At 44.9% G+C, this 284,404-nt stretch overlaps 6 protein-coding genes across 33 annotated transcripts in view; 4 read left to right on the top strand and 2 right to left on the bottom strand.

The window, feature by feature from the left end:
• BATF (basic leucine zipper ATF-like transcription factor) overlaps window positions 1-4,998 on the top strand; it is a 6,183-nt gene extending 1,185 nt beyond the window's left edge. The window contains exons 1-3 of one of the 2 annotated variants that reach the window (XM_075151503.1): window positions 177-249; window positions 1,524-1,628; window positions 4,360-4,952. In XM_075151503.1, the coding sequence (XP_075007604.1) occupies window positions 247-249; window positions 1,524-1,628; window positions 4,360-4,566 (315 nt within the window). In that variant the 5' untranslated portion in view covers window positions 177-246 and the 3' untranslated portion in view covers window positions 4,567-4,952. Of the gene's footprint in view, window positions 1-176; window positions 250-1,523; window positions 1,629-4,359 lie in introns of those variants that run through there. The other variant, XM_075151502.1, reaches the window with a different exon arrangement.
• Window positions 4,999-16,218: 11,220 nt separating this feature from the next.
• On the top strand, window positions 16,219-57,615 carry FLVCR2 (FLVCR choline and putative heme transporter 2). The gene is made up of 11 exons (XM_075151501.1): window positions 16,219-16,728; window positions 30,397-30,538; window positions 31,784-31,924; window positions 36,688-36,755; window positions 37,552-37,655; window positions 44,548-44,658; window positions 45,292-45,397; window positions 45,839-45,950; window positions 46,379-46,434; window positions 48,705-48,802; window positions 57,269-57,615. The coding sequence occupies exons 1-11, from the start codon at window positions 16,219-16,221 to the stop codon at window positions 57,273-57,275; spliced, it is 1,455 nt and encodes a 484-aa protein (XP_075007602.1). The 3' UTR covers window positions 57,276-57,615.
• Window positions 57,616-60,254: 2,639 nt separating this feature from the next.
• On the bottom strand, window positions 60,255-62,867 carry ERG28 (ergosterol biosynthesis 28 homolog). 3 transcript variants are annotated; one of them, XM_075151499.1, is made up of 5 exons: window positions 62,586-62,861; window positions 62,302-62,392; window positions 60,938-61,056; window positions 60,671-60,769; window positions 60,255-60,534 (listed from the first exon to the last, which is right to left on the bottom strand). In XM_075151499.1, the coding sequence occupies exons 1-4, from the start codon at window positions 62,716-62,718 to the stop codon at window positions 60,690-60,692; spliced, it is 423 nt and encodes a 140-aa protein (XP_075007600.1). In that variant the 5' UTR covers window positions 62,719-62,861; the 3' UTR covers window positions 60,255-60,534; window positions 60,671-60,689. The 3 variants fall into 3 exon arrangements, with proteins under 3 accessions (XP_075007600.1, XP_075007601.1, XP_075007599.1); XM_075151500.1 differs by lacking the exon at window positions 60,938-61,056 and having other exon boundaries at window positions 62,586-62,867; XM_075151498.1 differs by lacking the exon at window positions 60,938-61,056 and having other exon boundaries at window positions 60,255-60,769.
• A 484-nt stretch (window positions 62,868-63,351) lies between these two features.
• Window positions 63,352-208,027, top strand: TTLL5 (tubulin tyrosine ligase like 5). Of its 24 annotated transcripts, XR_012673860.1 has the most exons (36): window positions 63,354-63,681; window positions 63,851-64,023; window positions 69,919-70,028; window positions 71,938-72,020; window positions 72,832-72,938; window positions 73,495-73,625; window positions 74,191-74,273; window positions 76,256-76,325; window positions 76,612-76,696; window positions 91,969-92,070; window positions 92,198-92,289; window positions 94,358-94,465; window positions 103,827-103,908; window positions 105,461-105,522; window positions 106,280-106,371; window positions 108,931-108,972; window positions 111,003-111,116; window positions 111,493-111,584; window positions 112,199-112,261; window positions 113,203-113,241; window positions 114,193-114,338; window positions 115,367-115,658; window positions 119,762-119,945; window positions 121,458-121,604; window positions 123,886-123,986; window positions 126,933-127,066; window positions 127,697-127,810; window positions 128,216-128,620; window positions 130,121-130,311; window positions 148,031-148,185; window positions 176,595-176,772; window positions 184,712-184,932; window positions 192,081-192,166; window positions 201,019-201,234; window positions 201,731-202,025; window positions 206,030-208,027. XR_012673860.1 is itself a non-coding variant. In XM_075151489.1 (35 exons), the coding sequence occupies exons 2-35, from the start codon at window positions 63,938-63,940 to the stop codon at window positions 201,057-201,059; spliced, it is 3,834 nt and encodes a 1,277-aa protein (XP_075007590.1). In that variant the 5' UTR covers window positions 63,354-63,681; window positions 63,851-63,937; the 3' UTR covers window positions 201,060-201,579. The 24 variants fall into 24 exon arrangements, 16 of the variants coding, with proteins under 16 accessions (XP_075007585.1, XP_075007592.1, XP_075007594.1 ...); XR_012673861.1 differs by lacking the exon at window positions 201,731-202,025; XR_012673859.1 differs by having other exon boundaries at window positions 201,731-208,027.
• Window positions 208,028-213,327: 5,300 nt separating this feature from the next.
• On the bottom strand, window positions 213,328-228,213 carry TGFB3 (transforming growth factor beta 3). The gene is made up of 7 exons (XM_075151479.1): window positions 227,499-228,213; window positions 221,725-221,888; window positions 220,241-220,370; window positions 218,595-218,702; window positions 217,611-217,782; window positions 216,914-217,067; window positions 213,328-214,501 (listed from the first exon to the last, which is right to left on the bottom strand). Exons 1-7 carry the CDS (start codon window positions 228,211-228,213, stop codon window positions 214,343-214,345), a joined length of 1,602 nt encoding a protein of 533 aa, XP_075007580.1. The 3' UTR covers window positions 213,328-214,342.
• A 6,406-nt stretch (window positions 228,214-234,619) lies between these two features.
• Window positions 234,620-284,127, top strand: IFT43 (intraflagellar transport 43). 2 transcript variants are annotated; one of them, XM_075152498.1, is made up of 10 exons: window positions 234,636-234,708; window positions 235,299-235,388; window positions 242,696-242,725; window positions 252,115-252,182; window positions 265,018-265,050; window positions 265,564-265,610; window positions 278,534-278,606; window positions 280,012-280,087; window positions 280,440-280,502; window positions 281,335-282,856. In XM_075152498.1, exons 1-10 carry the CDS (start codon window positions 234,655-234,657, stop codon window positions 281,443-281,445), a joined length of 645 nt encoding a protein of 214 aa, XP_075008599.1. In that variant the 5' UTR covers window positions 234,636-234,654; the 3' UTR covers window positions 281,446-282,856. The 2 variants fall into 2 exon arrangements, with proteins under 2 accessions (XP_075008600.1, XP_075008599.1); XM_075152499.1 differs by lacking the exon at window positions 242,696-242,725 and having other exon boundaries at window positions 234,620-234,708; window positions 281,335-284,127.
• Window positions 284,128-284,404: the final 277 nt, after the last annotated feature.

Below are 284,404 nucleotides of genomic sequence, written 5' to 3'. Positions count from 1 at the left end.
GGCAGCAGGCAGGAAGCTTCAGCGTGAGAGCCGGTGCTCTGGCGAGGAGCCAGAGCATGCACCTCCTCGCCATGGAGCGGGACGGCTCAGGGGCAGCCTGCCTGCTTCCCGCTGCCGCGGACAGCACTCGGGGCCCAGAAAAGCCCTGCCACTTTGGGTCTGCTTTTTTTTCTGTTCAGGCTCAGAGGTTTTTCGTCTCAGTAACGCTTGACAGAGGAATTTTGTTTTGTTGCATGGAGTACCTTAATGGTAGGTCTTTTGCTGGCAGATACTGACACAAGTCCGAGGTATTTCTGCTGCCTTTTCTGGCTAAGCTTTATTATATCTGTCATTTAGCATTTCTCTAGGTCTGGCAACAATGGCAAGTACCTGAGACTTTGCTCAGAAATCTTGGGGACGATCAGGGCAGATGATTTTGGGCTTGCAACCAGGGATAGGGAGGCATCCTGGTAGAGAAGGGGATAAAATACAGGGGTTGCCAAAGGATAGGGACTGGACTTGGTGCAGGATGTGGGAGCTGCAGTATCTGAGACATTTGTAGGGTATTGAAGGCAAGGATAAAACGGTTAAGTTCAAAGAAAAGAAAAGATCTTGGGCGGGGCGGACGGGGGAGAGGATGTGGACAGACTGATGGGCTGGGAAGATAACTTTTGTGGCTGAGTTTTGTAGTCCTGTGGAGAAGCAGTGGTGTGAATGTTAGAGAGTCCACAAAAGAGGCAGTGCAATATGAAAATAGAAGATGAAAAAGTGTGTGTGACAGTTTCAACTGTCAGAAGGCAGCAGCAAGACCAGATCTCAGCAGAGAATGGCTGCTGCATGAAGCTCATGACCTGGAGCCCGGAGACCTGTGCTCTTCCCTGCCCAAGGGCCTTGGGAGTGTTGCAGGCAGCATTGCAGGCATCACTACCAAGGGACTCCCGAAAAGGGCGAGTACAGAGATCAGAGAGCTGGAGCAAATGAGATCTGGGGAAAAACCAAAAGCTCTGAGCCTGTCCAGTTAAACAAAGGAGGAGCCACATTGCACTGTAAGGGTCTGCAACAAATAAAGCCTGAGGGACAAGGGTGATGGAGAGGGGGTGCGACCTACAGGGATGAAAGGAGGAAAACACAAGCTGAATCTCTGGAAAGACAGTTTAGCCAAGGAGCTGGAATGTCTGCAGTGCCGTATCCCTGCAGAGAGACGGGGAAGGGAAAGGTTTTCTGTACAAGAAGTTCAAATTGTCTCTGTTCTGGAGAGAGGTCCTTACTCTGGTCCCTCAAGCCACGTCCCAGGCATGTGTCTTGGTGAAGGGAGAGTGGTCATTTCCCAGCTGTGCCGGGATGCCCAAGGGTATCGACTTGCCCCTCCTGGCAACGGGGATGCGAAAAGCATTACACATCCCTGGGGTATGGCTTTATCCTGGTGCTGAGGGTGTGTATCCCATGTCCTGTGCTTCAATGATGTTATCTACTGTGTCCCCTTCCCACCTACTGCAGGGCAAGGGAGGGGATGCCCCAGTCATTTCGATGCCTTGTTTCCCTAGGACTCTTCTGATGACATGAGGAAAGTCCAAAGGAGGGAGAAGAATCGCATCGCTGCCCAGAAGAGCCGCCTGAGGCAGACCCAGAAAGCAGACACGCTGCACTTGGTGAGCACTCCCACCCTTCCCTGTCCCCGGCGCTGAGGGCTCACACAGGGGACAACGTGCTTTTCCCCTGGGGACTCGGAGCGGAGATGCTCAGTTGAGGCAGGACAGGAAAAGTGAGGCCGGGGCAGGATGTAGGAGTCAGCGCTCGCAGCAAGAGCACACAGCCCAGGACGACTGCCACTGAAGCATTTCGTTTTGCAGTTAGTTTTGAATCCGTCTTTATCTCTCAGTCTGACATTACCGATTTCCTTTCCTAACCTCTTCTGACTGGCTCAGTCAGAAGCTCTTTGAAAGCACAGGCTCACCCGGGCTGGCTCTCCCCAGGTTTGTGCTTCATGCCATCACTTAGGCAGTGGTGCAACAGTGTACAAGGACGCTTTTCTGAGACGGTAGCGCTTTGTATTCATTGGTATGGGTGATGGTGCAATGTGGAATCGAATGGGCCATCTCCTCTGGTCTGTTCCCTGAGACACCACACTGCGTAGATAAATAAATATTAATAATTTTCCAATATTTTTAAATGTCTCCATGGTAGCGCTTGTATCCCTTTCTGCATCTGAACACTGTACAGTACCTGGAGGCTTTTCCTGTTGTTTAGCATGGATTTTCCCTCCTTTGGTTTCACCCTGCTGTCCCACTCTCCTGCTGTGGCACCATGGGCACCCCTGTGGCTCTTCTCAGTGTGAAGAATTAGGCACCTGCTTTTCAGGAGGGATGGTCACTTCTGGATGTGTGTGTTTGGGCAGGAGTGTGTGGTCAGTGCCGGAGCACAAGCGCTGGGCTCCTTTGCATTTTGAACGTTGGTAAGTGCAGTCCCATGTGTTTTGGGCCACTGGCGGGCAGGATGCAGAACACGCAGCCTGCAGTGGGCAGAGACCATCTTTATCCCTGTGCTGGGCTTGGCTGCTCTTTGAAAAGTGGTAGTCGGGCTAATGTTCAAAAAACCATCTTTCATATTCCCCCAGATCCCCATTTTTGGGAAGAAGCCGATCCTTCCTCCTTACGTAGTGCCCTCAGTCCATGGTTGGAGCTGGCTTTAAGACAGAGATTTCACTCTTCTCAGTAGCTGATGATCCTTCTAGAGCTGACATGGCTCTAGGCTGATTGCATTACATCTGTCAGCAGTGATGGCTCTGGGCGACTGTGCCTGAGAGGGGTGAAGAGATAACCTTTCCTTGGGGTCGGTGCTCTCTCCAAGGTAACCCTAGAGGTGGGTATGGGCTCTGATCCTCCCCCAGGAAAATCCTGCCTAATTGTGCACCAAGAAGAATTGGGCTGCTTTTCTTAGAGCAGATGAGAAACCACTGGCTCACGAGATTATCACTGCTCAGCTAGCATTGATATCACACTCATTGCCTTCCCATGGGGACGGGAGCAGGGGGCTAAGCCCAGTTTGGTTCAGACAGAGAAGATCCTGGCAGGCAGCTGGAGAAATGCAGGGATGCAAGTAGAGGATGGATGGTGAATTTTTGCTAATGTTTTTCCGATTCCTAGCGGACAGTGACTCCCTGCTGCTCCTGTGTTTATTCCCTGAGTGCTCTTTGCCTTTGGTTGGCTCTGCACCAGGGACTTTGCTTCTCTGATGTGGTTCTGCCCAGAAGAACATGGCTCAGCTCGAGCTATGGTGGTATGAAAGGAGCCAGCAGCTCCATCTGCCCCAGGGCTTTGTAGTTTGTGTTTTGAGGGGAATGAATCACCGGGAGGCTGGAGCTCCCGGCCCCCTGGGTGATTCCCGTCACTCCCGAGTTCGACGTCAGTCACGATTTTCAAAGCATTTAGTTACGTCTGAGAGATGTTCATTTGCTGTGCGAGCTCTCCTGTGACAGCCGCTGTAACTGCTGGGTGCGTTTCAGCCTGCGCGCAGAGAGCGGGCACCGTCAGAGGTCAGTGTGGCAGCGGAGGGGCGAGCGGAGGGGAGACAGGTTCGTTTCGCTCAGGTGGTGGTGCAGCTTTCCAGGGCCTCAGAGCGCTGGGTCCCGCTTTAGCTGTCTCGGCTGAGTTTGCAGAGCCTGCCGCCGCGTCCTCCCTCCCTCCTCTGGTCCTGCCCAGGCTGCTGGCTCCACGGTCGGTCGGTGCCTGGGATGCTCCAGCCTGGAACTGGCTGCACTTCAGCAGCAATAGAGGTAGCAACGGCTGCGATGCTCTCGGGATCTTTGAGACAAGGCTGAGCATCATTATTAACCCCTTTGTTGTTATTCTCATTAATAACAGTATTAATTCAGTTCTTCTGAGGCCTCGGTTTCTCTTTTCTTCTGACTCAAGCGTCTCCCCCTCCTCCCCACCGTGCCGCTGGTTTCCCCGGCTGCTAGCAGGAAGCAGTGAGTCTTTTCTTTCCAGGGCAATGACAGGTTTCCTGTGGCAGGTGGTTTTCTGGTTAAAGACGGCGGTTATTCAGTGCACCCTCCCCCCGGCCGGGCAGCCCGGGAAGCGGCCGGGCGGCGTGCGTGTGCGTGAGAGGGAGCGAGAAAGCCTGGGCGGGAGCACGCCACAGTCACTTCTCGTAAGCCGGGGCCGGGGAGCACGGCTGGGGCCACCAGCATCGCGTCCGCACCCGCACCCGGCCCGCTGGGGGGGGGGGTTTGCCCAGGCGCGGCTCTGTGCCAAATTTACCGGAAACATGTCATTCTGGAAACTCTGCGGGGCAGAGAGGTGTGGGACCGCGATCCCCATGTCCCCAGCTCATCCCTGCAGCTCCCACGCTGAGGAAGCCCCCGTGGTTTTGTTTCCTTAGGAGAGCGAAGACTTGGAGAGGCAGAACGCTGCCCTGCGCCGGGAGATCAAGCAGCTGACGGAGGAAATGAAGCACTTCGCCTCAATGCTGAGCTCCCACGAACCACTCTGCTCCATCCTGACGTCCCCTCCGCCGCCTCCAGAAGTGCTTTATGCCACACACTCCTTCCACCAGCCCCACATCAGCTCCCCACGCTTCCAGCACTGAGCCAGCCAGCGGGATGGCAGCCTGCCGGCTCCACCGACTGCAAGAAGTAACTTGTCGGTCTCCATCTAAGGGAGAGGGATGGACGGACGGACACCCCTTCTCAAAGTGTGTACTCTGAGTGACTTGCCTAAGACTTGCTCCCTGTGCAGAAATGGCAGAGCCACCAGGAGGCATCTTCAGGCAGTTTCCAGCTTGGATCCTGGGAAGAGGAGGCATTCGCAAAAGGGCACCAACCCCCTTCCCCGGTGCTTACTTGGGGACGCTCGCAGGAGCGTGCGGCACTGGCAGCCTCCGTGCGAGCGGCTGGCTGCGGCACGCAACAGCCAGAGCTCCAGGGAGAGGAAGGGGAGCAGGGGCGGAGGGGAAGGCTGGGGGCCACAGAGTACCAGGGCAAAACTGGTTTATTTTTGTAAAATAAAGATTGAAAATGCTTAACTCTTTGTTTCCAAAATAGGACCTGAGCCACTCCTAAGGCCTGGCATGACACAGTGAGGACACAGGCAGCAGAAGGGGAGAGCTTGGAGTCCAGAGAACAGCCCTGCATGTGCTGGTGTCTAATCCAGGGCCAGCAGCTGGAGCCCCACATTTAGAAAGGGGCCCCATGTGCGTGGGTTGGCCAGGCTGGGGAACAATGGTTTGTGGAGTGATGGGGTCCCTCCTTGCTGCAGGGATGGACCTGGCTAATGAGACTGACGTGCCACGTAGCATCACAGGTCTCTTCCCTGCTGACCCCCTCAGCTCCCTGCTGCCAATGGCTAGACCTCCACGTGCTCCCCTTGCATGTGTGGAGGTGCACTGCTATATCGTGTCGCCTCACATGTGGGTCTTGGTGGGCTGGTGGAGTCTTCGGCTTGACCAGCAGTGAGCTGGGAAGGAGCATCGCAGCGTGGAGCGGGGTGGTGACGCTGTGCTGGAGTGTACAGGGGAAGCAGGACCTAGCGGGACCCTTGCTTCAAGGCACCCTGCTATAAGGCACGTAGCTGCAGCCTACGCTGGTTCCCGTTCCCCGCCAGTCACAGCTCCACAAAAGGCTGCTGCACTACCTCATGCGTAGAAGCAGATGAAACCTGAAAGGTCAGTGGAGTAGATTAGTTCTGCTGGGTCTGAGCTAGCGGAAACACAAGCTGGTCCCTACAGACGGTCTCTGCACCTAACACCCCGCCAGCCAGCAGTCCACCTATCAGCCCCACTCTATACACAAGGCTGAAGCCCACCTGCCAGTGCAGGTCCTGTTGCTAATGCTGGCTCAGGACTGCTGCCATCTCCAGGGAGCATCAGCTGCAACTTTTTCAGCATAGAGTACCACAAGCAGTGCTGCTGACATAGGCTTTTAACTGAGCTAAACGGACCAAATTTGTAGATGCCCTTCTTTCAGGCACAGAGATGCGGCATATTTCCGGATGGGTTTTGGCCCATCATCAGAGCCCTCAAGAGCGGTTGGGAAAAGTCTGTAATGTGCTGTGCTGTGCCCATTTTCTTTCCCTGGTTCTCACTAGCAGGATGATAACCAAACACTGCCATGCCTCAGCAAGCTGTCCTCAGGTAGCAGGTAGCACTGTGATTTCCCCTGCCATGGCCTGTTAAGAGGCTTGTGAACCTCCTGACTCCAGCTTCTGTGCCAGCATGGGAAGCACCATGGCCAGGGATGCCTGGTGTCAGCACGCTGGCCTGGGTGTCAGCACGCTGGCCTGGATGTCACCACCCTACAAAAGCAGTGCTGAGGCAATGGGTGATTGCACTGGCCCTTGTCTGTGCAGCCCTGCCCCCTGCCCCGAGGGGGATGCTCACACATAGGGGAGGATGGTAATTATTCCAGCCGGGCAGCTGGGTTTCTGCATACAGGACATGCAGAATACATCTACGGGCAGCAAAAAGATTCTAACCACGTTCACAAAAAAAGCAGCAGGAGCAATTTCGGTGTGTCTTACACCACCCCCCTCTGCTAGATCCCACACCAGTAGGCTTCACTCCATCCATTGGTATAACAACCAGAGCTGCTGATCCCCTGCACAGGCCATGCTTTGAGCCACTCAGGCTACAAAGGGCCTTCCCAAACTGCATTTCTCTGGGATTTGGCTCTTTAAGCCTGGGAGAGACAACTGGCTGCAGCTCTAGAGGAGCTTGTTTCTACAGGCTCTGCTTCTGCTCCTTCAGCTTCTGGTGGGTTTGCTCCCGGATCTTTCAGTTGCTCTTCCGTAGGGCTCTGATGGTCCCATGCTTCCTGGGTTACACAGAACCAGAGAAAAAAGCTACTGCTTTTTTCCACAGGCTCATGCTCCTCACTGGAGGATGCAACAGAGCCCCAGCAAGCTTGCACTGACTCGTGGTTATAAAATGCTAAGCTTGGTTTTAGCTGCAGGTGGAGAAGGTCCTACCCTGATGTATACGTATCACCTATGCCCACACAGACACGAAGCCAGTATTTTTGTTGCAGAGTTGTCGAAGTCTGAGATCCTGCAGGCTGGGTGGGGTTCTGCGTAATGCCCACAGAATTGCTAGACTACTCGCTAGTAACGTCTCAGACTTATTACTGCGACTCAGAACGAAAATAAGTGGTAAGTGGTGAGACTGGGAGACAGGTTTTGCAACAACATCCTCTCCAGAACCTAAACAATAGTCTTGGTATCATCAGTTAAGGTGCCCTTCCTCTGTATGGCTGGCTGTGAGCTGGAAGGCCTCCAAGCAGCATTGCGCTCACCCGTTTTGGCCAAACACTGGGTGTATGTTGGTGCTAAGGGACACATCTTCCAATCTGACTTGTCTTTGCCCCAGTCTTGCCCTCAGAAACCTGATCACAGAAGATGATGTGCATGGTTCAAGCGGTTTTTGACCTCTCGGTTGCTTCTGGTGATTGTTAGGTGTCTCGGATGCGGTCTCTCTTTGTTATGGAGTGGTTCCCCTGGGAGACTGTCCTTAGCACCGAAGCAACAAGGGACAACATATCCTTTCAGGGACACCAGCCCTTTCAACCAGTCGCTGACAAAAAGATCTTTTCCTGAGGCTATTTGCAGAGCGCACAAGCTGCTGGTTCAGGCTATATGAGGAGATTCCTGCACTTCTGTACCAGTGCTGTCTCTTGCTCCTCTTCCCCAGGCTCCTGGCCTCTACTCAGAGCTCCTCACGCAACTAGTTTTGATTTCTAAGTAGCCAAGTGCCTGTCCTCTGGTGTGGCCCTCACTTTTGTCAGCAAATGAACTGTTAATGAGCTCAAATGAGGAGCAAAGGGCAGGGTGGTGGCCAGGGCAATCATCCCTGATTGCTTTCGATTGTCTGCTCCTACCCGCAATGCAATTCCTTTTGAACTTCATTTCCATGGCATCTGGCATTTCTGAAGTGTTGTGCGAGTATTACCTGGCCATGCCCAGCCTCCGGGAGCACCGTGCTGCTTGCTGCTCCGAAGGAAGGGGATGCTTTTGGGCACACAAGTGGAGAAATTGGGTGATGGCTGGGCCTGTGGCAGCTTGTCCCTACCCACGTAGGATGTCAGTGCCTTTCTGTTGCACTATATAGTCCCTCACTGAAAAGCTCAAAGCAGTAGAGAGATGAGGGCTCACAGGAGGGTGAGAGACTCTTTTCGAGCCAGGGAAGGCCAGGCAGAGAGACAGCTCTTTCCTGCAAGCACAGCTTGCCGAAATACTGCGTTTGTGCTGGCCTCTGCTGGGCAGAGGCTGAGCTCTCCCAGCCTGCAGCCGCACTTCTCAGCAACCTCCTCTTTGTGCTCCCTACGGCAGAGCTGGCTTGAAGGTTAGCCTGGCTATTGCCAGAGGCTAGGAAAAGAACTGGGATGCTCAAGGTTAGTGTGTGTGAAGGCAGGGGTTGGGTAAGGCTGCCTGAAGGGGGATGTCCAGGTCCAAGTGGAAATGCGGGGCTGTGGTCTCCCTTGGCCAAGGATCTTGTAGCGTGGGCCAGGGGCCAGTTCTGCTTTGTGTCCCATGCTGTGCGAGGGTGTGGGGAGCTTGGGTTGGTGTCCCCCACCTTCCCCAGCTCCCGTGGGACTTGCAGAGCTGTGTGCAGGCAGTGCTGGGCTGGATGTGGGGACTGAGCGCTGGGAAGCATCACAGGTGGAGGGGTAGCAGCTACTTGCTTAAATAAACATAGACCTAGCTGCAGCCCTGATGAACTATAATCACCTCCACCGAGACCTGAGATGAGAACGGTGGATTTCAGTGTTTTGATACCCAGGAAAGCTTTTGTAGAAGCACTTGGGCTGGGTTTCTGCCCAGCAGTCTTGTCCCGGGGGCTCTGCTGTGGATGCATACTGGGCAAGGCCAGCCGAAAGCCCAATGGTTTGGGGCTGGGAGAGCAGCGAGGGCAGGTGGAAGGTGGCACTGGGAGGCAGCTGCCGTGGGTGCTTTTCAAGCCTTAGTGACTGTTGCCTCCACATTCACTTGCTGGCTGGTGTCTTCTCTGCACAGAAAACAGAGGTGTGTTGTATCTGTTGTGTGTATCTGTTGATACAATTAGAGGGTGGAGATGGGAACTGGGGGACATGAGAGATACATTTTCCTTTATGGCCTTCACTGAATCTCAATACCTCCTATGGATCAAGGTGTCCTGGCAACTCTGTGCAGAAGGACAGCAAGTCACAAAACACAGAGGGTGCAGTAATTTTCTCCCTTTCCATCCCCCTAAAAGCACAGGCTCAGCACTTTACAAGCACTCAGTATCAGCATTTCAGGGCTGTTTCTATGGTAAGATAAATAAAGTTATGACATTCGGTGCTGACTTAAGCTTAATGTATCTCCCCAGATAAGAAGCCCAGGGCAATCTTTTATGCCTCGTATTCCCTTCCTGCTTCATCCTCCTTAGCTCAGCTGCAGGCTCCCAAGGTGCCAGGTGCCAAGGTGGGGAGCCACGGAGGCAGCCAGTCCAGGGGAAGGTGCATTCATCCTATTGTATGGGGCTGTTATGATCCCAGGTGTCATCACTATGATGCCCTCCCTCTAAATTGATTCTCATGTGAATTTTCTCTCTTGAGGGGCAGAAGAAGGGGTAATACCCAAGCACAGTATGCATGGAGTCAGAAGAGAAGGAGAGTTGTGTCTTCAGTTTGGCAAAGGACAGACTAAGCAGCTCTGTTGCCCGCTTTGCTGTGGCTCCACAGTATTTATGCACTTGTTTTGCAAATCGGATCTCAGAAGTCGCTTCTGTTAGCGCTGCCAGCCTGCATCAGCAAGAGGATAATCTCCTGCATGGTGAAACAAAGCAGCAGCCCACAAAAGCGACCCTCTCTCTGCCTCTTACAATGATCATAGTGTCCAAAGCAGCGCTTGTCATACAAGAATGCTGTCTGGACGCTAACATTTCAGCACACAGAGATCAAAGAAGATCAGGAATCACTGCTAAGAGACAAAGTATTTTTATGAATCAAAAGCTGGCGAGAAGAGAAAAAGTAAAGCATGGCACGAAATGGTGAGACTTTCTCTTAGCAAACAGCACTGTGCTCACTTTGTCTGGGTTCTTCTGCCGTGTTGTTGCCACCTTATTGATTAATGATCTGCAGGGGATTTGAGCAGTGAGGCAGCAACATGTGTATACATAAAGTTCTTTAGGTTAATCAGAAATCTACCCAACTAAACAGTAGGGAATGTATATTCATTTCTTGCCAGGGCAGGGTTACAACTAGTGTGTTAAGGTTACTACGCAAGACCATAATTTTTCTTGCAGCTGAGGTTGCAGACACCAGCTGCTGAGAGTCCTGCTGCTTCAGAGACACCCATGCAGAGAGAGCACACGTTCCTCCCAACTCCTGCACCAGTTCTGTACTCTTTCCTAAGACGCAATCAACTTTTCTGCCCTCACAACAGCGATGGTATGGTGCCCTGGTCCCCAGGATTTGTCCTGGGTTTGTCTTTTTTGCCGCAGTGCGAGTGGGAAGAAGAAGTGGAACATGCCTGAGTTCAGCAGCGAGTCGTGCACATTTCCAGTACTCTTTAACTATTAATTAATGCCAGCTGCAAGCATTAGGAGATGAAAATCTTTTTTGTGTCATTGGCATGAACTGGTATGACTCACTGAGATGGAGGCTGGAGGATGCTGAGTAAGAAGGGCTTATATATTTCGAGCTTTTGGTATTTGGGGTTAATCTGTGACCCTGATCTGGACTGGGGATGTAAATCTAGACTGTGGCTGAGCTTTGAGTCTAGCTGGCTCTTTTTTCACTTCTTTTATTCTGAGCTGAGTGAAGAGGTCTTCATGTCCCATGTGCATGCCTGGTGCATAGCAGAAGAGTGAGGTGGGTTTGCTCCAATGACAGAGCAAACAGGGCCTATGCACGGCTCTCCTCACAACTATCTATATCTCCACAGCTTTTTGTAAGCAAAGGTTGAGAGCTGGGCTTAGATGCTCGAGCAGCGCAGCCGGCTAACCACAGTTACACAGCTTTTGGATTAGAGCTGGTTCTCATCCGGCCAGATCAGAGCATGGGGCAGAGCAAGCTGATACCTGTTTGCAGAAGGCCATGCAGAGGTAGCGTAACGGCCCTGTGTCTCGAGGGGTGTGCACTAACCAACAACCGGCACATCTGAGGTACCATGGGTGCAAGTGCTTTTCCATGCTGCGCACTCTTTTTTACGCCCTTTTCTTCTGCAAGAAGGCAGCTGTGAATATTAGCACTTCAGCCATGCCCTCCCATGTACTCTTTGCAGTTCAGACCTATATGATTCGTCTATACAAACATCACACCTGAACTGGACAGGGTTAAATTAAAGCCATTGCTGTGTTAAAGCCAGGCTTTGAACAGGGAGATTAGATCTGTAAGGAGGTGGTAGTTCAAGATGCTGTTGGACAAGCCCTTGCAGCCAAGGTTGGAAGGTGTCAGACTGGCAGTCAGGCACAACAGCCCTGCTCCTGGCAAGGCCACAGGCAAATCACCTTAACTCTTTGCGCCCCCATTTCCCCTCTAAAATAGATGTAGGTGATGCATCTCCAGTGAAGTTCTCCGAGAGCTACACATGAGATGTACTGAAGGGGAGCAAAACATTATTTCCCTTCTTTGAGTTATGCTCTTGAAAGGCCTTAAACTTTGAAGAGGATAGGTTTGGTGCTCAAAGTTATCCCCTACACAGCTTTGGTGGTTCTCAGGTCTGCAGTCTTCTCTAGATGAGATTTTAGATTGTGCAAGTAAGCCATCATGTTTTCTGTAGAGGAAGGTAATTTTTGCAAAATTTTGAATGCTGCAGAGCCTGCATGCTGCACTGTTATAAATGTAGTTGTCCATCACCGTACGTGTCCCCGGACCTTTACACAGGAAATGGAACAGGAAAGATTCATGAGCGTTTAGGGTATCAAAATAATTGCATATCTAACTTACAGTAAAAAACGAATCCACTGCATTTATAAGCTGTCTGCTGGGTCCTGCTTTCTGGTGGCTCCTGGGATGTAGAAAGCTATAGGTGCCAGCAGAGGGCTCGCAGTCTTCCCTGCTCTATAGGGGAACAACGCTACCTTTGTCCAAGGCGGCAGCCCTTGCCAGCCTGCTCTGCACGGTGTGTCTCCAGCTGTGCCTTGCATCCAGGCGTGACCCAGAAGAAGGGTTTGGTCTAAGGATACAACTGTCTGACTTCTGAAGACCTCCATTAAAGCAGTTTGGGTGTTGAACGCAATATAAAACATTCTCCCTCCACCAACAAAGATCTTGTAGTCTTCCCTGCAGTGTCTGTTGTGAAAGGCTGTGATAGACGGGGAGATCTTCTGACATCTCTTCTAGACCTTAATCCTATCATCAAAATGTGATCGAGCCATCTAAGAACTGCACTAGCTAGGCCTTCTAAGAGCAATGATGAGATTTAGAGGCACAAATCACAATTTTGTGAGTTTGAGAGCAAGGGACATCCTGTGAGCTTAGATTCTTCCCATTTAAAGGGAGCTAAGCATCCTCTGAAGTCTCTGCAGGAACTGCATGGCTGGAAGATCCAGTAGATCCCTGAGTACCCGCTTTTCCGTGGCAATCTTCACCTTTTGTCCACCTACTCCTTGGACTTCTGATCCAGTATGTGAGAGAAAAGGCATCAAGGAATTATTCTTTTCACAATAATTTTCTAATGTGCCTTCTGCACACCTTCCAAGCCAATTTCCACTACTCATTCATTATGGCCTTGCTTGTCATTGAGGCCTGTTGCCATCCACTAGAAATCAGAAAGCTAGATTATCATTGCCAGCATCACCCCTAGTGTTTAGGTTTAATGGGTGGGCTTTGAGAAAACCAAGCTTTTTCCAAGGCATGTTCTTCAGTCCTCACAGAACATAAATGAATTGCATGTACTCATTGGTCATAAAGGCAGAGTATATTCCAAGATTGTCAGAAGCTGGACTTCTTGAGATCAGTAGGGAATCCGGAGATGTTAGGCTCTACCTGATGGCCTGTACCGTTATATTTAATTTGGCCCTGCTTCTGCCTCTGGTTTAGTGCCTTCCAACCTTCACAGGTACTTTTGGCTACAGGATCCTGTAACCTTTTTAGCACTTGTGTCAATCTCTGTGTAAAGGAAATTTCCCTCTAGCTTTAAAATCCACTTCAAGGGGTTGTCCTGAAACATAAATAATTTTTCATGGCTAAGAAATTTTTATATAAAGATGCTCTGATGAGGGAAATCCAAAAGCAGCTGCTGTGTTGCTTCAAGAAGGGAAAGAGGCTCATCTGAGTAGAAACAGATGCGGCAATGGAGAGAGGAAGAAATGCAAAGCACAGGGGTTTTATTTTGGTCCAGAAATTGGCAAATGATATAAAGGGGTGATTGAACAGTTCACAGAGCCAGAAACAAAACAAAACAGCCCTGAAATCAGAGGGGAGGAGTTTTGGGAAGTGTGGGCCTATAGGTATGAAAAATACTTGCCTAAATCGGCTTTGGGGGAGCCAGGGTTGCTTCCCTGCCTGGCTCATGTCCACTTGACAGGCTGCAGTCACCAGAGGCTGGGCGCTACTTTCATCCGTCTGCTTTCAGCTGTTATTTTCAGCAGGGTCTGTGTTTTAGTCATTCTTGATTTACCGTTTGACTTTTCTGATTGGACTAAGACATCGGTTTAATGCGAGCAAACAGCTCCTTGCTTGGCAGGCTCTGGCTTGCTACGGACTTCTTGTTGGTGATGGGTAAAACTGAGAATTTTTGAGAGAAATTTAGGAGCTGAAGGTGGGACTCAGACTGTTTCTGACTCCAGTTTGGAGTAGGGCTGGTGGGAGGTGTGTTTCATATTCCTCTCCCATATATCTAAAGATTTTTCTATGTGTATGCTCTTTTTTTAGTGACATGTAAAGAAATTTAACTGTTCTCAGTGCTTTCCTAATGCATGACAGTGTCTCCTCAACTCCTTATTTTTTTCTTTATACTCTTTCCACTTTTTCTTTTTCTGTGACCTAACCCTGAAAACCACGTTCAATCCCCGTTAGTCACTGACACCTTCCTCTCTGCTGCCCAGAGACCTGTGACTGCAGCAGACTGCCATACAGTACCTAACTCCACTACCCTGCGTTTATCCGGGTTTACAAATTAAAGATGCCATGGACTGTGATAACACTTTCAGTTACAGATAGCTAAAGCTACAGTCCTAAAGTCAGACCTAAATACAACATGTAGGTGACATATTTAAGTCAGTCTTGAGTAACTTAAATAATGTCCTACCATCTGCAAATTTTGCTCCTTGTTCTGCTTTTGTGGTTATTAATAAATGATGCTCCTCTGAGCAAACCCAGTTTGCTAAAAATTGCCTGTTTATTTCTTTTCTTGATCTTTGCTTTTCTATTACACTTTAATCAATGATAGTGATTACCTCTGGGTAACTTTAATTTCTTTATAATATTGTGGAGAATTTTGTAAAAACCTTTTCAAATCTGATGAACCTAAAAGTTAATTTTCTGTACTATTTTACTGTTATATCCTCAGAGTTCTCAGACTAAGCAGCTGTTGGACCATGACAGTCCTTTTCCTGCTCCATTTCACCTCTGCGCTCACTGCACCGCTAACACTCATTGCATTCCTGATACATTTAAATTACAGATTTATTAGAGCATATTCCTCTGTTCTTTCTGTTGTCTCAGTATAAAGCTTGGAGTAACTTTGGGTGCTAACGTAATAATAAATGGGACTGAAAACTTCTTTTCTGGCTCTTGCTTCTGAATTTGCCTTTCTTGTTTATTATGCGGCTACATTATGGTTATGTTGTACCATCGTAACGAGCATCTGAGGTGAGGCTGGAGGTTCACTGGCAAAGCTGTGGGCTGAGGAGGGGGAGAGTAGGAAGGTTTGCAGCTCTGCCCTGCGGTGCTTTCAGCAGAGCACATCGGGAGGCTGCACTGGCTTTGCCTGTCTCCAGCTGTGCTCCTGGCCACTCTGCTGGGAGTAGAAAACCCAAGCGGGTGACAAGAGGCGAGCTCTGTGAGGATACACAGCAAGAACCATTTAAGGTGACATTTGCTCTCCTTGGAATAATTTGTCCAAAGCTTGCTTTTTTTTTTTTTGCTTGCATGGGAAATAAGAACATAAAGGCACCAAAGCTGAGTGTCCGCTTTTGCTCCTGGCAGTAGTCAGGTAGATAATTCAAAGGACAGCATCAGTAACCTCTGATAGCGTTCCACAAAGTAAATACAAGCCAGAGAAACTTCACTTTTTCATTCTCTGCCCCAAGTCTTTGTTTCAGGAATACAACATCCTAAAGACAGGTCATTGCTCCCATTTTTCCAATTGAACTTTGACCTGTGTGTTTAATGCTGGAAGAGAGCTGAACACCACTAGCATGCAACCAAGTTCACGTTTTAAAGCTCGCACTGAGTAATGTTTGTACAATTCAGATAACACGATGTTAATTAAATGAACTGTAGATCCTAAGCGATCTCCAGACAGGAATCTGTCAGAGTGGCGTGTTGCTAAAGTAATGGGAAAACAAGAGCTGACTCATTAACTGCAAGTTCCCCATGAGGATGAAAACAAACATCACTTTTGGCTCTTTTGCTTCAGTCACATTGAGATGTTTTAATTTTAACTTCACTGGATGTTTTCACTTCGTAGGGTGCCACATCATGAAAAAAAACATCAGACGCCAACCCAAATGAAACCCACAGCCGGTTCATCCTCCAGGCATCCACCCTGGCATCTCCGGCTGGGTTGGGCACGGCCCACACGCACACAGCCTCCCCCCGGGACACAGTTCTGGGTCACCCCACGTCCTGTTCATCACGGCGGTTTATGCACTGACGACCGAAGTCTCTCGGGCACCGGGCCTTTCTGACGCCGGGGCGGCCACTCGGCGGGGCCTGGAAATGGTGGGGTGGTGGCGGCCGCACGGAGGGGGTCGCGGGCCTCTGCCGTGGCGCGGGCAGCGCTTCTGCAGGGCCCACGCCACGGCTACCGCCCGACAGGTCCCCCGGCGGGTCCGGCGGCCGGCCGCGTCCCTCCCGCGCAGGGAGACGCCCTTCCCGCCCCCGCGGCGGGGCGGGGCGGGGGGCGGGGAGGGCCGGGCCGGGCCGGGCCGGGCCGGGGGCGGTGGCGCCTCCCCGCGCGGCGGCAGCCAGTGAGCTCGGCGCGGGCGTCCGGGCGGGGTTTCCCGGCCAGGTGGGTGCCGGCGGGGAGCGCAGCCGAGCCGGGCCGGGTCGGGCCGGGCGGAGTCGAGCCGGGCCGAGCCGAGCCGAGCCGGGCCGAGCGGGCGGCCTGCGCTGCCGGCATGGTACAGCAGGAGCTTGCCGCGGCGCCGGGGCTGGCGGCGGCGGGGGAGGCCGCTGCTGCCACCGCCGAGGTGCGGCTGTCCCGGCGTCGCTGGGCCGTGGTGCTGCTCTTCAGCAGCTACTCCCTGTGCAACGCCTTCCAGTGGATCCAGTACGGCAGCATCAACAACGTCTTCGTGCGCTTCTACGGCGTGAGCGCCTTCGCCATTGACTGGCTCTCCATGAGCTACATGCTCACCTACATCCCCCTGCTCTTCCCCGTCGCCTGGCTGCTGGACAAGAGGGGCCTGCGCCTCATCGCCCTGGCCGGCTCGGCCCTCAATGCCCTGGGCGCCTGGGTGAAGCTGGGCAGCCTGAAGCCGCACCTCTTCCCCATCACCGTCCTGGGGCAGGTCATCTGCTCCCTGGCCCAGGTCTTCATCCTGGGCATGCCCTCGCACATCGCCTCTGTCTGGTTCGGCTCCCGCGAGGTCTCCACCGCCTGCTCCATCGCTGTCTTTGGGAACCAGGTAATGGGCGGCTGCCCCCCGGCTGGCCGGGCACATGCGGTGGGCTGTCACCTGCCTGGCCGGAGACTGGGAGTGCTAAGGGAGCAAACCAGGGAGGCGGAAGAGATGCACAGGGCCTGGAGGGCAGCAGCAGGGGTAAGAGGCACTTGCACGAAATTCCCCCTGGGAAATGCAGCTGGTGCCTGGAGGGATGCAGCTGGGTTTAGGCTGTGGGCTGTTGGTGGCGGCAGAGGCAAGTGGGACCTAAGTCTACAAAGTTGGGGGCAGCATGGGGGTTGGGTATGAGAGGTGTTTGGACTCAGGTCTTCTCCAGTGCCCTCCTACTCCTGTGTCTGCGAATCTCCAGGGTATGATTCAGTAGAACCATGGATGGGCTGGAGGGGAATGCACGGTGCTGAGAAACATGCTTTAGGCAGAATGTCCTGCAAATCTCAGATCTGCAGTTGCATCTGGACTTGACACTGCAATATCCTCCTCCTGCTGACAACTAGATGGGACAAAGGAGATTAGCTGTCTACTGAAAAGAGTACTTGCACTGAGCCCTGGAGGAAAAGGACTTTAGCACTTTCATACCTCTTAAAAGTAGGTACAGAGTTTGCACAAGCAGTTGCTTTGAAAAGAAACAAACCTTCCATCAGGCTAGGGCGAGGTAGCTCCCTGAGCACTCTTGTATCAAGGTGGGTCAGGGAGGCCAGCAACCCGCGCTTGCTCAAGCTGTGAAGTCTATTCCTGTAGCTAGCTAGTGCTCAGAGGAGATAAATTTTTCCACAACTTTGAAAGGATCAGGGAAATAGCTTCTTGACCCTTGCACCGGAACACCCGCTCATCATCTCTGTTGCACGAAACAGATAGACCAAGACTGATGCAATGTGGCGTAAGCAAAGTGAGTCTGGCTCTGCAACGCTGACACGAAGAAGAGGGAAGCAGAACCTGGCATTGGCTGCTAGGCTGGACCTGTGCCCTTGCTTTGAGACCCAATGTACTCCCCTGTACGTGACTCTGTGCACCACCCTGGACCATCTTTGATTCAGCCTGTGGGTGGCTGCTGTTCAGATTTGAATGGTTTGCAATTCAGGTAGTTTCTAATGCATGGTTCTTCCTCACAGATAACTTTGTGTGCAGTGGGTTTGAGGTCTCCTTTCCCCATGTTCCTGGGTTTCTGTATTTATTTAGATACGGCTGAGGCAAAAAGAGGTGAGTGCTCAGAGATGGTGTTTGTGGAACAGCGCTAGGGAATTAAGGAGACTCTGGTTTACATCTTCTGGAAAGAGAAAACATACCTATCTTTCTCTGAGTGAATCTAAGCTTTCCTCTTTGAGCTTATCACCCAGGCTAGTGGGCAGTTTTTTATGTGTTTTGAATGAATCTTGAGAGTGGAAGGCATTTAACTTGGCATGAGCACTCTGCTGATTTAGGAGTAAATAAGTAACTGAGCATTTTGCTGTCAGACTTTTTTTTATAATTATTCAGGTGGAGTTACTCAACAGTGTGCATAAGAAATCCAAACAATGAGGTTTTCAGCCTGTGCTATATGTGTGTGTGGTATCCTCATCATCCTAAAAGGAGCCGGTTAGTATAATGGTTGTGAAAAGCAAACTTTGGCTGTGCTTTTGGTGCTCCACACTGCTCTGGGGGTTGAACTGACATGGCAATGAGACCTCAGTTCAGTACGTAGCCTTTGCTTTGTAAGCGCAGACTTTCCTTTTAGAGAATCGGAGAAGTCAGAAATGGCAATGACTAAAGGCAGGGTGTACTCCATAGGAAGGACCTATTCATTCCCTTAGTCAAGGGTCCTGAGGTGCATAACCACAGTGAATGAAAAGTAGCAATTTTGTTTACTGGTGATGTTGGGCAGGGGGAAGAAATAGAGGCATCCTTTTTTCCTGACTCTGCAGTTAAAGACTGTGTTTTAGGGAGTGTTAGCAAAGGGTATAATACAGCGGGTTTGTAATTGCAGTATGCCAGTATGGCAAATTATTCCCTATGTTCATTCCTCTACAACTGTATGGTTTTCCTTTCCTTGCCACGTCACTTAGTTACAGATCCTCAAGGTGGAAGTCTTTGTCATGAGTTGTTATCGTGATTGTTATTATCGAATGCCGAGCACTGATATCCCTCTCCGTCAAGAATTGCAACCAGCTACATGGAGGAGCGGGGCAGTGTCACTGCTTCTTTGTTTGATACACCTGCCCTCTTTCTGCTCCTACCCTCTCGGCCTTAGGCAGCGCTGAAGCAGTGCTGTCCTGAGGAGAGCCCTGCCTGCTGGTTCATCTAGGTCTGCCGGGGTGACATCTGCTCAGGACGCCGCCGCTCCTTGCTGAGTGATGGTAACCTTCAGGTTTAAAGTTAGCCCTGAACAGTAAATCATTGAATGTGTCAAACTGGGTATTAAATGTCTTTTAAAAACCAAACAAACCCTAGTAGACCATCAGATTCTTCTCGCTTGTTTCTGGTCATGTGTTGGCTGTGGTATCTGAAGTGCAAAGAAGGGTTAGATCGAACACTCTTGAACCAATGCTGGGGAGCTTCTAGAAGAGAAGAGTGTGGACACCTGTGGAGGAGGCGATCACATTCTCTTGTTTACCCACTGCCGGTTTTCATGGCGTTTTACTCTTCCCCATTTTAACAGGGAGATGCATAGGTTTTTCCATTCTTTTTCCTTGTCCCTGCAAGTGCATGTATGGGGAGGTGTAGAATGGGGTTTACTTGCATGTTGGATACTTTGGCATTAAAATATTAGTGTTATTAAAATATTACTAGCATCTCATTGCTTAAAAGACTAGGACAAATCTACGTGGGGACTTTTCCTCAGGCTGAAGTTCTGGGGTAAGGAAGCAGAAGTGTTTTGGAGAGTTCACTAATGTCCTTCAGATGTGTTTGAATATTGGGAAGAATTTATCTGACATGCTTCTGAAATACAGCTGTCAGTAGTAGCGTGCCTATGTCGTCAGCAGTGTCACTTGTGGAGGAGCTCAGTGCTGGATATCTGCGTGAAGTCTCATGCACAAGAGGTGGGCGGGAGAGAGCAGTTTGCGTAAGGCTGTGCTGCTTCCATTTTGGTGTATTGATTTATCAGCTGGTTCCCTGTTTGGGGCCATGGTTCAGGCCTGACAGGCTGCAGCAAATGGGCTTCTGATTTCTTTACGTAAGAGGGAGACTGTCCCCTCATTCTCTGTGGTGACAGGACCGAGCGGGAAGAAACATTCTCCTGAGATGCTAGCAGTGCAGGAGTATGTGCCTGGTGGAGCGGCAGGCCTTGCCCCTTCCTTTAACAGACTTGCTCTGCTGTCTTTTGGGGATGAGGAAACACGGTGCTGTGGCATGACAGAACTAACACAGTGGTGGGTATGTTTAGGTAACGAGTTAAATTCTCATGGCTTTTTCAGATTTATAAGCTGGAGCCTGGTGGCCAGGTACCAGCTCTTTGCTTCAGCTGCCGTGGCGTGTGCTGGACTGCGGTGCTTGGGCCACGCTTCTTCAAGCACGTTGGTTTTGGGCGTATCTCTGACCGCTGCATCTCCCTGTTGTCGCCTGATGGGCAAGGGAGAGGGGCAGCAGGCAGAGAAGTGTGTAACTATGTTGCACAGGGGCAGTGAAAGAACATTTGTGTTTGTGACTTTGTCTTGCTTTGCTGCTGGTATTGTTACTTCTTTTGATTGAAATAGACCTTGTTCTGGCTCTTGCCCTTCTGACAAAGAGAAACAAGCAGCTGTTGGGCTTGGGAATAAAGATGCAGGCGTGTGAGACGATCTTTCTGCTGTAATTTTGCCTTTCATTTTTTAGCAGGGGTTGATAAAAGGTGTTGATGTGGTTTGGGAGGAAAGAAAACTTAAGCTTCGTATTCATCTCTGCCTCTGGGGAAAAATGGTGCAGCACCTTACTGATCTTCAGGTGGGGTCTGTACTTATTCTGACGCAGCTGGCATGTGACTTCAGAGATTCAGGGCTTCCATAACAGAAACGGCCTGAGGCAGAGCTTTTAGGTGCTATCTGCAGACTGCGGGGAGTGCCAGTCCAGCAGTGATTAGGTGACGACTGTTGAGGTGGGCAAACTGGATGATAAGCTGTGAATGAAATTCAGGGAAATGCTCGCTCTCTCCTGGTGGGAAAGAGTCTGCATGGGGTAGTGGGTGGGGTGGCTGTTGCCAACTCGTAGGTCTGCAACATCTGAATGGCCATTGCTTTTATGCTGGTGAGCCTGCAGTGCTGTTTGTGCTGAGCATGTGCTGCTGTTTGATTCCTCACTGCTAACTCTGTTCTGTACCTTTCGCCCTTCAGGGAAGGCAGCATCTGACAGTCTAAGAAGTGTTGTGGAAATGGAGCACGTCCTGTGGAATTCCTGCCTTCTAGTGGACTTCTAGATCTCTTTGGCTGTTCTGTCCCTGCTGGAAGCTCCCCATCTCTTCAGATGAGATTTGATCCCTGTTAGAAATAGGGGCAGGTGGTGGTCTGCCTCACATCCCTCTGTAGCTTGGCCTTATATCTCCCAAGGTTTTAGCTATTAGAATAGACAAGATTTTAGCAAGAAACCAAGAGCAGCTGGTAGTGGCAGTAGTTAATGGTTGACATTCTCCAGCCCTGGCTCCTTTCTCCCCCTGTAAAGAAGGGCAGAGTGGATCAGAGCACTTGGATCACAAGGGGTGCTATGTGGCCAGCTCTCTGAGGTCCTGGACGTGGCTCAGTGTGGGAGGGCGTGCTGACCAAATAGCAACGTGGCTTTCCCACGAATACCTAAGTTTCTATAAATGGACACTGGAGCCTGAAATGAACTTTTCCTACCCGTTTGATCTGGTGCTCCCTTTCCAGCCATACACCAAAGGCAGCTCCCCCTTCTCCCTCACAGAAGCAGCTGGCTTTTGCGTTATATTCTGTGGAAGTTGCATAGGAGTTAAATGAATGACTGCAGTGTTTTTGCTGGGAGGGGCTGCCCTATGGCACCCACAGCACTTGCCCTGCAGGATCCCCCAGGGCTGGCTATGTTAAGTGACTGTAGTAGGTCCTTGACCAAAGTATTATATCCCGACTGAGGATTCCAGCAGCAGCTGAGGTAGCTGTCAGAGCTGAAACCCCTCTTCTGCTTTACTCTCTCTTATCTACTGCTGTTGTTTTGCTGCATTGCATTTCTTTCCCAGTAAATTGGGGGAAGGTGCATTCAAGATTGAGAGGCCCTGAATGAGTTGTATGGAGAAGTAGTCTTCATCACACGGCATTGCATCATATTAAGCAATATGAGATGATGCCACAGAAGCAGAAGTGTGACGAGGAAGGGAGTTTGCTTTGCTTCCAGAAAAGCTTTGGTTGTGCAAGTGCAGTTTGAAAAAATACATTATCTCCCACATCAGCGGGAGAGGAAAAAAGAGCCTAAGCCCTATCTTATCTCCTCACAAGGCCTGGATTACAATTTTTCCTTTCACAACTTGGGTCCTTTCTGCTTCTTAAAACACTGCAAGAAAGGTGACTAAGCTGTGGTTTGCAAACATTTACGTATGTTAACTTCCTGACTATCTAGATTTCAACAGGCTCTTTTAGTTTTGCTGTCAGTGGTGCGGAAGAAGCATATTCTGGACAGCAATCCACACAAAAGTATACTGGGTAGGAACAGGCAGCTTCTGCTTTACACAGTTCTTCAGTTGGGTATTTTCAATTCTATTGTAGCCTTTTGTGTAGAAAGGCAGCTGGGACTGTGCTGATAGCAAAGGATTGGGAAGCTGATGTGCAGTAGGAGTCACAGGGTGTGAGAAGGGGGTGGCTGTCCGCTCTCTGCAGATTGCGATATGTGAACTGTAGGGTCAGAAAGTTTAGCTGCTCCTGTGAAATGTCATGATTATAGTGTGGGAGGCACCTGTAGTTAGAAAAGGAGGGAGCACCGCAGGGTGGAGCTTTGAGACACATACAAGAGTAGAGAAAGAGGCTGTGTTGCCCAGGGCTTTGGAATAGGTACCTCCTCAAAGGGGTTCCCTGGGTGAATGGAGGTCCAGGACTGATGCTTTTAATTATTTGGCAGAACTGTTGGAGAGGCATCTGGCACGGGTCCTGTATGTATTGAGCTTGGTTCAAAGTTCTCCTCTCTCATACACGTAAAAGCAATGTAGTGAGGAGAGCCCTTCTGTTCTCCTTCATAAGGCTTTCGCCTACAAGGGGCGCATTGTTCAGATCCAGCAAACTGTGCGACTTCCCCCTCCTCCCACCTGTCAGAGGTGTCCTTTTGCCACTACCAGTTATGTTCTGCATCTTGCTATGTGACCTCCTGATCTAGTCTCATCTGTTACTGAACAGCACGGATGTTGCTGTACTTGGCTTGTGTGTTTTGTCTGTAAGATTTTTGGAGAGACAACCTATTGTTGTGGTGATTATCTGAGATAGAGGTTTCTAGAAGAACAACAGTTGCAGTGTGTAGGCTTGCTTTGTTGACTTTTCACCGAGAACCTTGGCTTCCCTGGTGATAATATTGTCGGGTCAGTTCTCATCGTTCATTTGGGCAATCTCACAGGATTTGTTTTTAAGCTCTCGGTATCTGAAGCCACTTGTATTAGAACCAAGTATAATTTAAAAAAACCCCAAACAAACCCCCCAAACCCAAAAGCATTTCTACTATTGTGTCTGGAGAACATCATCTTGAAAATGTGAAGCCGTGCAGGCTTAAACATATCTGTCAGAAAACAGGTAAATCAGTGTATACAGCAGGACTGACTTGTTAAAACAATTGAAATATCGGTCATTTTCTTCCAAAGCATGGTAATCCCTCTGGTTTTCCAGAGGATTCCTCATCTCCATGTTCCTTGGTTGATGTGGATGTTGAGGATTAGAGGTAGTGCTGTGCATTGTAAATAAATGGTTCAAGACTGGTACTGCATCTCCCCAGCAGTTACACAAATCTTTCCTGCTCCCTTGCTTTCAGAGACAGTGGTGGAGGCTTTGTTAGAAATGGAGGGGTGGCCCTGGAGGGAATTGGGTTGGTGTGACCCTTATAAGGCTTCTGGCAGTGGCACTGTGTGGGTGGCTCAGTGTAGGGCTGCCAGAAGGGAAGTCTTTGGCTCAGGTGAAGTGTTGGTTTTATTCATGCTTTAAAACATTGAATTTGATAGAGTTTCACAAATGTCCCTCAAAGAGAGGTCTGCAGTGGATAGTTGGATTCTCCTATTTCTGTTCTCCAGGTTGATCTGGGGTGGTGGTGGCGTGGGTGGTCTGTGTGAAAGATTGATTCCTAGATCAAAATGAGCGTGGGCCCTGTTAAAAGTCACTCTTCTGGGAGTGGAAAGGTAGAGTAGCTCCATTGGTGTGTTGACAAATGCAATGGGCTCTCTTTGCTGAGAGCAGGTGAAGCCCTTGATTTGATTTTATTTTATTTCCCAAAAGCCTTTCCTTTGGAAAGGTACAATGCATCAGAACAGAGGAGCATCTGGCCTAGGTCAGGCCAAATTTGTCTGGGTAGCCCCAGGCCAGTCACTGATAAGTGCTAAGGGAAGGACAGCAAAAAAGGAGTGTATCCTCCTAACTCTCCAAAGTCGTGGCTTGGGAACTTGCTGAGATTGTGTTGAAATCACATAGTGTCTAAAAAGCCTGTTGTATTGGTGTTTATCAACATGTAAACTTCAGTCTTTTGATTGCTACAGTTTCTGCCCATTTGGCCAAACCAGCGGGCTGCTGGCCCTGGGGTTTCCTGGGACTCCTGCCTGTGTCAGGCCTCTTAAAAATTCACATCACTTTTCCATTCCTGACTTGAGTATTTGGTAACAGAGAAGAGTCAGCAGTTTGGTGTGTTTGTGTGTGAGTAGTTTCTGAGAGGGTTTTCTGTTGACTTGTTCTTTTGAACTCCTGGATGAATACCATCTGGTCCTGACACCTCGTAGAAGAAATTAGTTGAAATAAATCGATTAAGATGTTCCACTGATAGCGCTTCAGATTTTTGCCATGTGAAGAGGTTCTGTTGATGTGGAAACCTCTCATAAATATCATGTTGTGAGTGCTGGTGCAAGACTTCTTCTAGTTCTCCCTCTTTCTCAAATGTTCTCCTTCCATAGTGATCATCTTTTGGCCCTACAGACTTGATCAGGCTTCCTGATTTTGCTGTGTTTGAAGAGTTTTGACTTGATTTGTAAAGTTGTTCCGCAGCCTTTTTTGGCCTAACTATGGTTTTGCTGTAGCTTGGTCCATCTTGCTGTCTTTTTTTTCTTTGCTTGAAGGAATAATGTCCAGTTTTTGAGATGGGGGAGTGGTTTGTTTTTCTGGTGGGTTTTTGTGGTTTTTTTTTACTTAACTGTGGTTCCTTTATTCTGTTCTAAAACCTTTTGCTAATATTCTGTAGGCTTACACTGAGCCTCTGATGCAGTGTCTTTACACAGTCTTAATGCCACTTGTAAGCATTTAATTTCTTTGGCTTTTCTTTTTAATTTCCTTTTAACAAGCTTCTTTCCTTTTAGGCAGCTCCCTCTTGCGAGTTAAATATTGCCATAGTGCTTTGGAGGGTGTTTTTTTTGTTGCTGCTGCAAGGAAACTGAATTTGAGCGCAGTGCAGAACTGTTTTGTAATATTGATCGTGGTCACACTGTGCTGCTCTAGGTCTAAATCACAAATTGTGCTGCCTCTTATAGGTTCTCCTCAAAAAAGAGTATTTATGGAATCCAAAAATGCAGTCTCTGCATCATCCCTGTCATGACGCTTATTTAGCCTGCAAGGGCATTGTCGAAATTTCTCACTGTTGTATTTTTTCTGCCTTTGCAGCATCTCTCTCTTTCTATCTTTTAACACTTTAATTGACCTTCTGGGTTTGGTGGTCTCCTCTGTCAATATTTGTGCTTACTTATGGAATTTTATAGGGCTTCTGTATTCCTGTTGACTGAGTTTTCTTTAAGGACCCACTCCTCCATCGATCATTCATTTACAATTTTTATGCTGATAGCGCATTGATTATCTTTCTTCAGCAGTCTCTTAGTATACAAACAGCTAAACTTAAATAGACATCCCATTTTCCATTTCAAGACTTTGGATACATTTATACCATCTTATTAGCCATTTGGTCTTGGTTTTGTTGCCTGTTCTTGTATATGCTTGAATCTGGAATATGATGTTGTTGTTGGGACTGGTCCTTGACAAAATTCAGGTAGGAAATACATTCCTTCTATCCTTTATCAGCCTTTGAAGAATAGGTCATCTGAACAGTGCACTCTGCTGTAGTTGTTGACTTCCCTGGTAATCTATTTAAAAATTACCCCAAAGCCTTCTTAAAATAAAGTGCCAGCAGCCTGGTTCCTGAGGAGAGATTCTTGGAGATCAGGAGAGTGTTGCGTGTTTTGGATGTGGGGATGCTAAATGATGTGCCGAATTTTGGGAACTACAGCCTATCTATATAGGTCTTGGAGACTTTTCTGCCTTACAAAGGTTGGAGATGCTAATTTGTATGCTGGTGAGAGGTACTGCACTATGAACCCTAATGACTGATGGTCTCTGTAAGGAGGGTAGCACAGACTGTTGCAGAACCAATCTTGTTTTTACATAGCTTTATTTTCCCAGCCCTGATGTGAGAAGTGTGGAGAAGGGAGAAAAGTTATTTTCCCATGCTAAGGCATCTTTAAATTTTCTGGTTAAATGGTTACAATATTGTCTGTTGGGCTGATGGTGATGTGGGCATTGGCCTGCTGAGAACCAGGCTAAAAATCTCCTTGTGAAAGATAAAGCATGTGCTGTATAATACTCATCATGTTGTTGAGAGCTTGTCTTCGTTGCTAAAAATGGTATGAATAACCCAGGGTCTGTGAATATCCTCCAGGAAATCTTCAGTTTTAGTCAAGTCAAGGAGCCTCATCTTCATAGGATTAATAACATCAGTTGCTCTGAAATATAAAAGTAGTGCCTATTGCTATGATTGTTGGGATTTTTTTTTTTTCCCTTCTACCACCTAGTCCTTCTCAAAGGTTTAACAAACTCCTAGTGGATAAAAGTGGTTCCTTTTTTGGGAAGGGAAGAGAGGACAAAACATCCATTTATGGTTAGAAAAATTGTTCAGGTCTTCTGAAAAGATAACAGCAGTGTCCAAGAAAGCTGAGTAAGTCTGTGTCCCCTTGGGTAAGCGATGACTATAGGACTTCACAGGTAAAGGATTTCTGAACAATTTGCAAAACAGATTCTCAATACCCTCTCTGCTAGGTACATCAGATAGATCCTTTTTCAGGAAGGAGAAGCTAGAGGGAGACCTGAAGAGACTGAATCTTGACTGTGGTCCTGGAGAAACTTATGTCAGAGGTCAGAATAAAGCATAGATCTCTCCTCCTTTCCTGTTCTTGTTTTGCTGCAGTTCAGCAACTTGTGGGACTAACATGTGATTGCGGAGAGCAGGAAGCCAAGAAGCACCTAGCACAGGAATCCAGCCCAGTTCTTCCAAGAATGAAACGGTGATAAGACAAAGGAGCAATTTCTGGGAAAGTGTTTATAGACCTTATTTGGTAAAGGGTGGAGAGGCACAAGTGAGACCTGATATATAAGAGCTAGCAGGACTCTTCCCTTGAATGGAAAGGAGCGATGTTGAGAGTTCTCCTCAAAGCTTGAACCTTTGGGAATGCTAAGGAGATAGGAGTGAAGCCCAATGTGGCTGTGTCCTGGGCTGAGCAAGCATGTTGGAGCCACAGACCTGCACTTTGGCCACAAGCAAGGCAAAATAAATGTGCTGCAGGGACAAACAGGCTTCTGCCCTCTAGAAGTGAGCATCTGTGTTTGGTGCAGTTGCCTTTTCTGTGCAGCTGCAGGCTTGTTTCCCTTGTGCAGAGAAGGTTGAGGAGTGCAATTTAATGAAGATCAGAGCTGGAAGCCTCTAAGCCAGCTGATAGTTGTGCTCGCTGGTAGTCAGTGAGTCTCAGGAGTCGGCAGGCAGTGCACAGCAGGAGAGTAGACTTGACTCACTGTGACGAGAGGCTGAGGATAGGCCATGTCTGAACAAAGTTGAGCTCTGGCAAGTTTAGTCTTGTGTCAGAGGCTGCCTGTGCTGTGTGGGTGTTAGGAAGGTTTAACCTTCCTAATGGTCTCTTAAGTTTCCTCCTAAGCTCTTTCAGTCCTTGACTTGCCATCAGGGACAGCACAACTTGTGTCTATCTTCAGTCTGTTTAACCAACCCCCTAATGTTCTCATTTCTGACAGTGCCCTGAACCGGTGCGGCACATTTGTAATCTCTTGGTGACTCTTCCCACTGGCTCTCTGTGATGTCCCACCACCGTGAACTCGGCACAGATGCCTGTTGCTGATCCTGACCCAGGCTATTCCAGGTCCCAGTGGAGGGCATCGTTTGACACAGGAGAAGTTTGGCCAGACATGGTTGAATGTTACTTGTTTGTAAGCTAAACAGGATGTCTGAGTCTAGCAGATAGCTCTCTTTGAAACATAAGCATTCTTCCTGTCTCAAAAATCCACCAGCTAGATGGAGGAGGAAGGAGTTTGTGGAGAGTTTTCTGGGGCTGGATGGCACAAGCTGATTTTTATCCCAACTACCAGATATGGCACCTGAAATGTATTTGTCCTGTGATCTTGATCCTGGCCAGTGAGTGGGTCTTCCAAAATGAGTCCATCGGCATCCCAGAAACATGGAGATATGACAGAGAAAGCATGCAGAAAGCACAAGGAGTTTCTGCTAGAAGGCAGCCCAGGCAACATGTCTGAGCTCCTGCCTGAGCTACAGGGCTCCTGGGTCGTTCTGCTCTGTATGCTGACATGCTTGGATGCGGTTTATGGGCAGCATAGTCCCTGCCTTTCTTGGTCCTTGTTTTCCATACCTGTAGAGTAATAGACCCTTTCCAGGCACTATGAAGACATTGAGCACTGCAGAATCCTTCTGTAGGGCAGCAGTTGGCTAGTGGTGCTGTTTTGCTGCTGTCCAGTGGTCAGTGAGGCATAAACAGTATCCTCTCCAGTCCATTATCTTGGGACAATGGGTCATGGTGGTGCTAATTGATTCCTATTGATCTCATGTTTCCTATAAGGAAACGGTAAATTCAATGGGCCTAATTTGACTATATCCTCATTTCCGTGTTTTGCATACTCCTACCTCCTCTCGTAGTGTGATGAGGGCAGTGGCTCTATAGAGGCTGTATTGGTGTAGCATGAATAACCACTGTTGGTGGGATTTTTTTTTATGCTGCTAGTCTGTATTGGTTCAGTTAGCACTGTTCTGGTACTGTTAGCGCTTTCCTGTCTCCAGGCAAATGGTACAGCCTCCAAACAAGATTGGAAATCTCTGTTTCAAGGAAGTATGAGAATGGCTGCATGGCCACTTGGCATCTCTTTTTCTTGGGTGCTTTCTCAGTCCTTCCATCTATTGGAGGCTCTTGTGTGTGCCTTATCACTGTCCACAACAGCAGACATAGGCTTAAATCAGGAAATAGCAAAAGTGAGGGTGTTGCTAAAAAAAAATTGCTTTTGACCCAAACGGGTGAGTGTGCAGAGCCTTGAGAGCAAGCAAGAGCTGAGCTTGAGCATGGCTCTTTTTCTGATGTCTGAGAGGGCTGCAAGTGCTGGGAATGGTCAGGGGAACAGGTAAATACACAGTGCTTGGGAACCAAACAGTGATTGAAATGCAGCCACAAACAGTGAAACACAAGGCGGGGGAAAAGTGGCTTTTGTAGGCTCCTCTTGTGTTTAGAGTACTCATGAATGTGCTGAGTGCACTTTGGCTCCCACTTTATGAAAAACAGAGTGTGCTCCTAAGCACCAAAGCAGCTATTTCTTCTCTCCAGTTTGAGGGTGGCACTGAAGGTCTGTGCCACTGTCAGTCCCACTTATCAGTGTGGCAAAGCCTGGGCTGCTACAGCTCCTTGTCGCTGTCCTGGAGAAATAGCGACACTGAAATGTGTGCTGCCACTGCAGGAGCTCCTCAGCTGGACATGTGGGGCTCTTGGTGCAGTAGAGGCCAGAGCTGCAGGGATTTCTTCTTGCAGCTCTTCAGAGCCAAGCATTTTATCCAGGGACAGTTGCCAATCCCCATCACACAACCTCGATGTTTAGGATACGTGCTGTCAGCGTTTCCTTGGCTCTCAACCTTGATGTTTTTCTAGGTTCTCCTAGTGGTCATAGGGTGAGCCTTGTCTTGGGAGGGGGCTCATTAGAAAACAGTGTCATAAAGTGGCTGAGACAGATTAATATCTCTCTCATTAGAAGTGGGCAGGTTTTTGTCTCGGCCCTTGCGCTTGTCTGGCTGGAAAATAAATTGGTTCAACTCATTAACCCAGCAAAGAATTGTGGTGGGTTTTGACGGTCTTGTTTTCTGCTATTTTTAATGAGCAAGATTGGATTACCTGGTGATCAGGCCAGCACCAGAGCAGGTGCCAGATAAGGAGTGGGATGTGTGTGTGGACAGGAACATACATGCATGGGGGAGGACAGGGGAAGCAAGACCTCCACTTGAATGGAGGCAGGTATTCATCCTGCTCAATTCTATTTCAAAACCTTGCCTTGAATATCCTGACAGTTGTGAGTGCAGTGGGGGGACCTCTCTTATGGCCTAATTGCAACGGGTAGCTGGCTTTTATCTTTTAATTGTTGGGTGATAAAGAAGATTTTCACCTTGGTTGTGAAATTGGATTAGGCTCAGCTGAGCCCTTACTGGGCATCAGGGGGCTGAGCTGTGGGGTGGTGGCAGTATTGTGGTTCCATGTCACACCTCTGTGTGTCCCCTCTCTCTCCTGCTCAGCTCGGCATCGCTGTAGGCTTTCTGGTCCCTCCAGTTCTGGTTCCCAATGTGGAGGATGTGGAGAAGCTGGCCTACCACATCAGCATCATGTTCTTCATGACTGCAGGCGTGGCAACAGCCCTATTCATCCTGGTTGTCATAGGTAAGGAGGTGGGAGCGTGCACATGAAACCAGATGGGACTGAGAAGATCAGCCTGTGTGTGAGAGGGGCCTGTGTGCTAGGAAATGGGCCGGGGAGGTCATCTGGGGATGTGTCCTAGCATGCAGCTGACAGGGTCATCAAGTCCTTGATGAACAGCACATGTAGAAGGGAGTACAAGAGGTTGTGAGTGAGCCTGCCAAATTGTTCTTTTCATCCTTTGATTGCTTGCGTAATAAATCCCTGGCATGAGTAAGTCCTTTAAAAGCCAACAAAAATCTTCCAAGGTTCACAGTCATCTTGCCTGCAAACAGGGTGCTGGGCCTTGGGTTATGTCTTGGACCTGACTGCCTCTTAAGGGTAGGAAGAAAGAGGCAGGTTATATGGCATCAGAGGAACAAGCTGTTCCGAGAAGAAAAAAAGGTAACCAGTTATGAGTGGAGAGAAGGAAGCATTAAGGGCAGCAGCAGGACACCAGAGGTGCAATTCACCTGCTTAACATGTGAAGTGGAAGCCAGATCTTTAGTATGAAAGATTGGCAACCTCACTGGAGAGCAGAGCTTGTCTGCTGAACTCCATATAATTTTTTTTTTATAGGCTCTTCTTGGCAGCTTGTTCATGTTGCCTGGTGGCTGAATCAGATGTAGACTTTAAAGAATCTGGGGCAGGGAGTAGACAAGGTACAAAAATGGCTGTCTAGCACCCGGTTCAGCAGTATTGCCTGCGACTGGGATATTTAGATGCTACTTTAATGCTAGTTAGGGACAGCAGATGGCTTGACCAGCCTAAGAAGTGCCAGGCCTGAAATAAAACCTGGCATAGGTCATTGCTCCCTAGGCACTGGGCACCGCGGGGCACCAGGCCACCTTTGCTAGCTGGCTTTTCCCATTTCACTTTTGCATTTGTAACTCCATGCAACACTTTTGCAGCTGGCTGGCCATCCTCCTGGAGTCAAAGGCATTATTAGTCCTGATAACTCTTTTGTTACTGCCAGATACTGCCTACACAAAAAGCTAATTGAAGGCAAGGTGTTTCCCCAGTGGCAGGAGTTATTGTTGGAGAGACCCTGTTCTCTCCTGTTCCTGGATAAGTTCATGCATGGAGATCAAAGCTTAAGGACGATGGTGTGTTTTGTACACATAGTTTTACTAGCCCCTCTGCTGTCCCTCAAGTGGCTCTACTCACAGTGTGTGCTCAGGCTCCCTGATTGCACTGTTACAAACAGGTGTACTTTGTGTCTGGTTTCAGTCTTCAAGGAGAAGCCCCCGCACCCTCCGAGCCGAGCTCAGGCCTTGATCCAGTCAAGACCGTCAGAGGAGTATTCCTACGTGCAATCAATCCTCCGTCTGCTCCGCAATGCCAACTTTTTGCTGCTTATGGTCACTTATGGTAAGGTCTGGCCTTTCTTCTGCGCAGTTATCACTGCTAGACATGCTTAGCTTCTCCCTCCCTCTCTGTGCTCTGCCAGGGCAGTAACTGGCCTGAGTTGTTTTAGGGGAGCATGAGGGTAGCTGTGCTGCCGCAGACCGGGAGTCCTTCTAGCCTGGTAATCTCCAGCAGTGGTTACAAGCAAATGCCTAGGGAAGAACAAAAGCAAGGCAAGCACACAGAGGACATGCCCCCACTACTGTTCTCCCAGTCTTTGACTGTTTTCTGTTCAGAGGATTTCCTTATCTTGTCTTTTTTTCTAGTCAGTTAGTTACTTGCAATGAACTAATCTAAGTGCTTACCTGAGAAATATATGGAGCTGTGTCTGAGTGCAAGTCACAGCACTGACTGAAAGTCATTTCCCAAGACAAGGGTATGGCTGCCAGGCATCCCAGTGGAGGTCATGTGGAGCATGCAGGTGTGCAGACTGTGTCAGCTGCCTTGGCAGTCCCTATGAAGCAAATGGAAGGAAGGATTGAAGAACATCTTCTTTTGCCATCTGTCCTTGCACACTGGGTTTGCTGCTTGCTTCTCTTCAGCAGTCTTGGTCTGTTTCTCTGAGGGCAGTGTGGAATCTGTTCCTGATGCTGAATTGTCATATGGAAAAGTATTTTTCTCTTTAGCATAAAGGCCATTGCGCTCTGTGCCTAGCTGCATAATAGGATATACTGTAGCCAGCTAGTCTGCAGGGAGTTCTGTCCTCACTTCCTACCAGCTTGCTGTGGAAGCTTCTCAGGGGGAAAGTTAAATAGTGCTGGAAGCTCGTGCCTAACCTGGTGGATGAGTAGCCAGGTTAGAGAGAGTGAGATGGTGGCTTTATACCTGCTGAGGGTGCTAATCGTCTTTGGAGTTGTTGAAATCTCTTCTCCCTTCTCAGTGCAGCAGTCTTCTAGAAATGCCCCACTCAGATCGCCCTTAAGCTCTGCTGGTTTGCACTGCAGCTGCTGTGGTTTTCGTTTTTTTTTTTTGTTTGTTTGTTTTTTTTTTTTCATAGTACATGTCCTCTCAGAAAGTGGAGATAGAAAAAACTGTCAGGCAGACTATGTCTAAAAGTTGGATTATGTCATCTGTTCAGTTCGCACTTACCCTTCAGGGAAAAGAAAGGGGAAAGCATGTGTTCTAATAGGCGTAAACAAGTCCTAGAGGAGAGAGGAGGGCTCTCAGTATGAAGAGCATGTTTAGAATCTGACCTCCCTGGGATAATTCCCTTCTGGCAGTCACAAACATTGTGGAAAGGCTGTTCAGTGGCTCATAATTCAGTCTCTCTTCCTGCCAGTCTGTGCGTTTACTCTGTTCCTCTCTGTCAGCCTCATGTCAGTCTCCAGCTTGACTTGAGATGGTGACTTACTCAGAGAGGGAACTATGCAGTGAAACTTTTTTTTTTTTTAACTAGTCTGGCTTTAAAATGGGGACAGTTTTTCCTACTCAAGTCAAAAGTTATGTTGGCCAAGATTTAAGACATCTGCAGCCACATGAGTGCAACTGAGTCATCCTCCCTAGCTAACACAAAGATATCTACAGCCTCTCTTAGCTTTTGTATTAGCATAGTGTGTCGGGGAGAGAGGGGGATACCTGCTGCTTGTTCATGTCTCTTGGCTGTAGAAAGAATGGGGGCCCTTACATGATGCCAGATCAGAACAGGTCTGTAGACCTCTAAGGTCTTGGATACTACCAGCAGCTGCCAACTCCTTTCCTGTGGTAAGACTTGCAGTGCTGAAAACATTGGTGGCACTGCGGCGATGTTAGTGCTAGTGCACTGTTTTTCAGGAAAACCCTCAGACAGCCTTTTTGCAAAGGCTGCTGATGTTGCTTCCATAAAGCTGGGGCACAATATGGAGTGAGCATTAAGAAACTCTGAGTTTATCGAGTTGGGCTCTGCACCAGAGAGCAACTGCATGTTGCTACTTGGAGGCAGTAGGCAGGAAAAGGCTGGGAAAGGCTGGTAAAGTGGGAGTGATGAGACAACCCCGAAGAATCAGCATTTGGAAAGGTGATGAGGCAGTGAGGAGGAGGCAGGGCAGTGAGATCTGCATAAGGAACCATTGTCCTGGAGGGTGAAGAAGAGGGAGACCAATAGTCTGGCATGTAGGTAATAGGCTGCTTAGCTATAGAAGACTTGAGTTCTAGTCTGAGGCTTAATAAGGGCTGCTTTTGGAGCCGTAGGCAATAAACTTCCCCTTTCTGGCCTCTGTAAAATAGAGGAGACACTGTGAGGTCTCAAAAATGTTCTTCTACAGCACATTACAAGCAAACCATGGTAACTAGCTAATGAATCAGATGGGGCTGGACTTTCAGATGTCCTGCTCCCTGCTACTAGTTCTGGTTTTCCTCATCTGCATGGGCAAATGGGCACTGCCCCACTGGAAACAACCCTTGCCTGTTTTATGGGCATTCAAGCAGCTGCAATTTATGGAGAAACTTCACTGAGCAACTGTGACATGCAAACTGCCTACAACTTTTGCCAGCCCTCGCAAATGCAAATTCAGCACATTGTCTTGATTCTTAGAATATTTTGCCTGACTCTGGTGCCAAGTGTTGCTGCCAACTCTGCATCGCTTTCTGCCCAGCTTGGGAGCAGGGGCCCTTCTCTCTCTTGGAAATCGTGTGCATCGCAGAGCTGCTGTGAAGCTGGCGTATTGACAGGATCAGCTACCACAGCAACGTCTGGCTGTCCCCACAAGGCTGCTGTCCTCTTGGCTGGGCAAGAAGTAGAGGTACACAAATGACTGATCTATGTTTATGTCCAGCTTTGAAGTGAAGCAGTAGTGGGTAGAGGGACGGTGCTGATCTGCCACACTCCCATGTCCTGGCACTGCGGTTTGTTGTGTCTCCTAGTGAGCAGGGCGCTCCAGAGGTGGAGATAGGATGAAGCCAAATTAGGCTCTTATGGGCTGTTTTGCCATAGCCAGGTGTTGCAAAGAGCCAGCTTTCAAGGCCGTAGGGTGCCTCCTTGCTGTGGGATCTCTAATTGTTCTCCCCCCTCTCTGGCTGCTGGCCCTGCTGGAGTTTCCAGCCTTTCCAAGTAACTCTTGGAGAGGATTGGGTGGATTCCTCCTGCCTAAAGAGCATGTCACTCAGCTTACTAGCCTCTCCTGTAACCTTCTGACACATGCTTTTGGAGCAGGGAGCGTTGTAACAGGCAATTGGCTTATTTGGGAACACTTGCATAAGATTCTTCATCTGTTCTCTGTGCCGTGAAGCTGGAGTGAGCTCTGCTTAATATTGTCAGAGACGGCGTGTGAAGGAAGTGTGATGTCCCCTCCAGCTGCCAATCTTGTGGCTCCTCAGAGTGTTTCATGAGCTGTGTAAGGCAGCGGGAATCCAGTATCCCAGTGGAGGAGTGGGCTAGGCACAGGATCTCTGAGTACTTCAGGGTCAGGGGAGCTGGAGGACTTCAGGGTTAAGGGAGCTCAGGGTTTTGTTCCCTTTGTCAAAGCTCTGCATGCTAGACTGCACTTCGGTATCATGTATTGCGATGTTTCTGCTTTTAGCTGAGGCTGAAAGAGGAAAAGTAGGAAGTGGGAACTTAACATGTATCTGTTCTGTCAGGATTTCAGACATTTGTGCCAGAGTTTTTAAACCCATGCCTCCTTATGGAGTCTATAGATGTGTGAGCTGCAGTGGTGAAATCTGTGTCCCCATTCCTCCCCCCACCAGGATCACTGAAGCCTTGAAGAGAAACTAACTGCAAATGTAAATGACTTTCTGAGAAGACAGTTGTGCTGACTGTTACAGACCTCATCCACCTGGGGAAGGCTTCTCAGTATCGCCCAAGGTGAGAGTGTAGCCATTGCAGTACTGCTGGTCCAGTGCCCCTGTGGATGTTCTTGTCTACTATAAGCAAAGCTCTTGTTTTTTGTGCCCTTTGGGAAAGCATTTAACTCAATCAGAGTTGCCTGTAAGCTGGAGCAGGGTGTCTGAATGGGGTTTGACCAGTATCACCCCAACAGTTTCCATTCTCACCTTGGGTGATACTGAGAAACCTTCACCAGTTGGCTGATGCCTGTAACAGTTAATCTAACTTCCCTTTCAGAAAGACAATTACTTTCACAGTTGGTTGTGTTTTTTTTCAGGCTTCAGTGATATCTTTTAAAATGCAAGACTTTTCCCATGCAGACACACACACCAGGTGCCTGGGGGAAGTGCTGTCTGTGCTTTACTATCGTCTCTGCTCCTACTTGCCTTCTGGTGTTTCTTGGCTTGGAGAGGATGTTTTTTACTGGCTCTCAACAGGGAGAGTGCTATCAGGCTCTTCTCTGGGAGGAAACCACACAGGTCAATGGCACTGGTGTTAATTGAATCCCAAGTCCTTGTTAAAAGTGTGGTGCTGAGGCAGGTGCTTTTCTAGTATTTTGTCTTGGGTGGGGGGAGGAGAGAACTCCAATGCTAAAGACGGATCTAGCTGTGAGGGAGGGTTGAGACCCTATGAAGGACTTGCAAGAGCTTTCAGTACCAGAAACGTGCACAGCCCTTCCTCTAGCTGCTATGGTAAGAACGATCCTGAAACTTCAGGGTGTCTCCTCCTGCATGCTGAGATCTGGATGTCCTTGGTGTGTATTTCTTTCAGTAACCTATGTCTAGCCAGTCTGGCTGGCTCTCCTGAGACTCGGCAACCTTGTTATGGATTGCTGCTCCCAAAGATCTCTCTCTGTGTTTCTACCCTTTCAGTACCCAGCAGGAGAGTAGCAGGCTCTGAATGTGCTGCATTTTTATCCCCTTCTCAGGTCTGAATACAGGTTGCTTCTATGCCCTGTCCACTCTGCTGAACCGCATGGTGATCCATCATTACCCAGTAAGTGCATCCAACCCTTGTGGCCCTCTGATGCTTGCTGTTGTCCAGCACTGGCTGCCCAAAGAGAGTCTGTGAGAAATGCAATGCCGCAGCGCTTCTGGCTGTCTCTGGCACAAGCTGGCTGACTGGCTGGCAGGAGAGCATTGGTTCCTTTAGTTCTTTACACCACCTCGTGCAAAAGCTGGCAAGCTCTGGCAAAGACAGCTCCTTTACACCCTAAATGACAGCATTTTCTTCTGAGGAATTCTTCCAGCAATTGCCTCCACCCTGTAACTGACAGTGATTTCTTCCGGGACATCTGCAGCAGGAGGCTGCCCATACTCGCGCTCTGGTGGCAGAAGGGTGGGGTGCCTCAGTAGCTGAGCTACTGTAGAGCTTACTGCTGGGGCTGCGTGCCAGAGAACTCCTTTCCGTGCTGCCTTACAGTGGGTCCCAATATTTCCTGGTCGATCTGGCCCAAATCCTAACACCAGACAGCAAGCTTCATAGGGGTTATGCTGACTGCTCTGAGAGTGTCTGTTTGCGCTGGCCAGTGCTCACGTTTTTCTCTGGGCTGGCTCAGACAGAAGTGCCAAAACACTTTTCTTCATGGGCCAGAACAGGGCACTGCATTGGCTCATATTGGGCCGAAAAGTGTTCTCGCAAAGGCTAGTTCTGGTTAGTATGTTACCAGCAAAAGACATGTAGGGGACACTAACTTTGGTGTCTCTTCCTGTCTGGTTTCTCTGCACTTTGCTTCTTGTTGGCTATGACTTGGCTCCTGCATTTGTGTGAGTGTGTGTGTGTCTCACCACAGGGGGAGGAGGTGAATGCTGGCAGGATTGGACTCACCATTATACTGTCGGGGATGGCTGGGGCTCTGATCTCCGGCATCTGGTTGGACAGAACCAAAACCTACAAGTAAGTCCCTTGTTTGCCTCTGTGCCCCTAGTGACTGGGCTCTTCCCCCATACTGTGCAAGGAGCAACCCTGTGCAGTTGCAACTTGGCAGTCCAGGGACTGAGTCAGTGGAAGGGTTTGTGGAAAAAAAATATGGTTCTTCAAAATCCAGTTAGTCTAAAGTGAAGTTTGGAGCTGTGTGTTAGTTTGCACTGGGCCCATACAAGGTCTGATTCTAGTGGTCCCTAGGGAGGCACAGGGAGAGGATGGGATGGCCCAGCAGCTGCTTTGTCAGGGATGAGAGAGCTCTTGGCACAAGCAGAATCAAGACTGTACCAGACCATTTCTCAGCCCTTTCAAACCAGCTTCTGTGAATCTTTGTCTAGCTTAATGAAAGGCGCATTGAATCCAGTGCCCAGAGGCATTGTGTGAGGGCGCGTTGCTGTATTTAGGGCAGGCATAAGGGGTATTGGGGTTGCGGGTGGATGATTCTGGGTTTGCTGCCTGGTGGGTTGGGAAGGCAGATCTGGCCAGCATACCTGCCATCTGCAAAAGGACAGCTAAGAGTCTTTGGGTGTTCTGCAGCTCCCAGTCCTCAGGAACTCAGATCTCACTGACAGACCTCTGTAGGGTGTCCCGAGGGATGGAGAGTGCCTCTCCTGTCTTATGTTGGGGTCCATGTAATCAGCTTTTCAGTTCCCCTGCTGGCTGTGAGAACTGTGCTATAACCCATTGTCTGAGCAGGTTGGGTGAGAGGGGGCTTTACTGGTGATGTGCTGGTGATGAGCTGAAGGCAACTTCGGAGTTCTTTTCCTTGCAGCAGCTTTTCATCTGGGGGAGTTCCACTGCCATCTTGGGCCAGAAAAACCTGTTCTTATCGTGGGCAGCTTAGCTGTGGGCTTGCAGCTTCTGAAGCGGCCTCTGGCCCTAGCTGTCAAGTACAGGGATCAAAAATGGAGAGGAAATGGGCTTCTCTAACAAGAAAGAATGGTAGCAGAGGACTCCTGGGGAAAGAGGAGCAGATGGCTAATACAGAGACTGGCAGGTCACTCGTTGCTGTTTCTAGATCATTCTGTGCCACTGAGTAGTGCTCATTTGGTAGTCCTGGGAAATAGAAATACAGCTGTTATGAACTGCACTAGCTAACCGTGCAATGTAACTTGTGTCTCTTTCCAGCCCGGGGCTAGTGGTAAGGTAGCCTCAACTGGCACTGCTAGGGTGGATGGTCTTCCTGATACTCCCGAAGTGGAGCTAGGTTGCAGCACAAAGGCTGAAGAGCTTTGTGGCTCACCAGGCAGAGCTGGGACTTGAAATTTGGCAGAATGGGAGAGGGGAAAAAAAATAAATCCTGGATTTTTTCCATGGCCGCTGCTTACTTGGAGGGACTACGTAGGTGGACAGAACTGTCTGAGAGTGCAGAAAAATAGGGCTATGCCACCCATGGAATTTATTCTACAGACCCCAGGGGCTATCTAGGAATAGATCTAGCCTTAGGTGAGGAAAAACACTGCTAAGAATGTGTTCTCCATTGCAGGCCACAAAGTGGATTTTTGTGGACCTAGCAAAATTTTTCTGAGTGCTACAGAGTCTTTATTTAGCCCCATTTAAAAGTCTATTTAAAAAAACTGTCAAGATGCCAGATGTTCTAGGTAGGTACCCTCCCCCTTCCCTCCGCTGCTCAGATAGTGTCAGGAATGAAATGGTAAGCACATGAAAATCAGGAAGAAAAGATGTCAAGTCCTTTTTTTAGTCAGCTTGGAGAGAGAGGGAAGTAAATGAATGGGATCCAGCTGTGATTGAGGGGAGCAGGGGGAGGTTAATAACAGAAGGAATTGCAGAGCTGTACATGCGTGTTTGATCTTTACTGTCCCATCAGCAGTTCCTTGAAAGGGTGAGGCTGTGCTAAGTCAGGCTTTCCCCATCTGTCATGCTCAGGCACCAAATGGCTTTGCATTCTTGCTTTTATTTGGCAGGCAAGTCCCGGCAGCAGCCTCTGCGCTGTTCTTATTTTTGGAATTAGCAGGCGCAGGTTTGGGCCATCCAAATACGCGAGTTATGTTGTGACAACTGAGCGGTCCCACAACTGGCGCTGCCTGTGGTGGGATGGCATGTTGGGAACAGCCCACCTCTTCGAAAGAACACGTTTTGACATCAAGTTAAACGGGGCTCCATGTACATCCTTCAGGTTCCTGTCTTAGAGGAGAGATGGGGCTGTGACATCTGGAGACTGCTGGGTATTGATATTTGTGGGGGAGTCTGGCTCAGAATCAAGGGCTTGGGGACTGGATTAATCACCACTTCTCTTTGGCCACACTTTGCTTTTAAGGGCAGTGTTCACATGGCCTCTGGTCCAGCTGGTTCCAGACAGCGCTCTCTGCTGTCATCGCTGCATCTCCATAAGGCAAGATGTCAGAAATATCCATCTCTCTCCATTGACTAGGCAGAGGACCCCGAGTGGTGTTTAAACTTACGTCTGTACAGACCTGAAGTGTGTTAAAGTTTGGGGGAGGGAGGAAAGACTTGGATATTGGAGAATGGGGTGCTTGGGTCTCTTCCACTGAAAGGTAAATGGTCTCTCAGCCTAGCCTGGCCTGCAATTTGGGTCTCCTTGTTGTAGCCCTTTTCCAGGTTAGTCCTTGTGTAGTGGATATGCCTTCACCCTGTCCTGCCGTATCTTTTATATAAATAATTTACCAAGTCTGTCCTTTTTTGTGACCTTCATACAGGAAGAAAGTGGCATAAAACTGAGTGCTAAAGGATGAAGGGGTGGTGAAAACCAAACCAGCCCTCTCCAATTCTTCCCTTCTCCAGCATCTGACACTCAGTGTCTCCAGCAGTGAGATCCTTCTGGGAGTATAGGGATAAGGCCTTTGTTCAGGGTCTTGCACAGTCTGGAATGTGCTGTCCTCATGGCAAAGCCTGTGGAGGCCATCTGTCATCCCAGTCCATACAGCCTAGCACTTTGGAGCTGCACACATCCCAGTGAGCAGCTAAAGCTGTGTCACGTGGCTGTGGCTTTCCCCCTGCCCCTTGTTTGTTTGTTGCTTCAGATGTTGCTTGACTCTAATGTTTTCGCAGCTCCGATCCCCTGTGAGACTGGTCCTGTCCCTTTGGCTTTCCTCACCCGAGTGACTTTGTGAGACACGGTTAGGCTGGGCCGTGCCCATTCCTTGCTCTAGAGCTTCCTCTGGAGTTGGGTGAACAGCAGGAGTTGTGCTCTCCATTTCAGTCCTGTTCCCTGCTGGTGCTGGCCCTGTCTGGCTTTTTTCCCCGAGGTCTTTCTTTTCTCACAGTCCCTTGTGTGAGCTCTTTAATCTGCCTCTTCATAAGGGTAGGGGATGTGGCTGGGAGGGCAGATGAATGTCAGGGCAGCTTAGGTTCATCTAAGTGATAAGCGTGTCAGCTCCTTCACAGATTTCCCTCTGGCTCTCACGCAGAGACTTGGCAGCTGGTGCCTTCGTAGCACTGCTTCCACATCGGTGCGCTGGGCTTCCTTCCCACATCCCAGAGCACAGAGGTAGGTTAACCCCAGTTGTCCTAAGGTGATGTAGCAGGGTGTGTAACTTCCAGCCTGCACTCACTGCACTGGACAGCCTTTCAAGGAGACTGGTTGTACCTGTCCATGTAGGGCCATCATGGGAAAAGGTTGCTAAAAACACCAAGATGCTATGTGAATGTCCTCTGTGAATATGCTGCTCCTTTGGGTTCTTATCTCTCCCATAAGATATTTATGGCTATGACAAGAGGCTTATCAAGCAAAACCAGGCATTATTCCATGCCCTGTTGCCTCTAGGGCCACAGAGCATTCTTCTTGTCCTCTAGTGAACACTCACTTAGCAAGACCCTGGGGTGAGCTCTAGTGAACATGGTGACAAAGGCCACTTCCTGAGAAATGCCCTGCTGCAGGGTCTTTCCCCACGGGTTTGTCTCAACTAAACCCTTTGTTTGCAAATTTTGGGGTCTTGTTTAGACTGCGGGGCACTAAATCTCCTTTTCTGTCATCAGTGGTATGCTCAGGGGAGCAGGGTCTTGCTAAAGTCTGGTTTAGTATAAGTCTGCCTGTGTGCTTGAGGCTGTTTCCTGCAGCAGGAGTTGCAATCAGGGCTGTCTGTTCAAGTCCCAGTTAGGGACTGTGTTGGGCAGGCAGCCGCTCGGTGCATGGCTTCAGGGTGCTTCCTGGTGTGTGATTTCCACAGCGCGCAAGCCTGCAGCCTTGTTCTTTCACAAGGGTCTTTTGATTCGTTTTGTCCTGCTGGAGCCTAATGATTCAGGGAGGCAGGTCAGCGAGGGAAGCTCATCGTCTCCTTGAGCCAGCTAATGTGCAGTAGGTGTGGTACCCATGGCAAGACGGAACTGTTTTCTCCCATTTTGTCCCCCACTTACTTCTGCAGTTCCAATGGAGAACACCACTGGCTTTAACCTGCAAGAGCTGCCTGCTTCTCTGAGCTTGCCTGCTCTAGTTCTCGGTGGGGGGCTTCATGTTCTGGGAACTTCTTTCTTGCAGCTTGACTAATGACATAGCATCAATGTGAAACAAAGTCCTGACCACATCTGGTCACTAACTCATTCATCATCTTTGCCTGGAGATGAGGAGCAAAGCACAACTGAGGGCAACTGTCATGACAGAGTGAATCAGATATAAACTACTTAGAATACTTGAACCATAAGCCTAGGAAACTGGGTGAGATTTTGTGGGAGTATCTGGAGAGCTCTGCACTGAGACCAAAACTGGCTGTGGGAAGAAAAAAAAAAAAACCCCACATGTGCCAAGCGTCCCTGCTGGCCAAGACTAAGCTTCTTAGGGTCACAGCCACCTCTTGGAGGCCTGCACTGTATTTTAGCACTGATTGCCATGTAGTTTGGAGACTCCTGTTTATGGAAGGAACACCCAGTTCAAACTTGGTCCATGCAGCCCAGGGAGCTGTAATTCTAGCCTTGAACCCCCTTCCGAGTCAGCGCAGTCCACAGCTGCTTGTCAAGAGATGGGAGGCATAAGAATTCACAGGAGATATCTGAGGAACCCTGTATTCAGCACAGAAAGGCTTTTACCTGCTTCTTGAACTAGATGATCTTTAAGGTCCCTTCCAATACAAACTATTCTATGATTCTCTTCCACTTTCCTGGGGCTGCTCTCTAACTCCTCTGTCAGTCCTTCATTTCTTCTCCTTCTGCAGCCTCCAGGCTGTGTGCTGGCCATGTAGCAGCTCTCTATAATGGGTTATAGCAGAAGTAAGCAGCCCCTTTATGCTGCCTTCACAGGTGACTTTTTTCCTCCATGAAAGCATTGGAAAGAACATCTTCTAGAAATTACATAGCATTGGAGGTGAAGGATTTGCCTACCCCTTTGACATAAAATAAAACTACTTGTCACAGCAAAATGTTTAGGCTTTCAGTGCATTCAATGTGTCTGGTGAACCTGTGTAAGCATGGCTCGATAGTTGAAGTCTGAAATTAGCTTCTCAAGCTTGTATTTGGATAAGAAGTGACGTAGGAGCATGCAACCCACTGACTTTAATCACTGCCAGCAGTGAGGGAGGACAGAACCTTAGCTGGAACATTCTGGTTTTATCTGTAGTAATTCAGTGTACTGGAAACATTTTATCATGCAATATAATATCGGCTGCCCGTTTGGGGTTGGGTTTTTGGTGGTGGTCATTTGCATTAAAAACGAAAAAAAAAAGTGAAAACAGTTTGAGGTTTAGTTTCTTTAGTAGAATTCTAGGAACTGATACCAAACACATTCTTTAACGGATTAAGATGAAAATTTGTAGAAAGTACACAAGTAGCTAGTGGTTATACATTGAACTTCTTCCTAAAAGACAATGCCCAGAAAGTTAATCTTTTGCCAACTCTGGTAACTGTTCTGCTTCCAATAGCCTGGTGGAATTTCAGTCAGGTAAAGGATTTACCTTTCCTTCCTTCCTTTCCAAAATTGCATACTGTGAAGGGCTACTTGCTACCTCCTGTACTGGAAAGAGCCGTGGTTTTTTTGGATGTGGGAAGAGTTTCCTTGGTGTCTAGTCAGGGATGACAATTGCTAGCGTGTCAGTTCTGGTAAAGCTGGCCTGGGTTGCTGCGTGTGTCTCGCAGTACTGAGCCTGCTGATGTTCCTCGGCGTGGCCAGGCTGCAGCTATGGCTGTTCCCAGGATCTGCCTGGCATGCTTCCTGGGCCTGGGGTCTCTTTGTCCCCTCTGCCCAGAGATGAGAGCTCCTGGTTCAGCCGCCGTTGACCATGGAGCTGACACTAGTCCCGCTAAACGCTGCTGAGGCTTGAGGGTGAGGCTGTGAGGGCAACCTGGCTTACACGTCACCTCTCCAAGTACAGTAGGCAGTTTAAACAGAGAAAGGAGCAGCAATTAAAGGTGTTTTGGATAGCATTGAAAAATACAGGCCCATAACACTGTTAGTGTTCACTTTGCTTTCCTGCTTGGGAGTGCTTAATCACCTCAGCTCCTGCTTATAAATAAGCATGTCCAACTGGTTGTAGTACAGAAGATGCCCAGGAAAGATTAGTAATCTTTTTATTTGGCTCTTGTTCTCTCCCTCAAGAGGAAGGGACCTGTCAGCCCATGGTAGGATCTGAGCTTCTTGGCTGCCTCATAGGTGCCTCCTTATAGATGTGATGCCCCAATCCCACAGGGGGCAAAGCCCCTGGTCATGAAGTAGGGATGTGAAAACTCCTAGGTCCTGTTCTTGCTTCTGCTGCTACCCTGCTGTGTGTGCAGGCCCTTCTGTGCTCTCTGTTAGTCCAGTTTCTTTGTCTGCGGTAAGGGTGTCAGAGAGCTGTGCAACTTTTTTTATTTATTTATTTTTTTTTTTTAAACCATGTGCTGCAAACTATACCAAGATCTCTGGGCGAAAAGAATGGGAGGACTGGATTAAATAAAACCCTGACTCTGCTTTTCCTTGCAGACAGACAACACTAGTCGTCTATATCATGTCTCTGGTGGGAATGATAGCCTACACCTTCACTTTGAGCCTAGGCCACCTCTGGGTGGTTTTTGTGACTGCAGGCATGCTGGGGTAAGTTCATGTGCTTTCTTCTACATGTGAGCTGTTAGGGGATGAGCAGGGAGGCAGAGCTCATGGCGCAGGAGGGACTGGGGAGAGCCATAGCCTGTGTGTGGCTCCTGCATGGTTTAAGGACAAGATGATCTGTTCTTCCCATCTCTTTCTTCTATGTGTTTCATTAGTCAGTGACATTAGTGTGGCCCTGCTCAGCTGCAACTGCCTTAAATGTTCCAGGTAATCAAGTGAAAGCATTTGGGAAGCGAGAGGTACCACAGCCCCACAGATGACCAATGGGCAGGAATGAAAAGCATGTGGGCCTGGGTGGCTGTTTGATCATGCTGGCGATGATGCCCCTTAGAGTTACTTCTGGGAGATGCCGCTTTTAATGCTTTGTTCTTGTAGCAACTGGCAGCTCCCTGCTGACCTGGCTCTGTGCCTTGTGGCTGTGGGCCAAGGTATTTCTGGGTAGGGGGAAGACCTGCGCCATGGTGAGGGAGTCAGACAGCTGCCTGGGCTGTGACAATGCTAGGGGAAACATCCCGTGCAGTCAGTGAAGCATCCCAAAAGGGATATGGGCTACACTGGGCCTCTTCAGTCTTCCTTCTGGCAGTTGCTGAGTCTTCCTTTCTGTGTGTTTCTTTACAGGTTTTTCATGACAGGATACCTTCCCCTGGGCTTTGAGTTTGCTGCAGAGTTGACATACCCAGAATCAGAAGGAACATCATCAGGGCTCCTTAATGTCGCAGCACAGGTAGGTGTGCTTTTTTCCCCTTTGCTTGCCTCTTTATAGGCAGAGAGATTAAATTGTAGTTTCTTGTCCATGATCTAAGCACTCCAGGACGTGGCTTTTTGAATTATGTTCCTCATGGCATTTCTGTAGTGGCCCCCATTCTGTTTCTGCTTAGGAAAATCCATCAGGATGCCAGTCATCCTTGCCTTTTGCAACATTGCTCCTAACAGCCAAGGACCTGGCTCTTCTCCAGTGAGAGATGGGATTCCAGCCTTAAGGGTCACCTGTCTTCCCATCAGCTGCAAGGAGGTGCCTCTGTATGTGTTTATAACCAGACTTTTAGGCTCGCTAGGCCAACAGCTTGGCTGGCCTGTATGCTCTGATACTCCGCTAAAGCTGTGAAGCTGTTTGGGCTGCTTTATAATAACAGTACCGCTTGACACTGCCTTTGTTTGTTTGTAGATTTTTGGTATTGCCTTCACCATTGGTGAAGGGCAAATCATGGATCGCTTTGGGACGAAGGCAGGAAACCTCTTTCTTTGTTCCTTCCTGCTTCTGGGGACCATTATGACAGGTAATTAAATTTTTCAGTGTTCCTCTGCTGTGACTCTTCCCCTTGGGCTTGGCATATGAATTGAAGGGCTTTTGTATATAGTGGTGCCTGCAGGAAAGGGCAGGACCCACACAGCAGTCCCACAGCAATGCTGCTGTGCTTCTTCAAGTATCTGGTCTGTGTTACAAAGATGATCCAAGGCTTCTAGCCCTGGCTGCTGGCTGGGGCCTCAAAGATGCACCTTCTACGTGCTGCAATAAGGAGTCTCTATCCTGCCTGTTTCAGAAGTGCTCTCTGCCTCATCCAGGAGAGTGGTTTCCCTTGCTCACCGTAATGTGTTCCTGTCTCCTCTGGGGCCTCTGCTGCCCCTTTGAGTCCTGGGGAAATTGATTTGAGCTCTGCATGGTGACTTAACTGCCTTCACATCTCTCTTCCTCCCTCTGTCTCAGCATTCATTAAGGCTGATCTCCGAAGACAGCAGGCCAATTTGGATAATGAACAGACAGTGAGTAAATCCCCCTTCAATCCCTGCTGTGCCCCTGCTATTAGCTCAGGACAACACCCAACCTCTCTCCTTTCTAGGAACGGGGCTGGCCCTTTCTGAGTTACGATTGCAGCTGCGATTCTCTTCTCTTATGCCACTGCTTCTTGCCCAACCTGTGGGGAAGCTCCTTGTTGGCATTTTCAGACAGGTGGCTGTAATCCCAGCTCCGCCAGCCGCTGGGGCCTCTGTTTGCTTACTGTTAATGTCACGCAGAATCTGTAGGGTCTGGTCCTCTGGGAGTCTGCAGGGCTTCACACATCTTTGTATTGGCTAGGGACAGATGTAGGGCAGCACTGTGCTCGCTTCTCTCCCCTGACAACGCGCTGAGCCCTCCAGTACGTTGCCCTTGTTTAGAGCTGGGTAACAGTTATTCCAGGCCCCTAGGGAGGCAGGTTATTCCTCTTATTCCCTGTCCTCAGCTGCCAAGTGGGGTTCAGTGTAAGGGACTGGGGGAAGATAGGTGGCAAAGCCCAAATGAGGGCTTGAGCAGCCTGGCTCCCTACACTTTGGGCAGTGATGCAGACAAGGCTGCTAGTTCATATGTGAGCATCAGAGCTCGGGGTATGATGTCCATGTGGCATGCTGTGCAATAAGTGCAGCTGTTTGCATGTGGGGAGGGCCTCCGGTGAACTAATTGCTGTGGATACTCTTAGAAGCTCTCTGTGGAGGGAAAGGGGGGGGACTGGTAGTTGTTTGAGGCTCTTTTCCTTATTGCTCTGGGCTCCTCTTCTAGGACGTTAGCAGAGACGTCCACTCAACGTTCATGAAGCCATCAGCGACTGTGACTAGCAAAGTGCATAAGCTCAGTTCTCTGCTGGCTCGAGTCAGCTCTTTTCAGAAGACAGTGCTGCCTTCCTCCAGATAATCTAACCAGTCCGATCTGGAGAGAGATCAGAAGGTCCAAGAAGCAGCTCTGCTCCAACCGGCTGCTCAGGAAGGTGGATTTTCAGTTACAAAATATATGCTTTTTAGATTTTTATTTTATTTTTTATTTATTATTTATTTTTACTGAACTATCTGAGCACAAACTCAGAGGGTAGGATAAGTAAAGGGAATTGATGCTGCTTTGAGTAGTTCTTGCATATATAATTCTAGACTAGATGAGGGGGGTGGAAAAGGCTGTGCAATTTATCTAGTTTGGATAAAAGAGCCCCCCGCCCCCGTCATAACTTAAAAAGGATTCCTGCTTTTTTTCTGCTCTGAGGCTTACAACATTGGCTGATTTTAGCAGCGGTGAGCATCATGGTCTATGGGACCAAGCTAGAAGACAACTGGTCTCCCAGCATCCTGGTGTGAATGGGGTTAACTGGAACACACTTAGCTAAGCTGAGCTGGGGTAAAGACCAGTCTGTTTTGATATACACCAAACTGCTTGTATCCCTTGATTAACAGTGCTGAAGCCAAAGGTAGAAGATGAATTGTAAGGCCAAACCATCCTCCACAAGCCCTGAGGCAGCAGGGTAGTAATGAGAGGTGCTGATGGCACTGTGAGTTAATTCATAACACGTATGTGGAAGGCCCAGGAAATATTAAGGTCCTTTGGCAGTGAACATGATGCCTAGTAGTAGGAAGGTCCTTTCCCTTTGTCAGACGCTTCTCTCACCAGATGAATTGTACACTTTTGCTTAAGCCATTTTTAGTATAAATCTTTTTAGTATAAATACAATTGTAAGAGCTTGCTGCTGGAGCGGGGAGGGTGTTGAGACCAGAATGAAGGTGGTACAGGTGTTGTTTTTTATAATCCTAAAAGCCTCCGGAACTGACTGCAGTAAGAACAAGAGGGATGTGTGTGAGGTAACCCGTCTCAGTCAGTCAAAAACTTCACTGGCAGCTCCTTCCCTCTGAGGAATCAAGCTCTGAGGAAGTCATGATGGACACCCCCACACCCCCAAATGTGACTTCCACATGGTTGAGCTTCTCAAGCTTAACAAAGAACCCCAGGTGCTCAACCAACTGAAGGTGGGCTGAACCTGGTGTTCTGCACTAACATGGATGCCTCAGTCAGGGGAGCAGCCAGCTGGGCTTGGGCATTGTGTGCTGCCTTTGTGGAGAGCTCTGACGGAGGCAGGTATTGGAGCTTTTCTACATGGCACAGCTGCCTTACACATGCTTGGGTGATTTTACTGGTTTCTTCTCTTGCCTGTTCCTCTTTTTTATTTCCCCCCCTCTTAATTTCCTTCCCTACTTGCCTCCATCTTTTCTGGGATGGTGACTTGTGGCTGTTGTTACAGAGACTCCAAGGCAGCAATCAGATCATGGATTACGGGACTGTAGCTTGTAACCCTAACCCCATCAATTCCCATTCCTGCTCACTAGCTCATACACAAAGGTAGGAGAATCACACTAATCTGCTTCTCTGAACACGCGTGGGTGGCACAGGCACCAAGCCAATGGCACTTCTGGGGTGACAGCAATGGCCGTAGAGTACCGAGAATCTTTCTGCCCTTCTCGAGTACACCCACCTGAGAGGAAAGACAAGACAGCTTTCAAGAACAGAGTGGGGATCCCACCAGACTCTCATCAGATAGGGGCATAGGGATTCAACTACGTGCAGCAAGGCAAAGCCTGGTGCTGGAGCAGATGGAGAACTGAATTGTCAGTAAGTTATTGGGGAGAGGAGGTGCAGGCATTTGGAGACTCTTCTCTGACATTACTTTTACAATCCAGATTCTTGGCTGGATGTGATACCAGGAGCTCTGTAGAAAAGTTGGCTTTGATCACAGCCAGGGTGCATGGCCAACTTCAAGAAGGAAGTTTAAAAACATCTAGCAATAACAGAGTCATTGGGTTGGTGCCTTTTGGTATAAGAATGCCTGAAAACTGTAAAGCTCTGTGCTTGCTGATCTGTGAATCTCATTGGCACTTGGCATTTTCTCAGCTGTTGCTCGGGGTGTAACGCTTTACTCACTGTCCTTTGCTTTGCACTGACTGGCTGATCTGCCAAGTTAATCACGCTACCCTTTGCTTTTCAGGATGTTCATCGAGTATGTGTATCACTTAGTTCCACAGCCAACAGGACTATCAGGCAAAAGCAGAGTGAGCCCGTTGGGAAAAACAGCCTTAATCCTGGTAGGACTAGATTCTGTGCTACAGGGGGCGTGAAGCTGCCATGCTTTGATGCAAGCATGAGGAGGAGTCCCATGGGCAGCGCAAGATTTGACTCCAGGCTGAGTGCTTCTGAAGCTGTCTCCATGCTGCAGTTTGTGGCAGTTTTAGCAGGGTACACGTGTGGTGTTGATTTGGGACCAAGTAGTTCAGGAGCTGTAGCTGCAACTGGGCAAGCCTGCTTGGGGTATACTGGTACTTTTTTGATGGCTGAAGTTTATGTCATTGCCTTTGTTAGCAGACCTAACTTGGTATAATTGCCAGTGTTACCACTGACATCCCAGTTGCAAAATAGACACTGCGAGGCTGAGGCATGTTGCTGTATACGCCCTACATCAAAACTGCTTCCATAAAGAAAAAGGAGGGGTCATTGTCATAGGAGGCTCCCTTCTGAAGGGAACAGAAGGCCCAATATGCAGACCGGACCCACTTTTTAGGGAAGTCTGCTGCCTCCTTGGGGCCCAGGTTAAAGATGTGAGGAGAAAGCTTCCTACCCTAGTACAGCCCTCAGATTATTATCCATTATTGATTTTTCAGGTAGGCAGCGATGAAGTTGCAACAGGAAGTCCAAGGGCAATCAAGAGAGACTTCAGGGCCTTGGGACAACTGGTTAAGGGATCAGGAGCACAAGTAGTGTTCTGCTCTATCCTTCCAGTTGCAGGGAATGATGAGGGGAAAAAACAGGAAGAGCCACCAGATCAATACCTGGCTCTGAGCCTGGTGTCACCAGCAGAATTTTGGGTTTTTTGATCATGGGTCGGTTTACATGACACCAGGCCTGCTGGCAACAGATGGGTACACCTGTCTCAAAGGGGGAAAATCAGCTTTGCACAGGAGTTAGCAGGGCTTGTTGAAAGAGCTTTAAATTAGATTTGAAGGGGGAAAGGGATGAAACCAGTCTCGCTAGAGATAAGCCTGGGGCAGCACACCAATGTTTGAGGAACAGTGTGCTAGAAGGTCCTTTGGTCTGTCGTCTCAGTGGAAGTAGGGGACAGCAAAGACACAAAGGTTATTGATATGTTAGAAACCATGGAAGCACCCAAAGGTGGCAGGATCAATAGCCCAACTTAAGTGCATCTACATCAATGCATGCAGCGTGGGCAACAAACAGGAGGAGCTGGAAGCCATTGTGCAGCAGGAAAATTATGATCTAGTTGCCATCACAGAAACATGGTGGGATGACTTGCACAACTGGAGTGGATGGCTATAAACTCTTCAGAAGGGATAGGCAAGGAAAGAGAGGTGGTGGGGTAGCCCTGTATGTTACGGAGTGTTTTGACTGTCTAGAGCTTAATGATGACAATAGGGATGAGTGCTTATGGGTAAGAATCAGGGGGAAGGCCAACCAGGCAGATATCATGGTGGGAGTCTGTTATAGACCACCCAACCAGGATGAAGAGGCAGACGAAATACTCTATAAGCAGCTGGGATAAGTCTCACTAGCCCTTGTTCTCATGGGTGACTTCAACTTACCAGATGTCCGCTGGAAATACAACACCGTGGAGAGGAAACAGTCTAGGAGGTTCCTGGAGTGTGTGGAAGATAACTTCCTGACACAGCTGGTGAGTGAGCCAACTAGGGAAGGCACCCCGCTGGACCTGTTGTTTGCGAACAGAGAAGGACTTGTGGGTGATGTGATGGTTGGAGGCCGTCTTGGGCATAGTGATCGCATAATGATAGAGTTTTTGATTCTTGGAGAAGTAAGGAGGGGGCTCAGCAGAACTGCTACCTTGGACTTCCGGAGGGCAGACTTTGGCATTTTTAGGAGACCGGTTGACAGAAATCCCTTGGGAGGCAGTCCTGAAGGGCAAAGGAGTCCAGGAAGGCTGGACATTCTTCAAGAAGGAAATCTTAAAGGCACAGGAGCAGGGCGTCCCCATGTGCTGAAAGACAAGCTGGTGGGGAAGAAGGCCACCCTGGCTGAACAGAGAGCTTTGGCTGGAACGCAGGAAAAAAAGGAGAGTTTATGACCTTTGGAAGAAGGGGCAGGCAACTCGGGAGGACTACAAGGATGTCGTGAGGTTATGCAGGGAGAAAATTAGAAGGGCCAAAACTCAACTAGAACTAAATCTGGCTACTGCTGTAAAAGACAATAAAAAAGGTTGCTATAAATACATTAGCAACAGAAGGAGGACTAAGGAGAATCTCCATCTTTTATTGGATACAGGGGGAAACATAGTGGTAAAGGATGAGGAAAAGGATGAGATACTTAATGCCTTCTTTGCTGCAGTCTTTAACAGTAAGACCAGTTGTTCTCTGGGTACCCAGCCCCCTGAGCTGGAAGACAGGGGCAGGGAGCAGAATGAAGCCCCCATAATCCAAGGGGAAATGGTTAGCGACCTGCTACACCGGTTAGACACACACAAGTCGATGGGGCCAGATGGGATCCACCCAAGGGTACTGAGGGAGCTGGCGGAAGTGCTCACCAAGCCACTTTCCATCATTTATCAGCAGTCCTGGCTAACCGGGGAGGTCCCAGTTGACCAGAGGTTAGCAAATGTGACGCCCACCTATAAGAAAGGCCGGAAGGAGGATCCGGGGAACTACAGGCCTGTCAGTCTGACCTCGGTGCTGGGGAAGGTTATGGGGCAGATCATCCTGAGTGCCATCACGTGACACGTACAGGACAACCAGGGGATCAGGCCCAGCCAGCACGGGTTTATGAAACGCAGGTCCTGCTTGACCAACCTGATCTCCTTCTATGACCAGGTGACCTGCTTAGTGGATGAGGGAAAGGCTGTGCATGTTGTCTACCTAGGCCTTAGTAAAGCCTTTGACACCATTTTCCACAGCATTCTCCTGGAGAAACTGGCTGCTCACGGCCTAGACAGGTGCACTCTTCGCTGGGTAAAAAACTGGCTGGGTGGCCGGGCCCAAAGAGTTGTGGAGAATGGAGTTAAATCCAGTTGGCAGCCGGTCACGAGCGGTGTTCCCGAGGGCTCAGTACTGGGGCCGGTCCTGTTCAATATCTTTATCAACGATCTGGACGAGGGGATCGAGTGCTCCCTCAGTAAGTTTGCAGACGACACCAAGCTGGGCGGGAGTGTTGATCTGCTCGAGGGTAGGAAGGCTCTGCAGAGGGACCTGGAGGCTGGATCGATGGGCTGAGGCCAACTGTATGAGGTTCAACAAGGCCAAGTGCCGGGTCCTGCACTTCGGCCACAAGAACCCCAGGCAACACTACAGGCTTGGGGAAGAGTGGCTGGAAAGCTGCCCAGAGGAAAAGGACCTGGGGGTATTGTTCGACAGCCGGCTGAACATGAGCTGGCAGTGTGCCCAGGTGGCCAAGAAGGCCAACTGCATCCTGGCTTGTATCAGAAATAGTGTGGCCAGCAGGAGTAGGGAGGTGATCGTGCCCCTGTACTTGGCACTGGTGAGGCCGCACCTCGAATACTGTGTTCAGTTTTGGGCCCCTCACTACAAGAGGGACATTGAGGTGCTGGAGCGTGTCCAGAGAAGGGCAAGGAAGCTGGTGAAGGGCCTGGAGCACAAGTCTTATGAGGAGCGGCTGAGGGAACTGGGACTGTTTAGTCTGGAGAAGAGGAGGCTGAGGGGAGACCTTATCACTATCTACAACTACCCAAAAGGAGGTTGTAGCAAGCTGGGTGTCGGTCTCTTTTCCCAAGTCACAAGCGATAGGATGAGAAGAAATGACCTCAAGTTGCGCCAGGGGAGGTTTAGATTGGATATTAGGAAAAATTTCTTCACGGAAAGAGTTATCAAGCCTTGGAACAGGCTGCCCAGGGAAGTGGTTGAGTCACCATCCCTGGAGGTATTTAAAAGACGTGTAGATGTGGTGGTTCGGGGCATGGTTTAGAGGTGAACTTGGCAGTGTTAGGTTTATGGTTGGACTCGATGATCTTAAAGGTCTTTTCCAACCTAAACGATTCTATGATTCTATGGCTGTTGCAAGGAGAAGACTGACACTCAGAGGATGCAGAGCTGTGGAGTTGTGCAGGCCTCACACCTCCCACTGAAACACTATACCATTGGCTGTGTAGCCCTTTTGATGACAGTGGGTCTTCCCCTGTCTTGACCCAATGGAGGTGCAGTCCCATGGTGGAGGTAGGCAGCTGGCTTATTGTTTTCTCTGCGGGTCCATCATCCAGAGTAGTGGCCTAACAAGGTGTGATTCTTCCTGGTGAAGAAATAGAAATGGTCTGATGGAAAACTGTCAAAACCTTTAGCTGGATGTTCAGCTGTTGAATGGCTTTGGTGCAGAGTAGGACTGTGGAACAGCCTGATTTCCCAGTGTATTAAGGAACACACAAGGGAAAAACCCACATGCTGATTCTCACAGGGAAAGATCTTCCATTTTTACCTAGTAGTAGCTTCTGTGATGAAATGGAAAGCCTAGAATCTGGCTGAGCTGTTGACTTTGCAGGGAGAAGAGCAATGTATAAAGCCATAGCTTCAGTAACAAGAAACAGTGTTTATCAGCCTTGACTCTCTGCCCAACAATCACAGCCTCTCAGCAGCCACCTGTCAGAGCTTTTGGCCACTGTGTCCACACTGCAGGATGTTTCCCTTCTTCCTGCAGGACCTGCCTTGTGTTCACAAGCAGTTTGTCTTCTATCAGTGCCCTTATCTGCTTACGGCTATAATTAAACAGATGTTGCAATTAGTAGAACTTCTAGTGGGAACTAAATTAGCCTAATGGCATTATGGACACCTCATCCTCTATTAATAAAGCTGTAGTGTGGTTCCAGCAGTCCTCCCACTTCTGTCTGCCTCAGTTCCCAGAGCACCAGCAGGGTTAGCTTTCTGTATCCCAGGACACTTGGATCAAACACCTGTTTTACATGATAATGAGTCTCTTTGTGGGCTACCTTTGTTGTAAGTGCATCTGAAGCCATTCCAACATTGTGCCTTAAGGTTTCATAGTAGTGTCAGTTGATTCAGCATACATGTTATACTCACGTATATGCCTTGAACAGCCTGTGCTTATCCGCTCCTGGTTTCCAGCATCCATGCAAGCCTTCCTGCCTTGTTTCTTTGCATTATGAAATAGGCTTGTTTGCTGATTTTTGCATGGTTTGTTTTGACTCAGGAGTGAATTGTTCAATAAAAGTCTTAGGCAACATTTCTTTGGAAATACTTTTAAGCTTGTGTGGGTTTTTAAGAAAGCAGCTATCATACAGAGTGCAGGATTCTGAAATGGCAGGACTGTCTTTTCGCTCAAACTGGGCTTTGCTAGGCCTCTTTGCAACTTGCAAATTTGATTAATGTGTGTTCAGGGCTCTTGAGACTACTTTGTCCCTGTCCTATATAGTGGTAGATAAATTGAATTTGTGAGTGTGTGTGTGTGTTTGTGTGAAAAACCTATTCTTGATAGCAAAGAGTAGGGAGTAAAGTAGTTTAGGACTTTGTCCTGGTTTTTGAATTGTAATAAAATGAAAAACTTTTGTCTGGAGTGTTACACTACCAGCGGGGCTGAGCACTGATAAGTGGATGATTTTGGATGACCAGTGACCTGCTCTAGGTGTACAGCCACAGCAAGGGATTTGTTTAAAACAGGACTGAAATTCTGTTGTGTTGTTTAAAACAGGACTGAAATTCTGTTATGTCCTCAAACCATGTCCTGGGTAAGTGAGGACTCAATCAGGGCCAAGTACCTCTTTTTGCTGGTTGTATGTTTGCCTGAATGCAAAGATGCATCTGATGGATCTCAGTGAAATACCCAAAAGCATGTTGCTTTTTCCTCCCAAAGCCAGTGTGATTTAGAGGCTGACTTAGGGCATTAGGGCAAGCATCCACCCTCAGTAGCTTACTGGAGTCCCTTGCAAGCTGTAGCATGCTTACTCTCTAGTGAAATACTGCCAATAAAAAAAACCTGCTGGAATTTTGCATAGTAGGCACAAATGGTGTGTACCCCATCCCCTGCTTCCCAAACTTCCCTGCTCCCTTTCTGTGCTTACTGTGTGGCAAGCAGCCTTCTCCTCCTATCCCAAAGCCGTGGGCAGGCTGTCTGCATGCCTTTTTGCAGTACTGTGACTCCCAGCTGTGAGAGCAGCCTTCCTTTCCCAAGGCGTGGAGCCCTGCAGGCTGGCTGATCTCCTAAACCTCTGTTCCTGTAGCTCCACTGCAGGTGAGTGGCATTCACACCCGAGAGGTGCTTGGGAGCCTGTTCAGAGTTGCTAGAGTGCTTCCATGACGCGCTCTGGTGGGATTTCCCAAGCCTAAATGCAGCTTTCCCCTCACTCCTACCTCTAGCGCTTCATGCACTCCCCTGCCCCTCCTGCTGGTAGGAGTTCCCTCTTTGCACTTCCTGGCTTTTGCTTCCAGGCATCTTTTTGAAGCTTTCCTGATCTCACTCCTCTGCTTTGGGATATTGCTGCTGATCTCTATAAAACCTTTTCACCTGCAGTTTGTGTAAAAGGCTACTCAGAATGATGCTGTTTTGTATCTCTTGCTTCCATGCTGCCTGAACTTCTCTTGAACTGCACTTGGGGATGTGAACCTCTTTCCTGTGCACCTTTGACTCCTGCCTCAGATGTCAGTCTTGCCCCACAATGAGTTAACTCAGAGCCCAGGCTGTGGGAGACTCCACATTTACCTGTACAAATCTGCATGCTGTCTTCTGAATCGGTGACAACTGGGGTGTCTCGCTGTAAGCAGAGTCAGAACTTGGAGAAAAGAACTTGTATCTGAAATCCCCTTGGGGAAGGAGAAGTCTCGGGTCTAATCTTAACACACCCCAGAAGGGCTCAGCAGAGGAGCTCATCAAGCTCCACCCAGGAAGGCTAAACTCAAATTGCAAGTTCGGCTGTTTCATGCAGCCCAGGACAGCGTGGTAATTGGGCAGCAGTGTCGGTTGTCCTTGCTTTTCCTCTGGAAAACGACTCTACAGCTCTCTCCACCTTAAGGAAAGAAATTGTAGGGGGGTTCAAGTAATCAGGCTAATTCTTCTATAGGATTTATGCAGAAAAAAACTTGTGTATGTTTGCCTCTTATTTCCTATGGCTCTTTAAGATACAAGTAATGAACTTCGAAGAAGGCTTTATCTGTACCACTCTGTGGAATTATCCCAGCCGTAAGTCCAAGCTGGGGACAGGGAAGAAGCGGGGCAGAGGGTGCCAGCCCTGAAGCGGGGGTGAGGATGAAAAGACTTGAAGATGAGCAGAACCAGCAATCTCTCTGGCCGTTGAAGAGGCCCTCGGACATGCCAGAGTAAGGACAGAGAGGAGCTAGTTGCTGTGCTGAGCCTCCTGAGGGCGCACAGGATGCAGGTTCTCTCTGGTGCTTGCACACACACTGCACTGCCCCAGGCATGAAGGAGGAGTTCCCAGTTCCTTCCCTTGCCCAGGGAACTAGGCCTCCAGCCTCTCTGCTTTGAGGCTGATCTTGTGTCACAGTGAAATGTCTTCAGTGAGCTGGCTGTGGGGCTGATACCTGGGCCTGTACAGCTTCTGTGAATTAAATGTGGTCTGAGGACTACAGCAAGTAGCTTAAGGGAAGTGGGATCCTTGCTCTGCCCTGCTGCCCCAGTGCCCCTTGTCTGGGCAGTAGAAGGGTCTGGAGAAGGAGGAGGGAACCAGGTGCACTCTGAGGATGCTGATTCTTCTTTGGGGATTTCTGCACACTAGCAGGGAGCTGCGAATTAGCCAGCCTCTGGCCAGCTGGTCTGTCTGAAGCCTGGGTCTGGCCGCCCAGGATCCTAACCATATGTTTTTCTCTGTCTGACTTGCAGAAAGTGATGCCAGAAGCCTGCACTGATCCCATAGTCCTTGAGGAATCAAAGCTGTGAAATGGAGGGGTGGCAGCGCTGGGAGATGCAGCCCCTCTCATTCACACCTTAGCTACCTACACTGTCCTCCTGTTCCATGCGCACCATGGCGGGGGGGGCAGCCTCAGGACAGGAGCCTGGTGAACGCTTGTGGAGAGTGTGAAAGAGCAAAACAAAAGAAGGGAGTTGCTCTTCATTTATAACTCCGCATCTTGCTTGCTGTTTTGGAGACTTTGCTGCTTGGGAGGAAAAGCTGGGAAAACCCACTGCCTCACCCCCATCCCACCATGTATGCTTGGAAAAGAAAAAGCACACATAGAATCATAGAATCATACAGGTTGGAAAAGACCTCTAAGATCATCGTGTCCAACCGTCAACCCAACACCACCATGCCCACTACACCATGTCCCTAAGGGCCTCATCTACACGTCTTTTAAATACCTCCAGGGATGGTGACTCAGCCACTTCCCTGGGCAGCCTGTTCCAAGGCCTGACCACTCTTTCAGTAAAGAAATTTCTCCTAATGTTCAATCTAAACCTCCCTTGGTGCAACTTGAGGCCATTTCCTCTTGTCCTATCGCTTGTTACTTGGGAGAAGAGACCAACACCCACCTCGCTACAACCTCCTTTCAGGTAGTTGTAGAGCGTGATGAGGTCTCCCCTCAGCCTCCTCTTCTCCAGGCTAAACAGTCCCAGTTCCCTCAGCCGCTCCTCATAAGACTTGTGCTCCAGGCCCTTCACCAGCTTCCTTGCCCTCCTCTGGACACGCTCCAGCACCTCCATGTCCTTCTTGTAGTGAGGGGCCCAAAACTGAACACAGTATTCGAGGTGCGGCCTCACCAGTGCCGAGTACAGGGGCACGATCACCTCCCTACTCCTGCTGGCCACACTATTTCTGATACAAGCCAGGATGCAGTTGGCCTTCTTGGCCACCTGGGCACACTGCCGGCTCATGTTCAGCCGGCTGTCAACCAGCACCCCCAGGTCCTTTTCCTCTGGGCAGCTTTCCAGCCACTCTGCCCCAAGCCTGTAGCGTTGCCTGGGGTTGTTGTGGCCGAAGTGCAGGACCCGGCACTTGGCCTTGTTGAACCTCATGCAGTTGGCCTCAGCCCATCGATCCAGCCTGTCCAGGTCCCTCTGCAGAGCCTTCCTACCCTCGAGCAGATCAACACTCCCGCCCAGCTTGGTGTCGTCTGCAAACTTACTGAGGGAGCACTCGATCCCCTCATCCAGATCGTTGATAAAGATATTGGACACGACCGGCCCCAGTACTGAGCCCTCGGGAACACCGCTCGTGACCGGTGACATGCTGAGAAAAGCCATAGTTCCAGGCTAGCACATGAGGGTGGCACCCTGTACATGCCTGTGTCTCCTCTCACAGGCAAGCTGTGACATGAAATGCAGAAGCTGGACCATGCTTACTCTGTGAGCAGCCCTCTCAGGAAGAGGGATTGCTCTGCCTCGGTGCCCGTGATACTCTGTGTTGCACAGGTGATGGTAGAGGCCTCAGCACATTACCAGCAAGTTCAAAACAGTGCGTTTGCCACTGCTGGCTCTGGTTTTATTACATAGCTGTCCCAGATGAAGCACTCTTAGTCTGTGGATAAACCTCTGCTCAGAATTCACTGAAGTTGCCCTGATGTTCCTATATATCAGGAGTAATTGAGAGATACCAATATGCCTCCTTCTACCTGGGAGGCAAGGACTAGTTCTGCAGCTTATGTTGAAGCTACAGCCTAAGCTCAGCTCATCACTACCAACAGGAGTGAGTCAAACCACAGCTCCCTGGGCTGAGGACTGTGTCTTCCTCCTTAATAATAAAGTGCCTTTTGCATGTTTCAATGCTACATAAAAACTTTTGTGAAGTGTTATATTGAGATAACCAGCCAAGGCTGTGTTGCTCTTCACAGCCACAGAGAGGGGTTTGAGTATGATGGGAATCCAGATTTGCTCCAGTGTGGAAGCTTCCCACTTTATAATAGAGAACAGGAGCAGAAGCCTTCTTACCAGCACTTGTGTCTTGTAGACACTGCCCCTCTGTATGCTGCTGTTTATTTTCTAAACACAAATGTAGATTCTTATGTACCTTCTCCTTCCTTTCCAGCATCCCTCCACTGGTGGAGACATCAAGTGTCCTTATACTCCTTAAATCATGCAGTTATGCATATATCATTTTGGGGGGCAGGGGGGAACCACAACCAGGTGCAATGGATAAAAATAGTCTTCTCTGACATACCATTTTTGACAAAACATTTTTGGGGTGAAATTATAGAGTCTTTTGACACATTAAAAAATTCAAGTCCTATCTTTGAGTTTGGGATTGAGGATGGGGGTCTAAAATGGCTTTTCAATAGAAGTTTTTATATAAAATAAAAACTTTTGAAGTGTACAATGAAACCTGACACATTCATATTAAATGGTTGAAACAGTCTACATCTGGTTCTTTTAATAGCCTGAAATGTTTTGCAGAATGGAAAAATGATCTTTCTGCCCAGTGCTACTGTTGTGCTCTTTTCTTCCCTTCTGTGTTTTTCCTGTCTGTCTTCTGCACATGCACCGTCTTCCCAGCTAGGAGATCCTGCTGGTTCCTTCCTACCTTCTATGCACTGCCCATCTGCTTTGGGCATTATTTCATCTAGGTCTAAGCAACCTGTTCCTGTTTTCTCTGTCTTCTGCATAGCTCACTGCAAAGGTAGCTCAGTCCTTGCTCACAGATGCATGCAGCTTGCTGTCACCAGTATGCTGTGGAAGCGAGAGCTGCAACAATTCCCTTTGTACGTGTGTATAATGTGAGCAGTCAGACCTGGAACTTTGTGGGAAGGAGTCAGGGAAAGATAGGTTTGCTGAAAAGAGAGATGATTTATCCTGCAACATACAGTAGAAACTGCTGTTTGCTCTGAGATTGTACATCCTCTACCTGCTGCTGTGTAGCAGAAAGACAGACAGCACCTTGCAGTTTTCTGTCATTTATTAGAAATGGCCCTGAGGAACACACACATGCAAGTTACACAGCAGCGCCAGGGGCAGCACACGTTCTCCCTTTCTGGTCTAAAGTGTTCAGTGGATCCTGGGCAGCTCTACACCTCCTCCCCACAGGTACACTGGGAAAGAAGTCCTTAGTGCACTGGGCACGCCTGAGACATTTGCTATCCTTCGGGGAGGCAGTCACCAAACTTTGACACAGACTCCCCTGGGACTTGGTCTTTGACATCAGTCAGTTGACATGTTGCCTGGAAAGAAAAAACACCTGGTAATGAAGAATGATTGACACAGTCCAACATTGATCTGCCAGTGGGACTGGTGTCCTCGAGAAGTTCAGCCGACTTTAGTGGAAGTTTGGCAGTGAAGATAGGAGACAACGCTGACCTACACAGGGCCCTCAGCTTCAGTTTTTCTTCTTGTTTTGTGACAGTGCTTCTACTTCCAGGTACTGCAGCCCAATCAACATTCCCAAGATAGAGAAACCTGTGATGGACATACAGCATGAATGTGTAGAAAATGCTGGACAGGAGATGAGACGTTCCCTCCCACCATCCCCTCCCTGCCCTTAGCTCATAGTCCTGTGGAGAGTTTTTCTGGGGGGTCATAGCTCCAAGGAGAGTTTGTTTTGGGAGGATGCAGAGCTCTACTTACTTGCTACCATGAGGGGTGCCATAACTCCAATTGTTAAGGCTGCAGTGTGGTAAATGAAGACCTCGGAGAGGAAGTGAACAAGGGCCAAAAAGAAGGTGAAGAGCGTGATGTAATAGAGGCTGTTGGAGAGCAGAAAGAAGCAGGTTATCATATAGCCCATAGTACGGGCACAAGCATGGCTGAGTGGAAAAGAGGCAAACCTGCATGCTGCCCCCTCTGTCCTCACTGTGGCAGCACAGAGGGCACTTGGTCCCTTGTCTAGTGAGGTGCAAAAGCTCCCTGGGCAACAGCTGAGAAAAATGGGGCAGCTTGTTCAATGGCACATTGAAAGTCACAGGCATTATTTGGCCTGAAGGCACGTGAAAAGGGAAGAGCAAGAGTAGGGCACCGGTGAAGTGAGAAGCATGTGCGCACACAAAAAGAGGGTGAGAACTGGATGAGCCAAGAACTAGGGCGACAGGACTTGGCTGACTCCAGGCTGCATCACCCAACACATCTTCCCACCTGTGCTCTGCTACCCTCTAGGGGCCACAACTGTGGAAAGGGAGCAGGGCCAAGAGATGCAAGATAAAAAATCCTTCTAAGAAACAACTGGCTTCATAGTAATTGGCATTGCCACAACCCCCTAAAAACAGATAATTGAGTCCCTGCACCTCCCTAGCACAGACAAGCCTAGGCAATCTAAGGACACACTGCCAGATGAACAGTGACTTCTGCTGCAGGGCTGGGGGAGGCGGTGTCAAAAGAGTGAGTTCTAGCAACCTCCAACACAGGCTTTGTCTAGCACAGACCCAGAGTCAGCCTGCTTGGAAATCCCTCTCAGAAATACTTCTGTTACCACAGGGAGAAATGGCCTGCCTCCCACCACAGCATCAGCTGCACCTCAGGCCTCGTCCTCAGCCCCAGATAAGAGTGTATGGAAGAAGGCAGTGGGTTAAGACCACTGCAAGGGGCCTCTCAGCCTGCCACTGTCTTTAGCTGAGCTGTCATAGGAAAAGAAGTACCGAGCATCAGTCAGGCCACAGCATTAGCGATTGCTTAATGTCAACAGAGCAGCAACACCATCAGAAGATGCTTTCCAAGCTGGAGCTCAGAAATTTGTGACATAAGTTCTCAGATCTACCAATTTCTGCCTGAGCTAAGAAACAGAACTCAAATGCGCAGGCTCTCCACAGAGGCAGAGAGAAGCAGCAGTTTACACACAAATCCCCCACTGCTATTTAAGCTTTTTCAGGGGAACGCTTTCAACCCTATAGAAAGTTCAGGAACAGCTTTTGATTCCCCACCTCCTCCGCGCTGCCCTCTAAGCTCAGGTTGTGACTAGCAAGCAAACCGAAGGATTTCTCTGGTGCTCCTTTACATACGTCCTATTGCGGATGTCGACGGCGCAGAGACAGCGGATCACTGACGACAGCAGGGTCCAGACGCCAAAGGTCCGAGCCTGGAGCCCGTTCACTGCGCAAAGAAGGGGGGAGCACATGGAGAGCACGCACACCCCGCCTGCCACCCCCCATCCCCGCCGGGGAGGCGCACGCCGGGGCAGCAGGCGGCTCCCGGGCCCGAGAGCTGCCGCTGAGGCGGGGCTCTGAGGAGGGCCCACGGCTGGAAGGCGACCTCCAGGCCTCGGGGCGGCCGGCGCGGCCCTTACCGAGGCCGGGGCTGGCGGTGTACAGCTTCTCCGAGAGGAAGCTGTGGTCGCGGAAGCTCTGCAGGGTGTTCCCGGCGGCGATGACCGACACCATCACCAGCCAGCTGCGCAGCACGTTCAGGAACCGGCTCATCCTCCCACCCGGCACGAAACCTGCCCACAAGGACCGGGCCGCGGTCACCGCTCGGCGTCGCCCGTTACCGGCCGCGCTCTGTCAGCGGGGCCCCTCCTGCGCCCGGCCCGGCCCGGCCCGGCCCCCTCCCGCTCCCGCAGCGCACGCCGCCGCCTAGCACTCCGATTGGCCGCGGGCGCGCCGCTCCATCTACGCACCACGCTGACGTAAGGGCCTCCGCTGCCAATCGAATCCCTCGTCGCCCGGGAGGCGGTCCCACCCCCTTGGCCCCGCCCACCATGCGGCAGGAGGTGGAAGTGGGGGCGGTGGGCGGAGAAAAGGCCGGGCGCGCGGCCGCACAGTTGCGCCCTGTGCATGGGGGGGGGGGGGGGGGGGGGGGAGCGCCTGCGCACTGGGGACGGGGCGGGGCTATCGCCCATCGGTTGTTGTAGTAACGGGGAAGCGGCGGGAGGGGCCGCAGCTGCCGGGCCGCCGTGTCCGCCTGCCCGCCCCGCCGGCTGGGCCGGGGCGGGACAGTGCGGTGCGGTGCGGGAAGAGGAGGAGGAGGAGGAGGAGGAGGTATGGGGAGCTGAGGGAGCTGCTGTCTCAGGGCTAGGGGCGGTTGGCCGGCGGCCCCGGGGCGGGAGTCGCGGCCCCGTGGGCGCTCCCCGCCGCTCTTGCTTCTACTGGGGCCGCCGCAGGCCGCCGGGCCCGGCTGCCGCGGGGTAGGCCGGACCCCAGCCGCCGCTCCGGGCGCGGCCGGGCCGAGGACTGTTCCCGGGCCGGTGGCGGCGTTACGCTGTCCGGCTGACCCCGGGCGGAGGGGGAGTCTCGGCGCCGGGGAGAAGCAGGCGTTTCCCGCTGGGCTGGGCCTGGCCAGCCTGGTGCCGTTCTGCGGCCGGAGGCAGGGCAGGGCAGGGACGCGCTTCAGTGGTGAGCGGCTGAATGACTCTCACGGGCAGGTGGAGAATAACCTGCTGGAAGGTGATGCTTCTTCCCACGCTCCCCTGGCTAGGAGGTGACTTTCAGTCTGTAACAAGCTTGTTGATAGTCCTATGAGAAATATGCATTGACAGGAGGTGGGAGTTAAGTTACCTCACTTCTCTTGCTGTCCTGCTCAGCTATGCATTCATGCTTTTACTCCTTATTGCAGGTAACTGCTCTTGCAAGATCCCTTGAATCTGCAGGAAGGAGTCTCAGAGGCTACTGAGACTTGGCTGTATGAAAACTCCTGGAGGAAATGCCAGTTGGGATGGCTCGAGATCTAGAGGAAACTGGCTCATCCTCAGAGGCGGAGGAGGAGGAAGATGTTGTAGATGGGCTGGAGTAAGTAGGAAAAAAACCTATTAATTGTTTCTATCTCCCTGTGCTTCGTGCAGGATTTGTACTAATCTGAAAAGACAGTTGCATACCTGACCCTCCTCCTACCTATAAAGCAGAAGATGGTAGGTTTGGGCCTCAAGCCTGTGGGCAGGCTACCTACATTTGTAGCCTGAAAGACCATCATATTCATCAGGGTTGGAGGTGCAGCTCTTCCTTGGCTACTGTAAAGTCCGTAGTTTCATTGATCTCTTCCTCCCATGCTCCTAAGCTGGGAACTTTCTTGATGATGTTTAAGAAAATGAAGGAAATGAATGTCCTTTCTTTTTGTTTGTTGTTTTTTGTTTTGTTTTAGTTTTTACTTTGCTGCAGAGAATGGAAATGTACTGTACAGTAGACTGATATGCAATTTTTTATGTCCTTTTTTAAAAACTGTCTTGTGAGAACTCAACTTCTAGAGTTCTTATTACTTACTAGTGTATGTTTGTTTCATCTTTGTTTAGAAACTTCTTTTATCTTTGCTTGTAAAGGAGTCACTCCCTTATTCTTTCCCTTTTCTCTTTCAGCTGGACCTACTTTAATATGTCCTGTTTGTTTTCTTTTGGGTGCATATTGTGACTGAGTGCTCAGTTGCAAACTGCAGTGACTTAAGGCATTTAGAGGAATGTTGCTTCATACCAAGCAGTTGGCTCAGACTTGGCAGACCCTCATGGATGGAAAGGTCCAGAACTGCCTTCACCTAGAACGTAATTGTAACAGTGTGTCTGCATCAAGTAACCAAGGGTCATGCTAGGAATGAATAACTGTCACCTGGAGGATTGAGCCTTACTGCAAATCCTCAGGACAGGCTTAACATAAACTCCCCTCCTGTTGCCTCAGCTCAATTTCCCACTTATATAAGGCTCTGGCCTGTCGTGTAAATCCTGGAAGCTTCTCGGGTCCCTTCCAGTCTGAACAGCTAATTACACCCCAGTAGTTGATATTTTTTTTTTAATTTTTTTTTGGTGGTGGAAGCAGGTGGGAGTGCTGTGAAGTTAATTTGTCTGGGTGATAATGGTAATAACTTGGTTAAGAGGACCAAGGTTACACTTAAAAGTACTTGTCCTCAGAAAGTTGCCCTTTTATCTCTGTTCCTGTGTTCTAAGTGTAGGAAGTATTTTGATTTCTGTAGTTTCTCCAAACCTTTGGCAGACAATGATCTTGCACATTCTATAGACAAATGCTTCTGTGTGTCTCTGCCAGTCTTTATATTTCTTTTTTGTCTGTGTAGATAGAGATGTGTCTCTCCAACCCCTCAGTCTGTTTTCTGTTAACTTTTTCATGTTTCCTTTTCCTTGCACAGTGACTAATAAGCAGTCTGAGTTTTATTTGCTTAGGGAGGTTAACAGGTTTTCTTTCTGTGATCTTAGGATTTTATATACCAGATCTTAATTTTTTTTTTGTGTGTCCTTAGTTCCTCTGAGGAGATGATAGTTCCCAATGTAGTCTTGTTGTTTTGGACAGAACTGACCACCGTATCTTTGAACCTGTAGCTTGAGTGGCGGGCAGGGGGTATCGTTGTTGAATTCTGGGCTTGCATTCCACTGCATCTGGCAGAAATTAAAAAGGAAGAACACACAAGTTATCTGTTGTGTTGAGCCAAGCCTGTTCTAGTCTCTCAAGCTCTGTAGGAGTGCCTTTTTGTGCACTTCAAAGTCCAGGATTACAACCAGGCAGTGTGCACTGATTTGCAGTTCTTAAATTGGAGACTGGAACCTGCATTGTAAGGTCTGGTTGTGTGGATACCAGCAATTATGGTTTATCCTGAATTATAGATCCTGTTTTCAGGCTATAAATCCAGAAAACTGTAGCTCTGAAAACTCAAGGGGTTTCTCCCAAATTATACTCAGTAAAATAAATACAAATTAAACAGAACGACTTAGACTGGCAAGACCAGCCCAAAAAGAGGATGATCTGGAAGATTCCTTTTATAGCTGAGTACCAAGGGTGCCTAGCATGTGTGTGTGAGTCAGCACAGGCAGGGCGCAGGAACAACCACAAAACCACGGCTGAAATACAAAGAGTAAATTTATTTTCATTACCTCACCAACCAGGGGATCCCTGAAGCAGCACCCAGGCAGAGGCACGCAAGTGGGGATGCAGGCACCACGGAGCTCGGTCCTTGCTAGAGGATCGCTGAACCTGCTGTTTGCACCTGTTTTTCAGGGATTCGCACAGGCGTAGTTTACCACTGTGCCTTGATCTTTCCCACAGCAGGGCAGGAATCTCAAGCATGTTTGATAGGCTGCCTCTAAGTCTATCACAGGCCTATGTTACCTGAACACAGGTGTTCTACTTGTCAAACACATAAGGATAGACAACAGTTAGAATGATATATGTATTTTTCTACACCCCAGCCGCAAGTCACTCGAGCGTGTTTACAATCCTCCTCGCCAATCTTCCGTTATTTTCCCACATTCCACCCCCTCGTTCAAGGGACCACTTCTGCTGGGGCTGGCAAAGCTGGAGCTGTTCATTTGGGCTTGCAGGGTGTAGGGCAGGGTAATTTACAGAGGCATGTAATAAACACATATAGAAAAAGGAATAAACATATCCTTACAATAATGCTTTCAATCAGGTGTCCCACTCATCTGGTACCACCAGTAGATTGTTTCATTTAATGCATTAAGTCCTGGAGATGTTGAATGTCATCCTGTATGCTGGCTGATTCATCAGTTATGTTGAAGGAACACATGCCTTCAAAATCAGAGCAGTGTTTATGGTGTTGAAGAAGGATATAGTCCACCGCCAATCGGTTTTGTAATGTTCCTTGGCATACAGCTGTTACTTACTCAGAAAAAATAGCAATGAGGAACATTAATATCAAAAACATTTAGCATAGTATAATTCTCTAATACAGCTACTGGGATTGGCACGCCAATGAAAGATGCTGTCAAGAGATCTGCAGTTGTTAATCTTCCCTCAATACAAAAGGCAAATGGGTTAGTTACAGTAGAGGCCAACCAAATCCAAGTATTTGCATATCAATCTCGCAAAAATATGCTTGTAGTACAAGACTACAAAGCACGACGGGCCAACCTGTGATAAGGGAGGAAAATAAGAGTGTCATCTCCTTCCAGTAATACATATGGCATTGCTCCTGCTCATTCATCTAATATTACTCTGGGTTTGATAACCTGATGTGGGGTGATTGCCCACACAGGTTGAAGAGCTATGGCGTGCACTTTTTCAGGTTGAACTTCATTTTGATGTTGGGTTTGTGACACCAATAACTCTGTTCCAATGCTATCTCCTTTAGATAAGGCACAGATATTCACTGAAGATACCTGAAGTACAAGAACTTGAGAATCTGATATCAACAAAGGGTGTAAAATAAGAGGAGAAGTTGGGGTACAGAACCATATGGCATTCTTAGGGGTTATTACATGAATCTTCACGTCTAGACTAACAGGTCCTGGTCCCACCGTGCAATCTGTCGGTGTAAAGAATTCCATTTCCCCTGTAGTTAATATTTTGGGAGAGAATGAGTTGTTCTAATGCTTCAATTGTGTTATGTTGATTAGCATATTTGGTCGGTTTAGCAAAAAACTGTCCTGACACTGTATCCGCAGCAGTGAATACGTATCGCCACCCCCTTGGCAAGGGCAGGGGGCCCATGTAATCAACCTGCCAGGTATTCAAGGCCCACTGACCCCGTTTTCTCTTTCCCCATGGCCTATATAATGCCCTTAAATGTAGCTGTATACAAATAGTACAATTATATGCACATGCTTTATAAATATGTAACGGCTATCGAAAAGAAAGCGTTAGCAAGATCTATCACCATCTTCTAGGGTTGTAAATTTTTACTGATTTTTTTTCTATAAGAGTAACCATGTCTGGTATTATAACTGCAAGTGTGGGGGGGTGACTTTATTCAATTCTCTATAATCTACAGTCATTCTCCAAGTGCCATCTGGTTTTTGAACAGGCCGAATAGGATTCGGCAATTTGAGGGGACTTGCCAAACCTTCATTTCTGCTGTTTTGGCATTTGCCAGGTAGTGCGTTGCCTTGAAGTGGCAGGCGGGCATGGAAGGTGGGCACGGAGTTGGCGGTGGGGCCAGGGGCGGCCGACTTTTTTGCGTAGACACTAACTTTTGCCATTGGCGAAACATTTCTGATGTTGTGATCCCATCTATTTCTGATCGTGGGATACCGGCTTCTACGAGATCATTCCACATTTGTTTCCTTGTCATCCGTGATGTAACTCCTTTCGGTTTTGCTGGCTTTCTTTTATCCACCACCCGCACAGATGCTCCCGAAGTTACTTTCCCCAGTTTCCCTCAAGGTATTTGCTAGGGTGCCTACATTACCAGTAGCATTTGTGACTGCTGGTATAATCAAGGTTTTAGTGAAGCAGGTGCTCCTCTCAGAAGCTGCATTTTGATACTTCTTGTCACTGCCACCCTGTCTGGATTGAATCCCGTAATCAATGCATAAGCCATTGCTGTTCTCAGAATGTTTCCAGGCACAGCAGAGTAAGATGACAAGCAGTACAGCAAGTAGCAAAAGCAAAAAGCAGCCACTAATGAGCACTAGACTCTAACATGCAGTAAGGCAAGTAAAACCCATGGCAAGCACAGAAACCTGCCGATTAATAGCTAAACAGCAGTAACAGCTATAAATTCGATCTAGCACATTCCAATCAAATCTGTCATTATCTTGAACCCTTCATGTCCCACGTTGGGTGCCAAAAAGGACTGGCGTGGTTTAACTCCAGCTGACAACTAGGCACCACACAGCCACTTGCTCACTCCACGCCGCCCCCCCCCCCCCCCCCCCGCCGTTTATTAGCAATACGTGCTATCAACGTTCTACAGTATCTTGCAACCCATGGCACCGCTCTGCTTGAGTAGTAATTACTTCTTGTGCGATTGCCTTTGCATCTTGTAAAGTCCCGACTTCCTTTTCCAATTCTCTCATTTTACTCTGTAATGCAACAACTTCACGGTCAAGAGCTCTAACACTGGTAACTAATAACCATCCCAATCTCCCTGCTAACTTGCGAGAAGAATCCGATACCTCTTTCCATGGCAATCTGCGCATAGCTGTTTCGGTTGTCTTGGGGGGTAACCACTGCCCTGTCATCTGTTTCGGGCCATGCTTCTGGTGGAGCCTGTGTAGCCAGGAAAGTGGCCACAGGGGTCCAGTGCTCAGAACTGGGCCATCCTGGAATACAGGGAGTCGCTGTTGTGGCCTCCCCGGTCCCTGACTTTTTTGCCAGCCATGGCGTGCTTGTTCCTGGATCCTGTCAACTACGCCAAATGTGTGAGTCAGCACAGGCAGGGCGTAGGAATAACCACAAAACCACGGCTGAAATGCAAAGAGTAAATTTATTTTCATTACCTCACCAACCAGGGGATCCCTGAAGCAGCACCCAGGCAGAGGCACACAAGTGGGGATGCAGGCACCACGGAGCTCGGTCCTTGCTAGAGGATCGCTGAACCTGCTGTTTGCACCTGTTTTTCAGGGATTCGCACAGGCGTAGTTTACCACTGTGCCTTGATCTTTCCCACAGCAGGGCAGGAATCTCAAGCATGTTTGATAGGCTGCCTCTAAGTCTATCACAGGCCTATGTTACCTGAACACAGGTGTTCTACTTGTCAAACACATAAGGATAGACAACAGTTAGAATGATATATGTATTTTTCTACACCCCAGCCGCAAGTCACTCGAGCGTGTTTACAATCCTCCTCGCCAATCTTCCGTTATTTTCCCACAGTGTGTTTGCCTGTGTCCTGCCCACAGGCTAGGTGGGCAAGCATGGGCAAGTAGGGAGAATTGCTGTGTCCTCACTGTAAGTGCGTGCTGCGTGTATGAGGCTCAGCAGTTGCTTATACTGACTATCTTGCCATTTCAGGGATCATCCATGTATCAAGTGGACTGGTGGTGGCTGCAGGCGGATCCCCATCCTGGTGTTTCATGCTGAAGCCATTCTGACCAACGACAGCTACCTCAGGCTAATTGGAGGTGGGTGCAACTATGTGCCAGCTTTTGGCCTGAAGGCATGAGGTGGAAGTCTCTTACGTGGATGTTCCCTTCTCTTTGTGGTGGGGAAGAGGACATGGTAGGAAGGAAATTACGGTCCTCTCTTGTCTCTGATCACTGAGATGTTCAGAAATGCTTCATCAGTTGGTGAATGTTTATCACATCTTTGGGTTGTGACAAGTGTCTATATTTGTCCCTCCATTGGTCCTGACGTGTTTTGAGTTGGAACTCTGCTTGGAAATCGAGCTTGGAGGCCATGCTAGAACTTACAACCAGAATATACTACTCTGTAACTAAGAACTTAAAATCGATCATTGCAGTGAGTTTTGAGAGGGTTTCACTGGCAAATAAAGTAGCGAGCCCCACAGTGGTAAGAACAGTAGTAAGCTGTAGTAATAAATGTCTGCATCTACAGCCTCACAACTGTAAGGCCATAAGCAAAATGATTGCTGCTCTGGCAGCACTTGAGTTGGGAGACCAAACCTGTCTAGTGTCAAATAAGGGAGAGCCTCTAAATAAGAGGCAGAGTTGTTATAAACAGTCACTCTGGATTGCAAGAGTTAGTCCTTGTGGGTGTGTACAGCTGGGAGCTCGTCCTGGATGTGCTGAGTTGGAGAAAAGCTAAAATCTACTCAGCTTCTTTTTGTGAAGATGCTGACACTTCTTTCTTCTCTTGTTTCTCCCTTTCTTAGGTAATTGGTGCCCTCATTTCTAATATCCTATCCAAGCAGAAATGCTTCTGGCTCATTGGGGTAAGGGGTGGAGAAGGTGATTTGTGTGTGGGAACTCCTGATCCTTTTCATGCGAGTTAAAAACATACTTGAATGGTGGCAGAAGCTGATGGTAATTGTGACTTGTATCCTAACTGGAGTGTGGTGTCTCTTCTGCTTTTTCTCAGGAGGTAGAGGCTTTTCGTGGTTTAACAAGTCTGCCGCTGAATAGTGCAACTATTATGCAGATTATGATCCTTATGATCCCAGATTATGATAATTCTGACTCTTTTCTTTAGACTTATTTTTTATTGGTAGAACATATTTCCTGAGGTTTAATCTAATCTTCATCTTTCTATTATCAGTTTGAACCAATTTGTAAAGTGCCTTTTCCAAGTGATTCTGTATTCTAGCGTTGCAATTTCTGCCTCTACTTTCTTTGAATTCTTTATGGATTGCCACATCCTTTTGTATGACAACTGGCCTCTGGTCTTGCTACTTGCTTTCTGTTTATCTTATACCTCCAGTGCTGCTTACTGCTTTTGTTTTTATGACTTCCTACTCGGATAGTGATTTTCTCTTTTTCTTTCCTTGTCCTATTTACTTTATTTCCTATTATTTTTTGCCATTATTTATTGGAAGATCAGTACAGGTGAATAAGATGTGAACAAAAATTCAGTGTTTTATTTTGGGTTTTCAGGATCTAAGAAGTGGTCATATAAGCTAACCATGTCAATGAGGGGCATATGACATGATTACTTTTACCTAGGAATACCAATCTTGAATAGAGAAGAAAGAGCTGAAATCATGTTTGGAGTTTTATAAAGCAGTCTATATAAAGAGCTGTTTAAAAAAAACAAAAATCTGGGCGTTTGTTAGGATGTCCTGTGTTTTATTTTGATACGATAGGGTTCAGTGATGCAGCAATATTATACCTAAGGATTGATGTAAATCGGTTCAATGCCTTAATTGGAGTTAATGCCCCAAGAGATGGACAGGCATTTCCTATTATCCTTTGCCTGTTATGTGCTGCTACTGTGTGGATGCTCCACTGTGGATTAAGTGCAGCTGTACTGTGCAGAGTCCTATGGTGCTCTTCTGTCTTCTTTGGTAGCATAGGCAACTTTGGTTTATTATTCTAGATGCAGACTCTAATATCGTGTTTCTTGCCCTCTTAACAGAGCGCTACCACTTGTCCTATAAGATTGTGCGAACAGACAGCCGTCTGGTTCGAAGCATTCTGACTGCCCATGGGTTCCATGAGGTGAGTGCAATGAACTTCAGATCTGATTATGTGCTAGGCTGGGAGGTGTTAATGATGACGGTTATTATGGTTTTGGGTTTTTTTGTGGTTTGGTTTTTTTTTTGGTTGTTTTTTTTTTACTCTGCAGGGTTAGAACGAGGAACATGCTGTGGACCCCCTTGAGGTGGTTTTTTTTTTTACATACTCTGCCAGTCAGACAGGAGATATGTTGTGATTTTGCTCTCTCTCTCTTTAGCCTTAAGCCTGCAAAATTAGGGAAAAAGGGATGCTGGGTCATGTGTTTTTCCTCTTTGTGCTTTTAAAGTGTCATCTCACACCCTTGGGAAGATCTGAAGGATTTAATCTCTCAGCCTTTGCAAGCTCACAGAAGCATTGATGCAGTGTTTCATGTTTCTCTTTTAGCACCTGTCTTGCTCTAAAGAATGTCCTATATGCAGCTAATGACAGTTTGAGATGTGTGTGTATGGTGGATTTCCTTCTGAATAACACCAAGTTAAGGAATTGGTCTCATAAGTTTCCTGAAGAAATCTAAAACGCTTTACAAATTGGGTTTAAACAGTCTATAAAAAAGCACAAACCCACAAGTTTGTTTAGAAAAATATGACATGGTTATTTCCCAGCACCGCTGTACAGTAGCTTAGGACAGGAATCTGGCTAGAGTTGCCCTAATATTAGAGGTGGGTAGAGTAGATTGTCTTAAACTAGAATTGCTTTGGTCTCATAGATATAAGATCATAGTCTGTAGAACAAGTGGTGGTGCTTTTCATTAGTTCTATATTTTTGTGTGTGGTGTTTTTATGTTGCTTTTTAGGTGCACCCTAATAGCAGCGATTATAATCTCATGTGGACAGGATCACACTTGAAGCCCTACTTGCTGCGTTCCCTTACAGATATTCAGAAAGTCAATCATTTCCCTAGGTAAGGCCTTGATATCATGTTTTGCTGAACATCTTTGTGATGGTTTGCAAAAATCTGAACATAGATAGCTCTAAAAAAAATAGAGTATACATGATACTGTAAAGTATGCACTGGGCCTGTGCCACATGCTGTCTTCATTCTAAACAGTCTTCGGGGTTTTGGGGAGATAGTATGTGAGTTGAAGTGGTTGTCTGTTGCCCAAATACTGAATTTTTAAATTTTTTTTTTCTTTATTTGGTGGTATAAGTAAAGTATTTGGGGCTTTGGGTTCTTAGTTACAGACATAGTCATATGTCACCTGCTAAAGTTTACAAACACCATTATAACAGTTTGTGCTTCAGTCTGTCTTAGGAATTGCAAGAGATGCTACAAATGAGGATGGATATTAATACGGCCATAGGACAGAGACAGTAAAACTGAAGAGTAGTTGCAGGTTAGGGTTTAGATATCGGACAGGGCTACAGATGCTTTAGTAACTAGGACAAACGGTTGCTGTAATGTGGTTTTTCTTGTTCTGCGGAAAAAATAGATACAGTCTCTTGTTTTGGGACTTCAGGTCATATGAACTGACACGAAAGGACAGACTATACAAGAACGTCAGTCGTATGCAGCTGGCCCATGGATTCAAGACATTCCATATCTTACCTCAGACCTTTATCCTCCCGACAGAGTACCAGGACTTCTGCAGTAAGTGAATGGCTGATGATGCCCAGACCTAAAGCAAAATAACTGGGTGGGGGGGAAGGGAATTACTTTTAATATTCCAGCCTGTTGATCATGCCAGTGGTTAAGGCAACAAAATTAGAGGAAGCTGGAAAGACAGTGGAAAAGGCCCACATGATTTCTTTGTATCATTTCTACTCTGCTGTTTACTCCATGCCTGCGTAAGTCCTGAAGAAGCTGAGGTGGGCTTAAAGCTCCAGAATTGAGCTTTTTTTTGTGCACAGTGTTGTTGATCATCAACTTCATAATATCTCTGACTAATACCTGGGAGTACTGAAGGGAAAAGTGCCAAAAAGAGGCACAGGGCAGAGAAATTAATCTATCAGAGCAGCAGGAGGGGCTTCAGGAAGGGGCTGTAATAATTGCAGTGAGCCCCAAGGGGTAAAATAGGACATCAAAAAAAGTAGACTTTGATCTCCTCATGGAGTTCTCGAAAGCTCTTTCTGTAGGCAACATTCTTGATTCTTGCTCCTCTGTAAATAAGAAAAATGGAAGGTGTTTCAGACTTGTGCTGTTTTCTTTTAACCAGATACCTATTCTAAGGACAGAGGCCCATGGATAGTGAAGCCTGTGGCCTCTTCCAGGGGTCGAGGTGTCTACCTGATAAACAATGTAAGTGTTCAGCAAAAGGACTGCTCTTCAGTAACACTGTCTGCAAAACTATGCCAGCTTCCAGGCAAGGGGCATGGAAACATCTAACCAGACACTGGCCCTGTTCTGGATTTCGACCATACATTGGTGAGCAGTTCAACAGGCCTGCCCGGGCCTATGCTGCGTAACCAAAAGCAATCTATTTCTTTGTATGCTGTGCTTATCTTGCAACCTACTTTCGAGTCTTAGCTTATTAGGAACAAGTTCATGCTCCCTGAGACAGTTTGGGAAGCTGTGCTGCTTCATGCTGTCCTTGTGGCTGACAGTAGGCTGGCCTTGGGAAGATTCCCAGGACTCTCCTTAGTTGTTTCTCTATGCGACCTAAACAGTCCTCAAACAGTCCACTTGTCTCCCTCTTCCCCCTGGAAAAGATCAGTTAAAAAGAAACCTTATGTGATACAGTAGGATGTATGTCAATCTTAGAGCTGTGTTACCTAAATGCCAGAGGTGTAGTGGGGATGGTTCTTTGAATTCAATGTGCTGGTTATAGTGTCTTTTGCCCTTTTTGGGCTTTGCAGGGAGTCAGGTTGTCATAGGTAACAAATACATCTGGGCAGGAGCCAAACACATGAGGGGATTCCAATAAATATTCTCAGCAGCAAAACTGACTGGTGAGTCATTTTGTTTTCACTCACTCAAAACCCTTTAGCCTCCCCTGCACTGAAGGGGTCATGCTGCCTCATCTGTTCTCTACTTGGATCATTTCCCATAAAATAAGGGAGCACTTCGCCAAGTATATGAGGTAAGTATTTCCAGAGCTGCACTCAGCTTTTTCTTTGCTTGAAAGACAGTAACGAGCTCAGGCTTATATGGCAGTTGGCCATGAACTGGGGAAAAGATACCAATCTCCCTTTGTGTATATCTGTTCCAGAAATGCTTCAGCTAGTTTGGCCCAAAAACTTCAGTTTCCTTCAGTGTGATGCCATTAAGGGAGTGTCTTCTAGAATCTCATCACAAAAGTGTTTAAAAACAACAACAAAAAAACCCCAACAAAACAACAAACCTTTGAATTTCTCTGATCCATAATAAAACAGGCTGTCACTTTTGCGTGATGTGCTGAGGGAAGTTAAGCTTGTTCCCTCACGTTGTATATGTGCACTCTATATGCCTAGGCTTCCTGCTCATGATGCTAGTGATGTGGCTGAATACATGCAAAATTGAATAAAGGCAGGATGACGGGGATCTCTTGGCTCTTTTGCAAACTGAAGGCAAGAAAATGTTTTGCAAGAAACTGTTTGTATGAGTAGTTATAACTGGTTACAAGACAGAGGCTTGCATACAGCAAGAAGTAAAAGCTTTTTCAACAGATCCCATGACTTTGCGAGGTATATTTATCATAGATAGAGCTTTCTGTTCTGAGCTGCAAGGGTAGCGTCTTCCTGGTACAGTAGCCCCTGCTGTGAACTGAACTTCAGTAGAAGGTATTTACTCATGTAGACAAAAAGGTTGGATACAACCTAGATATAGGATCTAGCTGTAAAGATCACAAGTTGAAGAGTCATTTTCTTCACTTGTGACTTCCTCACCAACTGTAGTTACATACTCCTTCCAGTGTCTTTTAAACCCCTCCTTCATGTGTTTGGTTAAACACTTGAGAAGCAAAAGGAATGACAGTCACTTCTTAGATGTGTTTTTTTCCTGCCTATTTTACATCATTGCCATGTGGCTGTTAAATCCACTTAACTGGAAGATTCAATGGGCAGTTTTTTTGGCAATGTAATAATTCCCAGGCTTCTGGTTAGGATCTAATTACCTTAAGCATGTTGTGACTGACAGTGGTGTTTTTTCATTTTGTTTTTGTTTCTTCCCTCCCCAGACATAGTTGTTGGTACAGAGTGGTTTTAGGAGGGAAAGGCTGGAAAAAATGGTGGGTTTGATCTAGTCATCTTCTTATTCCTTAAGCCTTCTGTTTTTTCATTGTTGGATTCTCTGTTTTTCTGTAGCCAAACCAGATTGTCCTGGAAGACAACATCCTGGTTTCTCGTTACATCAGCAACCCCCTGCTCATAGATGGTGAGTGTGCTTAGGAATTGCTTTTCTCTCTTCCCCCAACCCCACACCTGAGGATCTCTGCAACCTTTGCAGGAATATAGTTGAATAATTGAGTGGTCTATCTTCCTCTAGTACTGGAAAAATGTTACTAGAGAATTTCCTAAAATCTGGAAGTTGGAAAAGTTTCAGCCACCTGCGTCAGCAGCAGATAATGGTTTATTGCTCTCAGGGTCTGTTGAAATTCCTCAACATGCTATGATGTCTGAAAGGTATTTGCAGTCACTGACTCTTGACAACTGTATTTCAGATTTCAAATTCGATGTGCGCCTCTATGTTCTGGTTACATCCTATGATCCGCTTGTCATCTATCTCTACGAGGAAGGATTGGCCAGGTAGGGGAGGTTTCTTCTTTCTCAGTGTACCCGCACTTGGTGATCCAGAGATGTCTTGGCTTGCCTCTGTACTCCTGAGGCAACAGCAAACGAGGGAAGTGCCAGTTAGGGGGTTCTGCAGAGTTTAAATATATGATACTTCATCATGTTGTGTCCCATCAGTTTTCTTTGTATAGATTACAGGATCTTTAGTGAGGGACTTTATTATGTAATAAATAAAGCAAGTTTTCGACTCTTAAGGGTTGAATGGCCACACACACCATCATGGGCGTGTTCATTGTCAAGGTCGGGTTCTTCTTGAAACCTTTTTGGACTCTTGGTGCCTTTGTGCCCCTTCTCCATCCTCCAAGGTGAAGGGAATCTAAATTTTCTCAATTTCTGTTTAATCCTAAAGACAAAAGCAGTTGGAGACCTGTTGTTGGCTGTACTGGCCTTTGTTTTAATACTTTCAACTGCTCTTCTAAATTTTAGGTCAGTGTTTGTATTTTCTACAGTATCAAGTAAGTGGGTTTAGACTAGTTCACTGTTCTTACCCTGCAAGATGTCTATTTTCTTTTGTATGTAAGTCATGAAAGATACTTAAGATTCCCAGGACGAACACTTATCTACCAAAAATACCTGTTTCTCTTCGTCACAGAAGTTTAGCTAAATACCTGTCTATAGTAATAAATTTGAAATAATCACCCCTCTGAATTACCAACAGACCAGAAACTTAACTGTAGTGGTGTTTGAGAAGAGAGCATCATAGGACTGTCTTCTGCAACAGTTTTAAGCAATGATGAATCTGTCTTATAAGCACATCTGACCCTAGAGTATCTCTAGGGTATAAGCCTGCATGGCTCTGGCTTAGGCATATACTGAATCCAACTTATCTTTATCCAAAGCAGATACTGAATCCAAAAGATATATCAATAATGATTCCACAAGAAATATCCTCCTTTAAATTGATGAACAGATCCCCTTCAGGTGTGTTGTGATGTGCCTCTGCCTGCAAAGATAATGTGAATAGATTGTTTCCCTAAAGGGGGGCGGGAACGGGTAGCTCATCTTGGTCAGTGGAAAACTTGACAACTATATTCACTTTAGAAAAGGAGCCTTGAACATGCCTGGCATGCAAGACTTTCCTCTTGGGAATCAGCAATTAAATTGTTAGTTGGTAATATTGCATGTTGTTGGAAAGCGAAGAGGGAAATAAGATCATCGATTGTGAATATATGAGTAGATTGCTAGGATGTTCTGAAAATGGGCAGTGTATAACAGGCCTCCAAAATAGGATTTGCACCATCATTAATGTCCTAAAGATAATTCTGCTGATCTTGTTGTAACAAAGGAGTTTACTTCTGGAAAAATCCATATGTGTAAGAGACAAGTGTTCTACTCTGTTTGGGGGCAAGTGCACCAATTCCATGATAGATAGATAGCATTTCTGTCTCTAACAGTAGAGTAACATGTTTTGCTTGGGGGGGAAGTGTATGTGGGGATGTGTATGCTTTTTTTTTTTTTCCACAGTTCTAGTCATATTAGAGGTCTAGGGAAGGAAATGAGGAAGGAAACAAGTATATTCTTTTGACTGAAATACACTGATCAGACAGTTCTAGTGAATCCCTTAAGATAGAATCATCAAGTTATTTGATGGGAAGGGAAGTCTGGAGGTTTTTAGTCCAACCTCCTTCTCAAGGCAAGATCTTCAAAGTTTGGGCAGGTGCTCTATGGCCTTATACCATAAAGTTTTGAGTATCTTCCAAGAATGGAGATTCCGTAGTCTTTCCTGACAACCTGTTCCAACGTTTGACCATTCTCACTGTGAATGTGTGTGTGTTTTTTATATCTAATCAGAATTTCCCTTGTTGCAGTTTGACTGTTGCCTCTTGTCCTTCTGCTATGCACCTTTGAGAAAAGTCTGGCTCTGTCTTTATAGCCATGCATTAAGGAGTTGAACACAGCAGTTAGATCTATTCTTAGCCTTCTTATCTGCAGGCTAAACAATCCTTTTCTCCTCAGCTTCTCCTTGTAGATCATGTTTTTCAGCCCATTTTAATAGCTCTCTGCCAGACTTGCACCACTTAGTCAATACTTCTACTTGTACTGGGGGGCTCATAACTGGACAGATGTTCCAGATGTGTGTCCAGTGCTTGCTAAGCACTCACAAGTAAGAGGTACTAATCACTTCTGTCAACCTATTGGCTATGCTCTTATTGATACAGCCCAGCATGTAGCTAGCCTTCATTGTTGCAAAGGCAAACTTCTAATTCATGTTCAGCTGCTTGTCCACCAGGACTTCTTGTCTGTTCTGCAGAGCTGCTTTCTATCCACCCGGCTTGTACTGTTGAACAGGGTTATTCCTCCCAGGTGCAAGACTTTTGCATTTGCTTTTGCTAAAGTTCATGAGGGTTCTGTTAGCCCATTCCTCTAGCTTTACAGGGGCCATTTGAGTGCTCAGGTCTTGAGCCATGTCATCCACAGCTCTCCCTTTGTCCCCAGGACCATTCATGTCATCCTAGAAGGCAATCAGGAGGCATCAGATGTGATTTGCTCTTGGAAAAATTGTGCTTGCTCTTCCCAATAATCGTTTTATCCTTCATGTGCCTGGAAATACTTTCCTGGAAGATAAGAGTCCGGGAGCTCCTATTGGTAGCAAGACTGTATATCACCTGGGCTATCCTACGTAAAAGATCTCTTGAAACAATGATCTGATTTCTTTGAGTATGTGAGCCAGTGTCCCTACTTGATAACCTGGATGCTGGCTGGCTGAATTTTTGTTCTTTTGACATTCAGAATAGTCACCTCTAGAGCTTGAAACGGTATTGTAGTCAACACTGAGCAAATAACTTAAGTTTTCTTTCTGGGTATCCATCCAGAAGCATCAGTCCCAACAATTCTGGACTCTCCATCTTGGTAAGATCCCATGTGGCAGTAATATTTGCTAATCGCTTTTCAGTGTTCTAAAATCCTTAGCAGTCTTATACATGTTTAGATTCCATTTGTTTAAACTATAATCAAATCTAGAGCACATGGTGTCCACGTACATGACAAGTGGAACATATATGTACAGAACACCACAGTATTACTAATGGTAGTTAACCTTTCCTTCAAATTGCATCCCATCTTACAGGTCTCTGTGAGAGGTAGCTAGTATATGGAGACTAACTGTGGCACTAGGTATCTTAATGCTGCTCTGTGATATGGTTAGCTGTACCAGTACAACTGTGGGACTGGTGTAGAGGGAATAACGAGATGTTATACCTGGTCCAAGGACAGTCCTTACTCTGGAGAGTAACTCTAGTTTTGTTACTGAACTTCAACTGCCCACTGAGCAATTTCAGCTGTAGTGTCAGCTACAGTAAAGGCTTGTTGCAAGACTTGTAGCTTTCACATGGTAGGTATAAATTTATTGCAACCAGTATCTTTAATTACTCTTAAACTTTTCCCTTCTTCTATGGCTTGGTCTATACCATAGAATTGGTATGTTTGTGTAGCAAATGCTGGCAAGCTGACTTTGGAGGACAACACTCAAGCGTGCGCACAGGTTGACAGAAAACTTCAGGTGGGCTCTTCTGTATGGCCTCCAGATGGCACTAGTGGTCTTTAGCTTTAGCGATTTGGATTTTTCCCGTACCCTGGATTTGCAAATTCAGTTGGTGAGAGGTAAGGAACCTGGAACTACTGGATTCTGGCTTCCTATTTAGCTTTTTTGCCTTTCATTTAACACTGCGAGTTAAGTGCTGGGATAGACCCTTTTATTGCCTCACACCGTGTAATGCTTTGGTTTAAAGCTGGAACAAAACTTTAGCTGTGGGGGGGTGAGGGAATGCTTTAACCTTTAGGAGTGGAAACTAGTTTTTATTCTTTACTTAAGAAAAAAAACCCCACACTGCTTAAGAGTGGAAGCAATTTGTAGCAGAGAACTGGGAGGTAAGATCAGGAATCAAAGGTGGTATTGAAGCAATCTAAAGGGAAACCCACTAGCAAAACAAAGGAATCTGTTCTTGGGATCTCCGCTAGTGCTTGTGGTGCACTATGGTGACTTCCATGTTTTGAGTTTGCTTTCTGAAGGTAGGTAGTCTCTGAAGTGTAGTCAGGGTGACTTCTTCTGGGTTATTCTCTTAATTTTCTTCTTCTCTTTTTCTTAGTCTATCTGAAAGGTAATGTTCCCCTCCAGTGTTATTCTTTGCATATTCCAAGTAGAAGAGGAACCTGACTGTTTCAGTGAAGTTGGTGACCTCTACCAGAAAAGGAGTGCTATCAGGAAAGCATAAGATGTAATGATCTTTCAAAGGAACAGACTTGGTATAATACACATTTGTGATGTTTGACTAGATGTTTCCTTAGGCCTGGTTTCTCTTGGCACAGCTAGACTTGTCATAACATGATCTACAGTGGAATTTGAGGCTTCAGTGCTGAGAAGAAAGGGATTATGGATCCAGCATGTGTAACTTTGTGTTTCACTTTCCATGTGGAAGAGTGAGGAAGAAGTTTCCTTTAAGGGAGATGTGAAGGGTATGTACCCAGAGGTGTGTAACAAAACCTTCAGCTATTGTTGCTTGATTTGTGCTGGAAGTACTGAATAACTATTTGGTTCGCCCTGGCCCAAGTTCTCTTTTTTTTTTTTTCTTTTTTCCCCCCAATGGAACTTTTCAGGAAGATATTGACCTCAAAGCTTTCTTTTGTTTATCCCCTAAAAGAATATTAAGTAGAACTTAGGAAGTGCTGATGTTGAGTAGGTTCCTTTTGTAGCTATTTCCACCGCACTTCCCGTGGAATAAGCTGTATTTAGTAGGGACAGAGCCTTAGGTCAGCAGAGTTGGTTATCAGACTTCTGCAGATTTACTAAGAATGGTATCAGTGAATGTGCTCTGTATTTTCAGCTTTCGTTACAATACTACTTTTCCGGTCTTGCCTCCCTCAAACTCTAGCAAACCTCCTCTTGCATACTTTGGGCCTTGTCCACATCTAGAAGGAATGCTGCTAACAGATTCATTTGGGGATATTCAGTGATCTGTTTGGAGGGCGTGGGATGGTGGTTTTTTCTCTTTCTTGAGGCTTGAAACAAGACTGAAGCTGTGCTTAAGGCATAAAGCAGCACTGGATGACTTAAGATCCTTGTCTGTTGGTTTGAAAAATGTGGTGTCAAACACTTTTCTGGTACATATTTAAAAAAAAAAGTAGACAAAGCGTGCTGCCGTACATCTGTTAAATTGGCAGATATTTATAACTTGGTGCTGGAAAGGACAATTATCATCTAGACTGGCCACCTGTGATTCACAGCCTGTAGCTGGGACCTTTGAAGGTATGGGTTTGGAGAATGAGATGGTCTTGGCAAGCTTGGTCCAGGTTTGCCTGAGGGTGTAACTCAGTCATCTGATCATATGTTAAAAATCTAGGTAGTTTTATTTATCTGAGACTTCCAAAATATGTGATGGAATATATTTATTGACATACCTTTTATATCCTAGTATGAATAAGAGGTGCATTGTTAATAAACCACAGTCTTAATTACAAACTTTGACATGCTTTTGAAGGTGACTCACCAAGCCTGGTTATGTGGAAGTCCCAAGGCTGCTCTTACAGCCAACTGTTGAATTGGTGGATTATGCTGGTTTTTGGAGGGGTATCCATGCAAGGAGAGAATAACAAGCCTGACTTGTGTCTTAAGTACAGCTGAAGAGGACATGGGGCCAGGAATAGCTTGTGCTGTTAGCGTTCCCCATTTTGCCAACTAGGGACGTCTCTCTCTCTCCCATCTGACTTCCCCCCTTCTGTGTACCTCCTTGTGGGACAGAAAGGAGCCTGGTGGACCTGTCTTTCTTGGTGCCTGCAGACATAATGGGGACTTGACACATGGTGTGGGGAATTCACAGTGAAATGGGTCCTTTTTTTGGGGAGACTTCCCTATAGTCTACTTTTTTGCCTAAACTACCAGGTTTAGGCAGCCTTATTTCTGAGCCTGAATGGCTGGAAGGGTCCTAGCCCAGCAGGAACTTCTTAGTCAAGTTTACACTTTGAACTTGAAAAATATATTTAAAAAAAAGAAAGGCAAAACTGAGCTGAAAACCAAATGTTCTTGCAAAAGGCCCAAGGAGCAGCAGCTGGGAGAGACTTTCCAGAGGGACATGAGGATTACCGTAATGGTGGGGTGGACAGACGGGCTTCAGCGGCTGCCACCGGCTGCCATCCTGCTGCCTGAGCTTACCCCCCTAAGCCTCGCAGCTCCCCCTCCTTCAGTAGCCTGGCTTCCTAATTAGCACTGGCTCCACTGGGGTATTTACCTTTTCTGTGCTGGATTCCTGTGGTTTCCAAAGAATTCAGGTGCTCGCTTTGAGCCAAGGAATTCACATTACCTCAGAGGCTGCGCTTAGGCCAGAGCTGGCCGCAGCAGCCCCACTCCCCCTGTAGTAACCCCTGCCTGGCAAGCCTCCGCTTCTTAGGGAGCGTAACTCACTTCTGCATGGACACCTGGGATGAGATTAGAACCGCTTCGGTAGACATCGCCTCACACGGAAGCTGTGGAGCGGTGTTTTTCACTAGACGTCCCGACTGGGCTTTGGGCTAGTGGATAGTGCATCAAGCCAGGAGACGTTCTGCTGTTTCCTTTCTTTTTAATTAAGATAAGCAGGGTTTGAATCACTGAGGGGAAAATCTATCTGTCTGTCTATCTATATATCTCTTTTAATAGAAATTTACTGCCTATAGACACCTGTTACCTGATTTTAGACTATGTGGTTTTTAGCTTGAATTTTCTTCTGTAAAATGGGGTAGTTGGGCCTCAGACTGCTACTGTTTGAGAGTTGCAAGGAAGCCTACTATATATATTTTTATATATATGTAATATAAATATTTTTTATATTTTTTACTATATGTATTTAAGTCATGGCCTAGTGATGCCCTTCGTTAAATCTGGTTCCCACAGCAGGTAGCTGAACATTTGTCTGTGGTATAGGATGTGGCCCTTAGTTAGGGTCCTTGGACAAGGGTTTCATTTTGAACCTACTCTTGTTGAGCTTCATCAAAACTGCTCTTTTGGTTGAAAGAGTTGCTTAAAAAAAGGAGTGAAAAAATGGCTCCTTGAGCAATATTTGTATATCTTGCAGTGATGTAGTTATAATATTGACATAGCATATCACCATTCTCCAGTAAAAAGAAGTCTGTTTTGCTAGCTTCAGCAACCTGTCTTCTTGATGGCATATTTTAGGAAATTCTAAAGGAAAGGTAGCTAAATACTAACTAGCAAATTCATTTTTTCTCTCTTCTATAGGCCCCTCCTCATCTTTCATGTTCCTCAATTTTTTTTTTTTTTCTTCCTTTTTCCACCCAGTCCTTTGATTCTGTCTTTGGGTAGCAGAGGGTGGTCTACCCAGGCATAGTGGGTCTCTGGGTATAACTACATGACCCTACTGTTGCGCTTAACAGGGTCAGTGTACTAAAGAATTGAAGAGGCTGGGCAACTCTTGGTGACAGTCTGCACAATGAGAACCTAGAGAATGAGAAACAGAATAGAAGAGGTTCACCGAATCACAGAGTGGATGAGGTTGGAAGGGACCTCTGGAGGTCGTCTGGTCCAACCCGCCTGCTCAAGCAGGGCCACCTAAAGCTGGTTGCCTGGGACCACGTCCAGATAGCTTTTTTAATATCTCCAGGGAGGGAGACTTTACAGCTTCTCTGGGCAACCTGTGCCAGTGCTCAGTCACCCTCATGGTGTTTCCTTATGATGCATAGGTTCAAAATCCTGTTAACAGCAGTGCATAAGTTGAAAACTTGCAAATTTGTTATGAAAAGATAAAAAAAAAGAAAATATTGACAGGTTGCAGACATTTGGTAAAGCTGCTCCTGGATCTTGTTCTTTAACATAGAACTGTTTGAATAATTTTATCCAGCTTTGGTTAGAGAAACTCTGCCATCATAGAGATGTCACCAAAGCTCCTTTTTATGTTTAGTAATTCCCTTACAAGCTTTGGCTCTTAGTCATACTCAGTTGCTAACTGACATATCAGATAGATGCTGTGGAAAATATTCATGTTGGAGATAGGGGGATTGTGATGGTCTGTAGACTTCTGTTTTCTGTCCTGTACTGCAAGAGAACTGGGTCCCAGGTGGCATTTTGGAGTCCAGACCTTGATAGTGTTAAAAATGGAAATATCTGTAGTTCTCCTCTACCAGTTCTAGTCCATCAAACAATTCCCTTAGGGCATCTTGTTTCTTTACATCCTGATTTTAACAGCAGTTCATGGAAACTATAAAGAGAATTGAATGGTGCAAACAACTTTCTATGTGGCCTTAGTTCCTTAAACAAAGTGGCAGCTAATAGACTAACAGGGAAGCCAAAGTCTAATGTATGGGGAGGGGAGGGAAGAAGGACTGAGTGACTCCAAGCATAAAATGTGAGGAGCGTGCTTATAGAAACACTACACTGGTTATTTCTAGGACATTTAGGCAGGAACTCTGTGTGCAGTCATGGAAAAGACTATCATAATTGTGTGCTTTTTCTGTAGCGCTTGTTTGAGAGAAAAGGGATTAACTATTCTTTCCTTCTTCCCACTCCAGGGTCTTTTCTCTTCTCCTCCTCCTTTCCCAGTCCCTGGCTAAATGTCTCAAATAAGCATTCCAGAGCTGCCAAGTTTCATGCAAAACTATGTAACATCTTATGTAAATATTTAATGATCCAGTTTATGTATTTTCAAAATGACTTGCATATGACAAACTTTACCTTGTGGTCAATTCATTTCCTGAAGTAATGCTGGGGATAAGGCAAAGAGTGGTCTACAACCACTTGGGTAGTGTCCTGCCTGAATGTGTGACAGTAAAAGGGTAGGTTGTTTGGATTAAGGCAGTATAGGGGTGTGGATTAGGGGCCAATCAAAGTTTGGCGTGGTGTCGTGGATTTGGGGATTTCTAGAGATAAGTGTGGGCTCTGTGACATGTTTTGTAGATTGCTAGGTCAACAGGGAAAAGTGCTGCATGTCACTTGTGGAGTAGGTGGCCTATTAAAGGTGAAGCTTAAGCTTGCTTATTAGGCTTACAGTGAACTCTTACAAGATGGGGAGGGAGACCAGTAATCTGTCAATATCTGAATGCCAAAGGTGATTTTTAACAGGGGAAGTCTGAAGCATGACAGGGGGGCAGAGAGCTGGGATACCTCTAGGTGATGTACTGTTAGTCTGGAGATCTAGAGTACTTCTGGAGTCTGAGGGAATTAGTAAGGACTTCTCCCTTGATTTTCTGTTCCTGCTGCCCAGGCCACCTGCTGCCACTACTGCCACCCTACTGCTTGCTTTGGGCAGGTGTGTCAGAACGATTGAATGTACAAGTTTCACTTCTCTGTTCTAAGTTTTGAATTCAGAAGTGAAGGCCATCTCCTTTGTCCTGCTGAGGAAGCAGAAGCTGCAGTGAAAGGGAGGAAGGATGCCAGGGCTGATCACAATATGATTGCTGCTACTTCTGCCTGGGAGGCTGTATTGCTGGTAGCAGTTTGTGTGGAAACTGAACAGTGCACAGTCAACCTCGGTTTAACCTTTCCTATTTCCAGCTGTAGTTTTGGAGTAGAAACTCTCCCACAATACTTCTGTTTAGAGGCTTTTGGAATCTAATCTCTTGTATATCATGTTAGTAGGTGTCCTTAATTTTCTTAACTTAACCCTTTCCTCAGATCTTAAAAGGACAAGATTCATTAGAAGGGGAGAATATTTGAGAGAATGGGAGTTCAGTAAGGCCAGGGAAACAAGTTAATGAAGGTGATTATCTTTGACATCACTTGTTGTTCAATTTAGACTGTGAATACAAGCAGTACATAACATCAAAACATGGGAAGGTGCTTCCTATGTCCTTGCTGCTGTGAGCTATATTATCTCTGTGTAATATGTATCACAGAGGTCACTCAGGTTAATGCTGTGATAGGGGACCATTCCTCCTGCATCCTCTGCCTGTCTCCCCCCACCCCCAAGTCCATTGGCAGGTGAGAGTGAGTTCAGTCAACACAGGAGAAATCCAACTTTGAAAACTTCTGGTTAGAACCTGTGTTATGGAGAAAGCAAATCTGAATTCAAGTCAAAACAGAGTTGATATCCTTCTGATGGTGGATACAGAACAGACATCCATTCCTTTCTTGATTTCCTCTATAATATTTCACATTGTTAACAAGAAAAACTACTGGTTTAGATGAGTTGGGGTCAGAAGAATGCACTGAATGGCAGGAAATCTTCCTGTCTGACTAATAGTGGAAAATTTCACCTGTTCCTAGAATTTTTTTTTTCACTTGACAAGTCCTACAGAAAAAGTCTTTGTAAGAATTCAAAGCGATGTGGATCCAGTTGTTGAAGCATTCAGACCATACAAGTTTAACTACCAGCAATACACAGCAGTGTTAAGTTTGTTGGGTGTCTGCATTGCAAAGTCTATGGAGTAGTCCAGAACTTGGACAGGATCAGATCACAGTGGGGGAAAATAAGAGTTGCTTGAAGCAGAGCAAGAAAGAGGTGGTGTTAGTGAGCAGAAGATAGTGTTTTGAAGAGTTTCACTTAATAAAATAGTCTCCTTTAGCTGAAGACGTGCCACTGCATGTGGATGGTCCAACCTCCAGTTTAGGAGTACTCTTGGATTCCTGGCTGATTGCAGGCTCCCACATAGCAGCATCCACGAGTAATGCTTTGGCTAGGAAACAGTCCTATCCTGGCAGATGATGACCTGGCCTCAGTTATTTGTGCCTTCATCACTCTTTGGCTGGATTATAGCAATATGAGATACCCGGGCACGAAGCCTTTAGTGCTTAAGAAAATAGCTCGTGCAGAATGTTGCAGCATGTGCTTGTGCTAAATTGTGTTCCTGGGAAAATATCAGGCTTGCCCTTTATTTTCTGTGCCACCTTACCGTATAGTTTCTAAATTGCTTTTAGGATTTTGGCCCTTATCTTTTAGGTGACATATATTCTATTCTTAGAAGTGGCCTGAAATTGGAAAAGAGGGGGTCCTGAAATGAAATTGGAAAAGAGGGGGGCCCCGACCTCTAAAAGATTGTAAGATTTCTCAAGAGTTTATTCTAATCTCGGGTTAACACCTAGAAGATTTTACAAGCATTGAAGTTTTCCTACTTTCCACACTTACTGTAAGGCCAGTTCCTATGAGCTTAGTGTCTCTAAAAAGAACCTGTAAATTTCTGTTGAAACAAGACATTCTGTAGCATGCAAGTCTCTTGTCTTTCCTGGAGAGAACAAGTGTGGTAGGTAAGTAGCCTCGTCACTACAGTGGGAAAAAGATACAGTGAAGTATAGTATGAAAAGCTGTAGAACTATAGAGTACTGAAGGTTACTGTAACTGGTATTTCAGTGGTAGTAATGCTCTTCCATCCCAAGCAAGTGGGATACACAGTGTAAGGGGTGTGGGCTATTGCCAGCGTTGTACTTGTGATCTGTCACCGTTCTAACATCCAGAGGCTATTGATAGAAACTCTAGAAATAACTTGGATTTTCCATTTGCAGACTTGCACTTAGCAAGAGGCTAGTAAGGCTGTCAAACCAGCGCTTGGAGAATGTATTAAGCTGGCATTTGATTCTGTTTTTTAAAGTTTGGGGTTTTCTGGTAGTAGATTTGAGTCATTTAATGTTTTGTGGTTTTTTTTGATGCATTGCTGAACTGGCCCATGATATCCCTTAAGATGACAGCATCCTAGTAGAAAAGCAAGTTTATGTATTGAGAGCTCTAGAACACTTTGAAATCCCTCCTAAATAATCAGTTCCCATGGAAGTGTAAATTCTATGGGCATGGAGCTCAGACCACCTAATAATTAAGGACGATCTCTGTAGAAGGAAGCTAATGCAAGCATTTGCAAGGTAAAGAAATACTGTTGTTTAGAAGTATTGTCTATGTCTGCCAGGGGTTCATATCTTCATATTTCTGAATATGTGCATAATTAAAAAAAAAAAGAAGCTGATAAGCATGGTGAACCTAATTGCCTTCTGCTTCAAAATATCGAGAGAGCCATGACTTTGTGAAATAGCTTGCTGCTTGTGCTCAGTATCTTCCAGGATCTGACTGAAAGCATATTATCAACAAATGCTTTCAGTATGCTGCCAATAAATGATGGTTAAGGTGGAGGTGATGAAATCGTAATTAAGGACAAAATATATGATAGGACTGTTGTCACTATTTTCAAAACAGAATTGCTAAATCCAGGAAACTTACAGTTAAACTGAAAAGAAATTCAAATACTTTAAGCTGTGGAAATATGTGGAAAGGGGATCCAGACTTCCAAGCTCTTTTCTGTTGCCAGCTGCTCTGACTTCATATGTAGTTAAAGCTCAGAAAAATATGGTGCAAAATCTTTTTCGCTTTTTTCAGTCTTGCCGCTTCAAGTTAGTTACATCATGGAGGTTTTTTTTTTTTTTTTTCTCTGCTCCCATCTGTGTATTTAAGGATAGATTTAATCTGATGAGCATCTTCGTAGATTTGCTGGTATAGTTCCTGTGGAGAGAGAGATATTTCTCAAAATGGCTACCAAGTGAGGGCAGTAGTGGCTTCATTTTCGCTGAGAAATGAGATTTTTTTTTTTGCAGTTCTTTCTAAAGGAAGGATTTTTTTTGTGTAACTTGTTAGATGAGCTTGTATAGTTCAGCTTCTTCTGAACTATGGAAAATAATAGGGGAAGGATGAAGAGAGATGACTATTAATAAAGCGAATTGGGGATGCATTCTTTTCTGGACACTAACTTCATTGCACAGCCAGATGCTCCAAATTCCCCTCCCTGTCTCCCTCTTCCATTTTTCTTGAGCACTGCCTCCCTTTTCCTGCTTTGAGGCTTCACCCAAATCTACTCTCCTTTTCTTGCAACTAACCCTGCTCTCCTTGGTACTTCCTTTCCCTCTTGCCAGGACTTCTTAAGATAGCATATGTCTGACTTCCCCTCTACCCTTTCTTACTCCCCTTCATCTGTTTTGAGACGTTGCCATCTTAAGCTATTGTGGTATAGGAGGATGGTCAGAATGAAAAAGAAGGTGTTTTTTCTTTTTTGATTTTTTTTTGTTGTTTTGTCTTTTTGAACTAGAACATGCTTGCTGTTATGAGCTGTGGTGGTTAGCAGTGGCTCATACTGGTCGTTCTGCTAACCACATGCCCTGGATTCTGCCCTTGATCTTTTGTTTTATTTATTTTTCTCCAAAGTCTGAGGCCTAAAATATATATTGAAACAGGAATTGATTACATGCAGAATAAGAAAATGATTGCAATTGGACTAGATGATCATTGTAGGTTCCTTCCGACTGGAACTATTCTATTACATTATATTTAACTTGATGGCATGTCCTTGTCTGGATGTAGGATTTTGCAAATGTCGCCACAAATAGTATTATCCTCTGCTTAATGTTTGAGTTTGTTTTTTTTTTTAAGTTGTTTTGTGGCCTGCTCCCAAAATAGGCACTGCCCTCTTTCTGTCCTGACTCTGCATCCTAACACTTTCCTTTGTTATGTCTGAAAGAGGGTGTACCTGCATCTGATTGAAAGTTAATTGGTATCTTTCTATAGTTGCTCAAGTGCATCCTTAGATTGACAAAGGCTGATCATGCAACTACACCTTTAGAAAGCAACTTTTGCACAAGGTATAATTTTAAACACTTTAAATTGGCATGGCTATCAAGAGAAACAGTCCTGCACTCTTCCTATCTGCTGTTCCCATTCTGATGTGGACCCTTTCCTTTCCTGGCACAGGTATATGATCAGTTCCCCTCTGGCTGCACAGTGCAAACTGGAATGGGGTAGCATGGGCAACTGTACTAGCAATTGGTTGCAGGAAGCTCCTTCCCCTCCCCTAGAAGCTTATATTGTTTCAGCATTCATTCAACCTCTTCTTAAAGAGGTGTGCTATTGATAAGATTACCGTTTAAATTGCTTCAGTGCAATTTTGTGCTGTATTCCTGTGCTCATTCAGGGGCTTGTGGTGTCCATTGCATTGTGTCACCACAAGCATTTCTGTACCCATGCAGTGAACTGATCTGATTTGATAAATAGCTTAGCAAAAACGGCAGTTCTTAGATGGTTTGCTGTGCAGGACAGACACCCTTGTGCCGGTAATTGTGCAGCTAAAATGAAGGTGGATAGCTGAGGAAAGAGTATGGATAGCTTAAGTCTGTGTGGCCACTGGAGAGGGGGAAAAAAAAAAAGCTTACCAACTTACAACTTTGTAGCTGGATCAGGGAGCTGATCTACCTTTGTCCTTTCACACCCTTCTCCTTCTCACATCCTGTTCCCTCTGCCACACCCCTCAACACAAAACTAAAAAAAAAAATCCCTCAAACACCTTACAAACCAAAATCCTGGGCTATTTTTCAGTTGGATCAATTATTTGATTCATTTCAACACAAACATCTGTGATGGTAGTGTATGGCTAAGGGAGTGGTAATGAGTGCTTGATTACAATACAGGTAATGCCTTTTAATCAAGAGGTTACCACTGTTTTCATAAACAGGCTGATTTAACTGTGGTGCTGTTGGTTGTAACAGGGTTCATATGAAGACTAGATAAGCTTGTAGTAGTGTCTTGCTCCTGATTGCGATCTTCCCTACACTCCCTTTCCTTGTACACAGCTAAGTGACATCTGTGGGATATGGAAGGGCTGCGTAATCCCTGAGAATGACAGCACCCCCTGGAGCAGATGCTGCCTTGTTGGACAAATTGGTCTGGCCTGCAGGTTGTACCTGGTTTCCTGGATGCCTCTTGAGAAGGAGGATTGGCAGTTGTAGGCTGTGTAGATGGTGGTGGTAGAAATTGGTTCCCACCCTCAGCCTTTCCTAAGGCATCCTTGGAGTACACAAGAAATGAGCTGTGCTTGTGTGAGACTTCAGGAAATATTGACTGTGGTATGCATATGTAGTATGATTGCTCTGAATGTGTGCATTTCCCAGGACCAGTGTATCTTACATATTCATGGTAAGTCCTATTGTGAAATTGAAGGGACTGTGACACTGACTGACTAAAGCAAAGTGGCCTGTTTGGCCAGAAATCTAAGCAGTTGAGAAAAAAATGTGCCTAGCATGATGGGTGCACTGTTAGGCTGTGAAAAATCCCAGGAGAACAAATGGAGCTCCCTGCTGTAAGACACTGAAAGAGAGACTAAATGCATCTGGATGTGGCCCTTGAGAATAAACTGCATTTTTTGTGAGGAGAGGTTGCGTTTGATGAAGTCTCATTACATGCATTCTCTCCCTAGCTGTTGTTGAGTGGCCTGTGTAGTAGGTCATATTTAGCAAGCATGTCACTTGTTCAAGAAATACTGTGAATCTTTATCCCTCTTTACAGGTTTGCAACAGTGAGGTATGACCAGGCATCCAAGAACATTAAAAACCAGTTCATGCATCTGACCAACTACAGTGTCAACAAGAAGAGTGGAGATTATGTCAGGTACTTGGCTGGAAAATAGAACTTGATCTCCAGAGGTTGGGTCGATTTACCCAAGTTGGTCTAAGGCTGGTGCAAGTCCATAAAGGTAGGCCAGTGGTGTCAGCTTGCTTCTTTCATTTATTTTTAGCTGTGATGATCCTGAAGTAGAGGATTATGGAAACAAGTGGAGCATGAGTGCAATGCTGAGGTACTTAAAACAAGAGGGGAGAGACACTGCAGGTCAGTACAGATCTTGTTCTTTTATCCATTGTTGGATCTTAATCATCTCGCTAGTGTGAATCCTAAGAAGTCAGGGAAGAGCCCCAGTGAGTCCCATTTAGCACCAGAGCAGGGTGGAGGGAAGCGTTGTTCCTTACATCTTGCTCACTAGAGCTGTGCATTTATTCTCTATCCCCAGAGATGAGTTCCATCCCCAGAGATCAGGCCTACCCCTTCCCTTTTGCAAATAGTATTCTGAGACTTTCTCAGGGTGTGTTTCTTAATATTTTACCTACATTTCCCGTTTCTTAAGGTCATTCCATTCCTTCTAAAAGCTTCCCTCCCTCTACTGCTCCCATGGCCTGTTCAGTCTGATGAGTGACCAACCTCTGGAGAACTGTGCCAGTTTGATTGACTCTTGGATGTGGTGTCATCTTTCCATGGCTCAGGTTTTTGCTGGGTGTTTTCATTTCAGTCTGTGTTTCATATAAAATGGCTCCCTCTTCCACACCTTTGCCAGGTCTGCTGGGAGTAAATGCATCTGCAGAGCAGAATCCATATATCCTTTAAGGGATAAATTACCTGTGATACTGAGGCATCAGTAACACTACTGTTAGCAGCTATGCTCACGTAGCAAATGTTGCCAGGGAACACTTAGATGTTGAAGGAAGAGGTTTGAATCTGGCTTTCAGATGGAAGTCCAATGGCTGTCCAATCACTTGCATCATATGTTTTCAGTAAGCTGTGTACACAGTTATTTATATTGATACATTTCCACACCCCGACCTAAAGTATAAAACATGCGCTCTTAATAATTAAGTAAACTGCTGAGCAATGCAAGCGTGTTTCTCTAACTATCCATTACAAGGCTTCTTGCACCTTTCTCTGATGCATCTGGTTCTGGCCATAGGGAGGCAGCATGCTGGCTGTAAAGTAGTGGCCTTGTCCGGGCTGGCAAGATTTTTGTGCTCTGGGATGTTTATGTGCACTTAGACATTCCCATGCTGTTTTGCTTCCACTTAGTTGTCTTCTGGCACAGAAGTTCACATCTGAATTTTCTTGCATGCTCCTCTGTAATTATTCAGGTCCTTGCATGTCATCATCTGAACATGCGAAATAGTAACTGTAGGCCTAAATCGAACTCACTGGTCTACTAGATGAAATGTTTGTACTAGATGTTCTTTGGGACAGGGATTACCAAATGTCTGTGGGTTTGCTGGAGGTCTTGTGTGTTTGCTTGTGTTCCCTTTGAGGGATGGGGAAGAGTGTCCTATCATCCCTACTAACTTTTCAGACTAGGACTCAAGTGTTCATTCATTCCCTCCTCTTCTCACTTCTCTATTGCTTGTCCTTGAAAACAGAAACTAAGTGTGGTGTTCTTTTTATTGCATGACTCATCCCAAGCCCAGTGTAGCATCCAGGTCTACATCTAATATGCGTCTTTTCTTGCCTTTTGCTCCCTCTGTCAGCTCAGATTCCTGTTCCTGAGCTCTGTTTACAGGCTCATACAGGAGCTGGAGAGACCTTCTGTACTGAAACTGCAGATTATCTATAGGCCAGTGGGAATGGGAGCTGTCACCAAATCATTTGAAATGATTTGTGAATCATGGTATGGGAACAGCTGCTTTAGAGGAAGGTGCAACATCACAGAACAGTTATCTCATAAAAGTCCACAAGAAAAATTTTTGTATCTCAGTGGCTATGGCTTATTCTCTGTAGCTTAAGGGCTTATCTCACTAACCCACTCTTGTTTAATCTTCCTAATACTCTGAGTGGGCGGTGATCAGACTCCAGCTGACTTGTGCTGATGTGCTTGCCACATGTTTCTGCTTACATGCACTGTACATATACTCACTTTTATCACTCTCATTTATGAGTATTTTTGCACTAGGATACTTACGCATGTATCTATATACTTATGCTTGCATGGATTTCCAGACATCATTGCTTTGTCATCCATAGGCTGTCACGTGCTTTGATTCACAAAGGTATCTGTCCATATGCATATTCTCATGCTCTTCTAGATATTGTGTGCTACTTCACAATCTACTTTTTTCTTTTTTTTTTTTCTCTCCTCCCCTCCTTGCAGCACTGATGGCCAATGTGGAGGACCTGATTATCAAGACTGTAGTTTCTGCTGAGCTGGCCATTGCCACAGCTTGTAAGAGTTTTCTTTCACATCGTGGCAGCTGCTTTGGTAAGACACTGGGGGCATCTTTGTTGATTGGCTCTTGAGTACTGTTTGAAACTTCCAGCTTTCTGATGCTACAGAGAAATGAGCATTCCCTATTACAGGGAAGCCAGATAGTTGTTGTTTTTTTTTTTTTTTCCCCTCAGTGTAGGCCTCTGTGAGGGCAGGGGATGTTGAATCACAGTTGCACCTGTGCCAGTGTCGTTTGTCAGAATCTCATGCTAGAAAATGGAATGATGAAAAGGGACTTGAAAAGGAACTGGGGAAGTGCTGGAAAGTTGAAGTTCCTTACCCACTAGTGCCCTTGCAAAGGATGGCTGTGGATGATTAAACATCCCTTTAGAGCATTTAATATTTTCTATTGAGCCATCTAGCTCAATGTAGTTCTGAATTACTGTCCTACATGCATCTGAGACTAGGGAGGAATGTGTAATGCAGTGCCTGGAATGACAGTGGTGGTAATGCTTCTGGGCTTGTGCTTGTGTGAGAGTACCACATGGTGGCGTGAAAGCCTATTTCTGGCAGAAGCTGGATGCAGAACTATGTGCTGGCAAAGGGATTTGAGAACTCTCTGGCAGCAGATGCTGGGCTGAGGTCCAGAAAGCAGCGGCTGGTACCACAGTGTGCCTTCTCCCGCTTTCCAGTGGCTGCTTCCCAACCTTCCCTAAAGAGGCCTCCTCCTGCTCTTAGCCGCCCTTTGCTCATGTGGATACACGCACGAAGATGGAGTCTCGGGGCAGGGGAAATGAGTCTGGAATTAGTCTCAGTCAGTACTTATACCAAAGACCACGCTTGGCTTAAGCTATCCTGTGTTTAGGTATTGGGACTTATATTTAAACTAGCTATGACAGGTCAATCCATTTGTGTGGTCCTTGCATTGCACTTGGGTATTGACAGTTTTGCAGCTTTCAACACTCTAACGTAAATGCTGTCATCTTTGAATATTCGGGGGTGGTGAGACAGTCAAGAATAAAGGAGGAGCCATGGCTGATATGTTGTTCAGTTTTCTGCCAAACTAGCTACCTCTGTAGCCTTAGCTCCTCCCGACTAGCTCTAATGCCTTTGTTCAAAGTTGGAGAACCTTGGCATACATGGGGATTTATGAGTTAGATAATAGTTTTAGTGAAGTAGCAGTTTATCAGCTACTCCAGAAATATCAACAACTGGATTTAAAAAAAAAGCACACTAAACTTTAACGGCCTCTTTTTTTGCTTCTCCTTTTCTCCCTCAGTTGTATTTCTAGATTCCTCTGAGCTGTGTATGTGGAAACTAATGCTCCTCATGTACTTTCTGCTGGGCCTGGCTCTGAGGTTATCCCACTTCCTGCTGCCTCCCCAGGGCTGCGCTAACCACCCTCTCAGATGCTCCCCCACAAATAAACTGTTTTGTTCCATTTATTTCAGTGTAAACATAAATTAAGAGCTTCCCAGGAAAAAGAGCTTAAGTAGGAGCCATACTGCTTCCCTAGGGAGCCCGAGGCATTTCCAGAGCTCAGTACTTTCTGCCACCTTCCCCCACAATTAAGCGGTGGTCCTTGCCCCAAGGATTTGAACTGCCCTTGTCATGACGTATGGCTCATTCTTCATCCGTGTGTCTTGTTCTGACACTCTTTGGTTGTGCCACTTTTAACCCTGTTGTAAAAAAGGCAGTTTTTCTAGCTGGAAATGTTCAGAATGGCTGAGTTCATAGCTGTTAACATGAGGGAGAAAACTGGGAATAAAGATTTCAAGGCAGAGTGCAGAGGCTCCCAAGAGCCTTTTTTTTTTTCTGTTCTCGGCTGTGAACAATGAAACTGCATGTGTGTCCTGAGAAAAACTGATCATTTGAAAAGTATCTCAGACTTCAGAAACCTGTTTCTGAGATTCAGATACAGAGGTAGGCCTTGTTTGGAAAGCTTCTAGAAAAATATGACTAGCTTAATGTGTATTCTACTCTAGTCTTTGTAATGCTGTTCTAGGGAATAGGACTCCAGCACAATTGCCACCTTCTTGCTAAAAATTAAATCAGTACTTATTTGTCTAGATTAGGTTGCCCACTTTATTTGTCTAACAGTTTAGCACTGCTGTGGTCCTTCATTCCTTTCCCAAGTAAATGCTTTTTTACTTGATATACTTGTTTTCTAGATTTAAGGGAAAAGACTCCATTCATGGCTTCTTCATGTTCGTTCTAAAATAAGACTGGTGAGACAGTCTGTATGGTTCCAGCTACCCATGCTTGCCTAGAAAGTGAGAGTAGTAGGTCAGGATGATTCTTTTTCTAATGTCAAAGTGGAGTGCTGCTGACAATTTGTGGAAAGATTGTAGTGAGTCCCCTTTTGGCCGTGTCATGTGAGCTGTTTACTGCATTCTAGTAATAATCAGCTCTCAGAGGACTTGGAATGCTCGGTAGTTTTGTTCCTCTGAAATGCATCACAGAAAGTAGTGTAAGTACTACATGATTTTGTTGCAGCCTTGTTCATGCATTGTTATTAACAATGTGATCTCAAGCCTCTATTTTGTTCTTTATGATTAGCTCATAATTCCTCATGTAAAATTGAGCTGCAAGTAAAAATTGTCTTAACTAGTAGTTCCGGAGGAGGGCATGCTGCAGGACTCTGAACCACTGCATTGTCCTGAAGCTGGTCACCAGCTGAGTTGTTGCTTTCCTCTGGAGCCTTCTTTAAGAGAAACTGGATTTTGCACTGGCTTTAAGGGACATGGCATTTCAGTGGGAGCAGGAGGTATGATAGTGATACATATGCCCAAGCTGATTAAAGACTTCATTGTTCTCCCTCCTGGAGTAAGCACTTCTGGGTAGGCTAGAAAAGGCAGTGAGGCCTGCTTTCAGACAGTCTGAAAAATCTCTGTAGGGTGGTTTAGTAGGGCATGAAATGAAGGCAACTGGGTGCAGTACATATTTTTGCCAGCATCCAGTGTAGCACCATTTTCTGTACTCACTGAAGTGTGAGCCTGAAGAAGCAATAAATTTAAGTCTCCTGTTTCATTCCCAGCTCTAGTCAACCCGGCAGTGACACTGCTGAGCTCTTCTGCAATCAAGAAGGCAGGGCAGGATAACAGGCATGTTTATTGATCCCACCAAAGCAATGAGTTTCTTACTTAGCTGCTCCTGTGTCCTAAGGCTGAATTGGTCAGGCTTATGCTTCTGATCACATCTACATTAAGAAAGTATAGAGCAAACAATAAACTGTTGTACTACTTGAGTGGTGCTGACCTGGAGCTAAATGCTTAAAAAAAGTCTTCATTTGTATCTAATCACCAGTTCTCAACCATCTATGTTACTGTTCTTCAGGAGCATTTACTTTTCTTAGTAGTAGCAGTTGACCTGTTTAGGGGAATGGTAGCCTTTTGTAGGATTGAACAGTGCTGGCCTGAGGTTATTTTGCAGGACACTAAAAATTTGAGATTCTTAAGGAATTTCTGTGCAGACTTGCTTGACATGAGTATAGGTGGGTCCCTGCTTAGAGACTTAGGTCAGCCATACATATACCATACACATATCCTATATCTTTTTCTGGTTTCATAGATGACATGTCAAGGAAAAGCAGAACAGGTATTCCCTACACTTATCTTTTTTTGCAACACTTAATCCATTCTATTTTTATACCCTTACTGTCAGTCTTTGCTTTAAAGCCAGCATGTAAAGATGCCATTTTGAATCTGAAGGAGGTTGTCCTTAGAGTCCTCTGGCTCCCATCAGATTCAGGAGCCCTGTACCTTTCAGGACAGGTCTTTTGATCATCCAGTGTGCCGTGGTAGGTTTTGTAATATAAATATATCTTCAGAATTTAATAAAACTATCAGCTGAGCCTGAAGGGTAAAACGCGTTCAAGGGATAGGTCTTCTAGTGATAGCTCCTGTAGGAGCAGGAGTCTATCCCTGCACTGTTTCCTTGTCACTTCAGAGCTTTAAATGGTACCTAACTGATTGTTGATGATTTAGCACCCAGAGCTCAGCTGAAAGAGTCAGGATCCCTGTTGCTGCAGAAGCTTTCTGGTTTTGTTAGGAAGCTGTTCTCAGCTTGGTAGCACCAGTGTTCTTTCGCAGGTGCTGGGGCAGACCTAGGAAGAATTAACTCTTCCAAAAACAGCCATAAGCAAATGACTAGCATTGTCAATTTATCATCAGTGGACTTGTGTTACCAAAGTCTGAATCAACCCTGGCTTCTCATTTCACCTTCTACTGCCATTGATTCTTGTAGTGACATTAAGATCTTTAGCAGATAGATGAGAACATGGAAGTGAGAAACACCAGGTTATTCTTGTCTCTTAGTTTGCTTGAGGCTAAGTTTGTTGGAGTTTAGGAGCTTGAAATCAGAAGAACTTGGGCTAATGAAGTCAGGAATCATGCTCGCTCTCTTCTTCACCTCATGTGCCCATGTATCTATGGAATCAGCTGGCTTTTATTTTGATCTACCTGCTACTACATTTTCTTAATTTGGCCACCTAAGTTTGTTGAAGAACAAGTAGCAGCATATCTACTCTTCTGTTCCTCAGTGACATAAGGGAAGTTAAGTGATGTCCAAAGGTGATTAGGATGTTAACCTCTTTGCTCACTATGATCTCACATGCTGGGTTGAAGAACTTTCTCCTTCATGGGTGATAATTTATTTACCCTGTAAGATTAGGATTATAAAGGCAGCCCAGTTTGCACCAAGACTCCTGTTCTTTGATGTTAGCCTTGAAGATGGCCTTATTAGCTTTTCTGACTTCAGAGTAGAAGGATGATTCTGAGTCTGATTTTGGTATAGGTGATAAGCCCAACTGTAATCTTCTCTTCACCAAAGAAGGTAGTGGTTTATGTAGGAGGGCAACCAAGATGGTGAAAGGTCTGCAGGGCAAGACTTATGAGGAGTGGCTGAGGTCACTTGGCTTCTTCAGCTTGGAGAAGAGAAGGCTGAGGGGTGACCTCATCACAGTCTACAGCTTCCTCAAGGGGGGCAGCGGAGGGGGAGGTGCTGATCTGCTCTTTGTGGTGACCAGCGATAGGACGTGAGGAAATGGAATGAAGCTGTGTCAGGGGAAGTTCATATTGGACATTAGGAAAAGGTTCTTCACTGAGAGGGTGGTTGGTGGCTGAAACAGGCTCCTCAAGGAAGTGGTCACAGCACCAACCGTGTCAGAGTTCAAGGAGTGTCTGGACAATGCTCTTAGTTGTATGATTTAGTTTTAGGTAGTCCTGCGAGGAGCAGGGAGTTGGACTCAATGATCCTTATGGTCCCTTCCAACTCAAAATATTCTATGATTCTATGTAGGCACCCTGAAATTAATCCACTTCTGAAGACTTCTATTGGGAATGTGACTGAGTGTCCTTCAGGCCTCGGTAGAAGGAAAAAAGGTTGAGAAGTCATCTTATAAGTGATGGACTTTCTCTGGTTACCTGTTGTGGAGCAAGTGCCTCTAAGTGAGGTAATTACACATTTGGCCAAGCTAGTATGACAGACTCTGGCAGGTGCAGGCTGCATCTTGTGGAGTAGACAAGAATACCAACATGTGGAATAATTCTGTCCCCTCTTGTTGGGTCCTTTCCTGTAATAACACTGAGAGATAAAGCCTTTCTCTGTTAAAATAAAGTTCTCTGAAAAGGGAGTTTGGAGTGCAAGGCCAATTCCCGCACAAGACTACAGCACCGGTACCTTCCCCAAAGCTTTTGGTGTCCAAGTAGAGGCTTCTATTCTATTACTTGGTATGACACAGTGTGGCCTTTTGCTTATCAAAGCGTAAACTGTTGTGCTGGCCTTTTGTAGAGTAACAGAAATTATTTGGGACCTGACTGTGATAGCCCCCATGATGTAGATTTGTTCATGTCCCCATAGCTGTTAAGATGTGCTCTGCCAGAGTTGGAGCAGGTACTGTACCATCACTAGATAAAGTGATGGAGTTCACTTAGAAAATACTACGTAGTCTCTGTAAGCCTCAAGTTTGGCAATATGTTCAACAAAGCGGTACGTCCATCACTATACTCTTAGAAGTTTTTCTCCCTTGCACCAACTGGTTGCCGCTTTGGATGAAATTGTAGCACAGTTAACTTTTCTAACTGAAGCCCTTGACACGTTGCCTATAAGCATGGTCTGCAGGATACTTTTATATAAAGCACAGAAAGAGTAGGAAGAAAAAAGGGAAGACTTGAATTTCAGTGGCACAGGTGTAGTTCCTTGCATTAGGAATGTCTGTAAATATGCTCCTGCTTAAAAAGAGACGATCTGTTTTTATTGCAAAAGCAGAAGAGTTGCATACTATGCAGCTTTTTTCCAGTGTACATGTGTCGCTTCATAACCTCAGGTTGTCTCCATTCAATTGCAGAATACGTACTTTGCAGTAAAGCTTCTTCTTTTTCCCCAGTGAACAATCTGAAAACAATTACAACGACCCTCTAGGAACTGAGCTTATTCATTCTATGCAAAATCATGAAAACATTGTGCTATCACTTGTGACTTAGTTTCTAGACTTACAGAGAATAGCAAATTCGTTGGGGATATTTTCGAAAAGGGAGTGCCAGTGCAGTCTTTGACACGATTATAAGCCAAACTTGGAATACATGGTAGTTTACCAGAACCAAAAAGCTTGAGACCATGTCTCTAGCCTTCCTCTTAGTCTTAAATAATGACATTGGCAAAAAAAATCTCTGGCTGCACTGTTGCTGTTAGACTTTAGTCAGAAGCTAGCCCTTCTCTTGGGAGGATTGGGAAGCTCAGTCAGCAGTGACTTCTCTGTGGGTGTCAGAGGGGAGAGGTGGGCTGTTCCTGCTAGTCTTGGCCACAGCTGGTACCCCTGATATAATTCCAATCTCTTTAGCAAACTGCAAGGGTGAAGCATGTTTTTGTGGATTGTAGTAGCAAGAGGAGGGGAGCAAGGGAAGGCACTGTGGAAACTTGGTATCTTAGTTTCTTCTATTCTTCCCTTAATAACAATAGTGGTGCAAGGTGGGTTGTCATAAACCTACCATTGCCACAGCCTGAGGCATGTATTTCAGTTATTCTGTTTTCTTTACTCTCTCTACAGAAGAAAATGGCAGTCTTGCTGAATTTGGTAATTGCAGAGGATATACTTCTGATCTTGCTGTGCTCATGTGACTCTACCTCTTTGTGCTGCCTATATATTTCTTCTCTCAAATGATAGTGGAGTTTCACAATAGAAAGGATACTTCTTCTGTGTTTAACCTAGATAGTTCATTTTCCAAATGTAGAAGAGGGCCAAAGAGATATTTCTAGGATAGTTGAAACCACAGGTAATTTATCTTCTGTTTGTGCCATAGTATCCCAGGCAGACTTGAGAACCTCTTTGTGCTAAGCCCTATGTGGGAACCTGTGAGGCTTGATTCTGTTGCTTAACTCCTGATGCCCTGAGGTAGCAGAGACATCTGTCTAGGGGTTGTAGATATGACCTAGAATACATGAGACTTGGGGCCTTATGGAGCAATAGTGAAGTCTTCCTAGGAGACCCTAAGGCATTGCAGATGGCATTAGATGTCTGTGTTTAACAATGGAATTGTGTCAACAGGAATACCCCGAAGAGCTTACTGTCCTAATAAACAAGGCAGACACAAGGGAAAGAAGCGTAAAGCACCAGCAGCATGGTCAGGGCTAGCTGAGGTCAAGAGGTTTCCCATACCTATTTGTAAAAGTGGACAGAGTAAGTGAGTAACTGGGTGGGAAAGAGGGAGGTTTAAAGAGCAAGTGGTCTGGAAGGGAGAAAAGTGAGGGAGAGGAGGACAAAGTCAGAGGAGCCAAAATACTAGCAAAGGTCCTCCGAGGGGCAGAGGGAGGGAACGGCCAGCAGCAAAAGCAATAGCAGCTAGTCAAAACAAAATGCTCTGCTTCCTGACTGGGATTGGGAGGTCGCAGATCAGCAGCTGCCACAGGCCCACTCATTGCTTCTCTGCTTTGGGCATGAGCTGCCTGTCCACTGGAGTTTGCTATGCTGTTAAGAGTCAAGGTCTTCACCAACCTGAGATAGTATTTTGAAATAATGTATTAAAATCATCAGAAGCTTCTCCTGGTCAAAATGCTTTGCTGATGTTTACACTTATAATCCCCACCTCCTCCTTTTCCCTCTACTGCAGCCTTTCCCATCTGGGGAGCAAGAGAGCCAAACGTAGATTCAACCTCATTTCTTTGGAGTGAACCAACTCCTTAACTCTCTGCTGTTTTGCTTCCCACTCAATGTCTGGCTACACAGTCTAGAAAAGTGAGCAGGCAATACTCACTCTGCTGCCATTTCCTCCCCTTCCAAGTCCCCCCCACAGCTCATTAACTTCACATTATAAGCTACATGAGCTCTCGCACAGCTGTCTGCATAGGAAGATCTTGTCAAGCAGTCCAGCTTCCCGGAGCCAGCATCAACGTCAGGCAGGCGACAAAAGGCCAAGGCCAAAATTCAAGGAAAGCAACATGGCAAACAAATTCTCCTGCTTTCACTCCAGGCACTAGGGAACTGGTTAATTCCATGGAAATCCTCCTTCTCTGCCAATACCCTGTTCTGCAGTGTTTTGAAAAAATGTGCCTAAGTTGCCCTGACAATCATTAACTGTATTTCTTAAGGTTGGAAGAGGGAATTGCATTAATGCCAACTTCTGATTTAGAGTTGTCTTTGTGTAGCATCCTTCTTAAAACTCTTTCCAAACTAGAGAGAACGTGTGTGTAGAATGAAATAGTAAAATCAGTCTTGGAATGGGAAGCTGGCTTCAATCTGACCTGTGTAGAGCAGAACACATCTAGCAGATGTAATAGTTATGAATGTTTTAGAAACTAAGGAAAAAATATTTCTATAGTGGTTTGCTGCAAAGTGGCAAGCTGTCAGTAAGATAAAGAGTTACGGGAGGTTCTCTGTGTAGATGGAGCTGCTGAGGAGAAGACTCTCTAATCCTGTGGGAATATTGCAGAAAAACATACAGGAATAATTGAAAAGAAGCTGATGCTTGAAGAGAAGCAAGATTTTCTATAGCTGACTGGAACAATGAATATAGGAATTAAAAAGTGAAAAGGAGAATGAAGTTCTGTTGTTTCCAGGATCCAATGGAAGAAGTAGATTGGACCTGCTGTGCTTGTGTCAATTCTATGTGAAAACAGGTAGTAGAGCTCTGTGTAAACTGAGCTTGTGGACAATAAAGAGTTTATTTTTCTATATAATACTTTCCTAAGACTCATTTTCTGCTTCCCTCTTTTCCCCACAAACAGAATATATTTAATCTTGATTCTGAGAAAGTGAAGTTTCCCACCTGTGGAATGTTATTATTTGTTCAGCCCTAGAGAGTTCACTGGATTTAACATGAATGATATAGATAGAAATGACCTGATAGAGACTAATGTTGGACCTTACCTGAATGTTTAAAGGTGCAGTAAGGTAAACTTACAGTGTCTGCTGTGTTTTCAGAGCTGTATGGTTTTGATGTCCTTATTGATGACACACTCAAGCCCTGGCTGTTGGAAGTGAACCTATCCCCATCATTGGCCTGGTAAGTGATTCCCAGTTTAATATGAGGCTGGGACTGTTGCTAGAGATGGTTATCCTTGAAACTTGTGGTCCTAGGAGGGCACGATTTCATGATGCCTGCAGACTATTTGTTCCACTACTAGGAGTTGACAGAGAGGATAGTCCTTTGCTTTTCCCTTTGCATAAACAAACTTATTGCAGCAATAGGTTTTAAAAGAACCCAGTTGGGATTCCATTTTCTTTTTAATTATTTCTCCTCCACAGTCCGTCATCATTGTTAACACTTCATAATCTCCCATCACAGACGAATTTTGAAACTCTCCAGACTATTGTGTGGGGTTTCAATCTGCTTGGCTGAGTAGAAACTTTAAGATTTTGGAGTCCAAGCAGAGGCTTGACTTGAGTACAGAGATGTATGCTTGGGCTCAAATTTTTGGTCTAGTACTCTCTTTAGCTAAAATCTAAAGAGTGAGTTGTCTTGGCCCTTATGCTGACCCTCATACTCTAATGAAACTTGAGGATTTACTTTTGTAGATCTCCAACTATGTGTGTTTTCTGGACTACTGTTTAACTTTACAGGAGCACTTACAATACACTTTTGTAGTACTGTGGGTAATATTTCAATTATGACGGTATAAATAAGCTTTAAGTTATATGTTCCTGGAATAGCCATATCTGACCTTCCTCTTCCCCCCCCCCCCCCCCCCCTTCTTTATCCTGCATAGAATTTTTTTTCACACACTGTTCATAACTGTAGCTTCCACAGTACCCATTTTGTTTTCAGGTACAACTAGAATGTTTCCACAACACTTAATTTCCTGGTTTGGTGGTTTGTGCTCACATACATACACACTGAATTACTTGCATCCTTTACTACTTAAAACTCTAACTCACACCTGCATCCTTTGCTCTGCTTTGTTATGATTGCCATTTTCTTTGTCCAAGTGGTTAGCATCTATCACTGTACAGTAGAACATGGCTGATTTCTCTGCTCCGAAGGCATCAAACTTTGCCTGTCTGATCTGAACGCTATTCATTGATTTTTCTTGCCCTGCCCCCCACCCCCACCCCACCCCCCCCCCCCCCCCCGAATAAAATTATGGATGCTTCCCATCTGTCCCCACTGTCTGATCTATTCATATCTATCACCTTCCCAAATCATTTGTTCCCATCTAGAACTAACCCATCTGATTGTATGATTTTACGTGGAAGAGGCATAGGTAATTGTGGTTTTTAAGAATTCTATGGCAGCAGCCTCTATCTACTCCATGAAATGTAACATAGATACATTCAAAGAAAATGTTTCTAGCCAAGCAGAACTAAAACAAGGCCGTTCGTCGCTGCATTAGAAGACTAAAGCTGTGAAAAAGGATAAACAAACAGATTAATCTGTTGCTGCTTCGTGTTGACCTATGTGTGTGAAAATCACCTAGTTTTTCTCCCATGTTGATTATGTCTGTGTTAAGGACCAATACAAAGAAACTATATTGGAAGATATCTTGGATATTGATGCATTCCTCTCATTTAATGCCAGAGAAATAATTCCTCTTGTCCTCTGTTGCATGTGGGGATAGTGATGCTCCTTTGGACCTGAAGATCAAAGCTAGCATGCTCTCAGATATGTTCACTCTTGTAGGTGAGTGTAACAAAAACCTGCTTCAATCTTTCCCTCATTTAAAACCAATAAAAGGTAGGCTTATGAGCTGCATGTTATTAGAGGAGTATAATAGGGGAGAACCCTAGGTAAAGCAGAACAACTGTATTTAGCACTGGGAAGTTATATGTGGACATATCAGCTTCAGATCAGCTGGCTGTTTGTGATGCTTAGGTGGTATTAAGAGTCCCTAATTTGGTATTTGAAGACACTTCTCTTTCTCTTTAGCAGGTGACTTCTGTTTAGCCCTCAGAATCAGTATTCATGCATTTTTTAGGTTGAATGTGTGGGTTCTGGTTAGGCTATGTTAGAAGTGGACTCATGCTTGTGAAAGCTGCGTGACTTTCTAGTGCACAGCACCTTTTAGGCATCCCTAGTACATCTCGGTTCAGTTACTTGATGCAACTTATGCCTAATACTAAAAGAGGCAAACTTGTCATCAGGTAGGCTGCTCAGCTATTTAGGAAACGAAGCCTATCTCTATGCTGCTATTCAGTAACCCATGTTATTGATTTAAGTACTTGGTTTTGAAGCAAGTTCCAGTTTTATTAAAAAAATGTAATGCAATGTACAGTTTGGGATTAAACAAAGCAAGATATAAAAAAGAAAAGCATCCTTTTTGGTCCTTGGGCAGGGACAGGAAAGGCATGTATAAACTGAGATCATTAACAGCTATGCTAGGTTTATATTTCAGGGTTTGCCTGTCTTAAAGTTCTCATGTGCCTCCTGATGCCCATAGGCTTCGTGTGCCAGGATCCAGGCCAGCGGTCAAGCCGGGCCATTTATCATTCATCTGAATCTGTCAGGAGAAATCCATACCAGAAGTTGCAGGTAAGTGACTTCAACAAGCCAAAGCTGAGGAGGGTAGCAGGAAAGTAATTCTCATGGAATTTGGCTCACAGGTGAGTGAGCCAGTGATTGAGTGAGGATATCTGGATTTCTAGCATAACTACAGAAGAGACTCAGGGGATGTACCTGAGCTATGGACTGTTCAGCCACTTTTGTTGTGGGCAACAAGCTTCCAGAACCCTAGAGCTTTATGAATGTTTCCAAGACCTCCTTCTAGGCAGGAAGCACTTCTTGCATTTGAAATTTAAGGCTTCTTTCTCATTCAGTCTTGGAATCTCTCACTTCCTTTCCTGTGGATCCTTGGACTGAGGCCTCATGTGGCTTGCTGTGACTGTCTGTTACCTTTTCTGCTGAGGTGGTGCTTTGTTAGCACTGTAATGCTGAAGAGCAGTTGTTCTCTCTCTCTCTTTTTGGCTGTGAGATGGATTCCATAAATATCTGTGGAAGTAGAGCACTCACAAAAGTCAGGGAGATCCCCTTGTCATTTGGACTTTCAAATGCATTTTGCCTCAGGTGAATAGGCAAACGGTGTATCCTGACACTCTCTGTAGCTGATGCATATGCTCCTGTGAGGGGCGTGCAACATGGCTGTGTAGCTCAAGTTCAATTAGGTAATGAAAAGTAATTTGTGTTCAGTGACAGAGTACCAATACACTGTCCATTTTGGTATAGGGAAAACTCACAGAAATTGCAACATTTTGCTTCTTGTAAAACTCAGAGTCTTGAGTCACTGAGAGAGAGATGAATAGCTGGTAAGGTGAGAATTGAGTAGCTATAGGATGCGTGGCTGAGTCCAAAGCTTCTAAGGCCAATTTAATAGATGGGGTTTCATACAGCTCCCTCTGACCGTAAAGGTGCTTTTTGTGGCAGACAAAAGGTATGTCAGATAAATTAGGAACCATTCCAGAAAAAGTAATCTCCTCTTTTAAAAGAGCAATGCGATCAGATCGTGATGATTTAATGTCTTTTATCTGAAAAAAATTATACAAGAGAGTCTCAGAAAATTGAGCTGTTGGGAAACATTGAATTTTAAGGAGGCTTTAAATTTATAGATTTACTTTGCTTAAAAAAACACAAGTAAGTGTAAGGCCTGGCCAGTTGAAATATGCAAAGATTCATACGACAGAGCAGTGGTTATGAGATGGGATTAACTTATCTTTTGGGACAGGTGCCCCCCTTAACTATGTTTACCAGGAACAGGCTTCTAATCCAGTGATAAAGTTTTATAGCACGTTTTTCTTAAGTACCTAAATGAAAATCCCACGGCTAAATAGATGTATAGATCTTTCCATGGTTCAAGAATGTTTTGTTCTGCTCTTTGCTGAATGCATTTATCTCTGACTGTTGGATCTTTGATACTTCTGTTCCCATTCTCAGTTGCAAAGGGTACTTTGAACCCCTTTTTGTTTTCCTTAACTCCTTCGTGATGTCTTAAGTTTTGATTGTTCATGTAGGCCATCTTTAATCATTGTAAAAGTTGCTTCATGGGAAAGAAATGCTGATACCAGCGTTCTTGGTCATGAGATAGTTATGGCAATTTCTGTTTTCTGAGTTTCACCAGACTGGACTGCAAGTTCCGTGTGCAATTTCTTTGGTTTGACTCTCTGAGCATTTCTTCCTCTAGGGAAATGAACAATTTAGCTGCTTACTTTGTAACTTATTGTTGATTTGGGTTGGAGCTCTTTCAATTAATCGTAAGCAATAAAGGGACCTCGACCTGTTTTGTATAGACCAACTGTAGAGAAGAACTTGGCAGTAGTACAGCTAGAAATGATAGATGGGTCTCTTGAGAATCCTTTCTTACACCATTTGCTCCTCTTGGGCATTGGAGAGGAGGAAAGCAGCCTGAATACCACTGAAGGCAAGGAAAATCTAAGCTCCTATGGTAATAGTTTTCTTTTGAACTTACCCCTGTCATCAAACTGGTCTTGCTTGTAGGCCTTATGCCAGATAAGTAATACAGGGTACTTTTTGACATTCTGCTGATGTTTCTATGCCTGTTTTGGAATGTTAAATAGCATCTTGTTTCTCCACAAGAACTGGAATACTGTTGAGATATTTAAATGAAATGGCTTCTGGAATTTCAGGATTTTTACTATTTTTTTTAACCCCTCTGTTCTATGAACAGTTCTACTTGACAGCATCTGTTTCTCCTTAATACATAGGTATTAAATATTTTCCTCCGGGTAACTCGTATCTTACAAAAATATGAATTTTGGTCACGAGAGTTGAGTTCGTTCAGCCATTCTACAGAGCTCTTTTCTGCGTGCTTTTGAAAATTATGTGTATGTCCAGATGCATTTTGCACAGTTGCGCACATCTGAGGTTAGGATTAGTGCTGCGTTTGGAACGGGGACAGGATACATTGGTGGAGGATATGAGGAAGATCTGAGCTGAGATGATAGAAGCTGTTAGCTATATCTCTGGACTTCAGTTATACCGTTTTGCTTTAGGGTACTCACCACTCCTGTGCAACTTGGGCAGAGATATTAGTGTCTTGAAAAACACAAGATTTTTATTCTCTTTGTGTGTCTCTTGCAGCGTCCTGTGTCTGCACAGCTGCAAACAGCAAACACCAGATTGGTAAGTACCCTTCAGCTCCCTTCACCAATACAAGGGACGCAATTTCAAATGTTACCTCGCACAATAGTTTTGGCGCAATTGGTCCCAAAATATATTTTGCAGCTAAGTAGCCTGGTGGTGGGGGAAGACAACAAGAATACGTTGGCATACATTTCCATGTGGCAAGAGCAAAGGTTGGAAAAACATTTACTTCAGTTCTAGCAGCTTAAAAAAAGAGTAAATGAGGTGTGCTGAGAGTCAAGGTCAGCTGGGTCAAATCCCTCAAAGTTTTTAAGCCTACAAGTATTTCTGAACGTCATTTTAAAGAAATTCGATATAGATGTTTAAAGATAAAATTGTCACTGTGGTCATCAAATGATGAAGACAGTGGTAGACCTGGATTTGTCAGGTCACTGAAAAGGAAAGTCCAAAAACAAAGGAAGAGCTGGTGAAAGCAGCAGCAAATAGGAGTGTCATACCAAAAGGGAGGAGGAGGAGGAATTTTTGTCTTGTGTATTACAGGGGATGGAATAAGTCTGAATGAAAAGGATAGCACAGGTGAATCTGTATTGACAAAATTCAGGTGGCCCATTATTTTCTGTGAGAGAGTCATCTGAAGGAAACTGCAAAAATTTGAGAGTGAACTGGGTTAAAATAGATACAGAAATAAGAAGGATTTCTTAAAGATAATGGAAAAATGTAGAACTATCGTTAGCATAAGTCAGACTGATCCACCTTTCTAAATGTTGTATTTGGCACCCTTCTTGCAAGCCATATGGACAAATCAATGTTAGTTTCCAGTTCTAAGCACCTGGCTGTGGGGACATGGTAGGCATTGTTTTGCTGCTGGGCTTCATGCATGAATGTAATAGCGATGATTCTCATTTTTTTTGAGGTTTCCCAGCAGGAAAGAAGGTAGGACAGATGGAATCATCTTGAGAACCTAATTCATTCTGTGTGCTGCCGTTTATGTCATTCTGTATAAGTTTAGCTGAGGCTAAGAAAAAAGAGTCTTATTGAATAATGAGGTTTCATAGAGAATAGGAAGGATCTTTGTGCCAACTGCTGTCAGTGCTTAGTATAATTAGAATCATGATGTGGGAACCAGAGATGCTTGCAGAATTTGGAGATAAAACAAAGTGCTTGGATTTATCTATACTTGTAAAGATAAGCTGGGTCAAAGAGGAAACAAGATCTGTGAAGTTGGAGACATTCCTGTGCTACAGCCAGAGAGAAGACCAGCTAAAATGTACTTGAGAACATGTTCAAAGATTTCAGTCTTGCTGGGATTTGAAGATTTTATAATCCTGCTAGTTTGAAGACACTTGGAATTCCTGTCCTTTGTTAGAATTGATCAGAACTGCCCATCAGGTTACGAATGAGCTTGGAGAGACTGTCTGCAAATTATTTCTTTTCTTATTTTTTAAATTTGCATATATATGCAAATTTATATGATGTATCTACGCACATATACAAGATGTGTCCATTAAGTGCGAGATGTAGCAAGTTGAGATCCAGCCGTATGGTAACGAAAGAATAACAGGAAGTGAACTGAATTTTTCACTTTTTTCCTGCAACTTTATCTCATTAGTGAATTACAGTTCTGTCCTAGTGTAGCAACACAACTGGAACAGAGAATCATGGTTCTGGTACCACTGAGGTGTGAATCCAAGTGTATTTGGGGCCTGTGAGTGTGAATGCTGGCTCTAGTGTCCCTTGGGTAAGGATTTTTCTGTATGGAATCCTGGCTTTGGTGCTTTTGGGTATGTCTCATGTTTTTCCGGAAGGGGCCAGGGGTGTAAATACTGGCACTGGTGCCTGAATTGTGAGTCCTGCTGTGCTAAAAACTAGCAATGTGAAAACTCACACTTAGTGCCCACTGGGGTGTGGACTCTTCAACAGCTGGAGTGTGGAATTATGAATTCTGGCTGTAGTACTCTGGAGTGTAGATTCTGCTGGGAATGGGGTCCTAGAATTTGAATGTAACCTTTTTTTTTTTAAAGTAAGTTGAGAGGAAAAGGGAAAAATCTGGATTCACACTGTCTCTACAGCGTACTCGTCCTCTGTCTGCCAGCGATGCTGAAATTAAAAACCCAATGCCCTCAGGCAGGGAAAAAGCGACAGGAAGGCAAGGCAGCTCTGTGCTAGGTCTCTCCATGGAGGAGGTAAGTACTCTTAAATATGTTTTATTGACTTTGGCTTTCATGCAATAGGTGAGGTTATTTGCTCAGCAAAGAGCAAGTGCATGTATATGAAAAACATGACAGAAGAAGTATAATTTTTGAAACAGAACTGCTGAGTTTTACTGCTGGTACTGCCCTTGCCCTCAATCATGCCAGGCATACATATGTGCTCCAAGCAGTGATAGACTCATTCAGAATTTAAATGCAAGATAAAATTGCTTAAGGATATCATACGTACCCAGCTCGCTCCCAGGACTGCAGTAATAGTCTCGTCCTCTGAAACTCAGAGATTTTTCTAGGGTTCATTTTTCATTGTATCTGTTTTGCTGGCTATTTTTTCTTCTCTTTTTATTCCAAGATAAAAGTTCTTCGTCGAGTGAGAGAGGAGAATGAACGGAGAGGAGGCTTCATCCGGATATTCCCTACCCCATTAACATGGGACCTTTATGGGTAAGAATAAGAATCCAACAGCATGGCTCAGGGTTGCACTGATGCTCTGTATTGAGGGATATTCTGTGTTAGATATATGTATATCAACCAGCTTAGCAATCAGAAAGACACATATTGAGGGTTTTGGTAGAGTTTATTTTAGTGTTGAGGATGCTTTTTTCTGATCCCTTGTTTTTAACTGTTGCTGCTTTGCCTAACTGCACCTAGATGGAAGGCTATCAAGCATTGTTTCTGATGTTGCTTTTCTGTCAGAATAAAAATGTCTTCACTTCAGATAATCCATTCCTGCTATCTGCTTTTACATCCTGGAGCTGCACATACAGTGTACTCTGTCATTAGGCCATAAACACAGTATAGGACTCATCCTGTGAATGATACTATATTACGCTTTTCTAATTTTTTTTCCAGTCTGTAATGTTTCTCTGTGTCTCTTGCCTCACCAGGAACTTCAGCTGAGAAGTGATAGCTCTCCTCCTTTCCTCTTTTCTGTTATGCTACAGATATTGTCTCAATCCACTTCTGGGATGTTTTTAATAGATCATTTATTTCTGTATTATGCTGCCTTTCATTGTGTTTAACTCTCTCTTGATACATCCTGTATTTTGTTTTTCTAGATCCTTTTTAGAGCACAAGACATCAATGAACTACATGCTGGCTACACGTCTGTTTCAGGACAGGTAGAAAGTTTTTCTATTTGAGAGGGAGGCAAAGGGCACAAACAGCATGAAAAGGATTGATTTGTCACTTATCCAATGTTATAAACACCAATCTATGATTTACAGAGGTGGTAATAGTTGCGTGTCTCTTCTCTAGTATGCCAGTGACTGTGGGGGTTTCTCACACTTTTACGTGTTGCGCTTCTGAATCCAAGGGCAAAAAGGACGATACAGAAAAGGCATGGGAGTCATTGGAGTAAAAAGATGACTATAGACGTGAAAAACCTTCAAGCACCTAGGTTTCTCTATGAAGGAATTATAGGTGGTCCTTGCTTACCTTTTGTTTCAAATTTAAAGTCGCATTACAGCTTGCCCTCATGTAGAGTAAGCATTGATATTTACTCCAAAGGTTTAGTATCCCTATCTCTTGACCTGCGCAAGCATGATTTGATGCCTCTTTCTCTGAGTTGTGCTTGGGTGGAACTGACAGTTCATGCCACTAGCTGAACTTCCATTGAGAGTTGTATGCAGTATCTCTCATTGTATGTTTAACACCCTTCCTTCTCAACTTTTTTCTTATCCAAATTTGAGATCCACAATAAAGTAACTACAGAGTAAGGATAAGGTTTCTGACTGAGGAGACAATATTTACAGAAGCTCTTCCTGCATCAGCACTGTACAATATTCTTTTTTTTTTTTGCTATGTCCTTTCAGGGAGGTGTCCAGAGGGTAGCTCCAAATGACACCTTCTCCAATTTAAGCCAGACAGATGAAAGCATCAATTGTAGAATAGCTGCTCAGATTTCCTCTTTTGGAGCTTTTTTTTTCTCCTTTAAGATAGAACTCACAAGGAATTCTGTAAATTTGGCCTTTTAATTGTACATATGAAAGACTTCAGAGGCTTTTTAATCTGGTCGATGATCTAGAATGAAAGGTAATTTTTGCCGGTTTTCTCTTTGTAGGGGCAAGATGAAAAGAGACTTCATCACCGGGAGATCCCGGTAAATGGCTTCTTAATTAAATAATTTGTACTTTGTAGGATTTATTCTAAATTTAGATTTCCGTAGCTTCATCTTCCAAGTCCTGGGTCAATACCTTTTCTACCTGAAATCCATCAAACTAATTTTAGAAAAGTAAATACAGTGAGCAAAGAGTATCCTAGCATGTGGAGAGCTTAAATTTTGTTGGATTGGACCTTAAAATTGCTCCTGTTAGGCTTCCTACTTTGGCATTCCTACCATATTGATAAGCCCCATCATTGAGCTCTCTCAAAAGATCCCATAATGCGTGAGGGTTTTGGACTTCATATACCCGTATATTCACTTTGCTAGATCTAAAAGATAAATGGAGCAACAGGAATTTTCAGTGGATGTTCTCACTTACATCATAAAGAGTACTTTGCTGGATCTTTGTGCGCTGGCAGAAAGTTGTTGTTTATCTCCCTTAAGGAATCTGGCAGGGCTCCTTTTCCCTTGGTTTAGGCAGAACTTGCAGAAAGGTTGCCATTTTTCACTTAGATTATGTTAAAATTCTTATCTCTGACCAAACAGCGAAGAACAAGATGTCTACATAAAAAGTTCAGAAGACTGGACTCAGGTCCATGTGGTCTCTTGCCACTCCCCTCCATTGTTTTGTACTCTTGCAATTCAATTTCCCCTATTAATTGTGCCTTGAGCTGCTGCATGATGGACAGATGCTGCTCAGTCATGAAAGCATAACACTAGATAAGTGCATTTTGGGGCTTTGAGAGATGATGTTCTGTAAAGTACTTGCAAGACTCGCTTCAAGCATTTGCAGGCTTTAAATAGAACAAAGTTAGACTAATCATAAATATTTCTTCCCGGTGTCAGGAAAACTGTTTCTTGAAGAAATTTAATCTACTAAGTCTCTTGTATCATCAGGAAGAGAAGTATGAAGGGAGATTGAGGATGTCTCTGTATTATGGTTTGCAGAGCAGATCTTAATGGAAGGCTGGATATGAGGCTGGAAGCTGTGGACTCTCATGCTCTCTTTTATGAGAGAAAGCTTGTTTCACTGGAGTTACGGAAGCGCCGACGATGTCATGGCAAGGCTAGAGCAGCACGGACAAGATCATCAGGTATGCATGGGCTACAGTCTTAGATGAGCAGATAGTCAAAAACAAGCAAGCAGGGACTTTTTTATTTGAAATGTGTGTGAATGGGATTGTTCTGGCCTTTGTAGTCCCTAAAGGGATTCACAGGTTGAAGTTAATAGTTTTCATTTCAAGTGTTAATAGTTTTTACTTCATTCCTCTTCTGATCTTCCTGCCTTCTTAGTGCCTAGAATTTCATTCCCATCATTCTACATCCCCATGTATATGACTAAAGGTAATCAATATGTTCTTGAAGATGAGCTTGCGGTTGCATTTTGGGTACAAGAATTCAACAGTATGTGTGCCTCTATAGTCCTCCAGCTTTTCAGAGAAAGATGAAAACTTGGGACCTTCCAGGCTGGTCCTCCTACACAGCAGTGACTCTAAGCTATTGGAAAGTGAGAAATCCTTCTCATCCAAGCTGATGCGGGAAAAACTTAAAAGGATATAGAGGTGAATGATCCTCAAAAGTGGCTGTTCCTGAAGCCATTTCTAAAATCTTTCTAGTAACTATGTGATACTGGCTGCAATGGGAGAGAATGTATGTTATAAAATTATTTTTGGTGTTATGTGATCTTTATTGGCACATGTGGAAGTTTAGATTTCATAGCTTTGGTTTTTCTGACACACAAAAATACAAAAAAATGAGTATATACGTCAAGTATGAGCATATATATATGTGTCAGTATGTATGTAAGAATCAGGATAAAATATAGGAAAATGCCTTTGTTTCTTTGATTTTTTTTTTTCTTTTTCATTTGTAAAGTTGAGACAAGAATCTTGGTCTGTCTTGTCTGATATTGGGAAAATGGGCTTCTCAACTGTTTGATACACAAGCGGAAAGACAGAAAGAATAAAGGGCACTGATACTTAAGATGCTATTCTAAAATGGTGGTGTTCTGTCCTTCGAGCAGAAAAGAGTTTGGAAGTAAACCAAAGGGTATAAATAGCAGGACAGTCTTCCCCACTTCTTTTTTTCTTAACCAGCATACGTGATTTCTCCTCTACTACAGGGACATCAGAACCAACAAAGCTGTCCCTCAAGTCAGACGCAGAAGGTGAGGAGGAAGAGGAGGTGGATGCAGATGAAGATGAAGAGCTAGATAGAACTGTTGGCTCTCTTTCGGACACCCAGGTGAAAAGTCAGCCAAAGCTCTCTGATTTGGTGAAAAGTACTTGTAAGGAGAGGTTGCCAAAAAAACTTGACAAGAAAACTGGAGATGGAGGAGAGCCGTTTCTTCAAAAAACAGACTCAGAATCTCAGTTTAACTTGCTGCAGATTCTTCAAAAGCATGGAAATCTGAGGTGAGAGATTTCTGCATATTGTCTTGAGTTTTGACTAGCAGCTAATATTAAAATATGGAAGATGTACAGTTAGTGCCACATTATGAATGTGTGTGAGGAGGTAAGAGGACCCTAGAGAAAGGGGCCTGGATTTTTGTCTAACTGTGGGCTGCCTTAACAACTAGTTGGCACAGAAGGGAGATAGTTGCAAAGACTGACAGTTTACTTAAATGCCTGACCTGTTGGATCAGTATAAAGCATAATCCATAGTCTCCATTGCTATTCTTTAATTTGGTGATGTAAGCTTTGGTCAACTCAGACTTCTAAAATGCCTCTCTGTCTTAATGCAAGATGCCTGCTATTGAATTCTAAAATTCATCTTTTCATTCTTTGCATTTCCAAAGAAGTGGGTGTAAACATATGTTAAACTATACAACAAAGGTTGGGTAGGAATACCTCAGTGCTGCCTCTCCATAAAATTAGTTTTCTCATTTTTTGTGCTTTTATTTTTGGTGATAAAATTTTTACCTTTAATAATAACCTCTGCTCAAAGTCATCACCCTCTGAGAGCAAGATAGGAGATCATTTGAGAGTGACAGGTTACTGAAACATCTCATTGTCTTCTGTTGAGTATGTCAGTGTGGAGCAGAGTATGTGCTGATGCGTGGCTCTGTTGCTTGAAAAAAGAGAGGTCCTGGAGGAGATTGTGTAGAATAACACCAACCAGGGTCCTACTAGATGTTTAGAAGCATGATCCTCCCCTTAAATGTGGATAGTAAAACTGTCTATTTGCAGACGGACAGGAAGGGCAAAAAGAAAGAGTAAGCATATATATCTGTGTAGGAGGATTTTATATCTTCTAGATAAGAAGCAGCATTATGTTTTTTTGGACATGAAAAATGTCCAGAGGTAGAGAAAATAATTGTTGCTTGCTGTTGCTTTCTTAATTTAGTTTCTGAGAGGATTTATGAATTATCAAATGGATTTGGGGATTGTTCTGATGTCTTCTTGTGGCAAGGACATTTGCTGTCATGACAGGGAAGATTCTGAAACCTGTTTTGAGGACAAACATAGTAATGCTGTCATCTATCTATATATAGAACTGACTCCTGCCAAGAATGTAAACTCTGTCTGGTGTTCCTGGCAGAATCTTGCTCAGCACCCAGTACTGTTGGGATTTCCCACAGAAGTGTGTAAGGCTTGTGGTGACCTCATGTTCCAGGATTGTGCTGGGCTTGGACCCATCTGATCTGTCATTGATGAAAGCTTTGCTTGTGGGGTCAACAGGCAGAGGAGCTGAAGTAATGAAATTTTGATCCAAAAGAAACTAGGGCTGTTCCAGTCAGTTTTTGTAAGTGGTAGAACTTCTCTCTCTCCTTAGTTGGCCTGATGAGGCAATTTCTCTGCCTTCCACACATTCGGTGTTACTGGTGAAGAAGTGACGGTCGAATGAAACATGTTCCTCCAACTGTGCCACTCCCAGGGAAGTAAAAAGGAAAGGCAGTTACTTGTTTCTGCATTTAAGGCCTCAGGTTTCAATATTCCACACACCAGAGGAGAGGCAGTGTTATATAAGGACCTTCTTCAGTTTCCCATTTTGCAATCACAGAAGTATCAGGTGCAGGCAAAGAATTACATTACTGTGCTGATGTTGATAATGGGGGGTCCTTAATTCTTACCACCACAAATCTTGAACTCCTGGTTGTGAGATGTTTGAGTTAAACCTGAAACAAACCTGGCAGCCCTCGAGAGTCCTCAGGGGGAGAGCCTTTTCTGATATATGGTGGCCTGATGTGTAGAGTATTAGTTCCTAGTTAGAGTTCAGAGTGTTCTCCTGATGTTCCACACATGTGGGAAGACAAGGTAGGTGTGGTGTAGTATATAGACCTCGGAGGTGTTACGAGGCCTGCTGTGCATTCTGGAGTTCACTGGAAGACAGGAATTTAAAACATGATAAAAATACCTGGTCAAGTTACTGCAGTACTGGTACAGCTATCCACAGAGGATGTCAGGTTGAGACTCCTGTGAACGCATCGTTTGCTTAGCCCCTCTTTGGGCCTGGCCCGGTCTTCCAGAAGCATCAAAAACTAATGATTAAGCAGGTGCATGGATACTTCTAATGTATTTTATTTTAACTTTAATTCTTATCTATATTGATGATCAGTAAGTGCTACTATGTTGTATGATTTCTATGTTACACTGTAACGAAGTGTTAATGAAATTTACAGACATATAAAACGGGAAGACTAAATTTCTGGAGTGAGTTTTTAATGAAATTTCAGGGACTCATGCACATGGAGTCATGAAGACCATATAAGTATCTGAGAATATTCCTAAGAAGCAGAGAATAAGTAGAGGAAAAAATGGTGAGGTTCCTCAGGAATCAGGCTGAGGCTGATTTTAATAATCAATTCAAGAATGACACAAGATGGAGAAATGTGCTAATGAAATTTGCTAATGGAAAAGGTTTGGGAGTTATTGCCATGAGAGAAAAGTAGTGGAATTAATATGGGAAGAACTGGATGGCCTTGAGGATAGGAATAATATAACTAGGATGAAATTCAGTAGCACAAAGTGCAAGGGTATGCTTTTAAGAACTAATAATTTACAGGAGAAATTCTATCAGCTGGGTGTTCATCAACTGGAAATTAATTATAAGGAAAAATATCTTGCATCCTTGTTGATCACAGGAGGTTCACGAAGCTCTAACTCATGCATGCATGAAAACACCAAATGTGGTCTAGGGTTTATTACTTGAGATACTTCTGAGACTTCATGTGGAATATTGTATACAGTTGCTATCACCCATGTTCATGAGAGGTAAATTGTGACAGGAACAGGTGGATATGAGCTGCTAGTCTCATCATGTCACCAGTGTGGGTGCTTTGTTAGAAGACACTCAAAGATGTGGATAATGCACACTAATAAAATGAAAACTATAAAAGGATGTAATTGCTGTTAATAAATACATTCAAGGTAGGACACCCATTAGGGATGAAATTATTTAAGATACAGGACAACGTTGGCAAAAAAAAAAGCAAATATAAACTGCTTGTGAATGAAGCTAGGCTGGGTAGCAAAAGAAGGTTCCTAACAATTAGAACAGTAAGTTCTGGAATAATATTCCAGGAAAGTAATGGGTTTAAAACTCTAGTTTGTTTTAAGATGAAACTTGATAGTTTATAGAAAAGATTAGGACATTGCCTGTGATAGAACGGGAATCTGTCACTGACACTAAAGCCCATCTGCTTCTACATCCTTATGAAAAGGAAATTGCTTGGCAATTCAAGGGACAGCTTGTAGTGACTATGGGGAAAACCTGAGGAGTGGAGACTGGGACAGCAGAATGTTGGAGAAGAGGGTTTAGGCCAAGATGACAATGAACAGAATTAGGCAATTGCTTTCAGCAGTTTCTCTCACAACAGATGCATATGCTAAAGTGACTACTATTGTGAGGGAATGAGAAGCAATGTGTCCCTCCCAGTCCCTACCCCAGTCCTCTCCTCAGTTCATGCTCACAGCTTCCCAACATGTTCAGCCAGCTTGATGATGATCTTTCATTCTTCAGTGATGCCTTGCTCAATGAAATTTGGCTTGTGTCCTTGGGCCAGAAGGAAGAGCTCACTTTCACAGATTTAATTCTTTCATTTCCAATGGGAATTGCAGGGCTTTTGTTATAACTCTGGCACCAGTACCAAGCTCTTCATTTATTTTATGGTCTGTTGTTGTGGTGTTCAAAATGCTTGTGAAGACAGAGGCCCAAGAGAGCCTTGAATCTCGTTTAAAAATACACAGTTTTGCTGATGTTCATGTTATTGGCTTTTGGAGGAGAGTAGCTAAGGCTGTGAAAAGGCAAGGAGAGCATTCAATTTTTAGAGATGATCTGAGAACTTAGAGAGCATCTCCTGTCTTTTGTATCTCCTGCAATACCTCCCTCATCCTGGTGAACTGAAGGTCTCCTTGAAAATATTGGTGGGGTGAAGGGGTCCTCCTTCCCTTGAGCTTCAACATTTGTGCACCTAGGAGGTCCTTGCTGACCGTACTGGTCCATAAGATGTGCCTGACTGCTGTAACTGTTCCCATTACTATTCTGAATATAGCTGACTGATTCTCTTGGTCTGCAGCAAAGTGCAAGCTCGCAGGGCTTTCTCTGCCTATCTACAGCACGTTCAGTTGCGACTGACGAAGGAGGCTGGTGACCAGATCCAGAATCCTGCCTGGGCTGCTAAAGAGGATGAGCAAATGGTAAGAAGCTTTGTGTTGGCCAGACTGAGAAGCCAAGCTGAAATCTGCCTTGAGAGTTTTGAGGTCAGTTCCCATCCTTGGATTGGGATTATAGTTGAGATTATAGTTGTCTATTTTTGTCCAGCTGCCAGTGCTGTATTTTTAATATACAGACAAGGTAGGACTGCTGACTGACATCTGAGCAGCGATAGAGTAGACAGCTCTTAATGACTAGAGTGTGGTTGACATTCGAGCTGCTCAGATCTTTCACTGGTTCTCTTTCACTGATCTCTGAGTTTACCTGCTTTTGAATTCTTCTATCTAAGATTCTTTAAGATTACTTGGCAGTATCTGGTATCTGCTGCATTAAACAAAATATACATCTACTCAAATAGAACAGGTACCCAGTTAAGCTTTTTCTCCTATGTACTGTTTTACTCTTTGCAAGCATCTGCGCTTAGGAATCTTCTTCGCATTCTAGATAGAGGAAAATTTTTCCAGGTAGTATTTTAAGGCCCTATATTTGATGTATATACATTTTAAAGAGTGCAGTAAGCCCAGATCCCCTCACAAATCTTCCTAAAAGAGCTTTGTACAGTAGGCTCTTGAGCTTTCTGCAAATCCAAATGTATTCTTGCTGAATGCATGTTGCAGGGAAACAGCCAGTGCAGTTCAGAGATAAAATTGTGTGTCAAGAATAATCAGTCAACTCAGTGGAAAAAGTTACCCCTGCTCTTTCCAAGTGGAAATTAAAACTGGCTTTTTGAGAGTCACTTTGTCTGCTGTACTGTGAAAAATAATGTTTAAAATAACAGATCAAACCAGCCTGTAGTAATGGCAGTGAGAGGCGAACTGTGAAATCCAATAGTTTGGCTGTGAGGCTGCTCATTTATGCATTAGCAGAGCTCCTAACCAAAAGCAAATCCAGAGGGGAGACAGAAAGGGTTCAAAACACTCACAGGATGCATCTCGCCTTAGGATCTGCCTTGCCATATGTTTCCCCCACCAGAGGTCAAACACATGTGGTGGGAGATTGGAATTACATGGCTGTAGATGTAGTCATCTGTTGCTGTGGAGAGGCTGTGACAATAGTATACATATATGAAAAGTGATGAAATGGGGTTACGTCACTGTAGTGGAGATATCTGACCAAGATCCCCTTCCCTGTGATAGCGCTGAGAGGGTTTTATGTCAGTACGCTTCATCACAGGCCTTCTTTAACACATTGCAGGTTGTTGTTTGGAAATGTTCTCCTAAGGTATTGGACTCTACAGGTTGTTCTGTATTGTGGCTGCTTTTTGCTGCTTGTTTTTTTTTCTTCATCTGCCTTGCTTTTCAGACAAACAGTCCTCAAGTGTTCCCAATTCTGACCCACCTCAGGCAAGGCACACCATTGTTCTTCTCCCTGCACCTTGGATTTGTAGCGCTACATTAAAAACACACATTGCAGAATGCTTTTGCCTGCCAGTTGTCAGCACATTTTCTCAGGACTGTATGTTTAGTTCTTGCCAGTCATTAGCTGCTGTAGTACCTCTGTTCTCTTCTGCCTGCATCTTCTAGCTGGTCCATTGTTAACTCCATCTCTCTTGCTTGCAGGAGCTTGTGGTACGCTTTCTGAAGCGAGCTGCCAGCAATCTTCAGCAGTCCTTGAGGATGCTGCTCCCCAGCCGTCGTTTAGGACTAAACGATCGTCGTCGTATCCTGGCTCACCAGCTGGGCGAGTTCATAATCTGTTACAACAAGGTGACTAATTATTTCTTGATTCTTCTTTTGGTAGCTCTTTTGGTTTCTGTTCTCTTCTTCTAAAGTATCTCCTGCTGACTGCTGTCATAGTCAAGACAGCAGGCTGTTTCAAAGGCTCTGATCTGTAATTTACATAGTCTGCAGCTGTGCATCCAGTAGTGGTAGCTTGTCTGTTCAAGTTGTCAGATAGACAACAGTATTACTACATTATATATGCAGTCCGGTAATGTGCATAAAAGTAAAAAGGAGTGTTGAAATGAAGTGGAATTTAACTGTCAATTTGCTTTTTCTTTGGCTTGACTTTGATTCTAGTGCTTTGTAATGCCTCTTACCATTTCTCCCTATTTTTGTGATGCTTCTTTAGAGATAATTTTCTTTTATACAGAACAGTATGAAATATGTATGTATATCATGTATACCATTTGTTTGGTGTACTGAGGGACTGCTACCTGTTTGTAGTATGGGACTCTGCATTCTCAGTGATAAGGAGAAATAGGTCCTAATTTAAATAATTTTCTCCTCTTTAGATGTAGAAGATGCTGTTCTTAGCATAGTGGTTTCATGCTAATCCTTGTTTTGCAAGAACAGCTTCCCCTTTCCTTTGCCCCCTAGCATTTCTTTAGTATTAGAACAAGGGTAGTTTAAATTTTGCTTTCAGAGGCTGCTGTGCACACAGGCCTCCAAGCTCCTACTTGCTAGCAGAGGATGTTCACTTACATTACCTTGTCAGAAGTGACATCTGGTAACTTGATATGTCAAAGTAAGGTTGGTATTGAACGAAATCTGTTCCACGGAGTGCCTTGTATGCCTAATGTTCACTGAATTACTGTGTTAAGAGTAACCACAAAACACTCGGGTGGCTCTGTGGTGAGTGAAGAATGCAGCTGCTTTGGATATAATTTCCACTCAAATTGTATTCAATCAGGATTTTCTGCTAACTCTTGAGTAAATTCACAAAATAAAGCTGTGTAACTGGTAATAAATATGTGCATAAACATATTTTCTCAGTTAAAACAAGTGAGAACAGATCACTTGAGGTTTTAGGATGTACACGTTTAAGCCATTGAGAGACTCTTAAGCTATGAGGTTTTTTGATGTCTGATTCCAACATACAGACTTCTTTCACTGACTTGTAACTTCAGATTTAGTAGGGGATTCCTACTAACCATTATATATCTTCTGTAATGTCAGAAGAAAAAAATACTACCTCCAGCAAACTAAGTAAAACAGATCGCATATTGTCCAGACTTTTACTTAAGTGATGAAGAGTAGAGACATGTCCCAGAGTGGCTTTTTCTCCCCCCTCTTGAATTATCTTTCAAAAGACGTATCTGACCCTTTCGTCCTAGGAATGCTCAGTAGGAAGCAATGAAGTGGAGGTCAAGTCTGGTCAGATAAAGCTTGTATGCTGGTATTGGTATTTCAGACAGGCCTGTAGGTTTTTTTTTTTAATTAAAAAAAATGTTTGTATCAATACAACCTCTAGTGTCAACAAGTTCTACTGGTGTAAAATAGAAAGATCATTTATATCTGAGAGCTTGCTCCCATTCTCACACACAAAGGCTTACCATCTTTTATTCCAGTATATTTTAGTGTATAAATGCATATTTGCCACAGGCTGTACTGTTTTACTTTCTTTGCTTTTGCTAAAGCAGTATATTTTTGATATGTAGATAAGCCCTTGGAAATTTGCTGTGTGACAGGAGAAATTAACTCAAGAAGAGAACTCCTGGTTTACAGTAGGAAATGTGGATGCCCTCAGCAGACCTCCTTGATTGAGTTTCTTTAATATCGTTCTATATTTTTGTCCTCCTTTCTTCCTGAATATCTTCTTTTGGGACAGATGCTCAAATAAAAGCTATTTTGAGGATCTCTGTATTTGTGACAAAAACAGTGGAAGTAGAAAGGGGACCTAATATCTGTAAAGAATGATTTTATTTTTTTTTCCCTCCATACTTCCTTATGTCCCAGCAAAGAGTATATTTGAAGGAGCAGCATGTATTTGTGAAGACTTGACCTCTTCTCAGCAAATCTGTTCTAATAAGTTATGTCAGGTGGAGGAATGAGGAGTTTAGCGTATGCTTAGCATGCTGTCTCTGGGGCTTTCTCTATTTATCCATTCTGTTGCACATAGTGACATACTTATAATTTGGCTCTTTGGAGTTGATATTCTTTTTTCTTAGATCCCATGGAATTGTTTTTTGTCTTCCATGAGCTGTAGCTATGCCATGGAACGTATAGTAAATACATAGAGACACTTACTGATACTGCTTATTAACAGGAAACGGAGCAGATGGTTCGGAAGCGATCAAAAAAGAAACAGGAAGAGGAGGAGGAAGGAGTGAATCCTGAAGGTTTTCAGGACTTTATTACCAGGGCAAGGTAGGAATGGATTTTATTCCCTTTGATAAAGGATCTCCCAAGCCTGAAGGTGATGGGATTGTTCTAAAGATGATCTGATTATCTAAAGGCTTCTAGATACCTTTATTGACTGTAGCACCTGCTCTGGCTGGGGAACAGAGAACTTCTTTTTTCTTCCTTCCAGCAGCCAAATGCTTGTAGCATCAGCACCTGGTGCATAGAGAAGGGCATACAATAGATGTTTTGAGCATTAAGTAGATCCCCAAAGGACAGCAGTAGCTGCCCTGGTCTTTGTAAATTTCAAGCTGGTGCTGGTGAGCTAATGGTCTCCTTTCCTGTGATGCTGGAGCAAATGCAGCAGTGCTTTGGAAGGATACTAAAACTAGAGCTGCTGCTCAGATGGCTTTGAGTTGCTGTGGTTGAACAGTTGTTGTGGTCTGGCTCTCAAGTTTCTGCTCTCAGAAAAAAATTTCATGCTTGCTGCCTCTCTTCAGGAACTCTCCAGGTCTGGACTTTCTGAGATGAGGAAGGAAGGGAGTTAGACTCCCTGTCTTCATGCTAGCCTCTTACTTGGCTTGCTAAGGCAGTTCAGTGCAAGCAGTTACTTTCACGATGAAAAAACAGCGTTTTCTAACTGTGCATGCTCTGAACTTCATCTACCTTAAACTTACAAGACTCTGGTAGGAAACGGATTTTGAAAATAGGTAAATACTCTTTATGGCCTGTAGCATTGTATGAAAAACAATGGTATTATAGCTATCTGACTGGGGGAGGTCTGAAATTATTCAGTGAACTGGAATTATGTCCTCAAAGTCTCTGATTCTTGAGCACAAAACCCGATTCCTTTTGACTTCTTTATTTGACCCATATACGACATGCCTATATGGACAAGGACCCCTGTCAATATCTGGATAGGTAGAGTTCACCTGCCTTTTTAATGCCCTTCTATCTTCTCTGGGAAGGTTGACAGTCACTGCTTCTTTTTCATGATCAGTTACAAAACTGTTCTTTCTTTCTCTCTGTTTGGATGGCACTCTTAGTGACTGATTAGAAGTGGGTGATAGCTGAGGCTTCTGAACTAAATTCAGGAGGATTCAGAGTCTCTTTTGATGCTACATTCTCATGAAAACAATGAATTTTACATTTTGCTAATATAATTAATTGATGGAGTCATTACCGCAACAGCTTTACAGGCTCCAAGAAAAATCTCGCTGCTTTTCAGATAGAGTTCTATAAAAGAACGATACTCAAGACGTCTGACTACCACATACCATAGCATCTCCTCCTGTCACTAGAAACGCACAGCATGCTCTTGGGTCTCTGACATCTCTGGCCACTAAAATGACTGTTGCCTCCTAGGGCAGGTCATTTTGCTTTTTGCCAGAAATGCTAAGAGATGGCTGTTTGGGGCAGAACCGCATACTCTTCTGTTTCCATGTTATTGGCTACCATGCCATCATGGCCTGATGCACAGTCTAGGCTGGGGCTGGAGATTTTTGCTGGATCATCTGCTTGAGTGATAAAGAACAGCAAAAGCCAGTTTGCCAACAATCAGACAATTTATAGTGATGATCTTTCTGCTTCTTATGAAGTATCAGGTAAGTTCAAAAACTCTGGTATCTGACACTACTTTGCGCTGTGCTTGAAGCTTAAATCAGTGAGCTAGTCATTTGGAGCCAAGCAAAGAGGATAGATTTCCACTTTGAGTGTTTGTTCTGCAGTACAGTGAATGCAACACTGGAGAACATGGGTAATAAATGTTTCCACTGAATAATTGGTATTGTCTCATCGACTCTTTAACTTTGATATCACATGGATGGCATTGTGTTTAGTTATACGCATGCTACAACCACTGCTTCTAAACATCCTCAGCGCAATGTAAAAGTATATACTTATGCTGATAAATTCAGTTAAAAGCTTAAAGCACCTTCCCACCAACAATTCTTCATTCTTACATTTCCTCTTCATGTCTAGTCTCATTGGTTTGGGAGAAAAGGTGAACTTTGCAGCATGTCCTGAAGGTCCAAATTCCAGTGGGATCAGCTTTAGACGTTGCTTTTACCAAAGCTCCGGCTGGCTAAGACTAGTACAAGTGTGATATACAGAGGACATTTTGAAGGATTATAACTGCTGCTATGCAAATTTATATTCCTGTGTTACGTTTCCTTGTAATGTGTTACTGGCACTATACTTCTTGCTTTTGGTGTTTGCTCTGCCATATACCCACTCACGAATGCTGAGGCAACACTATAAAACAAAAGGAAAGCATGTTAGATATCAAAACAATCATAATTACAGCTTGCACAAGCTCTAATATGAATGACCAAGTAACTGATACTGGTTTGGGACCAATAGATGCTTAGGACGTTGGGACAGTTATACTCTGTTTTTGTAAAGAAAATGAGAAACATATGCAAGTTTTGTGAGATTCACAAATTATTGACTGTTCTGTTTTTTTGTCCTGCAGTTTTGGCTAATTAAAAAGCTCTTCCCTCCTCTATTCCTCTTCTCCCCACACTGTTGAATTGAAACTACTAATGATGACTATAAAACAGAAGCTGAGCTGAGTTCTCTCATGAACATGATAACTGCTTGTTCTAGAGAGCACCTGGGGAAGACTCACAAATTTAACCGTGAACTGAGTCTCTCCTGTTGAGCTGATCTCCTCAAAAATGTGTTTGAAGTTTTCACTTGCTCTTTATTTATCCTGGGAAGGCTTCTGAATGCCTTGAATTTTCTACTGCATAAGAAAATGGCATTTCAGTGGGAATCTCAGGTTTAACCAAGGCATGTTCCTTTGCTTCTGCTCTTACCGTGTAGAACTGAGCAAATCATTAGCTTTTCTGGCCTCACCTTTTTTCCTACTCCCCTCTTCAGTCTCCTTATCGTTTCTTGTCTTTGATTGTTACATGAAGGCAGAAAAGCTTAGAATCCTCACTTATATCCATTCTTCTCTCCCTATTGTAGTGAAAGTGACCTGGAGGAAGTGCTGACATTTTACACACACAAAAACAAGTCAGCAAGTGTCTTCCTAGGAGCAAACTCCACAAGCACAAAACCCAGCAACCCCAGTAACCAGTCAGAGAAACAGCCTCAAGGGGGTAAGTGTTGCAGGCAGTTCTGAGATGATGTTGCCCAGACAAATCCAGTTTAACTTCAGTCTATGGAAAGAGAATAACCCCTCCAGAATGTTATTCAGGTTTCTTGAGGTTGCGTATCTTTCTTTTTTTTTTTTTTTTTTTAACCTGGCTCTGTATGTGAAGACTAGAGTAATTGCACTCCTACCTTCTTTGCCTGAAGTGAAATGGGATGAATCTGGACTAGCACTTATAAGGAACTAGGTATGGTGGCTCATGTCTGAAATGAGAATATGCAAACTGAAGGCACTGAGATTTGAAATGAACAGAGAATCCTGAAATCAAAGTGAGGGATGAGAGAAAGCAGGGCCTGTTAAATTGTGCTACCTACAGTGAGTATACCTGTTGGAGGGCAGAGTCTGTATATTTGAGCCTAATTAGGCGTTCCATGGAAGGAAGTGCAGTGCCAGCCATACATGTCCAATAGTCCATACTACTGTTCATGACAGCACAATTGGGATCAATAGACTTGCATGGTCTACAGTAAATATTAGCAAGAAAGTCCATTGTAACAACGTTTAAATTCTGCAGTCCTGTTCTAATGATATCACAGGTTGTATTCTTCTACTTCTTAACTCCTTGATTTTGTTACAGAGCATCCTGAGCTGGTGAAAAAAATAAGAGACGATCAGCCCAAAAGTTCAGTTGCAGATCTGCCTGCAGAAGGAGCATTGAAAGGCTGTAAACCGAAAGAAGTTAAATCAACCTGTAAGTGAATTGGCTTAAATCATCATCAAGAAAAAAAATAATGAATGTATATACTGTTTTTAAAATAGTTTTAAACAAAGGTTGGAACCTTTGGGTTCAAACTGAGAGATTCAAATGCCCAATTTTGGGGAAGATTCTGCAGGTTTTTCCTTTAAACCTTAAGAGAAGATACTGTAGAGTGAGCAGTATGAAAGAGTTAGCTCCTCTTCTGTGGGGAAAGATCTAGATATGGCAAGCTTTGAAAGAGGATATTCATCATGTAGAGCCTCTTCTTGTCTTTGCTGGTAGATGAAGTCAATTTGGCTTTAGTTTGTCTGAGTAGAGGCATCTTTCATGTGTGGATGTTATCCGAAAGACCTGAAAAGCAGCTTTTTCTCATGTAGTGTGCGCATTATCTTTGTGTAGTTCCAGAAGGACCCACCTTCTCCTTAAACGCTGAAGTGAAATTACCTCGGTGCGACCCTCTTAGCACTTCTTCCTCTGGTGCCACGTTCCAGAGAAGTACCAGTTCCTGGATACCATCTCAACCTGCATCCTCTGAAAATTCACAGGTGCCTGGTCACCATTCATTGCCGGCTCCTCCAGTTGGTCCCAAGCTGATTCAGTCCCCATTCCCACTACCCTCCTCACAGAGCACAGCTCCTGACAGCTCTTCTGTCTTCACAAACCCAGTGTCCAGTGAGGCTTCTAGCCTTGCAGGGTTACATCGTTGTCATTCTGGTAGCTACACCATTGGCCCGTTCTCATCTTTTCAGAGAGCTGCTCAGATCTACAGCCAAAGATTGTCCCGACCATCGTCTGCAAAAGTAGGTGAGTGTCCTGGGATGCATAATAACCTGCTAGCTCAGTATCGAGATTGTGTAATCTCCATTCTGGAGTAGGTAGAAATTTTACACTTCCAGAATTATGAGTCTTGTTGAATGGTGCTACATTTCTCATGGAAAGGAGGAGTGCAGGAAGCAGTCCTTGTTTGCCAAAGATGCCCTTTTATTGAGCAGACGAACAGGAATCATAGAATCATTTACGTTGGAAAAGACTCTTAAGATCATTGAGTGCAACCATTAACCTAACACTGCCAAGTCTACCACTAAACCATGTCCCTAAGCACCACGTCTACACATCTTTTAAATACCTCTAAGGATGGTGACTCAACCACTTCCCTGGGCACCCTGTTCCAATGCTCGACAGCCCTTTTGGTGAAGAAATTTTTCCTAATATCCAATCTAAACTTCCCCTGGCACAACTTGAGGCCATTTCCTCTTGTCCTATCACTTGTTACCTGGGAGACTGACACCCAACTCACTACAACCTCCTTTGAGGTAGTTGTAGAGAGCGATGACGTCTCCCCTCAGCCCCAAACTTTGAACTCAGCCTTTGAACTTGTTGGAAAAGAGCTGGGAAATGAAGTATTGTATATTTTCTCTTGATTGTATTACTGATCTCTTGTTCATCTTTAGTGATTTTAATGTAGGTTTGGTTAGCAGAAGTCCTGTCTTAGTCTGTGTGCTGTTCTTAGTTCTGTGTTTCTCTTTCATGCAGAGAAATCCTTTAATGAAACCTCGTAATTGTTGAATATTTAAAGGTGTGTCAAGACCTCCAAAAAAGAAAGATCTGAATGAATCATTACTGTATCTCACTCTCTAGGGACCTTTCAGCACTGTCATATCTAAGAGTATTTTAAAAACAAAATCTAGAGACCTCTCATTTACCATTCTGGAGTAGAACATAGTTGAGCAATGCAACTTCAGAGTGTAAGGAATCTGAAGGGTAGAAGAAACTGTAGGAATTTATGGATGCAGACTGTAATCTATTAGGAAAGTTTTGGGAACCACACACAGGCTAACAGCTGTGGTCCTGATTAAAATAAATAAATAAATAAAATTATATATATTTTTTTTTTTATGATGGTATACATTTGCTTTAGGTTGTGCGTCAGGGTCAGCACATGTTCACTAAAGTTGCTGTACATATATTGACAACCTTTCTAGCATTAAAATAAATCTGACTTCCCAACTGAGTAGCTTATTTAAAAGGATCCATTTGTTTTTAAGGAAAAAAAAACAAATAGTTTTAACTTGGGTTAAAGCCAATATTCTCTGGAATTGAGTGCCATTAGATACATTATGATAAAAAGAATAAGGGTTTGGAATTGACAAAAGCTCATATAGGCAATACCCATGCAGAATAGAAGGCTGTGTTCTCCCTAGAATCTGCAAAAACTCTCATACCTGCTTTTGTGTCTCTGTGATCGGCCGGGTGAGTGAGTCTGACATACCGCTCACTAAGCATATCCAAATGTTTGTTTGGTAGGTTTGTGCCATCGCAGTACAAGTGGGCAGCGTGTGGGTTCAGCCAGGACACACAAGGATGCAGAAGCTACTTCTTCCCAGGGCAAACGTTACAGCCCCAGTATGGTAACAGCAGAACTGCAGCAGCTGGCAGAAAAGCAAACAGCCAGTCAGTATTCCCCACCAAGCCACGTGACTCTCCTTACACAGCAGGTATGTAAGCAGTAAAGATAGAGTCCCTGTGACAACAGAAAAGTCTGTCACAGACTTCTGTGTCAGCACCGGGCTGGGATGAGACATGCTGGAAGGAGTAAATGTCATGAAAATCGATTTCTCTCATATTGTTGTTTTGAAGTGTTTACAGCGACCAGAATTTTGATATTCTGTGAGATGACAAGAACATTGCTAAAGTCGTTTTATAGAAGAAAGCAAGACTGGGCAGAGGATTAGAAAATACATTATAAAAAACCAAATCCGTGCTTGGTCTTATTAAACAATAAAACCAAGCCGTCTCAGAGCTGTGCTTCCATGCGATTTGCTTCCTCATTCCTCCCATCACAGTGCTGGGAATGGAAGTCTGCAGAATGGGTTCTGATGTAAATTCTATATTCCAATAACATTGTAAGGACATAATGAAGTACTTACTAGCATGGGATATGATAATCCTTTTGCTAAACATGGTGGTATAGATCAAATTTACATTGGCTTCTGGTAGAATTCCACTTAGTTTCATAATTCTTTTTGATTTGCTATGTCCTAAATGGCTACACACATAGTCATTTTTTTTTCTTTGTAATATGCTATAGTTGTGTTCGTAAAAGGTGTTCAAGTGGCCACTTCTCAGTTAACTAAGCTGCCAACTGGAGGTTTTCCAGGATAGGCACTTTGCCTTGGAAATTAATTTTTTCCTTCTCTTCCTAGGGACAAACAGTTTAAGTATCTCTGCTCTGATACTTTGATTTTGGAAGTATTGTTTTAATGGTGATGTTTTGCTAAGTTTTCTGAGGCATGTTCAAATAATTGCAATAGCTGCTGCTATTTGCTTCTTTTTGCTTCTTTCAATTTTATTGTTGTATGTTTGGATTTTGAATATCTGGTTAGATGATTGACAATATGTCTTTTTCAAAAGGTGGGGTGCATCTGTAACTCTAGGAAGCTGAATAGATTTTTGGACCCTTCTAAATCTAGTTCAAGGTTATGATTTAGTCTGGGCAGTTCCAAAGCTAACACAGGCACTCTGGTCTTTGCAGGTAGGTCTTGAACTTTAAAGGATAAGTCACAAAAACAAAGCACCTTCTTGTTGATGGACTCAGCAGAGAACGTGAGCACTGAATATACCAGTGATGCTGAGGCCTGATCTTGCATCAGGCCAGACCCTACTTAGAGAATTTGATCTTTCAAAACCTGAAGTGGTATGGGGAACATCCAGAGAAGCTTGTTTGCTTGTTCAGTAATATTCAGAGCTGTCAGTCTGGTTCTCTTAATGAAATCAGAATTCAGCTTTTTTAAGCTAAACTTTGTCAGTAGAACTGTTCAAAAAGCTGGTAGTGAAACACTTTCATTCAGGAAATGCTGATTTGTTGAAAGCTAAATATATGATGGAAACCTGCCTCCTTGGATAAAAATTAGTGTCTAAACACATATTTGGGAAAAAATTGAAATGCATCTATTTCATTTCAGTCTTTTCAGAAAAGAACTTTTAAAAATAAATTCGTAGACTTTCTCCTAAAACCACTCATTTCCCAGTTGGCTCCAACTGCTGTGGTTTCTTAGGTCTGTCTAGAGAACCCAAGTTGTCCTCTTGCTGCCTTTTATATAGCTATTAGATGATTTTTAAACTTCTGTACTGCTAGTTACTGCTAGTTACCGCTAGTTAAATTAGGAAGTATAGAAGGGGGAATCCAGAGAGGAATTCACATAGATCTACGTGGGAAGGGCTGGTAGCTTCCTGAGCACAGCTGTGTTGGGTGACAAAGGAGCATACTCTGGTAATTGTAGATGGTGGAGGCTGAAACCTGTTTAGCCACCAATCAGTGTAGGTATACTCAAGTGTGAAAGTGGCTATGAAGTGCAGTGTGTTGGTCATGATAGATGTGTCTGCATTGCTTTTAGCTTCTGGGTCCTCCCAAGATACTTTCCCACAGAAGAGGTGGGAAATGTATAGAAGGAGAATGAAGGTGCTAATTCCCTTCTTTGTGACAAGCAAACAATAAAGACCTCAGCTCCTAGCAGACAATGTAGATTTTCTGAGTGACCTTGATACATTTTGTATTTGGCTACACAGTGTTTGTACAGGCTTTGCTTCTGTAGTGAAATACAGAAACATGGGTTGGGTTGTGTCTTAGTGGTCTTCTGTTATCATGAAAAAGATCCATGTAGAAAGGGATTCACAAGTCAATGAAAAGTTTAGAGCTGGAGCTGTCTGACAATGAATTTCCTTCCTGAGCCTGCGTCTATTCAGTTCTATACATCTGCTCTCTACTGTGATTCTCCATGTTTCTGCAATAATCCCTTTGGAGAGATGAAATCTGAAGCTTGCGTAGTATGAAAATTTGGATGGTTTAGTTGAGGGCAGTTTTTCTTTTAAGGCAATCTGATTCTTCAGTACTCAATTTATGGCATGTAGTAATTTCTAAGCTGAGGCTATTATCCTGTACCTGAAACAGTGAAGTTTTGGAAGGTTCAGATGTAACTGCAAGGCCCAAAAGAACATAGCTAAAGCATATGGCTACTACTTGTGCTTTTTTTCCCCCCCGCCCCCCGGACATGTTCTACTTTTCTGTCATCTAAGAGTCATTCTGATTTTTTTTTTTTTTGATCCAGCCTGACTTTTAAAGCCTGTCTTGCAACTAGGACCAAGGGTTTTAATTCTGCAGGAATGACAACGAAGCGTGACAAGAGGTGCTAGCATACAAAAAAGCATAATAGTATGGCAGCAAGTGCCTGTACAGGCAGAACTGGAGGAGCCAAGCAAAGGGTTGGGCTCATTGTTGAGGGACGTGAAAGCAGGACATCTGGTGTTGAGCCACTAGGTATGGATGTGGATTTGAAGCAGGGGGATTGAATGAATAAAAGTGCAGGCATTACAGAGTAGGCTGGCAGTTTGGAAAGTGATTTGCAGAAGGGTAGATATCAGTGAAGCTATTTGAGAGTGCTGTGTGGTTATAGATTTGGGCAGGCAAGGATTTGGTCTGAACCAGGAGGGGGGAAGATAGGGGCAGAAGAGATAGAGAAACATATGGGAGAGGATTTAGTAAACAGCTAGAGAGAAGTGAGAAGTGAAAGACCGTTGGTATGGGTTGAAGCGGGGAAAGACTTGGGATGAGAGTGTTTGGGGACTCTGGGTTATGAAACCCTGGTGGCTTTGGGACAGGAGAAGGGATTGAAAGCTGAGAGAAGGTTAGAGATGGGACTTGTATGAGGGTCATTTGAAGAGGGCACTACTTTCCTATGCATTTCTAGACGGGAGACTCTGAATTGTTATTTTTCCCCCTTTTCACTCCTCTGTTTAAGCCACTTGAAATATAATAGTCCTTTTAAAGCAAAAGCATTCCAAAATAAATTGGCATGAAGACGGCCTCTGGAAGAGAACATCATTTACCTAAATAATAATTGTTTAAAGCCACTCCAGAAACTTGGAGTTAGTCTACCTTGTTGGAAAGTACCTGGCTGGTATGAAAGGGACTTGATATTTGCATTTAATTATGTTTAATGGCAAGATTAGGACTATTGATTTGGAGGGGGTGTGTGAAAGAGAGACTTTTGAAAATGCTACTATTGCTGTGGACTGTGTTTCTTTTCCAAGGGCGAGAACTTGTGAGAGTTGAATGCATTTGTCTGTGCCTTGGGTTCCCTGTGTTGTGCCCAGCTGTGTCTTGGGGGTGGGGGTACTCTGAATACATTACCTCCTTCCAAGAGCAGCTGGGAAGCTTATTTTCCATTCCCATTCTCACAAGAATTGCTTCTGGTATCTGTGTACTAGCATGGGTCTCTGGGGTTCCCAGGAATGTAGCCTTAACAGCTGTGCTTGGAATGATGTTCCCATTCTGGTTGGGAGTCCACCTCTGTCCCTCTCCAATCCCTGCTGTTCTTCACTGTTTCCTACCCATGCCCAAAGCACCTGTTTCACGTTTTCTCTCTTACACTTTTGGATTCTACCCTCTGTATTAAATCAGTTTAATTTATTAAGCCAATTGGTTGCTGAAATGACAATGTTCAAAGGGAAAATTTTAAGTACCTGATGAGCTTTGAACAATATATTTAAAATCTGTCATCTTAAAACAAGACTTTTGTGATTACATCAGCTTTCTGTCTTGTTAGTCGTCTCTATTCGCTTCTGAAATACCAGATGAAATACCACAGTGATACCCATGAAGTGAACAGTTCTTATAATATGGGAGGTGGAGATGGTAGGAAGGTAAAGCCTTACTGATGTGCGGTTTCATTGCCTTGTACACAGTTAGTTTTCAGTCTTCACAGGCTCTCACAAAGTGTGTGAGAACATTTTGCCTTTCATTAATTCGTATTTTTGAAAAATATTTTTCATTATATCTTACAAAATTTTGTCAGTGCATCTTCATGCTTGCAACATGGAGAAAACAAAGGTGCCTTCACAGGGGTATACAGTAGAAATATTGATCTAGAACCCATAACAATCATTACTTAATCCCCTGCATCACTGTATGATGCCTTACTGCCCAGGAATGAGAGAGAGATGAATAGAGAGAAAAGAGGAGCAGTATTATTCTATCTTAGACTAGAAAAGGAGCAGCTGTTTAGGTAACTTCTATAACTGTCTTTTAATGGTAAGTGCCAGAAAGATGTAGCCCTAAGGACACACTGGAGTATGACAATCTCAGGTTATGAAAGGTAAATATTCAGCATTACAAATTAATAAATACAGTGAATCATAGAATGGTTTGGGTTGGAAGGGACCTTCAAGATCATCTAGTTCCAACCCCCCTGCCATGGTCAGGGACACCTTCCACTAGACCAGATTGCTCAAAGCCCCATTCAACCTGGCCTTGAACACTTCCAGGGATGAGGCATCCACAGCTTCTCTGGGCCACCTGTGCCAGTGCCTCACCACCCTCATGGTGAAGAATTTTTTCCTTCTAACTAATCTAAATCTATGCTCTTTGAGTTTAAAGCCATTACCCATGGTCCTATCACTACATGCCATTGTAAAAAGTCCCTCTCCAGCTTTCTTGTAGGCCCCCTTCAGGTACTGGAAGGCTGATATAAGGTGTCCCTGGAGCCTTCTCTTCTCCAGGCTGAACAACCCCAACTCTCTCAGCCTGTCTTCATAGGAGAGGTGCTCCAGCTCTCTGATCATCTTCATGGCCCTCTTCTGGACTCGCTTCAACAGGTCCATGTCCTTCTTATATGGGGGGCCCCAGAGCTGATCACAAGTACTCCAGGTGGGGTCTCATGAGAGTGGAGTAGAGGGGCAGAGTCACCTCCCTTGACCCTGCTGGTCAGGCTTCTTTCGATGCAGGCCAGGATATGGTTGGCTTTCTGGGCTGCAAGCGCACGTTGCCGGGTCACGTTGAGCTTCTCATCAACCAACACCCCCCCAAGTCCTTCTCCTCAGGGCTGCTCTCAATCCATTCTCCACCCAGCCTGTATTTGTGCTTGGGATTGCCCCAACCCACGTGCAGGACCTTGCACTTGGCCTTGTTGACCTTCATGAGGTTCGCACAGGCCCACTTCTCAAGCTGTCAAGGTCCCTCTGGATGGCATGCCTTCCCTCCAGCGTGTCGACCGCACCACACAGCTTGGTGTCGTTGGCAGACTTGCTGAGGGTGCACTCAATCCCACTGTCCATGTCGCCGACAAAGACGTTAAATAGTGCCAGTCCCAATACCGGCTCCTGAGGAACACCACTCATCACTGGTCTCCACTTGGACATTGAGCCGTTGACCGCAACTCTTTGAATGCAACCATCCAGCCAATTCCTTATCCACCGAGTGGTCCATCCATCAAATCCATGTTTCTCCAATTTAGAGACAAGGATGTCATGCGGGACAGTGTCGAATGCTTTGCACAAGTCCAGGTAGATGACATCAGCTGCTAAGGGGAATCTTTATTATTAAATATAGCTGTTAACAATGAATATTAGTTTTTACTTCTGAGGAATTTTATTCCATTTTATTCACTTAAAAACACAGATTTACAATGTTTTTGTGATTACATAAAATTATTACATAAAATCTAATAATAAAGCTGGTTTTGAGGTTGTGACAAACAGTCAGAATTATGTACCACTATCCATAAGAGATCTTTCAAACACTGCCTGATTTTTGCAGTACTGGCCATCTAACTCCACAGCATCCAAAATTAACACGGTGTTCCTCTAGTTAACTACCCAATACATTTAGGAGCAAGCAACACAGAGTTCTCTATGGAAAATGTGTGCCTTTGAGGATCCAGCATTAACCTGATAAGTTCATGGCTGAGTAGGGTAATAAGGAGGTATCTGAGCTCAAAAGGTCATAAGAAAACAAATAAGAAGTTTCAACTAAATTAGTCTTGAAGATAGTACATTCTGACCTGTTCCATGAAAAATGTTAAGTGCATAGAAGTGCAAGGCCCATGAGAGTGTTTCAGTTGAGGGCTAAAATCAAGTGGAGTTCAATGTATCTGTTCTGTTTGGACTGCTGCCTACCCAGTCAGAATGCATATATTAATTAGCAGTGAACATGCTTCTAATTTGGAACTAGCTGCAACATGTGCTGCTTCTTGCTTGTAAGTTAGGGGGACATAGGGAGGAAAGATCTTGAAGATATCATGGGTAGTAGTCTTGTGAATGATGTGGTTATTGGCCAGAGACACGCGGGGATGCTACAGGAAATCAGATTTCCTTAAATAGGCTATTGATTAATTTATTAATTCAGTGGGGATATAGTCTAGGTCTGTAGAAACAAATTTCAGAGGATATGTGCATTAGAGATATTAAATAATTACTTTTGCGTTATTTTTCATTATAGTAGATACAGAGGAGATACATTTTCTTTCCAGGTAATGAAGTTAAGCTCCTAGGAGAAAAGATAGGCAAAAAATGTTTTGTGAGACTTCTGTGGCTGGATGGTATACATTTAGGATTTCAGAAATGCAACAGTGAAGTGACAAAGTTTCTACTGAAAGGTGTGGTAAAGCTGGTATAGAGGACAGAAAGGCAACAAATGTGCTTATCTGTAATAAGGACCCTAAAGTTTCCTGTAAATTAAAGCAGCGGGTCTTGCTCCACTAGCAGATATATATTAAATTGAAATAAAAATGGAATTTTAATTCACCCATATAAACATAATTCAGACAAAAAAACCCCACCAAAACACCCAACCCATGTCTTGATCTTTTAGAATTCTTTGAACTGAGAAAAATAGCATCTAGTAGAACTCGTTCTACTTTCAAAAAAGTTTTTGACAAGCTTTGGGCAAGGACTGTTAAGCAAGCCAAGTATCTGTAGGGTGAGAGGTAAAGTTTTGTTATAGATCAAAAACAGACAGAAAGCAAACAAAAGAATAACTAGCTAATTTGCTATACAGCAAGTGGATAACTGAAAATGCAGAATACAGAATGCACATGATGGAGTGTAAAATTAAAGATTTGAAAGGAGGAGGTTCATAATGACTGGCATATTATTATCTAAAGAATGAATATAAAAGCAAGTTATTGCAAGGTAATATGGGGTGTGAATTTACAGTACATTAACTACTCTATAGTGTTCATCCATGTGAGCGTATGCTTGTGCAGCTCATGTTTACTACATGAGGTAACCTCTTGTTACCTTCAGTATAATGTGGGCTACAAGTGTCCAGATGTTCGTTTACTGTGAAATTATGTGTGTGCTGTAAACTTAAACTTGAACCTACCTCCTGGTAATTTGTCAGCGCATCTGTATTCTTTTGTTGATTATTATGAGAAAAGCTAAGAGAAAAGCTAAGAGAAATTTAACAACTGCATTAACTGGGCAAGATAATGGCAGATGAAGTTCAGTGTTTACAAATAACTGATTACATGACAAGCAATAATTTTAACCACTTAAAGTAATAAGCTTTAAATTAATCATTTAGGGAAGAAAAAATGAGTTTTATTCAGGAAAGCTCAGTGGAGATGCCTGTTCTAAGTCAAGCAATAAAGGCAACAAACAAAAATTATTAGCATGTTTAAGGAACAGGATAGGCAATAGTATGTAATTATGTAAGCATCAATTACATGCCCCCCATTGAAAAACTGTTTTCAGTTCTGGTTGCCATTCTTAAAGTGAATTCAGGAAAAATAACTGGGATTCACAGATGAGTGACTACAACAATTAATTGCAAAATGCATTTTTAACGAGGAAGTTAAAATATTAAGTTTGTTTAGAGTGGAGGTAGGTATGAAGGAATTATACAGAGCGGTGGATGACAAGGTAAATAAAGTTAATTTTAGTCATGTTTCTCATAATAAGAAGGGAATAGTCAGTTTAGTAGGAAGACATCAGAGTAAAAACTGATAATAAAAGTGAATAGTTATTGTTACAGAATATACTTACCTTCTGAAACTTCCTGCAACAAGATTAAGGCAGAAAGCTTAACGGGCCGTAGTTACCTCAGACAGAATAATGAGCATCTTGCAAATGATAGATCCCTAGGTTTTAACATATAATAAATTAATTTTCCTTATCAATAAGATGTTTCAGTTAGATGCATGGAAACTAAAATTTCTGCCATCTTCTGAAATATGTCAGGCAGGATAGTGAGTTTGCTGGGCCATTGCTCTGAACTGACCTTTTGTGTTTAATACTGAGGAACGTGTGCTATGCTGCCACTTCCATATTTATGACTTTTTCTTTGCTACATTGCTTTACTGTAGCTAAATATTTCCTTTATGATAGGTGGGCTACTGAGATACTTGTGAGGAAATCAGTATCTGAAATTAGCGATTTCCCTAGTTGTGGCATGCAAATGATTGCTAATTGTTTTTACAGAGTGATGATGTCTTTGTCAGTATGTGTAGTGTAGTGGTTCACCTGCAGTGTTGTCAGTGTGTTAACGATACTCCACTCAATTTTTCAATTGTCCTGAGATTTTCTTGTTCAGTTTGCCCGTTGCCTACCATGAGCCTAAGATAGTAACAGTACTATTGGAGAATCACAGCAGATGCATTGGTGGTGACTTGGGGAATGAAGCCTGAAGATACAGTTCAGTAAGCCTCTTTCATTGTATAGGGACTTAATTGCCTTTCCTGCCTTGATTTGTGATATAGGGACCCTACTGGCTGCTATGTTACTTTTGGACCCCTGAACTAAGCGGGTTTTTTCATCTGTACCTACTGTTAGCCATTGGCCTTTCCTGATGGAGGGATGGATGAAGGCTGTGACCAAAATAATCCAGACTTCTTTTCCCTCTGCTGTGTTCCTTACCAGGCATTAATCCTAAAGTCTTTGTTTCATGTGTGTTTAGCATAATATATTTTTGTGTGCTTGTATTGCGGGACTTTCTATGGGGAGGACATTAAAATGCACAGCACGTGTGTAGATGCAGAGCCAGGTAGCTGTATCCTGGATATGCATGTGTTTTTTCTTTGTGAAGAAAAAACTTTCTCTCTGAAATATGCTTGTAAGGTAAAAAGAAGGGTTTTTTCTGCAATGCTGGATCTGTGTGAGGTCCCTATCACTGGCTGGTGTGGGGGGCTGCAGTTGATATCTACCAGTCTGTAGTGCTTTGTAGTTATTAATGCTAATGAACTGAAGAATGTGTTGAATTGGCCAGCTTCATCAGGAGGAGGAGGAAGAGAAGGAGAAGGAGAAGCCTGGTGGGAGCTCTGCCCCTCTCTGTGAGGGAGAGTGTGAGATTTCAGGACCCAGCTATCATTAGGAATAGCTCCAATTTTTCTAGCCAGGGAGTTTAATCACAGGGATAACATCAGACCACCCAGGCAAGGGCTATACTGAGCTGCCTCCATCTCTGCTATGCAGCTGATCTGCGCTGCAGATCCAGCAGCCAGGATTCCTGCAAACATGCTGACAGATCCATAGGAGGATGGGGCACTTTTCTCATTCTACATTTTTCATTTGGACAGAAGGTGGAAATTAGCAAGAAGCCGATTAGTTTACTAAACCTTAGGACAGGGGAGAGGGAGTGAGGAAGAATTGGAACAGGCACTTTACAGCACCCCAGAGTGACCTTGTGGGAATAATATGCCACAGGAATCCCAGAATAGGGAGCTTCAGCTTAACATCAGCTACAACAATATTTGAACCCACAGCTCTCCTCAGTTACCTTTCTCAATTACACAGTGTGCTACCCTGGCCTGCCTTGTCCTCAGCAGAGGAAAAGTGCCACAAAGCAAACTGCCAGTGTACCAAAACACACTGTATGGGTCCCAGTGGGCATCAGCTCTTTCACTTCTAGACCTGAGCAGCGCAACATGGTGACTGCAAAAAGACCATGAAACTCAGGGTGCAGCAAATATTTGCAGAAATTTGGTGGGGATATTTTCCCCACCAAAGGGTTTTCTTCAGTATTAGTCTCTTGCTTTGACTCAACCCACTTTATCTGAGTCTTAATCAGATTTATTTTCCTTATGTAACCATTTGGTTGGCTTTTACCCTTCCATTGATGGAGAGGAAGGGAAATGTAAAGGAAAAAGGCATCTTACTGTAACTAGGAAGAGGAGCAAGAAGCCAGGAGGTGAAGTCTGAGGGATATTTTTCCTTCCTGTTTCACACAGTTCTGCACTGCTGCAGGGCCCCCATCTCCTCCTCATCCCCAGGCTGTTCACACAGGAGCTGGAATTACTTTTAATACTACTGATTTGTAGCATCAGCAGTAATATAACTCGTCTCACCAGAGGTTGTAGGAAGTGAAAATGTCAGTGTAGTTTCTGCAGTGCTTGAATTGAACCCCTTCTGCTCTGAGGCTCCAAAGGGAATAGGAGCAGAGGCTTTTGTTATGATGCAGCAACATCTGCAGATCTGCAGAGTCACCAAATGGGCCAGGCTGAGCAGCCAGAACTCATGTTATGGGAAAAACTACACCCTGATCATCAAGTGTTTGGCAGGACTGTGCCTTATCAAAATCATTCCCACTGGGAAGTTTTGAGGCAGAGAGTGTCTAAATGAAAGCTTGACTTTTTCAGGAGAAGGAACAGGGGAGTTCAGCCATCCACAGCAGCAGCACTAACTTGGGGTTTTTTTTTTTTCATTGTTAAATGGATGCATACGCTGGAGACACTACAAAGGAATTTGCAAGTTTGTCAGGTTTCCCAGGAATGTCTCTGGCAGGTCTTTGTCTGGAACATTATCTGGAGACTGGAACACTTGTGCTCTGTATGCATATGTATATCCTGTAAGCTGGTAAGCTCTGCGAGCAGAGAAGGAATGTCACAGGCCTTTGGCCAGATCAGCCTTGGTACTCACACAGATTTCACACTTCCCAGCCTGTTAGCCCCAGTTCTTCCCGTCTTCTGGCTGGTTGCTCCTGCAAATTCAAATCTGTACAGAAAATGAAGGTGTTTTAGTATGGGGTGTGGTCAGCAAGTTGGCCTGGGTAACAAAAAGGTGGCCCTAGAAAAATCTGTTTGTATTACATGGTTTCTTCAAGGAATTCATAGTAGGTATATTTTGTACCACTACTAAGACAGTGAAAGTGTTTCTGTGCTAGAGATTTGTGGTTTGGGGTTTCCTTTGCCTCTTAAGGAAAGAGGCAGGTTGAGATCCCGTGATGTTTCCCATACTGGGATGGCTTGTTGGATTCCAGTATCTCGATGCATTAAGGAAGGAAAGGCAGGTCGACTGTTTCCAATAGTACTGAAAGACCTGGGTGCTCTGTTAGACCACGTCATGCTAGCCTGCGCTAGATCACAGATGTACATGCGAGCTCTGTGGTGAAGCTAAGAAAATGCAACACACAGACTGGGGAGAGGACAGATTAACAGTGAATATTTATATTGTTGTAACATCTAGTCATAGTCATCTCTGAAGGCTGAAAGAAGAAAAATGTAACTGAAAGAAGGCAGCAAAATTCTTTTTTTTTTTTTTTTTTGGATGGCAAGTTGTTAGCTCTTCCCCTCTGTTCCCGGGAATATAAATATTTCACTGATCTCAAAAGCTTCAGAAGCAAGTCTTGGCAAGTGAAAATACAGTGACTACAGAAGCTAGGTAATGGAAGAAAAGAAATGTTTCTTTTACATACTATTGGATAAAGATGGCATTGGATGAATGGCAAGTAATAATATGGAAAATTAGGGTTTGACTGAAGGAGTCAAAGTGAGCACACAGGAAAAAATACATCAAAAGGCAAAGGAGAAGATATTACAAATGAGACATTTTCAGTTTTCTAATGGGATGTTTCCTTTGAGCTTATGATATAGTGTCATCTTGTCCTGTCTGAGGCATCAAAACCTAAAGATTCTGGTCTGGTCATAAGGTAGAGGAGTAGTGATCTTACGTGTGTCTTACCATGATCCCTGTCCAATCTTTCCTTAAAGGAAAAGGTTTCTCGGTGAACTGTTGATGTTCATATATACCTTTGAAACTTGCTGATAGGGTACATAGTGCCGAAAACTTTGTGGTATTAGGTCTCCTCCTGTTTCAGACTGTGACCTTTTTATCATATTGAAGGTTTTTTTGGAAGAGGCAATAAAGTAGGCCTGTGATGACTGCGTTCTTTTGGCATACCTTTTAGTCTTGATCTTTGAAATATGTCTCGAACTCTGGATCCCTTTTCCTCCTCACCAATCAGAAAGGTCCAAATGGAAATGTGAGATGTGTGAACTGGAGAGGATGCAAGTGTGGCTCCAAGTAAGAGAAATGGTCTTTAGACTTTGTAGATCCCCAGTCCCCGTACTTCATAGGCAACAGGATATGACTGGCCTCTAGCAGAAAAATACTAAAACTGGGGAGTGTGAAGGAGGCATTTTTTGTAGTGCATGGCTTGCTCAGTGTTGTAACACATTGACCAGTGAAACTCAGGATCTGCTGTTCAGGATGTTGGTAATGAAAATTTAAGTGACTTTTCCACTCTCTGCCAAGAGGGGCAGAGTAACAACTTCTAGTGGTGGTGTGTCCCTATTCACCCTGGTTGACTCCTGCAAACTAGTAAGAGAAACACTCAGGCTTTTAGGAGGCTTTTCCTGAATCTGTGGAGGCTGATCTGCAGCACTGATTTTTTTTTTTTTTTAAATTTTTGGCCATTGTTAACATTTGCTGCTTTAGCTTATTTGAAGCTAGACAAGATCAAAATGAAAATATTCACTTTATTATAGAAAAACGTTCTTGAATATGATAATGGGAAACTGTTGAAAGAATAGTATAATGTAGATCAGAAATGTGAAAGATATTAAGCTTCTCTTCTGACTCTTGCTTCTGATTTCTTAAACCTACAATACAAAGGGTCTTTGTCTGTAAGATTCTATTCATTAGAAACAAATTTTATCCTGGAATTTTCTTTCTTCCTATCTGTATTTGGAGATTTTGTATTTCCTATTTAAATTATAAAGCAGATTAACAAAACCAAAATCCTCAACTCTTATATCCAGCACTTTCGGGTATCATTCTGTGTTGTGGCCTTGCTTTCAATCTTGAATTTATTCAGAAATAAATTTCTCTGAATAAAGCAAGACCGTAGAGACCAATTCTTTTAAGCTTACGTGTCTCTGCTGTCAAGAAGGCAAGTGTTACTGCAGTCATAAACTTACCTTGTAACAATTAAAAATTTTTTAAAAAAAAAAAGGAAAAAAGAAAAAGAGCATTTTGGCATTATGCAATAATTTGTCTTTTGGCTTATTAGCATTGTATCAAACTAAGTATAACAGTACATATATGTGCTGTTAGGTTTTCTAACACAAGGCTCTATTTATCGATATGACTGTGACAACCCACATGTTTTTCCCTCACCTATTTCTTAATGTTAAATAATAAATAGAAGTACATCAAGTGGGCTCCTCTCCTTCCATGAGAGCTTTTCGGGATTTACTATCCCATTGCGTTCTTCACTCAGCATGTTCCTTTCAGTTTGTGACCTTTTTGCTGTCCCCAATAATTTAAAAATTGTGGCAAAACTTTATGAATCACTCTCTCATGAGAGATATTAGCTGTGTATTATCTTGCCTTTTACGGACTCCACAGAGAACATATTGATGTGAGGAGAGATGTTTGAAATAGGGATGCTTGAAGCATGCAGTGCAGCACACACAGGTCTCCTGTCATACTGTCTGTGTCAGAAAAAATATTCTGAAGTCCCTCACTGCTAGTGAAAAACAGGAATCTTACCAACCAGGAGAGTTTGAACCCATCTTGGTACAACTCAATGTGAAAACTAACTTTATTCTTGTAGATCCACACCAATAACCACCTTCCCTGTTGAGCCCCGCTAGCCTGCCTTTCTTGGTTTTTTGGGGGGTTTTTTGTTTGTTTGGGTTTTATTGTGGTGGGGTTTTTTTTGTTTTGTGTTTTTGTTTTGTTTTACACTACCACAATTTCTGAAGCTGCAAGCTATTCTTTATGGAGATTTTGGTATCTGCTTTGGTCCAGGTGTTATACCTTCTCTTCTTTTAAGCCAAAGTAACAATTGATTTGCTGCTAAGTATTTGCCTCTATAAAAGGAAGAATACAGTTTCATCAGGTGCACTAGACTAGTAACTAGAAAATGAAGCCACTCTGCTGAGCACAGATATGTTGGGGGTGCCCTGGCAATCCACCAAGGCAACATCCTGGCAAGCTAATTATAGCAGCTGAAATGTCTCAGCGCATGGCACAGTTAACAAGCAGCAACACTCATCTGGGTGGGCTGGCTGCAGCTAAACCTTATACTCTTGCTGGTGTTCTCTCCCTCATTCCGAATCCCTTGCCTGTATTTAATTCTGCTGTAGTTTAAACACCTGTCTATCTGGAATGTGTGAAATGTCCCTACTACCCATGCTAAGCTATTTGCTCACCTGCTTTGCTTAGAAAGACAGCTTTCAAATAAACAATGATACAGTATTAGAGAGGAAAGCATATTGCATTAATAGAGCAGGGGTGAGGTGGTAATTCATCAGACTAAATGGTTCTTTGTATCAAGAGGATGAGGGGAGAGAATTGGATGAAGTCATCTTCATTTCACACATTGAATGTGTTAGCAAAGTTGTGATGACTGTTGCTGACAAGCTAAGAATTGTATATATCCTATTTCATTTACCATGTTGGCCTCTGTGTTTGCCTCATTGGCCATTCTTGCTTCTTTTCAGACAATAAACTCTTTGTGGCCAGAAACTGTCGTTGTTAGGTATTTGTATAGTGCCTGGCACAATCAGAACTAAACCTAATTTGAAGTTTTCTGTTATTGCAATGAAAATGCTTTAATTTTTAATTAAATTCTACAGAAGACAACAACATTTAGGGGTGAGGTAGAGGCACCAAAATGACACCTAATGCTGTGTTCCGTATAAGATGGGTAGCACTGCCCATTACTAAGCTTGTCCAATATGTCCCACTGTAAGACCTTGTTTTAAATTGCTTGTAATGTTCTGAAACTTTATCCACTTGGACTCATGTTTTCTGTGCTTAATGTTCAGTTTTCAGAACACTTCAGGCAAGGTGAAGCGTTCCAGCCAAAACCAAGGCTGGATAAAGAAAAACATTCTGTGTATTTTAATATCTACAGAACTTTTCTTTTAAATCTCTGGATCTCCCATGCTTTGGAATAGCAATTTGGAATTTAAAATTTTGTCCAAGCTTGATTGCACAGTAACTATCTGAAAAGCTTCAGGTGAAATATACTCAGCAGCACCTGCTAGAGCTTCTCAGCTTCCTGGAGGTTCCCTCCATACTGAGGATGCTAAACTGAATTTCTCTGTATTTGCACCTCTGCTGAGGCTTGAGACCCCATTCTCCTGTGACCTGTTCTGTGTTGAGCTGGGAACCTGTCTGACTTGAATGCAGAATGAGTGGGAATTCTGCCAAGGTGTGGAGAACAGCTAGGACAAGGAGGTTGTGAAATTTGGACTTGGACATAATTTGGGAGAGGGCAAAAGGATAGAAATGGACGGAATGGCAGTGTGGAAAATGTGGTCCAATGAGGAGCCTGCATTCTGGGACTGGGTGAACAAAGAGGTTGGCAAAAGGAGCGAGCTGAGGAGGGGAATAAAACTAGAACCACTTGGATATAGGGCATGTGAGCAACTGGAAGAGGAACTAAGAACAGAAGTGTGGGAAGACAGATCAAATAACTACTCCCATGGAAAGTTCCAGGCCTGAAATTATGTGGCTCAGGGGCCAGAAGTAGTGGGGAGGCCAGTGCTGGAAGGCTGTAAGAATGAAACTGGACTGAGCAGAATAAAGAGAACAACACCTGAAACGTGGAAGCTGGTACTGACTAGGTGAGAATAATGACACACAGACAGGGAGCAAGAACAGGAAAGGATAGAGCTGAGAAGAGATGAGACGAAAGCGGTTGCTTTTGCAGAAGTGGGCAGGAGCGTAACCACTATAATTTAATCCTGTCCATAACTTGAAGTAGGAGTTAAGATTTCTGAACTTACAAAATGCTTAGATGCCATGTACTACTAAACCACAAAGAGTGGCAACCTACTGTGTTGCTAGTTGCAATGTTAGTTCATGTTCCAGAGTTCAATCAGAGGATACGAAGTCTGCAGTCCTGCACAAGTCTATTGTAGGTATGAGTGTAGCGTGTTGAAATGAAGCTGGTATGTACTTATTTGAGTAATTGTGCACAAATTCTGGTAAAAGAGCATTAAGATCTCAAAGCTGGGAATTCACAAGCTATGCTTAAGTTAAGTCACACTTAAGTGACTTAATAAGCATCACCTTTGAGATCTGGAGCAGATGCAGGGCTAGTTGTTAGACTCTTCTTTCTGTCTCTGTCTTATGTCTCATTGGCTATATGCCTTCCAGTTGCCACAGAAGCGAGCAGGGACAATACCTATAAGTCTTGCTTGCCATATGACCTTAATCTTGGTGCAGAACCAGGTCTATTCTGTGCTCCTAAAAAGCAGCATGGCATTATGTAATTCAAGGCAGTCATAAACTTAATTCTGGCAATGCCTGACTGGGAATCTTAGCTTTGCAACCTTTGTAGTGTTTTGTAACAGTCATAAAACTTTTTTTTTTCAAATGTAAACTTATACTTACACTGCTGTAGTAGATACCATTATGTTATGTATTTAGGCTTTCTTAAATAAACCAACAGATAGTGTCTGCTTGCAGAGTTTGATCTTTCAAGAAGGTAAGCAACACAGAGGAATGCTCAAAGAAAGAAACAATGGAATACATTTTATATGCTTAAAAACACATAGATAATTTCTTTAGAGCTTAATATAACAAACATACACCTAACATGATTTTAGGCTATCATTAATTAGTGTATTTACTTGTGTGAACAGTTTGGAAGTGGTTGGGTGAGAAGTTTCTTTCATGTGTGATAGAGTTTGGTTTTGAATTTTATATCCAAGGTACATATGCTGTTGGGTTATGCCTGTATGTATGCACAGAGAGGGGTAGAGAGAGGAGAGATGCCTATGGCTGGCTTAGTGACATAGCTTATGATGACTGGGCAGATACTCTGGTCTCTGCTTAGTGTAATATGAGCTTCTAGCTTTTGATTAGTGCATGTAGAGTTAATTTTTCACATGGCAGGAATGTGATGTTGCTTTCTTACTTTGGGATTTTTGTCCCATCTTTGTCCTTTTCCTCCTTTGTTCTTCTGTGAATGGAAGGATTGTAATTTTAATGCTGGTACTTGAATTCATCTCAAGCATGGTGGCTGTTGGTGTCATCTCTCCCACTGCTTTATGCAACAAGCACAGTTTTTCTGCATCTGAAGATTTCCCTTCTTTAGCAGTCTTACTTCTCTTAGTACATATGCTATCCAGTTTACTTAGTGACATCTTTTGCTCTTTTCTTGGCTTTTAATTGTTTCTGATGTCTTTTTTTTTTTTGCCTCTTTAGTTAACAAACCTGAACTTGGCAAGTGGAGCTATAAGCAAGGGGAATGCAGCCGCCCCACAGAGCTACCGGTCACCACTCAACAAAAGAGGGTCATTGTGGGCTGTTCAGTCAGACACTCATATAGCTGACAAAAGATCTGTCTCTTCAGCAGTCAGGTAAGTTAAAATTGCTGCTCCAGCTTTTTGAAGAAGAATGCAGTGCACTCAGGAGCTCATTCGTAATTTGTGTTTGGCTTCTTGCTCAGGGAATAACATCTAGGGGCCTAGTACTGGTTCTTCTCAGGACTATCCTAGAAACTAGGCCTATGCAAATAGAGATGTGTTCCCAGAGCTGGCAGGTTCATGGTGAAATAAGGGCATGGATGAACATGTAGAAAGAAAGGGAAATACCTGTTTCTCTTTGATAATTTCTCACCCCTGCATCTGTAAGTTTAGGTTTGCTGATGTTGAGACATATATGCAGAATGCAAACTTATACCTGGTACTGCAGAAATCTCCACCAAGGCCTCATCTTAATGCTTTTTCCTTGAATATCAAGTTTAGATTGTTCAGAGATAGACCAGCATCTTGCAGTGTTTATAAAAGTTTCAGATGGCTTCTTTATGGTCTTTATTAATTTTGGACATTGGAATTTACATTTATGGCTGATACGTTCATGGGACTCGGGACAAAGGACTGTGATTCTGCAGTAAAACCATTCTTCCTGGGATTGAAAGAGCAGCAAGATTTACTGTAAGGATTCTGGATCTTGGAAGCCAGGAGCAAGGCGAGCTTGCTGCAGTAGACTAGGCTGAATACAGGCCCAGAACTGCTGGAGATTTGAGTTTTTCCTTTGCCATTTCAGTAAATATTATTTATTCCTTTGCCTAAGCCTTCATTTTTGTCTTTTAAAGTAGAATAATGAGGCAGAGCTTCTCCAACACATGAGTTTAGGACTGGAAAGCACTGTATACATGAGAATACTGACTCTTGTCTTTAGTGCCCGAATGCTACTGGAAAATGGAGGGAGGTGAGAAAGGCAGAGACACAGTGCAGAAGGCATGTGACCTGAGTGGTCATCCTTTCGCAAATGGGCCCTTCAATAGGAGGATTGGAATGGGATTTGGAAAGCTGAAGTAAAATTGTTCTTATTTCGTCAGTCACTGCTTTTCATCCTGCCTAAAGAAGAGGAATGTGAGAAATGAATTCCTGGCCTCTTTCTGTTCCAGCACAATGTTTGCCTCTGGGGTTTAGAGTTGTTGAGAGAGGTGGTGGTGATTCTGCTCTTGGAGCCCAGCCGGGTGAGCTATTACCTAATCCAAATAAAGAACCTATCCAACAGGTGTAAACTGCCTTCCTCTCTTACATAGCTTGAGAGGGCAGCGGAGCGCAGGCTGTCCTAGAGCTTCCAGTCCTTTCTCAACTCTGTTTGCACCTCTGCATGGACTCACAGACATAGCTGGAAAAGGATTACTCATGGTCAAAATCTTCTGTTACAGAACTCTGCAGAAGTCACTGTAATTACCACGTTGCTCTGAAACCATTTCAGTTATATGTTACCTGTAGATCTGAGAACCCACCAGTTAATGCCCAGAAATCCACTCTGAACGACTTTCAAGGCTCTGCCTCATCTAGCATCGTATGCATAGTTTAATGCCTTTAGAAATTCTGTTTTGTTTTGTGCAGCAATCCAAAAGTACTTCAGAATTGTCTGGCCACAGCTGGTATAAGATTCCATCTTCAAATCTTTTATGAACCATTTAGTCTTTCCGTACTTCAGTTGCTCTGTTTTTATCCTCAGAGCAAGAGACAGAAAGATGTCTTGAGACCCTTTATTGAATTACTTTATCTTCATGGATGCTTGTATCGAATGGCCAGAATACCGGGAGTTGAAAGTTTTATGTAAATCTGGAAATGAAAAAAAAGGGATACTTGAGGGAGTGCTGGATTACTTGGGCTGTGAACTTTTATTTAATGAGAGAATTCGAAAAGGAATATCAAGGTCATGATATATGGAGATGGCTATCTTGTATTGTCAATGCCTTTTTTGCTACTTTATCTGTTACATTGGAGCAAGCAGTTCATAGAAGGTCATCTGAGGGGTGTCAGCCGGTGCTCAGTGCTGGATGACTGTTTGAAAAAAAGCTTCCTGTTTTGTTCCATTAAGGTTCTGGTCTATCAGTTGTAGGATTCAGCAAGGATGGAAATGTTTTGTAAATGGGTCTTTTATCTGGCTTGCACTTGGCTCCAGTTCAAACATCTGCCTCTGAAACTCAGTCCTTACAGTTTTTGTATGGCTCTGTGGTAAATCGAAGCCATTTTACTGCTGCTGAAGTTTGTTTTTGTTTTGATGCTTGCAATCTATAGAATTCAGGCTATTCTTACTGACAAATCTTCCTCCTTTAACTCCCACTCTCCCATACTGACTTACCTAAATGTTTCTCAAAAGTTCTCCCTTCTTTTGTTGAATTCTTTTGCTCTATGAGAAGAGGTGCCAAATCAGTAGTCTGCTTGCCAAAAGGCAAAGGAGATCTTGAGTTTGCAGACAAAGAAGCCTGCAGGGCTACACAAGAGGTGAGACGTTCCAAGTTATACATGGGTTTACTTCTGACTACCGTAACATGGCTGCCAGCCTCTGCCACCTTTGCTGCAGCCCTGCCTTTGTTGCCCTCTGTAGCTGATTGAGGCTATACCAAATCTGCTCTCTCGTTCTTTAACCCTAGTCCTGTCCCAGTGCCCTATTTCATCTATCTCTGCTTCTCACTCTACCCATCAGGCAGGATTGTCACCCTTTCACATTCTGCTGTAAAGGCACTAAATGTGGTTACATGTTTTGTAGTAGAAGTATTTAAGATTCCCATATATAATTTTTATCACAATTTTAGTAGTGTAATCTAAGGACAACAAATATGAAAGTGATTCCTCATTATCCAGTGAAACTAATTCCCAGTTACTGAAACTAAGACATTACTAGAACTCTCTTGAAAAAGCATTCTCTTTAAAGCATTCTCAGTGGCATAATAAAGGTAAAACATCAGGTGTTTAAGAGAATGAAGCTTGTTGATTCAGAACCTAAACTAACTTTTGAGTACCTGTTGGCAAATAGTTGCATAATCCCTAGTGGTGGGGATGGTAGACATTCCTAAAAGCTTCTGGCGCTGGAATCTGCAGCTGCTGTGTCACTTGTTTTTTGAAAAAGACTGTGGACAGAGAATAACTTGGGCTCTGCAGGTCACTTAATCTCCAAGACCTGGACCAAAGCTAGTGAAAAGATTTCTTTCTAACTGGTACAGATTTCTGTGTTTTCAGTGGGCACCTTGGATTCAACAGCAGCCATCTTTGCTCAGGTTCATCTTTTAGAACTCATATGGGCTGTCTGTTGGCAAGAATTCAGCAGTGAAATGGTCAGTGTTTTCTCAGACCTCTGTTTCATTAGCTTCTTAGTCTTTCACAATATCTTTCTCAAACCTAAAGACAAGACCAGCCTAGCTCTTCTGAAGTACTCAGCATATTTTTTCCTTGGCTCTTCTGACAGATTTATCTAACTTGGTTAGGGGAGGCAGGCAAGCAAGCTTCCCTGTCATCAGTCAGAGGGTAGAATGGCAGTCGAAATTATACCAGACAGCCTGGGAGGGCTACTGCAGTCAGAAACAAGGGATTCTCCTCTTCTCATTGCTTGATATGCCCAAAATACTTCTTAGCCCATAATTTCAGCCAAGGTTCATCGAGAAATGATGTTTCGTTGGCAGGCTGTCTAATCTGGGTTAAATTGTATAAAACCAGACTTTTTCAATTTTCTCGTCTAAGGGTTTCTGAGTTTAATTTGCTCTGGTGTCATTCTCAGTGGTAGTAATAGCGGCAGCTGCTCAGGGCTTCATGGTCTGTGTGCACATACCTGCCATATGTCCAGGTTCCCAAACAAGCTCTGCTTTGTGTATTTTCATTTTTATTTTTCCTTGCCTGAAAGAATCGAATGGTATGTTTACTGCTCATGTGCAAATCAGCTGAACAATATGGGTGCAGGAAATCCAGTACCACTTAAAACGTTAGCTTCCTGTGCCTGTTCTAATAGCAAATATGTATTTATTTGTATCCCAAAAATTCTACACAGAAAAATGATTGTACGCTCCACTCTCTTGCACACCCCAGCTCACAAATTAAGAACCCTGTGCCACATCCCCTGACAATCTTATACTGCTTTTGCAGTCTCCCAAACCAGGACCTTCTTTTTAATCACTGGCCTTCCTTAGCCTCAGCTGGGTAGTGGGTACTTTATATCCTCCTTCCCCACCTAGTGCCTACTACTGCTTCATGCTGGTTTCATTTACTGCTAGGGGTACATGTACCTACATGTTCTAGGTTTCAGATGTTCTGATCTGATCATACTAAGTATATATCCTTTGGACTTGTAAGGGTGTGGATGAGTCTCTGATCTCTCTTGAGAGTTTGTTCTGTGCTGGTGTAAGTGGCTTCTCTATTTCCACTGAAACTGAGTTTTGCCAGAAAGACCCCAGACAACTATCACAGGCTAATTGTAGTTTACCGGTCTGGATCCTTCGTGTCAAACGAGCAGCTTGATGCATCTGACATAAAGGGAAGGTGAAAGTGGCTTCACTGTTTCTTTAGTTTTTATTTTAAACTTTGGAGGTGTGGAATGTAAAATAAGAAATCAGGCTTGAACCCCGACTAGACAGGCTCTGAAGAGCTATGAGAAGAGTGATACTAGAATAGCCAAGAGATGTGCTTATGTGCAAGGTGATTCTCACAATGATAGAAGGGTGAGCAGTTGATGGGACAGTCTTGTTTTTTTGCAAGACTTGTGAGCTAGGCCAGGATAGGCTTAGCATGGCAGAAGCAGCATGGATGTTGCAGTAGGGGCTGTGGGAAAGAGCTAACTGCATATGGGCTTGCAGCTAGAAGTGAGGAGAGAATTCCCAGGAATCTTAGCAGCTAATGCCAAGTTTTTATAAGAATAAATCTATTTCTCTTTGTTACATATGTGTTGCCTTGTAGTTCTGCATATTAAGGGTTGATAGTGACTTTATTCTCTTCCAAATAATTTGTTTCAAGCTCCCTGCAGTCTCTTGCAAGGTAGAGGCTGCCCAACTGCTGTCCCATGCCGCACTTGCCAAGTGATCAGAGCCTATTTATTTGCACAGCATCTGGGTGCAAGCTAACTTGGAGACTGTGCTGCACTGATGCCTCTGGAGGAAATGAAGGGAGAAAGCAGCAGGCATTGAGGGCTACACAATAAGCCTTCAGTTCGGTTTGAGCAAACTGCGTTGACCTTAACACCTCCCTAGCTAAGCAGCACAGAAGTGCCAGAGCAGCAGACCAACAGCACTGAGTCCAGCCCTGTGCTAGCATAGTCACGTGTCTGTTCCTTGCTCCTCATACCGCTTGTCCTCTTCTCTTTTCTCTTTAGCTCTTTACCTTAATGCCTAAATTAATTCAATTTCTTTATTTGAAGTGGAGGAGTAATTGAGGGTGGGTACAGTGATTTTCTCTGACCGATCCTCTGTCTGTCTCCTCGGCAGCTCTGTCACGCTGATTCTGCTTGCAGTCCTTGAGAAGCAGCAGTTCTGAGAGCCCTGAATTTGGGGTTTGGTCTATTATTACCTTCTGCTCAGAGGAGGTTTGAGGAGGGTGGGCAAAAAATAAAAGTACTGCCTGGGTAGCTGTACGTTCTTGCAACTCACCCTGTCTCTAATTTGTGCATGTTCTTCCTCTACCCGTGCATATTTGTGCCTGTTAACAGCCTTCCCCCACCCCGGCAACCTCTTACCTTTTTTTTTTTTTTTTTTTTACACATCTCCCAGGGCCACCGGTGACAACTTGTTAACTGTGGAAGTGAATTGGCTGACTTAAACTTCAGAAATACATGGCTTGCCTTTTATTTTTTTTTCTATATATATTTTGGTCACACTAAAGAAACTTGTGATGGCAGGTCCAATTACTCTCCATCCTGCTCGGAAATCGCCCTGAGCCTCAACACCATGGGTTGGCACAGTCCTGAAGGATCCCTGCTTCCCACAGCTAGGCCTTGGCTCTGTCTGTCTGGAGCCTCCGGGAGAGGAAAGGCGGAAAGCTCGTGACTTGCCCAGACAGCCTGAGGCCTGGCCCTGCAGCCTCGGCTCCCCAGACGCTGTTGAGTCGGACTTGGCTGGCAGCCGCCACGCTGTTACTTTTCCGAGGTAATAAGTGAGATTAATCGCAGGACCCTTTCCAGAGGCGAAGGGGATTTGGGCCGCGTGCAGGGAGAGCGTAGGAGCCAGTGCTGGGGCTGTGAGCTGGAGGCGAGAGCTGGGGCCTTGCAGCAGGGCAGAGCAGGGCACCAGCGGACTTGTGTGAGTGTGGCCTGTCTGCTCAGCTGCTTCTGGGAGGCTTTGCTGGAGCTGCAGCCTGGGGCCTCTCTTGGACTGGCTCTAGCTGAGCTCGGGGGGCACGTCATCTGCATTACCTGTGTCTGCTGGCCTTGGGCAATGATGTTTTTTGCAAATAGCTCTTGAAATTTGAGGGGGGCAGGTTCTTCTTTGACTGCATGACTTCCTTTCAGAGAAGATATGAGTATCTTTCCCATTATTCCCAGCAAGCAGCCCATGTTGGTAGATGGAGGGGTTTCATACATTCCCCCAAGCCAATGCTGCATAATGGTTTTGGGTTTTCTCATTAGCTGCCTCTACAAACTGACCTTACCCTAATATAAACATAGGATTTGCCATCCTGGACTAGGCTGCTAATCTGTCTAGTTCTCCCGTCCTGTGCTTCGGAGCAACTACCACCACCATCTGCAGTAGAAGCACAGAGAACATTCTGATGGGCAGCAGTGAAATTCCCTGTCTGGGGGGGAAGCTTGCTTTTACCCTCCACATGTTACCAGCTGGCTTGTAGTTCTCACAATAGTTTCTGTTCTACACAGTCTAGTGTGGATGTTGTCGTTAATCATATATTTTTACTTTCTGAAAAAACTGTAGTCTCATTGAGCTGTAACAGTGAGTTCCACAGGTGAATTACATATTAGGCAAAAGTTTCCTTTTTAATTTTTTTTCCCAAATTTGCCAAAAGTCTCTGCACCCTTATTACATGAAGGCAAACAGAAATGCCTGATTTATTTTCTGCACTATTTATTCTCTATATTTCTATCATCTCCCTTCTTATTTGTCTCTCCTAAACAAAACAGTCCCATTCTTTTCAAGTTCTAAATGGAAATCTTCCCAGCCCTCTAATAATTTAATAATTGTCTGGCTGTCTTTATAGAGATGACAAGAAATGAAAACAGTATATCAAGTAGGAGTAAAACATTGGTTTTATGTAAGTAACACTATTGTATCTTTATTTTCTAAATCATAGGTTACATATACTAATATATTGCTGGCTTCTGACCATGCTAAACACTGAATTTTTTTATTAATATGCAGTTGTTTTTCTTTGATTATTGCAGTAAATGTAAAACAGAGCAACAGGTATAGGCAGTTCATGCTGATACAATTTTTTTTTTTTCTTTCCACTCTCCTTCTTCACCAGTGAATTCTTCTCTTCCTGAATTCAGCTGCCACCAGTGGATTTTGTTGGCTGTGACGGAAGTCACATGCTGTTTTCTGTTCTACTAAACATTCAATATAGAACAAGTTGAAATCTTTTAGTGTCTTGTACTACTTGACTCATAGCCTCCCCCCAGCCATCTCTGATCTTAAATCTCTTTGAAATATCCTGTGTAGGTTCTAGACATTTCATGTTGCAAAGTGCCTAGCAGATTTCCCTTTCTTCTGCATTTATTTAAACCTCCCAATCACCATTAAAGTAGTTGTTTTCCAGAGTGGTATTCGGAGGGTTAATGTGGCCGTAGCTCTCACTTCAGTAGTTCTAATGGGGGAGATCAACTCTGCTGCTTACAGCCTTCTAGGAATGAGAGGAGCCCTGTAGTCTGGTGCTCTGTGGGAGCAGCTCTGGCCGCAGCAGACTTTCTCTCTAGAGGGGTTCTGAAAGGGTTACAAGGGAGCCTTGGCTGTTTCTTTGAGCTATTTGGAAAGGACGGGCCTCAGACAGCTTGGCAGGAACCTGGGGCCCTGTTTTTTCCAGCCCAGCCCTTCCTTCTGCACGGAGCTGTCAGGGAATCCCACGAATGTCTGGTTTCTCCCCTTTCCTATTTTTTTTCAGCAATATTTTTATCCATCCCTGGCTCTTCCCCACACAGGGACCTCAAGTTTTGTCCATTGATTGGTCTTGCAGGTAGTGAGGTAGAAATGAAAGCTGTGCTACCATGCCATAGCTGGAATTAGTTCACAGTTGTGCAGCTGAGAAGGGCATTGGGAAGTTTCCCAGAAGAGCGTCCTTTCTGGCATTGATCTTAGGGCAGGTCCATCTGGCCTAAGAACAGAGGGATTGAACGGGCCCATCTTTGAACTGTGCTATTCCTGTGGGTCACAGTGAGGCACTTTGAAATCTCAGAGCTGCATGTTCTGTATCCTCCCTACCAGACACACAATGAAATGCTGCTTTGTAAAAATGGAAATCCCCCTTGTAAGCAGGCTTATGAAGGACAAGACAGGTTAGCAACCTTTCCTTCATTTGTCTCATGCGCTCCAGGGCTGTCCTGAAGTTGAACTCATTGTGAATATTTTGGAGATTTCCAGGTCTGCCCTATACCTTTTCACTTCAAGAAGATGGAGATGTCTAGAGGGTAGTGTTAGAAAGGAAGTTTGGTTACTGGTGAGAGCAAAAGTCTTGAACAGCTGTGTTGAAGACATTGGTAGTGTACAGCTGATAAAGAGAAATTGAATTAGGATTATCTTGCTATCTCTGTAAGCTTGTCAGATGTTGGGAGCAGGGTGTGATCTGAGATCCATGTGGAAAGCTTTTCCAGAAGGCAGCCTTCGTGTGGGGCAGTCCCTGGACAACTCTCTGAAGTTGGCAGCCAAAGGGCCTGGAGTCAAGCTCAGATGAGTTAAGGGTTTCAGAGACCGAGTACGAATGCCAGAGCAGGAGGCAGCAAAAGGGGCCAAAGGGTTTTCCCTCCTGCTAGGCTTTATTTTGGGGCTACCTTCCATTGTACAGTGAAGTTTCCACCACCAATGCACGTTCATGTTTTCCATCCAGCCCGAGGTCATGCTTTAGCTTGGCTTGCTCAGGATGGGCATGGTGCTCTTTTTGTTTTTATCCTGTGATATAAATGGGAATTCCCTGCCAAAAGCACAAAGAAACCCCCTTCCTATCCCTGAAAGTATCAGTCAGCCTTTCCTATGAAAATCTTCCTTTGTCACCTAATTTTCCCCACCTTTCAGAGCGGAGGAGTTTTGTAGCTGACACAAGAGTTTGTGAATTGTATGCTGTTGGCTACCTGACAGCCTGTTATTCTCCAGGGCTTCTCTAGGCTGCAGGTATCAAGGAGCAGCTGTTTGTGAGCCATGCAGGGCTTCAGCGTTTAACAAAAACCTCTCTTGAAAAAGGGGGAGGGAAAAAAAAGTGTAAAAAAGTCAGGAAGTATTTCAGCTTCCCTATGCATGTGATGACAGCTTTTCTTGGTGATCCTGTTCACTAGCTTATAGGTTTTGGAAGTGTATTTATATTGTGTAAGCTGAAGAAGATGGGGCAACCAGAGCTCCACTGTGGAATGCCAGCTTTCTGTTTAGGGTATAGGGTGAATTATAATGAGTAACAGTTGTGGTTAGTAGTACTTTCTTAGTCTTTACCCAACACTGTATACTATCAGCCAGTGAGTAGTTTGACCAAAATGCTCTGGGTAAGAGGACTTGATTGGTAATGAGCAAGAAAGCATTTGGGTGGCTCAGGAAAGCTGGTTATTGTCCTGAACCAGTGCCAATTACAAAGCTTTTTAAGTGCACTGTTAAAGGTAGGCTCTGCAATGTCAGGATGGAAATAAGGATCCAGAGTCCTTTATCACATGCAGTTATTTCTAGGGTTTCATTCTGTAACAATAGTTGAAAGATGGATATCCTCTTAAAAAAAAAAAAGGGGCAAAAAAAAACCTAGGTAGAGCTTAAAGATACCACAGTTTCCAGACACTCTCCTGTTGCACTCATTGAACTTTTACTAAGATTTCTCATCTAATTACTATCCACAGCAAACCAGGTGGCAAGAGGCCAAGGTAGCCTGGCTGATCCAAGTCTAATGAAAACTGGCCCTGAGACAACAACCTTTAGAAAAAGGAATTTCAAAGTGAGAGCGCCTTATCAAAGACACTGATTATGTTCCAGCTGCTGGTATCCATGATGTTTCATGGCTGCTTTGCTTGAATTTCAGACTGCATCTGGCTTAGTAAATGTCTTCCACTGCCCTTTCTGTCTTTCTGTTATCTGGCACATGGGTCTTGACTGAAAAGTTAGACTAAGATGATTGTTGTCTGGCAGTGCTGCTACTTGGCAGCTGTCTGTCAGGGATGCTTAGGCTGGGCAAGAGTCATCCTTTAGAGCAAAAGGGCTGTGGCTTATGTGGTCTTAACCATTTGTATGCATAAAGAATTCTTTATTTGCTTGTTGCTGGAAAAAAAAAAAATTATAATCTTCCCGTCAAGAATGTAGCCAAGTTGGGCTGTGAATGTCTTCAGTGTTGAAAATTGAGTTTTCTTCAAAATTCAGCTCAGAAAACTTCCAGTTTCGTAGACTATGTGAAGAGGAGGAGGAAACCTCAAGTCTGGACCATCTGTTTCTTTTTTGATATTGGGATAAAGATGCTGATGAGTAAAGAGGTGTCAGCTTCTCTTCACTTAGCATTTTGAAAAGCTGCAGATGCTGAGATTTGAAACTGAGTAAGTTTAAGAATTTTGTTTCTTGCTGCTGGTGACTGAGTGTAGATCCACAAGGAGGCAACAGTCATACCAACGAAGGCTTGGCATTCCTAGAAGCTGTTTGAACTTTCAGATCCACACCTAATACAGCATTTTCAGGGATTTTTTTTTTCTGAGATTTTAGCCACAGAACAGCATAAATAGAATAATATTCTTATTAGTCAGAAGCTCGAGTTTGACACCTACGTTGGTCTTTTATGGTACTGATGAGTAAGTATCTAGGATTTATGGCTTCTATCACTTATAAACAATAATTCTGAATTTCAAATGAGAACTTTCCAGTACTCATTAAAGACAACATACTGCTTACCGTGTAGTGACTTCTACTTCCCAGGACTGTTTTCTAAAAGATCTCAAACTGTGGTGTTAGAAAAAACTTGAAATAACTTGATAGAAAGTGTTCTGTTCAACATATTTCTGATCTCAGCGCCACTAGAAGACACTTGGGTGTAAGATTCTTTGACAGGCTCATGATACTAAAGATTTTGGCTTCTCTGTAAATATCTTCTGGTGGATGATAATTTGAACAGCAGTTACAGGCTTTCCAACTCAGGCAGTCAACATGGCAAAAAGAACACAATCCCATCTGTTGTGAAGAAAACAACAAGGAAAACAGTGTATGTGGAAGATCTAAGCCCAGGCTCTTGAAACTTTCAAAGAGAGCCCCAAAAGAGATTCTTCAGAGACTTTGCTGTTCTTAAGATGAGGTGCGTTGATAAACACATCTCTTTCTAATAAAGAACTGCATATAATATCTCCAGAATATTCTCCAAGAGCGTGAGACTTTGGTTACTACTGACAGCGATCCCCCTAGCCTTCTGTTTTCAAAATTCCTTACCAAAAAAAAATACCAGGAAAGTTTAGAGCTTATCCCTTATGAACAGTTCCAACAAAGGCTGCCTATTAAAATTTTTGGAACAGCTGCCTTTCATAGAGTTTGGTTTCGAATACTGAGAACTTTCTAATCTTTCTTCAAATTTGAAAACCCTCAAGAAGGAGCTGTGTTTTAATGTGGAATTATTTTCATTAAAAATCCACAGGAACAATAACTTTTTCTGTTATCTATTAAAGTTAACAAATATTTAAATTTTTTAATTTATATAAATAAATGCATGTAATATATTTTAAAATTGTTTATTAAATAAAATAACTTAATAGGTACTGGTAAAATAATTTTGAAAGCCCAGTTTTAATAATTGGATTATTCTGGTATATTTCAAGAAACTTGGATCCAATCAATTTTTAGTAATTTAAATATTTTGTCCTTCTGTTCAGGACCTTGTTTGCATAACTGATTTTGGTTTTTTCGAAGGTCAGAGTCGTGTTTTCATTTGTTTCTGAAATTCCACTTTCCTGCTGCTGATGCTAACCCAAATGATTTAAATATGAAAGTATCCTCTACTATCTGTGTAAAGAGAACAAAAGTTATGCAAACAAAAGTTATTTCTAGGTTGTTTTGAGGCATAGGGGACAGAATATGATTTATGTAGTGCAGTGGGTTTTTTTATTGGTATTTTCTAAACAGAACAAATTCTTTGTTAACATATTATGACCTCTAACGCACTGCATAACCTGAATATGTGAGTGTAGACATTAGGCCTGTGTTACTGCATTTCTGTGAAAGGAAAGAGAACTGTGGTACTGGATATTTTGTTGTTTGCATGTCTCTGAAATTGTCTAAATTCCCGATATCATGTAACTTCCTAGGTTGTGAATTGTTCTGCTTGTTGCTACAGAATGCATGGTTGTTTGCATCTGGTTTATCAAAATCTCACTCTGGTGTTTATGGTGTATATTGTTAGGTAGCAAAACTAGGTAACAACTTGTCATTTATGCAAGAGCTTGCTTACTGACATATACGCAAACTAGTCTCTAGAGAGCCATAAACACAGTACGCAACATGAAGGTTAACCTCTTTGCAAATGTCACTATGTTCAGCTCAAGCCACCTGGAGGCCATGTTTGGACTCACGTTTGTCTTTACTACAGACTCATTTTCTGTGAAATGTACCAGGTGTGGCCTTTGTGAGAAAAGTTTACTCTATTTAGAACATTTGCTGAAACATCATGAAAGGCATCAAGTATAAGGAAGTGGCATATAATGGAGATTTCTTGATCAGACGCTGGACAGTATTGTTATTGTCCTCTCTTGATGTGTCTTATCTGTGCTAGGAGGGGATTCTTGAAAGGACATTATTCCACTAAGTGGCTGGGATATTTTAGTCTGTCCTTATAAGGGTTTAGCATCTGCAGCTGTATCTTTAATGTGCTCATGCTTAGCATTACATGCAATCAGTTGGTGAAATTCCTGAGGTAGTGATTCCATGGTTCCCATCTGTGTTCCTGAGTCTGTGAGCTTCTGACTAATTATACAATTTTCTCTGTACACTGTAGGAAATGATTCTGTTTTGGCTCTAGAAAAAGGGATTGGGTTGGACTGGAATATAGGATTGCATAACTTTTTTTCATCTTTAACCACAAATTCCTATGAAAGCTATTGCACTTCCTCTGAAGATACCTGCTCTTGGATTTTGGTTTCCAGAGTCATTAGAAATATTCAACACCCATATACAGTCCAGAAGACTTAGCAATTGAAAGGCCTACCCAAAATCAGTCATTAAGGAATCAAGCAAAGTTGCATCCCTAAGGAAACAGCACCATCCGTAGATTCCTATTCTTCTCAAACCTCAAGAGGAAAAGATGGATATAGTATGCAGTTGGGATGACCAGCAGAGCTGGCACAACTGCATCATAGACTCTTCTGTCCCCATTGGAGGAGGAAACATCACAAATATGGGTGTCTTTCCAACGGACAGAATCTAAAAGCTTTTTTCTAGGTGCTGCAAATAAAACCAGAGCTTACAGTCTCTACTTCCTAGCCTGCAGTTGTAGGCAGAGGCAGAAATCTCACGTAAAAGACTTCAAGCTCTAGATGATCCAAGTAAGTTTTGTGCAACTTGAGCATCTTTTGCAGACAGGGTCTGACAGAGAGGGATCTTTCAACAAATCCTAGACAAGTCTGGGAACTGCCTTTTAGAGTGTGCCAGCTCTTTGTACTATACAATATAATTATCTGAACATCCTTTTACTCATCTTCCTTTAATGACAGACTTTGTCATCAGATTTAGCAGTTTCCAGGAGAAAGATATCATCGACCCAGATTACTGAGGTAAGCCTGGGCCTTTTCTGTAGTTTCAGAGGTGTAATCACAAATTCCCTGTTCCCTGTGCTTAATTGTGGTCTGTCAGCTGACCTGCTTGGTCAGCATGTGCGTTACTGCCTGCTGGGGAAAGAGGGAGACAACTGAGTGATTTGGGGCTCTCCCACAATTTTCCACTCCACCACCTGCTTTGGAAGTGGCTGTAGAACTGCCAAACATGCTGAAGTGGTTAAGTGTACCAGCTCCTAAAGAAGCTGAAGGGGAGGAGTGGTTCTTGCCTGATGGGTTTTCAAAGGGAGCTGGGACTTTGAAGTTCTGTTTTAGCAGCTGCCAGGTATGCTGCCTCAGTCCTGTGCAGCACTTCTGCCCCCAGCCTTCATGTGTTGCATTCTTCTTTACAGTGCCAGGATGGAGAGAGGGAAATAAAAGAAAATTAATTAAACCGAGAGTGTGGGCATTAGCAATAGTGTTGCTTTATTATATTTTACCCTTTGAGTTATAGTGCCTTGTGCTATGTGTCAGTGAAGCACCTTACACTTGCTTGGGCCTATTAGAGTAATAAATTTATTTCACTTCTGTTTTCTTTGCCTTTCTAGCTACTGCTTCCTCACCTCTCTTCTGCTTTACGTCCCTTCCCAAAATAATCATAGTAATTTTAATCTTTTCTTCTGTAACAGCCGCATAAAATAGGCAGAGGTTTACATCCATGGTGCCCCAGAACTCCTTGCTGAGACTAGAGGGACCAGATCATCTTTCCAATAAGGAAAGAGAGACAGAGAAATAGTAGTAGCTAAACGAAGTCTTCATATAAAGCCTCTGTTTAAAGCGGGAAGAGACACCACTCACTGCTGTATCTGCTGGAGGCAGTTAGCTGGGAGCTTCCCCTTTACTCACTTAACTCTTCTCTGCCAGAAACAAGATGCTGTAACTCAGTTTATTTCACTGAATATTGAACTTTTTTATGATAATGTGAACTCCTCCGTGATTTTTCGTGTTGAAGCATTGGGTTACTGGAAATGCTGCAGGCTGAGCTCTGTTTTCAGGCGAAGAGGTAGATGGATCCCAATAGGAGGTGGGAATTTATGGAACAACATTAGGAATGGAATGGGGACTGTATTCTGTACAGCTTAAAACAAAAAACCAACAAGGAGGCCAAAATTGTCATAAACTGGAATAGTCTCTTCTGGCAAGGCGACACACTTCTGTGGTATTAATCCTTGGAGGACAAAGTGCCAAAAAATGGGGAGATTCTTGCTCTGCAGTACTTGAAGAGCTTGCTTTTCCAGGTGAGGCTTTATAAAAATAAAAGTCTTTCCACTCTTTTATTGCCGTTCTTTATAGTCCTGGTATATCATCCCCTGTTAATGGGGGCAATAGAGGGGACAGATGCACAGGAAGTTTTGGGAAGGAGGTGCACTGTGTTTTTTTGCTCCAGTGCTGGCCATAGATTTTTCTAAAATATTTTCTCTTTCCGTATTAAAAATCGATAATACGTAATTCAAAACTGAACCTGCCATTCTATTCTGAAGTTATTTTTTAGGTTGCATTTTAGCTATCAACAAAATACAGCAAATTTGCTTGAAAAATACTTTGTGGATTTTTAGGGCAGAATTCTTTTCTGAAAAGTAGTTTTCTGCAAGTAGGGTATCTCTGGAGGATTCTTAGAAGGAACACTACTGACCTGGAAAACTACTGTCAGTTTTAGCTTGAGAAGAGCATTGCTAGGAATTTGTGCCATCCTGCTTGAAATAAGAACTTCCAGAAAGTATCTTCCATTACCTCTGAGGAAGTTGGGTGACCAGTGGAGCGCGAGAAAAATAGCACTTACCTTTTACAGTACAAATACAGCATTGTGTGGCCATCATGAGGCTCACAGAGATTCCAAAAAAGCTAGCTGTAAAACAACCCTGGGATTGCTTTGGTGCCAATGTGCCATGCTGCTCTTAAGATGGCTGAAAGTCTATATGTCATGGTTTGTGTGTAGTATCTATCTGTGGTCTCTGTATCAGTAGCTTTTCTTTTTATTTTTTTTTTCCTTCGCCCTGCAATGTGTGTGATAGGATGGTCTCGTCTATGCAGCATATACAGTTACTGGGTCAGCTTCTGCAATAGGTAATAACTCATGCTAGTATTCTCTCTTTGTGGATCTGAGCATATTCCTCCATCCCCACCCCCTGATTATATTTTATGTAATCCCTTTGTTACAGACTTTAGAAAGTGTGTGCTGACACAGACACAGTCACCTCTTCCTATTCTTTCTCTAACCCATTGTTAAATGTTCAGTGAACCACAGCGGGTGAGTTGATCTTTGTACAGGAGGTGGAGGTAAAAAATTTTCTCCCTTAACTCTAGCATAACAAAACTGCAAAAGGAACTCCTTCCTGAGGAGGAAAAATGTTCTGTTTAACAGGTGGGAGATCACTCTCAAATCCAGTCTATTTCTTGTCATACCTTGTTACCTTATCGAAATCCACTTGAGGGACAAGGAGAGCAGAAACTACATAGGGAATCAAGTTTATAACATGGAGAAGTTAAGAATGCTAGAGATGCCTCTTTGGCCAGCATATAAGTGCCATTCGGTTTAGGGGACTGTGTAAGTCTATCTTCTTTTTATTGGGAAACTCTTTTAGCTTCATTACATTGGAGCTAGGTTGATAAATTTCAGTTGTTTGAGGGAAAAGGTCTCTTGAGGTCTTTTACTCTGCCCTTGTATCAATGCTTGGGGAATTATCCAAAACCAAGAGACTGTTAACCACAAGCATACAGCCTCACAGCAAGGACCCGGAGAAGTGACCTTTAGCTCTTGCTTTATATCTTTTTTTTTTTATTTTACTGTATTTCAGCAGCTAGATGTTATACAGCTTTAGTTGTGTTACTTAATGGTAGCAGCAGATGCATCTTGCTGGTGCCATGCTGCTACCCTACCTCTTTTATCTGGAGCATTTCTCCTGATACGGCTGTGGCCCAGCTAGCTTTCAGGTGACACTTTCCATAATCCCTGATTAGGTGAATTTGTACATCTTTGCTCTGGAAGTGCAGCACAGATTCTGGCCTTCCCTTTAGGTATATAGATTATAAATGTAGAAGTGTTGCTTCTTTTGTGAAGTTCTGTTATCTGGCTATAATTCTTGGCCTTGAAATTTATAGGCATGATGTCAGGGAACTGTATACTTCAGCATGCTTCGTCCCCATAGACAGACCATCTAAGCTGTCAGATTTATCAAGTCTTCTCTAAGAGACACTCATCAGATAGGTGTACTGGATGTCAAGCAAAGTTGATTGCTTTCATGAACTTCAGTGCAAATTTTGTGGAATCTAGAGGCTTGTCATGTTCTTTAGAGGTTTCTTTGTGTACTGGGTATTTATTATTTAGACAACAAAACACCCGAAGTTAGGAGCATATGACATCTCTACTCCATGGTCATACGGCACAACTAAAAAAGTCATTTAGGCCTCAAGTGGTATGAGACCTGGACAAGCACGAGCCTGGAGGAACCCGTAAGGCCCTGTAGTGTAACTCCATCCTGTGCTATGTCTTTTGGGAGGCTGATGGTGGCAGGGGCGTTTAGTTCTGGGGAGGGACAGAGGGCTTTGAGTACTCTCCCCCATCTCATGAATCCTAATCCTACAAAACTCAACAGCCTGTTTTTTGTTTGTTTGTTTATTCTTCTCAAGTGCTCTAGATTTCACCAGTTTAGCCCAATTGTAACTTTTCGGTTGCCTCTTGAGACTTGAACAAGGGGCCTGAGCTGCTTTCTTCATTCCCCATTCTCTTATTCAGTGGGATCTTGCAGCTGCTGCTTGAGCACATATAGCAAAGAGTACCACGCTCTGGGAAAGCCTACGCAGAAGGAAACTTAATGGAAAATATTAAGGAGAAAAAAATGTGTTTGATGGACTTTTAATATAAAAAGGGGGAAGAAAAAGAAAAGAAAAGGGGGAGGGGGAGATTTATTCACTGTAATAGGAACCAAATGTTGGCTGGGACAGCAGCTGCACACTCACTCGTTCCCTGTAAACTGTGTGAGCAGCTTTTCAAAGGAGGCATTACAGAGTGCAGGGCTAACTTACTGGTCCTGACTTAACCCTTGCCTCTCTGGAGAGAGGTAGAGAATATGGGTTTCCAGGAGAGATTAGTGCCTTTAATTACAGACCCAGTCATAAGCATATTCTAGACAGATAGCGGTGCCCATTTACTGTTTTCATCCTCATGTGCTACTGCTGCATGAAATGCAAAATCTGCTTGGATAAAGCACTAGAAAAATATATGGCTAGGAATAAATAGAGCCCATCAGTCTTTTCCAGTTTGGTATTCAATAGACTTGCCTACTTTGATAGAGGAAAACTAGAAGAATGTCAGTACAAGTCACGCTTTGTGTTGATCCGCTTGATCCATGCTAGGATTTTACAGTGGAACCTCTGCAGCGAGGAATACCTTTCCCACCTCTGTAAGTGGTGCAGTATTGCATCTAAGATTCTGGTACTTTGAATTCTGTGGAGTGTGTATATTCACCCCAGAAACTCTGCCTGGACTAGGACAAGTGATCACATTTAAGGTGGCACTTAATACATTGTCTAAGTCTGAATGACTTCTCTTAATTAAAGCAGAGCTAGATAGTACAGTGAGGTAACTTCACTTAGAGTCCACCTGCTCTGTCTGAACTTCACTAATTAATCAATACTTTAAAATTGAGGCAATTGCATGTCAGATTTAAGCATGTAATCTTCCCCAAGACTTCCTTATGAGAGCAAAATGATACCAGGTTTCTGTGATAGTCTTATTGTATGTATGTCTTGCTGTTAAAATATTTTTGCAGGCTCTGTGTTTGCAGGTGTAGAAGTATGTGCAGGAAACATGAAGCCAGAACCACCTTCCATTCAGTAAAGCTCACCCCTATGTTTGCACTAATTAAGGATAGAAAGACTATGTGATTTTGTCGGTCTAGATTACATGGAGGAGATACACTCAGTTGCCTTCATTGCTTCTCCAGTGACCTGATGAGCCGCAATAGGATGAAGGCATTGAACTTTGCAGTCAGCTGGCTGTTAGTTTTCTTCTTGATTTAGCCTTTCTACTAGTGAAAGCTGTCATTAAAGAGAAGAAAAAAATAGTGTTGTTTACCTGCCAAGTATTCCCCAGATCAGAGAGACTGACAGTATTTTGTAACTGGCATGGAGCCAAGGATCATACTAGGGACCCAACAAAAATTGGCTCCACTGAAGGGTAAATATGTCATTTCATTTGCTAAGACTGGTAAGTTTAGTGCTTCTGAACGTAAGAGGTTGATAATGCCAGCTAAATCCGGGAATAGTTGAGGTAGATTAGGCCCTGCCTGCAGAGGTCTTCCAGTGCTCCATAATCTCACCCTACCCTTCTCCTGCTAGACTGTCACAAGGCTGTTTTGATGCACCTCATTTCTAGCCTGCTACACTCATGACCTTGCCTGAATATGGAGACCTAGGACCTAAAATGCGCTTAATTCCTTAATTCCTGCAGCAGAATTGAGTAGGCACTACATTGCCTTTGTTATAAAAAAAAATCTTTTTGCTCCAAAACCCAGGTGTCTCAATGGCAGGGAAATAGCAGGAATAGTTTTCAGAAGCCAGGGAGCAGGAAATAAATTATACAGCACATATAAGACAAGAAGGAAGCCCATGAACCTTGATAGTACTTGTAGAATAAAGTGAAGGAGCAAGAAGACAGTGGGCTTTCCCTGTATAGCTATTGTGCATGCACATGTGGAATAAGGTGCTCAGTTTTGAGCACTTGCCTAGCCCCAAATACTGATAAAGTGGAAAAAGTTCAGAGAAAAGCAATATATAATCAACCGCCAGAAGGGACAGACTTGAGGAAAAAGTTGAAAGAAGTGTCCCAAGGCTGGCTAAGCTTGAAGGAGGCTTAGCTTTAGTAGTGAAGGTTTAGACTTGAAATAAGAGGAAGGTCATGCAATAAAACAGAGAAAATGTAAGTTTAATTGGGAATCTCAGGGAAAATTCTTGACACTGAATGTGTACCTGCCAGTGGAGTTGTGCAGCTGAGTGCGACACATGGACTCCTCCAGCCACTGAAACATGCACAAATCTGGCATCAAAAGGAGATGAGTTGCATGCTTTTGCTCACATCTTTGTTTTTGAATAAAATCCTTGTAACAACATCAGCTCTCTCAGTTGAAAGGGGGAATTGTGAGAATAGCACAGGGGGACTTCTGACATTTGTTAGTAATTATAATGTCCTGGGATGCTTGAATTGTGCCTCTGGTAGCTCTTACAGTTAACCTGTGAATGGTTCTGAAAATTGTAGTTAAATCCACAGAACTTTTCATGTTCTTTGCCTAAACCAACTCAGTCCCAAGGCTTTTCACATGGACCTTTTACATCTTCTGTTGTCTTATAGCACAAAGATACTGATGATAAGAGCCTCTTGTGTAGGTAAAACTAGCTTGAGCTGCTGGGAAAGTGGGAAGCTGAAGAACCAAGGCTGAAACTATCACAAGATGCCTGCATCTGTGCCTCATCACTAAGAAGTGAAAGTTTGATTGATGGTCTGGGACAGAAACTCTCCTACATCTCTGCAACACCTTCATCATGGGAGATTGTATTTGTCACTTTGAACTGGATTTGAACCCAAAATGCAGTTCCACACATTTATTATGCCAAGGCAGCCTTGACAGACTGCTCATTAACTTTAAAAGCTTTTTCTTGGCTTCTCTTGCAGAGCTCAAAAGCAGATTGCAGGCCAGGCAATGGCATCCTTGTTTTATACAGGGCAGCTGCTTCCTGCCCCTTCCCTGTCTCCGAGTACCTGCACCGTGGCGAGTTCTGGACAGCTCCCTGTGCCTCAGAAGATCTCCAAAGTCCCAGGCAGGGTTTTTTTAGGAATATTAAAAATGCCTTGTTTGCCCCCATTTTTTTGGAAAGCTAACTTTCTTTACCTTTGTAATGTAGCTGCTGCTGCTGCATGTTTTAGGGGCTTGCATGTTCCAGCAGTCAGAGCTACAGACTATGCTAAAATGCAGGCTCTTGCTGACTAAACTGTACCAAAGTCACTCTTTCGTAGACACTCCTGATAACAGCAGAGGCCAGGAGCAAACCGTCTCAAAGACTTGTTTTTCAATTTTTAATTTATTGCTTTTGAAGCTGAGGGGAGGGAAAGAGGGAGAAAAGACAAAGAAAGCCTTGAGGCAAGCGACGCTGTAAGAGGCCCGACAGTCCTGCATCCCAGCCAGGCCCCCAGCGTCCTGGGCTTTGTCCCACTATGTTTATCATTGCTCCATAGCCAGCCCCAATCTAGGGCCTATTGTTAGGGATGGAAGAAGCATGTAGTGTGCCAAAGAAAATGTTCTGTGTTTTTCTGAGTGCCTGAACATAAGTCAGCAGGATGCTGGGAGCTGCCACACTATACAGAATGATTAGTTACCAAGCGAACTACTTTCTAGCAGCTGGTGCCCACCAAGGCTTTGTACGGAAAGCTTCCTGGACTTGTTATACCACCTGAATGCCCTGTGGGAAAGAAATTGCTGCCTAAGATTGTCTTGCATTCCATAGCAAGGTGGGAGCATGAATTATAAATGCACTGTGTTCCCTTATTGCAAGCAATGTCCCTTGTTCATCCTTAGCTCCAGCCTTTACAGGAAAGGATGCAAAATACTTTCATTGTCAGCTTGTTTCCTCGTTTAGAAGGAGGATAATTGTTTTCTCAGTTTGCTAAACATCCAGCTATACTGACTCCTGCTATGATCCTATCAGTTCTTACAAACTAAGCAGGGTTAAACATAGAGGAATATTCTTCAAGAATACTGAAGCTTAATTTTCACAAGTAATTTGAGCCTAGTTTGCATTGCCTTTGAACGGGATGTAGGCACTTTTCAGATGTTTCAGAAGTGCCTGCTTAATAAGTGATATATGAGTAACATCAGTGTACTTAATGAATTGGTATTGTTGTATGCCACACGGGAGTTGGTATCAAACAAGTGCCCAGTTGTGCCACTGGAAGAAGGCTTCAGCTGAAATAAAAATGAAAGCCCTATGTGTAATATTTGTGATACTTAAAAATCCTTAAAAGTTTTTTGGGAACATTGGAAGCTTTAAACCCAATTTATATCCAAATTATGCATTAAGAAATTATATTCTGAATCCCTTCTACTCCTGCATTGCCCTCCCCTCCCCTGATTACTTCCTTGTAGTTTCACTTTAGTAAAGATTTTTCTTTGCCCTGTCCTCTGCTGTTGTCTTTTATTGTCCTGTATTACCCATCCCAGCAGTGGTTTTGTTGTAGTAGACCCTGCTTTGTCAGATATTTGAATGAGTTACATAGGAATGGTGGATGTTAGGAGAAGTGTGGGCTATCATTAGTAGTTACCAGTGTCATTCTTTTAGTATGGACTTGCTGTATGTCAGATAGTTCTTCATAATGACGAGATTCTCAGTGAGTGGTGTTCTGTGGTCTGGTCTTGTCTACAGTTTCAGTCCTTGGTATTCCCTTCAAATCTGTTTGAAGTGGGAACAGAAGCCAGCTCTCTTTTTTCTTGTAAGAGCTGATAACCACATCCCTTCTGTATGGAGGCTGGATTTCATTGAGCCTTTTCTTTCTGTAGTCAGTTAACAAATGTATTAGTATTTTATTAGTATTTAGTATTTTAGTACACTAGTATTAGTTCCTAGTACAAGTGTAGGTAATTGATTGCATAAGAGTTGCTTATGTTGGAAAAGAGGTAATGAATTGGAAAAGAGAACAAGAGAAAGGGAATTTGGAACCAGAAAACATGGAGAGGAGTGCATGGTGTTCTAGCACTTTTAGGCTGAGTTGAGATCATAATAACATGGAGATCTGTTGAAATTGGTCTCAGAAGCAAACCTGTATCTTTTGTGATGCAAAAATCTGCAGCAGAGAGGTCTTACGCTGTCAGTGAAGAGGAAGAGGGAATTCTAGCCCAGGCTTTATGAAAACTACAGTTGAAAGAAAGGAACACAGTGGGTTTCTTGCCAAAAATACTGAGTAGCCCTAAGGGCTGCTGGAAGGACAGAATCTTGCTTACAAAGGATGGGCCATAATGCCAAGGCTGAGATTTCCTGTACATAGTGAAGGCCTGAATCCTGGCCAGGTCTCTAAACTATGCAACTCATAAATAATCCTGAGCAAGCTGTGAGAAGATTGCTCACAACCAGCCTGGCTGACCGAATGAAACCCAATCTCTTCTGGTGGCACAGGCAGGAATTTCTATTTCCCATTTGCATGTGTGTGCATCTATGCCTATATCTGTCATATGTACATGTAAGCAAAAGAATATTCAGTCAATCGTTAGTGTTCAAGCAACAATCCTGAACTGAAAACAAGCAGGTCTGTGAGTACTGACTCTACGATCCTTACTTCCATTGGGGGTGTGGGGGTTTTTCTGGTTATTTTTGGCTTTGCCTAAAACAGTGTGAGTTGTGAAAAAGCTTTTCCTTCAGTTTGGGGTATTTATATAGTCTCTCTACCGTGTGAACTCTATAGTATCTATTAAGGTGTGAGGTCCTTTACAGCTTTTTTCCAGCCTTCACTACTGTGCTGAGCCTGTTGTAGAATTCCTTAAGCAGAAGAGCTAACTTCAGGATGGGTGCAAAGGTGCTGTCATGCTTTGATAAATCATCTGACAGGCAGAGACTGAGAATAGGAGCTGCATCATGATGCATTCTTGTGAGCATGGCAAATAGACTGAGAGCTGGAGCACGTCTCTGGCAGCAGCATATTGAGTCTCAGATTCTAAGCCTTGTTCTCCTGTACCAGGGCAAGCGATGCCTTAGGTGTAATATCAGCAACTTGATAACATGTTATATGGGGACTTTCCAAAACTGCAGATGAAACATCTCTCTACAAAAGTGATCCTAAGACTTGCGAATATGCAGACTTTCTGTTGTCAAATATTTAATGCTTATATTATAGAAGGTTGAAGTTATGTATAATGAATTTATATTGATTTCCATCTATAAAGAAGCAAAACCCATGGAAGCTAACAGAAGCATATTCTGTTATGTGTTTTCAATATAGTATCTAGAAAAAAGTAAGTGCTGTTGTGCTGCATCGTGTGGAGAGAAGGTATTGGAACTGCAGGGAGTTGTGTACAAGACTGTATGCTGCAAGAAAATGTTAGCCAAATTTTTTGTGGTTTTGTTTGTTTTTTAAAATTTGGTTCTTCCTAAAGATTTAATAACATAGTTTCAACAGTGTTTTCCTAGGTAGTTTAAATCAAGCTTATCTGAGCGATATTATATCCTAAAGAATTTATTTTGGACTATAGATCATATATTGGTTAAAACAGAAAAAGTGGATTAAAACAGGTTAGAAAACAAATGAAAGCATTTGAGAGTTCATTGAAGTGGACAAAGGCTGGAACAAGGCAGCATTCCCAGTGCATTTTTAAAAATTGTATTCAATACAAGTATTTGTATTTCCATAGTTAATCCTTTGCCAGATACCTCAAAACAAAAGAAATGAGGATCAAGGAAATGATACTAAAGTTTTGCCATTCAGTTAGTGGCCCTCACAGTACTACAGACTGCAGTCACTGTACATCATCTCTGTGGCACAAAGCCAGTTTGGCTATCAGCAGGTCCAACTTTAGTGGAGTTTTCGTTTACATCATTTTATCTCCTCCATTTCATCTCGACTTTTATGTTTTAGAACAAATCACTCAATCTTTAGTTTCCCAAGCATTCTTTTGGATCAAAGGATAAATTTTATGCATTGCAGGTTCTGAGCTGGAGATAGATATGAGAGAAGTTGGAACAGACATTAGTTTCTAGAATTAATCATATAACTTGAATGAATACCTTAAAGAGTGCTTGACTAAATTCTCTAACTTCTGACTGAGACCTGAGACAGGTTTAGTTTCAGACCCCTGATGCATAAACAATACTGGTTGAATTTCCGCAGACCAGATGGACTATCTGGTTCAGTGTCCTGCTGAGACGGTAGCCCATGGAAGATTCTGTGGGAAGAGCATTAGGTGATGTTATGGAATGGTGATACTTCCCCAAAACTCTCTTGGACTCGGTAATCAGTGATTTTTCTGGCCAGGAGATGATATCTTTGTATATAAATAGTGTTAGTGGATCTTGCTTCTGTGAGTTTGTCTAATCATTTTTGAACCCCTGTAAATTTTTGGCATCCTTAGCTTCCTGTAGTAAGAAGGCATCCACAGTTTAATTATGTGTTATGAGAAAAACTACCTCCTTTTGTTTGTTTTAACCTGCCCACCTGATGACTTCATTTGGTTTTTCCTATGTCTTGTATCATGAGAGGTGAGTAATTGTTCCCTATTCTCCGTCTCCCTGAAACTCATGATTTTATAGGTATTTTTCATATTTCCTTTCAGTTGTTCTTTTTCCAAGCTGAAGAGTCCTTATTTATTTAGTCGTTCCTTAATATATAAGCTGTTCTATACCTTTGATCATCTCTACAGCATTTCTTTGTACTTTTTCCAGTTCTACTGTATGCTTTTTGAGAAGGGAGGAGGGGCAGGGGTTAGAACTATCCTCAGTATGCAAGAGATGGATGCAATTTTGATTTATATGGTAGCATAGTAGTGTTCTTGGTTTTGTTCCCTCTGCCTTTTCTAATAATTCCTAACACTGAGTTTGCTTTTTGAGAGTATTTTAGTGATGTTTTCATAGAAAAATCTATTATAGCTATAGTTATAAGGTCTCCTTCCTGAATAGAACTAACTAGTTCAAAGTCCATCACTGTGTAAAACTAAGATTGTGTTTCCCTGGGTACATGACTTTGTAGTTATTAAACTGAATGTCATCTACCAATTTAATGTCTGATCATTCAGTAATGTGATGTTTTTTTCATGTTTTTCAGTGAATTTCAGATTTTCAGCAGCAAACTTTTTTTATTTAGCTCTTTTTTTTTTCCCAAATCACTTAAAAATGTTTTGAACAGCAGAGACTGTAGCACAGATTCTTATGGGACTCCAGTGGTAATCTCCTTCTGTTGTGGAAATGGTCCATTTATTCTAGCTCTGGTTTTGTGCGTTTTAACTAGTTATTAAATTCATGAGAGGTAACCCCTTTATCCTATGTTGGCTTACTTTATTTAGGAGCATTTTGAATGAACTTACCAAATTTTCTCAACTGAGAAATTGCTGGTGTGAAAAAGTTACTCTAGGCAAATGGACAAATACAGTTGTTTAGTTCGAAACAGAGGTATTGAAGATCACAATCTTTCAGTAGTACTGATGAGGAATTAATCAGGCTGTTTACTGAGCACTAATATGACTTTGCTGGAGCTCCTGAATACTCTTCAGGTTTGTATCTGGTGCAGTTGATGTTTGTTTCAAGGGCTGGTCTGCAGTAATCCCCAGCTATCTCCCAAAGAGCGCAGCACAGTCCTTTGTGCTTTTCAGCTCTCAGCATGACTTGACTTTACTGGGGAGGGTATCAGAGACTCTAGCTGCTTCACACAAGGTAAACGTCCAATGCGCTTTACCTTCGGAATGGATGGTGGAGTCTGTATCTATGCAGTGGAAGGAGCAGATACTACCCTTGGGATGGGAGTTGAGTCCAGGTGAGAGCAACCTGCTGATAAGCCATGTGGTGAGCTGGTGGAGAGGAGACAGCTGGGGATCATTTCAAAGATTCCTTGTGCCTTGTCGCATCCTCCTTTTATGTTATGCTTTTTGTGGCATCCTGTGCCCAGTAGGGGACAGTGCTGGGAGGCCAGCAGCACACACGCATCCATGGATCCAGAGCTGAGCAACTGCAGGTAAAACCACAGTAGTACAGGGTCATGATCCCATTACTGGGGCAGAAGGGGGAAGGCAGGTTCAGAAGAGGGAAGCAGCTCTCCCAAGGTTAACCATAAAGCCAGATTTGGGCCTATACAACTTGGGTCTCAAGGCCTGAGTACTGTCAGCAACATTACAGTTGTCACTTTTCCAAGCACTGGTGAAAGGAAAAGAACTGAAAGACTAAGTATCTTGTAGCAAAAGGGAGCAGGGATTGAGAGTCATTTATCCAGTGTTGCACTGGGGTACAATGGAAGCAAAGGACTGAGAAAGCATGGGTGGGATTCCTTGAACAGAGAAGTCTGGAGAAGGCTACCTACAGCCAATGGTCCATAAGAGCAAAAGTGATAGTGGTGCTCCAAGCAGGAGGCCCAGAGGATGCAGGGTGGAGATGCTGGCAGCTGAACTCCTTTTGCACTGGGTTGTCTTACTCTTCTGTTGCTGAGGAGTTGAGTATGGAGAGTGACCCTTTAGTGTTTAGAGTCCTTGTCTTCAATTTGCTTTGAAAGGGATGCATTAGGTTATTTTTGAGGGAGAGTACATAGGGCTGGCAGTTGCTTCTGGTCTTGTTTGAAACATCCTTCTGAATATTTTAAAGGTTTGCTGTGATGATAAAGCTTGTGGGGGAAGGTGCAACACATTCAAGGGAAGCTGTGACATGTTCAGACAATCTAGGTTGTAAGTTTTGACAGGATCCTGAAGCAAGGAGATTGCAGTTAACTCTCTTGCCAAAACCATGATGTACACTCCGAATCATGGCATGAAATGTAAAAGACACCAAGTATCTTTTACATCTCAGTTACTTATGACATGCATAGGAAATACAAGGGAAGTCTGCCCTGGGAATCCAAAGGAAATATTTGGAAAGAGTGGCTGAGAGAAACATGACAGAGATCAGCAGAAACTTGGGAAGCTCAGGCATTGAGGCTTGAAGGCTTTATCAGCCGGAGTGTCAGGATTCAGTGGGTCATATGGCATCCTGTCTTGTGAGCACAGGATGTGTGAGTTGCTGGGCCATTGTAGCCTCTTCAGGACACCTTGTGGTCCTGTCAGTCTGCCACCTGCTCTCTGCAAAGCCCCTTGGCCTTGTGTAGAAGTGTGTTGGTGCTGCCTTCTCACCGAGGCTTACAAACTTCAAAGCAAGCCAGTGAGCTCCTGTTAGTACTTATCATGTTGCAGGCCACAGCTGAACTCCCGCCGTATAAGCCTGGGTTGTAAGAGCTCCTGCCTCTTTGCCAGGCCTCTTCTCTTCTGGAAAAGGCTTGCGTTACTCTGATGAAAGAAATGAGCCTATCTTCAGTCCCCTCAGTTCTTTTGGATTGTAACTGTATGGAGTCAATATGTGCCCTAGTTGCAACCTCGCTCTACCAGTCCTTCATCCTCTTTGTGGATATTGTACTGCATGTCTGTCTTCTATTCCACTCTCACTGCAGCATGTGTGTGCTTGGTGTAAGCCTTGTGTTAGTGTATTAAGAAAATATCTACAAATCCAAATAAATAATTATCTCATTAGTGATGGGAATCCTTAGCTCTTTTCCTGCTGCAAATCTGCCTCTCTTCTATTCTAGTCAGCCACAGACATGCTCCAATTTAGAGTTTTTCTTCTCTTTTCCTTTGTTCTCCTCAAGCATGGTGTTACGGCTAGTAATATAGTCCCAGCCTGGAATTGAAGAAACTCCTTAGCAAGATGACAGTTGGCACGTGGCACCTCTAGCAGATGTTGGGCTCGCTGGAGCCACTTGATACAAATTCGTAGCTGGCTAAGTATTAAGGGATTTTTAGGAAGCAGCAGTACCTTGTAAGCAGGAGTCCTTATATGCAGAGTGGTGAAAGCGTGATGGCTCTTTTTGTCTCAGGGCTCCAGAGAACCATCATTTTGCCTGGGAAGGAGACATGGAGAACAGTGTCTACAACAAGGTGACATGGAGTCCGCTGGCACATCCCAACTATCAGCTCCATTTTGCTGTGCAGCAACTTCAGCAGCAGAAACTTCAATCACGACAGCTGTTGGAGCAAAGCCAGGCCCGGCACCAGGTAACTAAGAAAAAATCCTGCCTGAGATGTAGCGGTGCTGACTGAGTCTTTAGATGTGCAGAACTAACACAGAGCCAGTACCTATGGCACAGCTTTTGTGAAGGAAGTAGCTCTTCAAGTGGGTTGCAACAAAACTAGTATTACCTGCAGTGATTTTGGTAGCATTTTGATGCTATCAAATGGCTTCTTCCTCTGCATTGGCATCCTCCTCCATTTGGCTACTGGCATGCTGCTGCTTGCTTTTCTGCACCAGTTCAGGGCATCCCCTTATAGTGCCTCAGACAGCCTTAGAACTATCTACAGTCTCCATGGTTCTTTGTCACTTAATCTCATCACTGATGATATGTTCCTGCTTTGACTTGAGTTCTCCTTGGGTAGTGCTTCAAGCTGGGTCACTGTTGTATTTCAGTGTTTCTAAACATAGGGTCTTGAAATTGTGTTGGCAACTGTGTCCTCTGTGGCAAACAGACCCCATCAAGGCTTCATCTTGACTAAATTCTCCTCCTCCTGGATGTCTTCTGATATGATGCAGTTATCAACAGAGCAGTATGTTAAGGGGACTCAAAAATAATTTAGGAGAATCTTCATTCTTTTGAAGAAATGTATTAATGTCTTTTAAGAGCCTTCGGTGTGTGGGAGGCATGGCCACTGACCCAGATGGTACATGCAAGTTTTTTCTGCAACCCTGAAAATCTCCAGGCCTCCTACACATTTTGTTATTACTACATTTAAAATCTCATGCTTTGCATGGAACTGTCTGATGGATACATGACTCCTTTGTTACAATTGCAAAGAGAAAAGATGGGCTAAATGTCCAAGAGCTAAAGGAAATATGAAAAAGGGTTTGTATTATTGATGTTCTGGATGACACCTAGATGCCAAGGGTGGACCACTGTGTCTGGAACAGTATTTCCATCCTGCCTGGGGAATATTGCAAGGTTACAATGTGTTCATTGGTGCACTCGTTACCTTTCTTGTAATTATGGAGAGAGAGGTGTGTTCTTTATTCTGAGTGGTGTCCAAAAGGCTTTTCTGCTAAAGGGAAGGAAGTCTTTGAGTGAACAAACCTTCACTCAAAAGAGATTGGTCTCCATTAGGAAGGAGCTATTTGCTGGGCAGTCTGGCAGGACTGGACTCCAGCAAAACCATGAACAGAGCTAACATGCGGAGGTCTGAACACCCACTCTCCCTCCTGTGAAGTAAATGAATCACTAGTCAGGGTCCTTGAGAATAGGTTATAGGCAAATTGCCCTCATCCTTTTCTGAGAGCATCTTGAAGGAGAGGCCCTTCTGCCTTTGCTCCTTGCACTCCTTCTTTCAAGGCCCTCACTTAGCCATGCAGTTTCCATCCCTAGATTCCCTCACCTACAGTCGTCTTGCTTTCCTTCTGAGCAGGAGGTCTTCCTTTCATCTCCATCCAAGGGGCTCTGAGCGGGCAGCTGTGACTGCTCATGAGCTCAGGAAAGGGCTGTAAGCTGGCTTGTGCCTGTGAGGAGGCTGGAGCTGGCCATGGGGCCTGGCTGAGCCCTCTTCTAATTGCTGACATTGAGCTGATGTTATTCTTGGCCTGGGGCAGAGCCATTACTCAGGAGTTTCTGTTAAAGTGATTCTTTGTTAAACCTCCTCTCACCCTCACAATGTCCTCTTCCTTTCTCTCCCTCCCTTCTCCTTCTGAGCCAAGCAGTTTGGAGTTGCAGTATTGAGGCCATTGCCATGCCACAGGGCTCAGGCTGCACTGAAGTTGCCATTAATGGAGAAAGGTATTTGCTGAACACGGGGGCTTTCGGACTTTCTGTAGTGAAAGCCACATCTTAATAAAATGATTCTCTTGGATGCTTCCTCTCCCACTAGACATTGTACGGAGCCAGCCAGACCTCCCCTTCCAGTCACAGTTGCACCAATCCTCTGATGCCCCTCCCAGTCACTGCACTACCCTCATCTTCATCTGTCTATCCCCAGCTCCCTCTCTAGTTTCCTGTCACTGACCTCTTCCTTCTAGTTAGCTTCTCAGACTTCAGTCCTTTGACTTGGTCTTTCCAAGAACTGCCTTCTCTTTTCTGCTGCTTACACACTCCCTGCCCCACATCTCCTTCCCACTCACGCTGCTTTGACTTCCATCCCACCTTTTTCTGCTGGCCATCATTTGTCCTCTCTTTTTCCCCGCAGTTGACGTAGCTTATCCTAGCCTGCATGGCTTTACCACATTTCCTAGTCAGTGTCACCTATGCCACCTATCTCCCATTGCCTCCTCTTTCCCTTCTGTTCTTTCCCACGTATTGAGATCTACTCCGCCCTTTGTTGTCTTGCCTACTACATTCAAGTTCCTCAGCCTCCTCTCCCCAGAAGAAGTATATCCCCAGAAACAGAAGGCCTATCACTTGAAAGAGTGTAATGATCTCTCTACTTTGGGGAATGTAAGCAGGACATCTCCAAGCCTGTTTTATCTGATTGTTCGTGTTCTTGCTATGGTTGGAAGGCAGGCTAGCCAATTGTCAGTAGCTGAAGTGCATGTATTAATATATCTCAAGGCACATCCTGAGTATGGCATGACCATACAACATGACTAGATGCCAGTCTTTCCTTCTCTTTGTGACAAATGGATTAGTCCTATGTGTATGGATAGCATGTGAACAAGTAACAAGTAACATGATTAATAACACAGGCAAATGCTTTTGCCTGTACATTAACCAGTTCAATATGTTGGAGATGAGATGGATGTGTTGGAAAGCATGGAAGTTCCTAGTCAAGTATTTGTGTAATAGGAATACCCCTATCTGCCATGCAGTGGATGTATCTTATGAAGGCTTATTGCGTGCTTCTTTGTGGCAGCACCCACTCTTGGTTGAGCACTTTCCAGACACTTATGAATGATGATTTCTGCTCTAGGCATTTAACAATTTGCAGAGTAGCAAATACAGTGTAGGTGGAGGAAAAGGAATAATAACCAACAATTTTCACTCATTGTATGTGGAAGTTAGTTCACGCGGTGTAGTATGGTGGAAATAGATCTTTGATGCCAGAATAGGTACTTCATTCCCTGGACAAAAAGGAAAACACCAAACTGATTGGATGAGAATCTAACAAACAAATGGATGAAGTGATAGAGCCCAGGAACAGAGACAATACAGAGCCTGAGAAAAGAGAAAAAAAATAGAAAGGGGCAGAGTTTTGAAGTGGAGACAAGAAGCTTAAATCTGATATTAACAAAATCAAGGAAAAAGAATTACAAAATCAAACCAAAAAACAAGAAAAACAGGCTTATAGCAGTATTTTTAATGTTTAAAGGAGATTTCATGTGACACGTTATGACCTAGATGTTAGTATCGCTGCTGCAGTTGGCAAGGCAGTTAATATACCATCATTGTTTATTCTCTAATTGTTTCCTGTACTGGAAAGATGCCATTAGCTGTTAGGGAGGTTCCTCCTTCTCTGTGTGACTATGTTCTGTCTGCTTAGCCTAGCATCTACTGGGTTTAGAATTTTATGCCAAACATTTCACATGGGGAAAAAAGCTAAATTAAAACAAGAGAAGTACAGTCGTATAGTGGAATGATCCACATCAGTCTTGCTTATATCAAAAAAGGTCATGTTAAACAAGACATAAATCATGTTAATGAGTTGTATGGTCAGTTATGATCACATTTTCAATCAGAAGTTTGAGTAGATTTTATACTATAAAACATTGGACTAAGTTAATCTTAAATAATTCTCTCAATCATTTAAAAATGGTATGTTCTCTGAAATATTCCTCATTTTATGAAGTTCAGCAAATTTTTTTTCTTTTAATGTATGTGACTCTCTTCTGAATTTCCTACAGCTTATTTAGATCTGACTGGGAATGTTGAGTATTCAGAATAATATTCCTAGTATTCCTAGAACTACATTATTCCTGCCTGAGGACACAGGGCCTCTTTGAATGCAGCCTTAAACATCATTAAACTGTTTTCTAAACTATTACATATTGGACTGCTGTCAGATTTGCAGTCTCTCTTCCCCTTCAGTCTCTTGTTCATTCTTGTTTTGCAGTTTTCTCCCTCAGATTGTTTTCCCACTAAATGTGCTAACTGCCATTTTTCCTATTTGAGTCTTGTGATACTGATGAGTCAAAGTCTCAGTCTAAGTAAAGCAGAACAACTGTTCTGAAAGCAGTAGTCTCTGCTGATTTATACCAGCTGAAATTTTGTCCCCATGTTTCTGATCCTGTCACTATTATTAGAATTATTATTTATTATTAATTATTATTAGAATTATTAGTAACATCCAGATGTATTAAGTATCTTTCCATTACAATGATATGAACCAATCCTTGCCCCAGAGAGCTCCCAGTACCAAAAGAGAGACAAAGAAGGCGGCACCAAGTCAACTTATTTTAGTATATTTTAGTCTTGTTCTGAAGAATTTACCAAGGAAAACATGCCTCAGGACAGTCTGTGCATACCACGAATTTGCTGCTCTTCTTTAAATTTCTTGATGACCCCAAGATGCTCCTCTTACTGCCGTTTAACACTATGGCAGTTAATAGTACATTTTGAGCCTGTTTTTTATCGCCACTTCGTGAATTTTCAACTCAACTTATTGTTGCATCCAAACTGATTTAACTGCATTAATATGTGTTCAAAAGAATCTCCACTAAACAATTTGTAGGACTCCAAAGGTCTTCCAAGGCTTTTAATTCACTGTATTTTTGCAATGTCATCTGAAATGCAGTTGCTTTTCTAAAAGTGGTGGGTTTTATTTTGTTAGGTTTGCTTTTTTTTTTTTCTTTTTTTAACTTAAATCCTCGTCATTGTTTATTGCTTATGAATATCTCAGTTTCCAGCGCTAGTGATTTGGAACTAGCTGCACAGATCTTTATGCAGTACATGTGTGTGTGCATCTGTCTGTAAGTTCTCATAGACTGCTGAATCTCTCATTGTTTTCAGACTTGCTGATCCAATTTAAACTGAATGACTATAGGATAGAAATCTCAAACCTATGTTTCATATAAATTTCATGAAAATAAAGAGCTACATATCTGAAAAGGGGATTAAACTACTGTTCCCAGTAAGGCAAAGGCCGCTGCATGAGGCCACTCCTAATTAGACAGCAGAAAATCAACACGAGAATGCCCCAAACCCATGAAGTGAGGCATAATTTGGGGCATGCTTTATGTTAGGTACTGTAAGATTCAGCCCCAAGACAGATTCACAGGAAATGAGCTTCATTACCTCCTCGGGTCATAGAATGAACATGTTTTTGCTTGCAACATTTGTTCCGTTACTGTGCTAGGGATGGGTGTTAGATACAGGGATGGTAAGTGCCAGGAACATTCTTTCTGTTTTTGAAGATCATTAATATATCTGCTTTTCTTCAAAGCACTACAGTACCTCCCTGCTTTTAATCTTGAGTAGCCCGAGCTCAGCTGCTACTGGCTAATACTCTTAGATGTGCATCATCCTTACTGACAAGCTGTACATGTTGAGATTTTCTAATCAAAAACTGCCATTTTTGTACAGATAACACTTTGTGTATGGTGATCATGTATAGATGTGGAAGCAAGGAGAGGCGTGATCTAATGAGGCAAATATGGGATTGGGAGTCAGGATCTTCTGTGGGCTCTCAACCTAGCTTTTCATATTTCTTCAGTCTGTGGCAGGGAAAATCACTTTCTCTGTCAGTGCTAACATTCTTCATGTGCAAAACAGGGTTAATGCTGTCCTACCTGCCCAGAGAATTATGCAACAGAATTAACTTACTGATGCTTCACATGATTTTTAGCTAAAAAGTCTCATAGTGTTCTAAGTATTTTTCAGATTTATAGCCCTAAGAACTTGTCAGGGAAGCAAATGTCTCCTCAACGTCAAGTTAAATCTGCCGAAGTTTTTTACTTGCAGCAGCAACAGTTGTAGAGTGCTACCTGCTTCAGGACTGCCTTTGTCTAGGCTTCTGCTCTCCCTAGACCCTGAGCCTTCAGAATCCTGAGTGATGAGGTCTGTCTCCTACTTTTTGGATGTGCTGAAATCTCTTCCCAACCCTTCCTTTGTGTGGTCAGGCTCTGCTCTCCCCAGCTGCCCTCTTTATTTGCACAGTAGCTTCTCCTGGTTTCCTGTCCTGTCCCCATGGACTTCACAGCAGGGCAGTATGCTTTGTAGCTGAATCCAGAAGCCATGGTCCGTGTCAGCTTCTAGTCTCCCCATCCTTGCCTGGAAGGCAGCCAGAATCTCAGCACAGCATGGAGAGAAAGGCCTTTTTGGAAGTCCGTTACCCCCAAGAAAAACATCCATGACCTTTCTTTAAGCAGGTCTCAACCTAGCTTTTGCTGATCAGACTTTGATAGAGCATCCATGCTTGCTGTTTCTTCAGCGTCATGGACCTCCTTGCTAATGCATGTTAACACAGGGAAGGGGGGTAAGACTGTGTGCTTTGTGGACTCCAGGATCTTAATGATTTTAATAACAAGAACAACAACTTACAGGAAATATGCATAATATCAAACAGAGCACAATGAAATGTCACCTCTGAATAAGAAGGGGGTGCAGTGACTTGAGGCTCTCCATCCCAACCCCATGATGTGTCAGACTCCAAGATGCAAGAGACGAAACCAAGTTCTATTTTAGTTTGTTTTGCTGGGGGGGAGGTGGGGTGTGACTGCTATTTTCCAGACTTCTGCGCTTGTACCAGCTACTTATTAAAAATCTGAAAGCTGCGATCAAGGTAGAGCTTCAGGGAAGGGAGAGGTTAAGAAGGACTGGGAGCTCAAGGGCATCTTGTCAGTGAGCTCTAGTTAGGAAACAGGCCTGTTTTGGCTCCTGCACTTCCTTTTCTCCCTAGAGCTCTGCCTGTCAGAAACGCCTTCCCACACACCACTGCCCTGCCATTTGCCAGAGAATTGCGGGGGAGAGGGGCTTTTCCTGTCTGTGTGCTGAGACTCAGCCAGCCCTCAGACTGTGGTTTTCTCTGGAGCCTGCTCGCTGTTGTTTTTGTTGTTTTTCACCAGAGAAGAAACTGAGGACAAATGCAGTGAAGAGCACTGCTCCCAGGGTCACACTGAGGTGACTGGCAAGTGCTCAGCTATTCCCCTTGTCTCCTATCACTGACCTCTAACTGCCAAACTACACGGTTACGGTATTGCCTCTTTGCCCTGGGAAGCTGACTGACTTCGAGGAAAGACAAGGCAGAACTCCCAGCAGGTTGCTTCTTTCTGAAAAGAGTTGAGCAGTTTGCAGAGCTCCCGTAGGGAACCATTCCCCACTCCCTACTTTGCCAGTGCACTGCTCAGTTCTCCAGTGTCTCATAACATGCAGATTCTTTCGTTCCCTGTGACAAATCTCCAACATACTTACTCTCCCACCTGCTATAGGAATAGAAATATTTTCTGTTCCCTGGTATTACTGGGGATTTCCTTTTTGTCAGCCTGCTGACCTGAAATCCCTTTTTCTGTTATTTCTTTCTGTTATTCCAAGCACCTACAGGGTTAGACTGAAGATCTGGCACTGTCACATCTTCCCCATAACCTTTTTCTTTCCTAGAACTGTCTCTCAATCCCACCTCCCCCACAAAGAATAATTTAGCAAGATAAATGCAGAAAGTCAGTCAAAGCAATAAAAGCTTTACTTCTTTGTGGATGGGAGCCCACTGCAAGATTAGATTGAGGATAGGACCTCTTGTTTTTTGATCCAGAATAGTATCATTCTGTGGCAGTAATGAGCTTGTCTGCCTTCCTAGAAACTAGTCCTAGCTTCCAAGGGTATAAAATTCGGCTCTAAAAACTACTTCACTGACTTGACCACTTAACTCTTCTTTTTATGCCTGGGACTGTCCCTGGACCCTTGGGGTTGCCTTCACCAGGCAGATATTATCCCTCAAAAAAATGTCACCCGCTTCCATCAGCTCTCTCAGCAATATTCAGAGAGGTAATCACCAATTATTTTTTTTGTTTTCTTTTTTTTTTTTTTACCAGACTCTCTTTGCCAACTACTCACAATCCAGCACCAGCCATATATCTATGCCAGCTGGCTCTGATGCCCATAAGACATCAAGTGCCACTTCTAGTGTCCAGAAGGCAGCCAGTTTGCACAAAGTGATGCCATCCCAGGGTACGCCTTCTCAGCTGGTTCCAAAGCCTCCAGCAAACCACAGGCAGGCAACGGTCAGAAAGGCTGCAGCCCAGAGGATTTCCAAGTAAGTTTTATCTCTTCCTATCCGCAACAGGGAGTTGGCACTGGTTCCCCTGAGAAGGAATATCGGAGAAGAACTTGTCTACATGTGACTCTGACATAGATCTTTTTGGCTATGCTGTCCAAGATAAATCTAAGAATAACCTGAGCTGTGTGTACTGAAATAGGTGTGCACTATGTTGCAGTTTCATGTTTCACAATGGTAAGGTAGGTAAGGCTATAACATCATATAAACATAAGGACATACGAACTGCCAGGTTGAATCAGAGAAGTATCTGATCCAGGGTGGGATTCAGTTACCTAAATACAGGTTGCTAGTGACTTTTTAGATGCCCAGGGCTGTTCCACTTGACCTCTACCTGCTGCTCCAGGTGAGCACAAGTCTTCTGTAGATCTCGTGTTGTATCTGCCAGTCCCATGCAGATGTCTCAAATAACTTGAGAGTACCAAGTATGGTACTAGACATCTATGTTTAGGCACTTGTGTCACTCCCTCCATGTTTAATCTCTGATGGGGGCTAGAATCTGGTGGGTCAGAAGAGGCTCCCAAAAAAAACCCCCCAATATCCTTAACAAGCTAATCTGCCCTTGAGCCAAGTTTCCCCATAAATTTAACACATAATAATTGACTTATGCCTACAAGCACAAGTCTTTATTTCATTTAAAGTGTTTATATTGTGCCTAATGTAATGATAGTTTTCCTCATTATCTGTAGAAATCCTTCTTTTAACTTTTACTAAGCTTTTAATTATATAGTGCTTGTCATTCTAAGGTAGATGGATTTGGCGTGTGTTATCTTTAAAAACAAAAAAAAATCACCATGAAATGTTGCTTACTGATTTTAAGTTTCTTTCCTTTCCATTGCTTGGTGTGTCTTCTCTTTTGTGCATTATGAGAATGTGAGCAAGACTTCTGGGTTTTTTTCTTATCCTTTACCTTTCTTGGTAGGTCTCTGTTTATCTCCTCTTAAATGACAGAACTGCTTTAGACTAAATCCTTCATCAGGTTTTTCCTCATATATCCTCAGACTTGTTTCATCCCTGAATACTGAAGGGCAAAAATTGCATTCATAACTTCCTTCCTTATACTTACTCTACAGCCAGAAGAGTTGTAAAGCTTTCAGAGCAGGTTCCTGTGACGCTTCCTGATTCTGTGTTCCCTTCCTGCTTAAAGAGAGAAGTTTTAGTAAAAGATTACTGATGAAAGACGCCTTATGAAGATGCTAAGACACCGTCAGTGTGTGTGGATCAAATCTGGAACTGCAAGGCGTATTTAAGGGGATTGGACAGAACTGCTTTGGGGAAGCTTGTGTATTTCCTGCTCTTGCTATCTTAGGAGATAGCATACTGAATTAATCCCCCAAAACTATTTAAAAAGAAAACAAATGTTAGTAGACTTTGTCAACTCAGCAAATGCAGATGTGAGCATCAAGTCTGGCAGGTATATGCTGGTGGGCTTGCTATCTGATTTCTTTTATGATGGGTAGCTCATGTTAGTACAGGTGACAGGCTATGTCAGTGGGTTTCTCTGCTGGGCAACAGGGATGTGTATTTGAAGATGCCGGTGTGCTGTGCTCACTTCTTGGCAGAGGAAATGTTTATCCTTGTGAGATGAAATTGCAGCTCCTTGGACAGACTTTACTTTGCTGCATTTTTGTGGTTTCTACTCTGTGACAGGCAGGAGTGTGGGAAAACCGGAAAAAGTTCAGCACCAAAAATGCACAGAAGGGGGAAAAAAAGCAAAAGATGCCTTCAGAATTTCAGAAAACTAATCCAAGTATTGAAGGCTGCAAGGAGCCACTCCGGAAATACTTTCCAAGTTGCCTTTCAGTCTCCAGCACGAGGCTCCAAACCCATTCTTGCCATTCATGGGATATTGCAGTAACATTTTTTCACTTACATGGAAAACAGCAGTGCCCAGCTATATTTTCAGCATACTGAGAGCTGATCGTTTAAGAACTGCTATGCCTCAGTCTAATTTAATCCATTCATTGTTGTCAGGAAAAGACCAGAGATGCATCGACAGAGGAGAGTGAATGGAGAGAAACCTCTTTGTCAAAGGAGTATAGATTAGAGAAGAAAAAGATGTCTTCCATGCTCCAGCCTGTTCTTTACAGTCCCTGGTTATTCTGTACAAAGTATTCTCGGACACTGTGTGTAGTCTGCTTTCAAAAAATTCCAGTAGCAGAAACTCCACCATGTGCTATAGAAGACTATTTAAGAAATCTAGACAACCTTATTATCACAAAGTTTCTCCTGATGTGCAATCTGAATTTTTCCTTTGTTTCATCCTATTGTACCTTGTTCCTCCTTCCTGAACCACCCTAAACACTTTCCCTTGCAAATACTTTCCATCTTTTGAATATCGTTCTACTTCTTGGAGTTTCCTGATGTTGCTTAGACTTGTTGAAGTTTTGTTAACCTCAGATAGTAGTTCCACCTGCCAAGTCCTTAATTGTCTTGAATTTACCGTATTTTCTTCAGTTTGTCAGAGTGCTTGCATTGTGGCACCCAGAATTGTACTTTTCCAGTGTGGGACTACCATATCCTTAGGTTTTGACATGGTAAATATTTCTCTCCGGAACATCTAATCTAATTTTGGCTTTTTGGCTGCTTCATTTCTCTGTCAGGTCATTTTTGATTTGCTGCCCACTCTCACCCTCTAATACTCGTTGGCTATTTTCCTGATCTCTTTCCTCAAAGAAGATCTCGGTGCTATATATTATTTCCACAAGACTCACTGAAACTAATCCCATTCTGTTGTTAAAGCTCTCATGTCTCTTTTTTTTTCCCATATATTTCACTAAGCCAGATCTTTTTTCTCTGTGTGCTCTTGCACCGCTTGGCTTTTGTTTAACATCTTAATAAAGATCATCTTTTTAAAGTTGTTTGTAGAATTTTTCCAGAGACTGGACCGTGAAGACAAATTAAAATCAACTTTGTCTCTTTGACCTATCTCTTCCTTGCATGCATTATCAATTCTCCCCCAGCCAGCACACGTGGCTTCCAGAAGAGGAAGAAAAGAGTAAGAAGCAGAAAACTCAACTACAAACAGAATGAGATGCTAAAGATGAACATTACTGACTAATTCAAAAACTATCTAGTAACTTGGACACTTCCCTGGTTCAAACATAAAGGAAAAAAGTAATGGAACAGCCAGACAACTCAGTCTTGTCTTTTCAGTTCCTGGCCTCTCTTGTTTTCTCAGTCTCTCAACTTGTAAAAGGTGGTAGGTTGACTTTATAATGGACTGTGTCCAAAGCAGACTCCTTGCTTAAGCTAACGGAGTGGAAAACTGGGGCCCATATTAAGGTGTGGAAAAAGACTAACTGGGAGAAATGGTTTAATATGTAGCTCTATGCTGAAATGTAGCTCCATAAAATGGTCTCATGGGGCTCTATAGTTTTGATTAAATGTGCTTATATCACAAGTAGAAAGATAGTTTTTGAACAGCTAACACAACAATCTCTTCTTTCTTTCCAAGAGTCAGACTGGGTCCTTCCCACTGTTCATGTTGCCACTGCTATTGGCAGGTCTATGAACCATGAACAGAGCTGCTGATAGCTGAGAGCAACATTTTGAGACAGAGAACACAGATTTAGTATTCGTAAGCAGTGGAATGAAGCAGATGTCCCTGGAAGCAGCATTTGGTGTATCGAATCTTCACGTTACAGATGACAGCATGCAAAGTAGAAAAATATATTAACTCAACTGTCAGAACCCAGACTGAACTGGTACAGGTGGTAGACAGAAAATCTTTCTGCTTTTAGGAATGACTAAGTCACAATAAATACAAATTTCTGCGCTATCATTCCTATAGTAATGTTTCAGAAACCTGCTTTCTAACTATGTCAGCATCAAGTAGAGCAAGGCCTTGAACAGCCTGTGAACAGAACTATCAGTCAAAGAAAAGATCTCAGAAAAATTCGGCTTTCAATGTTAGACCACTGTATATAAAGAGAGGAAATGCCAGGTAAGGAAAAGGAGCATATAGTTCAAGATGTTATCAGGGAGAGAGAGAGCCCAAGAAGATCACTGAGTTTACCATCAATAGACTGGAACGTCACAAACTATTGGGGATTTTGATCAACGTGGCGTAATTTCTTGTACTGAACTTTTCTATAAATGTCATTCCCAACAACTCTATTCAGGAAGCCTTTCAAAACAAATACTCCCTTCAAGCCCCAACACCACAGCACAAAATCTTTCTACCTTGTTCTTCTTTTGTATATTTACTTTGCATGTAAAATATATATTTACTTCTGCCAGCAGCAGAAGAGCCAAAGTTCTGCTCAACTGTAACTAGAACAGAAATAGGGTAGAGGTGATGCATTTCTCCAGGGTTCAGGAAATCCATCCCATGGTGGGGTGGAGTCCTGACTGCAATTGGATACAGAAATAGCCAGCTGTTCTACGAGAGGCTGGCCAAGCCTGGCAAATGTGCTAAAAGTAGAATGATGGCCACAGAGCGAGCCCTGTAAAACACTATGGTTCTGGTTTGTATCCTGTCTTGCCCATATGTACTTATTCATAGGCATGCGTGAAGTGCCAGGTACCTCGCACATACAGACTGAGTGCTCACTGAAAAGAGGACAGGCAGCAGGAGAGCAAGCATGTAACTGTTACTGGAACCCCTTTCACTTTTTTGCTACTGCTGTACTGCGGCACACTTGTTTTTTTAGCTCCTGAGCATCTGGGTTAATCAGGCTGCCTGACCCTTAGACATTTTTGGCAGGAAAAGCAGTGCATCTGAGAGGCATGCCTTGATTTAACACCCTGACACAGCTGGGCTCACTAGGCCTGTAGCTCTTAGCCCTTGGCTAGCCTCAGATCATACACACAGATACACATGCAGAGATACCCTGTCCAAGAGCAACAAAGAGGAACAAGCCTCCCTGGCTCTGGGTCTTCACATTTGTTGCTGTCCTCTTGTCAAACCTGAGCTTTTTGTGATGTGAATTTGTTGGTGTCAGTTCTGTCCCCCCTGGACCATTAGATGCGTTCATAGCATCCCAGGAATAGGTTGTTAAAACAAAAGTGCTCAAAATTTAGTCAAGAAAATATTTCTTTGTCACCTGTGGAACAAAAGCATCCTTCAAATTTGCAGTCCAAGGCTGGGCAGCTTAGCGCTGGTTTAGTGCCTAAATGAAGGAAGTCAATATCAGTTTCAAGGAGGGGTTAGCTGTATAAGAGATGGAAAAGGGCAATGACAGATATTTAAGTGGAGGGGACAGTGGGGCCAGTGTTTTTGTTAGTATTGAAGAAAAAATGGAGAACATAACAATGGATTGCATTGGAGAAGTGGAAGCAAAAACAACACAGACATTAAAAGCAGGAAACGGAGAAAGGCGGTAGGGTTTCAGCCAACCCAAGGAGGAAGAAAGTGGAAAAGGATTAACTCAGTTTAAGCAGTGAGTATGTTCTGGCACTGGAGCTTCCATCAGGACAGCAGAGAGAACTTGAGGGGTGAGCTTAGCGTGGTGGGAGATCAATGACCCAGAAGCAGATCTGAGAATGAGCCGTGCGGAGGTGACAGTTGAAACTGCAAGAATCGAGGTACACTGTGGGGCGGCAGAAAAGAAGGAGGGCAAGTCTGTAGACAGAAAGAGATTCTCTAAACGTAAACCACATTTGAAGGTAGAAGTGTGACTGTTCCTTGCTTTTTTGTTGTTGTTGTACGTGCTGGCGTTCTTGATGACATTTTCAACCACTAGTCTGCATTCTACCTACAGAAGGGTGAGCTGAATTTGGCTGTCAGTTGTGCTGCGTTAACAAAGTGGACAAGCTAATTATGAGTATGGAATCTCTATGTAAGATCCATCTGGATTCTCAGCTCCCAGAAGGACCATGCAGTATCAGCAGCAAAAGAAATCATAAGTACAGATCCAGAATTCTCTCCAAGAGACAATAAACATAGAAATAGGCACCTCATTTGACAATAGCATTTCAAATTACAGCTGGCTGAAGTAAGGCGTGTTTTGCAAATGTCATATCTGCATCCCTCTCCCTTCTTGTATGGACTCCAATTTATTTCACTAAAATCCGACTGACATAAAATACAGGAGTCCCTCACTGGCCTTTTAGCTGCCAGGAGCACCTGGATTACTGGCAACTTGCTGACTTTGAAATCTGAAAGCAAAAGGTTTCAGACAAAACTATAGAAACTGCACACTTGTGCTTGGGTCTGTTAGTCATCAGGGGGATTGGAGATTACAGTGGTCTTCTGGGGAAGTAACTCTAACACTGCAGAGCTGAATGAGTGAAGGAGAAGGGCTCTGGCAGGGAGACAGGAGTGTACACGCAGAAGTCTGGAGTGATCAGGGTAGAGCTGGGCAGGAAGGAAGAAAGGCAAGGAGGGATAAGGGAGGAGAGGACAAACCAGGAATAGATGGATCAATTGTATAGATTTTAAGGACAGAATAGATCATTGCAGCTGTATAGCTTGGCCTTGCCTTGTGAGTAGACCCGTCTTTTATGTAGGAGGGCATGGTCTCAGTTTGGTAATGAATCTTTGTAACAGTTAAAGGAAGTGCAGTTGTACTCCACAGAATATAGTTTTGCTGTAACTCAAACGCTGAGATAAATGCAGGAAGATTTGCATGAAGTATCTACTTGAGGACTGGCACTGGACTACTGGAGATTAAATGCATCCTATGGGTCTCAGTTTCCAAGACAAGTGAGAAATCTTGCCTAAATGAGCTGTCTCTGCTGAGATGTAAGGACTCAACTTTTGAATGTAGCATGTTTTTGCTAGTGTGTACATTTCTGTTCTAAGGTTGCTTAATCATTTTACTTCAAATCACTGGAATAAGGTGACCACGGCATTACTAGTTGAATTGTGCTTTGATGGTCCAATACCATTTACTATCTCCTTTATCCTCCAGAACCAGCTTCCAAGGCACATGGGACAATTAAGTGTTTTAGGCACATCGAAGTCTTGCTGGTGGCTTGAGTGTTCATCTGTCTTGCTCTGCCGTTTTGGAGTCAGTTGCTGTCACTGCCTTTTTTATACCATGTTCAGGCACAGCTTCATAGCTACAATCCCAGTGAGATTATGTAAACTAGAAGAATTCTCAATTTTTTGTTTGAGACTTTTATTCTTCCTTGGTATATCCCTTCTTATCTCTGTCTAATTTGATGCTTTTACCTGTTAGGGTGACCTCCACTGAAAGGCAACTGAACAGATTCCAGAACAGCCTTCACAGTGCTGCATCCTGTGAGCCAGGGACAAATTCCACAGGTGAGTGCCAGTGCCGAAGAGCAGGAAAGTGGGGGTGGGCATGCTGGGATGCTTTCATCTCTCTCAAGAACTGGCAGGAAAAAAACTTTCTCAGCAAGAAGAAGAAACACAGCTGCCTACCCTGCATGTAGTGGTTCCTAGGTAACAGTCTGGGTTCAGCTGTGCAGGGAATTTATTCCTCCTGGGATTAAAAAGACTAAACAGAAGGGAGCAAAGGCTGAGTTTCATAGAATTAGAAGAGGAATACCCCTAAAAATGTGGCTAGGAAAAAAAACTTGGCTAAAATGGCTCCTCTTTGCTTTAGGCTTTGGCTCAAAGATACTCTGTTGTTTAAGGTTGGCCTGTAATAAAGGGCCAGGACATTCTTTACATTTTTCTTCAGTCTTACAGAACAGCTTCCTGGTTCAGAAAGACATAGCTGAGACTTGTGAATCAGCTGCATAGTGAAGTCAATCAGTAGAGGTGAAAGTTCCCAAAGGAAAATCACTGAGACTTATAGAATCAAATCTTCATCATTTCCTAGTGGCTAATTAATTCAAATAGGTTTATCTGCTGTTAAGGTCTCAGTAAATGAGGACTCAGTTCATTTTTCATTGACCTATTAGCAGACCTATTAGCAGGTAGAGTGTAGTTTTGATGAACCCATATTACCCATGGCCCACAGTAATTTGTGATGATGCTGTAATGGAATATATGGATAAATTAGGGTCTAGAATGCCTTAAAAAATTATGTTTCTGACCTTTTGTTTTGCTGTGAAAATCCTGAAAACATTACTTGAGTATCACTAATGCAGTGATTTCTCTGTGTTTTCACAGGCTAAAAGAAAAGTTTGCATGGGGTGAACTACCCAATTCACTTCTTGGATATTTAGCTCTGAAACTTAAAGATGACATTTCCATTATTAATGTCAGTGATGTTATTGCTGATCCTCTAGCACAAACATTCAGCTAATGCACTTACCATGTAGTTCCCAACTGCCTCCCACGCTTTACCACCTGCCAAAAACTCTGGTTATCCTACCAGAAATGTTATAGGGTGAATAGCCATAGTCAATAAAAAAGACCCTACAGCACATTGGAACGTGAGAGTGTAGGAATGGAATATAATGGGATTATCAAAATAAGTAAAATTATGTCAGCACTGTAGTGTATGTATAGTTGAGGCAAAAGTTCTGGTCTACTGTATAGTTCAAGTTGGTTTTAGTACCGTATATAAACCAAGGTTACACATAAATTTTCAAGTAAATGTAAAAGTGGAGTTCTTAATATATTGACCAAAATGGTTTGCTGAGTGGGCTTAGATGAAGGTGTTTGTGTGCTGAATTCTGCCTTCTTTTTGACAGTTTTAAGAGTGCTCTCACAGTTGCCAGCCTGTAATTTTAAGCTCTGCAAGAGATTCTCTCCATCTCCTCTGGGTACTGTTGTTGTTACATGTGTCTGTGATAACTATAGGTAGCATTCTTCTATCCTTCCCTGTTTCTGTAAATATTTATGCGGAGCATGCGTGAGGATTGTTGATAATACTGATGATGGAAGGCAACAGCCAGAGCTGCAGGAAGAATATAGGCTAGATAACAACTACAAAGTTCAGAGTAGTCACCCTCTCTGGGAACACTTATAATCCAGTGAGAACTGAGAACTTCAGCTCATGTTTCCTTCTGTAGGACTAGGCTACCTGCACTGTACTAAACTATCCTCTCTGAAGCTGAAACAAAGGGTTTAGCCTGCCATTTAGCTAAGAGTATGAAGGCTTAGATAGAACCCTAGTTTGGCTAGGGGTAGGCTAGCAGAACAATGGTGGGTGGGTCACTCAAAGCTTCCTTGTCACTAGAAGAGGTATATAGCTCCAAGAACAGTGCTAAATATTGTGGTGATTGAACTAACTAAAGCAAAATGTTTGTTCTTGGAAACTGGGGAATTATATTTTCTTCAGCTTTGCACCAAGCCACTGGTATGCATCACAGGCTGCTGTGCCCAGTCTGTGTGTCTCAGAAACTACTTTGGTCTTTCCTGCAGGAACAGCTGTTTTTCTTCTTCACTCTCTCCATTGATTGCTTATACAAGGGCCCTGATTTCCCTCATCAGCAGCTTATTTGGGGTTACTGTTTCACATGTATTTAGTATCCTAGATACCAACTAGAAGGGTTGAAGACACAAGTCATAAAGCAGATTACAGAATAAACTGCAAGCATTTAAAGATAGAAGACTGTGAAAAGTTGCAGAGATAAAAGAGGAACCAGGCAGAATCTCTATATAAACACACACACAAATGTTCAAAACTGTCCGAGAAGCTTGAATAGGCCTTCTCCTCTAACAGCCTATCTGAGCATAGCTATGGGGCTCTGCAGAGAAGCAGCATAAAGGTGTCACAAATGATCTAACCAAACGTAAGGATGAGAGAGTCAAGGGAAGGGAGAGTCAGGCAGTATGGAAAGTTTTAACCAGATTGTCCAGAAAACAGTTCACTGGTCGTTAGTACTGCAACTGTAGGAGAATACCAGTTGTAGATACTGTTGTGCAGTGGACTCAAGCTCTGGAGGACAGATCCCTTGCGATGAAATAAAAGGGAGAATAAAAGTCAGCATTTGTGCAAAGCAGCTCAGGATTCTGAAACAAGCCACCAGTACAATGAAAGCATGGCAGTCTGTCATCCCTATAGCCTCATCCTCGTTTCATGGAGAGGCAGAAGTTGTGTGTGAGCTGTGTGCCATTGGCGTAATGAGAGAGAAGGCAGAGATTCTCATGAGTATCTACAGACAGAAAGCTAAATCTGCAACCTATCATTTGGGGGTTATTTGTAGTGTCTGAAAAGACGGTTTCCTATCAAAGTTCCTGAAAGTTTAACAGGATTTATTCTATTAAAGAAATACTGAGAATTACTACCTCTAGGGAACATTCAAAATGCTTCTGACCTGATTTTTCACTGAAATTGATCACCCAGCCACTAGTGGGTTGTCAGTCATTCTGAAAATACAGCCATTACCACATCGTTTTTTTTATTCTGTGTTACTTTGAGAGTCCCACAGCATTACACTGATTGTTTCCTGCTTCATGGAATTTAGCAATTCAGTTAGTATTAGTGAAATACGGTGATTGTAAGCTAAGAAATCAATTCTCTTTTCCAAGTCTTCTTCAGAATATAGCTTGCTGAGTAATGGCTAAGCTAAGTAGTATGGTGGGTTGTTCAGTTCCAGGTTGTCTTTATGAGGCTGTGTTTGATATGGCGAGTTCAGATGATGAAGGAAGGAACCTACGGGCTGGTCATTTTTTTTACTGTATATATTAACAATGTAAGGTGTATGGAGACATTTTGCCATATTTTGCTGTTTTATTTTCTGTTCCTCTCTAGTGGCATTAGGTGAATAGTGCATGAATTCTTTTTCTCAAGAAAGTGAAGTTCTAGGTAAAAAAGGTGTCATTTTTCCACCAGAATTTAGCTTTTGAACAACTGGCAAGAAACATCAAGGAAGTTCTGTAGCTACGTGGAAGACCTTATAGTTAGAAATTTATTATATTTATTATTCTTCCTTTTTGAAAATGCTAACACAAAGCAGATTTTAGGGAGAATAGAGGATGAAGGACACTTTATAAAAATATAACAGCAGCTTCTCTGTTCCTGAGCTGGACTCTTGTCTGCAAGAGCCTGGAGACAGGAACAATCTGAAAGTATAGTTAACCCCTCACTGCAGTTGTGGAGTGGATGCACAAGGTAATGACCCCAGCTGATTTTATTTGGTTTGGCAAAGGTAAAGGTAACAGCAACTGTGAGTGAAATCTGTCTTCCGTCTTTGCGCTTCTCTCTTTTGTTTGCTGCCAACTTCTTAGGAGTTTGTGAAATTTTTATTTTAAAAGCTTCAGAAGACAGAATGCCTCTGGGGTTCTGTTTTGCTATGGCGAAAATATAATGTGCTAATAACCTATATAATTACAAACAAATATGAATCATGATTAAAACTGATGCCTGGCTCCAGATTTGACAGGACTTTCACCTTTTCATACTCAGACCGATTAACAGTGATGCAGTTTTATTGTGATAATGTTTATATTACTAGTGTCCACATGGCTTTTCCACTACGTGTGCTGGGAGAAGAAAAAAGCATTACTGATTAGGGGAGGTAAAAGTTAGTAATATGCTATCTGAGTTTGACAGAGTGAAGACCGCTAATTCATGCAAAGTCTCAGATCTCTACCTAGTCTGGTTTAAAGCATGAGTCCAAAATGAATTTATTTGTATTCTAGTTCTCTTGAGAATACTTCATACAGAAGGTGAATGTCAAAACTCAATCTGAAGCTAGGGAGGAAACTTCTTGAGCTAGGTGGTATAGACTTGATTTTATTCCCTGTGATTCCCAGGTCTGTATCTGAGCTTAGTTGCAGGATAATGCACAATTGTCTGTTTACTTTGGACATTCACCTGGCCTCCATATCTGCATGAATGCCAAGTCCTGAAGGTATACAACTCTTTGAAATAAAGTGTATCATCATCTGTAAGCGCTTAAAACTGCATCCTGAACTGCCTAGTTGAAGAATATGGGGATTAATAAGCTGGTTTGGATCTAATCCATGTAGAAGGCAGGCTGCTGTTCTTTGTTTTCTAGTGATTTCCTTCTTTAGGCTAAGGTGGAGAGCAGTGTCTGAACACCATCCAAATAAGATGAATGTGCAAGCAAGCAGTGTGATCCGGTATAGAGCGATGAATGGAGCCTGCTTGCAAAACTAGTGTTAGTAAGGAGCACTTTTGCACTTACTCTTCTCTGCATCTAGCACGCTCCAGATTTTTTTCATTTTACAGGAAATCTACAGGTAGACTGTGTATTTCTAAAGTTTTTTATACCCAAGATTATTGTATAGTCCTTCATAAGAAGGTCATGCATGTCGTGTTATTGGAGACCTGAAATTAGAGTTAATGTTGGAGGTGCTAAGCTGTGACTGGCTGTTGTCTACCCACTGCTTGAATTAACACTATTCCTGAAATGCAGCCTTTTTTATATACGATTAAGGAAAGAAAAGAAGATATTCTTTTAGCAGGTATGCAAAAGTACAAGCTTCAAAATTGTCCTGCACGAGCAAAATTAAAAAAAAAAAAAAAAAAAGGCAGGTAAACACAACAGGCATTTAAACAAGACGCATACAATCACTTTGTATTGTTTGCCAGATCTAAACAAAGAAAATGCCTGTGATTTGGAGATTATTTTATCATCTCAACTCTCTTGGAGCGTAAAAGGTGGCGATGGGATGGGATGGGATATGTACCGTTGCCACTGTGCATGGCCTGTGTCAGACTCCCAGCCAGTTGCTACATTAGGGTGGAATTCCCAGCTGCCCAGCCTTGTCCAGGCTTCCTCAGCTTCTGCCAGGCTCCCCTGCAGCCACGGAAGGCAGTAGATTGTTGAACACCAATGTATTTATTTTTATGTTGTCACCACATTCCCAAGAGGAAGCTTGGCTATGATTTCAGCTGGTCTCACCACACTCCAAATCCTTCATCAGGAGCAGCTGGGAAAAGAAATCACTCAGGTTTCTGCATGGTACATTGCTGGTACGCCTTCTCTCTCCCACTAATCCTGCTAATTCCAGTCTTCATTTGCCACCCTCCTGGTTCTCTCTTGCTGTGACTGACTGCACAAGTGGTCTTGACTTTGAAAGGTGACCTTCAAATGGGCACCTCGAGTAACCTCTACCTCAGACTTCTTTGGCTACTCAGGCACAAGATATCTTATGACACAAAAGAGCAACTTTCGATGTCACCTCATTACTTATCCTAGTCCAGGAATGGAGTAATGATGTGCTCTTGCACATAAATCCTTCCTGAACTACCTGTCTGGCTGAGAAGCTCTGTGTGGGTTACTGAAAGGGAACAGCAATGTGGTATCCGGCACCTTGGGTGAAACTTTTCCAGTGCGGCCTCTCACCCTGTATACAACCTTTGTCAACAGCAGTAATACCCAGTTTATCCAGTTATCAGAAAACTGTGTAAGTCTCATTAAATCCCATCAGAGTGTAAAGCTCTGCCAAAAGCAGCATTCCAGGCCCTTCTCAGATGGTGTTAAGAAGATAATGTCCGACTCAGCCATCGCTCCTCAGCTAGAGCTGAGGATCAGCGTTCACTTATAATGATCAGAAATGACATTTATTCCTTAACTTGTGAGAGCAGCCTGCCTCTCACACCTTTAGTCAACCTTTTGCCTTTCTTCTATGAAAGGAAGGAGCTTTTTCCTGTTGCTACTGGTCTCATGCCACTGAAAGGACATTCCAAGTCTTGGCACCACTGGGAAAGCAGGAGAAAAAGGAAGGGACAGTCTCTAGAAATTGGCTTACCTGTTTAAGAACTAGAACCCAGCTTGAATTTTAGGAGCCTTCACTTCTGACAGACTCAAAGAAAACTCCGAAGCAGGATAAGTAATTACTTCAGGCAGTTGGCATTTTTGCCTGACTGGAGGCTGAGCATTGCTTGTTCTCAGTAGTCAGATGATGGCAAACTGCCTGTATTTCCTTGCTGTGTTGGAAATGTCATTCAAGATCAGGTGTGCAAAGACTGGGGAGAGGTTATATAATATCTTGGCTACTTCTGTCTCACATCTGGCCCTTTGGCATTAAGCTTCCTATAGAGAGGATGACTTTGCCCATCCAAATTGGATTTTGTTTTAATCTGGCATTATTTTATTGAGACTAAAAATAGAAACCAAAATGTGTGTGAATAGGGTAAAAGGAGTGTCTGAAGTTATGAAGTGTGGGGAAGAGCTGGAGAAGAGAGCCACAACAAACCAGGGAGTAGGTAGCTGAATAAGAGAAATCAGAGTGAAGGCTGTCAAATACAGAAGGGCATTAGCAGTCAGGGTAAGGAGCCCACCAAGTGTCTTCTCTATAACACGGGGAGCAGGAAGGCTCATGCCGGCTTCCACTGCTATTTCTCCACTTGTTAATGAGGCTGCTCACTGCTCTTTTCAAGCAGGGAGACTTCACTCGAATACAGTTGTGTGTACTGCTTGTGTCACCCCCCGCGTCCAAGTAAATTTTCAAGGCTTGGAACTGCTGCTTTCCCTTGCCTGCCTGGTCCAGCAAGCCAACTTGAAACTGTGCCCAAAAGATGGGGGAGGGAAGGTTGGCCTTCTGTTGTCAGCTGTCCTGGCTTGCTAGTGTCAATCACCCATGGTTATAAATAGACCCCATCTATTTATTGCCTTTCTTAGTTGCACTATATATTATCAAGAGAATGCTGGGCATCACTCTGGGATTAGAAATTCCCACTGCTCTGGGATAAAAAATCTGAATTTCTAGGATTATCAGAGCTTTTCAGGGAGAAAGTGTTTTCAACACTGGATTCAGGAGGCTTCAACATGCTTCTCAGTTCTGCCACAGACTTGCTGTGGGTATGATGAAACAGCCCAAACTAGCTCTAAAAAATGTTAGCATGGGTCCCTGACCCAGTACTGTCATCTAGCCTAGTGCTCGGCTCTGTCTCATTCCTGCAGCTTGGAAGCAGAGTAGATTAGGTACTGGTATCTGACCAAGGCTGTGTACATCTGTGCTGGGAAAGTCTATATGGCACTGAATTTTAGTGTGCAGATATCCCGTAAATGACTTTACACAACTCCTGTGATTTCCTTGTGACTCAGAATCATATCCATAAAATGGAGGTAATCCTTTTCTTCCCCCTATGTTAACTGTTCTAAGTACAGAAGTGTTAAAGTTTTTGAGGTGCAGTCATGCATGACATAATAGTATGTAAACCTGTGGACAGACATACAGGCAGATACTTTAACACTTCCTGGCAGGCAGAGAATAAAGGAGATTCATTCTGTTGTATATAGTAATTCACTGCAATGACTCTTCTCACTAGGGAGAATCAACACTTAATGTTGGCTGCTGTCAGGAATGAGTTTTTTTTCTGTCCCCCCTACTCAACCAGAACCTCAACCTACTCAACCAGAAGGAGGTGGAATGCTCACCAGTAGCTTTGAAATGGTAAAAGTTCATAGAATTATATACATTAATATTTATGAAATTATTGAATTGGCCATGAGCTGCACTCATGGTAGGAACCTACATATTTGCTTGTAGCCATAGGAATGCCCCTCTCTGTGTTGAGTCCTCAAGGTAGCCATACAAGAGGAACTCACACAAAGTGATGTTAATTCAGTTTGTGAGAAAAGACAAACTGTACTGTGCATTTCTGTAGGAAAAGGAAGGCTCAAAAGTCTCTTCAAAACAGGAAGATGAGGTTGAAGTTGGCTGCCTCTCTCATGTGCCTTTGTTTCCTTAATTTCAGCATATTGCCAAGGGATAGGTTTCTGGACTGGTATCCTATCTTAATACACATGGTTGACAGTTTGGTTCCTAATCAGGTTCCAAACTTTCTGTGCAGTGTCATAGCTGGCAATCCTGCTTTCTAAACATCTTTCCAGATCCTCTGTGCTGTGTGATGTTTGGCTTTATGCTGGGCTTTCAAGGAGAGCGTATTTTTTAAAATATAGCAATATTTTTAATAAATACCTCTCAACAAATGTCACCCACATTTAGGAGCAAGCTGATATGCTAAATACACAGAATAAGCTTTACCTAGTAGATTAGCTGTAAAATGCAAACTGTCCAAAATAAACTTGGTACATTTCTAAGTGTTTTGGATTTTTCTTTTTAAAGGACTGTCTAAGGGTTTTTAAGTTAAAGAAGTGAAGATCACATTGACTTTTTCCCATAACATGTCTACGTAGGAAAATGTCGCAGTGTGTAGAATTAAAATCTATCTCTATAAATTTCTGGTGATGGCTGAGGTTTGCAGAGCAGTGCAGCAGTTTTTCCCACAAAATAGTCCCCCATGATTACTCAAAATCTTTGCTTTGTGTTTTTTCCAGCGTCTGCTCGCAGAGAAGGACTAACACTGAACACCAGGTGAGGAATCCAGCGTGTTGCTTTAAGTACGCGGCAAAGGAAGCAGCAGCAGTGACTCCATACCACCACACTCCCATAACACCCAGGAAAGAGTGAAGAGGAGGCCCTGGTGAGAGGATGACCTACCGAGGAGAGTACCTGAACATCTGTGGAAGCTGGTGATACACCTGCAAGCTGAGGTGAATGATTGCCTCTGAGAGCTTCTGCTGCTGAGTCTTGGGGTCCTTTCCTCCCACCTCTTCCTGATCACTAACTATGAGATCTTTCTATAAGACAGAGGTCCTCCAGCTGTCTGTATTGTTCTTCCTAAGGTTCAAGTTTGAACATAAAGTCTCATTTGCTCAGCCGTTTCAGTCTGTCCTACTCTGGTAACAGCCAAGATTCTCTGCTGTCATCATATGGCAACCATCAGCAGAGAAAAATATTAGAACATACGACTGGAGACATCTGTGTAGGTTGCCATCTTGAATTTTGGCACAGAGCCATAAACATGATTGGTTTGAATAAAGTCATTTCATTTGTTTGTTTTGGTTATAATTTCAGTTATTAATTCACACTCCCAAAATATTTGCTGTCATTATATTGGATAGGATTTTAAATCTGTCTTTATGTTTCACTGTTGGATGCTTATGTTCTGTGTGGCTTATTTTTTTATTTTGATTTCTGTTTGTTTAGGCTTTATAAACTTTTTAAATTGGCTGATGTTTTCAGACCCAAGCTTGAACCCTAAGGCCCAGGTGGCTCCTATCAATTGCAATAGTGGCTTGGTGAAGCACTCCAGTTAAAATTTGCCTGATGCTATGAAAATTAATTTGCTTGTGTTAGAAAACAACATCAGCAGCTGGAAAATGTATTGGAGGGAAGATCCACCTATCCTTAAAATGAACAGGAAGCAGCTTCAGCTCTGGCTCTTTCTTGGTGCCAGGTTAAAGGAAAACTCAGTATTTTGCAACTTCTGCCTTGTCAAACAGTAAGTGGTATGATTGTAATTCTCAAAAGGTACAAAATCTCCTGTTGTTTGTATCAAAGCCCTCAGAGATTGGATTCTAACAGCCTGTTTGATCTCTTTTTTTATTCCACAGCTCCCCTGTCATTTCTAGCCTGTATAGTCAGTGTCAAGAGATCATTCTCATGTGTTGGCAAGTAGATAATGATCAACCCAATGGCTGACAGAAGGAACAGTGTCAGAGGGGGAAAGTGTTTTCTCTTGAAATGATTGTATTCATGTTCACTCTTGGATTGTGCATATTTTCTGTCATTCAAGACCAGATAAATTGTGAGATGAAATAGTTATGTTCATACCCCATTTGTTTCACTATCGCTTGCTCCAGGCATGAATTCATAAGACAGAACATGCATTTTTCTATTTCTGTTTCACTCATGCATATGACAAACACTGAATACTTCATTTGTCCAAAATGCAGTTCTCTGATGTAGCTGTTCCCTTTCTTACTTCATTTGCTTATCTTTCATTTCGTAGACAGTCGATCCTGTTCACTTTCTCTGCGTTTTTCAGCTGTTTTCTTCAAGAATCTCCACAGCATTTGTCTGCTGCTTGTGCTGCCATCACATATCATCAGTGACCAAAAGATTTGTAAAATCTTGTGAAGTTACTTTCAGATCACGTCCCTTCTGTCTGTAATCATTGAATTCCACCCATGGATCTCCGAGACACATGTTTCTACTGGTGCATCAAGTTGTCGGCTCATGATTAGTGAAAATTTAGTTGCAGAAGTTGTTACTTCAAACTTCTGCACATCCTCAGCAGCTGTGGGCTTCAAGACCTTGGGTCTGTCTTCTCATAGCCTACTCTGCTACGTGTGTTATTGGCTATAGCCTCCAGCTCTGTTCCAGAACTGTCAGAGGGGCTATTTTCCTATAAGATTTAGCTTCAGTAAATAACAGATTCCATTCCTTTCTTCCTCCCAGGGGATCTGAGTTATCCTTATTCCACTTGGTTTCATGTGCAGGATTGAGTAGTTATAGGATATACATCCTTGTGGAACTCTCACCTCTGTTTTTGTTCTCTAGTTTCTTCATTCAGATTGTCACAGCCACCACTGAAAACTATAGAGAGGTTTGGAGGATGGAGATTTAAATGCACAGTTAGGCCAGGAAAGGTGATTGTCTTCAGAAGATCATTGGCAGAAACAGCATTCTTGCATCTTTGTCTGGCAAATTACCAATTAGTGCTGGCTTATTACGAACATAGGTTAATTGTTTTGTCAGCTTTGCCAGTCTCCCACCCTCTCATTTTGGGATAATGATTTGTACTCAGTTATAGCCAGCATGTTTTCTGAACTTCTTTGCATTGCATGTTATATGTAGCCAACACCACATCTGTAACTGTAATGACTTAGTAGCAGAATATCAAACATCTTGTCTCTAAGATTTTTGAAATATTCAGGGAAATGCACGTTGCAGTCTAAGACCCTCATTTCGAAGGGATGAATTTTGTCAGCTTCAGAAGCAGTGAAGTCTTGCATCCTTTGTCCCTGGAAAATTTTTCTTCTGCTTCCAACAAATAAAAAAAAAAAACAGGGATATCAAGACTGGTCCTTTACCTCAAGCCAAACACCTAGACCTTGAGCACCTGTTCAGCCTCAGGATATATTAGGGCAGCCAGAGCATCAAAGGAAATAGCAGTATTCCTTTGCCTTGGGCATCTGCTGATGCCAGCTCTAAGCACAAATGCTGTTACCTTGGGAGCATGTGCAATAGAGAATCAGAAACAAATCCGGCAATTCCAGCCTCTTATTTTTTTCCATCTCCCTGTACTCCTCAGCCTGGAGTCATATGTGTCTTTGTGCATAGTGGATACTGTGTACTGAAGGATAACATATGTATTTTGTCTCTTTGCAGCTCTGCCACCTCCATGTCTGTCCCTTTTCAAAAACTTCTCAGAGAGTGCTTCAGTTGATAGATTCAGTGGGGAGGCATAGAACTTTCCCACACATCTTGGAGAGAAGGCATTTTACAGGAAGTGTTTTCTAGTACAAGGGGGGAAAGGAGAATAGCAAATCATTTTGGATTTATAATAGTTGCACACGAGGGGAGTATAACTATATATGTGCTCCTCAAGTGGGGATTAGTTTGTCTCTGCTTTTATGATATTTACTTCCCTGTATTCATCAATGAGTTTCATCGAAAGTGCCTTTGTTTACTGTGAGAAAACAAAATTACCAGTAGAAAGCCTCAGCAATCATTCAGCATCTACTTCAGTGGTGAGACTGGATAATAAATCAAGGGGTCCTCTTCTTCTCTCCTACTCCATGATGTTTGCATCACTTCTAAGTTAAGGGGCCTGTTCCAATGACAGAGAATCAGGCTTGTTAGTCTTGAAAGGAGTAAGGTGCACATCAGAGTCCTGGAGGCTGAGGTAATGCAGAGCGTTTTGTTCTGTGTTTAAGTGATGAGCATACCACAACATAAAAATTAAGGGAAGGATATTAGATTCTCTCCTCTCCAGAAGCAGCTGACTTGTATGCAGTACGTGAAGTGTTAAGTTCACTTTTACATGGTTCATCTTGGCCTTTAAAACAGCCTCACAAGTCATGTGAGTGCCGTCAGTGGGAGATCATGTTGTGACTCTAGATAGACCACTTAGTCTTGGATGCCAACGAGACATACTGAAGTTTCCATTCTCAAGACTAGATATGCTTTTGGATGATCATGGTTTGTTGGAAATGCTCCCCATTATGATGTCTGGAAGGTCAACATACATATCTCTGATACTGGTTCCACACAGTGGCAGAAGGTTTTGGTATCAAGACCTTTGTTTACTAGTAGGAATTTCAATGCTGTGCCTCTTCCTCATACCGGAATAGGGATAGTCTCTGTGTATGGAGTGCATGGAGTTGAATGGCTGGCAGTGCTGGACCATTCCTCTTCTTTACCTGTGAAGGAGATCATTGACTTATAGATGAGTTTACAGAACAGACTGGATTCTCAGCTTGCATTCTTTCAGGCCTGTACCTTCGACTAATACAACAGTTCCAGTCATTTTGGATTATTTGCTGGAAACAAAAGTAGTCTGGCTCCTGATTTATTTTTGGTAAGGTTTACATGATCAAACTGCCAAGGACTTTTTTCCTCAGTAAGTCCTGCATTTGCTGCTCATGATAATCCTGGGCTCACTGTTTGAATCTGGATGAGTTATTTGCTGGTGTTTAAATAGTTGGATTTTTTTGGTTGCAGTAAGTAACTGGCTGATTGATCCTCTTCATACTACTTCCTTTCTGGACACATTATTCCTGTGGATCTGTCATGAGGTTCTTCCAAAAGAAGCTTCTGAGCTTTACTTAAACCTGAGACTTTACCTCCTTTTCTTCTTTCTAGAATCTCATGTTTCTAGAGCTAAGACATCCTTGTTTACGCCAAACATCACGAGAACCTTATTTTATCCTTACAGAATCAGGTCAGTCAAACAGTCCTTGAGATTGGTTATACCAAGAGCACAAAACTTAACATTCATAGTTCTCTTCATGCAGAAAGTGGCTAATTGGAAAAGAGATGGGCAAGGAGGAGTGTAAGGGAGAAGGTGAAAAGGGAGTAATTGTTCACAGTCTTGCCAACTAGAAGAAGTAGAAGCATCAAATGAAACTAACAGATACCAGATTCAAAGGAAAAAAAAAGGGGGGGGGGGTGTGCGTGATTTTTTTTCACAGTATGTAATTGACCTATGGAACTCCTTGTCACAAGATGTTGTGGATACAAAAAAGTGTATGTGGTTTGAAAAGACAAGTAGACAAATCCATGAAAAGGTAATCTATCAGGGCATATTAAATATTAAAACTAAAAAACAAGCAGGAAGTTTTTAAGACTTTTCAAGTGTCTATTCTGGGGAAGTATCACAATGGGCTTTTCCAATTTTTAGCTTGTCTATCAGGCACGTGCTGTTGGCCACTGTCAGAGACAAGAGGTGGGGTAGACATTCTTCTAGTCTGACTTTGTATGGACATTTTATTTTGGCAGTTGCAGTACAGCCTACTAGAGCAGCCAAGGCAAAGCTACCTTCCATGACAGCGGCACGTTCCACCAGAATTCACTCTGTGGTGTTGGGTTCTCCAAGAAAAGTCTCCATTGCTGACATCTGCCAAGTTGTCACATGCAACTTGTGTACACCTTCACCTGGATGGGCACTATATATTGCAGAGGCTTTCAGAATGATGAAGCTCTTACAAGGGCATAAAGGACACCGAGATCCACCTCTAGACAGTTGTGATTTGGGGGAAAGTAGATTGCTGTATGGAAGTCATCCATAGTATCATGTTTGTAAATGGTTAATCGCTTAAATATGGAAAAGAAAATGCTTACTACTAACGGAAGCTCTTAAGTTATCTTATTCGTACACATTTCACTTATTGCCATGTTTGTCTTCCAAAGTGCTTGAGTGCAGAGCACCTTCAGGGTGAATGTGCAGAACCACAGCACATCTTAAAGAACTATAGTAGCTGGTAACTGCTTTCTTCCCACTTTAGAACCCTACTGTCCTTTTCCAAAGAATGAGATTAAGTTTCCCTGCTGCCTTAGAGATGAGTAGTTAGGAAGCGCAAGCTGATTGTCTCCAAAATTGTTGGATTCTGAGTTTTTGAAACAGCCTCTCCGTGCAGTTTTAACACAGAGCACAAACTCCACTGAACTAAAGGTGACAAACAAGACACCAAGTCTGCCCTGAGGAGTCTGCTCTGTCTGTTAACTTACCAAAAAAGGATTTTACTGGCCCTCATTGAAAAACAGTTTTCACTGCTGTTCCAATTTAAAGGAAAGAATCGCTGATCACTGTGGAGACCCTGGTGTGAAGCCTTTGCTAGTGGTATTCAGTGAATCATAGCGGTTCCCTAGGGAAAAGAGTATACTTAATAGGGCCTCTTCTCTACAAGTCCACGCCTACAGTGAACACAATGAGCTTGAGAAATCTTATACTCTTTGAAAAGGAGTGGCTTCTTTATCTGACCTATCAGACAAAAAAATTGAATTGGCCTTAAAAAAACAAATTTGATGCAATTGTTAAGAATTTGAGGGCTGTTAAAAATGTATCTTTTATTACCAGAATTTTTATTGTTTGTTTGGGGCAGGTGGGAGAGGTGCTGTTATCTCTAGAAGTGGTTTCAGCATTGTATATGGCCTTTTGCCTACTGGTGTTCTGGGATGTGCAACAGAAGACAGCCACAGAACATTAGTTTAATTTGGTGTCCCTGCAAGAGTATTTTAGAAAATCTCATTTCCCCATAGTTATAGCAATAGTGAAGAGTAGTCTCCTTCCCCCAGACTAAGAGGAGACAAGTTAGTGTACTCAGTTATGTTCAAAAGTCATAAAATCTCCTTAGAAAAATGTTTTGGGGTTATTGATCTAATCCCTGTGTCGAGTACTACCATGTCAAAAGTCAGGAAGGGGTCTTTGAAAAGTTCCTCCACTGCCAAGTCCTAATGTTTGACTGTCATCACTCCCTCATTCTACTATAAAATTTGTTTTTTCTGAGATTGGGGAAGAAAAGCAACAAGGGATTTTTCCCCCACTGTTTCCAGTAATTACTATATAGGATTCACCTCATGTTTTTCAAGTGGTTTTGCCTTATTTATATGACCTTCTGAAAAGGTCATGCTGTGTCAGATATATTTAATACATCTAGGATGTCTGTGCCATTCTTCAAGGTGTGCAGATGGACAGCTGTGAATCTACTGGGAGGGCAAATGAAGTTGTAGGCATCCCATTAGTGCCACTAGTTACAGTACTTATGCTTCTCGTTGCATGATGCTTCCCCCATTCAAATCAGGGTTGTCTTCCCTCCTGAAAGTGTGTTTTCTCCACCATTTCCAATTCCAGAAATGTGGAATACATTTTGTCTGCGATATCAGCTAGGAATTTTTTTTCTTATCCACAGACCTACAAAATTCATGTCTCCATATGTCTACTGAAAATTTCTTGTGAAAAATATCTAAGAATAAAGATTGGTGGCTTTTCCTGCCAAATTGTGGCTCTGCAAGTTTCTTAAGTCTTTTGAATGATGGCTTGGCTGAGGGCAGGTGAAATTGATAAAAATGGAAGACAATTTATAATGTGTAGTCAGCACATTGTAACTGCTGCCACACCATACTTCCCTGAGATTTTATTGCCATCTCCTTTATTTTGTTTCTCTTTGTTGTTTATTCTGTTCGTTTGTTTCCAGTTCTTCAAACTAGCACAATAGAACACTTAGCATGGTAGTATCCAAATGAGATCTTCAGATCCTAAAGTATAGTTAGAGATTTCTGTAGCAAGTGTCCTTTGAGGGGGCAGATGTCAAATTGTGTCAAGCAAGGCAGCTGTTGCAAGCTGGATGTCTTCCAGAGACTCTTGTTGCGAGTCAGACTGTCTGCCACTGCTTTCCCCCACAAGTGGAGTTTCTTACAAATCCTTGAAAACAGTAGAGACGTCCCAGGCATCTAGCCTACCTGCAAGAGGGTTCCAGCACTTCAAAAGACCATAGATTTTTGTTTCAAGAAAGGACCAGAACATGGTTACCAAGACATTCCCCAGTCATTACACTACGTGCATTGCACAAATCCTGTAAGATCTGCCCCTTGCTGCGCAGCATATCTTTGCTTTGTTGGCTTCCTGAAGAGGATAATAACTTCAGGAGAAGAAAGAAATACTTCCTGAAGAATGTCAGGAGATTTCTGGTTTGATATGACCCACCCATCAAGTGATGTATATGCACTGGCCATGATATATTATAATGCCTCATGCTGATTTCTGTATGTGATGAATGAATATCTGTAAACAGCCAGTGAGAAATGTCTGAGTGTTGGCAGACCAGAAAAGGAAGTCACCTTTGCTTTCTGCAACATGCATAACCCCTACATGTAATTATTTCTTGCATTGGTCTTTGTGGACAGCAATGAGGTATCATCTTGCCTAGCCAACTAAGTGGATTGAGAGAGAAAGAATATCACCCTGCACAAAGACCACTACCCCCCTGCAAGTGGGAGAAATAAATCTTTGTCTTCAGAAGATACCGCTTGAAAGATTGGTATTCCTTGGTATAATTCAATAGTGCCAGCGTATACCACAGGGGACAGAGTTTCTGCCTGAAAGCTATTTTCTAAGTCTGCAGGATGTGGGAAACCAATAATGTGTGGGGTTTTTTTGCCACAAACCACAGCTGTAAAGAAACCTCTATTCTGTACTAGATATAAGGGTCCTTATCCCTAAGTGTATTTTCCATGAAATCACAGCCCAGTACTGGAAAAGGCCCAGCTGCTTGGTTGAATGCCTTCGGACCATCTCTGCCATCTTCGCTATGCAAACTAGCCCTAGATAAGGATGTTCTAAAAGCAGCTGAGTAACTGAGGTCTGTAATCTTTGAAATTAGTCTTTCCTGGAAACACACTGTGACATCCAAAGTATTTTACCATATTCTTTCTGAAATTACGGGCATAAGTGGCATCTCAAATGCATTACTGTCATTTAGAGAAGTAAGAGAATAGCAACCATTAATCAGCAATTTTCATTTGCTATATTTCTTGTTGATGTATCTGAATTCATTTCCGAGAGAATCTATTTCCCAATCAGTAAAACTGTCTTATCTCTTCTATGTTGACTTGTTACGTGATAAAGGATCTTGCATTTGTATAGAGCATCTGAAGCCTCTCTTTAAGAGAGGACAAAAGACACTGAGCTTACTTGCTTCCATCTGTCACTTCTGGAGCTGCATTAAAAATGAACCAGAGCTTAAATGACTTCCCTGTATATAAAAGAAAATATTTGTAAAGCAGAGACCTGAAAGTCCAGCTGTCCAAACATCATAGTATGCATGTTAGTTATTAATTTTATACAGCTTTTGACCAATATATTCTCGTGATTTTGAATGTAAAAAAAAAATGTAATAGATGTTATTTTTAAAAAATTAGAAGGCATGTTTTCCTCCTTGCACTGTATCCAAATTGCTGCTGTTACTCTAAACCACAATTCATGTAGGTTATAGGCAGCCCATATAACCATCTATTATTTTGCACTACCACAAATCAGTATAGTTTTGTAAGTGTGTAGATATCACACTGTTGGCTCCATATGAATTGAAAACTGTATTTTCTTGATTGATTTAATTGCCTTTCAATCACCTATTAAGAGAAGACAACGCAGTACTATAGATTTGATGTTTTGCATGCCACTAAAAACACTTGTAGTGGCTAAGAAACCTTTTCTGCACAATGGAGCTGGCCCTTGAGCATCGTGCTCACCCTGTGGTACTGAACCTGTCCTGCATTGGACCCCAGACCATATTGAAGATGTCTGCCTCATAAGACATTGCAATGGATCCTCTTCTGTCATGTGATGGCTGTCGTGATTTCATCTACAAAATAGTCTGAGCCTGGAGACCTCCTGTATTTCTGCTCTGGTGAGGACACTCTAGTCATAGGTAAGGAGAGCTTCAGAGCAGCATAGAAAGGTAAGAAAATTATCTGTGAACTGAGAGAATGGAAATTTGGTAGCTACAACAAAGAGAGACGTGAGACATCACAGGACAGAGCAAAACAGAACTATGATGTTGCCAGAGGAGTGGACAGGTATGTTTGTCTTTTGTATCTTTTATTAGTCTTGGACATGGTCCCTCTTGTTTACTGTGTGTATCGGTGTCTGTTGGTTATGGAAAGGTGAAACACAAAGCAGCATATCCCATTTCAAACAGTGGTAACAGGGATGTGCTACTGCTTTTTGTAAGTGCAGTGAGATAGCTAGAGACTGTCCAACCCAAAGACCAGGGAACAAAGACTCATTTAGTCTGCAAAGACTATTCTTTGCTGAAATATCAGTCTATATTCCTGAACTTACTGAAGCAGTGTTCCTTGCAGAGCTCTACAATGCACTACAGCCTGAAAAACAAGGTGTTCAAGTTCAGGTCTAGGCCTCTTGCATGCTGTAATAGAGTGTGCCACAGAGAAGCAGGGACTACACAGATGGTTGGTTGATCATCTGTGTAGGATCTGCCTTATGGCAGTGCAGAATAGGGTTTTTTCACTCTTTCTAACCATTGATCTTTGTTAGAGAGACAAAGTGTGCTAGGATTGTTTTCATCAGCTTTTGTTTGTTCCTGCGAACAACAAAAGGGAACTGTTGGGAGCTCTATTCAGTGTTGGCAGTGAAGATCCCACTTTTTCTTTCCCATTGTCTTCCTCAATTTGCTAGCTAGTAACAGAGCATATAGAGAACTGCCCTCTGCCTTCTCACACAAGCGTCCTGACACGTTTTGGTAAGCCTGCACCCAGGAGCATATTCAATCTCTTATTAACCTCATGTAGATAGTATAGTTTGTTGCTGAATTATAGCTAAAACAGCCCTAGAAAAGCTATTTTAATTGTAAAAAAATAAATTCAGATCCTGTCTCACAAATCTAATTATCAAATGTTGCTAGGGAAATGGAAGGCTGGACAGAGCAGCAGTAACTGAAATGTGTCTGTTTGACTTCAAGGATTACTGCACCCATGAGGTTGCCTGTGTCCTTACTTGTTGGACACCCCAAGACTCTTCTCCCCTGATTTTCCATTGCCATTTTGCCTCCTTTCCAAGGAGACAAATGGCTTGGTCCTTCTGCAACCCCTCCCTGCCACTGAGGAGCAGCAGTGAACAAGGGCTAGTAAGACAGACCCACCTCAAGGGGCTTGCCAGAGTTAATCCGTGGGTGGTTCTGACGCGCTCCAAGTGCCACGTAGGACTGTGAGCTGTGCAAGTGTTCTAGCTAAGCTCTTTGCAGCTCCCCCTCCTTTCGTTTTTTGTTCCCCCCCCCCCCCCTCCTTTACTACCGAGGAAGCCCTTCAATTGGATGGGCAGCAGAGCCAGCCCAGGGCTCAGGAGGAACAATGACCAAAGAACAGTCTGCAGCTTGTAAACCAAAACCTCCCCAGGGGCTGCTGCTAAAAGGAGATTATAGAGAATTCCTACGCCAATTGGCATCTGGATTTCCCCCCACCCCCCCTTGCAGCCACTAAATTTCTGGCCTGTCTATCAGCATGGTAGTGTAGTCATAATGCATTTATTTGCTCCCTCCTTGGGCGGGAGGGAAGCATGGGCACGGAGAGCTGTACAGGGCGCAGTAATACAGTAGTGCTGCAGGACCGATCAGAGCTGCACCTTTCATCATCACACCAATGAGAGGTCAAGGAGCCCTAGAGAGATGAAAGGGATAAAGCTAAGCGTTGAGGAGTGCCTTTATCAGAGCATGTGTGCCCCAGCCAAAATGTCATACAGGTTGGCAGGCCCCCTCTGCAGATTCACCCTGGCTAACCTCTAACCAGCTGGTGATGGTGCAGGGAAGGTTGTTTACTGTTTATTAAGACGTTTGAGATTACATGTTACGGCAGCCTCATGTGAGGTATATGGAAGCAGCCACTATTGTAAAGGGCTTGATGGAAAAGCTGAATTTTGAGCTGACCATGGAGAGCCCTGGCCACAAGCAATTAACCAGCTAGGTGTCATTTTACACTCAATTGCTGGGGACCAGGAATTGGGAGGGGACAGGGAGGAACCTCTGTGGTCTCTAAAACATGACTTTAAGTAGTTGTGGTTTGGAGAGTCAGAGAGGCAGCCTCTGAGTCTCATGTGGCATGCAAGCTAGGTGTCATTTTACACTCAATTGCTGGGGACCAGGAATTGGGAGGGGACAGGGAGGAACCTCTGTGGTCTCTAAAACATGACTTTAAGTAGTTGTGGTTTGGAGAGTCAGAGAGGCAGCCTCTGAGTCTCATGTGGCATGCAAGCACAAAAGATTTTTACCTTTGGGAGTATCTGTGGCTGAAAAAGCCCACACTTTTAAAAGATTTCTTGCCTGGGCAACATCTGTGAGCTTTTTATGAGCATCTGCAATGTTCGTGGTAAATCGGGAGGAGGGGTGTGTTATTTACCTGCGTGAACAAGTCTGTACTGGCTGACCATATATATTCAAATGGACATAGGACATTTGTCAGCTGTGGCAACTGCACTGCCCTGGTTATTTAAACAGTATTCTTAGAAGCATTTTACATTTGAGGGGAGTTTTATATGAATCTATCAAAAGCAGATGACACACGTGATGTACATGTCTGAAGGACTAGGGCGGGACAGGGCACATATAGACCAGGCACGGTTTGAGGGTACCAAGGAATTTCCATTTTGGGGCTCTCTGGCTGACCTAAATTCTGTCTGTTCCTTTGAAGAGACATTTTGGAAAGGGAAAAGATTTTAAAGTGACTGAGTATGCCACAGCAGTAGCAGTTTAAAAACAGCAAACCATCTAACCCTCCAACAAACAACTTGCTTGTGAAAAAAAAGAGCATCTCCCCCCCAGATATTTATTTTTTACAATGTTTTTGAGATTACTGTTTTTTAAGTCTTGGCAGGTGAGGCCTGGGCCACATCCAGGTCATCGTGCAGAACAGGTGCAGAACACCCCAAAGCACCTCACAAACCACAACAGACAAGAGTTCCTCAGGGTGTATCGGGTCACAAATGAATGGGCCCAATATTCAGGTACCCACAGATAATTGCTCCTGCCCTGACCCAGAAACCATCTCTCAGAAACTCCAGGAAGGGAAAAGAGCTGAATGGAGACAGGAGTCCCTCTGAAAACGGATTCAGCACCCTCTTTCCTTGTATTTGCCCACCCTCAGCAGGCTGGCTGGGAGCCTTGCAGTTTGCATTTAGAAACCAATAGCCAGGATCTGCCAACTGAACTCACAGGTTTGGCAGACACAGAGTTTCAGTTGCAGGACTCCTGGATCACAGCTCTGAGGAACAAAAGTCTAAGCGCATCTCTGAGCATTTCTTCTCTCAGCAGCTTCCCTTCTTGGTGCATTTTCTTTCTCTAAAGAAAATTTCAGGGTTTCCTCTTACAGGGGAAACGTCTAATTCTTCAGGCCAGTGGGGAGGTCCTAAGATAGCTAAAGCTAGAATAGAAAACATCACCCCATTTCCATTCCCCCTTTCACCTGTTCTTTCTCATTCCCTCGCTTTCCCAGCTCAACCACCCAGCATTCAAATACACAGCAGTTCCTCCACCCTTGTCCTCTTCCGCACCAACTGTCCAGCCATTTTGGAGAGTGTGGCCTTCGTGTCACCAAAGTAACTCCCAGAAGGAACATGACACTGCCAACAAGACCAAGAAATGTTCCAGAAGAGATCCCCAAGGGCTGCCAGACCCTAAGCCACAGGGTTTGGCACTCGGCCCTCAGCATGTGTAGTCTCTGACCCCCAGTTCCTTTTGTGTTAGCCTGGGAGCAGGAGAGTGGGTGCTGACAGTTTCTCTCTTGGCTTTGGGTGGGCCAGGGTGCCTTTCAGCTGCACTTGCAGGATTTCACCACCATGTTGGAGAGCTGCTCCACTTTGGGGGTCCTCCCGACATAGTACAAGATAGTGAGTGGCTCCAGGTCCTGAGGGACACAGCAGGGTGAAGCGGATGCCTCAGGGTTCAGCGTGTTGTATAAGCCCAGCACCTGCAGAAACAAAGTAAATGTGGTGACAAAGTCAGGAATACATTTAAGTTGGTTGAGGCCAGGAAGGGATTGCAAAGCCAACAGGTCTCTAGGTGTTTGGACTATGCTCATCAGAGGGTATTTCCCTGAGGCGAGTAATACTCCCCTGTCACTTTCTGATCATGGCCTGCTTCTAAAGGGTCTCACCTGCCCCTGCCTGACTCTTAAGACTTTTTTCTTTTTATTGTAGTAGCCTTGCTCTGTGGCTGATGCCTAAGGGTTGAAGGAGTGCAAGTAGTTGTCTCCTTTCATCTCTAATTTGGTATGGTGGATAGTGTCACAATTTTTGCTTTTAACAAGGCTGGGTGTAACCAGCCTGGGGCCATGTTGTCTTGGGTTCCATTAAAGAAACCAGAAGAAAGAACATCAGTGCTGTTTATTTCAACCAACATCTCTAGATAGCAATGGATGGATGCCAGTCCTCTTAAGTATCCACAATTCCTTCCCTGCTTTGAACTGTCTGATGCTTTCTCCCTCCATTCCATCCTCCAAGTCATTACATTGTAATGCTGGAGCCAGGAGAGTGTCCTGTGGGACTCCACTGGATTCCTCCTCCCAGCTGGCCCCAGCCCACAGATGACTGTACACTTCAGCCACGTAACTGCTATAGAACAGTTGCCATGTTTCTTGCCAGAGGTGGCCGCGTCTCAGCGGTAAGCAACTTCTTGAGTTGTGGGGCCAAAACATGATCTCACCTGCACTACTGTGGCCTCATTAGTGCTTGTCTGGTATAAACGACAGGGTCTGGCACATTGTCTTTTAACTACTTTAAAGTCTTTGGGGATGAGAGGTGCTAGGGAAACATCCTGTTCTATCATCCAGATCCATGTAATCGCAGTCGTTCTGGTAGAAGCTCTCTGGGATACTGAGCAAAGTACCCCTGGCTGTACCACAGGAGTACCACGTGCTCTGGCGCCGCTCCATTCAGCAGAGACAGTAGGTTAACCAGACTGGTGAGAAATCTTCTTTTCCCCGTGTTTTTCCTAGGTGGTGCTGGCAAGCTGTCAGCAGCTATATTGTTCTAAAGGCTTCCCGGATCACTCAGCTGACCTTAACGCTTGATCGTTTCCTGTCTTGCTCAAGAAAAGAACATTAGGAACCGTTCTAAAATCTCCTTCTCTCACACTGATTCAGTTCAGTTATCTACTAGACAGCTTCTCAGGACAACCAGATGGTAAAGCTACATGCCCATTACCCTTTCAAAGCTGTTCTTTCCCTTGCCTTGTCTTGCGCTTAAGGCCCAGCATCTGTTCACTCCTTCATTCCATAGATCGACTGTTCCCACTGATATTAGTCCTTGAGCTTCAGCGAGCCTTGCTGCTGTGCAGACTCTCAAGCTGTCAAGAAAATGTTAGCATCTTTTCTGCAATATCATCTTTACCTTGTTATCTATTCTTCAGCTGAATCTGCTTTTTCCAGTAACCTTTTTCGTGAAACCTGAAGCTAAGTTGCTAATGAGCCGTTGCATTGTCTGGATTGCCGCCTTTTCTCTTCTGTGGACAGAAGCACAGGATTTTCCTCTGGCTTTTCTTGCTTCAGTGGTGGGCTGCCTGCTCCTTAGTCTGTCTTCTCCCCTTGGTACTTCTCCCGTGCCTGTGCTTTTCAGTTGCTTCTTTTTCCTTCCACTCTAGAAGTAGCCAGGTTCAGGTGGTATTCTTCCCAAAGACTGCCTAGTGTACTTACGTTAAACAGAGGTTATGCATAAGTTACCTAAAGACATTTGCTTTCTGCCAGTTTTGACTCGTGAATCTCACTGCCTAGCAGGCTCCTCCCTGCCATAGGTCAGGTGAGATTTATACAGCTGGAAAGGATGCCTGTGCAGAAAGGAGACTTACTGCATGGCTGTGTTCACTTCTGGACATGGACACGGATTTCCCTTCACTTTTGGGCTACAGCTGCCCCTGTGGTAGCAGGTGGCAGCTCTGCGCCATGGCACAAGTTTTGCCTGACAACCTGGCACAGAGCGTAGAAAAATCCTCTGTGCAGTGCAAACTGCAGGAGAAATTTAGGCAGAAGATAATCACCAGAGTTGACATTTGATGTGAACAATTCAGTTAATACTCTGGCCGTTACCAAATAAGTACCCTAAACCCATCAGTCCTGGTGTTTCACATCTTATCCAAGAGACAGCAAGACAGCAAAATCCTCCTCCTCAACATTTGGCTGGAAGCATGGACTCAGTATTGACTCCAAAGGAAGCACATTTTCCCTGCTGAACCACCTAGACTCTCTTCTGCAGTTTCCTTGGACAGTTGTTTACAAGTATTGATCTGAACTGCTTTTGCCGCTTTGAAGAGACCAGATATGATCAGACTTAGGGAGGAAGGGGGAGTCACAGCCACAAGCCCTGACAGGATAATATGCTGGATGTACCGTGCTGTGAGTGGTGTCTGCGCTGCGGAGGTACGGACAGGGGCCCGAACAAAAGTTAGCAAAGTAGCCCTTAGGCTCATGGACCCATTTCCAGCCAAGGTCCTGTCGGAAGTCGATGTACAGAGGACGCACGCAGCAGTTTTCCTCCAGGTTCCTGAAACACAGTATCAAAACACAGTGAATCTAAAGAGGAGCCTTGTATGCGAGTGCGTGATGCAGCTTCCTGAGCAGGACTAGTACCAGCGGTGCCCAGTGGGACACGGTGTTTGCCTGCACCAAGTGCAGAGGAACGGCAGAGACGGGCACCTCAGCAGCCTGGCACTACTTGTGCCTGCCGGCAGGCGGCTTGGCCACTGGCCCAGCAAGGCAGAACCCAGCTGCTCTCTGGCACCTGGAGCTAGCAGGGGGCTGCTGCGGGTCCCTGCCCCGCTGTGCTCCAGGAAACCGCTTGCAAGCCTCCCTCTAGCCAGTGGCTCAGCCAGAAGCACAGAGTGACTCTGCTGAGATGGCCAGTATCCCCTTCCTGGACACCACGAGGAGCAGCTGGCTGAGCTGTGCTCCTCATGTGGCCCCTGTGGCACCATGGTGACCCACAAGTCCCTTGGAGGGCTCTGCCTTTCCTGGTGGCATGGAGTCTCGTCGGGCTTGCCCACCTCAGGCATGGGACCTGGTCACTCCAGGCAGGATTCTCACTTACCGGAAACAGTAGTTGGTATCTAGGGCCCGTTTTTTTCTCTGGCCTCCCAATGCTGGGCCCTCCAGCCGATGTGGGGGTAACATCATCAAGATGAGGTGGGGATTATGCAAGTCTTTCTGCTTCTTCAGGCGCCCCAGGTCTCCACGGCCGTAGTCATCCTCACTGTCAATGCCTTCAGAGAAAAACAGGATCCGCAAAAGAGAAGTCAGTGTGGAAGTGGAGGATGCAACAAGATTTTTCAGTGCATTTAACACTTTCATGCCTGCCCTTGAACCAGGGTGAAAGGGATTCAGGCACCATGTCCACTTTGGGACTTCTTCGCTCACAGGGACCCCTTTACTCCTGGTGAATCTGACTGCAGCAGGCCTGAAATAGAGGCTTACGGGCCACCTGTTTTACCATTTGCAAACTGCTGGTGGGGCCATTAATCCATCCCACTTACTCCTGGCTTTGATCCCAGGACAGGCAGGAAGATGAATGGTTTAAAAAAGATGTCAGATCATTGGCACTCTGCAGAACAGACTCAGAAATGGAGCCTGTGGGGGCCAGTGGCTGCAGCCCAGGGCTGCAAGCCAGGAGGTTCCTAGTTCTTAGGCCAGCCAAGCCACTGACTCTCTGGGCCACCTCACACAGGATGCCTGACTTCCTTGTGTTTCAGTCACCCTAACTGGAAAGCAGAGCCTCCGTGGAAATCTGAGAAGGCATCAAGCTGAACTTCCCAGAGAGATATTGAAATACAAAATTATTCCTTTCTGCAGACACTCATGCAAACCCACCCCGCCTGCACTTTCTTTCTCCCTTTTCTAACCTATGTACAAAGTGGATATACCCATATAATCAACATGCAAACCCAGATGTGTATACTTTAAGACAAATGTTACACAACGTAAAATGCTCAAATATGCAAAGCAAGACCTCGTTTTTTCTTTAGATACTGCAGGCTTTCCCTTCCCAACAGCCTCCCCTAACCCAGCTCTTTATCACCTTTGAACTTGATCTCCAAGACCTCATGCAAATTCTCCAAGATGTCCCCGTTGGGCTGAAAAGTATGGCAAGGGCAGTGTATGCTGATTTCCAGGCCAAGGTTGGACTCTGCAAAGAAGGAGATGACTCTGTGAGAAACAGTCTTCCTCAGCTGGGACAGCTCCTGGTGCAGGGAAGTTTCACTGAGGACACGGTAACTCCTAGACTGTGGGTTGGTCTCAAAGTCAGGGATGCTATCAGAGTTGGGGAACAGAAGCTGCCTTGGAAAGAACGGGAAGCAGAATCTTGGGCCAAAAGCCTTGCTCTTGCTAAAGGGAGCTTCCTGGGCAGGTGAGAAGGGTGCTCCTGGTTACGGCTTTTAGACTATTCAACATCCAAAAGCATTTGTGAGCTTCAAGGAGCTCCACTGGAAAACAAGTATTTTGAAGAGCTGGCTTGCGGTGTCTGTGTTAAATCAGTTTTGCCATGCTCGGTACCTGTCTACTATCTGGCTTCTGGTTAGTGTCTGAAGGAGAGACCTGAAAATGAGTGAGCTGGATATGGACAAGTAATTTCACTGGAAGCATTTTTCTCAGCAGCTGCAACCTCCTGTTTTGTTGAACTGCTAGCGGTCTAAGTCACACAGACTTTCCAGAGGCAAGTCTATTTTCATAATAACTTCCTGGACCCGTCGTGCTGTGTGGGCCTGACTAAGGGAACATAAGACTCTTATGAAAGCTCCTTTTTTATGTTGTGTCATGAATTAAAACATCTGGCTCCCCGGGGCATTGACAAGGTGCCTAGCACCTTTTTTCCTAAGCACTGCATACTCTGTGATGTCTTGTCAGCTAGTGTGCCTGCCCGGAGCTCGCTGCAGTTCCAGCCCTGAACTCCAGCCATCAGGACACAACTTAGATTGCTTGAAAAAGGAGGAGCCTACAAGCTCACAGCTTACCCTTCCAGGGAGCGGCTCCTTGCCAGTACCTGCATTCCAGTTTTCAGTGGCACCTAGCTTCTATCTGTGAGGTCAATCCAGCTGTGAGTCCCGGTGCCTATGCTCCAGCTGTGAATGGGGTCAGTGTTCTTGCTGGGAGCTGCCCCGTAACTATCTGTTGGGCTGCTCAGTGGTGGCAGAGGTATGTTCTCTGCAGTGCTAAAGCCTCCATTTGTCTAGGTGTGTCAGCCTCCGGTATTTCCTCACCTTTATACCTGCCAAGCTGTAAAAAGCTAAAGAAACCAGGATCCTTGCTGTTTTTTCCCCAGTAGATTTGCTCTAGTCCACATGAAAATTAAACCAGAGTAATCCTAATTTTCTATGTATTACAGATTATAGTTTAGACAAGCAGAGGAGAGCCCTGCTTAGAATTGAAGAACCAAAAGAAGTTCCAGCATCTCTCAGTGAAAACAATTTCCTCCTCCAGAGGATGAATCCTCATTCCGACTCAACCCACAGAGCCACACAGTGGGGACTCCAGGACAGAGCTAGGTATCTAGCAAACGTCATGCACTGAGGTAGCTCTCTGGGGGGAAGCTCGTTCTCAGACTGAAAGCAGCTGTCCTCTATGTGAGCCAAGCTCCTGCAAAAAGGGGAGCAGAGAGATACTCCTGTCAACGTTGATCCACATTGATATGGATGCCTTGACACCCGGTCCAGCTAAGACCCCTACCTCTGTGCAGAAGCCACTCACGCACAGTCTCGGTGACATCGAAGGACAGCCACTCAGGGGAGCCTCGTGTCTGCACATTCCTGCCACTGAGGTAGCGCTGCTTTGCTATGTGCTCATCCGGCTGAAGGATCTGCGTCAGAAGGAGTGGTAGAGAGAATCAGCCAGTGCCGCGCATAAGAAAGGGAAAGCCTTGGGTCTTTTTTCTTCCACAGCTTGCTAAAAACTAATTCAGAAGGTTGGTTCTGGTAAGTGAGACACCAGGAACACCCTGGTGAGAAGGACATGCTTCACAACCAACCTGAACTCCAGAGATCTACACAACGCTTATTTCTGTGTCCTAAGCAGCCCACCTCTCTCAATTCATTCTTCTTTCGGGGCACATATCCAGAGGCAGAAGCACACCGCAGTTGATCTAATGGGTGGTTTTGTTTCTGTATACACCTGTGGGATGCGGGTCTGGATTTCAGAGCAGAACCAGCAGTGAGCGATAGAGCATCCTGCCACAGGTCCCTTGCCCAGCAAGCCTACTAAGTTCTACGCTATGGTGTTTTCATGTGTCCTACACTCGTAAACTTCTATCAAAACACCAGGGCTGATCAGGTTTGGAAACCTTTCCCCCTGCTCTGACTCTTCCCGCTTCCAGACAAACAGCCACAGCCTGTGCAAGGTGTTCCTTCCTGCAGGACCCCAGGTTCACTCCACAGAGCACTGAACCTATGGAGAAGCTCTGGGATTGCCTCCTTGTCAGCTGTGTCACCTGATGAAGAATTGCTCTGACCTTTGAAGCTGAATTCCAGGAAGTCCTCAAGAGCTACCAACCCCAGGGCAATTTTAGCTGCACTCTTACTACAAAGTGGACAGACACCAGCCTGTGGGAATGTGCCGCCTGGATGCTAAACTATACCATTAGCTGGGTGGTCCAGCTCAGCTTAAGACCACTTCCAAACCTGAACCAGACCTTATTCTGCCAGGGGAACCAAACCCCAGATAAGTACCTGAATTAACGGTGCCATGAATTGTGCCTCTGAGGAGCTGCTGCTGAAGGGAACATTGAAAGCAAGCATTATTTTTCCAGTAAATCAGTGACAAGAGAGAGAGCTCCACCCGTTGGGTTAGCACCAACTGTACTGCGACAGTCAAAGGAACAAAACTGCCAAGGGACCTAGGCATGCAGATGGGACAGAAGGGTCAGGGCTGCTCCACTGGTGAGGGGCTCCCCTTCCAACCCACTTCTCAGTGCGGCAGAGAGCTGCAGTGGGCACCATGCCAGGGCACCCAGAGCACCCAGCCAGCGCAAGTGGGGAAAGGACAGCACCACACTGTAAAAAGAAAGAGATCACTGCATATGCTGGAAGAAGCCTGGGGTACAGCATGGGATTTCTTCTCTTTCTCTTCTGTGGCCCTGCACATACCAATTGAGGCAACCATTAAGAAGCCAAGCTATTGTGGGCTCAGGCACAAGGGAAGATGAGAAGCATACTCGCCTGGAAGAGCTCAATGCGCTGCTCGCTGCGTTTGGAGCTCAGGTTGGGCACACGCAGCACCCGAAACTCAGCCCGGAACAAGTTGGTGCTGTTCTTCTCTGCCGAGGACACATTAAAGCGGAACACGTTGGAGGTGACACCTTTTGGACAAATGCCCAACTCATCTAGGAGAAAGAAAGATGGAAAGACTAAGAACCACAGGTCAGAGGCGCAGGATGTCAAATAAATGTTGAGAAAGAGCTTTCCAGCAGAGGCCTGTCATTCAAACATCTTGCCACCTGTGAAGCATGGCTGTCTAGCTAAAGATAACACAGGATGAATTCACTCAAATTTGGTCTACATTACAACATTTTGCAAAATATTCCCCCTGCTGCCACCGTTACTTCAATGCTACAAGCTAGAGAATCAGTAGAGATCAACCACAGTATTTTTAATATTATCTCTTCTAACTCTGCTCATCAAATGTTGCTAATGCTCCTGAGTCTGCTGCATCCAAAATGACAACCCCAGCCAAGGCAATGGGGCAACCTCATTTGCAGCTAGTGGGGCCCATTCCCAATAGTGATGACAGTGTGACTCTGCTCGTGCTGGAGACGTGAAGCCACATAGGAGGTGATCCCATTGCCGTTGAATCTTAGTTTTACAAACCATGACATTGTCTCCTAGAATGAGACAAGTGTCCGCAAAGCATGAGGAGTGGAAGACTTTTTGTGGCAGTGACTATTCAGTATGTACTAAAGAACTGGGTTTTAAGATCAGTTCTCACTCATGACCTGGAGAAGGAATTCATGAGTAGTATTAGATACAGAGTTCTTCAAGGACAGAGTAATAGTGCTGAGAGGCCTGCGGAGATCAGACACATGGGCAGGAAATAACACAGCAATTCTCTGCCTCAATGTGTGGCTGCTGAGTAGAAAAATCCATTTCACAGATGCCCCAAAAGACAGTAGGTAAAAGCTATGAGGTCCAAACCAGTGTTCTCAAGAGAAAACAAGGCTCTCTCTATTGGGACCATTTTGGCCCCATGGAAAAGTCTTTGTAGTTGCTGTTGTTTCTCTCCTGTTGACCTCTGTTAACCTTCAAGGCTGTAGCATCATTAAGGCTTCCTGCAGACAAGACGTGGCAGCTCCTGCTCTACGCCCACATGCAGGTTTGTTTGCAGCCCTACAGAGCCTCTCATACGACCTCTGACTGTTGTCCAATGCAACACGCGGCTCTCATGTCAGCTGATATTTAAGTTGGTTTTAAACAAAAAAAGAAACAGAAAGAAAAATTATCACCTGTTCCCAGCCACAGTTCCAGCCTGTGACAAATAGCCTAGAAGCCCTAGTTGAAGCAACCTTCAAGTTAGATTCCTGGAGTCAGCCCCTCTCTTCACACCACCACCACTATCTCCCCAGGGAAACAGCTTCTGAAGATGGGCTAGTGTGAAACGGTGCCTGAGCGCAGAGGTTCACCTCCCATGCCAAATTCTGCTTTGAGCAACACTGATGCACTTCCAGAGTCATCTCCATGAAGATCTTCCTCTTGTGCTACACTCAGATTCAGCAAGCAGGAGCCTGACAGTTTACAAGGATGTGTTCTTAAGATGCTGAAGTTCTACTCAATAAGCTAATGACCAGATGCTCACATTGGGCTTTAATTGGAGGACTTTTTGTCATTTGTACTACCGAATGCAGCAGCTTTCCCATACAGGAAAGTCTCTGGCTGCTATTGAAGAGATGGATGTTCGGTAATCCCAGGAGACCAGACCCCACTGCAGCCATGAGCTGGTGTGCTCAGCCCAACAACCCTGCAGTGCAAAGAGTACACAGAGCCACATGAGGACACCCACTGTGGGACTCCACCACTGTGACCAGTTCTAGGTTTTATGCCACAGAAAAGCACAGCAGAAAACCCAAGCACTGATCTCATTAAATGCCCAAAGGCATCTTCCTGGCTGAAGTCTAACACTGATAACTGTTCTGTGTCCTAGACCTAGGCAGGTACTGTGTTTTAATAACCCCTTAAGATGTTTTGCACTCCTAGCCCTATTAATAATGCTGTTAACAGCCTGCCCTTCCATTTCAGACCTATCCATGAGGGGTGTCCCAGTAATCATCAGAAATGCCCTTCTAGATCTAGATCTAGTGGTCAGTCTAGCGCAGTATCTGTTTCCAACAGCAGTGCTTTTTCTGACAATCTATTTAGAGACTGCAGATCTGGTCCTACAGCACAGTGCAGATGAGAGACAAAATAATTTATTGTTTATCATCTCCTTAAGATTTTTGGCTAAGTTAGGCAGCCATGCTGATAAGAGATTACTGTATCTACTGTATTTCGCCTGCTGTCCTCACGTTGCCTTCTACCTACTTCATCAGCAAGGTGCTGGTGTCTTGGGAGACGTTCCTAGCGGAAATAGTAATAGCTATCTTCCCTTCCCTAAGAAGAAGTTTCATGTTCCCTTCGTACCCTGGGAACAAGTCCTCTGTGATGGGAGGATGGAGCTGCATTCTGTGTTTCACCGAACACCATGAGGCTGCACCTGCTTTTCATAGCAGGGTGTCCAGGATACAGGTCTCACTCCCAGGAAGCTGACTGCTTTGGGGCAAAGTACTTTTTGCAAGAGGTCACAGGCAAAGGAGGTGATTTTTCAGGGAACTTGGTCCAGTCCCAGCTCAGGTGTGTTAATCACACTGGAATCCGGACATGTCCACCTCCCAGCATGGAACAAAGCCTGCAGGCAATACTCCTGCAAGCTCTTCCAGTCCACAGCATTCAGTGGCTGTAACTAAGCCTGGAAACAGGGAATCTGTGACACCCTGTGCACCCATGCCAGTCTATGTCCGACACGACAGGATGTATCCTCACGATCGGACCCTGCTATTACTGTGGAGCCCAGACAGCCCAGAGCTGTTGACTGCACAAACCATGAGACCAGTACCCTCTTAGCGTGGACAATGTGATACAGGGACCAGGTTCTTTCAGGAGCTTCCCTCTTCCTACTACTGCTCTCAGCGAGGTGCAGGTCCTCCACGTGCTGCTGATCCTACACAGCTGCTGTTTCTGGCAAGCCCCAAGAAGGCTGATGGCTGTGCAGTTAAGAGTTTGGTGTCAAGGAAGGGCAGGCTGTCTGTGAGCAGGTATTGACTCATTCCATATTATACCACGGGTACTTCAAGGTGTTTCATGCCAAAGCTGCATAACTTTGGAGAAAAATTGATCCTTCTGGAACTCTGCAGGCGGCAGCTTTGGAGGGAAGAGGTGCTTGGCCCCAGTGACCCATGGCTTTAATTGCCTTGTCTTTCGAGCTGGCTTGGAAAATGGCATCTGTTTTTCCTCAGGAAGGTAAGCAAAGCCATTTGCAGGACTGTTGGCAGATGCTCTCTGAGCTTGAATCTAATCAAGGAAGTCTGAACCCCCATGAGTTTTAGATCCCTGAAGTGAATGGCTGGTGAAGAACGAGTTATTTTCTGAAAGAAAGTCCCTTATAATTCAGGCAATGTGCCTGAGAGGCACAGCAGAAAGAACACTCGTGAGTCACCAAACAGCTCAGAGTAGGGATGGGGAACCTGGTTCTGAATATCCTTCCTTCCTAGAAGGATGGGGCTCTCCCCGCTCCTATTTTTGCTCCTCAGCTCTCCTCACTTTTGGGCCTTAAGTCTTTGAGAAGGATGAGGTCTCTGAGCCAATGAGCTGCTTGACTAATAGTTTGGAGCTAGAACAGTTCGTGTGCTTGTGCACACATTTCAGACTCGTCTGTATCATCCTCACAGTTCCCTCAATGGAGCAGTCCTCCCCTTCCCCCCCAGAGGAGACTGGCTTTGGCTCAGAGCGTGCTCTGAGATCACCACCTGGCACAGTGACAGAGTCATGGGAAAGTTGAACATCAGCCACTTCTGAAGACACAGGGCCAAATTCAGCCATGGTGTAAGCGATGAAACTCCCTAGGTTTCAAAAGGAGCGCGTCTCTTGACACCACGGCCTGTCTGGAGCTAGTCTCTCCCAGCGTGACCCAATGCCAAAGTTCCCTCTTTTTCTGGGTGGTGGCATCTACACTGCCCACTCCCAGGAATTCAATCTCAGCACTACTTGGTCTTTTGAACCCACTGCTCAGCACCTTGCCCCAGTGCCCTATGGTGACATGGAACAGGTTCATTCATTTCCACAGGAATTTTCCCCAACCCACAGTCCCTCCTCACTGCTCCTTCTTGTGCACCATGTCTTCATTCCTCTTTCCCCTCTAATTTATCCAAATCTACTCCTCTGACTTAATTTCCCGGTTGTGCTTTCCCAGTTTCCTTCCCCAAAACACACCAGTTCATAGTGTGGCTGTACTATTTTGCACAGACACTTGGTTTCCCCATACATTTTTAGAATTTCACAAACGACGCTTTGGTAGGTCAAAAATGTTGAAATACAGGTAAGCTGTTATACCCTGTGCACTTTCTGTTCCTCGAGTCTTGGTGTCTCCTGAGCTAAAAGCTAATCATATAACCATATGGAGTGCAGTCTGCTAGAGACTAAGTGAATCTGTTGCATTACCACATTGTAGCGCTTATTCCAGCTCATCATATGTCAAGATTAACATAAACCTGGCAGAGTAACTGCATTCTGAGGCTGCCTGTACCAAGTCACAGCTCCTCCCCAGAACTGCTGTCGTTCAAATCGTGTCCCCAAGACCACACTACATCACAGGAGGACGCCCTGGATGGTGGTATGAGTGCATGCCCACCAACATTTTCCAATCCTAAGGAATCCTAAGCACAGACTGAAAGGATTGCTTGTGCCTACATGTGCTCAGCATCTGCAATCTGCTTGGGGTTCATGTCTGCTCAGTCTCTGCATCTGCATCTGCTCAGCTTCTGCACCTGAATCTGTTTAGTGTCCACATCTGGGCCTGCTCATCATCTGCTCCGCACCTGCTCAACATCTGTCATGTTTCCTCAATGCCTACGTTCCCTTGGGGGTCCCCTTCGCATCACTGTCTGCTTTGCACCTGCTCAGCACCCCTGTTACCTGCTACTCGCTCTCTGAACCCTCATGCTATCTGAGTAACACCCTCGACAGTGTCCTCCAGGCAGCAGTCTCTTCAGCAAGTGCCTCTCCACCTTCTCTACAGCCAGTGCGGATGCTGCACAAACCAAACAGGTTGCCTGTATCTCTGCGGCAGGCGCTGGAGCTTCAGCAGGGAGGTGTCCGTCCACCTGCTTGTCACCCAAACACGAGACCTGCACCTTCTCCTAGCCCAGTGCGCAGCATTCACCCCGAGACCCAAGGTGCCTCCTCTCCTGCTGCCTTCCCACCCCACGTCTTTCCCTCCCTCCTCCCCTCCTCGCCTTCCCCCACGTCAGGGCTCTAGACGCGGGCTTGGCTCGCTGATCCCGGCTGGGGCCTGAGCCGATGCTGCTCCCGGACCCCGCAGTCCACCGCCGCCGCTGCCAGCGCCCACCTCCTCCACCTGCGGCGGGACCGCTCGCCGCCAAGCCCCGCGCCGCGCTGTCGGTGCTCCGTGCGCTCGCCGCCCCACGGCTCCCCCCGCCCCGGCCGCGGGACAGCGGCGTGCGCCCCGCTCCCCTCCGCACCCGAGCGCGCAGGCAGGCGGAGACGCGCCCCCCGCCGCGGCGGCCCCCTCCCGCCTCCGCGCTCCCGCCCCGCCGGCAAAGCGGCCCCGCGGGGGCCCGGCGCCCCTCGGCCCCGGCCGGCCGGCCGCTCCTCCTCCGCGCCCGGGGTCCCGGGCAGCCTGCCCCGCGGGCGCGGCAGGCCAGGCGGCACGGGGGTAGCCCAGCACTTACTGTGCTCCGGGAGGCCCTGGATCATGTCAAATTTATGGATCTCTTTGGCATAGTATTCAGACTCGCTGTTGTCCTGAGAGCAGCTCTCCTCCTTCTCCTCCTCCATCTCCTCCAGCAGCTCCCGGGTGCTGTTATAGAGGGCAAGGATCTGATAGGGCACATGGGCCGGCCCCACGGTCTCCGGGGGACTGGTGAGCCGCAGCTTGCTCAAGATCTGCCCCCGGATGGCTTCCACCCTCTTCTTCTTGATGTGGTCCAGGTCCAAGGTGGTGCAGGAGGACAGCGAGAGGCTCACGGTGGCGAAGCTCAGCAGGGAGAGCAGCACCAGAGCCCTTTGCACGTACATCTTCATGTGCGAGGGGGCGGCGGCGGGGGCCCCCGGCAGAGACCCCCGGGCGGCGGCGAGCGGGCGCGGGGGACCGGGCGATGTGCTGGCGGCAGCCTCCCCAGATCCCGCAGGCTGAGGCTTGGCGAGGAGGTGCATGAACTCACTGCGCCGTGCGCGACTCAGGACTTCCAGGAAGAGCTGGCAGCGCTCCGCAAGGAGAAGCGGCAGGCGCCGTGCCTCGCCGCGCCGGGCTCCTTCCCCATGCACCGCCCCGCGTCCCGCGGAGCCGGGGGCGCCCCGCCGCGCCGCGCCGCCGCACGTGTCAGCGGCCCGCGCCGCCCCGCCGCCGCGGGGGGAGCGCGGCGCCCGCCCTTCTCGCTGCACCATTCATGCCCCCGCCGGGCCCCGCGCCCTACATCGCCCGGTGCCCGACCCCCGGCGGCCGGGAGCGCGGCACCGCGGCGCTCCCCGCCCAGCCGAGAGCAGCGCCGCCGGGCCGCCCGCTGGCCCCGCGGGCTCTGCTGGCCGCCGTGCCTCGGCCGCGCACCGCACCGCACCGGCCCGCCCGGCGCCGCACCGCGCCGCCCCTCCCGTGCACACTGCCTCTCCCTCGGCCTCGCCGCTGAAATTTTATACCTCCCTCCCATGACGTCCCCGGGACGGGGCTCGGGCGGGGGAGGGAGCTCCAAGCCCGGCCTTCGCCCGCAGCACCGCGCTAATGGCTTCAGCAGCCGCGCAGCCACCGCCGCCCGCTCGCCCGCCCTCCTCTGCCGCGCCGCCGCCGCCCCCCGCGCCGGGCCCCGCCGCCGCCCCCCGCGCGGCCGGCGGCGCCGGGCCCCTCGCGCCCCGGGGCCGGGCCCCTCCGCGGCGAGGCGGCCCCGCGCGCCCTCCGACGTGGCCGCCGCACCGCCGAGGCGGCGGCGCGCGGGCGCCCCCTGCTGGCTCCGGCCGGGCAGCGGCGGGCGCGGGGCGGCGGCGGCTGCCGGGCCCTTCGCGGTGGTCCGCCGCGCGCTGGCGGGCGGCGCGGGGAGGCCCCTCCCGTTTCCAGCTGCGAAATCGCATTAAAAGCGGCTAAAAATACCCCGAATACTTTCCTGATGTGGTTTCTTTCCGAGGGAGGGAGGGGCCGGGCGCCGCGCTGCAGGCGAGGGGCTGCGGCGGCCCCGGCGGGGCCCAGGCTGGCGGCGGGGCTGGCGGGCCCTGCGAGGCCCAGGGGGGCGAGGGAAGGTAGCGGGCAGGCAGGGTGGAGCCCTGCGGCCCTGAAGGCAGGTGGCCACTGGAGCACAAGAGGAGTGCCCTGCCATGGCAGCCCTCGCTGAGGGGAAGGGGCTGCTTTGGGCACCCGCTGCCCTCGAAGGGGGCCGGGACCATGCACGGGAGACAAAACACCAGCCCCAGGTGACGTTTGGATCCACGACCAGGGCCTTTGCGGGCTCCCCTCCTGGGGCATGCCCTGACCATGGCCACCCGCCACACCGGCCTCCCTTGTCCCTGCTGTGGGCTGGGCCTGTGCCCACTCTGAAGCCCAGGGGCTCCCGGCCCCTGGGGCGAGCACCCTTCTCTTGCCTTCACCTGGACCCTGCCCCAGCCACGCAGGGGCTTCTCACCCCACCGCCCCAGCCCTTTTCCTGGGGGCCCACAGAGGGGGAGCCGAACACTCCGGGCTGGCGAGGTGCCCCGAGGTCTGGGGCGGGATGACGGCTTCGTGCCTTCCTGACACAGCGCAGCCGCTCGCAGCACTGGCTGCTCTGCCGAAGAAGCCAACGGCCTGGCTGTGCCATTGGGAAGATGCAGCGGGGGCAGCTGCTGTGGTGCGGGGCTGCGGGCGAGGCAGGAGCTGGGCAGAGCTGTCTGTGAAGCAAGTCCTGAGGGCTTCGTGCTCTGGGAGAGGTGGGCCCCAGGGGCACATGGCCCCGGCGCCTGGAGGGGGTGGTGTCTGGCAGCAGCGCAGCTGATCCGTAGCTGGAAACACTGGCATGACTGCACGGAGCCTTCCCTCGCCTGCATGTTCAGGAATCTGGGGCTGGGAGAGCACTGCCAGCTCAGAGGCCAGCAGCTCTCTGGAGACATGGAGTGTGGAAGAGGTTCAGAGGAAATCCTGGGGGCAGCGGGGGGTGCTAGATGCCCGGTGAGCCCGTTCCCTGCAGCTCTGAGGAGGCTGAAGGGTGAGCTGCTCAGGGTGAGCGTGTGCTTTGCTTGAGGAAGAGAAATTTGAGTTCCTTGATGGAGCAGACAAAGATGTAACAAGATCTAGTGGCTCTAAGACGATGTCAGGCGAATCATGACTTGGACTAAGGTGCAAAGTTTGAGTGCTGCCGTTAACTATCCATGGAATATTTTTATGTAGATTGGGATGGATGTTTCTAGAGCTCCCCAGGCACTTCTAAAATGAATTCTGGATGCTTTTCTGCTCTGGGACCTCCTCTACCCCGCGTTAGGTCGGAGGTCACACTAAATGTGGTAGAACTGATTGCTTTGGACTTCAGTAATCCATTTGCTACAGTGCCGCATGGTGAGTTATTACTTAAGATGGAGATAAGTACAGGAATTATAAGAGATTACTAGAGGAGTTCCCCAGTGGCTGGTCCTGGGCCCAGTTTTCATTAATGATCTTGGCACGCCAAAATGGATGTGCTAATGAAATTGGCTACTTATCCAAAGTTGGGAGGCATTGTCTATACAGGGGAGGACTGGGATATCCTATAGGAGGGGGTAGGCAATTTTGATGGCTAAGACAGTAGAAATGGGATGAAATGCAATAGTATCAAATGTAATGGTTGAGAGCAGACTTTTCTGTTGACACTTCTGTTGACAGTGGAGACTTACCTCTTGGAAATCATAGTGGAGAAGAAGGGTGTAGGTGTGGTGCTGGTTCCAGTATTGGACCACTTACTTTCTGCTCTGGGCTTTGCTCTCTCTGGGTTGAGAAGAGGTGGGAAAGCTCCATGGTCTGACATGCGCTGGAACCGCTGCTGATGGCTGCGAGCAGCAGTCGCTAACAGGTTGCACATCTTGGACACGCTGGAATCCAGCTGGGCTGAGGGAGAGCCCGACAGGGCTACTGAACGTGTGAGTATCATAGGAAATATGTCACACTTGGCAACCCTGACTGAGCTGGGGCTGATGTAACCGAACAGCATCTGTTCTCATGGAGATCAAGACAGGCAAATGCGTGGGCCTTTTCTGCCTGTCAAAGCCCCTTCCACCTTCCAGAGGGAGGAACCTCTTGTTTGAAGCTTTGCAATTGTTAGGAGATTTTGTCCTGGAACCCACACAAATAACAGAATATTTGCAGTTGTTTCCCTCCGCCAAAAACCCTTAGAGATGGGGTAAATACTTTGAGGTGTGTGGAGAAAAAAATTGCGGAAAAATCAGGTGCTTGGAGCTGCCAGTGCGCTGCTAGTGTGGAGCGGGCTACAGCAGTAGTCTTCGCCGAGCGCTTTCCTTCCCAGTGGAAGCTTAATGTTTTCAATGAATTGGCCCATGTTGAAATCGGGAGTCTGGCTGGCTGCCTGACGTGAGGACTGGGTGAGGAAGAAAGGCGCAGTGCTGTGTCACTGGTTGCTACTGGAATTGCCCTGCATCCCATAAATCCTACTGCTGCCAGAGAGCTGCTTAACAAAACCTTTGGCCGCTCTGAATAAGGTGGTCATTGTTCTCTCCCACAGTAGTGCTACCATGTGGGCTTTCCACCATAGCCGTAGCTTTAACTACGCATGTGCGCCCTCACGCTAAAGGTGGTCTAGGACCAGAAGCATGTGGGAGTGCTCAAGTGTGATTGCTTTCCCAGACTCTCCCAGCTTTCTCTCGGGTAGAAGGAGGACCAGACACAAGCTCTATTCATAGGTCCAGCCAAGGAGTAATCAACAGCAAACAGCGCTAGTGGGGGACTCTGTTAGTCCTATTCTGTGTGATCGGTTTGGGTTGAAACCAGATGGAGAGAGTCCATGCTTAGGTGTGAGAACTTGTCTGTGAAAGGAATGCTTGCGTAGTTCTTACTTGCTGTTCAGATGAGAGGGGGTGGCAGCAGTGTGATTTATAGTGAGGACAAAACTGAACAAGTAAAGCAGGCAGAGAGCTGAGAATACACCTGAAACTGTACACTGGAAAGAGAAGCCCTGGCACCACAGACCCGAAGTGGACAGGAAGCAAGCACAGAAAATGGCTTTAGACAGCCACAGCAGCACCAGACGTTTGTCCTATTAACTGTCTCCTACTTGGTTGAGTGGGGCTGCTCTAGGCCCAGGATCAAATGCTGCCTGCCATGTCACTGGTGGGGCAGAGGAGAATTAAGCTGTTCACAAAAGGTGACCCCAGCATTTAAAGCAAGCAAGAGCCATTTTAGCCACAACATGAAACGATGGATGAAAACTTTTTCTCCCCTGTTGCCCTTCCCAAGCAGGCAAAAATGTGTCAGGGTGGGTGGCAAACCCCATTCCGGTGAGTGGAGGACTCCAGAGGGACTCAAGGCAGGACAGATTTTAGGTTTCATTCTTTCTGTATGTCTGCTTTTCTCTCTCATCGAGAATCTCTGAAGTCAGAAGTCAAAGTTCTGAGGCAAGGCTCAATTTCCCAAGTGCTTAAATGTTTTCTTTCCCGCACGTGGACCCCACCCTCCTTCAATTGGCCTGAGACTCCTGTCACTGGGGTGGGCAGCAAGCAACACAGCGTGTCTTGGGGGCAGCTGGGATGTGCTAGTGGGGTGGTGTCTGAGATGGGGACCCCAGGGGAATCGTGAGGAGGAGCTTAGAGGGGTCACTTCCAGACAAGTGAACCCACGGGTCCTGCTGCTTTGTGATCTGTCTGTCCAGGGTGGCACTCCGTGCTGTTCCTACCCTGCCTCCAGTAGGAACACCTCGCTAGCTACCTGTTTGGGGACACAGCTGGCAATGCACTCCTACCCAAGGATTCCCGCCCCAGGGATGCCCTCCTGCTTTAGCAGACGTTGCTCTGGATGCTATCATGCTCCTCTTAAGATGGTCTTTTTCTGATCGAGAAGGTCAGCTGTAAATGTATGCTTGTGCTCGGACATCCTGCAGTAGCTACTGCAACCTGGGGGCTACAGTCCCCTCCGTCCCCTGGTACCTGTGTAGCTGCACTGTTGCAGCAGCTCTTCGGAGTGGATGGGAAGTGGGAAATGCAGGGCCATATTCCCATGGCCCCGGTGGTAAAGCATGGGGCTAGGTGAAAACTGCCCTCTCTCCCTCATGAATACTTGAGTCTGTAATTAAAAGAACAAAGTATCTGGAAGATCATAATTTCATAGAGCCTAACCAGCCTGGCTTCAAAAAAGGAAAATCACGTCTCACTTATTGAATTCCTTGAACATGTCAAGGTTTGTAAAGGGAGATAGTATCTTTTATTAGACCAATTGATATAGCTGGAAAAAACAGACAAGCTTTCAGGCACAGAAACACTTCTTGTATGTTTTTTTCCAGCTATATCAGTTGGTCTAATAAAAAGTTATTACCTCTGCCCACAAATCTTATTTCACTTAATCCTTAGATCATCACAGTCAGAGCAGAACTACTTGAAAATGTCAGTAAGGAATGGAAAAAAGGAGAATTATTTGACACAATTTATTTAGACTTCTTAAAGTTCTTCAGCCAGACCGTGAGCTTCTACTAAAGCTAAGCAGGTACGGAGTGTGATCTGGTGCCTTTAGTAAAAGGTATTCCTGGAAAGCTTAAAACTTTAGGGTTACACACTCAATTTTCATCATGGCAAAGTGTTAACAGTATAATTTGTAGTGTGGTACAGTTCTTGATTGTAGCAGCAGAATAAATAGATGACAATTATTTAGGCTAATGAGGATGGGTGAAGATTGTGAAGAATGTCAGAGATACCAGAAAAATATAGGCAAATGGACAAAGCACTGGAGAACTGAATGTTTATTTAACATGTGGAGCTAAAACCAGATCTATTTACAATTAATCTATATACATCTATCCAGCCAAGAAAGGGACCAGGGGGTGTTTTATGCAGCTCACTGGAAATCTCTGCAGAACTTACTCTTGAGAGGCATGTGTGTAATGATCATTGCGCTTATATTTGATCCTTGGGACTGCCTCTGCCGAGTGCTCTGGGGACCGGCTGCCCCGTCTGGAAAGCAGTGTTAGAGAGCTGGAATTGGGAAGAACATCAGAAGCGATCAGGTGACTTGGCAAAACCCTCTATGAGGAGACAGATCTGCAAGGCTGGGATTATCTGCCTTAGTGGGAGCTTAAAAAGTGTATACAGTAAAGAGCTGGAGAAGACAGAGTGACAGGCTGTTTTTAACCTGCCCCTACTGCATGTGAAATTAAAAACTGGTAAAAGAGTACTTACATGACGTATTGTGCTGAGGAATCGTAGCACCGCTGTCACTGTTAGTCAGGCCAAGATTTTAAGATTGCTAGCGGGGCTGGATATTTATATGGCTACCAGGAGTACCCAGCGTTGTAGTTCATTGCCGGCTGTTTGGCAGGAATACCCAGCCTGTGTTGAGCCAGTCTTTACGAGGTGTGCGGCGTGCCGGCCGCCCCGGGCTCCAGGGCCAGGCCCCTGGGAGCAGGGCTGCCCCGGAGGGGCTGGGGGTGAGCGGGGCTGGAAGGGGAAGGGGCCGGGCAGGGGAGAGGACGGGCGCCCAGGGGCCGTGTGGCCCCCACGGGGGCAGGCCGGGCTCCGGGGGGATGGCACCCGGGGCGGACGCAGTGACAAGAGGGACGGACTCGGCGCAGGCCAGGCCCGCGGGGCGGTGGGGGTCAGCAGCGCGGCCCCTGCGGGCGGCGGTTGCCGGGGCCGCGGGGGCGGGCTGTCTGCCGGAAGCACCGGCGGCGGCGGCGGCGGATGGAGGCTGAGCCGGAGCGAGCGGAGGCGCCGCGGCGGGGGGGCGCCGCCGGGGTGAGCGGGCCCGCGGCCGGGACGAGGCCGCTCTGCCTCCCGCGGCGCGAGCTGGCCGTTAACGGTCGCGGGGCGCGAGCGGCCGCCTCGGGCCTGGGCCGGGGCCGGGGCCGGGGCCGCCCCCAGTCTCTCTGAGCAGGGGCTCCGGGGTCTTCAACTGCGGTCCGTTCGCACGCGAGCGGGACGAGCGCGGCCGGGGGAGCCTCGGCGCTGGGCTCGGGACGGCAGCCCCCACCGCACGGCGGCAGAGGCGGGGAAATGGTGTCGTCCGTCCCCCAGGAGGCCTGCCCGGGCTTTCCGTGGGTACCGCCGCGGGGTCAGGTTGCTGTGGGACACCGTGCAGCAGGAAGGGCTGAGCAGCCCGCGGGTGAGGTCGAGGAGCGTGAGCCGCGCACCGGCCGCGGGCTGGGAGGCAGCTGCAGGGTTACACCTGCAGCTGGTAATGCTTTTGCACTACTTAGGGGAACGTGTCTCATTGCAGGGCATAGCTAACTGCAGAGCTGTTGCTTGCATTTTTCCCCTTGCTCTGAAGCAGCTTTTGTCAGTAACCGTGTGCCCTCTGCTCCTTTGCATTTCCCCCTACACTACAGGTACTAAAGATGGGCCGTCGAGCCCGCCAGGACTTCTTTCCGGATGAAAATCTCAGCAGGAAGAATTCCCCGTCTGCTTCTCTTGGAGAGGTGGGTGTCCTGTCAGGAGAACCTGTCTGTAATCCTGCTGGTATCTCCAGTGGAGGATTCTTCGTTTCTTCTGAGATTCTTTCCCGCACGGTGTGCTCTGTCCTTTGAAGTTTGTCCTTAATGTTGGGACCCATGTGACTGCCCTGGCCCTTTCCTGGTGTTCCCCACTGCATGATGTGTAGTTTTCACACAGGGTCATACCTGGGGCTACGGTTTCTCACATGTGAGGTGTGGAGAGTAGCATCAAACAGGACTTGGGGCTTCTCCCTCCTATACATACATAGCTTACCATAGATTCATAGAATCATTAAGGTTGGAAGAGACCTTTAAGATCATCAAGTCCAACCAGCAACTCAATACCACCATGCCCACTAAACCATGTCCCTAAGCGCCTCATCTACACGTCTTTTAAATACTTCCAGGGATGGTGACTCAGCCACTTCCCTGGGCAGCCTGTTCCAAGGCCTGACTGCTCTTACAGTAAAGAAATTTTTCCTAATGTCCAATCTAAACATCCCTTGGTGCAACTTGAGGCCATTTCCTCTCGTCCTGTCGCTAGTTACTTGGGAGAAGAGACCAACACCCACCTTGCTACAACCTCCTTTCAGGTAGTTGTAGAGAGCGATGAGGTCTCCCCTCAGCCTCCTCTTCTCCAGACTAAACAACCCCAGTTCCCTCAGTCGCTCCTCGTAAGACTTGTGCTCCAGGCCCTTCACCAGCTTCCTTGCCCTTCTCTGGACACACTCCAGCACCTCAATGTCCTTGTAGTGAGAGGCCCAAAACTGAACACAGTATTCAAGGTGCGGCCTCACCAGTGCCGAGTAGAGGGGCACGATCACTTCCCTACTCCTGCTGGCCACGCTATTTCTGATACAGGCCAGGATGCAGTTGGCCTTGGCCACCTGGGCACACTGCTGGCTCATGTTCATCCGGCTGTCGAACAATACCCCCAGGTCCTTTTCCTCTGGGCAGCTTTCCAGCCACTCTTCCCCAAGCCTGTAGCGTTGCCTGGGGTTGTTGTGGCCAAAGTGCAGGACCTGGCCTTGTTGAACTTCATACAAATGGCCTCAGCCCATCGATCCAGCCTGTCCAGGTCCCTCTGCAGAGCCTTCCTACCCTCGAGCAGATCAACACTCCCGCCCAGCTTGGTGTCATCTGCAAACTTACTGAGGGAGCACTCGATCCCCTCGTCCAGATCATTGATAAAGATATTGAACAGGACCGGCCCCAGTACTGAGCCCTGGGGAACACCGCTCGTGACCGGCCGCCAACTGGATTTAACTCCGTTCACCACAACTCTCTGGGCTCGGCCGTCCAGCCAGTTTTTTACCCAGCGAAGAGTGCACCTGTCTAGGCCGTGAGCCGCCAGCTTCTCTAGGAGAATGCCGTGGGAGACAGTGTCAAAGGCTTTACTGAAGTCCAGGTAGACCACATCCACAGCCTTTCCCTCATCCACGAGGTGGGTCACCTGGTCATAGAAGGAGATCCGGTTGGTCAAGCAGGACCTGCCTTCCATGAACCCGTGCTGGCTGGGCCTGATCCCCTGGTTGTCCCGCACATGGCTTGTGAATGCCCTCAAGACGAACCATGGGAATTAAAATATGAGCAGGCACATATTTTGTGACCAGTTTCGCCACCATCTGTGGTATCAAGACAGAATACAGGTAAGCAGATGTCTTACTTTTGCACTTTGCTTTTGCTAGAGCCAGAGTACAGTATCTGCGATGGTCAGTATCAAGTTTGCATAGTGACACTCTTTTTCCTTTCCTCCATGCACAGGCTACAAAGGTCATGCTAGGAGCCAGCTTTGCAGCATCCGAGACTTTGTCTTGTGGGTAATAATATGCAAACTCAGTTCCCACTTGGCTTTGGAGAAAAAGTTTTGTTCAGAGTCTGTTCTGTCAGTACGTCTTCAAAAAGTAGAAGATGGTCTGGAACCCCTCTTTCACAGGAGAGTGAGGCAACATCCTCTAATACCCAGAAAGATGAGATCTGAACCCTTTCGATTCACTTTCTTGCTTAGTGCTGCAGAATGCTTAAATGCTACCTGGAAGTTTGCTCTCTGATGTTAGCATGGCTTCTCCACAGGCATCTCCTGCTGGAAGGAACACCTGTCAAGAAATGACATACAGATTTTGCTCCCTGACACCTTCAGATGGACAAAAGGGTTATCAGACTTCCAACTTATTGACAGTGATACTTGTTTAAATGAGATGATACTTAGCTGTTTGCAATGCCAGTTGTGGTCTCCAGCATACCGTATTCTTGGCTTCTTGAAATTGCAAACCCACTTTGCTCTGCTGGCCACCCTGGCACCAACTGTGCTTCAGGCTACTGTGCTCAGAGCCCTGGGACCTTCTGTCTTGGGAATGGGTACTCCCTGATCCTCTGTGCCGTGACAAAACTCTCCTGTTACACTGAGTTGTGTCCCAGCCATCTGGGACAAATGGTTTTGTGGGGGGATATTTCCTTGGAGTCCCTGCAATGCTGTTGAAAATACACTTACGGCTTAGCTTACAATAACACCTCATAGAACAGGCTTTTTTTCTGGAGAAAGTATGCTCTTTTCTCTGGATAGGCATAACGGAGAATCATCTCCCACCTATGCATTTTCCCCTCCCCGGGTATGCTATAGGAGTTCAGGAGGGATTCCATGAGGGAGTTTGCAGAAGGCGTAGTTTAAGAAATTGAAATAATCATGGGCCTCATAGGTAAAGACCTTCTTTCTTAAAGAAACCAGCTGGTGGTTTAGATGGGTGTAATCATTGGTTAACCTCCAGATTAGGGTGGCTCACTGTCAGATTGTTCTCTTACTGGAACTGGCCGTCCTAGTTCATGGACTGATTCCCTGGTTAGAAGGAGACCAGGGCGTGATGTAGGGGTACAGCTGACTGACTGTAACTTACTCAGTTGTACTTGGTGTGTCTCGCATCATAGCCATTGTAATAGCTGGGAAGAGATCATAAAGGCTCCAGTCCTTGGGCACCCCTGGAGAGGACTAGGAAATAGTTACAATCTTCTGTATGAAAGCAGTGAGCTTTTCAGCAGCAAAAGGGTGAGGCCTTCCACGCCTTACAAGATTCAAATATGTTATTACTGGATCTTAACCACCAGGAAGAACTGTTTGTGTCAATAGTCTCTCTTCAGACAGTTCTTTGTTGCTAAATGTTGCGACTGAAAACCTTGGAGCTACTGGAGAAGAGACAAAATGCACTACAAATAATCCTCAGCCTTTTCCTTTGCTCCAGAATTGTAGGCTTCTCATACACGATCATATTTGATACCAAAGTGAGCGTTTAATAGAACTAATATTGTTTTTTCCTTTACCCTAGATTGGCAATCACCTTTTACTTTTCTGGAAGCTTGGCCTTGGCTTGCCTCCAGGTGGTGGGGTCAGCTGTTACAATGGATGTCTCATTCAGCCATCTGGTCATCTTGAAACCTTTTCAAGGAGCCTTCCCAAAAGAAACGCAAAATAAAAAAAACAGTACTTTTTTCTGGAACTGGTAGTAGTGGAGGAGGCCCCATGTAATTAATTTCAGCATAGGAGGTTTTCTTCTTATTACTGATTTTGAAGACAAAGGGGGTTGTCTTAAACCTTTGCCATATTCACGCCTTCATGTGCTGTTTCACATTCAGGATGGCGATTCTGCCCTCAGTAGTTCCTCAGAGTTTTAAAACTGTTTTCAGATTCACCTTGGCTTTTGTTTTTTTTTAATTTCATGTCAATCCACCCAATTTCCACCCAGCTCAAATTTCTGGTATGAACATACCATTTGTGCTGTTATTCTGGTCTTTTCATGACACTGAGAACCATCCAGGAAGTGTTTTCCAGTCAGAGCAGCTTGCTTGAAGGAAGCAAAAAGTACCTGCCTATCTGTGTTTCAACATTTGGGATTATTACAAGGAAATTCACTTAGAGGGGTGAACAACTCATTTAATATAATTAAAAAGATCTTTGTTTTAAAGTCAATAGGCAAATCATCTGACTTGGAGCATAGATCTTATCAGATCACTGCTGATCTCTCCTTGACCTGAACTCTGCCTTCCAAAAGAGACTCCACACAATGGTACATCTCCTCAGCTGTGTGTCTTCGCTCACAAATGTGTTGTTAAAACCTCCTTCCATAGGGCACAACTGCAATCTCTTGTGCCTTGTTGCCTAATATACTTCCCCCAAGCTCTATGAGAACGGTATGATATCTTAGTATCTTTTCAGTGGCTGTTGTGTGTATATATGTCCCACAATAAGTTCGTTAACTACAGCAGTGTATCTGTAATTCCTCTGCCCAAGTCTCTTTGATACTTCCACACAGGAATGGGAATTATCTGCATTACCATCAAATTTAGACCTCTGTCTTCTCCAGGGGCTCACTAAGGGTCACAGTCTGCCATCCGACATGCAGAGCATTCCTGCCTTTTCAGAAGTGCAAGTACTAACAAACTACACTGCAGCTATGTATTATTTCATGAGGCAAGAAGGAACATGATTATTTGCTGTAATTGGTGCAGTCAGCATCCTCCTGCAGCAATGGCTGTGCGTGTTCCTGGCCTTTAGAGCTCCTTTACAAATCGGCCAGGCACTTCTTGGGGACCCAGGGGAACATGCCGTAAATGGGAATTCCTAGAGATAAATCTGCTTGCTGCATACCAGAACTCCGCATTTCAAACATTCATTTTCAGAGGGGTAATGTATCCATTTTTCCATTGGGAGGCCTTTCCCATCCCCTGGCTTGATGTCTTACTTTTTACTCATCTTGATGCTATCAAGTTTCTGACAAAAGGGGACAAACTCAAGCTGGTCATGTTATTTGTATGATCGGAGAGGCAGACCATATAATGAGACCTGTTGAAGATCTTTGCTGTCCCATCCTACCAGGACTTCTGGACACTTTTATAGAATAAAAGTCAAACCTTTTTCCTGGCTCTAACATGACTGCATCCAACAGCCTGAATGCTGGCTTGATGACATCCACCAAAAGAAGCTGTTTGGCCAGGTTTGGAGCTCTTGAGGAGATTGATTTGGAAAGCTGAGTGGAAAAGCCTTTTTTAAAAATATAGCAGCAAATTTTTCCTTTTCTGTGTCTCCTCTCAGAAAGAGTGAACTATTTGCTATTCCATAAGAAATCAGTGTGCAAAAATATTGTAATGTTATCCTGCTTCCACAGTCTGTTTTCTCTTCATCCTGCAGTGACGGGATTCCCTTGGGACCTTGTTCAAGACTTCCCTAGTTTCTGCCTCTTACAATCTCAATATAATGTTGTCAGTGTCTCTCTGGCAGCACTTTGTAGATCCTTTGAGTAGAGACTACTTTAATAGGCAATATGTCAGCCTAAAGAATGAGGGGTTTTCGGGCTATGTTGAGAATATCTCCACACAGGTAGGACAGGATCACTTTCACTTTATATCTGGGTTTGCACAAAAATCATCTGAGTTCCCTGCTGGTTCTCTTCCCCATGTTTCACCAAAGCCTGGGGAAAGGTTCTGTGCTTTCACTTCTGAAAGTATGTTATTCTTTTGTTGTCCTACCTGATATTTGTAAGCTTGCCTATGTAGTTGTGGTCCTTGGGTGATAGTTAAAAAGTGAGTATTTCTGTGCTGTAAAAAAATCCTTATTCAGGATAGATTCATGTAGACAGACAAAAGCTTGGGCCACCTCCACTGCATATTGGAAGGATGCTTCCACAGGTGAATTTTGCGAAGCAGCTATTTGGACTTCCACCACCCAGCTTACAAACACTCCTGGCAGTGATTCATTAGGCTGACATCCAGGCATCATTTAAATAGGACTCAGTTATCTAACCCAAATGAATAAACAACTGCAAATCAGTTGCTGAGGGTGAAATCCACGTGGAAGATTGCTCAAAGAAGTGGTTATTTAAATGCTTTTCCAACATGTGTTGTCCAGCTGGATTTCCTTCTGTGCTGCTGTGAGTCCTGTACTACCTGGGCTCCGTACATCCAGAGAAACTTAGGTCATGTTGGGCCCTGCAGAAGCCTTTCTGCTCTCGGATGTGGGAACAAGTAGGTCCCTGGCTGACAGATACACACTTCCAACAGATTTTACCAGTTGGGCGAATCTGATTTAATTTACGCTGCTCACTGATATGGACACTTCTATATCCCAGCTGCCCTAACCTGCATGTAGCCTCCCTCTGCTTCTGTCATGGTAAGACCATAAGACCAGATGACAACACAGACACTAAGTGGACTCAGATACCAAACCACTTTAATCAGAGATATATGCAATTTATGAATCACATGGCTTCCCTGTTCGACAGCAGAGATGATGCAGCCCAGATACCAAACCACTTTAATCAGAGATATATGCAATTTATGAATCACATGGTTTCCCTGTTCGACAGCAGAGATGATGCAGCCCAGAAGAAAAGTCAGGTGGGTTAGCGTAGTGTTTCCAGCCATCCTGTGCGTACTTCTGGTGCAGGGCCATGGGATACCCTAAATTCTCTCCCTGGGTGATTCTGAACACTGTCATTTCTAGGATAGCGTAGAGATTATGGGGTTCTTAATTGCCTCCTTCTTGCATTTGGTCCCTAACAACTGTTTGTCACCACTGCTGGTGCTGGCAGTCTGCTCATCAGAAAGGGTCTCAACCAGTTTGCAACTTTCACAGTGATTAACAGGCTGCTTTCCTTGGGTTACCCATCTACCCCATAACCGAGCTACTCCATTGTACTACAGGGTTAGCTAAAGTTCATCTACTAAAGCTAACACTGTTGTCAGCTGTACCTATCTAATGCTAACTGCTACAGCTCCTGCTCCCAGTGGAGGATCTGAGTCTGCCTTGAGAAACAGTAGCTCCTGAAAAAAGGGCTCCTGCCTGTTACAGTATATAACCCCTAGTATGACCGTTCCAGCATCATTTCTGGTCTCTGACGTGGTTGCAGAGCCTATCCATACAAATCTTTCTAGTGTCCTACACACCTGAATAGTTTGGGTTTTCTTGTGCTATAGGGAGAAGGAATTAAGTCTGTTCTCTTCTTGCTCTCATTTGTAGGTTTTTTTTTCTTTAGTATGCTTTTCAAGGTCTGATTGCTGGCAGACTTTCCTGCCATTGCAGTCAAACAGACCTGCTTTATAGTATCACAGTTGGTATATGCAGAAATGACTGTGGATATAAAATCTTACAATGGTGGGATCAACTTTGTACTTTGTTCAAGTGAATAAGGTTGCAAAGCATGTGCTGCAAGATAGCCATTCATGTCAGTTTTCAAGCTACTTTGTGCAGGCTTCCATAGTTCTTCCTTTTAACTTCTTTCTCTCTTTTTCCCTCCTTATCCTTCTAGGATGAAGACCCTGAGGAAAAGGTAGACCATGTAAGACTAGAGGCTTTCTAGATGCTGGCTTCTCTGAAGGGGACTAGTAGGACTAACCTATTCATGTGTCTGGAGACTACCTTAAGAGGGGACTCTTGTATTGGAGAATAAGACAAAGTTTGCCTCAGATGCAGTGCCTTTCCTGCATCCTCTTTTCCTATTGCTGACAGGTTTTTTTATTATCTTTGTAACAACTGCTCTTATCAGCTGCTGCATCTTGTTCTGAGGTCACAGATGTATATGTGGCCATTGGAAAGATACTCTATTTTCATTTAGAAGTCAGGGCAGCAATTAGCTAATAGAGTACAAAACCTGACTGAGCCTAGATTTGCGGTCCAGTATGGTTAGCTTGCTCCCATAACATGAAAACTTGTCTTCCGGGATTATGAAGTCTTCCTGGTGCCCCAGAGGAGGAGGCCAGCCGGTAGTAACAAGAATGTGTGCCTTTGTATTTACTATGAGTCTTTCCTTTTTATTGCACCAGCACTGGAATGCTAATGTCTGTGGTTAATAGGATGGTAGCGCTTCTTACCAAGCTCCTGTTATACAGAGAAAAGGAATACACATATCCTTTCTCATCCTGCAGCAAAGCTAAAATACATCTCAGCATTCATTTGGCATTAGAAGCCAGGTGGTGCTGTTCATAACAACCTGAGAACTAGTACCTGTTTCTGTTAAAGTCTTTGGGCTAATTGTCTCTTCCTAACCATGGAATTGGTGTTGCCCAATTTTTCCCAGCTAGAGTTGCTCTCTGTATATGTTAGACACTTAAAGCATCATCTCCCGTACTCTTAATTCCTTCTGCTGAAGCACCAGCCCAATACTGGTAGCATAGTAGATTCATTTGTGAAATTTAAAACCCAGAAAAGAAACCTGTATCACCCATCTCATTAATTCTGGCCTCAGAAGGGTATGCTCATCACATGGAATCAAGACCGTTCAGATTAGCTCAGTTTTCTCTTGGTAGCACTAGAGTTGATATTGTAGGAAAGATCCACTGGGTTTATTCATCAGTGATGGATGGTTCAGGACTATGCCCAGAGCACTTTTCCATTTATCAGGCAAAGAGACCTCCCACTGATGGGTATAGTTTTGGGGACTGGTTACCCAATAGAAATTTTTCCTGGTAATTGATCTAAACTGCCCCCCCGCCCCCAATTGGAACCAGTCCTTACAGTTATTTCACTGGAACTAATTCCACCTCCATACAGTGCCCTAAATCATTGATTCCCAAGGTCTGCTGTACTGAGTGGTGGCTGGTCACATGCCACAGGCGCCTTCTTGCTCCTGGCTGCTAAATTTCATTAAAATAACTAAACTGATGTGACTCTTCCACATGAGCAATTGTTGTTGCCTCAGGGATGTTATGCAATGGTGCCTGGCAAGGAGATTTTCCTTAGTATGAAGTGATCCCTGCTTTGAAATCTTGTTTGGATAATTCTTGCACCCTTTATTCAGGCTTATGCTCTTAAGCATCACAGTCGCACTTTGTAGTAATTTTTCCAGTTGTAAATGCCTGTGAAGGGTAACAGAATGGTTAACTGAGTGTTGAGAAATCTAATTGATTAGTAAGCTGCTTGTAACTTATAATACTATACGCTTACAAACTTCTGTTAATTGTATCATATGTCTTTTCCAAACTAATTATTAGTGGAACTTTATCTTATAAAGTGTGATCCAAAACTTGTTACAGTATATCCCTCCCTTAGTCATTGCCTGGCCAAGCTGAAATACTTGGCTTCTTGAATCATTTGTCCGAAGTTGGCCTCTTCGTCCCCGTGATGGCTCATGTAACCCTTCTCTGAACTCCCTTTGGGCTGTGCTGAGTGTTACAATCTGAACTCTTCCTGGATTTGGTCCCTTTCCTCTTGCTGCGCTGAAGATACTTTGTGGCTGCCTGAATACTAGCAAACAGCCCCATCTGGGCTGTCAATGTGAACGTACCTGCTGAAGTCCTGCCCTCCAGCCATCTGCCTGCTCTGAGACTTGTTTTGCATCCCCTGGCAAACCACTCATCTTGGATCTGAATTTTTGCCAGTTGAATCACTCATTTGGCTGCACCTTCCAAGGCTGCCTGGGACATTTAGCCAAAGGCTGTAAGGCTGATCAATGGTATAATAAAGGGTGTATCCTAATATCTCAGTTAATTTGCAGAGGCAGAATAGGCAGGAGGAGTATGAACATGGCTGTGAGCCAAGATTTTGCTGGGTTCTCTTCCTGGCTTTGCCATGGATTTGCTCTGGGGCCTTGGAGAAGTCCCTCCTCTAGTTTGCTTTAGTCCCTATCTGAAAGGAGGGCTAGAGCTTTATGCAGAACAACTGTGGGGATTCCCTAAATGCAGATCCACAGGGGGATTTAGATGCCTTATCCTCAAAGCAAAATCCACAGCCTATATTAGATGCCTGCGTAGTACGTAGACAATCTCAGGATGGGCCTGTGGACCTATTAAGGTGGTAAAGAGTGGCTGGGGACTGCAGTGTGTCTGAAACCCTGTCCTTCTGTGGAGTTCTGGCCCCATTCTGAGAGCTGTGGGAGTGGATGGCCCTGCACTAGCAGTGAGTGATCCTGATCGCCATCCTGTGTTTTGTAGCCTTCAGCAGTGGAGCAGGGCTTTTCCTTGCCTTCGGGGACCTCCAGGGATGGAGGTGTTCATTTTGATGTTGAAGCTGCAGGCTTTATACATAAACTTAAAGATTAAACCCACCATCTCCTTTCCAAGCTGGAAGATACTGATTTTATTGTCCTCTTTCTCCTCCTGAAAGATGTATCAAGTAATGTTTCCCACCTCCCTCGAGAATATAATATATAATGACAAAGCTATGAGCTGTTCTGGGTCTGAGAAGGCTCTTAGTCCTTTCTCCTGAAGCTGCTTTGCTTTGCAAATGGAACTGAAAGAATTTTTGGGCCGCAGAGAAGGACTTTTTAACTGAAGGCAACAACATTTGAGCAGAAAGACATCTGTTCCAGTCCTAATGAGTCCAGCTGGGACCTTGTTCTCTAGTTGTCCTTTGGTAGACATGCCATAGTAGTCTCAAGGTCCTTCATGGACTAAAGTGGGGAGAGCACCTGATTTCTCACTCTTAGCTAGGTGGATGCTGACCTCTGTGGCTCTCTATCACTCAAAGTTTGAGTGATGACATGCTTTAAGGCAACAATTAGGAAGAGGATTTGAGGATCTGACCTTTCTAGAGGGGGCAACCAAGTCCTTCTGTAGTTTTAGTTCCCTGTGCTTTTAAAACAATTTGGGTGGAAAAGTGGGCTGTTGTTTTTTAGGTTAAGACAACATGTCAGGAACAGTTGTTTTCAATGAATGTTTGTTGGAAGAACAACTATCAAAAAAATTTGAGTACCTGAAATGTGAAGCCAATTGTGGACTTACATTGCTAGGTTGCCCAGTTCAGTGGGGTTCTTTGAGTGAGTGTATTTGCATCCTAAAATACAGTGCAGAATGATGCAGAGATCCCCTGGTGAGAAGCAACCTGCACTCTACCTGGGGAGGTACCAGCTTGGGCTTGGTTACCAGAAGTACCTAAAGCTAGACCGTTTCCAGACTGGAGCTGACTCACATGGATCCTGCTTGCAGGTGTGTCTGCACCTGTGGTGTAGACATGGCCTGGGGCTTGATATGATCAGGGCCTTTAATCAGAGCGGTATTTTCCTGACCCAGTTCTTACCCTCGCACAGTGGTTGGCACCCAGCTCCAAACTCTCATTCCATTGTCTGGTCTGGTCTGGTCTGGATCTGCGCAGCGGCCACCCCCCAAGTGCTCTTCCCCACATCCCCTGAAACTTAGAAATGTGCGGCTGAGGAGCCCAGCACTGGCTGCACTCAGCTGGGTGCTTTACTGGGGGACCTTATTTGTGTAAAAATAATTGCAGTGGCACTGTCCAGCCACTCTAGTTCAGAGAGTTCATGACCTAAGAAGTCGTGTGTAACTGCAACGTGTATACAGCCCTTTTTCTATCTACAACTTGCATTGCAGTAAGATCTAGAGAGTGTTGGTGTGTGGCTGGGACAAAAATTTCCTGTTCCCAAAGACCTTACAGTCTGACTGTGTTGTTTTTCTCTAGCATCCTGTTCTCCCCTGTGATTTTCAGCTTGTAGAAGAGCCCTCACCGGGGGCTAGCTGCATTTTGTATACCGCACGTTGCCAGGGTTTTGCCTTCTTAGCCATGCAATTGGGAATGGGTTAACTGGCAGTAGATAGCTCTTGAAGCAACTGTCATCTCTGAGAACCTGGGAGGGTTCTCTGAGGCAGAATTTCCTGTAGCTGTTGCACATTGTGAATGCCCTCCCATTTGCGTGTTTGTCCTGGGCTGAGCTGAATTTGTCCCTCCATGTCCCAGAGTTTCTGTCATCTGGGATGACCTGTTTGGATTCTTGCATTGTGCTAATAAACACCCTCCACCAAAGGGAATCAGCATCCAAGGAAGCACTGGCTTTTTTACTTGCTTCCATTTTACAGGGATTGCTTCTTTTTTTCCAGTGGTCTTCTGGTTGCTTGTAGAAATGCTGGACTCCCAGCCTGTTCCCGGGGACCGCTCAGCTGGAAGTTGGCCAGATTCTCCAGGAGGAATCTAAAAAATGCAGCTGAACTTTTGTTCCCTAATTAGGCCAGCTTCCCCAGTGTGAGCCCCAGCACTGCACGGCCTGGAGCTCCCCAAGGCCTTGCGCTGCCTCTCTCCTGTGCACCCCGAGTGGCTGGCCAGCAGAGCAGTTATTTTCAGCTTTCTGAGGTTATCTACTAGCCTTTTGATGACATCTACTGAAATAGCATTTCTAGTCAGCCATGTTCCCCAGCCTTTCTAGTACTATCCTCCCTGCTTGGCTACCTTGATGTGGATTAGGGACAATCCCATCAAAACTAATTTTATTAAAAGCTTTGCCTTTTCCACACATTTATTTCATATTTTGAGTGCTCCTGGACCCACTTGAAGACAGCAAAAGAACCGTAGGAGTGGTGGAGATGGATGGGAACATGTCTGACAGTACGTAGCACAAGGTAGTAGCAAACTGTTTGAGAGATGTTCGTGCCTAGGAGGGGTGGAGAGGCACTGCCCTGTAACTGTGCGTTGTGAGAGGATTCTACCTGGTAACCCCTTGCTCGGAGAATCAGATCATTGTGTGCTGCTTCACTGTTTTCATGCAGGGGAGAGCATTAACTCTTGAGACCGGTTAAGGGGCCAAATGCTGCAATATGACAGCTTTCCTAGCAGGTGCATGTGTAAGCTGACTAGGTAGCTGACCATTGTTTTAGGGAAGAAATTCTTGATAGCTGTTTAACAACATGAGCTGCTCCTTTACCTGCTGTGATAGATGACAGAGAATATTTAAAGCCCCCCAAGAACTTTTTCTGTCTCAATAGCACTTTCCCTAGTAAAGGAAGGTCAGTGACCACGAAGAAGGACAGTTTGTGGATGAAATGGAAATCCAGTATTTTCTACTAGGCATTTAAGACATGCAGAAGTCCTTGGAGGGGATTCATTAAAATCAGATGCACTACTTGAACCATCTGTGGACATGATAAAGAGGGCTAGCAGAGATGGGCTGTTTTTTGCAAAAAGCCAAGGCTTGCATAGATCTGGGAATTGAGCCCTTTTTGATATCATATATGCCCTTGTAAGCATTATGTGGCTGCTTGGAAGCAGTGGGGCTATTTAACTTACAGCTCCTTAATTGGCAGCAGTCAAAACTAATTCATCAGGCCTGTTTGTGGAGATTTGCTTTTCCTCAGTCAGCGGAGCCTCAGGCAACTTGCTGGAGAAGAGGAAACTTGAGACTGGCCATACTTCTCTCTTTCTGCTCCATGGTCAATATTAGATAAAAACAAGGCACCTACATACTGTATAAAATCTCACAGTGTTTGTATATTGGGCAGAACATAGATCCCACACATTTTAGGAGATGTATTACATGACAGAAAAATTGTGTGTCCTCTGGTGCAGGCTGTCAATGTCATTTGAGTCCCTGCTTCCCTGCACAGAGTGCTCGCTGTTTCAAAGGAGTCATGTTGATGAAGGTAAATTAATCTGTATTTCCAGACCCGCCTGAGAATCTGAGGGACCCAACATGACTGTAATCTGCCTGTGTTGTGGTAGGTCCTAAAAGAAACTTTGCTGGGCCCTCAGGATCCAGAGACACGCAGGGTAGTTGCTTCCATGAGGGAAGCAACATCCAACTAGCACCTTCAAAATTGCAGACATGATCTGACAAGTGGCCTGGAAATTTCTGCCTTAATGGGGAAGCCAAATTAGAATTCTACATCTGTCTGATAAGAAAGGGCCTGACTACAGATAAAGAAGAAGGTAGAGTTTCTACTTTAATGCAGGAGAGATGGAATTCAGGCCAGTCATTTTTCAAAGGCAGAGATAAAATACTGGTTATGGTGATAGTAGGAAAGTGTTGGTAAGAAAGGCAGCCTGAGAAATACTGGAAAAGTGCCATCACAAAAATGGTGAACTGAATTTCTGAGAAGAGCCCAGACCATGGCAATGTTCCTTGAAAAAGTGGACGATCTGCAGACACTAAGGTAGAGGAAATCTTCTGGAGAGAAATAACTGACAAACTTAAGTGGAAAAGCAAACTGCAGCAAGCAAGTGGTTAGTTAATGCTGTGAAAGAGACTGAGCAGCAAAGAGCTGAGAGAGAACAGTGTTGTCAAGAGCTGGTGGAATCTCAGTGTTTTGGACACCAAACCGTTTGGGGATATAGCTTAGCTTTGCATTTGGCAACATACATGAAAATCTTGCCCAAGAATAACACATAGGTATCAATAAGTTCTGATCATTTAAAGCCCTCAGTCTTTTTCACCAAAAAGGTGTGTTCAGGAACACATTTGCTCCATTAGAGAAGAACAATGTCCTCTGTTTCTGCTCTGCTCCCTCTGAGGTTGACATTCTTCCCACTTTCTGCCTCAAGCTCTTGCTTGCAGCTGCAACATCCCTACCTGTCACCATATTACGGCAATGCACGACATTGCATTCTCGATTTTAAATTATGCTGAGGTTTTGGAAATGTGAAAGTATATGAAGGTAAGTTTATTTACTCAACAAATGTGCATGTGGCATGTGCCTTATTATGGCACTTTCCAGGCAACTAACAAAGAAAAGTTACTTATCCTCAGCTGACAGTTAACATTGTCTTTTCTGTTGCTAGTTCTTCTGTGGGCAGTTCAGAATTACCTGATTTATTGCAAGAGGAATAAAAGACCTGTAGGTATATGTGAGGTGTTTGTCAGGGTTGCCTGGTGTGTATGATCAATGGGAAGATGTTATAACATTGGCAAGACATTGGGATCAAACCCCTAGATGCCATGGAGTCATGCCCTGTGCAAAGACTGAGGCAGTCATTCTCATCACCCTCTGATCTGGAGTGCCCAACTTGAGATATCTTGGATCTGAAGGCTAGTTTTGATGATGAGGGAATTAAATTGCAGGTGCATTGGAATGCCCTGGAGATGCTGCATTTTCCCTCAGCCTTATGGCCCAGGTTCTTTGGTGACATTTGTGTAACTCCATGCACCTTTGTGAGGAGTTGTGAGGCTGTGTGTTGGGAACATGGCCTACTGGCTATCTGGGAGATGGTGTGAGGGGAGGAGGGTTGTTTGCATGGGAAGGATCCATGTGGGAGGGAGTGTGTTTGTGAGGTGGGGGTGTGTGTAATGGGAATAGGGATGTTTATGTGGGCATGCACGCCCATATGTGGTGCGTTTTTCCCCCTTTTCCTGGGCTCTGGGTGTGTCCAGATCAACTGAATTCAAAATGCTCCTTTTTTGGCACTGTAGCCTCTTCTCTGGTTTGGCATCTTAAGAATCTGGGGGAATCATTTAAAGATCAGAAAACTCCATTCACTTGGGCCCCTGAAGGCTTCACATTCTGTGACATGGTCATTCCAGTCGACTGAGCTCCGTCCCCTGCGGATGAGCCCATATAAGGAGGCTGTTTCCTGCATTTCACGCTCCCTGCCTGTCCCTCTGCCCTCCTGTGCTCCCTTTGCTGAAGAAAGCTGGTATTTTGGGACTGCAGCTCCTGCCTCATTCCTGCTCCCTGTTTATTTTTGGAGGATGACTATTTTTACTCCTATCAGGGAGCTATGCAGGGTCGTGCCCCCTCCCTGCAGCAGGCAGCGGCTGCCCCTGGCAGGCTGTCTTCATTTCCCATACTCACAAACAATGCTTTTGCTTCAAGAAATAAACACAGGGGACCCCTACCATCAGGGGTTAGCTCAACCCCTTCCTCGTCTGTGGCAAGAGGTAATTTGGCTTTTGCTCAGGGTTGACCCCACCACACATGCAAGGGCCCCTCTGTCAAGTCAAAAATCCTCAGAAGTCATCCAGCCCATTCCCTTTCTTAATAAAAGCTGTGAGAGCCACCTGTTCCCCCCACCATTGCTCCAGCTTAGACTCCTTTGCAGTTACATTTTTCCCTGTTTTAGGACATCTTTTACCCAATTATCCTTTCTCATGATGGTCCCTTCACAGGTCTCCATAACCCATCTTTCCTCACTGGGCACCATCAATTGGGAGCTATATAAACTGACATTCATGCACTGGGTTCACTTTGCCCCTCTGCTTTCACCACTGCCTGTCATGCAAAACACTGAAGCCACTGCTGTACGATGTGCTTCAGGCAGGGGGAACCGAGCCCAAAACTGCAAAAGGCAGCAGGCAGCTCCCGCACGGTTGGAAATCATGGCCCTGCTCTTTGAAAATTCCCATCGTAAGCCCCAAGCTGAATTCCTGTTTCCTCCTGCCATGCGACAGAATGCCACACAAGACAATGCAAGAAAATAGCAGGGAGTGTCTTTAAGCTCCACATAAACTTCCCCTTTAGCTTTCCAGTGGTGGCAGTGGTGGGATTCATCTCACCTAACTTTAGAGGTGTTTGGTATGGCTGCATGTGTCTGAACTTGGCATCTAACCTCCTATTCTAGGCAGTGGACAAAAGCAGACACTTTTTAGGAACAATGCCTCATCTAAAACAAGATGTCTAAAATGAGCTGACTTGTACCCTAGGAAACGTGCAACGTGATACCTCCCACTGAAATGTGGGCAGCAGTAACGAACGAGTTCCCAGTCCACTATGTTTTGCCAGGAGAGCACATCCTCTGTGGATCAGTCTGCTACTGTACTATGTGTCCTGGACAAGTCAAAGGCACACAGACTGAAACTTGTCAAGATACTGATTAGAGTGATACATCTTTTGCTTACAGAGACACTTAAAAACCTGTCCTGCAATATTTGTCTTCCTTTTGTTTTATGAATAAACAACATTTTAAACACTATCTCTCCATCTATTATTTGGTGAAGTGTTACGTTAGTATGCGTGGATCTGGTGTCTCAATTGGTTTGACTTTGCCTTGACTGGAACGTGTCTCTTCTCTTTAATAAAGGGTCCACCACCTAAACCGCTGCGTCGGCAAGGAGGCTGGGCAGATGATCCTGTACTGGCACCTACCAGGTGAGTCCTCACATCTTTCCTTATTGAGAGGGGCTTAGGCATCGGTTAAGTGAACATCACTAGTTGGGCTTTGCTGTCACAGGCTTTGGAACAATTTTTCTGGATCTTGTAGATGGCTGTGTCTCCAATATCACTGTAACTCCTTCAAACCATTTGAAGTATTGCTCTTGCTTGGTTCCGCTGGCTAATGCTCTTTATGAATTGGCTTGGCGGGTCTCAGAACTGTGTACATGTTGCTGTCTGCCAGAGGCAGTGTATTCCTTACATGGTACAGTAACTGGAAGGCATCAAGAACGTAATAAGCATGTTAAATGCAGGTGCTGGGAGTGGGGGATTTGACTGGTTATGTCCTTTCCAGGAGAGTGACACATGACAGTGCCCCACTGACAAGAATGCAATGAACAGTTCAGGATTTAGTGATCAGCCTTGACAGTAAAGGTGAAATTTGTCAATGTTTATGTGTGTATGGGGTTGTGGTATAATGGAGATGGATGGAGATGGTCAGCAAGAAGAGATGGGGGAAAAAAGTATACAAATTGTAGAATGCAGGTTGAGAAGCCTGATGCTTATGAAGGACACCTAAGGGAAAGGAAATATCTGGACATGGTAATAGAATGGGTATGAAAACTAAAGGACAGTTCAGACTGGGAGGAGATGACTTGGTTTCAAGCTATTTGTTATTTTTCAAGCTGTAAAGTTATGCTGGTGTTATATTTCCTATTCACAGAGCTGAAGGGCTCAGTGATGGAGTTGTGTGAGATTGCTTGTATACATTAAGGCCTATAATAAGAGTGTATATGTCTGGACATATACTTTGGATTAATGAAAAGTTATGTATTTTGTTTCCTGAAATGCTGAGAATGGGAGAGGACATCCAGAAACCTGTTACACAGTCAGTATTTCTTGGGAGGTAAGAAAGGTGGTCTATGTTCTGGGGTAGCCTTTCTGGAAAACAGTACTTTTCTGGGAAAATTATCACTCTGTGTGTCTCTGAAGAATAAATTACCTGAAAATCTGGAGACTGGAGTAAAGCAAGGGAAAAAAGATCTTGGCCTGAACTCCTTCTGTTCCTCTCCAGTTTAACTCTGATAATGGTATTATTTTTCACAGACTGGCTGCAGCTAGAAGTTGCCATTGCAAAGATGCATCCACCTCAGGGTTATAAAAAAATGCCACTAACGATCCTGGATCTTTGTAGGACCAAGCAGAGGCTCTATGGAAATGTGATAGCAGAGAACAAGGGTGAATTGCATTGTTTAGGAAAAATAAATTACGTAATTGTTGGTGAGGTGAAGGACTGGATTGGAGGTAATACAGTTATTCAGTGCTGTGCCTAATGTGCCCTGAAGGACAGTGTACAGGTTTGTAATGTAACAGCACTGTGCCATGTGCTACTTTAGGATGTTTTCCATTGTTTGACATTAGCCTCATCTGATAGATTTGGAGCAGTAGATTTGGATCACTGGTGCTTCTCCAGCATCCCAATTGCATGGTTTACGGCTATAGCAGGTATCTGGAGTAAATGCTCCTATGACGTTGGATGCAATTCAGCTGCAGAAGCAGAACAGGAGATGGAGGGCTGTAGACCTTTCTACCTGTGAAACCCTGCACAGCGGGACATGAGATGAAGATGTGCCCCTTGCTCAGTCATGCATATGATATCATGTCATATCTGACAGCATTCTTTTCATTTGTATTAAGAGCTTTTATTGAGTGAATTTTATGAAGGGGAAGTTTGTTCTGACTTTCTTTAGTCATATGAGGTACAAGGATTTTGTACAACTAGTTCCTCTGTCTTTTCTTTCCTTCAGCTGTGTAGTCTCCCCAGGCTGATGTCTCTCCTTCTCTCCCTTAAAAAAGTCTGAGATGCTGGCCTGTAAGGCTGTCTTTGTGACATATCCCAGAGTAAACCCTTCATGTGAAAAGTCTGAGTCATCGGCTGATGTCATACCGATGTTACTGTAGCTTTGTTGTTTGTGTTTTCTCAGGCTCTATCTCCCCACAGCTTTTCAACCAATTTGACTCAGTTTGGAAGCCCATCAAGTTAACTTGCTTCAACTTCACTAGTGTAGAGGTCGTTACAATAACATGCTTCTATTGATATATCTGATTTAGGTATAAGCACTTTCATGCCAGTGTAACTGAGCCTATGCTTGGGAATTGTACTGCTTTAAGTAGTTTGGTTTTCAGAACTGACCAGTGTTAAAATCTGTGATTTTTTTTTACTTAGAAAGGAAGGATGAGCAGAGTGGCTACAGTTAGATTTTCTGTGTTGTGTAAATATATTGGGTCAGATGGGATACTGCAGCCACTTGTGAAATGATCTTGTAGCTGTTTATGTGTTATTCTCTCCCCATTTGAGGTCTAAGCTTTTAGTTCTGTTTCTGACAGATTCAGCCAGTTGCAACTGCACACTTGTTGCTTTTCCTGCAGGGATACTTAAACTCTGTTCTGCTGTATTTCTAGTTCAGAGTCTTATCAACGTGAAATGATCACTTGAAATTGTTCTTTATGTTTCCATTTGGCACATGTTAGAGTAGAATTTAATTTGCAACCTGTTTTTCTGTTTTTCTACTTTTGCTGCTCCCTCTTAGTCCCTTACCTGCCCAGCTCTTGTCATATGTAGGTAAACTTGCAAATATTCTCACCATCTTGCCGATTCTTTCCATCAGATTACTGCTGTCTCAGACTGTTGCAAGATAGGAAGAGGAGGAGGACCCTTAAGGTTTTCCAACCTGTAATTAGTTTTGAAATTAATTTGCACAGATGGTGTGCAAGTAAGATAAAGTATTTTATCATGAGTTCCCGTAACATTTACAAGTGTCAGATACTTAAATTCCCAAGAACTATCAAAATGCTGTCTTTTACTGATAAGTTTTCAAAAGTCAAGCATGGAAAGATTACTTTGGACTCCCAGCACCTCTGTAGAACAGCTGTCATTGCTAGGAGTCCCATTTTGTAAATCTGGATAATGATGAGGACTGTGGGTAAGTATCTGAGCAAACCCTTAGGCTTGTCCTGTGCAATCAGCAAATAAATGGTGCAAAGTAGTGATGGAAGAATTTTTTTCCTTACTGACGGGGCCCGCTGCACCTGAATCTGCTGTATTTATTTAAATTTGTACTCAGAGAGAAGAATCACTCTCTATGAGAAAAGGCAGTCCCACTGCTGCCCCAGCAATATTCTAGCCCCAGTATTAGAGGAAAGGGGACCAGCCAAGAACCTAGGCAGCCACCTGGGGCTTAGTACCCTGCTGAGATTACAGAAATAATAGTAATTACAGCTGGTTTTGCTACAGAAACAGCTCTCTAACCACTGGATGGAGCCCAAGTGCCATTCTGAACGCTGTGCTGATGTCCTTAATGACATCAGTGTTGACACTTGTGACAAGCAAAGCAGAGGTTTATTGTCAGGTTATCTCATGCATCGGAAAGAAGAAACACAAAGTGCCTGCCAATGGGAAAAGGAAAAGGGAACTCAGTTTTGCATACTGGTGAGGATTTCACAAAGGAGAGGTGCTTCCGGGATCCATTTAATTCCAGCTTCTGCTGATCTCATCTATCTGACTTTCCTTATAGGATTTACTCAGTTTTTCTCCCTATTAGTATCATTATTTCTTTGCTTCTCAGGACACTTCCAGTTTACTTGGGTCCTTGATCCCTTTGGTCTTGCAATCAGCCCCTTAAAATTCATACAGTTCTGCAGGCAGCTGCTGGGATTGTTGTGGAATAAAGGCAACTCATTTCAGGTGGCCCTGCAAGCAAACGCAACTGCTGTTTTCAGTAGGAAGTCCCTTCCAGTGCCTGCACGTGTACCTCCTTTCTTCTATAGGGATCATGGCAGTTTAGCAACAGGTGGTCCAGCTACAACTGAAATTTCTCCTTTCTGACTGATAGGTCATACAGAATTGGAATAATCAAGGCTTGTTTAGGAAAATGACCATGCTGAAGTATTTTGGAACTGAAGTGGTGATACAGTGTCCAGGAATGCATTTAACAAGAAGGCAAATATTAAGGGCCTGAAGGAAGGAAGGAGATGCAGTTGGGGTGACCTTTAGAGCAGGGTAACCCAGCCTCTGTGTAGATACCATTTAGGGCTCTGGAGGGTGGGCAATTGTGAGATTGCACCCTGGAGCTGGAGGAAAGTTATTTAAGAGATTAAGGGGTTTTATGATTCAAGGTCTCTAGAGGTAAGTAAAGTTAAAAACCTCCTGTTTCAAAAATATGGGCTTAAACTATTCTGTGTTGTATCTATATGAAATGACCCCTGAGAGTGCCTGGTTTATAGAACCTCTAGCCATCCCTGTCTTGCAAGTGGGAGTAGTAAAGTGTTCATGAGTTTCTCTATCTGACATGGTAGAGGGAAGCTTGTGTCATTGCTTCTGCCCTCTACTCCCAGTCCAGCAGTGTTGAGGTAAATCTCAGGCTGGGCTTCTCTGTGACACTGCCATGTTAGGAGCAGAGCCAGGCTCCTGGCTGTGGGGAAGACAGCAGCTTCACTCTGCATCTTGCAGCCATCTGTGGATGTCCTCAATGATGTGAAGAGTATAGGCACAAAGGATCAAGGCTGCCAAGTGAGGGGGCACAATTTAGAAGGAGAAGAAAGAAAAGGAAGTCTGATTAAGTTTTGTCTTGAAGTGTCTGTTTTTGGGTTTGTCCCTGCATTGATCTGCAAGGGAATGAAGCAAGTAATGGCCCCTTGGGGACCTTCAGGACTTTCCTCTCAATGTCAGCCGTCATTTTCAATCACCCTCTCCCTCCCAGCCATTAATTTTGGCCCAGGATCATGGGGACTTGTCCATCTATCACTCCTAATTGACACTAAATGATCTGTCAGTTTATTGATGAACGGCAGGAGTGGAATTGTCACAATATATTTTACTTTCTAACAACTCCTCCTGACAATTTTACCTTGTCCATCTCACTCTCCTCACATAAATCTCCATTGGCCTCTCATTCCTTCTCTTGGGCTGATCTGGTGCCAGCCGCCTCCATGCCATCAGCACGCATCAAGGACATCAAGATGGCGGTAACCTGCAATGTGCAGGCCTGGGGTGGGTTTTTTTTTCTCTCTCTCTCCTCCTCCTCCCCTTTTTCTTTTTTTTTTCTTTTTTTTTTTAAATAGACTGGATGTTCCAGGAATGCTAACAGGCTCTTGTCCTCTTGTCCCTCCATATCATTGCTGGGGTGAGCTCTCCTTGGTGTTTCTCTTTAGACTCAGTAAAGATAACGGGCAGAAAAAGGAGAGTCCCTAAAAGAGAGAAGAGTTATCTGAGAATCCCTCAGTACCGTGGCTATGTGGGGGATTTTTTACCTTTTAATCCTGCTTAGTGTGACTTGCAAGGCTTTCCTGCAAAGGGAAAATGCTAGACTTGTGCCCATTCCTGTGGGCCCATTCCTGTCTTTGCAGTGCCCAGAGGAGCCTGGAAAAAGAGTTGGGCTTTTTTTTTTTTTCTTTTTTTCTTTTTTTTTCTTTTTCCTTTTTTTTCCCCCCTAAGCTAGATTGCTGTTTATTTTTTCTCTGATAGTGACGTTTTCTTTGACTTCTTTTTCCTGAAAGACACTGAGCAATGGAAGAACTAGTAGGATTGTAGCCTCTTGCTCCCCTAGAAAATGAAGCCTGCATGACCAAAATGAAACGGGAGTGTGACATTTTTGGTACCAGTCCATGTAAGCTGCTGAGGTGGCAGAGTGTGCTCAGGGTGAAGTCTCTTTTGGTTTTTGGTTGAGGACAAAGCATCTTCCTTCCTTAGTTATGTGCATCTCCAAGGAATTTACCAGCAAATTCAGGGGATACTATCCTTGCTGTCCCAAATATTTCTAGTTTAAAAAAGCAAAACTCTCTTGAAGAACACATGCAACTTGAAACCCTTTTGTATCTGTCAAAGCCAAGGCTAAAAACTTGGCCTTTGTAGGTCACCTCTAAAGTGGCTGTGAAGTCTAGCTTAATGCAGTTTACTTGTGGAAAGAGGCCTAAGATGACCTGATCTACTTGATTGGCCCTACTTCCCCCTCCCCCAGTCCCGCTACCCATATAACCCCTCTACTATTCTCAAGTTCTTAATCCAAGTCCTTAAAATATCTTCTTTCAGAAGCTGTTTCTCTCAGATGACAGCACAAGGTGCCATTCAGTAATAAACACCTAGTTCTTTCTAGTGTCTTTCATTTAAATGTTTTCAGTGAGGCCAATCACAAGTAAAAAGTCTTTGGCCGGGTACTTCAGAATCACGAGTTTGTTCTCTGTTGTGGGATTTGAAAAAAACAACCAACCTTAGCTACTTTTTCTCTGCATTCTAGTTCTGTCTCCTTTAGCAGTCAGTTCTTCTGTGTAACCATGAGAATCAGAAGCGTGCTTTTCCCTTTAAATGGAAACTGAAATGCTCCTGCAACTTCAAGAGCCATTTGGTGTGAGAGTTGGCCCTGGTGCTTACTGGAGACTGAAGACGTGATCACTTGGATAGGAGCCCCTGTTCTCAGGGACCGAAGATGTGTGGTGGATACCTCTAGAAACTGCAGCGCTGTTTTCCCACACAGCAGGAATTTGTATTGAGTGTTGTTGTTTTTTCTGTTGCTCAGTGGGAGCTCTGAACAGCTCTGCTGGTCAGCTCTCTACCAGTGAGCGAGTGGGGGAACCCTGGGAACGTCTCTTACGGGGATGATGTAGTGAGTAGGCTGAGTTCAGTGACCCCCGTGAACTCTCTCTGTCAGCTTGTTCTTTCGTGCCAGTTCCTAAAGTTGTGCTTGCCAGAGCTTTCCTCCTTTGTTGTTTCTGTTAAGCAAGCCCACGTATTAGGACATGAGGAGAAACAACAACACTTCTGCTAGATATTGATTAGTGCCTCACAAGGCCATTTCAGCTGGAGCCAGCTAGCTGCAGTGTCTGTCAGATCCTGTCCCACAGAGTATGCCTGCTCATCGCTGCATCCTTCTTCCTCCAGTGCCGTGCCCTAGGACAGTGTGTTCAACATGTGGCCCAGGCAGCCCAGGGAGCCTGTGAGGGGCCAGAAAGTGGATGGTGGGACCATTGCAGTTTAAAAAAATGTGTGTCTGCCCAAAACCCTGTTGTGGAGTTATAAATAGCCATGTGCCCCAGGGCTTGGAAGTGGAGCGCCGTGAGGTGATATCCTATGACAGAAATAAAGGCTCATAGTAGTCCTCACTCTGCTGAAATCAATGGCAAAACTTGCCTTGTTTTTAGGAGATGTGAAGATTGAACTCCCTGATTTAATCAAGGCAAATCTGGCTTTTCCAGGCTGCCACAGTCCAGGGAGAGGGGGTGGAAACTTAAACAACTGATCAGATCCCCAAGGAAGGTGCAGTGCAGTAGCTGAGAAGACACCTTGTGGTAGTGCTTTCCATCACGGACTGCAGTTCTAGTTTACATACAGCTTTGATGAGTGTTTTTCTCTCCCTGTGCCTCAGCAAACAAGCAGTGACCAAGACCCACACTCGGGAGAGCCAGGAGAACTGATCAGTCAGCACTTGTGCGTCATTTTAGATGTGTAACTTAGTTGTGCCTTAGGCTATTGAACAAGCTGCAACTCGTAGCTCACCGCCCACTCACTATGGTGATGGGCACTAAAAAAATACTTGAGCAAGAGAGTACAATGTCCTTTTTTATCTTTTTTTTCCCCTCCTTCCTCAGGCCTAGACCTGAATTACAGTCTGTGCCCTAGAGGCAAAAGGCTTCATGTCTCCCTGTGGGCTGAGCCAAGCCTTTGGCCTTGGGGTGGGTATGGCTTTGGATGGAAGCGCAAAGGCAGAATGCTGACCAGTGACTAGCTTTCTGCACACACAACCCATCTCTGCTCTCCCTTTGATCGCTCTGCTCTCTCAAAACAAAATGTCTCTCTGAACATCAGGACATTCCCTTTTGTTCCATTTCACTCTTTTAGCAAGAGGGCAGCTTGAAGCAGCTTTCTGGTTCCACGTGATTCATAAAGAGAAGTGGTTGAGACATGCCAGGAAATACGCTAACACACAGGCAGATGAAATTCTTCCCCCGCTGCCAGGGCCCTGTAAAATATCGAAAATACCCTTCGATCTCGACTTGCGGCCCCACCGCTCCGGCGGTGCGCGCCCACCCTCCCGGGGACAGCCCGGGAGATTGCAGGTGTGACCGCTTGCAAACAGCCGCACAGAAGCCCCAGTGCTCGCCTCCCTCCTCGCTCGGCAGCGTCCCGGCGGGCCGGCCCGGGGACCCGCGGCTTCCGCGGGGAGCCCGGGCCGGGCGCCACGCCGCCGGGGCCCGGCAGAGGGCGGCCGCGGCCCGGCAATGCTGCGGCGCCGGCGGGCGGCCCCCGGGGAGCGCGGCAGCCTCGGGGCCCGGCCCGCGGCGCGGAGCAGCGCCGGCTCGGCGGCACAGACCCCCTCGGCGTCGGGACGGAGCGGGGAGGGCGCTGCGCCGAGGGCGCGGGGGGGCCGGGGAGAGCAAAGTGGCCCCCAGCGGAGAGCTCCCCGCCCGGGCAGAGGGCAACCGGGCTGGGCGAGGAGGCCGCCCGCGCTCCTAGCCCTCTCTTCCTCGGCTGCCGCCCCCGCCGCGCTGGACCGGGCATTCCTGTCCAGCCGCCTCAATGTTCGTTTTAACAAGCCACCACAATTGCTTCCCTTTTCGTTAGCTGTGTTGCCCGCCCTCACACCTCCCTGGGCACGCAGAAGAGAGCCTCGGATCTTGCACACTGGCCTCCTGGCACCTGGCTGTGGCTCGGTGCAGGATGGAAGTGTGTCTAGAGCTCTCATGAGCTGTGGACATTAAAAGATTTCAAGGACATTTCCCCCTATTCATCCCAGTTATGTCCCCTGCTAAAATAGGTTAACGGTGTCTAATTAACCACTGCACATTGTCATGCTGCATAAAGATAGCATCCTGGCTGTTCTCTGAGCCCTGCTACTTTATCTCCATTTAGATCTCCGTGGTAGTGCATTAAATGAGAAAGAAACAGTTTAACAGAGATGATGTCTACATTAGAACTGCCTTTCACCCTTCAGCACAGGAGTTGCAGGCAGCTCCAAGGCAGCTCAGCTGTACATTAAGGATGTGGGGGGGGGAAAGCCTCGGTTTTGAGGTTTAACCCCCTCTCATTAATGTGGAGGGAGGATTCTTGCTGGCCAGAACGGAGCAAAGACAACACTCAAGAGCGAGATCAGATCTGTATCTTCTGCCCCAGGACACAGCTAAGCGAGAAATAGGTATTCTGTACTAGGAGTTACATAACATAGGGTTACCTGGGTTCTGTCGGGGTCTTCTGCCCAGTTTCTCAGCTATTCAACACCCTGAAATAGAGAGGGAGTTGGCAGCTGGCCAAAGCCAGAGGGAATATTTTGCGATTTTGGTTATGTTTGGGAGCACAGGCAGCCTTGCAGTGAAAGGGAGTTTAAATGGAGCTGTCCAGGTGATGGGGTTGTTCTTTGGCCCTCCAGATGCAATGGGCTTATCAGAAGATACGAAAGGAACAGAGGTATCACTGTCTCACAAAAACTGGGGGTGGCTGGTGTATAATACAGCAGGCTGAGCATTTCTGAGCACTGCTCCCAGGATTGTATTGTTTTGTTTGCTCTTACTTGAGTGGGTGTATCTATAGTCCATACACAATTGCTTGTTTTGTAGGCACTTGTTGCTACCTTCCCTCGGCTGTGTCTCCTGCTGGAGCAAACAAACCAGGGCAGTGCACTTCTTGTTGCTGAGAACGTAAGAAAAGAGTAGGAAATCTGTCTGCTGGCTTGAGTTTACAGTCTGGTTTCTTCCATGTCTGCTTTCACTCACCACTAGAAAGCTGTGCCCATGTAGTGAATAAGAGGATGCTGTATACCCAGGCCTGATATTCCTGAAGGATGAAATGTTGGTCTCAACATGTTGCAATTGGCATTGATATGCTGAGCCAGTTCTCAGGAAGGGGTACTCCACGATGCTAAAAGCATTCATGAAGAATGCCTGCAGGGCTTCCCATAGCACCTGGAGAGCAAAGAGACAAACAGATGACTGGTTCTGCAGGAATAGTATCTCCATGTATAGCTTAGCCCTCGGCTAAGCTTATGGAATGGACAGGGTTGGAGGTAGCGCACCTTTTGAGGATCTATTATGACTTCCCTTACTGCCTTGAAGGTTTTTGACCTTAGGACACAAGGCAAAGCTTGTCTTTTGTTAGGTAGTTTTAGGTAATGCAATTGGGCCGAAAAAGCAAAAGATTAGTCAGGAACAAACCAAATATATTTTGTGATTTTTTTTTCCAACCTGAAACAAGGAATGGAAAAAGTAATTTGGCATCAAACAAAATGAAAGGAAGCCTTATAAAAAAAGAAAGGAAATGGTAGGCTGGTTGGTATCTTCTTTACCTAATAGCTCAATCATTAAGGCCACAGAGAGTGTAAAACATGCAATTCCTTCCTGTGCTCCAGAAGTTTTATACTATATTTCCAGGATAGTTCTCTACCTGTGAGCTTATCAGCTGGTTTGAAATGCCAGTTTCATCAAATAATGCTATTCCAAATCATATATTAACAAACATATCTAGTACAGGTGACTGGAAGCAGATGTCTCACCTAACCAGAACAACAGTCATTTCTAGCTCCTGCTCTAGTGCCGTCGGTATTCAAATGCTCTATATAAACCACAGTACTGTCAGCATGAGAGACTGGCATCACCCTCTGCCACCTTCGGACCTTGTGGCATAGGGACTAGGGTGTTCTCCTGGGGGGCTGACCGTGGGGCTTTAGCTTGCCCTAGAGAGAGAGGAGGGAACTGTCTTGTTTGACAGGAGAGTGTTCTAACACCTGGGTTCTGGGATTGAAGAGGTCAGTACTATTCTCCCCTCCTGGTTTATGAATTTGTTCCCCAAATTACTATTTTATCCAATATAGTGCAGCTATTTCATAATGAAGTATTTGCTTATTGCCCTGAATAAGTTCTTTCCTAACATAACAAGGAAAAGTTGGAGAAAGCTTTCAGTCTCGGAACATGAGTGAAGTAGTCTCTGCCTCTAGGACTAACATATGACTGCCTTCCCTGTGGGCCACCTGGATATCTGTCATAAGAGGGAGCTCAGGAAAAAGAAACAGAAATTGCTTACAGCAATAGCAGGAGTGACCCTCTCCTGGGAAGTATAAACATGTGGAGTGTTTCACTTCTACCTGGGGACAGGAGATGAGCAAAGCTGTAAGGACTGTGAGTACTGAGGAACAGAGTGTTATCCGGTGCTGGACAACTATCAAGAGTAACAGGATCATGCTAAGAAGAGGTTAGATTGAACCTCCAGGAGATCATCTCACTGTTCAAAGCTGTGCAAAGCCATCATTTGGGATGTTTCAGCTCAGTGAGGGCAAGGCTTTGAAGACAGGGTGTGGGAAGCAGTTCTGTGAAGGCAGAAGGGAGGGATAAAATAGGATAAATCTTGCATCATTTTTCCATCTCTGTCTGCTCAGATTCTAAACTCCAATGAGAGCTGGTGGTGGGCTCTCTGAAGCCATCCCTTTCTTTCTTCATAGTATTCGAGGGTTCACAAGAAGTGCTTTGCACTAGCACTGGGGAGAAGGATGGAGCTGGACAATTACTCCTCAGTGGAAGAGCTCTTTCCTAAATTCCCCATTGCACTTCTGCCTCTTCTGATGAACAGAAGGGTGCAGATATAGCTGAAAGCCCAGATGCAGATGTCACCTACATGGCTGCAGTTATGATTATAGGAGTGGATATTACTGGGCTCAGATCACCGATTCAGTGTAATCTTTAGCTTCTCACAGACTGCAAGCTCCAGGGAGAACAGTGGAGACAAAGGGCTTTCCTCTCATAGCTAGACATCCTCTGTGCCCTGCTCCTTGCTCTTAGAAGAATAGGTTGTTCACAGGAGAGCTAGATGAGGACCATAACCTGCTAGAACAGAGAGCAGATGAGGAGAGGCCTGTCACATCTCATGGAAGTGCTTTGAAAGGAGCAGTGCAAGGCAATGAAGCAACTTCTCTTACATCTTGGTGTGTCCTGGGACAGTGCATGTGGTAGGGGAGAGACCCATGTATTCTTTGCCATGGCACCCTGACTTCAAGGGAGGGAAGAATATTTATTCCCAATGCATAGAGATGAAACTTCACTCTGCAAAATGGCCAAAGCAATCAGCGAGTGATGGAGTATCTGCTAAAAAGAAACCTGGCATTTAATTAACTTTTCAAAGTGCTGGTTCAGCAACCTTCATGTTTTACATTTTGAATATTGAACAAGCGTCCCTAATCGGGACTGAATTACTTCTGGGCTTGCTGGGGTGGAGAGCAAGGGAGCTGCCATTTGCCAGTGCCTCCCCCCTACGTTATTATTATGAACTCCTGTTAACTCAGCCAGATCAACCCTGATTTACTGCAGCAACAGCATGTCTGACCTGAACTTGGCCAGCTCAGGTGGGGCTCCTAACCTACAAAGGCAACCAGATAATCTTTATGCACAACCAGAGGGAGGAAGAACCTGTTGATCTCTTGGGTAGGTAGACAAAGTATAGCATCTTCTTCACTCCTTAATGTGCCGACCTTTCTACTCAGGTAAGGCAAGCTTTACCTGCAGCTGATGGAGAGGGGATGAAAAAGTATCTGAGAAGCTAAAAAACCAGGGAGTATGGCTCTTGCTGTATCTGGGCATGGCTGTCTTTTTGGACCCAAATGGTTCTGCTTCAATATCTGATGCACTCAGGGACTTTTTGATACACTGGTTTAATGGTCACTCAGAACTCTTTAAAGGTGTGATGTGTTATATTGGACCTGGTGTAGGAACTGTTTTGCACAATAACAGTGATATAGGGAAAGGTGCAGGTTTTTAATTTTCTCTAGCCTCTTCTAAGCATAAGCCTTTCTTTGTCTTGCAGGTCCGGAAGAAAGCATGCAGAAGAAGTAGAAGAGTAAGTACCCATTGTTGCTGAGACTTCTTCCACAACTTTTACATCTGATCTCATGGAGAAGGGACATGCGATTCTAAGCACCAGTACACCAAGAACTGGAACTTGGGAAGGGTGCAGAGCCTGGCATGAATTCATGTCATGTGTCCTGGGATGGGGCAGGGCTGGTTGTTCTATAGTTCCCTGGATATGGAGTAGCTGTCTCTGTCACTCTCATATGACAGAAAGAAGCAAAAGTAGAAAGCATCCGCTTTCCTCCCAGACCCACCTCCAGGCCCTACTGTCTGCAGCCTAGGGGTTTGTCTCAGGTACAATGCATCTTGCTTAAGCACTCTAAACTGAGATTTCTGCTGAGTCCAGCAATGAGGGGTATAGAAGAAGGCCAGTCAGCAGGCTAAGTGTACCTGGGAACTCTCCCCTTGACAGGCCGTGAGGCTTGTAGGGCAGAAGGGGACACAAGAAGATGCTTTTCTGGGCTTGCAATTGAAATTCTTTCTTCCTTGTGTTTTGCTGCAGCCATCGTCTCAGACAGCAGAGCCTGGAGGCATCAGATGATGGAGGAGGTAAGGTATCATCTACTTGACCGCAAGAAGTGCCTTCATGCATGTCTGGGGGTTCTCCAGTAAAGTGAGCAGAGGCATCTTATAAGAAATTGCAAGGAAATTAAACACCATGGGGGTAAACAAATGCAGGAGCTGCTGATGTCTCCCCAGCTGCTGAATGAGGGAGAGAGAGCAAAGGAGATGGAGAGGAGGATGAGGAAGTGAACCTGTAGTCTAACTTTGGCTCTTCGTTAACACAGAATGATAAAGCACCTTTGGGAAGAAGGAAAGTGTGGAGGACATGCTTTTCTCTGGGATTACCTTCACATGGAGAATAGTGGACTGGGGCAAAAAGAGAGCTAAAAGAGCAATAAAAGGTTAAGAGCAGGGAAAGAAATCACAGCTGTCCTCTAGTTTAGGTGATAGTATGCTCTACTTAAATCCTCTCTTATGTTTTATGGTAACATCCTTTTCTTGTTCCCATCAGGACAAGTGCCTGCACCACTCTTCTGGGGTCTTTGTCATGAGGGAATACTTAATTTAAAAAATCCGCTTGCCCTAACCCAAGATCATAGATCATAGATCATAAGCTAAACATAGGCACTGGTGGGTAATCCCATCCCATCCCTGTACAGGCTGCTGTGAAAACTACTGGACTTCTGACTTAGCACTAGTTTTCTTTATAGTGTATATCACCTGCTCTTCTAGGACTAGATAAGCCAAGAGAAATCTCAGGAAAAATCCACAGTATGAATTTGAGATGAGCACTAGAGAACTGTGGGGAGCATAGAAATTCATTAAAGTCTCTAGGAGCTACCTCAGTTTTCAAGGGCTAAGAATTTTATACAGTGTATAAAAAGTTGCATCTCTAAAATATCACCAGCATCAGAAGAATTACCAGAAGTCACAAAGGATCAGACATCAGTATGGTTAATGACATTAAATGAAGACTTATTTGGGTCTTCCAGACCAATTAAGCATTGCAACATATGACTGCCAGAAGTGGCACCTTTATAGCATTGGCATCTTCAGAATAGACTTAATTTTCCCACTGGGAAGTTTCTTGGGCTTCTTAAATTTCAGCGTGTGTCACTGAGGCTGATAGTCTGTTCTGAACAGCTCTTTGATTGTTTGCATACATGCTGTCCTTCTTGTTGAACCTTGGTCTTGTATTCAGAGTATAATAACTGTCTTTGCTAACCAGGCGTAAAAATGCTTGCCACATGTTTGCAGCATGTGACTTTTAGTGCTCCAAGACCTCGGGTAATAAATACAGAATAGAATCAATGCAGAATGTGGTATGAAGACATGGAAAGTCCTAATACACTTCACTTATTTATCTGTGCCTAACCTATGATTAACAGTTGAATTTGGATTGTTTGCAAACCAGAGTTCAGCTTTGGATTAAATCTATGTGTTAGAAGAAGGATCCCACTAATCTGATTATGGTTCCTACTCAGGCAGTTTCTGGTACAGTCAAATACATTGGGTTGTGGATCTAATTTGCATATGGAAAATCTCTAAATGGATCAGTGCATTGCATGCTTGTGGTCCTATTTCTACAGGGAGATTAAGCAAGCTATTCTGGGAAAGAAGTTTTCCGTGTGGGCTCAGCAATTGTAGGGAAGAAAAGTGACATATAAACAAACTCCGGAACCTGAATAAAATTACTTTTTTGAATAAGCAGAGAGACAGAAGTAACTGCCCAGTGTAGGAGGCAGGGAGTATCATGCTGTGGCTATGCAGTAAGTTGAGCTGTATCAGCCTCCCCTTCACACAGAACTGCACTTGGGCTTGTGTCCTTAAGTGTAACAGTAAAGCTCAGATTCTAAACGTACAAAAATCAAGACATTGGTGTATGGATCCCCAAGGATGGGTCACGGTTATTTTGTGCTGCATAATGTGTCAGCTTGTACACCTTAATATGAACAGGCGCAGTTGCGTAATGATTGCTCCTGTCAACCAATACATTTGGATCGCCTTCCTTTAACCTATTAGAAAGCTGAGCTGTACCATTCCATTAACATTATTTGTCCCCCATCCAACCTTTTCATTAGAAGAATGAAGGACAAAACTATATGCCCTTAAAAAGGTATTCCTGTGTATTTGAAATGTGCTCAGTTGTGATAATTTATACAGCAGTAACACCCAGAGGCTCAGAATTTGGAGTCCATTGGAGAAGGTGTTAACAAAGCATAGGGCCTGGAGAGAGCACAGTTTGGGATGTGGAGAATGGAAGGAAGGTTGTACAGCCAAGTGGAGACTTTTGGGCTTGTTATGCCTTGTAGTTTCAGAAATAAAAGTAGAATGCTCTCACTGCTCTGGCCATTCACGCTGTGCATGAAATAGCATCTGATTCCTCATCTCCATGGGAGTTTGGGAGAGAAGGACAGTTGCTTCTCAGGTTGTGTGGAAAGACTGAAGTAATATGGGAAATTGTAAGTGGGTGGACCAGGCAGGGACATGCATGGAACTATTTGCAATTTCAGCCATTCCTGCCAGTTGTGCAGAGAAACCCAGAAGGCGCAAGACATCCATACTGTGCAATACAAACCATTGAAATACTAGCAGTGAAGTACCTTGGCTCAGGTCGTGCTCAGAATTCATTTCCTATAATCCATATTTCTTCTTCATAGAGGCTAGTCCAGGACAAGAGAGACACTTTAAAGAGGAGCCAGTTTTGAGTTATAGGAAAGCAAAGACATGTGTTTGACTAAAAGCACCATTTGCTCCTGTAAAACTCCAGGCTGGAAAGACTGTTTTGAAAATATGCAGTGTCTCTCCAGAAATAGCTCTGGAGTGTCTGGTTGATGGATATGGGGGTTTCCTAGAGCATCCACTGTGAGCTTAGTGCCCATCCTCCACGTACCACACTGGTCCATGCTAGTACACAGGCATAGCAAATGGATAGCGCACCTTTGCTAGGTGGATGTCTGTCCAGCTGAACCTTGTCATGGGGGGGCCCAGCTCCTCTGCATGGTGGGAAACTGCTTTAGCAGGATTTAATGCATCACTACTCGAGGAATAATAAACCTTCACAAGCAACACAAAAGTGTTTAATTCCTAAAGGACAGGCCTAGTTGATTCACTTTTGGCCAGGGGCAATTGGGGGCTTAATGCTGTGTATGTAGCAATCTGGGCAATCTGCAAGAGAGGAGTTTAAGGGTAATTGCTCAATTTTCTGTCCATGTCAACAGGGGAAATGGGCAGCAGTGAGCTCTGTATGGCAGGGAAACTGCATGAGATGGGAGATGTGAGACTATCAGTGGAATTTAAAATGTGCTATCTGCAGAGCACTGCTTCCTTTTCTGTAGCAGCCAAGAACTCCCAAGCACAGACTATTCTTTGTCATGAGGTGAGAGGGAAGACAGAACAACCAAATTCACATTGAAGGGCTTTCCCCTCCCTTTGCTCCTTTCTCCAGCAGGGCAGTAGAGTCTGCTTCGACTTCGCTTGGGTATTGCATTTGGCTTTAGTCTGCTTGTGTGTCTTTTTCTGGCATGCAGCTGCAAAGGGCTGTTTCCTGTTGGGATGAGAAATGTTGGCATTTCCTGCCCCCTTCCCCGCCCCCATCAGCAAACTGCTTTGTCCTTTTGGCTAAAAGTTTCTTTGTTGTTCATTTCTTGTCCACCAGTTCTGCACTGCTGAGTTGCACTCCCCCAGATGCTTGTCTCCTCACTACATTGCCCTTGGATTTTTCTCCTCAGCACTCTACAGGGGCTTGTTAGCTAAGGTTGTCATCTCTCTCTCAGCTATCCTTCCCCCATAGACTATTGCCCCATCTTCAGAAGTCCCTTCCCCCCTTCTCTCTGTTACCCTTGGGATGCATCGCTCCTAGAACAGAGCTTTTCTTGGAGGATTGGGATGTGATGTGCGATTCTCAGTCTGCAGGAACAACGGCTTGTTATTTTAAAGCAGATAGTGTGTGTGAATGAGACAGCTGATTGAAATGAAAGCCTGACTATGCTACACAGACAACCCGAACCTGACCTGCAGGTGAGGAAAGCTGCCAGGAGACAGTCACTAGATCTGTGCCCTCAAGGCAAAACCCCTTCCTGCCTGCTGGGAAGCCTCCTCAAGGAAGCAAAGCTGACGATTAGACCTCTCTATACAATGTCAAACCTCTAGAAGGACTTCTTACCCTTCTGGCGTGTGCCGGCAGCTCCTTTGCATTTGAACAGGATGGGAGTCCAGGCTCTGTGCACAACAGAGGAGGAAGTGGGCATATGCCATGGCCCCACATCCTTCTGCGGAGTGATGTCTGTTTGTCAGGTGGGAGACAGCCCTCACAGGATATCTGGCACCTGAAATTTACAGCCATAAAATATCAAACACCTCTTGAGCCACATGCAAATATGCACCGATGATGAAATTGCTCCAAACAGAGCTGAAAATAGAGTGCAGTGTGGGGTTATTGTTGGCTCTATCATTCCTGATAAGGTTTGCCAGTTGCTTCCCTGGTGAGCTGCTGTTTTTACAGAACACACCAAATGCTGGTGGATTCCAGGGGTAATGAGCTGCAAGTACAGCTGTATTGGCTGAGCATGAGGGTAAGAGAGGAGAGAACTTGCAGGAACAGTCAGGAATATGGCCAGCGGGTACTTCATAGGCTCAGGAGGCAGTGGTGGAGTGGTTTGGGGAGGGCTAAATGGACGAAAAGTTCTGAGCATCAGTGAAATGGAGACAGAGTGAAAAACTTGGTGTTTTGCAAGTGGTGTGAGTGGGCCGAAGAGAGGGGTCTGTGGCAGAGAGTGACAGTGACTGCTGAGTTTCTGGGATTCTGCACTGTGGCTTTGTGTGTGGCTCTGTCAGCACACTTCAGTCCTCCCCTTGGCTGCTGCCCTAACGCGCTACCCCGAGTCTCTGCGCAAGGTCAGTGAAGGGCAGACTCAGCCCCACCTGATGGTTTCCACTGAGTTGTTGGTCCAGGCCAGTTTGAACTCCTCCAGTGGCTGCTGGCATTGTGATCTAGAGCCTCTGGTGTTCAAGGAAAGCTCCCACCTGACAGCCACAGTGGGCAGGGGGGAGCAGAGCATATGTCCCAAGGGATATGTCTGAAGTCCTGTTTGAAGCAGCAGACCACTGGCCAAGGGGCTGAGGGCAGCTTAATTGCAAGGGAGCACGCACAGCTTGTTGGGGGCTGAAAACGATGGTCTGGGTAAGCATCTTCCATCACTGAATTCTGCGATATGGTAGATACACAGTCATATTGGGTCTGTGATTGCTGAGTCCATAAGTGTAGTTGACGGACTAGCTTTACCTAAAATACCCTTTAAGAAAAAGCTTTTGAAAGATGATTACAGAATTGAGACACCATCATTTAAAACTGCCTGAGGCAAACTCCTTTGAAAATTGCAGCAGTGGAGGGACAGAGAAAGAACCGCATAGCCCTTGATTGTAGTGTCGTTCCCTCAGGACCTGTCCCCCCTCCCCCTCAGTTTCTCATCTGATATGAGAGAGAGCAGCAGTAAGATTCCTCATCTGTCTTATGAAAATCCGATTCTGAGTGGCTCTGATCAAACCCAGCTGGCTGTCAGCAGTGGTGGCCTTGTGTGGAGGGAGGGAGGCTTCTGAGGAGTTGCTGGATGTGGAAGTGTCATGGGTGCTGCCGATCAAAGAGGCATTTTTTAATAAATATATATAAAAAAAAACACCTAAGGATTTAGCATAAAAGAAATGTAGTTTGTCTTGTTTTTCCAGCATAACATGAAGAGGATGAAATAGAATCAGACACGCCTGCTCCCGAACATACTTCCACAGGAGCATCCTGAGAAGTTGCTTTCCCTGCCACAGTAATGCTCTAATGCAAAATCACTCATCTCCAGTTGAGTGGAGGAGCATTGCTGAGGAGGGTTTTGTGTTTCTCAGTTCACCATACCCTCTCTGGGCACCTCATGCTTTCTCATCTGCTGCCCCACTACCTTCTGAGTATGTTTCAGCAGGGGAATACTGCAAAGGAACAGGGAACAGCCTTTGAAAAGAGGAAAACAGATGTTACTGAAAAAGAGGGCAGGCATGGTGCTCTGCCAGGGGGCTGTTGGTAAGGCTGAGAGGTGTGTTACCATGCTAAATGCTGATAACCTCAGGAATATGGTGGACTCCAGGTCCTGGGCCTGGCCTGAGCCTGAGTCTCTCCTCTCTTCTGCTGCTGGTGAACAGACCTCTGCATTAAGAGATTCCTCATCTTTAAAGCCATCAGTGTCTGCTCTTACTTCTTGCACTATACAAGCCATGGATTACTGCCTGTTGAAGCCCTGCACTGAGCCCAGTGACTCCTCTGACAGGGCTGTTTTGTGTCCTGTCTCTCTTCACACTTCCCAGGGGTTGAAACTGGGCAGAGGCTTTGTGTAATTAGCAGCCCTGGGAAGTAGCAAATATGCCTGATGCCTGTCCCCAGCAAGCTCTTAGGTAAGGAAGAAGCCATGCCATGCCAAGCAGTCTGTGAAAGCACAACACTATCAAAGCAAGTAGTGTGTCTCATGGACCACCCGACCTCCCAGCCAGTCATCCATCTAGCTGACAGTATCATCAGATCTTGGTGGCTGAAGAAAAAATTATTTTGTGTGATGCAAGGCAAATATATAATCTTTTAAGGCAAGGCTGGTGGGTCAGTACTGAATCTGCTGCGTGACCTCCCCTAGATCCTGTGAATCCTCTGGCACCCCCTCACTGGGTGACTTTTCCCATTAGCTTGGCCAGGTTGTGCTGTTACCATTCTCTTTTCAAAAGGGTGCTTTGGGACAGGGGACACTCAGGTTATCTTCTGCTTGTCTCAGCTTTTAGGGCAGTGTCCTAGTAGCTGTGGTACTGCTTGCTTTTCACTCTACTGTTTTCATCTCCTTCTGGCTGATCAGGCAGGTATGCTGTTCCATATTGGCCTACTAGTAGGGCAGTTTCAGGCAGGGAAAGGCATCCCTGTGAAATTAATGTCCAAGCATCCAAAGAAGTGTTCTTTATCCTCTCCATTTGCCTGCTGCTCTCCTGAGAAAGCTTCCAAGAGGCTTCAAGCTTGTTTGTGTGTTCAGCAGAAGCTGTCTGTGTCCCTTGTTCCTTATGTTTTTTTGAAGATTTTTTTTGCCTGTTGCTTTCCACTTTTTTCTTTTCTTTTTTTTAATTCTCCATTTTTCCACTTAGAGAGAAAAATTATTTATTGCATTGAGATGCGCTAATTAAAGCCATTTTCTGGTATTTGGTTACTGAAGTGTTTGATGTCTCTCTGACAAGACCATGAAATGCACGGAGTGTCCACAGGGACAGAATTTGCTGAACACGGTGCTTTGTAAATGAGGGGACACAGTGTCGCAGCAGCTCATGAATATGAAACGCCCATGATGCTACCTCAGTGGACTTGGGAACACAGATGAATCCTGTCATGTGCTAAATGAGACCAATTTCTTTCACTTAACTTCATCTTCAATCAGACCTTCTTCCATTTGCCTGTTTAAAATTCCCCAAACGTGATGCAGAAGGTAACAGCATTCAGTAAAACAAAGTTTTGCAGCAGCAGAGATATTGTAATTATTTCAGTTTTACATTTTATGAGCAAGCAACTTAAACTAAAGTTAGTTTCATTTTTATGCCTGTTTAGTGTCAGGGGACTGCCAGCTCCAGAAGCCACTACCCTCTTTGTGTTCTCTGGATATGGTGGTGTGCGGACAGGGAGGGCAGCACGGTCCCCACTGCAAGAGTGTCTATTCTGAACTGGCCTTTGAAACACTCACCCAGCTGGGGGAAGTGAATCAGACTTCGTGAGATGAAGTCATTTTTTTGGGTGTCAGGGTGTTGGCTCAGGACACTCTTAAAGCAGCTTAGGGAGAAAGTGGCAACCACACTGCTGACTAACTGCAGGCCTGACCTGGGATGTAGTTTCTAGATCCAGCTCTGCCACTGGTTTATTGCCTGACCTTGAACAGATTCTGTCTGTCCCCACTTATGTGCGGTCTTGTATCTAACAGAGAACTTCGTTCTTTGGGGCTAGGACCAGATCTTACTGTGAGCTTGCAGGATTTTAAGGGACCCAGCCTGCAGGTGTTGCTACTAAACCAAAAATCAGCTCCGCCTGGGAGGGGAAGTGCAACTCACCAACTTGCAGGAGCAACAGGGTATTAAGGTGGTGCAGGTTTTTCTACCTCCTGCTTCTTGCTTTCTGTGGTTGTCTTCCTCAGCTATCAGTAAGTTATTTGCTAAGAGCTAGAAAAGGTGATGGTTACTGCACATACTCTAATATGAACACGTAAAGCCCTCCTTTGTTGATGACTTAAAAAGCTGCTGTTCCTTGCTTATTGTTTGGCTATCTGCCTGTAGCATGGGTCACCCTCAGTCTTTCCCCTCCATCTTTTCCTCCTACCATCCACACACTTCTGCCTTATGCTAGTGGTGTCTTGCTATAACTTAGCCATGAAGCTCTTTTTTTGTAAGACCTAGCTCAGTCCAGCTATTGTAATTGAAATACTATTCTTACTTATATGCTGTCACTTAGATGTTCCGAGACAATCAGTTGGTGTAGTATATTATAACTCTCCTGTTAGCCAACATTTGGTACTGGTATGGTTAGCCACCACAACTTCTGCATGGATACACTCATTTTGGTTTCATTCTTTGTTCACTCTTGTTCACCACCATCTGGGAGATGGAGGAGAGTTTGCACTGCTCATCTAGCATTTGGTGCTCGCTCTGTTTTTCACTTCTCTACCATGAGCAGTTTCTAAAGCCAATATCTTGTTTCTTTATGGGCTGAGAAATCCATGGGGAAAGGCTTTGTGTTACTCTGTTCCCAGTCATTTTGAGCCATAAAGAGAAGTCTCATCCATTCCTCTTTAAGGTCACTGCATGCACTGAGTTTTTATGTTCCCCCTTCCATCTTCTGTTGCACACTCATTTCTTCTGCGTGTAAAACACCACCCGACGTGCGTGTCTACCTATTCTCGCCTCTCTTCAGCTAAAATGAAAGCAGGATACTCATTCTCTGAGTGAATATCATTTTTAGGAGCACTCACTCTGGGAATGTTATCTGCCATATGAAATGGAGATTCAGAGGAGTTCTGTCTGGGGGAGACTGCTTGAGGCAGGTGGCATAGATAACAGTACCTTGCAGCACAGTCTTCAGAGGCCAGCTGGGAGACCAAGGTTGGTAAGATGGTTTGTACTCAATTTGTTCCCCTTTTTAATATTTTTTACAGTAACTCAACTTTTATTTTAATGTCTTTTACCATTAGTATCGTATCAGTTTGTTCTGATTTCAAAGTCTGCAGGAAAGTGGGAGAAGAACAGCTGAAGCTGTAAGATTTTCATGTTGCTTCTGAGATTTGCCGACAGTTTTGATTAAAACCAGTTGCTATTAAAGATTATGGATGCTGCTCTCTCCAAAATGCAGCCGAGTAATGCAACCTTCTCCCCCCTCCCCAAAACCTAGAGCTAGTCTGCAGAGAATCACTTTTTGTTTCCAGGTTTTGAAGCTACCCCTTCTCAGCTGCAAAACATCTTCTTTTTGTAATGCACAGGCTGTTTGTTCACTTCATTGCAGTGACCTGGTATCTGTGAAGGTGTTTCCTTTTGCACACAGGCAGCTCCTTAGCACGTAGGTACATTGTACAGTCATTTCTAAAGTTTACCTGTCTGGGCACTGAATTCAGGCATGAGAGCCTGGACAGTAAAGTATGTGTCGAGATTCTTCACCAAAACCACAGGCTTATCAGTGTGATGGAAAATGGTCTGAAACCCTCACACTCACCAGGAGGGAAAAAAGTGGGTCACAGAACAAAGTACACAGAGTATGGGTTTGTAATGTAACCTTGTTGTTGGAAAAAGCTGTATGAGTGCTGCAGTGCGAGACTGGGAGGACATGGTCCTGTGAACATTTCTGCATGTACTAATGTTATATGTAAGTAACCTCACCGCAGCTAATGGGGGTATTAAAAGTAAAGCATATGCCTACACTCTTGCAGCCCACGTGTTGCTTCCCCCTGCAGCTGATGTAGTGCCATGAGTTGGCTGTGTTACTAGAGCTTACTGCAAAAAGAGATGTGAATCCTAAGAAAAGCAACAAAAACAATTAGGGAGCTGGAGACTGAGTGAGGGGAAAGGTTGGATCCTTGGTGATAAAGTGAGAACTGTGACACTTTGCAAACTGTACAGAGAGAGAAGGGAGAGGGATTCTAGAGAGGTGGCACCATGGGAATTGGCAGAGGGAAGAGGAAATTATGAGTAACAAGTGAAATAAAGACCCAAATATTTCAAGGCTGATTTGCCACTGATAGCAGTTAGCCTGGGGAGCTGATATTTTCTTATAATTTGCGACATTTTTGTTCTGTTTCCTGTCAGTTTTTGACAGTCCTAAAGGGCATTGCTTCTGCCTAGAAATGGACAAAATTATCTGCAGTTTGCAGTAAGAACAAGCATGTGCTGGCCTTTATTGGAGGGGCTGGCAGGAGCCCCCAGAGCATTTCCAGCTCTTCTGTCTGAAATATTTTCAAAGCACCTATAAAATATTGGAGCCTTGAATTTCTTTCAGAAAGAATTTCTACATGATTGACTGGATTTTGCTAATACAGAGTAGAGGTAGCACTCTGCAAGGGGTTTGGGAATGTCTCCGTGAAATTCAAGGGCAATAAGATAAATCCAGCACTGGCAAATCCAGGACTCTTTGGGAACCTGCAAAATGGAAGGGGCATCACTGATCTGGGCCCTAAGTTCACAGTTTTCTCTAGTGTAAAAAGAGATCAACAAAAGCAAAAGGGAACCAGGAAGAGGAGACCCCAGAAATAGCTGCCAAAATGAGCACCAAGTGAAGAAATTCTGTTTGCCGCAAACACCTTCCACATTTCTGCTGTCAAAAGAGGATAAGAATATGACCTTCTCCTGCTACAGGGAATGCTGCTCTGTGGGCAAGGGCAGCTCTGTTCCCAGGTAGTTCTTCATTTAGTTGTGTTTACTGAGCAACATTCAGAGTCTCCTGCCGAAAAGGATAAATTAGCTCAGGAGAGATTAGACTATTTCTCATTCTCACGTTCATTTGCCTGGACCTAACATGGCACCTCTTCACAGCGCTTGATTCCTACCCTTGGACCAGTCTTACCACTCTGTTCCCTCCTTGGTATTTGTTGCTTATATACAGGGACTTTCTCCCACATTACCACTGAGCAGGTTTTACCAGCTGCCTCCACGGGTCAGTCTGTCTGTCCATGGAGGTGCTTTTGTCCCATAATTGCATTTAGCTACAAGTTTTACCAAGAGCTAGGAGCCCCTGCAGGGAAGAGCTAGCGGGTTAGCAGCTTCTTCTGTGTATTGTCCCTACAAGCAGAGGGGGGACAGATCTGCCCCAAATGCCCAGCGACGCACTAGTGACGCATTTCTTGCATGTGTCTCCTCTGTCTAAGGGGCAGCCTGGGGGCCTGTTGCTGCAATTTCCCTTTAAATGTCTTTGGGAAGTTTGCTGTAGTCGGAGAGCTGCTCTGCAGGCACCTGCTCCTTGGGCGGCTGGGGAGTTAGAAGGCACAGCTCTGCTGAGGCCAGCCAAGCTGTCACTGCCTTTCACTGTGGCCAGGCTCTCGCGGCAGCCCCTGTCCCGCTCAGCCTTCCACCAGGCAGCCAATTAGCGAGAAATCCCACTGTGTGGCCAGCTCCGAACGGCCACCGCGCCAAGGCCCGGGCTGACCCGTGTCCTGCCGCAGCTGGGCGAGGGCTGCCTCCCGTCCTGCTGGCCGGCAAGCCGGCGGGATGCGCAGAGGATGTTCAGCAGGAGAGGGCAGCTGAGAGCCTGTGGAGCTCTGACAGGCGGCCGGACAAGGGGCTTTTCAGGAAGACCCTGCCAGGAGCCCTAAGCGCCACAGGTGGGAATGTCTCTCCAGCTCCTGAATATTCATCTCAGCCTGGGCTGCAAAACGCGGCAAAGCCAGGCCCAGCCGTCCAGCAGTAGCGTGGCCACGCTGCCGACAGAGCTGGGAGCAGCCTGTTCGCTCCAGCGTCTGCGCACTGTGCGAGTGAAACCTCTTCCCAGAGCTGAACCACCAGCTTCCTCACAGTCTGAGGGGTCAGGATCTCTGGAGAGCCTTTGTGGCCTTGAATCTTTAAAGGAGCTCTGTGCTGGTGTACTCTGTCTTTGCTTTGTGCCTCCAGCTACCTCTTCCTCTCTTCGTTTTTACTCTCGATCTCCAGTTGTTTACAGGACTTTGTCACATCAAAAAGCATGCAGTGCTCTCAGAGCCTTGCTCCTTTAGCAGGATTCAGTGTGCACCCCGTTCTTCCTCCTCTCCTCCATTCTTTCGTCTTTAGTGTCCTTTTTAGGTGGAGTAGCCGTAGTCCTTGTGCTGGGAATACCCAGTGACCCAGACATCAGCCATTCCAGGGTCACACTAGAAATCACAAAAAGGTTTATGACATTACAACTAGGTGCATCTTCCCTTTTCTTTGTATCTGCTAGACCACCAGCACTTCCTTCCTCAGCTATCAGGAAGGTCACAGGCCTCCGCACAGTCTGAGACCCCGCCAGCAGCTCCTTCAGCATGTAGTTTTACATGGCTTCTTTCAGTTTCTGCCCCACATCTCATTTCTAATAGAGTGTAGGTGACTGGTGGCTGAGCTGAGCAAATGATAACACATGTCATAAGAAGCAAATTCTTGCCAGTCTTAGGATGATGGCAAGTAGGCAGCAGGGTTTAGTGCAGCCGACTTCTTTCAGCTTCAGATGCACGGTCCATGGCTATGGAGTCCTACCCAGCCCAAATCTGCTCCTCTTGCAAGATTTCTTTTGACCCCAAGCTTCAAAGCTTTATTGTCTTGTTTTAATATTAAACAATATCTTTTTAATTGTTGCTAAATAACTCTCTTGTGTTTTCCTCTAATAAGAAACAGGCTGATTCATATCTGTGAAGCGAGAGAGCCTTTGTCTCTAGTGAGAGGAGAGCGTAACACTCTGCACTTACTGCTGCTGCTTTCTCTTGTTGCAGACATTCCCGTGATCCCCGACTTGGAGGAAGTCCAGGAGGAAGATCTGGCCATGCAAGTGGCAGCTCCCCCCAGGTAAGAGCACTGCCAGGTGTTCTTGAGGCTCTCATCAGCAGTGCGAAATGGCTGGTGAAATTAAACTCCATCTTATCTCATGCTCTCTGGACGTCAGTGGCAGTGCCATTCAGCAGGATTTGATGCTGTGTGTTGTGGCAGTGGGGCTGCAAGCTGAACAGTGCAAACTTCTTGATTCCTATTACACAGAGAAAGCAATTACTGCATATTCTCTCTATATATACAAAACCTACATTAGAGTAGCATGTTTGATGTTGCAAAATCAAACTCTCAAAAGTTAGGAATTGCTTGATTTAAGGTTGCCTGTATAACCTCAAATGCCTGCAGTACACATGTATTATCACACAAACTTTGATTATGCATGGTCGTAGGCTGCTTTGCCCCCCACAGAGGATATCCTTCTTACTCAAGTGCCTAGTTAATTTGCAAGGTACAATCCTGTTGTGTGAAGATGTTATCAGAATAGTCTGGGGGTTAGCTCAAGGGAGACCAGCAAGTTTTAAAAAATGAAAGTTTGGGGGGTTTTATCTTAAATGTATCAGTAAAGTCTTCTCTCCCCTGTTGGGCCTATTGCCAAGATCACAGACTGGGATTTCTATTGACCCTTATTTGGAGGGGTGGGATATCTTACTCCTGACCACAGATGCCTCTTGCACAACTATGGAGTAGGTATTGTAATTAAATAGCTGTTAACAAAAATAAATGACACTTTATAGTAGAAAATTTAAAATTACTTTGTCTCTCACCAGAGTTCGTGTCTTTGTTTTCTCTATTTTTTTTATAATCCCATCTGTTCCTCCTGTATCCATAGTCTCTCTGCAGTAGAAAAGACAAGTAATTTTCATGGACAATCACAAACAGAAATTAAATTAATATAGGTCTTTTTTATAGTATTGCATCACCTGCGAAGGGAAGCATGACACAACAGTGTATTACCCCCCTACCCCGTGTTTCTCTTTGGAGGCTACATTTTAAGGAATTGTATTTGATAGCTGTGACTCAGCTCAGACATGGAAATCACAAGGTCCTTACTATTCTGTAGCTTGTGTGGTGGGGCTCTCAGAGCCTTCTGGGGCTGTTCCAATGTTCATTACGTTCCTGTTTTCTTTCTGGCCCTTGCAGCTAGTCTGTGGATCTTCTCTCTGGCGTGCTGGCTTCTCTGAGGGAGTCTGTGGTCGTTCCACATCCTATCTTTATGCATGCGCACAGCCTGGCATGCAGATTTGTCAATGACTGTTCATTTGCTGAATGAGATTTGCTTCTGTCTGGGGACACCCATCTCAAGAGTCCACATGGGTGATGTGGACACTTGAGATGGGTGTCACCAGATTCCTGTTCATGCTGCCCTTCTCAGATGTGCTTCCACACTTACCCAGGCTTGTTCTTTGACCCTTTCTGGTTGCAGTGTGCAGGTGAACCGAGTGCTGACCTACCATGACCTGGACAAAGATCTTATGAAGTGCGCTGCCTTTCAGACCCTGGTAAGTGGAGGTTGCTGTGGGGTGACTGATATGAATCCCTCTCCTTCCAGGCTCCCATCATCCTCCACAGTGGTACTCAGCTGCATAAAATACACGGCCCTATCATCCAAACAACTTCCAGTCTGCTTTCAAGTCTGTTCCTCTCTGCAGTGTGGCTTTCATGCTTGTTTGTGTCTGTAAATAGTGTGGGTATGGTATCTGCTGCTCAGATGAGGCTCCTGCTGTTGTCCTGGACAAGGCATATGTCCCTTATGAGGCAAATGTTGTGCCTATCTCTAGCAAGACCTACCTAGTGAAATGATGGTGTCCACTTTCTCACTGTCTGTAAGACTGTGACTATGTCTGTTCATAGGATGGAGAGGTTGACCTGAAGCTTCTCACCAAAGTTTTGGCTCCAGAGTATGAACTACGAGAGGTAAGTCTGTCTTTTGTGGGAGCACCAACAAGGCAAGAGCTTCTTTCGTGTCTCAGCCTATACTTGGAAAGTAAGCCTTTGTTGGTGGGGTGGAGGAGAGAGATGAGGAGGAGCCTGTGAAGAGGAGCTTGTCCAAGAGGATGGAGGTCTGATTTCCCCAGCAGATTATTTTAAAGATATATATAGGGCTTTCTCTGTGTGAGATTATGGCATCACTATGATTGGTCCCCTTCAGTATGAAAGAGCTAGTAAGGAAAATGTGAAGGGCCTAGCACTGTCACATATCCCTGCAGAAACAGTGCTCTGTGTATTGACTTTTGGTAGCCACCATCAGCTCCAGGTAGTTCTGCAGGGCGCTACAGAGGGACAAAGGCAGAAAGCATTTGGGGTTTGGGCAGAGGGATGTGTTAAAGCAGGACAGAACAATCTCAATACAAGTGGCGGGACAGAAGCTCCGGACTTGCAACAAAGGATTTCTGCAGCTCAGAATTGCAGATGCTTCAGCAGAAGTGCAGAAGGGTGGAAGACTTTTATGGCTCCTCTTTACGCCCTGCCTGGGAGTATCTAAGATTAACAAGAATCAAAAAATCTGTCCTTTATGGAATTTTGCAACATGAGTAAATCTGTCAAAATCTTTAAATTGTAGCAGCGATTCACATTTCATTCTGGCTAGGATTCTTGTTCTAGCCAACTGAATCTGGGACTTCCCTGGCAGGGGCAGTTGTCATTTAGTTTCTCTCTTTGCTGTTCATCTTGAATATTTGGCATTGTTCAGAGACCTTTGGGTGTCATCAGTAATATTTCAGCATGTTTGTCTTTTTCCTCTTGGTAGGATGATGTCAGCTGGGATTGGGACCATCTCTTCACAGAGGTGTCCTCAGAACTAGTGACTGAGTGGGACCTGGGAGTGCCTGAGAGAGAGGACCACCTCAGTCTGCCCTAGAGCACTGGCATACCAGACATCTCATACATGCATCACCTGTAAATAGTTTAGCATTTAATTTTCTATTCACTTGTTTGTATTTGAGAATTTATTTCAGACATGAAAATAAATAGACCTTGCTTCATAGGAAAACTGGCTCAGGAGAAGTTTTGGGTATTTTGTAATAAAAATCTTTGTTCTCAAAAGAGATTAAGAATTCTAAACACAATAAAATATTTACTTATGAACAGTCACTTCCACCTCACTAGCACCTTTACAGGTAACTGCAACAGTTGATCTTTTCTCTACTGAAATGCAGCCTCTCTGGAGTGGACCATCTTACAATGGAGTGTGGTTTTCACCGATAGCTATCAGAGAAGCTTAGGCTGATAGGATTTGTTTGCCTAGGGCATCAAGATTACCATCTTCCTCACAACAGATGCCACAAGTTGTCAGGATACCCATTTTACATTTCATCCAGCAGCCTCCAGCCATCCCCTGCTAGTTTAACCTCCCTCCTGGAACATTACCTCTGTATTGACTCAGAGGAAGCAGCATCACCTATTAAACTGCCAACACCACTTCTTACAGCACCTTTTTTCCCTCGAGGTGTCCCAGCTAAGTTTTGACCAGGCCTAACCCCGCTTAGCTTTTGCAATAAGATGAGTTCACAGCCTGAACAGAGGTAGCTTCAGGCAATAGGTAGTTTGCAAAGAAAATACTGTTTATTCTACGCATGTGAAAGAATAGAGCCTGCTGCTCTGAAACAAGGTAACTCCCTGGTGGGTGTCTCCTTGGAACTAAGTAACCCATTCTTATTGCCATCTAACGAAAAATCCATTTAGGTGTTAATGCCCTGTCCCCATAGAACCGTGGTCATTATTTGCAGGAAACAGTAACATTACTTCTAAGCCAACGTCCTTCAAAGCCTTGTCCCGCTGGAGAATCTTGCTATGTACTTCTGGGGGGCAGTGCAGGTGCTGGGAGGAAGGCTTGCTGCGCTGCTTTTCTTGGCTTGTTTGGTCGGTCTAATAGAGCACTGCATTCCCACTCTTGTACCGACAGCAGGACAGATCAAATAACTCACTGTGAATTCAGTACTCTACAAAATTTCAGATCGTAGTTGATAGGCCAAACAATTCTACCAACAAGAGAGAAGCAATTGGGTTCCAGTCTGGGGCCACCAAAATAAGGGGAGGCTCATGTGTCTCAAGGAGACACTAAGTTTTTTACAACCAAGAAATCTCCCTAGAAGAGAGAAAACTAGAAGCTTGGGAGGCCAGTGTATGGAGGATAACCCTGAAGTCTTTCTCTCAGCAGAGAAACCTGTTTTGGTATGGACAGAAACTTCCCAGCTGAGCTAGCATCTATTTTTCTGTGACACCTATGGTTCTTGGCCAAAGAGAATTTAGAATGCTTCCTACATTCCAGGAAAAAAAATTAAAGTCAGCAAACCAAAGTAATTTAGTAAATCAGACAAACCCAACAAGCCAGTCTGAGAGGAAGAGAACGGTAAAGGGAGGAGGGGATGGGACATGGTTTTGCTCAGTTCATCCCTCAAAGATCACAGAGAAAGCAGAGGGACTCTGTTGCTTCTCTAGCAGCTGTGTGCTGCACCAGCAATCCTGGGCTGTCTCCAGGAAGGCTCACAGAGCCATAGTCTGCCTCCAAGAGCTGCTCTGATCATCCTGGGTGGGCAGAGCACTCCTGTCTGGCTGCTCTCCCAGCAGGGAAGAATGAGAAGTAGAGCTGGGCTGTGCAGTGGTGCTCAGCCCCTCAGAGGCCACAGGGACCCTTCAGGAGTCAAGAGAAAGATGAAAGCACCCCTTGAGACAAGAGCAGGAGGAACATCGGACCCCGGAGATCCTCCTGGAAACGGTGAGAGCTAGGAATGGGTGAGGGCTTGGGGAGGGCCATTTGAGGCAGGGTGGGGGGACGAGGGGGCCAGGAGCAAGAGTGGGGTTTGTGGGAGAGGCAGGGTAGGGGCAAGAGGAGCAAGGAGGTTGAATGATTTGGGAACAGAGTATGCAGAAAATTTGAAGGGAGTGAGGCCAGAGCAGGTGCTGGTGGAGAGCCAGGAGAGAACAGAGCACAAAAAAAGCATAGTGGGAGTTGAATGAGGCCTTTGCTGATGAGCTGTGGTGATGTTATGCTGGAGGATCTGCTCTAAAGCTGCATAAGATTTCCCAGAAGAGTGTGCTTGGGGCTGGGTGCTGTTGGCTAACCCCCTGTGGCTTGGGACCCTGGGCAGGGATGCTCTGGGGTGGGAGGCCTGTGCTCACTCTGGGACCTTGGGAGCCCAGCAAATACCCGGGCAGAATTTGAGAGTAAGGCTTGAAAAAAATCACAGCCTCATCTATTTTAAGGCGGGAAGAGGTGGCTTTGATCATTTAGTCTGACCTGCTATAATACAGGCCGTGGCAGAGTCCAGTGAGATGTGGCTGAGCATTGCCTGTATTTTAGAAAGGCAGACAGTATATTTGAAACTGGTTAGTTTTTTCTAATAGATAATTGCCCTTATGGTTCAAAATCTGCTTTATTTCTATACTCAGTTTTTGAGTTTCATCTTCTGTTCCCTGACCCTGCTTATGCTTTCACCTCGCAGTTAAGCCATGCTGTTAGATATTTTCTCCTTGCTTCACTATTTATGTGGACTGTGATCAAGTTGTCTCTTTAATTTCCTTCAATAAACTTAATAGACTGAGACTTGTTTCCATGTCTTTTCAATTCCTTCTCCAGCTGGAGGAGGGAAGGTGAGTGTCTGGCTCCTGGCCTTCCTCCAGCAAGCTGTTCCCACCCACCTTTCTTCCACAGTTGTGTTTTCGTTGCAGTGCTGGGAAGGTGACTGAGACCTGTTACTTCCCCTCTCTCAAGTCCTGGTGCTGTCAGAGGAGAACCCGCTCCTGTTACTCTCCTTGCTAAAAAGAAACGATGCAGTGCTTTTGCATTCCCAGGCCAGCTCTTGGCTCATGTTGATGCA

The sequence above is a fragment of the Calonectris borealis genome, chromosome 5, assembly GCF_964195595.1.
Source record: "Calonectris borealis chromosome 5, bCalBor7.hap1.2, whole genome shotgun sequence".
In the NCBI taxonomy this organism is placed as follows: domain Eukaryota; kingdom Metazoa; phylum Chordata; class Aves; order Procellariiformes; family Procellariidae; genus Calonectris; species Calonectris borealis.
Note: the sequence above shows the minus strand (reverse complement) of the source record. Positions and strands in the feature narration are given on the sequence as shown.

Coding starts and splice junctions, on each gene's coding strand:
- FLVCR2 (XM_075151501.1), top strand. CDS start 16,219: ATGGTACAGCAGGAGCTTGCCGCGGCGCCGGGGCTGGCGGCGGCGGGG. Junction 16,729..30,396: donor TCGCTGTCTTTGGGAACCAG/GTAATGGGCGGC, acceptor TCTCCTGCTCAG/CTCGGCATCGCTGTAGGCTT. Junction 30,539..31,783: donor ATTCATCCTGGTTGTCATAG/GTAAGGAGGTGG, acceptor GTCTGGTTTCAG/TCTTCAAGGAGAAGCCCCCG.
- ERG28 (XM_075151498.1), bottom strand. CDS start 62,718: ATGAGCCGGTTCCTGAACGTGCTGCGCAGCTGGCTGGTGATGGTGTCG. Junction 62,393..62,585: donor CACCGCCAGCCCCGGCCTCG/GTAAGGGCCGCG, acceptor TTCTTTGCGCAG/TGAACGGGCTCCAGGCTCGG. Junction 60,770..62,301: donor GTCGACATCCGCAATAGGAC/GTATGTAAAGGA, acceptor TGTCCATCACAG/GTTTCTCTATCTTGGGAATG.
- TTLL5 (XM_075151481.1), top strand. CDS start 63,938: ATGCCAGTTGGGATGGCTCGAGATCTAGAGGAAACTGGCTCATCCTCA. Junction 92,071..92,197: donor AAGAGTGGAGATTATGTCAG/GTACTTGGCTGG, acceptor ATTTATTTTTAG/CTGTGATGATCCTGAAGTAG. Junction 130,312..148,030: donor TGACTCTCCTTACACAGCAG/GTATGTAAGCAG, acceptor TTGCCTCTTTAG/TTAACAAACCTGAACTTGGC.
- TGFB3 (XM_075151479.1), bottom strand. CDS start 228,213: ATGGTGCAGCGAGAAGGGCGGGCGCCGCGCTCCCCCCGCGGCGGCGGG. Junction 221,889..227,498: donor CCAGGGCCTCCCGGAGCACA/GTAAGTGCTGGG, acceptor TCTTTCTCCTAG/ATGAGTTGGGCATTTGTCCA. Junction 220,371..221,724: donor AGCGCATTGAGCTCTTCCAG/GCGAGTATGCTT, acceptor CTTCTGACGCAG/ATCCTTCAGCCGGATGAGCA.
- IFT43 (XM_075152498.1), top strand. CDS start 234,655: ATGGAGGCTGAGCCGGAGCGAGCGGAGGCGCCGCGGCGGGGGGGCGCC. Junction 235,389..242,695: donor CGTCTGCTTCTCTTGGAGAG/GTGGGTGTCCTG, acceptor TTATCCTTCTAG/GATGAAGACCCTGAGGAAAA. Junction 265,051..265,563: donor CATGCAGAAGAAGTAGAAGA/GTAAGTACCCAT, acceptor GTTTTGCTGCAG/CCATCGTCTCAGACAGCAGA.